This window comes from Equus asinus, chromosome 5 (genome assembly GCF_041296235.1).
Source record: "Equus asinus isolate D_3611 breed Donkey chromosome 5, EquAss-T2T_v2, whole genome shotgun sequence".
Classification (NCBI taxonomy): Eukaryota; Metazoa; Chordata; class Mammalia; order Perissodactyla; family Equidae; genus Equus; species Equus asinus.
Genome location: NC_091794.1, coordinates 13,434,194 through 13,663,266, shown reverse-complemented (window position 1 = coordinate 13,663,266; position 229,073 = coordinate 13,434,194). Strand labels below are relative to the sequence as shown.

Here is a 229,073-nt window from a genome sequence, read left to right as displayed (position 1 = left end):
TCCCCGGAAGGTTTTCTTTCTCCCTCTTGCTTCTCCGGCGGCCGGGCTGTCCGCTATCCTCGCCGGGCGACTGGCAACAGGAGGCCATGGATTTCCCCAATCGGAGCGCCTAGAGTGCGGTGGTGTTTTTCTTTAGTTTTGTTTCATTTGCATGTTCGCACGTGTAATTTTAGTTTCATTGCCTGTTTGCCTTTGAACTGACCGAGGGAAAGCGACCTCGGGAAGTATTAAACATTTGCCTGAAAGGGGAGCGTCTGTGATCTACCACGACCCTCCCTCACCCCAGACGGCTGCGCGCCCTGCCCTCTCCATCCGCCTGCCACGCACAGCCCTGGTGGCCTGACCTTGGAGCCACAGCCACTGGCGGTTCTGCGGGGGTGATGGACAGTGTGGACTGTCCTGTGGGGGGACTGGAGGCAGAGGACACACGTCCTCAGTCCTGACACCATTAATTCTATGTAGGTCCTGCCATCTTCACCAGAGAGCTACAAATGTGCTCCAGTAAGAAAGTCGAATAAGGATTTAGCCGTCTGTCTCAGCTAAAGTAATGCTTGCCTGCCGCCGAGATCACGCTGTCCTCCCCCTTCACTCACGAGGCTCTCCCCGCCCTCCACCCACTGGCTTACACAATGTTTTACTCACCTCCAAGGCTATACGCCTTTCTACCCCTGCCCACCTCTCTTTTTTCTTGCCTAACTTCCGCCTCCCATCGTATCTCCCTGCGCTCTTTTAGCACCTCTTTTCCTCCACCCCCTTCCTCTTCTCTCTCCTTCTGGAAGCCTGCCTGCCTCTGCTGTCCCTGTAAGCCTGTCTCTTGCAGCCACTCCTCTCCATCACCTATCCTTGGGATGCACTTATGAATAAACTTTGTCCTGCCTCGCTCTGGGAGATCCCCTGATGATGATCATAATTGACGAAATGTAGCTATTGTGACATTCCTCAGCTGTGCTGACACCACCGTTTTCCCTTGAGAAAATTCCTTTTCCTATTTTCTCATTCCCTAAACCTAATTTCACTGCTAAATTTAGACAGAGCCCACTGCGCAGCAACCAGCTAATTATCTGTTTAGACAGCACTTTAACACGTTGTTGATACTCAGTTAAATGTTAAACAACCAAAATTTTAATATCGCTAGCCAATTTCATTCCCCCAGCCTTTCCCTGATGGTTCCAGTCACCAGAAAACAGTAATTTAGCCAACAGTTGAAAAGATGCCAAAGGCTTAATATGGGGGCCATCGTGCAATTGCTACAGAGACCATGAGGGATTAACAGGTTTAGTGCTTCTCAAAAGGATGATACGGAGCTTTAAGAAATATATTTCTTCCATATTTTGAGAAATCGGATTAGTGGCATGCTATGAATATATTCTCCTCTGACCTAAAGTGAAGGGAAAGCATAAAAGAGCAGTATTTATAGATGTTATAGGAGCATTAAAAGAACACTATGCTGGTGTTTTATGTGCCTACATGCGTTATGTTCTAATAACAATAATTTATGTTGATATAGCATCCTCAGCCAAGGATGTCAAAGCACACTCCTATGTCTCACGGAAGGTAGCAATTACTATTCTTCCCTACTTGACAGCCAGAGGAACCTAGGCACAGAGGTTAAGTGCAAATACTACAAGCCATGGGTGGTGGTTTTCCTGCCAGAACAAGTTCTTGCCTTCCAGTGGGCACCACTGACCTCTCAACATTCTTTTTAAAGTTAAAAACAAAGTTACTGAAGTAGCTCAGATTTCTACTTTTTAAGTGTCTAGTCTTAAATTATAATCTCCTCAAATGAAGACATAGCCGCATCAAGACACCCCAAGAGCCCAGACATTCCATTTTCCTGTTGGAAATTATTACTAGCTATAGAAAAAGATTTTACGTTATGTGGTCCAGCTCGTTTTCTTTTTTCAAGGACCAGAATTACTGTTGATTTTTTAAAAACATTTAACGTGAGAGTATTATTGGGTTTTATACCATTTTTAGTTGTCTAAGTTCACCTTTATTGTTTGAGAGACAAACTAGTTGGAGAAATACTTAATTATGGCTAACAATATTTCTGGCACCATTGAATCCAAAGTATGCATGTATTTTGCAATAAAAAAATGATTTGAACAAAAAGCAACATGATCCTAATGCCAAGAGTGATTTCATTGTTTTGAGTTAAGAGTACCAATGGTGTCCATCCCACTTTCTGCCTCAAAGACGGTTGGCCAATTATCGACGTTCATTAACTCAACCAAAAAACAAAGGTTGACATCTTAGCAAAGAAGTAATTATGTATAGTGCGGGGTACCTTACATTTACTCAAATAATCCGAATTGCAGGTTTGCAATTATTATTAGAATTTCATAGCTGACTTTGAAACAAAGGAAGTGTTTTATGGGAGTGATAGGCCATTATGTACTTCAACTAGTTCCCGTTACCATCAGCAAACTTTTTATGATCTGCTGGGTGAGGAAGTATAGCTTTTCCCTCAGTAGTGGAGATGAGCAACGCTGTGTGCAATGTTTGAACTTGGTACTACATTTGATAATAAGTTGATGTTACCCAGCTAGACTCACAGTCTTCTGAAGCAGAACTTTGCAAATAGTTAAAAACAAACAGCAAACCCACAAAAAAAGTCCACCCACTTGCAAAATCTCCACCAATCTCACATTTATCAAATGCAACTATTTCCTACTGAAAAGATCTTCCCCCATGTATTTATAGTGCTTTCTCCCTCATATTTCCTTAGAGTCTTTGCTCAGATTTCACTCTGTTATTGAGATCTTCCATGGCCACCCTATATGAAAGAGCTGCCCCCACCCCCAATCCCTATTCCCTTTAATTTGCTTTATTTCCTCCATTGCACTCCCCATCTGACACGTTATGTCTTTATTTATTGTCTGTTTTCCCTTCACTAGAATGAAGGTCCCACAAGGGCAGGCAGGGACCTATCTATTTTTTCACTGTGGAAACCCAACCACCCAGAACAGTATCTGCCATACAGGTCCCAGATTGGATGATCAAATGATAAGTATGGTGACATAACATGCTCAAGTGCATGTCTAATGGCAGACAAACTCTACAGAAGAATATTAATTTTTAAAGTCTTGAGTATGTGATCATGCTGAGTTTTTTAAGCTGGAAGATGATTACTCTTAACTGACCATTGCTTTTTGCTTGAGTCTCTCGATTTAATTGCTCTTAATGCTGCTTACTAAGCTATCGCCTCTCTACTCCATATTCACACTTCCACACTTGGGATTTGTAATAGGGGGGCTGGGGCTCTGCAAACTATACGCCTCCTTTACCCGTTGACCTCCTGGTAGGTTCTATCAGTAGAAGTCACTGGAGGGAGGGTGGGAGGCTGGGATAGAGGAGAAGACACTGTTCCTTTCTGTCTGCTTCCTGTTCCTGTCAATATTACCTCACCGGTAATAGCCCTTCACCTGCCGTCAGCAGTTGGTCCCAGCCTCCCACCTGGTTTACACTCTAAAAACCAGACTCATCACGACTCCTCAGAGGTACCAGCACCAGTCAGGCTGTGCCCACTTCTCCAAGGTCCGAGCCCTTGTCAGAGGACCCCTCCTCTGAGCTTCTGAGATCTAATAACCCAACCTTTTCCCTTTGCTCCCGCAGCACCAAGGGTGGAAAGGGCTCCCTATGGTTCCTCTCTTTGGATCACTTCAGTGTTCCCCTTTTTGGTGTGGAGCCCCCTGCACCCCCTGTGTAAAAATACTCTACTACTAAGCTCCCTCTGGAATGTAGGATGTTTTCTGTTTTCCTGATTGGACCTTGAGTGATGCTCTATTTTTCAGTGACCATTTCCCAAAATCTGCCCTTGTAACAGTTATTTTTCCTAAATCAGACTGTTTAAAATCACAGAGCCAACATCAATCTGTCAATTAATGTAAATAAAAGCGATAAGGCAAATGAGCAACATTTGTTCTATTTCACTGGCAATAATTCAGGTTAGACAGAGGTGGGTTTGAAATAAGTAAATTTGGAGTTAATTACGTTGGTGTTTTAGTCATATATACATATGATTTGTGTTTCTTGTTGTTCCTCATCTAGATTGTGGTAAAAACAAATAGAAATTTCTAATTTTAGGAGGTTTAGGTGATTTATTTCTTTTTACAGACCTTGATTACACTTGAGAATCATTATGGAACTAAAAGATAAAAGGATTTTGTGGGAAAATAAGAATTAGACTTCTCTCCTAAATCTACAATAAAAACAAACATACATTTCACACAGCTATCTAAAGCCTAATTCTATTTAGGATACAACCCTATTTATAATATTTATAATATAACTCTTTTGTAGGGATACTAGGGTTCCAAACAATACAGTTTGAGGAACTGATATTCAGGCAGGAAGAAGAGCTATGCCATAACAATATGGTAGGTTAATTTAGCAAAGATAATAGAGTTACTATGTGCTGGAGTCTGTGTTAGGTGTTGGGAATGGAAAAACCCAAGTCGTGACCCCAAATACCAATGACAATATTCTTGCAAACAGTAGAGGGATGTACAGTATAGGAGAGAGCAGAGGAGGAGTCCCAGGTCTGCCTAAAGGAGACTGGGATGGCCTAACAGCAAAGATAACATTTGAACAGTCTTAAAGAATGACTAGTTTTCCATATGGATGGGTAGAAGCAGCAGAAGGAAGAGGAGAATGACAGGTGGAAGGTTACAGAGGCATGACAGAGTATGATGTGTTTTGGAAACCACAAGTATTTCTGTGCTGCTGGAGGGTAACATGCAAAGGGAAATTAGGGGAAAAGTAAACTGAAGTTAGTTGGGTAGGCAGGGTATTTTTAAACCTTATAAAGAATTTCGGATTTTGTCTGGTAGATCATGGGAACGACTAAAGGATGGAAAGAGAAGCACTCAAGGTAATGAAGACGTGGGTAGAAGCAAAGGGATATTAAAAGGAAAGATCATGAAGAAGGAAAAAGGGAGGCATCAAATGACAAAGGTTACAATAATGTCATTGATGCTTTTATGAATTATTGAGCAAATTGTATGATTTACTTCTACTTTATATTATTCCCTTGTCTTATCTCTCAGTTTCATGTAATGCCCAGTACAGTTTCTTTTATATTGTCATTAGTCAACAAATATGTATTGAATGGAAGGCAGGGAAAAAGAAAGGATAGCTTTGTGCATGGTTTTGCTGTTGTATTTAGATTGAACTGAACTAAAGAAATCTGATGTCTGTGTAGGTTCAGTACAATGAACAGCCACTCTCCCTCCCCCCCACCCCCACCCTCCCATGGGTGTTTCAACAGATCCTACCCTAATTAATTACCTGAAGCTTTGTGTCTAACTTGTACCCTTTGGTATCTAATCCCAAACAGAAACTCCTCAGCCACCCAAGTCTCCCAACCCAGAGAGATGCACAAAGGGAGGTCGTATAATGTAATGTTAAAAGCCCTGGAGCTCCACTGCCTGGGTTTCAGTTCAAAATCTCTACTTTGTGACCTTGAGCAAGTTACCAGTTTTCTTAGTTTCCTCATATGAAAATAGGGAGAATGATTTTTCCTTCCTCCCAGTGTTAAAGGATAAAATTAGTTTGTATAATGACCTTAGAACCAGCCTGATATATAAAGCCCAAGAGGTGTTACTTTTTGTTGTTTTTATTAGTAGTAGTTAGCAGCTGCGTTAGTATTTTTAAACATAGATTCACGAATTGCATAGCAATCATCAGCAAACTGGGAGTGGCATTTTGATAAGGCTCATGTTCCCACATCCAACTGAAATCTTGAAACTTCTGATAAACTCTACCTTCCATTACCCAGATTGTGCTAATTCAGCATCCTCTGCAGTGTACCTCCAGTGATAGGTGGAATAATGGTCCCCCAAAGATAGCCACATTCTAATCTCCAAAACCTGTGGATATGTTAGGTTACGCGGCAAAAGGGAATTAAGTTTGCAAATAGTTAAGGTTGCTAACCAGCTGACTTTAAAAATAGCTAAAGGATCCTGGATTATTCAGGTGAGCCCAATGTAATCAAAAGGGTCCTGAAAAGTTAAAGAGGAAGGCAGAAGAGTCAGAGGGAGATATGACTATAGAAAATATAGAAAAACGGTCAGAGAGAAACACCATTACTGGCTTTGATGACGGAGGGAAGGGACAGTAAGCCAAGGAATATGGCAATGTTTGGCAGATGGAAAAGGCAAAGACTCAGATTCTCCCCTAGCATCTCCACAAAGGAATACAGCTCTGTCCAACCCTTCGTTGTAGCCAGGTAGGACCTGGGTTAGACTCGTAACCTAGAGAACTATAAGATAATAAATTTGCGTTGTAAGCCATTGAGTCTGATAATTTGTTACAGCAGCAGTAGAAAACTAATCGTGATATAGTGAGAAATATATATTTGATCTTTGTCTTTCCAGTTTCCTGGCACAGAGCTCCTATAACCCTTGGAATTTCCTAAGTGACAGAGGTGAGGGGAGTGTCTTTTTTATTCATAATAAGCCCCTTTCAACCATATCTGTGTTTATGCTAATGAGGTGGCTCTTGGAGGATTGGGGACTGGTTGCCAGAGAAACCAACCAAGTGATAGGAGGGTTGGAACTTTCAGCCCTACCCTGCCAAACTCCAGGGTCAAGAGAGGGACTGGAGATTGACTTAGCCATCAGTGGCCAAAGATTTCATCAATCATGCCTACATAATGAAGCCTTCATTAAAAATTCTAAGGAAGTGGTTCAGAGAGCTTGCAGGCTGGTGATCACATGGAGGTGCTGGAAGGGTGATGCACTCAGAGAGGATACCGAAGCTCTGCTCCCCTTCCACATACGTTGCCCTACATATCTTTTCCATTTGGCTGTTCCCGAGTTGTATCACTTTACAGTAAACCAGCAAATGTAGGTGTTTCCCTGTGTTCTGAGAGCACTTCTAGCAAATTGCTGAACCCCAGGAGGGGGCTGGGGAATCCTTCAATTTATAGCCAGTTGGTCAGAAGTACAGGTGACAACCTGGGACGTGTGATTGGCATCTGAAATGGGGGCAATCTTGTGGGACTGGGCCCTTAACCTGTGGTAACTCCAGGGTAGTGTCATAACTGAATTGTAGCACACCCAGTTGGTCTAGAGAGTGGAGAATTATTCTGTGTGGGAACCACCCCCCCGACCCTGACACACACACATTTGGTGTCTGAAGTTGGTGTGAGTAGAGTAGAGGGGAAACAGGCGTTTTCTTTGACCAACATTCAAGGATCTTAACATAAAACTCAGCGTTACTTCTGACTATCTTATCTAGCTTACCTTAATACCACCCTAGGCCCACTCCATTCCTGACCAGTCTTTTTGATTTCTTCATGAGACTCTTTAGAATCACTGTTCCGCTATGAACAAATATTCCCATATCCTTGCCTTTCACATTCCTACCTTCTCAAATGAAACATAATATGGAGTTTTCTCTTAAAATTTAAGATCTTTTGCATCATTTTCTACAGAAAGCTTCTGGTTTTTCCCACTTCTTCAACCCATGCTGCCTGGCACAGGGCTCGGTGTGTCTACTTCTAGCTGGTTGTTCTGTAGCCTTTATTCAACAACCTGTCTTCTCTTGAACCTCTGTGCACAGTTTTACTCTGCTTCTACCTGAAGTCTTTGACAAATCAATACTTTTCAACCTCCTGTGGACCTTTGGTCTCTGTGGAAATTTCTCATTGAAGAACTTTTCTAACGTAGCCTCCTGTTTTCCTACTAGTTTACCATCACTGTTGAATTTACTCTGTCTTCCAATTTTTGTCTTCTAACACTTATCTGCAAATTCATTACTCCCATCCTGGCTTTTCTACCTTCCTATTCAGACTGGACTCCATGGCAAACTTTCAATAATGCACCACCAGCCCTTGTCTGTTTTGCAGACCCTCACTAACAAAATTCGGCATTCCTGCCATAGAAGAGGAGTTGTTTGATAAAATCACAACAGGGCACTAGTTATGATTCCTGAAATTTTATGGTACCAAACTTCCCCTCAGGTTCTCAAAGCTACATAACAACTCGTATAGTCATCCTTATTGAAACCTTTACAGTGACTGCTCCAAATCTTTCCCTTTCTCCTCAGGCCTCTATCTCTTTCCTTACCCATGCACTCCCATTGGATAACATTACTGCTTATTTCCCTGAAAATACTGAAGCTCTCCAAGATGAGTTGCCCTCAGTCGCCTCCTAATTTAACTTATCTTCTCACTCTTTCCTCTGCCTCAGTAATATTTTAAAGTTCATTGACAGTAACCTCATCTCCACCCTCCCCCACAAATCATAACCTATGGATTATTGTATTCTAAGCAGATGAGGAGGGAAGAGCAGAGATACAACTCACCTCTTAGGAATAGATCAAACACTTTGAGTGTTAAAATTCTTAAAATCCAATCTCAGAATCAGGAAGCCAGCTTTAAAGATAACAGACTGCTGATAGCTCTGCTGCTCTCTAGTACCCTGTAGCCTTTCTGTTATGGCAATAAAATGCCAAACAAAGGAGCCGACCTAATGGATAGAACTAAGTTGAGGAGCTACAAGCCAGTTTGTCAAGAGAATCAGTTCTATCCCTCTCAGGATCAAATACTTTAATGCTTAGCTGTTACCGTTCACTGCCCTTTACGCATTTCATAAAAGTTCCATCTATTTAATTCCTCGAATTTGTCTTTTCCTATCTATTTCCATAACTATCTCCATGGTTATTTAAACTACTGTGAAATATACTATATTATCGAAAAAGATCGAGGCATTCATACTTCTAATACAACTCACCCAGAGAAACTAATATGTCATTTCTGCCAATTTCTGTGTTTATAACAACATGAGAGAAATCCCTGAGAAACTGATCCTTTTGCCTAATGATAAAATAACCTTTCAGAACTATTAAATATTTTGTCCCTGGAGGGATTATTGGCAATGAATGAAGGAAGTACTCTTTCAAATGCTATGATAGAAGACACGTTTCATTTATTCAGCAAATATTTATTCCAGGTTGTCCATGCCCCATGCAGTGGAGATGTAGCAGTAAGTAAGATATAGAGGTCCTTCTCTTCAATGACTTTTCAGTTTAGCAGGGGAGGCAGATATTAAATAAATAATTATGTGATTTTTTTTGTCACAATTTTATTAACGTTGTGAGGGAAGTCACAGGGTGCCTTAATATGTGGAGTCAGAAATAGCTTCATTGATGAACTTTTGTTTAAGCTAAGACCCAGAAAATCAATTGGTATTAACCTATGGAAACTATGGGAGTGTGTGTGTGTCTTGGAAGGGTTCAGTGGAAAGCCCACAGTTTGGTCCATTTGAAGAGTTAGAATAGGAGCATGTGCCAGTATTTGTACGTAGCTCTCAGCTCCATTCCTGACCTGTGTTCTCTGAATTACAGGGGCTGGAAACCAGCAAACTACATTTTTGCAGATTCCTTTGTCAGCACATTTCTTGTTAATTTCTGCCACTAGGCAGCACTGGCAGGACATTTTGAGTAGGAGAAATGAAGATGCCATTTTGTTTCCGCTTTTGGTGGAGGCTCTGGTCACAGCAAGAAAAGTGGTTGAAGACTCTGGGCTCGAGTAGTGAGTAGAGGTTTTCAGCAGCATCTGTAGAAAGGCAAGTGCCTGTTTAGTTCCAACAGTGGTAGGACCAGGTTTGTGTCTCCAGCAGAGACAAATAGAATAGAAACAGAAGTGAAAGTTAGTGGGCTCTGGCCCAGGGGGAAAAGAAGCTTCCTGATCTTCAGGTAACATCTCACTCATTGACATAGTCCTTGGTTTCTGGCTTTCTGGCTGCATACTGACTACCACAGGATAGGAGAATGGCATAAGAGACTAGAGAGGTAGAAAGGGTCCAGGTAAAGGAGACTCTTAGTCATATTAAGTATTTTGGATTTCATCCTAACAGTCATGAAAGCCATTGACAATTCTCAATAGAGAAGTGACATGATCAACTTTCCATTCTTAAAAAGTGCAACCTGAATATCATTGAGAGAATGGATTGGTAAGAATAAGAGTAAATTCAAGAATCAGTTAAGTATATATAGGAATTCAAGCAAGAAGTGATGGTAGTTAGAACCAAAGTGATGAAAATAGAGAAATTAACGGAGTTGAAAAGGAATTGGTAAGACTTGGAAATTGACTAGCTGTGAGGGTAAGAGGAACAAAGTCAGGAATGATTCTAAGGTTCTGACGTGAGTACTGAATACAGGGTGATGCCATCCACTGAGATAAGACAATTTTAGGGGAAAATATTATAACTTTGAGTTTGAGGTACATATGAGACACCCAAGCAGATATGCTATGTACTCAGATATCCAGCTGCAGAACTGATAACGTTGGTCTATGCTGCAGAGATAGGTTTAGAAGTGATCAGCAAATTGGCTGTGTTTCAAGCCATGTAAGAATATGAGTTCACTTAGGACATGAGTGTAGTATGAGGTGGTAAGGTCTAATCCAGAGAAATGGGAATATTTAAATGACATGTTAAAGAAAAGGCAGGTCTAGCAAAAGAGACTGAGGAGTTGTCAGAGAGGAAAAAGGGAAACTACAAATGTGATGTCACAGAAACCGAGGGACAAGAATGTTTTAGAAAGGGGGAATGATCAGTTAGGTTGAATGTCATGATTAAAATGAGGACATTGGTAATCTCATGAAGAGCAAGTAACAGAAACCAACTGTAGCTGATATAAGCAGAATTTATCATATTAATAACATAGAATTTATTAAAAGGATATTGGGTTATTAAATCTCTGGGCAGCCATTAAATCTCTGGGAGGTTTGGTAAAGTAGATTGGAGACTAGCAGCCAGAAACAATGTCCAAAGTCACTCAGCAGCGGTGATCAAGAGAGGATGCTGTTGCTGCATTCACTGAACACTAGATGCCACATTTGGCACCAAGGAGAAGGCTTGAACTGTACCTTAGACATGTAGGGGAGGGAAAAGTTTTCCTTGACTCTCTTAGAGTCCCTGGCTGGGTCTGAAAATTAAACTGATAAAAACAGATTAACAGGAGAATAGCAGGCAATAAATTTTTGTAAAAACATACAATGTAAGTTTTATGTGACACAGGAGCCATCATAGGAGATAAAGACCCAAAGAAACAGTTAAACCTGAGTATTTTTGTCCTAGGTTTGATGAACAGTCAATGGGCATAGAGAAATATGAAAGGGCAAAGAGTGCAAAGTAAGTGTAGTACACTGGGGAGACCGAGCAGGGCGTGCTTGGTTCTTCTCCATGTCCCCTTGTCTTTGGAGATAAGGATGCTTCTCTCCTCCAAGTGTAGGGAGGGCATCTCTCACAAGAGAGCCCAAGACCCGCTTCAGGGAAGAAGGGGAGGGGGAACGTCAGAGTGACCTTCTTGTTTCCACCATTTTCTCAAACTCCTTCAGCTTAAAATATTTAACATGCGAAGGTGCCATATTTGGGGATAGTGTGTTCTGAACCCCATCAGACACCACCTCCCTCACCGCTGTCACTGTCACCTCAGAAACTGAGTCTTCTTGCAACCATCACCACACCAAAGAGAGTTTCTTGAGTATCACACGATTCGTAGGCCAGTGCATCTGATGTACCTCGTGGTGGAAACAGAAACTAGACTGAAATTAATGGAGGAATGAATGGAAGAGCCTTCTCTCTATAGTTCTATAAGAACTAGTATAGACAAAATTTTCAAGGCATTTAGTTGTGAAAGAAATGTGAGGGAGCAGTAGTTGGAGTACAGTATGGGGTCCTCACAGAGTTTTTCAAGATTAGAAGTATCTAGGAGACGAAAGAAGATGATGATGTTAGGAAGTTGGAAGATAATCTACAATCTAAAGTTACTTGACTAAGAAGACAAGAATGCCTAGGATCACACTATGGTCTAAAGTTATCCTGGGGATACTAATAGAGAAAATGAAAAAGAGGAAAAATGTTGAGGTTTAAACACTAGAAACAAGAAAGTGGGATTATCGCTATTTACAGTTAATATAAGTGTACACTTGAAAATCCTAAGACAATTGACTAAAAACCTGTTACAATCAGAGAATTCAGTAAGGTGACTGACTACAAAATCAGTATACGGAAATTAGTAGACTTCATATATTGAAACAAGTTAGGAGATCTAATAAAAGATAGGATCCACTTACAATAACAATAAAAAATGATAAACTACCTAGAAATGATCTTAGCAAGAAATCTGTAAAATTTGTATAAAGTAACCTTTTTTTTTTTTTTAAAGATTTTATTTTTTCCTTTTTCTCCCCAAAGCCCCCCGGTACATAGTTGTGTATTCTTCGTTGTGGGTTCCTCTAGTTGTGGCATGTGGGACGCTGCCTCAGCGTGGTCTGACGAGCAGTGCCATGTCCGCGCCCAGGATTCGAACCGACGAAACCCTGGGCCGCCTGCAGTGGAGCGCGTGAACTTAACCACTCGGCCAGGGGGCCAGCCCCTGTATAAAGTAAACTTTAAAACAGAAATCACAAAAGCAGTAGAGGAAACCACAAGAATTTTTTTCCCATATACCTGGAGTAGGGAAGGTCTCTCTAAGTGTATCACAAAAGCCAAAAGCCATAAACATAACACTTTAATAAATATGACTATAAAAAATTTTGTGCATGGCCAAAAAAATTGCAACTCATATTACAAAAGCCATCTTTACATATAAATAACTCTACAAATCAATTTTTTAAAAAACACAACAACATGGGAAAATAGAAAACGGATATGCAAAGAAAATTCATAGAAAAGAAATTACAAATATTTGATAGAGATGTTCAATCTTTCTTATAAAAAACAAAATGCTAATTAAAGTTATAGTATGACATCAGCAAAAAACTTTGTGATGGCCTTCTGTTAGGTGTTATCACTCTCATACATTTTTGGTGGAACTGTAGTTGGGTTTGCCACCTATGGAGGATAATTTGGCAATATCTATCAAAATTACAACTGTGTTTACTCTTCAACCCTGCAATCCCACTAATGGGAACTCAACCTATAGATATATTTTCACATATGTGAAATAATTTATAAAATTATTTGTCGCAATGTTGTTTATAATAATAAGACTTTGATGACAAATTAAATGTCCATCAATGAGGTCAGGTTAAATAATTTGTGGGGCATTCATAATTAATACTATGCAGTTAAAAAAGAACAAACTAATACTTTATGAATTAATGTTGTCTCCAAAAAAGCAAAATATGTAACAGTGTGTAAAGTGTATTTTTTTAAAGACTTAAGCAAGAATATGTCTGTGTACATTGACTCATGCGTGCATAGGATATCTCTGGCAGCACACCTGCCCCAAGGAGAGGACAGGTGATGGGGACTAGGAATGGAAGAGACTTTTCACCACATTCTCTTCTGTAATTTTTGAACTTTCAACCATTCATATATATATTGCCTACTCAAAACAATTAAAACTTGAGAAGAGAAAGCCTGTGAATTTCCTGGAAATTTAGAGGGGAATATTGGGGCTGTCCTGTGGCCAAGTCATTAAGTCTGAGGGCTCCGCTTCAATGGCCCAGGGTTTTGCCCTTTTGGATTCTGGGAGCGGACATGGCACTGCTCATCAGGCCATGCTGAGACCGCATCCCATGTAGCACAGCCAGAGGCACTCACAACTAGAATATACAACTATGTACCAGGGGGCTTTGGGGAGAAGAAGAATGAAAAAGAAGATTGGCAACAGTCGTTAGCTCAGGTGCCAATCTAAAAAAAAAAAAAGAAGGGAATGTAATTGCCAGAATATGTGGAGACATTGGCCTTGAATAAGAAGAGGAAACGTTTCCTCCATTTTTCTGAGTCAGAAAGAAGAGGAGATGTAGCATCAGTTTGGTGGCAGGAGATTGAAGGGTTAAAGACATTTTCTTTTTGAAGCTTTTTTTTTTTCCTGAGGAAGATTAGCCCTGAGCTAACATCTGCTGCCAATCCTCCTCATTTTTGCTGAGGAAGATTAGCCCTGAGCTAACATCCACACTGATCTTCCTCTACTTTATATGTGGGACGCCTGCCACAGCATGGCTTGATAAGCCATGTGTGGGTCTGCACCCGGGATCCAAATTGATGAACCCCAGGCTGCCAAAGTGGAACATGTGAACTTAACCGCTGCTCCACTGGACCAGCCCCTGAAGCTTTTTTTTTTTTTTTTTTTAAAGGAGAATGCAAAGTCCTGGGAGTATAAGAGGTACAGAAGAGGATGGAATCTGAGAAGTAGAAGTTGGAAATAATTATTATGGAGTATAAAAGAGTGAGCTGACCATAGGAATGTGGTCAAATTGCAGGGCAGTGTTGAGGACCCAGGAGAGGTCGGTCATTAGAGAGCTGAACTAGTTCCTATCCGCTTGTGTCTGATTGTCTCCACCTCCCAGCTCATCGGAGTGAGAGATTAATGGGAGTGAAATGTATAACTTTCCCTTCTGTTTTCTTGCTAATAGTGAGAGTGAGGAAGAGACGATCTCTGTGAGTTGAAAGACACCCTAAAGATGGGTGATTAGGCTGCCTGGAAGTGCCACCTGGTGAGGAAAAGTGCCATCTCACTGTTTGCCGTCATCTGTCACACGGAGGCAAGAACAAATTTACAAGGATTTGCTTACACAGAAGCAACACAAATTCTATTTGATTTTCTTAAGTTCTCAGAAATGTTGTGAGATTCTGACTAGTTTAAGCTCCATCTATAAAAACTATAAACAAGTTGTCAGCTAAGTGTAAACTCTTTTTTTACTTATTTATTACTCATGTTAAATCCAGTATAATATGAATTGTTTTGAGAAGTTTTGAAAAGGAACTTAAAAAAGAATAGACTAAATTAAATTTTTAAAATATTCTACCATTTCAGCCAAAATTTAAAGTAGAATTATATCATGAATCATGCTGATTTATAATTATTAAAATGTTAAGAGTAGAAAGACTGTATCTGCTGTTTTTCACATATTAACTGTTAAGAAATTGAAGGACATAAAAGTAATAACACAGTGTCGTTTTTAAGCCTTTCACTCCAAATATTATACTCTGAAAGATTCTGCTCATTAGTATTGCTTTTACAAATCTTTATTTTTAAGATTTAAAATAAATATAATTTCTCAGGAATTTAATCTTCAGACGTAGCTAAGACCCTTCTATCATTTAAAACTCTTAAAATTATATGTGAGAAGACAACGATAGTTTTTGTTATAACTTGGTTTCCTATTGAAAACGAAGGTAATATTCATTCCCTGTAAGTCTGTTCTTGCAAATCCTACTTAGGAAATGCTTTAAAAATTCCTTACTTTCATTCTTTTCCCTATGCAGACAGTTCCTTTTCAATGACACCAAGCAAGACCTCCTATTGTGATCTTTAAATAGCAACAATAAAAAGACTTTTTCTTTGGAGTTGTCATTGGAAAAGGTATGTTTTTTGTGCTTGCTCAGTGTAGTGACTGGATTGATAGGCCTTTTGTAATTAAGTCTTAGTCCTCTTAAAATAGATACTTTTCGGTGATAAGCCAATAGTTCTGAAAGTATTTGTATGGGGGAACATAAATTGTGCCTTTTGGCTTTACCTATAAGTTTGGTGGAATATTCCCATTGCATTGACTAGGACCCACGCTTGTGAAGAATTACAGAAACACAAAACACTTTGCATTAAAGTGATATAATCATTTCAACAATAAACAAATAATAGCAAAATATGTTTAAAATATGTACTGTTTCCTATTCCCATGTCACTACAAAGAAAATACTATTTATAAAATTGAAAACAGAAGCTTGAAATGTGTATTGTATCTTTTAAAAAAAATTGTTTCTTAATATAATAGGGCCAATGTACTTTTTGAATCAGAGACTTCTTAGATCTAAAAGGGTCCAACCTTCTTACGTTTTATACACAAGGAAACCAAGGTTCAAACCCTTTAAGTAACCAGCTCAAATTTACACAGTTGAATGCTTTCAGCTGCACATTACAGATGATCTCAAGAATAGTAGCTTAAACAAAGAGGGATTTACTTTCTCGCATGAGGAGAAGGCTGGAAGTAGCCAATTGTGGGTGTTAGTTCAGCTGATTAACAACGCCATCTAAGGCCCAGGCTCTTTCAGTCTTTATACTTATGGTCTCCAGAGATGTCTGGCCCTTAACCATGATGACCTTGATACTCATTGTCACAAAAAGGCTGCAACAGCTCCAGCATCATGGCCAAGTTAAAGGCAAGAAGAGATAACTGGAAGTCAACAACCATTTCTTCAGCACTATATTAAAACTTCTCCCAGAAGCCTTCCAGGAGACCTCCCTCATGTTTCTTTGGCTAGGATCGGGTCACGCTGCTACTCCAAGTATGGGTCTTTTGCAAGAATTGTCTTAGGAATGATTGCAGCATTATCTAACCAACAAATGTCAATTACTCACAGCTATTGTGATTTTAGAAAGCAGTTTTTCTTATAATTAGAAATTAGCTATATTCTACCTAAATACTCTGAGATGGAAAAAAATTCGAGGATGTTTGAATTGCCTGAAGTGAAATTATTTCAGAATAATGGAGACAAAATAAGTAAAAGTGTCCCTTGCTTGAGTGCAGGAACTTGCTTTTCTTTAATTGTTGAAATTATTGGGACACACACACCCCTCTTTTCAGAGGGATTTTAGGTCTCCTTTAAAGAGCAAATCAGGCTTGTGAAGAACCATCTCCACTGAATATTGCTCGGGGAGACATACTCTCGGCGTGCTCACAAGTTCTCACCTTATGCAGGGCCCTCTGTCCCTTTCTTTTGCATCCATCTTTATGAAAGACACTCATGACAGAAATGCACATAGGGAACTGTGGGTCTCGCCTGAGCCCTGAGGAGGGTCTAGCCCCTTCTGCAGGTGCTGGCCACACAGTACCTCAAAACCACATTCAGAGTAAAGATTTATCTTCCCTTCTGCTTTTGAACGTGCGGTCCTATAACAGGTCTCTGAAGAAAACTAGAATAGGTGGTGACCCCGTGGTCTCCCTGAAGTGACACACAAAAAATATGATTGTCCAGCTGACATTTTGCTGTGTGAAATCTGTCCGTCACTCCTCTTGGGACAGCTGCAGGGACTCTGACTCGAATGAGGCTCAGCAGGGTGATACGGCAGGGCCACAGGCATCGAGTCAGAAAACCAAGTTTGGAAGCTCAGTTTCCCCACTTACTCATTCACTACCAGCATATCATCTAAACTCTATTTCTTCTTTAAAATGGGGGTAATAATAATACTGACTTCAAAGACCTGTTTTGAGAATCAAGTGGGATGTTAATTAAGCATTTTACAAATGAGAAATCAAGTTATAAATGCATAATCTTCTTAACTCAGTAATTTCATTGTGAGTGGGTCCAATGTGGGCCTGCTTTGAGGTAGACGGTATTTCCTGGATTTATAACAAATTCTTAAAGTTGAATGAAGACAGTGTCTAGAAAAATTTTTCCTACATGTTTGTATGTTCTTTATCCCCTTTGCTTTGCTTGCAATAACAATAAACATGTAATCAAAAAAGGGTTTAAGTCTATTTATAATATTACCAAACCCAGCAATTAGCCTCTATATAGATACATTCAAAAAATATCTGTTAAATGTACAAGTGAATAAAAGCAAAGAACAGATCATTCTTTTAATGAATATAGTCCATATTTATTTACGTATTTCCCCCTTCCATAAATTGGGAGGTAGAAGAAAAGGGAAAGAAGAGAAAAAGAGCAATTTAAAAAGGCATTCTTGCATTGAGCTTTTCCTTTATTTTCAAGTTTCAGATCCCAAACCTGAAAATCTGGCCCAGAGGAAGCGGCGTCCGGCGGTTCTTAAAAGTCCGGTATAATCGTCCAGTGTTTGTGATAAGGTTAGAGGCAATTTTTTGCCTGTCTATGCAAACAGTCCAAGTTTAAAGGAAAAGAGGAATACGGCACACAGAGTCAAAGGCATGTGGGAGGCAGGTGGCAGAGTGAGGTCTGACTAGTTCTCCTTCCCTGCCCTTCATGGGGAACAGGCAGGCTTGCTCTCACCTCTCTATCAGCTCCCTTATTTGCTCTGGTGAGAACAGAGACACATTCTACCTCATACAAAGTGTTCACCCAAAGGACAGTGATGCTGCTAATGACGAAACTGATGGATGCTGTTGAAGCTCCTAAGTAGCCTGTCCTGGTAGCTCTGCTTATTATCTTGAAATGTAAAAATTAAGTGTATTTGAAGCAATATCTTCTTTTTTTTTTCTTAAAGTGTATGTGCAACTGTATATTGAACATTGTGGAGTTAAGAAGAATTAGAAATATTTTTGCAAGTGTGATTTCTAACCGTATAAACCATAACTCTCAAGTTTCTCTCCCAGGTTTGTAAAATAAACAATCTCAAATGTGTTAATGATTAATGGGATTCTGTTAAAGAATAGTTTCTAGATATTCGAGGATGGTACCTCCAATTTTATTTTTTCTCTAGGACACTGGACTCTCTATTACACTATACAAAGATAGTGTACTATAATACGTGGCATTTGAAGTGTACCTTTGATCTCAAGAATTCCTGCTGTATGACGTCTTTGGATCAGGGGATAAATAGGAAAGAGCATGTACCCAAAGGCCTTCTCACAAGGCAAGACAGCCCACAGTGACCTACTGTGTCACTAATCTTCACAATTCAAAGAGGTACACAGAGAAGTTAGAGCCAGAAGCCAGGAATTGCCTCTTGGCCATAGGACAGCAATTCAGCTCCTGGCAGTTTGCTTTTCTCAAAATTGGAGAGTATATTGAAAAGCAGTCTTCCTTGTATTATGGGGACTATAAACTATGGAAGTGAGGAAGTACAAAAGAAAGAGAAATTTACCAGGCTTCCTAAAGCTTCTCCAGACCTTTCTGCCAGGCAGAAAGGAGAATGAGATCTTATCATCCTAATTGAGAGAGGTAAGACAGCCATGGAGACGGTATTCATTTGTACAAGGGGAATTATACAAAACTATACTCACGTGAAGTAGGAATGATGACTCTAACAGCTATTGACAGCCTGAGTGCTCTGGAAACAAGTAGAACTTTAAGACTGAGTGTTTCTGCCAGTGTGTGTATTTTGTTGACTAAAACCCTACTCCCGGAGGAGTAGTTGGGTGGAAGGTGTAGTGATGGGCTAGTCTACTTGCAAAAGATGAGACCACATGAGATCATCCTGGTATGTGCAGTGACACACAGGGTGACCCTAGAAGTCACTTTTCAGACCAGCTACAGTCTAATTTCCATAGGCATGCTGGATCCAATATATTTTATTTCCTTGTTTGCTTTAGAATTAAGAGAAAGAGGGAAAAATGAATCAAAACCAAATCCTACTACCTCTTCCCCCACACCCACTCCCACCCACCCACCCACAGTTCACTAACTGGTGGAATCATAGAGCTGGAAACAACGGGCAGTAGAGATCATCCCATCTTAACATATTTGCTTATTTTTGATATAGGCCGAGGATACACAGAACTGAATCAATTGACCTATGTAACATGATGTGAAAAGAAGGATGCTATACAGGACAGGAGAAATGGATTCAAGTCCAGAACCTATCACAAAAGAGCTTGTACAAATCAACCAATGTCTTTGAATCTTGGTTTCTTCATCTTAAAATGAAGAGTTTACATGACACTAATGGCTTTCAGTGGAGTGGCTGGGTGCAAGCTTCCCAGTTGAGACCCATTGGAACAGAATAATTAAGTCAATCCTTTGAAGTTCTAACACTCTAATTTTCTAAATCTGTGGCATAACAGAGCCAGTGTCTGCATATGTTCTCATTCATTTTCTTTTCATTACGCAGTAACTTATTTAAAAAACATAATAATCAAGAAGAAGGAGGAGGAGAAAAAGAACTTTTAGAATGTCTTTGGAGAGAAAACATGAATGACAAGTCACTCTTTTCCTGTTTTAAGGTCATGAAAATGCGATTACATTATTATGTGAACAACCCTGGATTGATTTATTACTCTGAAGATAATGACCCAAGGACCACTATATTATCAGTATAGCTTAGAGATCAGTGTTTATTTCCCACAGGGTTGAAACATTTGGGTTGGTGATGATGTGGTTCATTCTGGCAGTCTTGTACATATAGTGTCCAGCCATTGGCCATAGAATCAGTGAGTGTGTGTTGCAATCCACCTTGTAGTACAAAACCCCTGTCAGGTACAAAGACCAATCTCGTCAATAATTTCAATGACCAACAGATCAAATTTCAGTAGGAAACACCTGGAACACTGTGTATCAGTTTCAAGCAATTCCCTTTGTAAAATCAATTTTTTTACTTATTTTTAAATTGATTTTTAAAATATTCTCACAATTCTTTTTAAAAGAAAACAGTAATATTCCCTGTAAATCTAGGTTGGCATTTAGCCATTTGTGCATTTTGTAAGAATATATTTTCCAGTAGAGCTCCACTGAGGGAGCAAATTGGCAATTTTGATTTTGTAGCCTCATAATAGGTTACTGTAGATCTTTTGACCAATAAGATTTAAAAAAATGATCAAGAGGCTTTATTGTTTTGAGCAGTTTTATGTTTGTAGAAAAATTGAGCAGAAAATACAGAGTTCCCATATGTTCTATCCTCCCCATTTCCCCCTATTATTAACATATTGCATTAGTGTGGTACATTTGTTACAACTGATGAGCCAATATTGATGCATTATTATTGACTAAAGTCCATACTTTACATTAGGATTCATTCTTCGTATTGTATAGTCTATGCATTTTGACAAATGTATAATGACAACTCTTTTTTTATTATAACAGATTCAGTAGCCTGGATAAATTGATATCAATTTATAATAGCAATAAACAGAAATATCTTATGTAGAGGTGCTTACTTGCAAAGATTTTCAACTGCCTGCTAGAATCACCAATTACATGTTTCGCTACTCATCATGTTTAAAACTCAAATTTATTATCTTCTCTCCCAAGAACAATTCTCTGTCCGAGAATCCAGTTCTGTCAGTGGTACAACTTTGCCACCAGGCAGGAGGGCCCCTGCTTTTTATGCTGGGGGCACCATGGTTCAGTTAGTGCTTATATGGTTATAAGTGTATAAAGTTCTTTTACTAGTTTTGTATTTTACTGTGCATTTCAATCTCAAGATAATAAAAATTTAGTGATGATTACATCATTTTTAGACTTGGAAGGGCCGGCCCTAGAGCTGAGTGGTTAAGTTCGTGTGCTCCACTTCAGAGGCCCAGGGTTTCACTGGTTTGAATCCTCAGCATAGACATGGCACCGCTGGTTAAGCCATGCTGAGGCAGCATCCCACATACCACAACCAGAAGGACCTGCAACTAGAATATACAACTATCTACTGGGGAGCTTTGGGGAGAAGAAGAAAAACAGAAGATTGGCAGCAGATGTTAGTTCAGGTGCCAATCTTTACCAAACAAACAGACAAACAAACAAAAGACTTGGAAAACCTAGATAGTGATCTTAACCTAATATTAACCAGATGTCAAATTTCAAGTACAATCCTTCAGCACTCTGGGCTTCCATTTCCTACAAAATAGGGCTTGAGATTAGATGCTCTCACAGGTCCTTTCCAGCTCTAATGCAATTCCTCATTCTCTTTCTTTTCCTATTCTGGTGGCTTTTTCTTCACTTTCTCTCCATCCTGCAACCATCACCCCTCCAGGTCAATGTATCTCATGCTTATGACAGCATAACTGAATCCGGATTAGTTTCTCTGGAATCAGGCTCTTCCCCACTCCAAATCCTTACACATAACACTGGCAGGTTAATCTCCCTGAAATACTACTTTTATCATTGTATACTTGTGCTCAAAACACTGAAGAGTTTCCTGTTACTGTCATACTAAGCATCAAATATTAATTCATTTGCTTCTCCTAAGTGGAAGTCGCAAACTTAAATGCCAGCACAGGCCAAGCAGGCAAGATAAAGTGAAGCCGACTGGGTGGGTCCTACATCAGATCAGAGAATACATGTCTTGCTAAAAGGAAGGTGCTAAAACTTTCTTTCCTCAGGTGGCTGCCACGTGGGAAAGCAAACTCAGTGATGCCAGCCACATCTTTGAATATTTCAAGAGAAAGGAAATTTAGATTTCTTTGTAAAATATCTCAATTTTTAAATCTTGACAGCTAAACCAATTTTCTCTTTTGTGACTTCAGTTTGTTTGTTAATTGTGTCAAAACTATATTCCAAAGTCAAAACAATATTACAGATTACACTCACGGGAATCTTGCATCCATTCCTGTTCCTTGCACCCTGTTTCATCCTTCCTTTTATAAGTAACTGCTTTCATTAGTTTTTGGTTTATCCTTTTTTCACTTATTTTTGAAAATATAAACATTATACATATATACTCATATTTCCTTCAATTTTTTACACAAACAAAAGCACACTATAAACGCTATTGTGCCCCTTGTTTTTTTTCGCTTACTACATTGTGGATCCAAAGCAGTATATAGATATCTTCTTCGTGTCTTTACGCAACTATATAGGATTCCATTGTGGGGATGTACCCTAGTCTGTTTCAGGATTGACACACTACTACAGCCCGGGGGCCAAATCTAGCCTGCCACCTGTTTCTGTATGGGCTTCAAGCTGAGAATGAATCTTGTTTTTAAATGGCTGAACAAAATCAAAAGAAGAATAATATTTTGTGACATGACAGTTATATGAAGTCAAACTTCAGTGTCCATAAATAAAGTTTTATTGAAACACAGCCAGCCACACTCATTCGTTTATTGTCTGTGGCTGCTTTTGTGCTACGATGGTAGAGTTGAGTATTGCAATAGAGATCATATGCCCACAAAGCCTAAAATATTTACTATTGGCCTTTTATAGAAAATCTTTGCCAACTCTGGTTTATTTGGCCAGTCTACTATTAATAGATGTTTTGGTTGTTTCCAATTTACTCCTATTCTAAATAATGCCTCAAAGGATAGCCTTGGGCATAAGTCATTTTGTATTTTTGCCAGGATATCTTTACAACAGATGCCTGGAATTGAAATTGCTGTGTCAAAGGGTAAATGCATATGTGATTGTACTAGAATTTGGCAAATTCCTCTCTGTAGGGATTGTGCGATTTTTGCTTTCCTGCCAGCAATGTAGAAGAGTACCTGTTTAACCACAGCCTCACCAACAGAGCATATTGTCAAACGTTAATTTAGGTTGTTTCAACACACTGGAAGATTCCAACAAAATATGCCTAAACATGAGAGTCAGCTGGGGATCCAACTGTTTCAGATCTGCAATGTATTATTGGTCAGGTTGTGTTGCACATGAGGGTGTTGGGCTCTGGGGGTGCAAATGGAAACTGAAAGCCACCCCTGTCCACCCACGTTTGTGCCCTCGTGCAGCCCTGCCTCCCTCGCTGGAGGAGAGAGGGCCTTTACGTGACTGGTCCAGCCAGAGGGTTGCCATTTTCTAGTCTCAGCAGAGGGGCGTTTTTGCAGTTTATTGCTGCGGGGACTGGGTGGCAGGACAGTGGTGATGGAAGGTGGGAGACGGGAGGCAGGTGGCTCCGCAATTTGTGACCCGTATTGTGGAATGTTCAGATGCAGAATTCATTTCACCTACCTGTTTCTCCTACTTATCTTCTCAGCAAAGCTTTTCTCAGTCACTCCCATTAATCTCTTATTTATTTATTCATTAATTCATTCTGCTATTTTGTGCCTTATAGTCTACCAGTAACTGGTTCATTTTCCTGAGTGTTTTATTTCACCATCTTCCTTTGTCCCTTTCCTCTTCCTTAAATCAGCTTTCTCTCCATTTCCTAGCCCTGTGCCCCCTTCCTCTTACATAGTAGAGTGCTGGGTATACAGCAGATGTTTAATATCCATAGTGGATAAGAGTGAAAATATACACAGTGAAGAAATGCACCAAATTTTCCAAAATTGCATCCAGAAAACACATGAGATTCTTACCAGATGGGTTTTATATGTGAATGGGATGTGCTGGTCTCTCCTCTCTGACTGGCAGGGGCAGATGTCATGTCAGAGGCAAGTGCAAGTTGTAGTTAAGACAAGAAGCAGAGATTAGAGTCACCAGAGCAGCAGAAGATAGGAGATGGGTGAAGGATCAGGAGCTGCGGAGTCAGGATGGTTTGATAGGTGGAACACCGGGTGCTGCAGGGTGATCTGTTTCCAGATAGAGGGGCAAAAGCATGAGGGAGCTGGGATGGTCTCACTGGGTTGTGGCTATACAGTGAGAAGTCAGGGCTGATGGTCTAACGGAAGGTCGGCAAAATGTTTTTTCTTGTTTTTGGGTGAGGAAGATTTGTCCTGAGCTAACATCCGTGGCCAATACTCCTTTTTTTTTTTTTCACTTGAAGAAGATTAACCCTGAGCTAACATCTATGCCAATCTTCCTTTACTTTGTATGTGGGATGCCTCCATAGCATGGCTGATGAGTGGAGTAGGACCATGCCTGGGATCTGAACCAACAAACCAGTGCCAATGAAGTGGAGCATCCAGAACTTTAACCACTTGGCAATGGGGCTGGTCCTGGGGAGGCTGGCAAACTTTTAAGATCCAGATAGTAAATATTTTAGGCTTTGCAGGCAACAGAGTTTCTGTTGCAAACTCAACTGCTGTTGTAGTCCAAAAGTAGCCACAGACAATAGTAAATGAATGAGTGTGGCTATGTTACGATAAAACTATGGATACTGAAATTTAAATTTTATATAATGTTCAGATGTCACAAAACTTTATTTTTCAATCATTTACAAGTACATTATAGACAAAAAAACCCCCGTGTATTATAAACATTAAACTTGCTAAGAGACCAGATCTTACTTGATCCCAACATTAGAAGAAATGATAATGTGACACAATAGAGATGTTAGCTAATGCTGAGTGGCAATCATATTGCAGGACGAATGTATCAGATCAATATGTTGTGTTGCAATGTATCAAATGTAAATGTATCAAAACAATATGTTGTGTTGTAAACTTACACAATGTTGTATGTCAAATATAGCTCAATAAAAAAATAAATGAAAGTATAAAAATCATTCTTAGCTCAAGAGCTGAAAAAAACAGGCAGTGGTTATGGACCCCTGAGCGAAAGCCTCAGAGCTGATCTAGCAAGAAGCTGAGCACTCATTTCTGTTCATGAAACTACATTAGCATGTTTGAACTGGGTTGTCTTTTAAACAATCTGCCTGGACAAAAATTGGTATGCTTGGTCATTTAAAAGATAAAATTATTATTCCTATTCTTCCTTTTAAGATAATAACAATAGTGGTAACCATTTGCTGAGCATCTATTATGGATCTGAAATCTTACATACATTAGCTAATCCCCACAACAACCCTGTGAGGCTTGAAAAATTCCATAATTTACTTGATGTCACAAAGCTGGTTAGAAACTAGTCCAGGATTCACACACCAAAACAGAGCATCTACACACTTCCCAACGAATATAGTTAGAGATTGGGTAAAAGCTTATCATTTATAATAGGGTCACCAGATGAAGCACAGGGCAGAATAATAGTAAATCGCACTCTCAGTTACTACCTGTATTTCACAACTTAAGCGTTGACTCTAAAATGCTGTTTGTAAGGTGAAATTTGTAGAAGACTTCAGTTGAACAGTCCATTATTTTAGAGATTCAGGTTATGATGTGATGATCAACAATGAGTTGTAGCTTCTCTTGTATAAAACTCTATTGTTGGAGTGGCTCTAAAAGATATATTTGAAGCTATGAAGTATCTACATCAGTTATCCAACCATAAAAGAGGATATAATGAAGTACATGCTAACCTGACACTTTTTATCAACGGTAAGGAAATATTCCACGTATGCTTACTCTTCTTTACACTCCTCTGATTTACATAGTGCTTACACATATATTATTTTTACCATGTTATACAGTAGTCTCCCCTTATCTGTGAGGGATATGCCCCAAGACCCCCAGTGGATGCTTGAAACTGAGGGTAGTACGGAACCCTCTATCTACTATGTTTTTCCCTATACATACATATTTGAGGTGTGACAGCAAAACTAGCACAAATTTCTTTTTCCTTAACAGTTTCACAGATAGAAGATTTGTTCTTATCATAGATCTTAGCAACCTCAGCATATGATTTTTTTTCTTATTAAGTCAAGAACTTTCACCTTTTCGCTTAAAGGAAGCACTTTATGCTTCTTTTTGGCATATCCAAATTGGCAGGATCACAAAGTACTCTTGTACTTTGGGGCCATTATTAAGTAAAATAAGGGTGAGTTGAACACAAGTACTGTGATACCGTGACAGTGGATCTGATAACCCGGATGTCTCTTAGTAGCCAACCACTAAGTGACTAATGGGCAGGTCGTGGATACAGTGTGGATCCACTGGACAAAGGTATGTTTCACATCCTGGGCAGGATGGAGCAGAACAGCATGAGATTTCATTATGCGACTCAGAACTGCGTGCAATTTAAAACTTATGAATTGTTTATTTCTGGAATTTCCCATTTAATATTTTTGGACTGTGGTTGACCGTGGTAACTGAAACCACAGAAAATGAAACCACAGATGGCAGGGTCTACTGTATATAACTCACCACAACCCTGCATGGTTGGAAGGACAGATCCTATTATTCCTATTTCATAAATGGGACTATAAGCCTCAGTGAAATTAGTGAGGGGCTGAAGATTAAGGAGACGTCCATAGGGCCAGATCTTAAACTAGGGCCACCTTCCCAGGTGTGCTGCTATGTGGTTGAGCAGGACCCTGCGCTTAAAAGGCCCTCCCGCTTGGTTTGACACTCTGGGGTCACCGTTTTGAAATTTCTAATACTTTATTTACAAAGGGCCCCACATTTTCTTTTTGCACTGGGCCCGTCAAATTATTTAGCCAGTTCTGCCTTAAACAAAATCTTGTTCCCACATGATCTATACTCTTCTTCCATTCCCCAAGAATTCTTAAGATGCTTATATATGGGGACACCAAACTAGACCATGGCACGTGTAATCCATTACCTTTGGGTTTATTTACAGTCATTTATTGTCTTGAGAAGACGACAAACAAATCCATTCAAAATTCTGATGGAAAATGATTTTCTACCAAGAATTCTATACCTATAGAAAGTATCTAATGAGTGGAGGGTAGAGAGTAGAAGAAAAGCATTTCAGTCATCAAAGACTTGGAAAATTTGTCTTCAGTAATACCGGGAGTAAACTAGCAAATAGAAAGGCATGAAATCAAGGGAATAGTGGCTGCAACCCAGGAGAGTAGTCAAGGGCCGTCCCAGGACAACTATGCAGCAGGGCTGGAGAGCAGCAGCTCCAGGTGACGGAGAACCTTGACATGGGAACTTTCTGTGGTTCAGGCAGGAGAGACAGGGGGACTCATTTGATATATACCTGATGTGATGGGTTTTCAGAAAAAAAATAAGGATGGTTATAAGAAGAAACTGCAAGAACAAAGTAAAATAATTAGGAATTCCAGGAACAAAACTAAGAAGCTGTATGAGAAGGGAAATGTAACCACAGCACAACTGATTGACAGCACAACGACTTGATAGGCAGTGAACATTTATACAAACTCAAAATACTCTAAACACTGTTAGGTTATTTAATTAAAAGTGATGTAAGTACAGGGGAGGGAATGGGGGAGGGGTGATGGTGGTTGTGCTGGAACAGCTAAATCTTCATTTATCCTAGAAGGACATGAACAGTATCTAACATTGGCCAATCAAATATAGCAACATAAGCATACTATTCATAAACACAGAAGCTGGTAGTTAAAGAGAGGTTGTTTCTAGGAAACAGGACTCCGGGTTGGGGAGGTGTAGAGAAAGAAATTGTTGATGTTCATTATAACCCTTTAGGTCCTATTTGATTTTTGTAAGCATATGCATGCATGTGTTACTTTTATGTAAATATGATTTTTTTTAAAAAACCTATTTCAAAGTTGGAGTTCCACATCACTCATTAAAATGATAGAAATGAACGGACTGGCTGTGCTGTAATCTTTTCAGTTTACTCTGATAGATCTAGTGTGAGCCCCTATTTCTTAAACTAGGCTACGGGGTTCTAATCCATGTGTTCTAATTCTTTCTTTCCTGATGGAGGTGTTTTAAAACTTAATTAGCTACTGCCTATAAAGCGATTTCAGGTGCATGAATGAAAGCCTTAGTCAATGTTGAAGCTATTTTTTCCTAATGAGAAATTTTAGGGTACATTTAGCTATGACTTTTATTTGACATCACATAACAAGGAAATAGTATAGGAAACTGAACATTAGAACCACTGTACATTTTATATAGTACTGCCACTGTACTACCACTGTAACATTTATATAGTCTGCTTTAATTTTTAAAACTCTGGATGTTTTGAAAAATTAGCATTTTTATACTTCCTAGAAGTCACTAAAATGAAGGAGGAATAAAATATAGACAATAAAGTTAAATCAAATTTTAAATAAAACTAAATGCAGTCTGAAGACATATACAAGATTAAAAAGTTTAATGATTTTGACATATCTCATGTCATTACTTGGTATAAGATGGTATTAAAAAAGGGGAGAGTACTGTGATATAAAAAGTTAAATAACATTTACTGAGCACTGACTATATGCCAGACCTCTTCGCTAGCTTCTTTCAAATGGATAATCTCTTCCAATCCATCTCATCTCCATTGTGCAGATAAGGAAATAAGTTTCATAAATGGTATGTGACTTGTTCAAAAGTAGACAGGTAATGTGGTAAATTTATAGTTTAAACTCATGGAATCTAATTCTACGTTTGTTCCCAGTTCAACATGCCATGAGGCTTTCAGATAAAGCACGTGAAACAAAAATGAAGATAATGAGAGCGATGATACCAACAGGATACAGTGGCAGCTGTCTCAAACTGCTACCAAATTTAAAAAGCTGTGAGTTGGCAACTTGGGCCTGAAACATACACCATAAAACTGAATTCAGTTTGGACAAAGCAGAGGTTGAAGCTGAAAAATAATTTGGGAAGATTTGGACTCAGGCTTTTGTTAGGTAGCAGGAACAATAATTTCTAGATCAGTTGTTCTCGAAGTGTGGTCCCTGGACTAGCAGCATCAATATCACCTGAAAACTTATCAGAAAGGCAAATTATAGGGCCCAATCCAGACAAAGACCAGTGCTCTCAAACTTGAGGTGCATAAAAATCATCTAGACAGCTAGTTACAACATGGATCCTTGGTCCTACCAGGGATTCCCATTCAGTTGGTCTGTGGTGGGGACTAGGAATTTGCCTTTCTAACAAAATCCTAGGTTTATGCACACCCCATTTATACTTTAATTATGGCTCATTGAATCCTACTGTAGGTTACCCATTAATCTTTGTTCAAAGAATGAACAAATGAATGAAAGAATGAACTTTTCACCAGGACAAGGAATTAGGACGGAGAAGTAGATAGATTTAGAGGATAGTTAGAACTGAAGAATCAGGGGAGATGGGTCAAGCAGAGGGCTCAAAGTCAAGACCTGGTAGTCAGGGTTATACCTAGAGGTTCTCAGGTCTGCATAATGTACTTTATGTTAGGAGATGATCTGGGATTTTCCTTAGCAGCCTGTTTGGTTTTATCTATTCTGCATCTATTAGGTCTCAGACATGCTAAGGGAGGGGACGTTTTCATCAATGATTGTGACTAGTTTTTAAATTTTTTTTTGAGGAGGATTGCCCCTGAGCCAACATCTGTTGCCAACCTTCCTCTTTTTGTTTTTTCTCCCCAAAACCCCAGTACATAGTTGTATATCCTAGTTGCACATCCTTCTAGTTCTTCTATGTGGGACGCCTCCTCAGCATGGCTTAATAAGCAGTGCTGGGTCCATGCCTAGGATCAGAACCGCCAAACCCTGGACCACAGAAGTGGAGCACGTGAACTTCACTACACCATTGGGCTGGCCCTTGATTGAAACTAGTTTTATCCAAGTGTCCATGAATCATTGGCAGGAAGAGGGAGCAGGTGGAAATTAATTTCTAATTTTCAGCATCATATTTTTTGCCTCAAAGGCATTTCCATAATGGGAGGTTTGACCAATACCCTGACAGCATCTTCTCCAAATTCTCTCTTGCTTTCATGTTAGCAGAAAGGAGCTGTGCCTGAGCGCATAGAATAATAATAAATCAAGTTTCATGGTATAAAAAATAAAATTATAAAATAAAGATTTAAAACTTAGAAAAAGTTAAGTATGAAACATATTTTGGTCTATTAAAAAAACCCATATCCCAACACCTTTCCACCATTTCCAATTTCTTTCCCAAATCTGGAAAGAAATGTTGAAGTCACATTTTTCGATTCAGTTGAACGTTTGTTTTCTAGAATAAACAATCATCAGAAATACATTGTGTAGGTTCTTTGTAATTTGAGTCATGTTTAACAAAAACACCTCCATAGCAGAATTCAGAAATCCACAGAAAATTATTGTGTCTTGTGGTAACAGGTATAGAACAACTTTTCCTTTTCTTTCAGGGAGAGGCCAGGAGGTTCATAGAATTATAGAGTAGGGAGGACCTTGGGGAGTTCAATGCTTTGCATTCAAATCAGAGAAGGAGGAAATAAAGAAAGAGAGATGATTAAGTTTGGTTATGTATCCTAGATAGTAAAAAGCAAACAAAAATACAAATCCCAAAGCCTCTGAATCACAGAGAAGCCTGTGGAAGAAAGCACTCCACTCTACGGGTGGTATTCATTTTTTAATTAGTGAAGGATATAAGAAATGCCTCAAATGTTGGCTTATGAATCTATCTTACTCTGGGTTTCTCCAGAAACAGACTCAAGGATTCAAATCCAAGTGGTTTATTTGGAAGGTGATCTTAGGAAGTACCAGTGGGGAAGTGAGGAAGTGAGGGAGAGCAGGGAAGGCAGCCAATAAAGAACCTTAACAAGCAAATAACCACAGGATAGAAGGAGCTGAATCCTGCTGGAGAGCTCTGGAGCCAATGGAGACCACGTCCCTCAGAATTCTCCCACAGACTCCAGCCATCAAATGTGGGGTGAAGGGGGTGGAGTAGAGATTCATTCTCTGGCACTGCTGGTCTGCCATGCCTATGGGCGAGAGGGTTCCACGCAGAGTCAACTACTGGGTTTGCCTGGCCCAGAGCAAAACAAGAAAGTGGAGCTCCTTGTCCAAAAAGCGAGAAAAAGGTGCCTCTGTCTCTCTCTGTCACGGTGCATGTGTGGGTGTGTATGGGAGCGTGTGAGTGCTATTTACTTAATGTCATGCTCCCTCTGGCACAGGCACGCTCATGGGACAACTGCAGATCCTCACAGTGGCCTGCTCCCTCCCCCATCCTATCTTACAACGGGGCACGTGGGATAGGTTGCGTGCAACCACCTGACCCTGACTCTCATTCAACTTGTGCCCAGGCCACCACCGTGTGCTGAGGGTGGCAGAAGTCACTGGGTCAGGGTAGAGGAGAGGCAGGAAGGCAGCAGGAAAAGGGAATGCATATGAGTGGCGGTTTCAAGCCTCCTGCACATGTTTTATTGTCTCACTGGACTTCACTTACAGAACACAGAATTAAGGATAAACTTACTAAGAATTTCAATATAGCAATGCAGAGAATTAAACCCCAAACATGAGGCCCCCTTCTGAGTACAGGAGCCTGTAAGACTGCATTGGTCATAAACCCAAGAAGCCAGCCCTGAGGCTGCCAGCCAGGTGAGCCCTCTGGCAAAGAGATGAAGATGCTGGTAGCTGGAGACTAGAATGGACCACAGTGTGAAAAGCCCAAAAGCATATGGCTGGGACAACAACAGTGCATGCTACAGGTTCAAAGATTTAAACTGGAGACACTTTTTCCTCTAATTAATTTTACTTTTCAGATGAGATCACAGGAAGTTCTTTAACTGGCCCTGAAGAGAGTTACTGCAACATTTCCAGGTAATCTTTCCTTTTGGCTCCCTCTCATTTATCAGGGACTCTCAGTGTCATAAATCTAACATGTATGGTTCCCTAGTTAGGCTCAATCATGTATTGAATATATTTGTTGAGCTCCTAATAAGTACCATGCACTGTTGCAAGTGCTAAAGATATAGCCATGAACAAGACCAATAGCCTCCCTACTCTAACAGAGATTATGCTCCAAGTTTCACTCAAGGAATCTTCCACTTGTGTCTCACTGAAATTTTCCCCAATCTTGGAAGCAGTGCTAGTATTTGGAAAGGAGGAGTGATAGTCTTATTTCATGTCAATTGCAGCTCTTGAGAGTTATTCATGAAAATGCAATAGCTACATTCGCCTTCTTTTTAAATCCATTTAGAATCCTTACTAAGCTATAAATTCAGTGGAAAGTCCCTTGGGTTAATTATAGGTTTTGTGAAAATAGTTCTTTCTATTCCCTTTCACAATGACAAGCTCACCAGCGTATCATCCAGGATAAACACGGAAGCAGTTGTTTTTAATATACTGTGGTTCCTAATTGTCATAAGGTTGCTCCCAAGAACAAGGCTTGGTCATAAGTCATCTGTGCTCTCTCATCTAACTCATAAAGTTCACTTTTTCTTATCAAAGTGTATTAAATCATAAACTCAGCCTTCCACTTAGGATTCCATCGGTTATAATCTTAAAACTTCTCCTGAACATTTTGATCTTAATTTCTCTTTAGTGCTCCTTTAAAATATGAAAATAGTGCTATATTCATGGCTTCTCTCTCTTTTTTTCTACTCTATCTTTGGTTTGAAGAGAATTTTAAGAAATAACTCCTCCACACCAACAAGGCTTTCAGAGCTGTGAAAGAAAAATCACATCATGAAACAAAATAGTTCTCACTTTGTTCCGGGAAGAAAATGGTCATTGCTTCTTATCTCTGAGGTAGTTCCTGGTATGATGGGTGAAATGGCAAGAATAATTGAGAAAAATAGCTGTGTATATCACAAAAGCCAAAATGCATCTTTTCTATTACATAAATAATCATCAGTTCTTAGTGACAGTTGATATTGTATATTCAGAGAAGAGGTGTTTATATTCCTAGATAAACCCTCTTATCTCTCCTTCACCATATTTGTAGTGATTTAAATTCCATTTACAGCATGTACTATGTATACTGTGCACAGAAAGATGTAATATATCTTAGAACAAAACTTTCAGTGAAACTCTTGGTAGACTGTCTTTATATGTCTGATTCTGGAAGATCACAAATAGTTTGCCTAAGAAATATCAAGATAAGTAAAATCACATAGAAATCTGATTTTTTATTAGTGTTGAAATATATATTGATAGCTGTATATATATTTTATTGGTAAAATATATAGAAAGAACGGTTTTAGACATTCAAAATGCCATTTTGTGCCACTTTGAAATGTTTATTTTCTGTATCATAATATAGAAAAATAATTGCAAAATATTTCTCTAAGATTCTCCGGGCGGGAGGACCCTCTCCCATGCCTGATGCCAGAGGGTTCTGCTCTTCCCTTCAACAGAGCGCTAGCCAGCGCGTTCCTGTGATTACCACCCGGGCGGCTCAGAGAGTGGTCTGTTCAGGTGGGGGACACAGAGAAGGGTGCTTGGTTGCATATAGACTGACAGTGGCAAAAAGTGACAGTTCCAAGACTGAGGTTGGACGAAGGACAGAAAGACAATAACAAGCAAGCATCACAGTTGTCGGGGCCATTTTGATAAAAAGTGTGCAGGAGCCTGACTGTCAAGTGTCTGATCTTTGCTCTGCCGTAACTGTGCAGCTTTAGTCAAGTTACTTAACCTCTCTGTGCCTGTTTCCTCTTTCCCATCTGTAAAAATGGATGATAAAAGTGTAAAGATGAAAAGAGTTAACAGATGTTTGAAACCCAAATGCTCATTAAAATATCAGTCGCAATTAAAAAAAATATCTATTTCTCTAGTGAAAAATGGTAGCAATGAAAGCAGTTTCCCATTTCTCATTTATAACATCTCTAAAACCAAAGAAACATGTAAGAAATCCTAGATTAGTCATGCTCTATTTGAATGAAATAAATATTAAGCTAACTTTAACCTGTGTTTGATGGCTCTTCTTCGCATTTGCTACTGCACAACCTTCAGTAGACATGAAATTTCCCAGTTATTTCTAAGGTTTCTCTGGGGAGGTTTATCATTATTCCCAGGTTCTATCAGTTACTATTATATGGTGTCACTATTTTCTTTATCTCCATTTTCCTTATCTCCAACTCTGATCTGCATGGGAGGATGCTGAGGTCTGTTGTCAATATGCCACATGCAGGTGGCCCATGACAAGCATGCCTGACTCCCACTGACGTCCTGCTCCTCTCTTGCAGAATGCTCTGACAGAAATGGCCCTCATTCTTTCTGGACATTGCTCTCTCTTGCCTAGTATTTCCTTCTTCTACTAAGTTCTCCTTCAGTGGATGTGACAGAGTCCTCTGAGAAGTTGAACTTTCCACTAATCATTAAGTATGTTTTCTTGCTCTTGCCATGAGTGTATTTTCTGCTCTGCTTTCATTCTTCTAGTGCTCAAGTCTCAAAACTTGAATCATCCTTGATTCCCCCCTTTCTTTCCTACTCCATATCTAACCTATAAGTAAACACTCTTGGCGCTACCTTTAAATATATCCAAAATGTGACCACTTTTCACCCCATCGGTCTTTACAATCTTAATCCAAGTCTCTATCACCTTTGGCATGGGCTGTTTTAATCCTTTCCAATGGATGTCCTTGCTTCTAACTTTGCCACTAATACAGCTGCCAGAGTGATTATTTATAAACCCAAGTCAAGCATCTGCTCTAAATGCTTCAATGTTTTCTATGCCACTCAGAATGAAACCCAGATGCTTTACCTTGTTTTTCACAGACCTTGGTGATCTGGTGCCTGGCTACCTAACCATCCTCTTCTACTGCCCCTCGCTCACCTTCTCTCCCAACCCTCATGTTCATAAAGCTTCTTCCCGCACTTAATTTTCTGCTCTCTGCAGCGGCCACCTTCTCAGAGAGGCCTTTCCTAACTTGACCACCTTAAAAAAAAAGAGTACCTTTCCCTGTCCACTTCTATCCCACTCACTCTCTAGTCCCTTAACTGACTTTTTCATCTCAGCAATTTTGGACATCTGATACCTTAAATATTTATGTGGTATATTTGTTTATGACCTGTCACTCCAAGTAGCAGGTCAGATCCATGAAAGTAGCAACGTGGTTTTTTTTGTCCATTACTATATCCCAGAACCTGGCCAGGAGTAGGTGCTCAATAAATACAGATGGCCTAAATAAATGGATATGTCACACCTCCTATAGTAGGGCGCCTACTGGGACAAATCTCTGGAGTTTCTGGATCTTTAAATACTATAATAATAGCATTGCTATCCAAGCCTTTATATCCAAGAATAATACTACCACCAGTGATTGAGAAATATATATTTGGTACTGAATGAATAGCTTCAAATATTTGGGAATCTTTTAGGGAAAATTTGGCTATACAACTCTGGGCAGCTGTAATGAGAATATCTTAAGATATGTGATATCTAAATCATATTCATCGTAAAATTCATAGAGGAAAACTTTTAGGAATTAATTTTTAATTCAACAATATCTAAGGTTGTTCTCAAAAGTTATATTTTATATACCTTTTCTTTCAAAGTTAAATAACTGAGAATACATATTGAAGAGGAACAGTGATCTAAAAAAGGAAAACTTCTTATTCTATTTGTAAGCCCCAAAAGGAAACATTTTTGTAAATGAACAGGACTTTATTTGCTTATTTTTACATAGCTTACATAGTTTTATGTAAGTGTGGTTGTGTTTTCTGCCTTTGTCTTTGATATCTTCCTCCTTTCCAATCAAAGTAATACTTTATTTTCTGTATAAATGACAGTGCATTTAAAACCCTTCTCCAGAATAATGTAGTTTAAATGAGTCCATTTTAAAAAAGGCCATATGTCTGCAGGCGAGTTTGATTAGGCCTAAAAATCTATCCAAATGCAGATTTTTGTGAAAGTCTTGTAAAAGTTTTATCAATATCCTCAGTAACTCAGATTGGCTTTCTAACCTATAATTAGCTTCGTTAATCCCTGGACAATATTACTAGCCTCTAAGGGTTCTTGTAGATCAACAAGGGGGGATCTGAAAAGCACGGAGAGGATGTAGGAAAAAGAAACAAAGCGATTAGGCCATAAAATAGATAGCAATCAATGCCCTAAGCGAACGAGCATTTATAAGATCCTTTGAAGTCCTCAGAAGTTTCAGGCCTGGGAAAAATATGAAGGTGAAAAAAACGAGGTATGAATAAAGGATGATCTTTTGGAACATAGAATACTCGTATAAAAATCTTTAGGCCAGGGGAAAGTTACTTTGAAAATTTCAATTCAAGTTCCTGAATTAGACAACCTCATGAAACAAGTATTCTCTGCCATTACCAGAATATCGTTTCTGCAGAGCTATGATTACAGAGAATGTCGTAATTAGAATCCTCAATAGCAAAAGAAAAATCATTGTAGCACTATTGTGATACTTTTCACCTGAAAAATGGAAACTTGCCTTCTTTTATCTAAAATAATATAATGCTTAAAGGCTGCTGAATTGCAATTATTTTGGTTAATCTTTATATCCCAGGCTGGATGATTAATCCATCAAGCCTTAAAAACACGTATGCTGCTGTTTTGATGGGGAACTTCATTCCTATCAATGGCCTGGATTTTTTTCCTTTTTTCAATAAAGGTCATCAGACTGGAATGGTTTAAAGCTATGTTCTCAAACTTCAGCGTGCGTGTGAATCATCTGGAAGGCTTATTAAAATTGCTGGGCCCCATCCCCAGAGTTTCTGATTCAGTAGGTCCAGGGTGGGGCCTAAACTTTCGTATTTCCAAGAAGTTTCTGGGTGGTGCTTATATTGCTGCCCCGGGGATCGTACTCTGAGAGCAGTGAACCACCAGTTTAAATTCAGGCAAGTGGTTAACCCATAAATCGTTTTGTTGGAATTTACGAGCGTTATTTAATTGGAAAGATTTTATTTATCATGCAAAAAAATGTTTAAAATAGATTGTTCAGACCTGATTTTTAAAATGCACTGAGCTCTCTACTGTGTCTTACTGAATCTTACTGGGGGCTTACTGACAGCATATGTCTCGAGACTGCCGACCTACGCAAAGTATGAAGTCTTAGCTAGAGAGGAGCATCTATATATTTAAAAAGCTATTGGCCCATGAATTCCATCTCCTCATACCAATAAAATTAATTAACTCAAGAGAATTATAGATAATATTAAATGAAACTCTTCTAGTTTGGATTATATTCACTGATTGTCTCATACTTTATTTACACTAACTAATTTCTGGTACTCTTTATTAATCCATTGAACCCAGCTGACTTTGGAAGTGTCCTTGATCTAGTCTGTACTTTTTCTTATCTCCTTTGCCTGAAAAAAATTTATGTGATCAGGTATACAATGCCAAACTATTAAGATATGATTCACAATGGATAGATTCTCACTGTAAATAGATTTCTCTCGTCTCAACTATCTTTTACTCAATCAAATATCCAGTTTGAAGGAAGGTACTGCTGAAATAAAGATGAAAAACAAAGGAGCAGACAATCCATTTCTAGGGTCACAGCAATAAAAAGGGAATTATCCTCTCAAAGGGTTTTCTTGTTAATTTGATCTAATTGCATTTGTCTCTCTATACATAAAATTGGACCTTTTCAGTTTTCTGTTAGAAAATGGTTTCTATCACTCATTTTCCACACAATATCTTCACGAACATATCTAAAGTCTTGACTTCTGCTCTCAGCCTTTCCTTCCACTTTAGACATTCAGCAAAGCATCAGTCTAGGGGAGACTGGTGACATCTCCATGGACAGACTCCCATGAAGGTAGTCTGGAGCTGATGGCCTGCCATCTTCCTCCAGAGGCCCAGGGGGACTTTCGTTATTCTCGCCTTTCCTGCTGGCACGGGTGTTTGATGTCCCCTAGGCTTCTCCCAGGCTTTGCAGTTTGCAGAGTTACTTCTGACTTCTAAAACCATACCCTGTTAACTGTATCTTTTCTGAGTAATCTGGATAGAAATTTCCATGGATAAAACAGTCTGATGAAAATTCAAATGTCATGTTACTAAAAAAACCATATGTAAATACTATAAATATATATGACATTGAACTTTGAAATATGGAGGAGATAGCATATTCCCCCAAAATTAAACCTTAGCGGGCCATTACAATGAGTTATGACCCTTTAGAAATGATGCTATTCTTCCCTTCCTGCCCCTCATTCTAGCTTAGAGACCCTGCCCACTTCCCGTTCTCAGAGCTCGCCTGCAATCCCTGTGAACTGGAGAGACAGATATATTAATGTAACACTTTGTACAGATGACTGACTTCAGAGGGAAATCTGGGATTTGAGAATGTGAGGAATTTTTAGGCAGTTGGCTGTAGAAGCTAGTCTTGGAAAATAATGTAGATTCAGCAATGGAGGACATCGTCTCTTGTGCACAGAAAATAGAAGAAAATTGTTCCCACGTAGAAAAAGAGAAGAGTAAAGTGAATAAGCACCGAGGAGCAGGGAAAAGGGAGACTTCGAGCTGGAGATTTCCTGTCAGCTTTCCAGTTCCTGGCCAGCCCAGATGTACTTTCTGTCCTCTGGAAAGCTTTTCTTAAGCTAGCCCAAGCGAATTTCTATTTCTCGGAAGTAAACAATGCTTCCTAAGACAAGGCTCATGGTTAAAAGTTCCTTATTTCCAATGGAGGGATAACAGGGATAACCGACTCAATAATCAGGGCCACCACTGCTGTTGAACCCAAAGCTTTCCCTTTACAATTTTTCTCTCTATTAATAATTTAAATTACAATAGTCAAAAGTAATCCACGCTCATTGTAAAAAAAAAATCAAGTAATACAGAAGTATGGAAAGTTAAAGACGCATATCCCAAGTCTTGCTCTCTCCTGATGCCATTTCTCAGAAGTAAATTCCTGTTAACTGTTGATGCAAATCCTTCCAGATTTATGTACTTACAAACAAAAACATACAGTAATGTACATGTATTCATCCGTCTATATCTATCTATCTATCTTAGTCCTATTTCCACTTACATACAATGTCTCCTGTTTGTTCTTCTCCAGACACAGGAAACACCTGCTCGGGGCTCTCCTGCATAAACCCTCCTGGGTCTGAGGCGAGCCATTAATTGTTTTTCAGTTTTCCTTTCTCCAGGTTAAGCATTCCCAATTCCATTACCTTTTCCTGCTAAATCTACTTAGAAATCATTTTTTTTTCTCTTTCTCATTACTAAAGAAAAACTGGCCTCTGAATTAAGTGCTCCAGGAAAAAATTTTAAACATCTCCAATATTATATTTTTAATACTGGCCAGCTCTGCTTCAAAGTCTCACCATCTGTATCATGGGGTTATTGACTCCTCCAGTCAGTTCTGAGGCTTAATTTTGTGTGACATTCAGTTGATTACTCTCAGCTAATAAATATTGTAGTCACCTATAGTGGGATGTCATCTCAGTTAATTTGTTGTCTCTTTTTAAATTTATCCTAAATAGAGACATGAGTTTCTTATTTAACAAGATGTGACGATTTTAAAGGCAAAGACAGAGAACAGATTTTCTTTAGAGATACTCCCCATTTCTCCACATTCCCCCGTTAATCATCTAACCTACCCACTACATCAACATCTGAATACTTACAAACCTAGAGAAAGTTCTTTTTAAGTGTAGCTAGTTAAAATATGTTTTATAGATTTGGTAATTCTGAGATAACCAAATAGAAAAAATATTCCCCAGTGGCTTCTCCTTCGATTATTTTTTTAAACCTCCACTTTAAAATGAATTTTTAAAGTATATCATACTTACAAAAAAATATACAAAACCTATCATCTGTAAAGCTTAAATAATAGTAAAATAGATATATCTGAACCCACCACTCAGTGCTAGGGACAAGACATTACCAGCATGTTGGAGGTACCTGTCCAAATGTCTCCCTTTTACTCTCTCCCAGAGGTGTAACCTCTATCCTAAATTTTTATTCCCCTTGCTTTTCTTTGAAGTTTTGCCATCTAGATATCTATCCTTAAACATTATTATATTGTTTAGTTTCCCTACATCTCAGACTTTATACAGATTGAATCATACTCATGAATTTGTCTGTGGTTTCAGCAAGATGATTTTGAGATTCATTCATGTTGATGAGTACAGGTAAAATTCATTTATTTTGTTGATGAATAACATTTCATTGCATGCATATTCTACAATTTATTTATCCATTATACTGTTGATGAATTTTGAGTTGCTTCCAGTTTTTGCTATTATTGACAATGCTCATGGACATTCTTAGACATATGCTTAGCAGAGGGATTGCTTGGTTCCATCAAAAAGAATCTTTTTTTAACACAAAGCAAAGGTCCTAGCACATATTAGGCCCTGAGAAATGCTTGAGTGAATTAATTTCAATAATTTGATAGTTGATTTAAAGTCTTTTTAATATTTCCTAGCAAATATGTACTGAAGAAAAAATATGAAGAACACATTTGCAGATGGAATGTCAGGTGAAGACTTAGTAATTGTTTAATTTGATTTAACTGTTCCAGAAGGAACTACACCCTTGCCGAAGAAAACATGACACAACTAGAAAGAGACAACTCATTTCCATCATGTGTGTTCCTTGCTAGGCCACCAAGCAAGAACACATTTGCCCAGGTAAGCCCTCTTAAAACCTTCTGGGACAAGGACAGATAGAAACAAATACAGCAAGCCAAATATTTGCCCAGCTGACTTTGTCTGTCAAGTTGGTCTCTCTGTGGGTGGCAGTCAATGTTCCCTTCAAGTCTTCTTCTGACCCTTCTATTACCATTCAAAACATTCCAATTCCCATCAAAAAGCATTTATTAAGCACTTAGTTATCCACTGTATTGCAAGAATCATGGTTCCAAAATGGATTGGTGCAAAAGGGCTGTATCCTTTGTTCCTGAAGAAAGCGTAACAACTTTGTTTGACCTATACCTCATGTTAGGACTCCAGTTGTAAGACCAATTCTTTCCATACAGTTTGAATGATTTATATGCCAACAAAGGCCTAGACATTAGAATCACAAGGGTAACTTTGATAATGTCCTTGCAATCACCTGCAGCCCCAGGGAGCCCTGAATTTGCTCACCATCTTCCCCCTTTAACAGAAAATACTAAAAGGCCAAGTATTTCCTTCCCTGGAATTAGGCAGGAATTATGAATCCATGCTATCCTGGCAGGGTGGTTGATTATGACACGGTTTCTAGAGTCCAGATTTGCTTGCCCTGACATCAGTGACCTGATTTTTCTCCCTTTTCTTACCTGAATTCTTGACTTCCGAAAGCTTGGCTTACTTCTTTTGCTTCTTAATAACCATTATTCTTTATTGCCCAAGTAACAAATGATCATTGCAGATGTAATTGGGAGTGTCCCAATTTTCAGGTGAGGTGTGAATAACAGCCCCCAGCAGCGAACCACACTTCCAAGTATTGTATTCGACTTTACTTCCTTACATTAACAGGTCAATGAGAAATCCAATCTCTTTTTCCCTGACACCTCTCCTCCCCAGCCTCCCTTTCATATTCCAAGGGCCGGTTCTGTTCCTTCCTGTCTTCTTACCAGCTCTATTGCTCTTATATTCCTTGCAATTAAACAATGCCTAAAACAATTCCTGTGACTAAAAGTGCTTCTTTAAATCCAATTTGTAGAGACTTCTAGTTCAAGAGTAATACGAACCCTCTTACTAGAAGAGTGCCTGGGGTTAGCTGTCTTCTCCCATCTTTTCTCTTCTTTGTAATATCTATCTGCTAAGACATTAGAGCTGCAATGATGTGTAGCTCAAATGTTTCCCATTATAATATTTTATTTCGTAACATTCTAAGTTAGAAAAATGAGAAGTAATATATGAGTATCCTGTTAGAGTGGGGATTTGCACTCATCGCCTAGGATTCCCAATTAAACATGAAGTTCAGATAAGCGACTTTTTTAATATAAGTAGGTCTCATTTGGGACAAACTTATACTGAAAAGTATTCACTGTTGATCTGAAATTCAAATTTAACTGGGCATCCTGTATTTTAGTTTTCTAAATCTGGCAACTCTACCCCTTTGAGTTGGTGGACTTCACAACGGTCAGTGGATGTTGGTTGCTCTTTAAAAAGCCACTACCTCCTCCAACACTGTGCTGCTGCTTTGTGGCTGACGTTGCTGCCAAAGTCAGAGGCTACTGGAAGTCTGGTAATCATTAAGAGTGGCTGGGGTCCAAGAGGATGAGACTTAGGATGGACTTTGTGCTCCAGGAGCTTTTGCATCAGCCAGTGCAGATCACTGTCCAGCGACTCTTCAAGATTTCAGAGAAGGATCCTCGTTCCCTCCAACACCTTCCTCAGTGCTCGACTAGGACAATGGTGATCCATGGTAAAATCGTACTAAAGTTCTTGTGCTCTAGCGTTTTGGATTCAGTCACATGATTACTTTGGGCAGACACAGCCTGCCTGTGGGAAGACTGATTTGGGGCAGGTTCATCTATGCAGAACCTCCCTTCTGTCAGCCATGCCACTTGGTCTGAGCTGTTTTTGGCCCTCATGGTGACTTAATTTCTGTGGCTTTTTTGCCTTTCCTTGTCACTGGGACTCTGTCGGGGTTATCCTAATTTATTCCAACAGACAGACTTCAATAATCTTTAATCTTGGGGCCAAGTGGTTTTAGCTCCTGTACTCTTATATCCCAGGAAGCCACTAATCTTATGCAAATAAGATTCCCTAAAGCAATTTCAAAGATATTGATAATAGCAATAGTTTCTCTTCAAAGGGAAGGAAGGGAGGAAGGGCAAGAGAGGGGAGAGGGAGAAATGAAGGAAGAGAGGAAGGGAAAGAAGGATGGGAGGAGGCAGGAAGAGAGAAGAGGAAGAAGAAGAAAAAAAATAGTTCTGCCTCCCCACTTGGCATAAAAAACAAGAAAGAAAGAAAAAATTTGAAGTTCATTGGACACAGTTAAATCATAAAATGCACTACATTTTAAAATTAAAGGAAATAAAGTAGCACTGACCCCAAAATCTAGCAATAAGTCCTGTTAACATAATATCTTTAGCCTTCTACAGATTTGTCTGTGCATATTTGTGTGTATGTATATTTCTGTGAAAGGGTATAATTACACAAGCAAATAGATTCAAACTCTACAGGCTATTTTCAAATCTTTTTTCTTCACTTAATAGTATATTGCAAATATTTTTCCATATCATTAAAAATACTTCTAATATATCATTTTAATAGCTGTGGAATATGCCATTGATTAATTATATTTAACCAATTGCCTGTTTTGTATTTATTTCCGATTAACATCTTGTGACTAAATCTTTGCATACATCTTAAATTATTTCCTTAGAATAAATTATCAGTAGTAGAATTTCTGGAACTGGGTAAAGGGTATTTTTTCCATACAATGAAATTTTATTTTTTTATTTTGAATAACTTCAGATTTACAGAAGAGTTGTAAAGAGTACTTGTATGGGAAGCTCCTGTTTATCCTTTAACCAGCTTTCCCTAATATTAACATCTTCCATGACCATGGCACATTTGCCAATGCTAAAAATTAGCATTGGTAAATATTAAATTGAGCTACAGCATTAATATTTTATTTTCTGTTCCAGATTCCAATTCATAAAACTATGTTGATTCAGTTATCATGTCTCCTTAATCTTTTCCAAATTGTTTTCTAAACTCTTGACCCCTTTGAAGAGTACCAATTAGTTATTTTGTAGAATGTCCCTTAGTTTGTATTTGTCTGGTGTTTTAGATTGGTAATGTGACCTATGGTTTCAAGCTTTTTGATAAATACATTAGAAGCCCTCTTGCCGAATATAAGCGACAGGCTAATTGAAAGAAGTTGTGTAAAGCAGGAAATCTTTTCAAATGATTCATGCATACCTTATTTATTTTATTTGTTTTATGTACCTTCACTTGCCAGTAATTAAGTGTTGGGTCAGAGTTTTCATTTGTTTGCTTGGTTTTCTGTTTTTAATACATTCTAATTATTGGAGTTCTGCATCATCTTTCTTTAATAAATCACAACTATAACGAACACATCATTTATGATTCCTGTTTCACTGTGTTTAAAATGGAGACAGAACCTAAGGCACTTGAAAAACAGCTCTCCAAGACTTTCACAATTTTCTTTTGGATTTGACTCACCCACACCTAATTTGACAGCAGTTTTCTTTTCTTTTTTTAAATTTATATTCATTAAGTCTTTCCAAAGCACTTGGTTTCCACTCAGAAAACAAATCATTTTTATTTCATCAGATTGTATAATATTAGTTAAACAACAATATAATAATGGATAGAACTGAAATGGTAAGTTTAGGAAAAACATAACTGCCTTGTGGTAGATAAATCCCTTTGGTTACTAAGCATTGAGAAAGCAGCAGTGCTTAGGTGAATTTGAGAGCAGCCCCCTAGCTCCAAGCGTTCAGTGTGCAGAGGGTACTAAGTCAGTGTGCTTTGTAGAGAGATTGGTGAGTGCTGGTTAATCCCAAAAACTGGTTAAGAGGAGCTGCTAATATACCACCAAATTGCCCTCCAGTAAAGCTGTAACCTATTCACGCTTCCAATTATACTGTATGAGAATTTATTTCCCTACCCTTGATAACACCAGGACTAGTCTGTCAAACTTGAATATCAAACTAGACTATATAGAAATAATCTATGTTGATAGTAGAAAATTATATGTTGGTGATTACTAGTAAGACTGAATTTTCTTTTTTATCATTTTGCTTATGGATCATTTTTACTTCTTTATTTGTTTACAATCTTGATATATTTCTACACAGTTAGCAACTCTGTTCACCGGCCTGCCTTGATTTCAAGGTTTCTCGATGGTAAGCTGCTCCACTTATCTGGTAAGAATTGTTCTGTGAACTACTGTATTACTAATCTGGGACACATCTATTGCCTGCCTCCCTCCAACCAGTCCCTGTCTGGTGACTGCCAGCAGGAACACTATAAGGGTCTTCTTTATTTAAAAAGCCAGAGACAAAAAGAGGGGGATCATTCGTCCGTAGAAGGGGGACTTGGCATGGGGTTAGAAGCCCTGCTACTTATACTCATCTGATCTGCAACCCCGTTCCTTGCCTCTCTAACACCCACTTCTACTACTCTCAGAGCCCTTTGCTGGCCTTTGTACTGTTTGTGGAACACACTGTGCACATTCCCACTCAGGGCCTTTCTGCAGGCTGTTCCCCTTGCCAGGAACAGTCTTACCCCAGTTACCTGCATGGCCAGCTCCCACACCTCCTCCAAGTCTTTGCTCAGATGGGTACCTTTGTCCTGGAGTCTACACTGAATACCCAACTTAAAATTGTAACTTACATCCCCACCATTCTGATTCCTCTTACTGTTTCTTTTTTTCTGTAGCATGTACAACTTTCCTTGTTCTATATCGTTTACTTACTTATCACACACATTGTTTAATTCTGTCTCTCATTACCAGAATGAAAACTCCATAGTATAGGTGGGGATCTCTGTCTGTTTTGTGTTCTAATATATTACAACATCCCAGGACAGTGCATGGCATGTGGTAAGTACTCAATAAGTGTTTGCTAAATGAATAAATCAATTTAAAAAAAAGGCCTTCAGATATACAAAGGAGAGACACAGGAAAGGGAAGTCCCCACTAGGGTACTTTGTCTATCTGGGAAAACGTGTGCTTTAATCAGAGCCTTGTGAAGATGTTGCTGCTCTCTTTGTTGACCATCCCATAGGAGTGACTTTGGATCTTCAAGTCGCCTGGGTCCATCCTTTTCTAGCTCTTAAATGGCCTGGTTCACCCATGCAAGCCTATGCTGGGGTCATACAAAAAGCCACCCCACAACTAAAACCTCTCTAGATTAGAGATTCCCACACTTGTGATCAACCATAACATTTCACTGGTCTAAGGAATTTCTCTCAGATAATTCCTGACTGCTCAATACTTGGTGTATTAGTCAGCTCATGCTGTTACAACAAAATACTATTGACCATGTGGTTTAAATAACACATTTATTTCTCACAGTTCTGGAGGTTAGGCAGTCTAAGACGAAGGTATTGGCAAGGTGGGTTTCATTCTGACGCCTCTTCTTTTGGCTTGTAGGTGGTTGCCACCTTGCTGTGTATTCACAGGACCTCTTCTTTGTGTACTTGAAGTGGGGGGAGCAAGCTGTCTTCTTACAAGGGCTCTCATCCCATCATGAGAGCTCCACCCTTATGACTTCATCTAATCCAAATTACCTCCCAAAGGGCCCATCTCTAAATACCATCACACCAAGGGTTAGAGCTTCAACATATTAATGGGGCGGGGGGATACAAGCATTCAGTCCATAACACTGGGTGATCAGGACCCTGAGTATTGGAAGCTTTAGGGAACACTTCCCATACCCTTCTTTCATAGTTCACCAGCCAGATATCTGGTTTAAGCCCATAATCTTTTTTCCCAACCCTGGGAGGAAAAAGCCAGAGAAAGTACTGTAGGCAACAGAATGATCGGTCCTCATCTTCTTTCAACTTACTGAGACTATTATGATTTTAAAAAATTTAAGGAAGTTTTAAGGATTTTTTTTTGAGACAATAATGAGAAACTAGAGGTTCCACTTTTATTTGAGACACAGAAAGCCACAAAAAATGTCATACCCATATCAACAACAGAAATAATCTGGATAGTCTAAAAACCATATCTTTTCTTTTCTTTTTTTCTTTTTAAAGATCTTATTTTTCCTTTTTCTTCCCAAAGACCCCCGGTACATAGTTGCGTATTTTTAGTTGTTTTAGTCCTTCTAGTTGTGGCATGTGGGATGCTGCCTCAACATGCCTTGATGAGCGGTGCCATATCTGCACACAGGATCTGAACCCGTGAAGCCCTGGGAAGTAGAGTGTGCGAACTTAACCACTCGGCCACGGGGTTGGCTCCCATATCTTTTCTTAAACCCATCAGAGAAATGAAGTTGCAAGGCAGCTAAGGGAACTGAATCTCAAAGAGTAACAAAGCCTTCTGAGAAGGGACAGGACACAGAAACTCTTTCATCTGTAGTAGAGCACGAGAGGAAGTGGTCGCCTTCATGGAAGTAGGTGAGAAGAAATCAGCTAAAAGGTCAACAAATTCCTACAGGCCAAATGTGGGCTAGCATATCAGTTTAGAATAACTGAGACCCCGTTTCACAAGGGGAGTTCACAGTCATTTACAAACTCTTCTCCATGGCCTTACCCTGGATGCTCACAAGAAAGATTGGGGTCAGGGCAGGAGACCAGAGAGAGATGTTCTTGGAGCCTCAGAAACAAGGGGAAGTTTGGTTGTCATGGGGATAGAGGCAGGAACACTGAAAAGGCCTCATCCTCAAGGCCCAGGCGCACAGACTCTGCCTAACAGTGGGGCTGCGCTAGGAGAATCAAGAACCACCCCCAGTCCCAGCAGGAGTCCAGCACCAGATAATAAGCAACAGCAGTCTACTGCTGAGGGAGGGGCAAGAGCTTTCAGGAAATGCCCTCTGAGGTGCAGGTGTGCAGGGACTGATGCAAGCTGAGGGTGGAACAGCAACACTGAGAAAGGCCCTCTGGTGCCCCCAGGCCTCATAGTAGACACAAACCCACCTCTGGGGGAACACGAAGACTGGTGTGCTGAGATGATGATAGCAGCAATAAAAGTCAACCAGGACTTTCGGATGGGTGTGGAAAAGCTGAGAGAGCACATAGTTGACGGTACACCTTTTCAATCTTTCCTTTTCCTACGCCTGCCTCAAGGCTTTTGATCTTAGAAAAATGAGTGTTTGAGATCTGTGGTGACTCCAGTGTTGGCCACCATAAAGCTGGGAGAGTCTTCCCATCGAGTGGCTCAAGTTGCAAGATGGTGACTAGGAAAACGGAGGGCAGGGGAGGAACATTTAAGTAATTATTCTGCTGCACTCATCTCTTTGGTCCTCAGTCGTACCATAAGCTGTAACATTCCATGATTCAAAATCACACTTTGTGAGTGGCTGTGTGTTCTGCCCATATGAAGAGAAGAATCTGATTTTGGCCCTATGCCTGTGACCTATGCCTGCACAGTCCTCTGCCTGCTCCCACCCACTGCTGTGGCTGTTGTAGTTTGATTTTGTATCCCACTCCTGGTCCTCATACCAATATTCATGCTAGTGCAGCCAGACTAAGTGGCTTTGGCCAAGGTGAATTATAGGAAAATTCATTTATCATCGTTTCCAGTGGGATTATTTTTTTCAAATATTACATGCTGGAAAACATGTGCAGGCAATTTGGCTTTATGGAACTTCGGCTAAGAAAATCAATATAACACGGATGATGTTAAATGTTAAGGTTATTTTTTTTAAATGATATTTCCCTAGATTCTCCAGCACATTCTCTTGCAATTCTTCTATGAATTCTATAAACATTCACAAGAGGCTATAGAATGGTTGAAGAGAAAATTCTTTTTTCAAGGTTAAATTCACTCATACCACCTTCTTCTTAGAAGGCCCTCTGCTTTGTATTCTGCATATAAACATAATTGCACAGTTAGGAAACACAAATTCAACTTTGTTGATTACAATATAATTTCCATCGCTTCATATATGAATCACCCAAGATTTCAACTTCAAATTTAAATACAACACATATCCCAAAGACAAAAAAACCAGTAACATTTACTCATACTCTTCCTCAGAATTTCAACTGAAAATATGTTGATTACCGAAACAAACTTGGAATTCATGATTACCTCAAATACATACAGATGCGATTTTTCTTTAAAAAGCAACAACTGCCTCAAACAACTGTTTTCTACCTAAATAATGAGTTACAAACAACTGACAATTTGGTTTATTTATAAATTATAACATAGGTCTGTTCTATGAAAAGCAGGAAAAAAAATGCTTCAATCTCAACTCAGAAAGCTGGAAAAAAGACAACAGAGGCAAGTTAACATTTCTTTTGTTTGCAGGTGGTGATGGTCCTAAAAATAACGGCAATTGCTCCCTATATTAGAGCTTTGGTGCAAGAATCAGATGACTTGTCAGTATTGCAGGGAACAGTCAAAAGGAGGAAAGAGAGAAAGAAAATAGAGCTCTAGGCATCCATTCTCTCTGTCCTCCCATCTTCAGATAAAAGCTTTCACCAACACAAGTTGGTGGGATTACACACTCTGTTCTTTCCCGCGTTCTCCTCAGGGTAAGGATGGTCTTTTTAATGTCAATTTTTTTTTCTTTCTAAGATAGTCCTGGATTTTCTTTTTGAGGTATTTTAATATGTGGAAAAATGTAGCAGGCACTTGGCTTGATTTGCTGGGGCCCACATGGTAGTTCAGAGCCAGCACTTGTAATAAAGACCATCAGAGTCAAGAATTAGTTTGTTACACACTTTCTGAATTAGTGGAATTTCAATTTTGTTTCAGAGTTCAGATTTGAACATCTAGTGAATTCTGTGTATATTTTTTCTTAGTTTTTTTTTTCATTTTTATCATGCTTTCTTTTTTTCTGAGCACAAGAGTAATACATGATCATTATATAAAATCCACATATTATAGTCATATGTCTCCTACAAGCTTTCCCAAAGACATTAGTAGTTCAGACCAGTGGACTCTTCATGATGTAGCTTAAAACAGTAAGTTGATAGTCTATGTCACTGAGAAAGATAATACAGAAAATTTGAATGTAGTTAGGTTTCTCCGAAATTGTCACAGGATATGTGGCCCTAAAATTTAATATATCTTTTCTGATCCTTCTTAGGCTTCTTCTCTCCTCATTAATCATGATACCACCATTTTCAAGCCAATGTAAAGGATAGCTCTAGGCTCAGCTCATAGATCCAATGATGCTGTCAGCAGTTGCGCAGAAGAAATTGACTTTGTTTGAATTTAGATCTTGGCTCATTAAAAATGTCTTTAGTTTACTTTCCAAATGATGAATAAATATATAGAACAAAAAGAAGACATCATAATTGAACAATTTTTGGCTTAATATCATTCATTTTAAATTTACTAAAGGTTGATTAAATAATATTTAAATATTTACCTATCTGGAAATTAGTTAACCAGCAAACTCAACTGCCAAGAACATAGCTTGAAACCAAAGACAAAACCAAAATAGATGTCATGAACAAAAGCTCTTGCTCCTTATTTGTAGAAGGTCTTCTCAGCCCCCTCTCGAAACCAACCTGCTCTTACGCAGCACATAATTTTATTAAGCTTTATACAGCCTGTGATTTTAATAAGCGTGGCTATCTGGCCTATAACCCTCCTCTAGGTTAGAAGGAACACATTAGGAGAGGGGAGAGGTACTTCTACATTCAAAGACATTGGCAACTATGGGAAGTAAGAACTGTGAGCTTGAAGACAAAGGCAAAAGAGCCAAAATATCTATAAATAAAATACCTAATTATTCAAAAATTTCAGTTTACGCTTGGAGTAATAAGTCCTTGAGTGGTCCATGATAGACCATAAGGACCATAGAAACCTCCCTTACACACCCACGGTCCTTATAGAATGATTCATCAACCTGATTATACTAACTGATACCTTGCTTGAAGAGGGTAAAAGACCTCTTCCAAGCTTTCTCAACCCTCTTGGTGTAGGTACCTATGATCCTACTCTGGTCTCCTGAGATCTAGGAGTGGATTGTCCCCACTTTTGACCCTCTGACCTCTTCCTGACCAGCACCACTCCCCCTTCACATTCCTTCTCATTATAGCCCAGGTTATCTGGCTGTTAGCATGATACGTCAGAATGGACACTAACTTTTGATTCAAGCAGATATGGTTTTGAATCCAGTCCTGCCATGCACAAACTCTATCAGCTGGGGCAAATTGCTTAACTTCTATGAACTCCAGTTTAATCATCTGTGAAATGAGGATGAGGATAATATAGGAGTATTGTGAAAACTGACCATGAAAATGCCTACCCACGCAGGGTATATAATAAGTGTCCACTATGCCATTATAAACTAGCTGCTCTCCCTTTCCTTTGCTGAATTTGTGATTATTCCATAATCATGGAAAGCTTTGGCACCTGGCTCACTGGCTTCCTTTCCTTCTTAGTGCCTGCCAACATCCATTCATTATTCCCACACCATTATTACTTCACAGTTTTTAAGCAGCCCATCGCCAGGGGCTGACCTGTACCTTGGTATTAGTCAGACTGTTTCATCTCACTATTTCTCAGGTCTGCTCTACCTCCGAAATCTTAAATTCCAAGTAATGCTCTTTCTGATTATTGTCTCCTTTTCCTCCACTCTCATTCTTTGCTTGCACCTGTATTTGCTTTCAGAAAGGATATAACCTCTGGTCCAATAACGGCTTAATTGTCTTCCAGTATCTCAAGTCCACTTTCTCACATGTTTTCCTATCTAGTCTACATCTGGTGACCCAAGACCTCACATACTCATTCAGTACTCTCTTCTTTCTTGCCCCTCGTCATTCTAAAAATTCCTGATCCATGTACAATCTAGTTTTTCTGCTCATACAAGTCCTTTATCAGATATATTTGTGGCAAATATTTTCTCTCAATCTATGTCTTGCTTATTCATTTTCTTAAATAGTCTTTTGATAAACAGAAGTTTTAATTATCAAGTTTAATTGTAAAATTTTCTTACATGGTGCTTTCTGTGTCCTAAGAAATCTTTGCCTATTCCATAGTCATGAAGAATTTCTCACATATTTTCAATGGAAGTCAATTAGGTCAGAAATCCATCTCCAATTAACCACTGTGTATTATTTAAAGTAGGGAAAAAGGTCCATTTTTTTCATATAAATACCCAGTTGTTTTGGCACCATTTGTTGAAATGGCTTTCCTGCCCCCATTGAATTGTTTTGGTACCTTTGCGGAAAATCAATTGATCAAATGTACGTATCTCTTCATGGATGCTCTATTGTATTATATTCATCTATGTGCCTATTTTTATGCCATTGCCACTGTTAGTAAACACATCTCTATGGATCTCTTGCCTTTCTGCATGTCTTGTGAGCAGAGGGACTGATGGCCTTTGTTCTGGAATATCTTTTCAAGGATATTTATATAGCAAACAATCTTGGAAGACAGAGATAGCGTCTCCCTCCAGAATAAAAGGCAGCCTTATTTATTGTCCATTATAATAAATACAATAAAGATAATGTCTCCCTTCCAGGCAAAGGTCAGGCAGGCTTACTGTCTATTATAAAAAGATTTGGGTTCCCTAAACTCAGGGTTCCTCTCCTATAATGTACTCCACTGTGTATGCAGTTATCATTGGATGCTCTTTGTGTCCTCCTGTGGGAATTGGTGCTCAGTGAACTGGCACTAATGTTGATACTTTGGCTATAGCTATTGGCATGAGTAATAATCTCCTTTATCTCTAACCCTGGAGTGTTTTGTCTTCCACTAGCATCCTTGAAACTGTGGCAGGCTATGGGGTCTGGCATATGCTCTCCCTTGGTGAATATTCCATATGTATCTGTAAAGAATGTATATACTCCCATTGTTGGATGTAGTGTTCTATAAAATAAATTAGTTTAAGTTGGTAACTGCTATTTTTCAAATCTTCCATGTATTTACTTTTTTCGTCTAGTTCTGTCAATGACTTAAGGAGACGTTTCAGAATCTTACACTCTAATTTGTCTATTTCTATTTCATTTAGTATTTGCTCCATGATATTTTAAACTTCTGTTATTAGGTGCATACACATTAATGATTGTTATGTCTTTTTAGTGAATTGATTCCTTTTTAGTTATGAAATGTCCCTCTATATCTGTGCTAATACTTCTTGTCCCAATGTCTATTTTGTCTGCTAATAATATAGCCACTTAAACTTCAGTTTACTGTGTTTTCATGGTATTTCTTTTCCCATTATTTTACTTTTAATTCTCTGTGTCTACTTACTTCAATGAGATTTTCTTTAAATAGAATATATTTTGGGGCTGGCCTGGTGGCGCAGAGGTTAAGTGCGCACGTTTCGCTTCAGCAGCCCAGGGTTCACCAGGTCGAATCCCAGGTGCGGACATGGCACCACTTGACAAGCCATGTAGCCGTCCCACATATGAAGTAGAGGAAGATGGGCACGGATGTTAGCTCAGGGCCAGTCTTCCTGAAAAAAAAAAAGAATATATTTTGATCTTACTTTTTTATTGAGTTTGGCAATCTCTGCTTTCTAATTTATAAGTTTAGTGCTACTACATTTAATATAATTATTGATACTTTGGTATTTAAGTCTACCATTCATTTTTCATTTTCTATTTATCCCATTTGTTCTTTGTTCACTTTTTTCCTCCTTTACCTTTTTTGGGATTAATTTAGTATTTATAAGTATTCCATTGTATCTCTTATCTTGGCTTTTTACTGTTCCTTTTTCTTTGTGGGTGTGCGTCATTTCTTTAGGGTTTACTATATGCATCCTTAACTTATCACAGTCTACTTGGATTAATATAATATCATGGGATGCCTAATTTAAGAACCTTAGAAGATTATACTTGTATTTATTCCCCTCCAGATTATTGTGCCGTTGATGTCATCCATTTTACTTTTACATTTATGAGATTTCTCACAATTCTTATTACTTTTTCTTTTAAAAAGTAAATTATCTTTTAAAGATATTAAGAAACAAGTACAAAAATGTTATATATTTACCTGAATATTTATCATTTCTAGTGCTCCTCATTCCTTGGTATGTCTAAGTTTTCATCTGGTCTCATTTCACTTCAGCCTAAGAAACTTCCTTTATGATTTCTTGGAGTCCAGATTTGTTGATAAAAAAGGTTTTCTAGCCATTTTTTATTTGAAAATGTATTTATTTTGTCTTCAGTTTTGAAGGATTTTTTTGGAGAATATGAAATTCTAGATTGACAGTTTTTATTTCAGTGCTTTAAGGTTCCATTCTATTGTCTTCTGGCTCACATTGGATCTAAGGAGAGGTCAGTGATCATTCATATTGCTAGTCTTCTGTATGTGTCTTTTTCTCCTTGATTGTCTCTAACATTTTCACTTTATCTTTGGTTTTTGGCATTTTGACTGTTATTGGTTTATTGAGTTTCTTGGCTTTGTGGGTTGATTTTTAAATTAAATTTGGGAAAATTCTGGCTATTATTTATTCAAATATTTTTCTGCACATTCTCCTTTTATTCTTCTGAACTGTGATTAATTGCATGCCAGACTTCTTGATAATTTTCCATAGGTCACTGTCTTGTTTTGTTTTCTGTTTGGTCTTTTTTCTCTGAGTGCTTTAGTTTGGCTATTTTCTATGCATCTCTGTTCAAGTTCACTGGTGTTTTTTCCTGCAGAGTCCAATTTGCTGTTAAGACCAGATGGCAATTTTCTCCCTATTACATATATTGTAATTTTGAGATCTAAAATTAATTTCAGTATGTTTTAGAGTTTCCATTTATCTCTTGAGATCTTCTATCTCTCCACTCACTATGTCCACATTTTTCTTTTAATCTTTGAATGTATATTTATAATATTTGTTTTAAAATCCTTGTTTTGTCATTCTAACATCTTTCTAATCTCTTATTCTGTTTCTACTGCTGGTTTTTAGGGGATTGGGAGCCATGTATCACATTTTCCTGCTGCCTCATATGTATTATAATATTTGATCGCATGCTTAATGTTGTGGAAGACACATTGTGGAGAATCTGGATTATGTTGTTTTTCTTTAAAGAGTCTGACCCTTTAAGGGGTAAGTTAGTTTACTGGCAACTTAGCTTTCTAAATATTTAGTTTTTGTTTTAGGATTTACTAGGATGGATGTGGAACAATCCTTACTTTAGGATTGGAAAAGCCCTACTCAGAAAAGCATGGCCTTTTGGAGATCTCAAAATGCCCAGAGTGTTCAGCAAGGTTTCACTACTTCTGTTGGTCTTAACTGCAATATCTCCCAGCATCGTGCAATGTGGATATCTACATCCAGCTCATAGCTTCCCAGTATTTGTTCTTTGCTAGGTTTAATTTACTCTTTCCCTATGTTTGTTCAGCTTAGAACACAGCCAAAGACTGAAGGAGAACTCTGCAAATTTTTGCAGCTTTATCTTTACTTAGTTCCCTGCTATCTGGTACCCCGACTGACTAATTCCAGCCACTTCACAATCCATGAACTTTAATCTCTCTTCTTACCAGCAAGATAACTTCTCTTTATGTGGGCTCTATTAATGTATATTATAGTTTGGAAAGTGTCCCTAGCCAGAAACCTGCGGTGAATGCGAGCTTATGCCATCTATTTTCTTTCTCTCTAGGATCACAGCTCCTCTCTCTCTCATCTAATGCCAGAGAAAAAAAATTGCTTCGTATATTTTTCTAGTTTAATAGGTATTTACAGTGGACAATATGTCCAATACCCCTTACTCTGTAATTGCTGGGACCAGAAGTCAGTTCTTTTCTTAACTCCCGGATCCTATTCCTAACTCCCAGATTTGTCTCTTTCTTTTTATGCCCACAGCCACTACCACACTTCCAGAGTCATAAGAACTTGCATCACCAGGAATCCTGCAGTAGGCTCCTAATTTGTCTTTTTATCACTAGTCTCATTTTCCTGCTATGTAATCTTCAAATTTCTGCCAGAAAAATCGTTCCAGACTATGAGTCTGATCATCTAAGTCTCCTCCTTAAAGTCTCCAATGGCTCCGAATAGCCTTCAGGATAAATGTCAAATTCTTAATCCTGGCATTCACAATTCTTCATTATCCGGTCTATACTTACCTCTCCATCATTAAATATCTTGCAATTCTGCCACCTCACCCTATTATAGTGCGATTATAGTGCCAACCCACACTTCTTTGAGTACCGAGAATTCTCTATGCCCTTCCCTCTTCTCTAGCTGTCTTTGGGAAACTTGTCCTATTCCTTATTAGAAAGCATACATCCCAGCTTTGAATTAGGTGCATCATTTCTGAGCTCCTGCAGTACCTGGTGGTTATCTATAGCATAGTTACTGTAAAGTTGCTCTATAACTTTTAATTCTTTTGTCTCTTACATATTAAAGTGTAAGTCCATCAAAGAAGAAATTTTGCTTTCATTGAGGCACTCAAAATTGTTTATTAAAAGAATGAATAGAGCATGATCCAATCGTTGCTCACAATAAAGATTATGGATCATTAAAGATTTTAAATTATATTTCATATACTCTATTTAAGAAGGCAGAAAAGTATGTAATATGGCTTAAAAATACTTCTTTCCAAAATACTTAACATTTTAAGCATGATGCATATCCTCAGGAATGCAGAAAAACTTGTTTTCCAGAATAATACAAGTTATGAAGGTTTGCTATGATTTCTTGTTAGCTCTGGATTTTTAGGATCAGTGAAGGCAACAATTATTTTATATATAGAATTAAAAAAATAAGAAAACCTTAGGTTACAGTCAAAACTACAAAGTAATGTCTAAAATACAGGACACAAGGGAATTGGACAGGTTTCTCCTGAAGAACTCTGTCAAAATTTCTCTTCACCTAAATGTGTCTCCCTCGAGACACGCAGGTTCCTGCCTCTTTGACCAGGGACCGGAAAGTCTTGACCCATTAGCTGCTGCCTCTGTTGAACAAGTTAGTAATACTCTCCATTTGTTTTTTGCCATGATCTGGTGCCTTTACTTACATCAACAAATGGAGAAGTAAAGCAATTTTTCTCAGGCTAAACAGCTTAGAAGCAGTAGACCAGTATTTAATCTCAGGCCCATGTGACTAAAGCCTGCAAATGTCCCACTAGGCACCCTGGAGTGCCAGAACCCTTTCTGTTTCCATGTTGTAGACTGTTGTTAACCTAGACACTATCCTACTTTTGGTGATAAGCATGGGTCACAAATACAGAACCTAAGGTAAGTATTGTTGCTCCCTGTTTTAGAACAAAGATCTTTTACTGGTGAATAAAATCTCCATCGCTATTCCAGTTTTCTTATTGTAACGTTTCATTGACAATTATTCCTTATGGGAAGAATAAAAATTCTTTGTAATAAAAGTAATGTCTAGTATTCATAAGATGTTATAAGACATTTATAATAAAAACAAATGTCTTATAAACTCCTTTGAGCTGCTTGAAGAGATGTGTAATACGAAGGCAAGTTATTAGCCATTGAAATGTGTTTTCCACAAATCCCACCAGTTGTTTTAAACACCATCTCATGGTAACAGTTTGTTCAGCCAAGATTAACATAAGCCAATATACACATTTGTAGAAAAAATCAACCCAATTACTTCGAGAAACACTGACATATTTTAGATCAAAATGCCAAAAACTCTGATTTTCTTAATAATTAGTTTCAAAAATGACATCTTTTAGAGAAAAACTGTCCTTAAAAATACCTCTATGCCCTTATGTTACAACTATTATACCCGATATTGAGTTACACAAATGGGCAAAAATAAGAAAAGTAACTAATTTCAATAGTCATAGCTCATGTTTTTCTTCTAGTTGACATACGAGGCAAGTTGCCTTAAAGGTCATTAGCCACGTGTTCCGCAGATAAATCTCACAACTGTTGCTGTTTAACTTGGCAGGGCTGTAAAATATTAGAAAGCTGTGATTGAAATTCTGTAAGGTTCTGTAAAGCCCTAAAACTTTAAAACTTCAAGCTAAGACAGGATTTGTTCATGTTTTTATTTTGTAAAATCAAACAATAGCAACTTGTGGCTCTTTTTACCTCTGCAAATACAGCTCCAAGTACCTCTTTCCTGGTCTAGAGAAACATATCTATACACATATACCAGATAAGAATTCAATGTGTGTTTGCGATTTTTATTGGGACTTTGGGAGAATGGGGAGAAAGCCATCAGAAATATTCCTATTATATTACATTACTTTTTAGTCAGAAGATTAAGGGAAAAAGTAAGAGACTATAAGGCTGGATGAGTACGTTTTAAGAAAACATTTTAGAGATAAATAATAGGCACAGATTAGATGAAAATTATTACAGTTTCAGATGCATGAAAAATTTAAACCACAATATTACAACAAGTCCGTTAAAGCATTTTAGGAGTTGTGTATGCTGATAGGTATGAGAAGGAACTTTAGGAATAGATCAATAGATCAAATAGACTTCAATCATCAGTGTCAAACATGCACTGGAATTTGGAATTCTTATTCCACCACAACTTGGTGCAACGTCCAGAGCCTTTGGATTCTTCAACATCAAGGTCACATATCATTCAATCTTTCATTTAAACAACCATATTGCTTCTTGTCTATACCATTCATTTCTACTTCCCTTTGGCTATTGTTGAGCTATTATCTCAAAGTGCAATTTAATTCTCAAGATTTTTAGGGAAGAAACCAAATCCTGAACTGTTTGGTATGCTCTATATGCTTAGCAGAATACAGTCACTTTAAAATTCACTGAAACCTGTCAGGTAAACATGGCTGATTGAACAAATGTGTTCACCTATGAATGTGTTCAAATTTCCAGAAAAGTTACAAAAAGGAATAAAAAAGGTACTGATTTATACAATACAAGACAATGGGAATGGGAAGGAATATAGCAGTGAACAAGGAAGATAAAAATCAGGGAAATATGGCAAGTGGATGGAAGAAATACTTAACAGAGCAGAGGGAGATGAATCTTAAAAGTAACAGAGGAAGATAACAAATTGCAAATCTATTCATTTGTGAAACCATGGAAAGGCTCAGACACTAGAGGTACCAGTTAATCACAAGGAGGGGTGCTATGGTCTGGATATTTGTGTTCCTCTCAGATTCATCCGTTGAAATTCTAATCCCCAAGGTGATGCTATGAGGAGGTGGTGTCCTTGGGAGAATTAGGTTACAATGGTGAAGCTCTCATAAATGGGATAAGTGCCCCTATAAAAAAGGCCCTAGAGAGCTTCCTTGCCTCCTCCACCATGTGAGGACACAATGAGAAATCTGCAACCTGCAGTCTGGAAGAGGACTCTCACCAGAACCTGACCATGTTGGCACCTAGCCTCCAGAATTGTGAACAATAAATTTCTGCTATTTATAAGCCAACCAGTCTATGGTATTTTGTTATAGCCACCTGAATGACAAGAGGTATGATGAGGACTAAAAACAAATGAATTGGTTTAAGATGTGAACTAAGATTAGACAGTCATCTAGGTCCCCATCCCTACCCCATGCAGCATGTGCCCACCCTTCTGCCCCCTCCAGAAGAAATGAAAGGTTTGGTTTCAGAAGAAATTTAACCATAAGCACTCTAGACTTGTGGTTGTCAGGCACAAAGATAGCTGTAGGTAAACTGGCTAATTCAAAGCAGAATAGATTAAGTGAAAATATATACAATGAACAATTAGAACATAGCCCTCTCCTTCCCCTGCTCAAATCCCAGAAAATAAGCAGTCATCTCCTCCCAGAGGCAAGAACTGGAAGGATCCTTCTCTGGGGAAATTGAAAAGCCACAGAGAAAATAACCAAAGATACTGACATTTTTGTATGACCTAGGAAAATGCTAGCTGGCCACCCAATCCCCACAGTGAAGTGCACACTCTCAATAAGACTTGTCTATTCATGGAGTTTCCAATAAGTCTTACAGTACATCACTTTCAAATATAATGAGCAATCAAGGATCTCCTGACAACATGAAAGAGAGCAAAACAAATGAAAAGGAACTTGACCAAAATAAAAGCAATCCAGGAATCAGAGGAAAACTTTTTTAAAAAATTATGATTCACACTCTCTGAGAGATGAAATGATGCTATTATCATGAAATAAGAACTAGATGATAAAAAAAATTAAAGGATTGAAAATTAAGAATGATGTTTTAAAAAAATAAAAACATAATACTTGAAGAAAGAAAATATTCAGTATACAGGTTGGAAAACAAAGTCAAGGAAATATCACAGAAAATAGAATAAAAGGGTAAAAGGAGAGAAAAAGTTAAAAAAATCAAAGACCAATTGAGTAGTTTTAATGTTTGGATAACAGATGATCCAGAAAGAGGATATAGAGAAAATGGGAAGAAAAATTCTTAATGAAATAAAACAAGAAAATTTCCATTAATGAAGGACAGGAACCTCCAGATTGAAAGTTCCTTCTGAGGTTCCAGGATAATTAATTACAAAAAGAAGAAGAAAATTAGATCCAAACCAAGGTACTTCCTCATGAGATTCAGACCACCAGTATAATGAGAAAATCCTAAAATTCTCCACAGAAGAAAAAAAACTAGGTTTCATACAAATTATTGGGATTAAGAATGACATCAGATTTTTCAACAGCCATAGAAGGAGGAATGCCTTAAAAACTCTAAAGAAAACGATTTTCAACCCCCATTTTCTATCCACAAATTATAAAGAAATTGTGAGAACAGAATAATGTCACTTTCAAAAAATGTTAGATCTAAAAACTTTTACCTCCCACTCTCTAATTTTTAGGCAGTTAGTCTAAAATGAGGGGTTAATTCAAGAAAAAGAAGAAGACATCGAATCTGGAAACAAGAGATCCAACACTAGAGAGAAGAGACAGCGATTTCCAAGACGATGGCAAAGGCAAGTGCCAGGACGAGAGCTGTACAGGAAATCTAGAGAGCAACTAGTCGAGGGGTCAGTGACTTCAAGGAAAGCACACAACTTACAGATATTTTAAAAAAGAAGTTTGACTATGTGGAAAAGTGAAATGAGCCTGTTGGCAAATGTGAGAAAAATTAGCATGGATAATAAAGAATACTTAAAATTGTAAAAAAAAAAAAAAACCAAAAAAGAAAAAACCAAAAGAAAAGTGAAGAAATTGTTAACTCCAGGGAGAAAATGAAATTTGATTAGGAAGAAAACGTAATAGTGTGTGGTCTGGCAGAAAACATTAATGCAGATACCAAATACTGATATATGATATTTTTAATTTTGTGGGAAGGGGAAAGATAAAACAGGGTAAGACTGCTAATGTCTCCAAATATGAAGAAGTTAGGAACTAACGTTTAACTTGATAAATCAAGACAGAACGGATTAGGCATTTTATACAAAGTTAAGTGCCATAAAAAAGAGCCACAATGTTGAAAGTGACTATCTTTGGTAGCAGGATAGGTTGGAGGCAGGGAATCCTGGTTTTCATTATAAGCCTTTAAACTCTGCATACAATACTGTGATAAATATAAAAATTAACAATTGCTTTTCGGAGATTGAGAAGGCTCAATCCATTTTACCTTGGTGCTTAAAGTGTCCAAACGTCTCTAGTACCCTACGAAAATGCGAGAAAATAAGAGCACCGTATTTCTCCGTTCACCCTGAAATGTTGCCTGGAGTGGAAACTAGAGTCTTCTGTAGTACCTGCATACTGATCTCAAAGATTCAGGCCAGGCGAATATTCTTCAAAATATTCTCTGTAAAGACAGCCCTGACATCAACAGAGTCAAGGCTGAAGACCCCTTACTGGTAGGAATCCCTATTTCCGACTCCTCTAGTTTCCAGGAGGAGGCTTTTCTTTGAACACTTCCGTTACTCTCTCCCGCCTCATTGGCTCCTCTCTCAGCAAGGGGAAGGATTTCATCTTATTGGCGGACTTGACGGAGGGGAGAAACTGGGTTTGCCTTGTTGTGCTCGTTCTGCTCGTCTTGGGAGGGCTCATGCCTAAGGGTGTGCAGGTCGAGGCCTGGCCCTCGGCGCCGTGCCAGGTAGAGTCTGTCTTTTTCCGGAAAGGCTCCTGAGTGGGGACGTCTGGCCGTCTGTCTAGTGCTGCAAGCTAGTGTGTGGGGTTGGTCTCCCCAGTCCTGGAGCTCACCATCGGGAAGTGCACTGTGGCTCCCTGTGTCTACTCAAGCTTTCAGTAGTAGGAAAGGCGACGTTCGGTTCCATTAGCCAACTAGCCTGTTGTCCTTAGTTGTTATGTCTCGTGCTGAATCTAAGTCAACGTTAACTCTATCAGGTATCTGGCTGTGGTGACTTTGGTTTTCTCAGTTCTTGGGATTTTCTGTGGTCAACCTGGTGACAGTGTAACACCATTTACGTAAATTCTAAATTTAATGGTTTTCTATAAAATTCTTCTTGGCATTATTGGTGTCATAAGTCAACTATGCAATGAGAAAAATGAGGAGATTCAGTTAAATTTCCTTTATTTGCAAGCTATCCACATTGAAAATGTAAATAAAAGTTGTCAGTTGAGATATAGGATAACACTTTGTTCATCTCTTGGGAAAACATGAAAGTTAGGAATATGAGGATTCAGTCAAATGAAGAGTTGATGAAAATGATGTATACTTTCCAAGAGAGTGAATTCAACTCATGTTAGAAAATTGATTTATATAACAAATGTGCTTTGTAACATAAGATTATTGAGTGAGTTCTGTGTGCCGGGCAGTGTTTTAATGCTAGGGATACAATAGTCAACAAAACAGAAGAAAAACCCTGCCCTTGTGGAAATTTCTTTTTTTTCCCCCAGCTTTATTGAGGTACAATTGACAGATGAGATTACTTTCTAATGGGCAAGGCAGATAATGAAACATAAACAGGTATAATACATAGTATGTCAGAAGGCAATGAGTGTTCTAAAGAAAAAAATAAAGTAGGGAAGGTGAATATGGAGTGTTGAGGTTAGGATGAGAATTGCAGCTTTAAAATAGAGCACCATTTGAGTAAAGACTTGGAGGAAGTAGAGGCAACAAATCATATTATCATCATCTTCTAACATGCCATTTATGTTACTCACTAAGGGAGTGAGAGAGATAGAAAAGGGGTCGAAGGGCTGAGCCTCGGGCCACTCCAAAGGTAAGTGTTGGAGACGAAGTGAAGGGAGATGAAGAAGAAATGGTAAAGCAGTTTATAGGAAATGTTGTGGAAGCAGCCATGAGAGGCCCATTACCATCTGGGCATGGGGGAGTGGAGGGAGGCTCAGGAAAACTTAACAAATGTGTTAACTGAACTTGGCCTTAAAGAATAAGAAGCGTTTTGGTGGGCAGAGTAAAAGTGAGCAAAGAGGCAATGACATGTGGCGGCATGTGAAGGAAAATCTGATTTGGAGATTGACGAATAGTTGAGTGTTCCTGGGAGGAGGGCTGGTTGTGGTAGTGGCCAGGAGCAAGGTTTTCTGGGGGGAACTGGGAGAAGAAAGATGAAAATTGGAAGATGAAAAGATGACTGTCTTTAAAGAGCTAAGTATGCCGTGATTCCTAACTAGGTGTGTGAACATTATAATGGAGGCAGTAAAGAACCATCAAAGCCAGGGTAATGATATTTTAGTAATATTACTCTGGTGACCCTGTAGTTTTGAAGTTGGGTAGAATTGGAAGTTTAGAACTTAAGAGACAATTCTCATGATCTCATCCAGAGGTGGTGAAAAATGAAGCAAATCATAGATTCCAAGAAATTGGCTTTGTGCATGACTGTATCCATATCTGTCATGGCTTGACAAAGTCACTTCACCTTCTAATACTTTGACCTCTGATAACCTCTCTCCTCAGTTTATCTAAATTCCACTCACTCTTTAAGGCCTACTTTGAATTCCGTGTGTTCCATGTGGCTTTTTTTGTAGTTTGTTCATTCCAATTTTTATTGATCTCTGCTCTTTATGACTTATTGCATTGAAAAGAAAAGAAAGACTTTGTTTCTTTTTCGGTTTTCACTATGGTTGAAAATTTCTCTTCTTTGTCATTATTGAAGACTTTTAAATCTAGAGAACATGTAATTTATTTCCTTTATATTTCTTTCCAATATGCTGTAGCATGTTTGGCGTTCAATTTTATTATGGATTTATCCTCATGAACAGAGATTATGTTTATGAAATCAGGTCACCTGCTCACTAGAACTCTTTCATGGGCTCTGCACCACATACACAACAATATTCAAAGTTCTTTAAGTGCTCTTGACCCACATTTATAGTTTTATCTCCTGTCATTCCCCACTACTTCCTTGGTTCAAATAGTTGGGCTTTGGAAAGATACACAAATTTTCAGCCAGATGTGCCATTCCCTCATCACCCAAGCTGCAAGCCTCTTTCCTTGACACCTTTATCGTTTTGACTGTGGCTATCTCAGCTACTGGGATGCTCTTCTTTTTCTTTTTTTTTTGGGGGGGGATAACAATTTAATTGATATATGACTTCCATATCATAAAATTTACCTTTTTAAATTGTGCAGCTCAGTGAGTTTCAGTATATTCATAGAATTGTGCAACTATACAATATCTATTGGCAGAATACTTTTATTGCACTAAAAAGAAACCCCGTATCCTGTAACAGTCACTCCCCTTGCTTCTCCCTCCAGCTTCTGGCAGCCGCGAGTCTATGTTCTGTTTCTAGGGATTTGCCTATTCTGGACATTTCATATAAGTGGAATGATACAATATGTGGTCTTTTGTGTGTGGCTTTTTTCACATAGAATGATCTTTTCAAGGTTCATTCATTTTGCAGTACTTACCAATACTACATTCCTTTTAGTGGCTGAATAATATTCCATTGTATGAATGTACCATATTTTGTTTATCCATTTATCCATTGATAGACATTTGGGTTGTTTCTAGTTTTTGACAATTTTGAATAATGGTTCTGTCATCATTTATATGCAACTTCTGGCATAAACATATGTTATCATTTCTCCTGGATATACACATAGGAGTGGAATTGCTGGGTCCTATGGTAACTATATCTTTAACCTTTTGAGAAACTGCCAAACAGTTCTTCAAAGTGGCTGTACCATTTTATAATCCTATTAGCAATATATGAGCGTTCCAATTTCTCCGCATTCTTGATAACACTTGTCGTCTTCTATATTTTTGATTTTAGCCATCCTAGTAGATATAAAGTGGTACCTCATTGTACTTTTGATTTGACTTTCCCTGATGGCTAATGATCTTGGGCATCTTTTCATGTGTGTTTTCACCATTTATGTATCTTTTTTCAAGATGTGTCTATTCAGGTCCTTTGCTTATTTTTCATCTGAGTTAAGTGTATTCTTATTATTGAGCTTTAAGGATCTTTTAATATTCTGAATACAAATCCCTTATGAGATATATAATCTGCAAATATTTTCTCTAATTCTTTGTGTTGGGTTATCACTTTTTTGATGATGTGATTTAAAATGTAAAATTTTCAGCTCTTATATTTAGATCTATGCTCAATTTTGAGTTAATTTTTCTGTATGGTATAAAGCAGGGATCCAAATTAATTTCCTTCTATGTGGATACCTAGTTGTCCTAGCACCATTTGTTGAAAAGACTGTTCTTTCTCCATTACATTGTCTTAGAACCCTTGTCTGAAATCAATTGATCGTAAATGTATGATTTAAAAAAAAACCTCAATTCTATTCCATTGATCTGTATGTCTGTCTTTATGCCAATATGACACAGTCTTGATTACTATAGCTTTGTAGTAAGTTCTGAAGTCTGGGACCTTCAACTTTGTTCTCCAATATCGTTTAGGCTATTCTGGGTTCCCTGAATTTCTATCTAAGTTTTAGGATCAACTTGTCAATTTCTGCAAAAAATTTAGTTGACATTTGGATAGGGATTGCATTGACTCTGTAGCTCAATTAGGGAAGTATTGCTGTCTTGATAATTATTGTCTTCCAATCTATGAGCATGAGATGTTTTTTCCATTTACATAGGTTTTCTTTAATTTTTTTCAACAAAGTTACTTTTCAGAGTATATGTATTTAATTTCTTTTGTTAAATGTATTCCTAATTATTTTTTTGTGATGCTGTTGTCAATGAAATTGTTTTCTCAATTTTATTTTTTTAATTGTTTATTACTAGTGTGCAGAATTCCAATTGGCTTTTTTTTTTTTTTTTAAATGAAACAGGCTTTTATTTCTGCTGGGAAAGGTTTGCCCTGAGCTAACATCTGTTGCCAGTCTTGCTCTCCTTTTTTTCCTCCCCAAAGCCCCACTACATAGTTGTACATTCTAGTTCTAATTCCTTCTAGTTCTTGTATGTGAGCTTCTGCTAAGCATGGCACTGACAGATGAATGGTGTGGTTCTGTGCCTGGGAACTGAACCCAGGCCACTGAAGCGGAGTGCACTGAACTTTAGCCACTAGGCCGTCAGGGCTGGCTCCCAATTGTTTTTTTTTTCTTTCATGTTTTGCTGAGAAAGATTTTCCCTGAGCTAACATCTGCTGCCAGTCTTCCTTCTTTTTGTATGTGAGCCGCCACCACGGCATGGCTACTGACATGTAAGTGGTGTAGGTCCACTCCCAGGAACTGAACCTGGGCCACTGAAATGGAGCGTGCTGAACTGAACTACTAGGCAACCGGCCCTGGCTCCCCCAATTGGTTTTTTCTTTTTAAAGATTTTATTTTTTCCTTTTTCTCCCCAAAGCCCCCGGTACATAGTTTTATATTCTTCGTTGTGGGTCCTTCTAGTTGTGGCATGTGGGATGCTGCCTCAGCGTGGCTTGATGAGCAGTGCCATGTCCGCACCCAGGATTCGAACCAACGAAACACTGGGCTGCCTGCAGCAGAGCGTGCGAACTTAACCACTCAGCCATGGGGCCAGCCCCCCCCCCAATTGGTTTTTTATATTGATCTTGTATCCTGCAACTTTGCTGAACCTGTTTACTAGTTCTAATTTTTTTTGTGTGGATTCTTTGTGGTTTTCTGTGTACAAGGTCATATCTGCAAATAGAGATAGCTTTACTTCATCCATTCAAATCTCTATGCCTTTTATTACTTGTTTACTTGTCCTGGATAAAACTTCCAGTACAATGTTGAATAGAAGTGGTGGGAGTAGACATCCTTGTCTTTTTTCTTATTTTAGGGGGAAAACATTCAGTCTTTCACTATTAAGTATGACATTAGCTATGAGTTTTCTGTAGATGTTCTTTATAAGGTTAATAAAGTTTTATGTATTCCAAGTTTGTTAAATTTTTTTTTTATCATGAAAGTGGTTGGGTTTTATCAAATGCTTTTTCTTTGTTTATTGAGATGATCATGTGGTTTTGTCATTTCTGTTAATTAATATGGTCTATTACACTGATTTTTGGATGTTAAACCAACCTTACATTTCTGGAATAAACCCTACTTGGCTATGGTGTATAATCTTCTTCTTTTTTTTTTTTTTTTTTACAAAATGCTGGATTCATTTGCTAGTATTTTGTTAAAGATTTTTGCATCTATATTCATCAATAATGTTAGTCTGTAGTTTTATTGTGACAGCTTAGTCTTTAGTCTAGTTTTGGCATCATAGATCAAGTTGGGAAGTGTTCTCTCATATTTTTTGGAAAATCTGTGAAGAATTGGAATTAATTTTTCTTTAATGGGTAGAATTTATCACTAAGCTATCTATCTGGGTCTGGGCTTTTCTTTGTGGGAAGTTTTATAATTACTAGTTCAATGTCTTTGCTTGTTATAAGTCTACTCAGATTTTCTGTTTCTCTTTGCGTCAGTTTTTGTAGCTTGTATCTTTCTAGGAATTTGTCCATTTCATTTAAGTTATCTCATTTGTTGACATAGGATATTTTTATAGTGCTTTCTTTTAATATTTTTTACTTTTGACAAACATCCAGGGGAGAAGACTTTCCTCACTGAGGAAATTTTGAATTAATTAAAGACAACCTCTCTGAATGGAACTTTTCCAGGGAGCTGCCAAATAAATCTAATAATGACAATTCTCTGGGATAGGGCTACTGGTGGGGGCCTCTGTACTCCTTTTGCTCCCTCCAGCGGCTGCTAGCTTGCTGGTTTTCATAGCTACCGTGGTTCTCAGACTACTGGTCTACAAACCTATCATGCAGCTGGGACAGAAGAATGGGAATAGGACAAGTTAAAATGTCACGGAGTTTGCTGTTCTTAGTGAGATTCAGCCATTTTTCTTGATGGAACACTCCTCAGATTGTTGAAAGGCTTTGGGTACTTTGCAGAGCTATGAAACAGTTGATTTTAACAGTTTTTACCAATGTCCTCATTTTTTTAGAGGATCTTTTATGAAGGAGTAGATTTTCATAGGTCCTTACTCTCTCTAGAAGTGCTTCTCTTGGCTGTTCTTTTTAACCACCACTTTTCTACAGAGCCATGAAGGAGCCAAGCAAAGATTTATCAGCCAAGCATGTAGAAGCCTTAGACACAGATCAAAGAAGACCAACCTGCATACATTTTTCTTGAGTGTTTAAAATTTTTGTATATGGCATGTTTACTAAACTTTCTCCAGGTGCCAAGTTTTTGCCATTGTAAGCAAAACAGTCTTAGTGTCCTTAAAGTGGTCAAAGAATAGATGAGGTAACTCTGGGTAAAAAAGATGATACCAGGCTAAGAATTTTGAACTTGTAAGACATAAGGAAGCAATAGAGGGTTCCAAACAGAAAGGTACAAGTGGTTTGGTAAAGGGTGATGATGTTAATCACGATCATGATTGAATATGGTGTTTATAGGAGCCAGGGGAACCAAAGTAAGACTTTGCCACTTGATACAGCTGCTTTTATGCTAATCAGAGGCCTTTTGAGGTAATGTGAAAGAAATCTATTTTTTCTGTCTTGTTCTCCTAACCATAGATAAGGGAAAGTTTTGGATTTAAAAGATGAAGGTGTGATACTGGAATCTAAACACTGGCTCTACTTATACCACCTAGAGCTAGCCAAACCATGAGAATTCAGATATGTCTCAGATATGTGACACTTCTCAGATAGTGACAGAAACTGTCACATTCTAACACCGATGACCCTTATTCACAACTATGAGAAAAGGTTTTTCCTTTAAAGACAAGATGAATTATGTAGTGATTAAAAGAAGAATCCCATCCAGTAAACAGTTCATTTCTATGTTTTTCCAAAATATAAAATACTCAGTTAAAATACGTTATTTTCTTTCCTATGGCATAACTCAATTATGGAATTTAAAGTGTTTTGCAAGCATTAATGGAGAGAATCAGTTTATTTTTTAATCTCAGTTCTGCTTCTGTTTCTATACTGAGAAGTGAGTCTGGAGAAAGTCGCATGGCAATATTGCTAGTCTCACTATTACTCGGTTTCTCGGAATGTGGTTGGTACCTCATAGTTCTTCAATAATCCCTTATTCATCTAAGTTGACTCCCTTTCATGTTTATTTCATTTGGCCATCCAATCTGATTTTGCTCTTCCCAAGCCCATGTACTCATCCCTGATTGTTTAACTGTGAGGAGACACAATTGATTCTCTCTTAATTAAGGAAATTGTCCATATTTATTATGAGATTTCCCAACTTTATTTCCTTCTAAGCTATTTATTATGCATCATCTAAACTATCTTTGCTGTTTTATTCACCTTCTAATTTTTCCTGTTTCAAAGGAAGATGTGTCCCTTTTCCTCTTCAAGGCTGGTCTTCCTGTGCTTAGGACCCCATAATCTCCATCTTTTTTTGGACCTTATCACTCTCTCTTGCATTTTTTACCATATCCTTTTGCATTTGCTCTTTCTCCTAGACCTATACATTTAATGAAATTTCCCATCCTAATATAAACAAAGAAATACAGACAAAGAACCACTAGCCCAAAAATATTCCCCTCTATTATTTCATTTTCTTGCTTTCTTTCCTGGCTTAACCTCATTTTCAAGAACATGTTTTTCTGATTACAAAAGTAATATATGTACAGTTCAGAAATCTTGGAAAACAGAGTTCAAATGAAAAAAATCCACAATTGAAAAATTATTATTATTAACATTTTAGGGTATATTCTTGTGTTATTTTTCAGATACTACACTTTTTTCCTGTGACAAACATGGTACCATTCAGTTTATATATATATCTCATAGAGCATGTTATAAATTGCAATATAGTGGAAACATCTTCCCAAGTCAATATGTTTTTCCTACAGTTTGATTTTAATAGCTACATAGCATGCCATTGTATAAATATACCAAAATTTACTTAGTGAATTCATAAATTTTCTTATTGCTACTGGAACTTATTTCTTTTTAATTTTTTTCTTGAAGATTGGCCCTGAGCTAAGATCTGTTGCCAATCTTTTTTTTCTTCTTCTCCCCAAAGCCCCCCACTACCTAGTTGTATATTCTAGTTGTAGGTCCTTCTAGTTCTCCTATATGGGATGCTGCTTCAGCATGGCTTACTGGGCGGTGCCATGTCCCTGCCCAGGATCTGAACTGGCGAAACCCTGGGCTGCTGAAGTGGAATGTGCGAACTTAACCACTTGGCCATGGGGCCAGCCTCCTTGAAATTATTTCTATATGGTTTTTTATGGTTTGTTTTGCCCAGGGGAGTGAAAGGTCTGTGAAGTAGGAAACTTGCTTGTCTTGTTCCCCGCTGTCCAGTGTATAGAACAGTTCTTGGTACATAGTATTCACTGAATGGATAATTAGTTATTATATGAGTTAATATATTGATATATATTTAAATTACTTCCACTTTTTACTGTTGTGAATAATACTGCAAGAAAATTTTTATACATATTTTGTGCAGATTTCTTATGATTTATTTAGTGTTAACTTTTACGATGAATTTCTAAGTAAAATTATTCGAAATTTAAAGTTTGTAATAAGTTGTCTGATATTCCCTTGAACGATTGTACCAGTGTACATTCCCATTAGCTGTGAGTGTGTCTATTCTAGCAGTCTTTTCCAAAATTGTATTTTAGTGTTAAAAAAGTTATTTCCAAATGACTAGGTAGAAAGTATTGTCTTTATTTTTAATTGCCTTTCTTTGATTATATGTAGAGGTTTGAGGATATAATTTGTATACTTCCAATTCTTTTGTATTTGTTAAATTTTGCTTTATAACCCAAAATATGGCCTATCTTGGTGAATGTTCCATGTGCTCTTGAAAATCATGTGTATTCTGTTGTTTAGTAGTGTATTGTATAAATATAAATGAGATTAATTTGGTTGATAGGTCTTCTAGATCCTTACTGATTCTTTTCCTACTTATTCTTTCTGTTACTGAGAGAGGAGTATTAAAATCCCCAACTGTAATTGTGAAATCATTTATTTCTCCTTTCATTTGTATTAGTTTTTGCCTTATGTATTTTTAAGCTGTGTTGTTAAGTGCATACATGTTTTGGATTATTATATTATCTTGGAGAATTGACCCCTTTATTATTTAATATTTTTCTTCATCCTTGACAATATTCTTTGTTCTTATGTCTGATTTGTCTGATATTAATACAGGTCCTCTGGCTTTCTGTCTCTAGTGTTAGCATGGTGTAACTTTTTTCATCCTTTTACTTTTAATCTATCTGTGGCTTTATGTTTAAAGTGAGTATCTTATAGACAGTATATTGTTGTGTTGTACTCTTTTATCCACTATGACAGTTTGCCTTTTAAATTGATGTGTTTAGACCTTTTACATTTAATGTACTTATTTAGATCGTTGGACTAAAATCTATCATCTTGTCAGTTGTTTTCTATTTATTACTTTTTATTTTTTCCTCTTCTTATTCCTTATTTTGGACTGAGCATTTTTTATGACTCCATTTTTTAACCACTGTTGCTTATTATTTGTTCTTTTTCTTAAATTTTTCTGATGGTTGCCTGACCATTTACAGTGTTCATCTTTAAATAATCAGAGTCTATATTATAGCACTTTCTGTGTAGTAAATACAACTACATGGTTGAATAATACAATAGGGAAAAAAAAATCTCAGCCCAGAATAGAAAACTAAAACTTCAGTGCCGTGGACATGCAGTGTGTTTCATACCAGTGTATTTCGCCAACTTTTGAAAAAAGTGCTTTTTCTTTGTAATCATTGATTCATAAAACTAAAAACCACACTTTCAGCTCTGCTGCTGAAAGCCTCTGGGTTTCAGCCACTTAACTATGAAAACAAATAAATACACAATCTGTTATTCCCCTTGCCCATTTATAATCCATCTCCATTCCCCCTTGGAAGGTGCAGTATTTTCCCACCAGTGTGTGAGGACCTTACAACAGTTTACTCCAGTCCCTCCCTCTCAGTGTGCCGTTGTCACACATTGTACTTTTACATGTACTATAAGCACACAATATATTGCTACTAGTTTTGCTTTAGGCAGTCATTGTTTAGTGCAATTAAAATTAAGAAAAAATGAATTTTATATTTTTATTCATTATTCGATTTCTAGTGTTCTTCCTTTGGTTGGGCAAGTGGGAGAATTCCCCCCACCCTTTTCCTTAAGGTTCTTATGGCTGGTCAAATAATTAAAAAGGCAGGTTAGCAGGAGAAAATCAAACAAACTTTAATAGCATATACACATGGCAGAAACCCAGGAGAAACGGAGTAGTTCAGCTGTCTGGCTGAGGCTGCCTGTTTAAATGTCTTCAGCTACAGGCAAGGGGGATGTTGGGGGTAGTGATTTGGGATTTCAGAGGGGAAGACAATTTACATGGAGATGGAATGCAAATGTTTGTTAAGCAGGTTTTGCTGGACCAAAAAATGGGTTTGTTGGTGTCCTTTTATCACACCTATTTTCCATCATACTATAGCTGTCATATAGTATGAGGTCCTTCCTGGGACAGGCCTTCTGTGTTAAAGTCTTTTAGGCAGTTTGCGGGCAAGGTCGGATGCTCTTCCTGAGTCTTCTTAGTCTTTATTGTCTTCAGCTCAAAATAATGTACATACCAGAGTGGCACATCTCGGGGCAGCCTGCCCTGAACAGCCCCATCACTGTATTTCTGTAAATCCAAGTTTCTGACTGGTATCATATGCCTTCTGCCTGAAGAACTGTCTTAACATTGTATAGTATGGGTCTGCTGGCTGCAAATTCTGAGTTTGTCTGGGAAAAGTTTTATTTCTCCTTTATTTCAACAGAAATTTCATTGGTATAACTGTGGGTTAACAATTTTCTTTCAGCATCTTTAAGATGCCACTCAATTGTTTTCTTGCTGATATTGTTTCTGATGAAAAGTTTGCTGTAATTCTTATGCTTGTTTTTCTGTAGATAATGTATCTTTTTGCCCCCTCTGGCTGTGTTCAAGATTTTCTTTTTGTCTTTGGTTTTAAACAGTATCAATATGATATGTCTAGTTGTTTCCTTTTGTGTTTTTGTATTTGCCCTCCTTGGTGATCTCTGAACTTTTGGATCTGTAGTTTAATGTCTGTTGTTAATTTTGGAAAATTCTCAGCTATTTTTTTTTAAACTTTTTTTTCTGCTCTATTCTCTCTCTGTTTTTCTGGCATTTTGATTACACATATGTTAGACTGTTTGATATTGTTCCATGGCTTTTGGATGCTCTGTTCATTTTTTTCATCCATTTCCACCTTTGTGTTTCATTTGGTTAATTTCTTTTGACTTATCATAAATTTCATTTATTCTGTTCTCTGCTGAGTCAAGTCTATTGTTGAGCCCCTTGTGGCATTCTTTATCTATGTTATTGTATTTTAATTTCTAATATTTCCACTTGATCTTTTGTTATATTTCCATTTCTTTACTGATATTACCATGTGACTTTGCATGTTTCTACTAGAGCCTTTTATATATTAATCATAGTTAATTTTAATTCCTAGTCTGTTATTTCCAACATCTGTATCATATCTGTCTGAGACTGGGTATATGTATTGCTTTGTTTCTTGACAATGTATTTTTTTTTTTTATTGGCTTTATTGGATGCCTCCTAACTTTTTGCTGGCCTTTAGACATCTTGGGTAAGATAGCAAAGACTGTGGTAGTTTTTATGCCTGAAGATGACATAACACCTTTTCTTCTGCTAGGCCTTTAGTGTAGGCAGAAATTGGGTCAGTTAAGTCAGGAGTTGAGCTCTGTTTGCATTTTGTTGTTGCTGTGGTTACCTTCTGTGTAGTACCAACTTCAAATCATTTAGCATTACCTTGTGCTTAGGGTGCAGGCTAGTTTACCAGAAAGTTTTTCTGAATGGCTGCTCCACCTTCTGCTTTAGATCTTCCATTTGAGCTGTGTCTCAGAGAGGGTCTCCCTCCATGATCTTGCTCCTTTCCCAAAAGTAGACTGCTGTTCCTTGTTACTCAACTTTAGTTGTATGATGGTAAGGGTGTGTGTGTGTGTGTGTTATGGTGTAGGGGGTGGTATTCTCTGTTGTTCAGATTAAGATTTCGTTTCAGGCAGCCATTGTGTCCTGGGTCATGAAAGGAGGACCTTCTGTTGTTGTTGTCACTTACCCAGCTGGAGTTCTTTAATGGTCTGGGCTCAGCACTTATTCCTACCCCTCCCGTAGGGGTAGAGAGTTTTTTCCTATTCTAGTTCCTTAGCTACAGTGGGTTTTCAACAGTGCCCAAAGGGAAGGGAAACAGGGTTTTTTTCCCTTCTTCAACAGTTTAAGGTCTTTGATCCTAGGAAAGATAGGAGAGAAGCATCCAAGTGGGGTTTCATGCTTTTCCAGCACGGACTCTTCCCTCCTCAGTGCTGCGTCTCAAGGGAGCCTTTCTTAGTATTCTCTCCACTGTTTTTGTGAACATTTGGAAAGGTCTATGAAGAGTGGGCCTGCAAGTCGGTGCAAATTCCCCATATGTCTGCAGCCCCCAGGCGTTCTATATCCTCTTGCTAGCCCACACTCAGCCGTTAGCAATTCTTTAAATATTTTAGCTGAATTCTTGTTACATGTTCACAGCAGCATCTATGCCAGGTCAACAAGTTTTGCTTTCCATCTATCCTTGGAGTGCTTTTCCTTAGATATCAGGTTAGTTTATTGCCCTGCAACCTCAGCTGAATGCTGGGTTCAAGAATTGGAGATTTTCCAGCATTTCATTGTTGTGTTCTCAGTGTGAGGTTATAGGGAACTTAAATATTGAACCACCACATCTTGAATACAGAATTGAAGGAGGTATTGAATACATAAGGACTCAGGTAGGATAGACAATCTACCCGTTTGTTCTATTCATAGTGCTTAGCTATTGGGGTGCTCCCAAACTGAAGTCTTGTGCTTTTTCTAGTAGAGAAGACACATCTATTTGAGGCTCTACATGTAAGAAGTTGGGAGGGGAATTCCTGACCTCTTTAGAGTAGTAATAATGTAGTGAAAGAGTTGGATTTTGCAAAATCCTTGTTTTCAAGTGCCCTTGATAGATGATTTTTTAAAAAGAAGAAGAAAAAAAAGAAAAATGGTAAGAAGACAAGTAAGCTCAAAATACTGCTGAACAGCGCTGGAAAACCAGCTGCCCATCCCAGCTGTCTCATATCACAGCATCCATTCACCTATAATCTTAAAGGGTATTTGATCAGTTCAACATTGTTAATATGTAGTGAGACTGCTGACTTTTCGGCATGTCCGTTTATAACATCTGGTTACACAAGTATGGAGCCCTGTTGATCAGAGGATGGTACAGGTATTATTTATTGTGGAATTTAGCCATCTCATTATAAGTGAATGAAACTCAAATTGTCAGAGTATCAAGTACAGTAAAAGCTTTATCTACTTTCCTGTACTTCCTGCCAAATACACATGACAAATGCACATTTCACTTTAGGAAAAGAATTGAGAGTACTCTGAAGTGAAAACTATTCAAAGGTCTCCAGTTTCAGCAGAAAGAGCATACCAGAGCAAGGCAATTGCAGATCAGACTGATCTTCAAGGTAATAGGATCCCTTTTAAGTCCCTTGAACTTTATCTCTTTTGTATAGAACACTGCAGAACTGTCAGAAAACAAAAAGGAGAATCCCATAGTACCTTTGAACCTTAAGTTTTAAAAATCTAATTCATTTTATATTCAGTCATTAACAAATGTAGGTCTTTCAATTCTAATCTGTCAAGTTTTCTTGATGGGATTGTATTGCCTCTGAAGACTGCCAGTGACACTGCTTAAACAGTAGTCTTCTGCTTGCCCACTCTCCCTTTTCTGTCACACCAAGGCCCTTCCTTTGTGCCTTAACAATTCCGTACAAACTCTTCATTATGTGCAGCTTTCACAGATAGATGGCCCCAGGGCCTGGTCTCTCAGCAACAGTACAGCCCTCATGTCTGATTCTTTGCACAGCTGAAACTAGCTGCATGTTTCAGTATGTGTTTTTATATATTATATATTTATGTTTATCCTGTCTGACAGTAGGGCATATACTTTTCAAATACGGTAAACATGTCTACTCCCCTCACACCTCTCCACAACATCTAATATAACTGCTCTGCTTTATAGTATTCCCCTGAATTAGAAAGAGAGAGATATAAAATCAAGCTACAAAAGTACTGACAGTTTGAAAAATCTTACTAGCCAACTATAATTGCAAACTGGCTGGGGTATAATATGCAAAGGAAGGATGCTAATGTTTATTGAGCACAGGGTTATGGACAGGCAGTGATTTAAATTCTCTCTCTCTATATATACGATGTTTGTGTAATGCAGACTTAATTATTCTAATTCTTATAGGTGGGAAAAAATGAGCTCAGAAAGTAATAAATTTGTCCAAGGTCACACAAGTAATACTTTGAAGAGAATTTAGACACAGGAGTGTCTGCTTATAAAGCCAGTGCTGTAGTCAGCCACTGACTCTCCATATAAACTCACCAGTGATTATCTTGACATCCAGATGGGACTCGTATGCAATGAATAACTCATTGATTACCCCCAGGGTAAGACCTTGACATCCTTGTTTTAGGTACCAATTTTATAAAGAGCCCATGTCAGGGTACCAACTATGGACCAATGTCCTATTCGTCTTATTATTGAGACCTAATGGGTGAAAAAGTCCACCTGGGCTTAGAAATATCTGCTAAAGGTAATACTTAAAGGTATTATTGTATTGGATCTTTGGAAATAAAAGTATTAGTTGATAATAGCATACTGATTACTAAATAGCTGTCTTAGACACACATGCAACATCCTTTAACTGGGATGGAAAAGTGCTCTTTAAAATAAGAGCCAATTGCAGAAGCTTTTGAATACAAGAGGAGCAGCCAAATTCGTATTGGAGAGATGGCTTTCGGTTTGGAAATGGAAGAGATGACAGATATGACAGACTTACCCTTCTTGGATTCATGGTCTAAAACAGGGATTTGAAAGCATCCAGGAAACTTTAAAAATCCTGATGTTGGGGCTAGGAGCCAGGCGTCTGTAGTTCTTAAAGATCCCCAGGTCGTCCAATATGTAGCAAGTTTGGAAACCACTGGTTTAGAATCTTGCTACTCAAAGTGTGGTACTGGGTGCCTATTAGAAATGCAGAATGTTGGACCCCACTTCAGGTCTGTTGAATCAGAATCTGCATTTTAACAAGATCCCCAGGTGGTTTCTATGCACATTAAAGCTCAAGAAGCACTGGGCTAGAGAAGTTTTCAGTACTAGTTGTACATTAGAATCATCTTGGGAGCTTTTAAAATGTGATATTCGGTCTCCTCCACGGAGACTGGAAGTCATTTGCTGTAGTGCGGGGCTTGGAAGCTGGTGTGCTGTATGCTTCTGAGGTGATTCCGGTGTGCAGTCACGATTGCGAAGTAGAGGGCAAAGCTGAGTGCTGAATAACTTTGCATAAAAGAGAATCTGGAGGTTGCTCAGGTAGCCTTGGAGCTAGAGGTTAGGGACACTAAAAAAGGTGAGATTTAAGGATGCTTGTGGTGGCTGATGCAGCAATGTGTTAGGAAGCTGGGCTTTGAGAGGAAAAGTTTCCACTGAGAAATTTCCATGATGGTAGGGAGGGAAGAGTAGAGGCTGGTTGAAGGATTTTAAAAACACAGATGTGACTTACCGACTTTTAGTTGTTGTTGGTTGTGTTATAAAGCAGGAAAGAGGTGACTGTGAGAGCATTTGACTCCAGTAATGCTCATGAAATGTGTCAAAATCCTTATAGGATTATGAAGGATGGAGGCTTGAGCTATTTAAAATATAAACTAAAGGAAGAGTGACCCCAGAAAGCTGGAGGACAGAGTTGAAGGCATCTTGTCATCAGTCATTTGGAAGCAAACATGCCATGTAAGGACAGTTCATCCTTTCACCACCAACTGCTTCTTCAGGAATGAGTAGGTCATTGACCTGAGTCTAGGTAAGCATCTTACTCTTGCTTTTTCGTCCAGCCTTCCCTTTGCTCATTCATGCTGCCTTCCTCTCCATTCTATGTTTTCCTTTTAGTTGGAGGGAATTTCAGATTCTCATGTCTAGTTATTAAGTTATTTAGGACTTTTCATTCTACCTCTTTATCTGTCTCTAGTTCTTTGTCATGACATCCAGACACTCCTAGCAATGAAGACATTTTTCTGACTGCTGAGTGCAGGATATTTCCATTCTTAATAAGGAGAGAAAAACAAAACAAAGCCAAATGACAAACCCAGAACTTTCTTTCCATCTGGAATAATAGGAGTCATTTATCTACACCTACTAATTTCAGATCCAGCCCTGGTGATCTAGTGGTTAAGATTTGGCACTCTCACAGTCATGGCCAGGGTTCATTTCCCAGTCAAGAAACCACACCATCCTTCTCTTGGTTGTCATACTGTGGTGGTTGTGTGTTGCTGTGATGCTGACGGCTCTACCACTGGTATTTCAAATACCAGCAGAGTAACCTATGGTGGACAGGTTTTAGGGGAGCTTCCAGACTAAGACAGACTAGGAAGAAGGACCGGGCCACCCAATTCTGAAAAAATTGGCCATGAAAACCCTGTGAATAACAGTAGGGCATTGTTTGGAATAGCACCAGAAGGTAAGAGGATGGAGCAAAAATACCAGGCAGGGTTCTGCTGTGTTGTACACAGGATCATCAGGAGTTGGAATTGAGTAGATGATGTTAACAAAGACACCAATTTTAGAGGGAAGTGTAAAAAACTCCCCATGAGGCATTCAGGTGATTGTGTTAAGCTTGGGTACACATTCACACTCACACTCAGCGTAGCTGTATCTTGTACCTAAGACCAAAGGAATCCAAAGGAAATATTAGGTTTAGTAGCAATTTAGTGTTGCTTAAGTTAGGGAGGAAATGCTTTACCTCATTTCATCTAACCTCTCCTGGCCTCCTTTCTGAAAGAGGGAAAGATGGACAAGAAGTAGGAGTTGTGGAAGATTTTGTGTTTAAGGTGGGTGGCATGTTTTTCAAAGGTGCTGTTTTGAGTACGTCCTGTCTTGGACTGCATAACAGAGCAGGACTTCTTTGGAGCTCTTGCTTCATCACAGAAGTAGCAATGTGAAAAACTGGAAAATGATCAAGGCTGAGTGTGCGCAGTCTGAACAAGGGTGAGTGTGAGGGGAGACTCAGAAATGAGAGAAGGCGAGGTGGTAATACCAAGGCACCCCACCCTCCTAGCTATCCAGTAGTATACAATTTTCACTATCTGAAATTTAGCAGAAATATCTCTAAATAAGAATACACCCCATGTATGAAGTCTAGACATTTTGCTACTTAGCAGAGTAGAACCACGTTTTCCCTTTTTGAGTCAATACTACATAAAATGACCAAAACTAATTTTCCCGCTCTCACCCTTTACTTTGTGTTAGGTTACAACCAGAAAGTGAACAAAAGGTGTCTAGGAAGCCAGCCCAGGGACAAAGGAAGAAACTGATTAAGTAACTGGAGCAGCAGAGAGTCTGAGGTCCTTTAGTGTAGAGGCTGCCCTCCATACCACTGGACTTGCCACATAGGGAAGAGACGCTAAAAACTGGCAGCTAGAATAGACTAATAGGTGGGAGGAATTCACTGAGTCCAGTCTGAAATCCAAAGTCCTTAATGGCCTGTGACTCCCAGAACCATCAGCGTGATGCTCATGATAAGGACTCTTGTGTTACCAAGAAAAGAGTAAATCCTCTTCTATATATTTATTTGAACAGGGAGGAGTATTATACATCTCAGTGAGATTTTCAGCAAAATGATTACTTTGTTTTGTAATGGCATTTAAGAGGTTAAGTTTTCATTAATCTTTATGTCCACTTACTTGGAAGACCTACACTCCATCTTTCTGGGACACTGCTTCGGATAACTAAGGTGTCATGATATAAACATTTGGTCCTCTCTTTGTTACCAAATTTTAGCATGCTTTTTCCTCATCTACTCTGCTGCTTACGTCTGTCCTTTTAACTGCATATTAATATCACTGTTGCAAGTTAACTTAAAATTATATTTATTTGGTTGCTTATTAAAGTATGTTGGTATGAGCTTCTCTCTCTTCCCTTCCCTTATTTATGCACTTAGCTCACTTTCCTCTCCCCGTACACTTATCAAACCCCCACCAAACCTAATTTGATCAGAATGTTCCCCCACCTTCCCTCTAGCCTCTCTGCTCTGTTTCTCATCTCCTATATCGAAACTATCACCTAGACAATTTGCTTCTCAGTCGTAGTCATTGCTCACCTCCAATTTTAGCTCTTCAAATGATATTACACTTCTCTCTCAACACATATGCGACTAATTCAGCCACTCGACATGTTTACTCCTCACATTTATACAAAACACATTTAAACTTTCAGTTTTTATTTGCATCTGTATTTCATCCTCTTTAGAAAAAAAATCACACAAAAAAGCATCTGCCAGAACTCCAGTTTTTGTTTCAGTTTCACTGTGCTTATTTTTGTCTTTTCGTTTTTGACTCATTTAGTAAGGAGAGAACTATATCATGGTTATGTAATACTTGGCTCCCATCTCAAACAAGGTGCCAGTATCTCCTGAAGAAATTTATACCGACGTAAATATATTTGGGGGTTATATTTTTCTGTGTGTATGTGTTTCACATGGATGGATGCACATGGTCATGTATGTAACATATATTTATAACAAGGTTAGAAGATTGGCAGCTTAACTGTCAATTCCTATCAGAGAGGAAACAAACCAGCCTCTCCTTTAGCTCAAAACCACCAAAGAGACAGTGCTGCCTGGCAGTTGCTTTCAGGTGAGCGATCAATTGTTCCCTTGCTACCAGTTCTACTCGTGAAATTCCTACCGTGGACCAGAAAGACTCCAAAGCCACAATTGACCCTTTCAGTACTTTCAGACTCTAGCCCAGGGCGCAGATTTTATCTTAAGCACTCAAGAATTTTTCTTTCGTTTAATTGTATCCATATGATAGTTTTTGGTCTCTACTTGAGAGTTTGCTCAAATACATTGAAACAACTGCAGGTGATGCTACAGGCAGCATAAGGGTTAGAAGACAGGCTGGTTTGGTAGCTAGGAAAAGGCCTAGAAGTGATGATTTATCATCTGCATTGCATTGTGACCCTCAGCTACTTTTTGCCTAGTTTGATTTCTGGTAAGATGGGGCTAGTGGGCCGGTAGTGGGCATTGACATGACATATATAAATAGACAAAAAGTAATCTGTATTTCTTAAGTCACAGAATCCCACTTTACCTCTAATCTTCAATAAAACATTCTCAGATCACCTGGATTTTATGTTCAAGGCCCCTTTTATGCCTGAGGCTATCTAAAAGTCACTCTATGTGTCATTGTTTTTTCCTCTTGAGATGTAAGGTTACCATTGATTCTATCTGCTGTTAACCTCATTGTATGTGACCTCAGGAAATTCATTGACCTGTCCACTCCTTCAGGCTGTGATAGCTCTTGTACAATAAAATACGCAAATCGGTCTTCTTTCTGTATATTTGCCTCTATTTATTTGTCTTTTGGAGCACCTCACTTTCTCTTGTTGAGCCCTGCAATTATCCAGAGCCTGGGTAACCTGTTGGCTGGAAGCTGTAATTCCTGCTCCCCTTTGTAAGACATGAAAAGCTTCTCTTGCTTGGTGAACATCACCTGTTAGTAAGAATCTGTTTATGAGTATCTATTATACTGTGATATCTTGGTTTAGAAGAAAATTTACCTTTCAGAAATGCAGGCACTTGATGAGCAAGAATTTTAGTGAAGGATTTTTAACATTTCACACGAATGGCGTTAATCAACCAGGGAACGCAGCGTGGCCAGCAGGGAGTCTTAGCCCTCTGATAGTGCGTGCTGCACTTTTCTCCTCAGGAAATTCTTGTGCTGTAGCTCTCAGTGCCTGTCAAACATGGTAATGTGTCTATAAATTTCAGTTGACAGAAAACACATCAGTTAATCAGCAACCTCAGAAAGTAAACAAAGCTGAGCCACAGAGTGTGATTGCCGAGCAGCCAGAGTGGTTCTTGGAGGTGGTGGTAGGAAAAGCATACACGACTAGAAGGAACACCAAAGATAATTCTCCTTTTCCTGGATGGGAAATTGCCCTCCACTGGCTCCCAGAATGCTGTGACGTGAAGTACTTGCCTGCCCCCCTTGCTGGTAATTAGCTGGCAGACCCTGTGCCTTGATGCTTTACATTGTCATCAAAACCCTTTCCAGCTTGCCCTCTTTCCTTTTTCTCTTTTGTAAAGTTAAACACACACACCATAAAACTACGGAGAATAACATAGCAAACACTGATGTACCCACCTGGGATTTAAAAGTGGGGCCATTTTCACCTTTTGTTTTAGACTTAAAGCACAGATAACGATGCCTTTCTTTCCTTCACCTCTCCAGTCCTGTCCTCCCTGCTCCCTCACAGAGGGAACCATGTTCTGAACGTGATGGGATCTCTCCAGTCAGAGTTTTAAAAACTGCTTATAATTGTATCCCTGAAACAACATATAATTCTGTCTGTCTGTGTAAAAGTTTGCGTAAATGACAGCCTCCTGTGCTTCACCCAGCGTTTTGTTCCCTCACTCTCCACCCTTGCTATACTTCTGTTGCCCTGTCTTTCCTTTCATTTTTTTTCTTGCATGTTGTTTCTCCTCCTTTAAACTTATATCTCACTCATTCCATTCCCTTCTCTTTTTTTCCTTCCTCCTCTTTGTTCTATTGTCTTACTTTTAAGCCACACGCACACACTCACACAACCATGTAAACTGTACAAGGAGAAAAACTGCATAGCAAGCCTTACCAATCCTCTTGCTAGTGGGCCTTCCCAGAGATAGCCCAGAGTGACGTGGTCCTCACTACCAGAAACAGCAGTAAGTCCGCACCAGCAAAGGAGGAGCCACAGAGGAGCATGGAGTCTCCAACCTTTTGATTAACTCAAGTGTCTAATAATCCTCTTCTGGAAAATGACCCATTTGTGGGTGACATATAAGCCTTGTGAACATTGACCATTGCAGTGAGTGGTGTGTTAAAATTAATGTGGCTGCCTCCGTGTTAATTTGCCCTTTTCCTGGTGATGGAAGCAGCTGGAGTTTCTGACTACAACTTAACGGGGTTATAAGGGATTTGACATTTCAAAGGAGCTCCGTACCCACTTTTTACCCAATAGTTTTGTGACTAGGTCTTAGAATAGAGAATAGTAAAATTATTCTCTTTACTATATATACCTCATGTTGCAATTTTCTAGTCTACTTCCTGAACTCCCACTGAGATCAAAGGGCCGTATGTATTGACTCACTAAATTCTTGACCAACTCCTGCCCTCTCCTAGGTTACCTGATGCTTTTGCCATGTGGCTTCTTTACCACATGCTCCTACCCTCATCAAATCCTGACACTCCTATTTCCTTGTGCTCTTTTAATTTACCTCTTCCTCTTGCAAGAGAACCAGAGAGCATACTTATGCTCAGACAAACGTTAAAAACCTTCCAAGGAGCTTGAGTCATTATGTGTATCCTGCTCTTGATTTTCACAGTGCTTTCATGGTACACCAGGGATGCTGAAGAGAGGAGGCAGACAAGTGAGATATCCTTGCTCCCACTGATTTGATCTTTGAACACTTCTTTTCTGTGTAGACTCCTTGACTGAGTCACAGTTTAGTTTTGTCTGCCGTAAGGGGTTTAACCTCTTTGAGGGTAAGGCTCATGGCTATGTCATTCAGTGTATTTTATGAAGCAGTTCCTCTCTAAGGAGCTCTTAGTGCCACAGGCGTACTGAACTTATTTTAGTTTCTTGAATATAGTATGAATATACCATAGGCCCTTGAACATAAGATTACCTTTGCCTGGAACATCCCCAATAAATCCTTGGCCCACTCTGACTCCCATCCCAGACAACCTCAAATCTTCATCTAGATAACTCATCCTCATATAGTATGTCTCAGCTTAGACATTGCTTTCTCTAGGAAATCTTCCTTCATATTCCGAGTCTGGGTGCAATCTCCTCATCACTTACCACATTCTTTGTTCACTGCTGACTTGCTTGTATGCCTCCTTGACTAGATTGCAAGCTCTGTGTCTGCCATGTTCAGGTTGCACCTGAATACCTGGCACAGAGTCTGGTATATAGTAAAAATCTTCAAATGAGCCAGTGTTCCAGATTGAGGGAGCTCTGATTTTACTCTTTCCAACAAACTTGTAAAAGCATTTCACTTTTTTCTACCTCCCCATTTTTCTTTTCCTAGACAGGTTTCTTCAGCGTTACTGAGGAAGGAAAGTTGTTTGCTCTTAACCTGTTTATAAGTTCATGCATCACGCATCTGCCCATTTTAACCAAGGGAGGAAGATGTGTTTACATATTTTTAGCTACTTGGGTTTGCCTGGATAAAACCTTGAGTTTAATGAGAATGAAACTTACCTTGCTAAAGTCCTCATCTTAAGGAGTATGAAGCACCTTAAGTAGAATCTATATTTCAGTTTAAGAAAATTCAGATAATGCTCTGATGACACATTCACCAACATCTGATATGTATAAGGTACAGCATTTTTATCTTTGGATTTCACATGGCTTTACTAACACTAATTAGCCAGTGGAAACAAGGTCTTATGTGTTGAGGTAAAGAGATAGCATCATAGCTCCTTTTATCATTGTGAACTAAGAAACCCAGGGATTCTTAGCCACTAATGAGAAGGTACATATTAAAAGTTATGTGAGTCCAAGGCACTTCTTTATCCAGGAAACTTTCCTGCCCTTTAGCAGTTAGTCATTCCTATATAGACTATCTGTGTAGTAATTATTTGAAAACTTTTGAAACTTTGACCTCTGAATGTGTAGCCAAGCTGAACAACTTCTAGAATGAGTTAAATGATTATTTTCCCCATCCCTTCCTGTATGATCCTTTGTATGTGAAAGGAAAAAAAAAAGTTTGTTAATTCATGTCAGACAAGTAAAGAAAAATGGCCCTGAAATATACAAAATGGCAGTATACTGACTCATCACATTTACACTTACATTATAGCTTATTTAATATAAATTCAAGCTGCTAAAAATTACTCCCACAGGCAGCTGTGTAAAGTCACTTTTTTCCCCCACACATTTCCTTGTAACAACCAAAGTCTTAGAGTAATTCCTTTAAATAGCTGTAGAAGAGAAAATGAAGATTATGTGCCATTTCCAAATTAGGAAACGTCACCTCAGTGGGGTGACTGTTTCCTGAAGAGGTGCTCTGGAGAGCTGAGGTTCCTCTTGCTCGGGAGATCCTGTTCCCTTCCAGCACTAAGGTCTGGGCTGCTGCTTGGCCAGTCTCCTTCCTCTGTGGAAGAGATGCCGTGGGGTAGCATGGTACAAAAGTAGGTTCTGGATTCAGAGAATCTTTGCTCAGGTGTTCTCTCTGCTGCTTCCAGCTGTGCCACTTTAATGACCTGTTTGTCACTTATACTTCCCTCCCAGGCTTGTTGTGAGGGTCACACTGGATAATGTAAATGAGGTGTCCAGTACTCCGAATAGCACATAAGAATTCATAAATGTTCCTTCCTTCCTCTCTCCTCAGTTTGTGCCTTTGCATATTCTCTTTCCCTCTTGGTATATTTTCTTCTATCCTCTCATCTTCAAGGAGTACCACTTATAGCACTCACTATGAGAATTTCTTTATGATTCCAGTCCACACTGATTGTCGTCCTGCCTTAAGATGTTCTTATTTTTAGGTGGAGTCACCAGTTTGTTAGTGCCTTTTTCTAGTTATATGTGTAAGTATATCCTGAATACTCAACAAAAATGTCTGTGGGCTTGTGGTGTTTTATTTTTATGTAGCTACCCTAGTACCTGACATTGTAGGTGGGTAATCTAGGGGCTCCAAATTATGTAATTGGTTATTATCTAGGACGCAGGCAGATATCTAAGATGTCGAAAAGGCTAATCTTTCAAAAGACAAACACAGTGGTTTACCGACTTTGGGGTTTCAACCTTCTACTTAATTGAGTAGTCAGCCTTTCCTTCTGTGAGCTGACCTACTTTTTAAGATAAACTATCAGCTGGTTGAATTTTTTTCCTACAAAAATCAAAACAAAAGCAAAACTTCTCACTCTATTATTGCATTTGAATTTCAGTGCCTTTGGATAGCTCAAGCACTTATTGTACAGTCCGCTTTTCCTATTCTCAAGGAGTTGGATGATAGGTGTAATTTTGGCGGCATGAGAAACAAGATTCTGGGAACCAGTAACATTCCTGCCAAATGTGATCAAATACACTGAGGAAAGACAACAGAGACAGTTCTTTGGGAGCTGCTAACCAACATAAATGGAAGATGAGATTCAGACTTAAATGTAGCTAAGTCTTTGTATTTATAAGTGCAGGAAAAAGTTCACAGCCAAAACAGTTGCAGATTATTAGATAAACTAGAACACTTTAATACTGATACGCTATTTCTTTCAGTAAACTAGTGTTGCTCTAAAGAGGTGATTGTCCGTTATTACAAATATGAATCCCTGCTGTGCCTCACTCTAGAGCACCTCACATTCAGTTGCCCATTTGAGAAGAAACTCAGCTGCAAGATAATACTTCCAACTCAAGAGTCTAATATTGTGATTTTTCCCTTGAGGGTTAAGGTGACTATATATTATAGTTTGTTCAGGATAGTTCTGGTTTGTGCCTGTTGTCCTGGCATAATTATTCATCACACCCACTTTCACTATTGAAAGTATCTTAGCTTGGACAATAATTTTTTCTTTAACCTTTTTAGAGTCCTAGTTGCAGCCCTATTTTTTTTCTCTGTTCATAGCATCTCATGGCCTGTGGCCTCTCTCCCCAGATTGATAGTGCCTGTCGTAAGGTGGGTTCTCTAGTCATGTTGGTTAAATTCCTGTTGTTTGTTGAATTGTGTCTTCTGAAAGATAAGTTAAAGTTATAACCTCTGGTACCTTATTTGGAAATATGACCTTAAGGAAATCGGGTATTTGCAGATGTAATCAAGTTAAATGAGGTCACGCTACATTAGGGTGGGCCCTAAATCTAATGACTGGTATCTTCATAAGAAGAGAGAGATTTGAAGACACACAAGAGACCCAAAGAAGAAGGCTGTGTAAAGATTGAGGCAGAGATGGGAGTGATGCTGACACAAACTAAGAAATGCAAAGGATTGCCAGCAAACACCAAAAGCTAGACGAGACAAGGAAGGATTCCTCCCCAGAGCCTTCAGAGTGAGCGTGGCCTTCCAACACCCTGCCTTCAGCTTTCTAGTCTCCAAAACTGTGAGAGAAGAAATTTCTGTTGTCTCGAGCCACCCAGGTTGTGGTAATTTGTTACAGAAGCCATGGGAAACTAACACATTTCCTCAGTTCACCTGTTCCAGGAGATGACTGGAAGGTTCTTTGGAGTGCACAAAGTGAAATTTGTAAACTCTATATAACCCAAGTCTGAAGTCAGACCATTCCAAATGTATACTTCAAATGAGGTAAATATACCCTCAGTTTTGGCTGCCTTAGAAAGTCTCCCAGATTGAATTTTGCAATTGACGTAGGGTCTATATTTTAAGTCGGATCACCCCAAATATACTCTTTGAATTTGGGTATAGTATGGCAACCATAGGTAAACTGACAGATGGTCAGAAACTCTTTAAAAATATTTATATAGATAATCTGGATATAGATTTAGCTATTAGAACTTTTAAACAGGGTGTCTATCCAGTTAGTTTTTAGAATTTTGTGTCCATGTCTATATAGATGTAGCTGTGGGTATGAGTATTTTTTCTACCTCTACGTTTCTATATCTCCCTATTATGTTTATATCTCTGACTTTCTCTATATGCTATTTTTAAAACTGTTTCTGACCATCTGTCAGTCTGACATATCTGTCAGTTGATGGATGTAGATACATAGACGTAAAAGTTGTTTACACATGCAGGAAATACCATGAATAAAAATCACCTTTCAGAATACTTCACAATTGGATCTCGTTCATTTACATTGTTTAAAGATATCGTACCCTTCCTGAAACTGCCTTCCTTCAATTGCTGACTCTATTCTTTGGGAATAAAATCTACATGCTTTACGAAATGGCTGTTTGGATTTAGGGAAAACATTCAAAGTCTGATGGCACTAATGGCAGAGAGACCAGGAAGGGGTGGATACTGCAGAAGCCCTGCTGGGGAATAAGGAATGAGCCATCTGGACCTCCAGCTGAGGCCAATTGGATCCAGACAAGAGCTGCCAGCAGGAATGGTCTGGATCTGGAGGAGAGCCACCCCTGCCTAAGGAAGTGGGCTGGCCCCGGAGCAGAGGGAAAGGGATGCTCTTCTCAGGAGAAAGGAGTTGGAAGACAAATTCTCTCGGGGGTCACAATAGGGACAGACATGTTACAATTATTAACATTGACTGAAGGCCAGCAAGATGATGAGTACTGTTGAGAACATAGAAGCATTCTTGATTTCTGTCCAGGGAATCATTCGTTCTGGTAAAGAGGTCAACTCTTTGGTGTTCTTGTCCCTTATATTTTAACTCTGCAACGGAATCATTTTACTTGAACCAACCTTTTTTTTTTGATGAACCCCACACCAGATGTTATGTTTCCATTGAAAATTTCTTTCGTTTGGTGCTGCTGCTCTCATCCCTTTACTCTCAATTACTTTGACATCAACTCTAGAAGGAGAGAAACATCCTCAGATTCATCCACATCTTTTCTGGTAGTACCTACAATATTTTTAAATGATGTAGTTTAGTAGAATTATTCCTTCACTTTTATAGAGTATCTAGTTACTAGCTTTGGGTTATAAGGACCTCTTTGATTCTAGGGCAGGCAAAGGGGAACACTGAATAAATTCTCATTATCCACAGTAGTTTATTCATTGAGTTTAAAAGTAAGTTCTTGGTGAAATTTTTGCCTAAATATGTGAATTTTTTAAATCTAGTTTAGATAAAGGGTGATTCAACGTGACTACTATACTTATTGACTTGACCCGTTCTTTTGCAGAATGAGTCTGTGGTGTTAGATGCTTCTCTGTGCAGCAGTATCATATAAAGCATATTAGCCGTTGTTGCTGTGAGCACCATGACAGAGGATCAAAAGGAAAAGTCCTGCCAATGACTACTCTAAACCATTTTATTCACTTTTCTCATCAAATTAATTGGTTTGGGCACTATCTGGACAATGATTAAGCAATGGTTTATTATCATCAGAAATATGCATCAGACCCACTTGGAGAGTTTGACTGTTTTTAAAATACTTGTGTCTAGGCCGCCTCTGGAGCTTTTGATTCATTTGTTCTAGGGTAGATCCCAGCTATGTATAATTTTGCAAAATCATCTCAAGTGAACCTGATACATGCCCCTGAATAAGAGCCAATATTTTAAAGAATGTTTTGCGTGATATTATACACTCAGCAACCAAGAGGTTTCAATACCACCTCAGTTTTTGTCTCATTCCTTCCTTCCTCCAAATGCTGAGCTTATACTCTATACATAGTGACAAGTTGCTCAGTTGTCTTTGTACATGTGGGCCTGCAAACTCAAGCCTATTGAATTTTGTATTCCTGGTAGTCAAACCTTTCCACAACTGTGAACACCAAAGACTTTTATTAATTTGAGAGTCTTAACCGTGTCCTGCGTTTGATCTACTGGCAATAAGCAGGATGAACTAATGTAGATTATGTCTTTTTTGTTTCCTCCTTTCCCTGATGCTGAATAGTAAAAGGGCCAAGAGGGAGGCTGGCAGTAGTGAGCTGAAGCAGGGGTCCTCATCACTCAGATAATTGGTCATTGGACATCCATCTCCTGGGTAATGGGAAGGAGACTGAGAAAGGCTCAGACAGACACAGCAAAGTCAAAAATGAAGTGGCTAACACAGTCTGTCTCAGCCGTAAATACAAAACCAAATAAAACAGCAACAAAGGATTAACAAAATAAGAGAGGGTTAAATAGTATTGTAATAGACCGTATTTCATTTGAGACTGTTTCTTCTGGAACATATCACAAGCCTAAATTGGAAATAAAGGCTATTAACTTTCAGTCAACCCATGAAATTATTACTGCGAACATTCATTATTTTTGAAGCTGCCTATTGACAGCCCCTTGCCTGAAGAAAGAATTATATACCCAAGTCACAGTAGAACACAATCACTGAGTTTCAGATTATAAATTCACTGTCCTCATAAGGCTGTGCCATTGTTTCAAGTAATATTTAGGTAAAATATGTGTATAATTTGTATTTTTTTACACTTTTGGTGAGATATGTTGCCTGATGGAAATCATAGTGCTGAAAGTCAGTATGTTCCAGGTTATACACAAAAGGCAAAATTAGAATATCTTTGTGTATTGAAATATAGGAAAGGAAATAAATAGAAAGGTCTGAAGATGCAATTTTGGACATATGTACACAAAGATCTTCCTATTATATGAATAGGTATTGTTCATTTATCATTTATTCATTCAAAGAAACATTTATTGGGCAGCTCCTCTGTCCCAGATATTGAGCTAGGCAATGGGAAAACAAAATTGGGTAAGTAATGCTCTTATTCTTAAGGACGAGCAGACAAGTCAAAGACTACAGGGTAGAGCAAGTAATTGCACCTTTAGAGCTGTGCATAAGAGGGCTGTGGGAGCACAGAGGAGAGAGGTTTAAGTGGAACTTGTTAGATAAAGGAGGACTTGCCATAGAGGTGACACCTGCACTGAGTCTTAAAGGGACATCTTATTCCATATTTTGCTTTGGTGTAGACAGAGCAAAGGGCAAGAGGAAGTGAAATAAAGTTGCTCTGAAAGAATGCTAAGTGAAAATTCAGATTCCTAGTACCCTTTTGAGTTTTATATAAGGCCGTTGGCTTGATAGAATTGCTAATCTTGCTGTTGGGATATCCATGATGCCTTTGGATTCTTGATCTCAGCTGCCAGACTGTGCAAAATCCATTTTGAAAGTTGTTTATTATTTTTATTTCTGAGGAAGGTGTTTTTGAGAATGACAATTTCAACAAATTATCTTTTTGTTATAATCTGTCTTCAGAGAGATTTATCAATTTTGTAGGATTAAAAAACTCTACTTTCTTTATTCACTTTGAGTTTGGTGAGTACCTTACGCTGCAGAGCAGACAAGCTGGGGGATGGATGATTCTCCTCTGTGACACGGACATCATTAAGTGATCTGATACATCAGTTCTGATTAGAACAAAGAAAACTTCAGTTCACGCTGATATCCACTTACTTAGGGCTCCTATTTACCAGAGCAAGACAAATACTTTTTATAGGTCAGTGTACTTTCAGAATAGAATTTGATACATTTTCAGCATAAACAATGTTAAGAGCCTTTAGATTTCTTCCTTACGTTTACTGAGTCAATAGAAACTCAGTACATTTCTGGAATTCTCTTGACTTGGCAGGGAAATATGGAAAGCACTTTTGTTTGATATTTTATAAAGATAATAAAGCATATAAACAAGAACATCCATATTCTAGAAGTAGTGAGGTAGTACTAAGGAAAAATATATTCAGATTTAATTCTTTGAATTAAAAAACATAGTCTTTGAAAAGGAAAAATTGGACATTTGCTGAGTTAATTTGATTATCATGTATAGGAGCATTTTGTAATGTAATGTGGGTATGGTTGACTACAATGATCACATTATACAAAATGTCCATCTTGTAGACCACATATATAAATTGAGTTGTGAGATAAACTATTTTGAGTAATCTAGAAATTAGGCTGAATTTGAAGGTTCCATAGAGTTCAATTTCTGGCAGTAGCCAAAGACAGGCTCATTTTTCTGATACTGTTTGCACAAATTATGTACACCAAATGCCGTTTTTCTTCCTACCCCATTTTCTAAAGCTGTGCAATAGGTTAACATGCGCCAGTGATAGGATTTCAAGTGCTTTGAAGACCGTGTAAATGCACGGCGGACTGAGGCTCATCTGTGGCTTTGATTGCTCTAGGCTGTATTTTCCTATTCTCATCTTCCTCTTCTTTTTCACATCATATTATCAGTTAAACTTTAAAATATTCCATTCATCTCTCTCTCATCTGATTGTTAAAAGAAAACGGTCACAATTTTAGTCATCCAGTGAGTGTTGAGTATCTAACATATATGCCCCCAACGTAGCAGGGTTGTCTTAAACCAAGGTTGATCTGAAGGAGGGCGAGACATAGATAAGCAACTGGGAGAGTGACCTGTGATTTCTATTTTCTATGATTTCAACTTTTTGTATCTCCATTTGTCACTTAAATGTTTCCAATCTCATCTTCTATTATCAACCCGTGTGTTCGAGGCGCTAACTTTATTGGATTTCTTGAAGTTCACCAAGTTTGCAGTGCACTTTCACTCCCCTGTGTCTTTACTCACGTTGATTCCTCAGATTCCATCTATTAGAACCTTCACCTCCTGATGGATCAGTTCCAGGGTCACTACTTAGGTATGGTAGAAGCATGTGACGGACATTAAGAGGTTTGGACAGAAGTTCCGTCTCTTACAGCTTAACTATCTTGGGAAAGTTATTTAATTCCTTTGAACTTTAATTTCCTCATCTGCAAATTGGAGATAAGATGATTAAGTGAAAAAAAAATGTATTTTCCTCCTCAGCCTCCTTCTTTTGTGATGCTTTCTCTGGTGTCCCTAACTAGAACCTCCCAGTCAGAATCCTTCCTTCCTCTGTGTTACCATGCTTGTTTTGCCTCAATAATAAGAATTCTCTCTTTTATTATAATTGGGTGTTTACATGTCCATTTTCTCTAGTAAGCTAAAAGCTCCTTGAGGACAGGGACAATATTTTGCTTAGTGCATATTAAACACTCAGTAAAATTATGATGACATTTAATAAAATGAGAATTACATGATTCCTCTGCCCCCCTCCCCCCAGTTTTTTGTACCCTGAATCATCTTTAGGCATTTTCTAAGATCTGATGTTATAAAATATATATGACACGAAAGTTGTAACAGACAGTAACAAAATCTCGGCTCAGTTTGTCTACTTGGTGGTTTGTTTTTGTTTCTATTTAGGATCAGAGACTTGAATCATTCTTGAGTGAATGCATTCTTATATTGTTGTTACATTTCAAGATGCTTTGGTTTCTTGTTTAGGTTTCTGTCTGCAACTGCCTACAGGTAGATCTAAATTGGGTACATTGTTAGGGCAAGGACGAGATAAAAAGCATGACTGGCCTCTTCGCTGGGACCCGCTTTGTGGGGAGGTTCTAACACTGCACGGCAATAATGCCTTCTTCCCTTTGCCTATGTAGGCCCCTTCCAGAAGTGCAGGGAGGGAGAAAAGGCATGGGTGATGAGTGTGCATGTGCTGTGTATGTCTGGGAGAGAGAGAGAGCGCGCGCGAGAGAGCAAGCAACGAACTCTGGGTGATGTTGGTGACAGAACATTTGGCATGCTTCTTCTACATCTGTTGGAAAGAACCAGCCAAGCCACCTGTTGTATTTCAATTCTCCATTCCGCTGGGATCTGGCTGCTTGCAGCAAAAGGTTTAAGATAGCAGAAATCCACAAGAATAGAGAAGTTGTAGGTCACCCAGTTCTTTCCCCTGGGGATCCCCATCCGACCATTCTCTACCGTGTGCTCTTTAATACAATACAGACACTTCTAAAACAGGGTACTCTTTGTCTAGCTTAGTTTAAAACCTTCTAAGGGACAAAGGTTTCACTCTCTTCTAAAAGAGATGAATCTAAAATCCCATTGTTTACAAGGTCAAGAAATGTGTCCCTGATTGTCAGCCGACAGAGTTACTTTTAGAACTTTCTAGTATTCTCCACCTCATTCTTTTTGTATGTTGGGTCTTAAATGGAGAAGGCTCTGACTTAACTTGGCCCATAAAATACCCTGCAGGATGTTTTTACACACTGAAGAAAGGTTTCATCTATTTCTGTTCAAACCTGGAGAAAACCTTTCACCCTCTGCAGGAGCTACTAACCAGGGATGTTTCTGTCTCTCTCTCGTTCTCTGCTGCCTGTTTACCTTTCTTACAAGCCCTGCCTCCATTGGTTTATTTTTGAAATGTTATCTTTCTTTCTTTCATAGTAAAGGTTTACAGTACAAATGTAAAAGCTGCTTTCCCAGTTTTCTAATTGAGAGTCTTTCTTGATCAAAGAGAGAAATTCAGAGGTGAGCTGTTGCAACTCTCTCCTTTTATAATACAGGAAATGGATACTCAGAGTGAGGAAACTGATACTCAGGAAAAACCAGGAAGAAGAATTCCAGTGTTCCAAACCCTAGCCCAAGAAAGTACCATACTGAGCTTTCCCAACATACAGAAAGTAGGACACTGTCTCACTCTCCCTCTGTCCATATCAGGGGGATGAGAACTCCCCAAATGCGCTAACCTCTGTGAGCACTTGCCGTAAAGTCTCAGACGGTGTGGCAGCAGCTGCAGGAGTTGTCAGGAATCCTGCACCTGCCTCTACCGGTCTGGCTGGGTGGCAGGTTGCCTTCTCTGGGATGTCCCCTCACCGGGCTGTGGAGATTCCCTGGCTCATTTTAGAGGGTTGGGTACTGATCCCCACTTAGCTGTAGTGGATTCTCAGCTAATGTTAAACAGCTGCAGCAATTGTGGCCTTTGTTAGAGCAAAGAATTTATATTTAGCTTTCACAGCAAGCCCTCCTAGCTCCTTCTGTAGCACAAGCAAGTAGCCCGTAGACTTTAGTGGGTATCCGACAGGCTCTGGAACCTCACAGCTTGGGTTTGAATCCCCAGGCTATCACTGATCAGCTCCTAGCCTTGGGACCAATTACTTAATCTCTCTAAGACTCAGGTCTCTCATCTATAAAAAGAAGACAATATTAGTACCTGCCTCATAAAGTTGACTTGAGGATCAAATAAACTAGTAAGTAAAAAGTACTGGTGTGTTTAAAGCACTCAGTGAACATTAACTGTATTTTTTTCTACTCAAGGCACCCTGAGTAAAAATGGGGTCACCTTGATCATTTGACCGTATTTCACTGGCTGTCACTGGTCATTGCTGGACACTAGCCCTCTGAACAGCGTTCCCGCCCCTGCTCAGGTGTTGCTGAGATGGCAACAAAAGTGTTTCTCATATACTCCTGAACTCGACTGATTTACCTACCCTATTGGGTGTTTGCACTCGGCCTTTTCTGCGGGGGCTGCCACTGCCACTGAAACTGGGGCTTACTCTGTAGTGAATTGGGGTGAGGGGAATGCTTCTCTTCCATTTTGGGGGTTATCTTTTATTAGAAATTCTTCCAAAGTAGTAATAACTTGCACTCCAATGTCTTTCAGTTTTTACTCACAGCTTCTGTCTCCTTGGGCTCCAGATATGAGTCCCTCGAGGGCTGGAAGGGCAGAAACCAAGCTGGTTTTATCTGCTGAGCCTTTGGGTCTGACTCCTTCTTTTCCAGGAAGAATTAACTTGCAAGAGGTTTCATAGTCCCTTGAGCAAATAGCCTTTAGCAGCCAGGTCTCTAGGCCACAGGATCTCCCCAAGCATATTTGGAACCCCGCTAAGGCTCGTTTAACCTGAAATGGCAGGATTCATATCAATTATCTTCGTGTGAGTGGCGTTCAGGACGATGTTAACTGATTTAAGAGGAGGGGAGTAAGGCATAGTGCATGTGGCCAGCCACCATCTGAGCCACAGTGAAAACTCCTCCCAGGCGTTAAACCTGCCACACAGGAAAGCCATGGGACTTAGCTTTGTGATGTTAACAGCAAAATCCTGTATCTGTCTCAGAATGGCTAATTTAAAAATCTGGTCTGCCTAAGGCCTGTCAGTATTTAAATGACTGATATTGGTTCTCATTTTTTGCTTCAACTTTCAGCATCTTTTAGAGCTGCCACTTACTAATGGGCTAGGTGTGGGAGATACCAGGGATAACAAGGAAGTGATTTGTCAGCTTAAGGGATGTCACTGGTCATCAAAGAGTCTTTTTTCTTTGGTATGAGCTGTTAAATCCATCTAAGTCACAAAGTCAGATGGGTGACACTTGGTACATCTACCGAAACTGAACATTTATGCCAATTACAGACTCTGTACATGAGGAAGAACAGAACTGCTTTAGCCACTAGACAGGTAACTCACCTTAGGGCTCTGAAAAAAAGAGCTTAATGTTAAGTAACAACCAAAATAGAAGCTAAATTTGATCTGACTAGTTCCAATCTCCTGCCATCACTCTATTTTATTTCTTTTAGGGTCATGGAGACAAATCCTCACACAGGAGTGGATTTCCCAAAATAAGTTAAGTGGAATTTTGTGAGGCAGAATTATGAATATTTTTATACAATATAAAATATTATGAGTACAAATATATATGTAACAAGAAGTGCCACAAAGGATTAAGAACATATGCAATGTAGGTCCTACTTGCAAGTTTCTATAATCTAGTTCAAATAACGATATATACATGGAAAAGGAACCAGTAATTCCATGGCATGGTTCTGTGCTGAATAAGTGGAATAGACACCTGACACTTTGGATGGACTATTTCTTTTATATGGGATGGCCGAGGGAATTTCCTATAGGAAATACAATCTAAGCTGGGCTTTGTAAGATGGGAAAAGTGAATATAGGTTGGTAGTAAGAGGAAAGGAACTCTTTTGTTAGAGAAATGAAGTAAAAAACCCAGAGACAGGAAAATACAAGATGTTTTGCGGGGACTGCAAGTAAAATGTTTAGGCTGGAGCCAAGGGATGAGTTTAGAAGGACAGCAGTGGAAAGAAATCTGGAAATGCAGATTGAAGTCCTGCTGTGAATTCTCTTGAGTGCTAGCCTAAGGATTTAATATATTCTTGAATAGTCAAGGAGAGCACCATTGAAGCTGGATGATTTTGTATTGGAGTCCTTTTTGAACATTGGTATATGATGGCCTTGAAATGTACTCTCTCAATTATACACAAAGTAGTGTTTTGGGGAGTCAGTCTTGGAATTGTATGGGATGGATCAGGGAGGTGAGACTAAAACTCAGCAGGGAAATTCAGAGGGTTGAAATATTGTGTGGGGTGATCTTTGGTAGAATTTATAATGGCTGACGGTTGCTCTAGGAAGAAAAACTTCCTCAAAGATGTGGGAATAAATAATTAAGTAAATAAATATGTAAATGAAGAGTCAGTGGCCTTGGTGACTTACTGACTCCTGAGGTGAAGGAAGAGGGAGCATGAGAGCTGACCTCAGGGTTTTCAGTTTGGGTGCCTGGGAGCCCAAGGGGACCAGTAACAGAAGTGGGAAAATCAAGAGGGGAAAGTAGTTTCTGCTTGGATTATTGCTAAAACTTACTGAATGCCCTTTTTTACAAGGAAACCTTTCAATTTGGCAAATAAAACTTTAATTCTATTAAAATCTCAAGGCCTTTAAGGACCTTCTATTGAGAACAATTAAGATTAGGTATGTGAGGGAGGGTTGTACAGTATAGAATATATTGATTGGTAACGTATTAAGTGTATTGACATCATTGACTACCTTCAGAATTAGCTGGAACTTACTCTCTGAAAATGTCGCTTTTATATGGAACTGCATGCGTTTTTCTCTAATAAATCAGTACTATCTCTAGGGGATTTGTTTAGAAAGATTAAGTAGCTAACCCCTTAAATGAACAGGGCTTCAGCTAATTATTATTTTCTTTATGAAGATATTTTCGTAATAGCATATAAAATTCGAGATTGGTAATACTAACTGAATTCTTCTGTATTGCTAAACTGTCATTGAGTCAGATGGGACTGAGTTTGAATTCTTGCTCTCTACTTAATAACTGTATGATCTTTTGTCAAAGTAGGTCCTTTTGTCGAATAAGACATTGTAAAGATTGAGTTAGTTGTGAAGTGCTTGCCACAGTGTTTGGCATATAGAAAGCTTTAAATAAATGTTAAGTGATGTATTTTTGCACAGACTCACCAGCAATTATGAACTCCAGAACAAAATGGGGTCTTATTTCTTTAAATAGTCTGTTGAATATGACCTGGAGTGGCCATTTTGGCTTTGTAAGAACATTTCTATCCTGACAGAGCCCAGGAACCCAGAGGCTATCTTAGACTTTGTGGTTAGTTGGCCTTATAATCAGATCCCATCAAGAAGAAATCACTTGGTTGATTGTCTGCAGCCTTTGGCCCCACAGCATAGGTGTTGGCTGTTTGAAAATGTTACCTTTCTGATGTGCCCCTCTGAGGTTCCTCAGGGTGCAGGGCTGCATAGGGCGAGGAGGCCTTCCTAGCCAGGGTCATCCCAGCCACAGTCACTCAGTGCCAGCAGACAGCTGGACCTCCAATATCACACAACTCTTAGGTTTGCATCCACACACACTCAAACATACATGTACTCGCATAGCTTTTTTTTTTTCCTGTGGCAAACCCACTGTACCACGGTGGCTGGTTCAGACAAGTTTTCCACAGAAATAATCTGTGTCTGAGACACTCCAGTCTGGTCAAGAGCCTGGCTCTCTGGTCCAGAATCTATTTCTCATGGCAAGTTTTCTCTGAACAGCCTGTAAGATCCTGTAACGCCAGCTAACCTCGGCCTTCTCAGCCTTAACCAGCTAGAGGTGTTTGAATAACCTGCAAGCTCCAAGGGAATGGAGGTAGTTTTTCATCTTTCTTTCCAGAAATCACCTTAGAAATTTGCCCATTTCCGTCCCAGCATTCTTGGAGATCCCTGTTCCAAGCCATTTAGGGTGGAGCAGATTCAGTCATGGGGGAAAAATAAAAAGGAAGCCTGTAATATCTTTACCCATAACAATGGATGACTATTTGTCTTATACCACTTAATTAAAAATGGTTCTTCCCACAGCTAATTAATGTCTCCACTTGTAGAAGCTGAAGGAATTGGCAGTTTTAAAAATGCATATTCTCTCATTAGAAAACTTAAAGTTCTGCCTCACCAGTTATCTCTCTACACTATTATTTTTATTCTTATTATTGTCATCATTTCAGAATCAAGGAGTTAAAAATGTTCCTTGAGAAAACAACTTGAGATAAAGAGGCAAATCTGATTCTTTTAAAATCCTGTACTCTAGTCAATTACCATTCTAGCTTTGGTCTGTCATACACAAGAAGATGCCCTAGTCTTCTAATGAGGTTTTCTCGTATGATATATTGAATTTTAGGTCCTTTTCAGATGACAACAATTATAATTTTTTTCCAATTAAAAATTTCTCAGTAGTTTGTCCCTTTAAAAAAGCCTTAGGAAATTCTCATTTCTCATAGTTCATGTGAAAACCAGATAACTACCTTCTACCTGTGGCTTTAATAAGGGGAGGAAAAGCCTCATTGTTGCAGTGTGATCACTATTAGTTTGACATCCCCATCAAAGAAAATAGCTCTCCAAGCAAGGCTGTCCTTAAAGCCAGAGAAATACTTGTCAGTAACTCAGAGCCAGAAAAACTTGATTTCCAGAACTGTCAGGGCAATGCTGCTTCCTTGGGAGTCAAGACAAGCCCACCTGTCTGATTTTTTCCCAGACATAACTAAGAACTCCAAAGATGAGCCATCCAGCCAAGTGAAAGACATCAAACAATTGCGTCACTATTTCCCTTGAGGGACTTTGTCTTGAAGGCTAAGAAAACTGTCTTAAATTAGCTCTAATTAAATGCTGAGAATCTGCGCTTCCACCATTCAGAAAATGGAGTGCCTCATTGTGTTTGTTTCATGTTACTAACGGAGTAGGAGAATTGAGATTCGTTAAAAGAAGATTAAAAGTGTGGAATGGACAAAAGGAAGTAGGGTAAGAAAGTAAGAACCAGACTGTTCTGGATCCCTTATGGATAAATGCTTGGTGGCCCTAGGTAATCATTCAGTGTCTGTTGACAGAATTGGTTTATGTGATCCCTCAGGTGGTACGCTCAGCAGTATTGATTATGGAGTGATACATATGGATTATTAAGATGACTAACAGTGTCCTTCACATCACAGTGGCTGACTGCATATACAGACAAGATCAAGTTATTTTGTATAGACTGACTATTCCTTAGGGGGTGTGTAGGGGGAGGTGGCAGTAGGAGGATTCACCAGACACAGTTTTCAGTTATCTTGACAAAATAGGGTTATCTTAAGATTTATTTTGAGATGAAAGTGTTTCTGCACAAAGGAAATGTTTCGTGGAAGGAATTTATGACACCATACAAGCAGGTTTCTTTAATTGGAAACTGGATGCACTCTACTAAACATTTTATTGGAATATTTATTTCACACTTCAGAAAGAGTCCTGAGGGAAACTCTTCATGATTAACTGTGATGTGATTGTCCACATAGGAAAAATGAGTAAAGGGACTAAAATAAATATGCACTTAGCAGGGCAGGCTTCCAGTTCTTTGTTTTCCAACATTTCCAGCAGTACTATTTCCCCCAAAGGTAATATTTAGCAGGACGTTTAACACCAAAACGGGTCAGTTTGGTACCCTTTTATCTCTTATTGTTATTTTAATCTTTAACACAATTTGGCTGTAAATAGAAAGCTAAAGATAACATATAACCCTGCAAGCAGTTTCATTTGGGCAGAGGGAAAAGTGAGACCCAAGACCTGTGCTGTTTTTGTGTTCTTAGATAATAGTCCTGACTCATTTGCAGACTAGTGGCTTTTTTGTTTAGGTTTAATTTAGTTTTGTTCTTTTTCTCCCAAAAGTCCCCCAGTAGGTAGTTGTATATTCTATTTGTAGGTCCTTCTAGTTCTGCTGTGTGGGACGCTGCCTCAGCGTGGCTTAATGAGCCGTGCTGGGTCTGCGCCCAGGATTCAGACTGGCGAAACCCTGGGCCCCTGAATCAGAGTGCGCAAACTTAACCACTCGGCCATGGGGCCAGCCTGAGTTCTAGTTTTTTAATGGGTAGATCCTGTACACTATTCCAGTATGGTCCTTAGGTGAGTGGCATCAGCGTCACCTGGAAATTTGTGAGAAATGCAGATTCTCAGGTCAATCCCAGATCTGCCGAATCAGAAACGCTGTGGGTGGGGGTCCAGCCATGAAATGAGATCTGTTAAACAAACCCTCCGAGGTGATTCTGAAGCCCACTAAAGTTTGGGAACTACTGAACTACACCATCCAACTCCCTCCTCTCCTTGCTTTTCATTCTAAAGCACACCATGCATGGAGTGCAGCCATGACTTAGCACAAAGTGTAGCTCACTGCCTTTAACCCAGCCTGCCTGCCGGTGCGGTAGTATCATGAGCACAGTGCTTCAAACAGTTGAGCTAAGAAGACATGGAGAAGGGAAATAGGGGAGTTTCCCTCACTTTCCCTTTTTGGGAGGACGCATGGTATTTAATGCTTGCAATTCAAGTTCTGAATTGTCTTAGTAGTTTTGGGGTTTGAAACAAATTATTTAACCCCTGTAACTCTTGTATTCTTCACCTATAAGCATACATTCCTCATGGAGTTGTTTTGAGTATGAAATGAGATCCAGCTAACACTAGCACATACAGTGTCTTTATGTGAATTAGAAAAAGATGTCCCTCTGGGAGGACCAATTAGTGAAAAGCATTCATTTGTTAGGGCTAACATTGTACATGTATTTTCCTAAATTTGGCAAGGAGAACCTGGGCTGGATTTCAGCCCTGACTTCTGCCTGCTCCTCTGGACACGTTTGTCCAGGGCACAAGTTTATGCAGAGTTCTTGAATGAGATAATGTATGTAAAGCAACTGGCATGTAACAGTTGCTTTTCATACAGTATGTTACATACATAACACATATGACACATAAACATAATTTTCTTAGGCGTAGCTGTCACATTTCACAGAGAGGAGCATACTTGGTAATCGTTTGGTTATCAGTAAAGATGCTTAAACTACCTCGTAAAAGTTTAAGAAGAATCAGCGTATTTCCCAGTGCTGTGAGGCATGGACCAAATTAAGAAATTAATTGAAAGCATTTAATTTTACCCTTAATGCAACATAGATGTATCCTCTCCGGACCGTTAAAAACCGAGATCTGGAGAGAAGACTGGCTTCACATCTGCTACTCAATACCACCCAAGACTTATCTATGGACTGATGAAATAATTTAAGTTGGGGACCAACATTCCATAATAATAAAGAAGACTTAGGTACACATGAAATGTGGAGAGGATATTCTCTGACGTGATATCATCTAGGCTGTGAAGACTGGTTTCAAATCCTTTTTTAAGGGCAAAGGTCAGTAGAGAGAAAAGCCTGGGACAAAGAGGCTGAAGAGGGAGACACGAGAAGGGGAAGAGTGAAGTTTTCGACCTCTTCACTAGTTTCTGTCGGGTTAACCCTTCCTGGAGTTTAATATTTAAGAATTTGCATGTTGTCACCCTCGGAAAGAGGTACAACCCACTGTCATGTTCGGTTGTCTTGGTTTTGGTGTTCACTTTTAGGGCAGCTTGTTATTACTTATTATCAGTTTCCTGGTGTAAGGAGCTGGGATCCTGCCTAACACTCATCATTACATATTAAATTGGCACACTGAAAATGGCAGAACAAAGACTGGCTTTAAAAGCAACAAATTCTAAAGCCTGCAGTAAATCCCTGTGTATCTATACATTACTAGGTTACCATACTGCTACCATAATTAAATGCTGTATGAGAAAATGTAACAAGATATTATGTGGCCAAAGTGAAATGCTAACCTAAATAGCATCGTTAAAACATAACACAGGAAATAAAATTGGAAATCACTATTAGAACACGGCTCATGTTACAAGATGTCAGAATCATGCATAATGCAAGAGTGGAACTGCTTACAGAGACTTTACACAAGAGAATTTAAACTTGCTTCTGTGGACATGAGGAACTGCTCTTTGAAGCATGTGCTCTGATGAGATTCTGCCTGGCTCTAATGACATTCCAAGGGAATGTTCTCTTTCTATCTGATGCATATTTATTTATAGGGTGCTGAATGAAGGAGTGTTTATACTGCATGGCAGATTGCACCTCCACTGTGTTTTTCATTAATCACCTTTTTTTTTGGCTTTTTCACCATTGCTTTATTATTGATCTGTTTTTTGAACCTCTATGTGAATAAACCTACAGTCACAAAATTACCCATTGATCAATGTCAGCAAATACATTTCTGCAAACACAACCTTTAACACCTTTTCTCCCTGAACCCTTGTTCCATTTCATCTCTTGGGCAAGGCCTGAAACAACAGATGATCCTTGTAATATTCCCTGAAGGTCAACAAATCCAGACTTTGGGAGGTTTACAAGGCTGAGTATAAAGCCCAGCTCAAAGAGAATACTTTTCCTCTGCTGCTTAGATTTTAAGTCAAAAGGTCTTTCTTGTACCCTCTAACATTCCCCTCTACTCTGTGTTAAAGACTGTTGATCACGTATTGGTCTTTGTTACCACATACAGAAAAATCACCATCTCTGAATACATGTACCAAATACAAACATATTTATCCACATGCTAACCTCTCTAATTTGGACATAATTAGAGAAAGGGCTATTTAATTAGTGAAAAGTCTTAAATTATAGAAGGCTGATTACTTTTTGAGTACATAAAGTAATAGCAGGAAATGACTAACAGTGTTGCCAAGTACAGGACCTGCCAAGCCTGTTTTAATGAATAGTTAAAGATCACTGAAATTAGCACATTAATTGTATGCATGTAAATTGCTTCTGCTAAGTGCATTAAAATGTTGTTTTCTTTGTAATATGTTGAAATTATTATTTGGTTAGTACACTCTTTTCACAATTATTCACGGATGACAAAAAAGTGAACTTCAACATAGTCCCTTCTTAAATTGGAACACTACCAATTACGTCCCTCCACGTTTTACCATGCATACCGAGGACTCATGAGTTAGTTTTTGAAAATCCAAAATGCACATCTAATAAAAGTCTTCTTCAAGTTTCCCATTTCCTTCCTTCACATCTTTCTTTCAGAATCCCATGGAGGGTAAGAGAGATCTCAGGCTCCAGATCAAATTCCGGGAGTACTCTGCCACTTCATAGCTCTGTGACTGGGGCCACATTGCTTACTAACACTGAACCTAGTTTCTCATGTGCCCTCCAGGATTGTTGTGAAAATTAAATGGATAAAATGAGGTTTTGAAAAGTGTTTCTCAAACTTTCATGATAATAAAAATCACTGGGGAAACTTGTTAAAACTAACAGTTTCCCAGGCTCCTCCTCTGAGGCCTCTGCGCCTCCTGATTCAGCAGGGCCACCAACCACCCCAGGAGATGCTTATCATCTGGGAAACACAGTTTGGAAGCACCTGGCTCATAGTAGTTTGTCTTTTGTCACATTCTGTGCACTATATGTTGCATTAGTGAGCCAAGGAAAACAAAGGAAAAGTAGACTGAAGATACAGGAACTGAAAAAGTCATCGTGGCATCCCTGACAGCTTTTCCTTCTGTACCTCCAGTGCAGAGGAGCTCGCCATCCTAGAGAGCAGTTTTCGGCACAGTTGAACAGTTCCATTGGTTCAAAAGACAAATCTCTTTTTGTGTAAGAATGTTTCTTTGGAAGTTTGACCTGTTGTTCTTGCCTGATTATTTGGAGCAACATGGAACAAGTCTGCACACCCATCCATTTGTCCACTTGACAGACTTTTAAACATTAAAAGAGTCCTCTTATCTTCTCTTTCTAACTTAAATATACCAAGTTTTGTCATCTGTTATTGGTCGTAGAACATGGTTTCCATAGTTCTCACAATCTTGGTCACCCTCCTCTGGAGGGCCAACTTGAGACTGCCAATTATCCTCTTACAATGTATTTTGTGACAGAATTGGATAGAACTCTATAAATTCTGAACAGGACAGGATATAGACAAACCATATTTCTATAAAAGATGCTCAAAATAGATTATCTGAAAAGAATGATGGATTTAAGTTAAAAGAAAAGTTCCTAACTCCAGTTCTTTGCTTTCCTATGTGACCTTGGATGAGTCATTTAACGTTTCCAGACTCTGAGTGACCGATCTCTGAAAGTGGCATAGCAATGTTCCTCTGACTGCTCACTCACCTCAGAGTTGTTCAGAGGATAAACTGTAAAAGAAATTGGTTTAAATGATTGTGTGCTACTTTTATGACCAAGTCAACATAGCTATGAAGCTATGTTTAAAAAAGTTATTTAAAAATTCAGATAAAAAAGTTTGTCACCTGCAAACTCCATATAAAAGTTATTAGGGTTTTAAAGTTTTTTTCTCTTGCTTTTATAGAAAACATATCACACATTGGTTCATATCAAACTCATGTCAATTTAATAAAAATCCCTGAATTCTTTTTTTTTTTTTCACATGGATTATTGCCAAGCCAGGTTACTTCGAGTTTTCAAACTGGAACTCTGAATTTTATTTTTTTTTCTTAATGCCTTTCATGCTTCCAGGACAAGGGTCACTAGCCAGGAGACTGGACTCTACTGTAAAATCTTAAAGACCTACCTGTTAGGTCTGGAAAGAAAATTGGACACCACACTCACCTCTCTTGAGTTTACTGGAACTCTCTTCAGGGAGGAAAGTGCAGTTTGCAGGGTGTCCTATTCCTCAATTCATTTCAGAGATTGTAATTACCAGTACCTTCCTCTCCTTTTCTTCTTTCCTTTTGTTTGATATCAAGGTCAAGTTTAGAGTAAATGAGAAGTAGGTCTATCTCTCTCTGTCTCACAGAAGATTGGGTTTAGTTTAATGGGAGAATATATGCTCATTCTCATTACAAGTGTGTAGACTCAGCCTTGCTGATATTTTCAAATAACATTTAATTATACAAGGACATGTTTGTTGTCTAATGGTGAGAGTAAATAGAAAAATAAAAAACCGTGACAGGGAATAAACCAAAATATTAAAAGTGGTTCTTGCTAGTTAGTGAGATTACAGGTGTTTTTTTTCTTTATAATTTACTATATTTTCTACAACAAGCATGTATTACTTTTACAATCCGGTGCTGGGTGAAAGAAAAGTTGATGTTTGTATTAGAAACAAAATTTCATGAATACAGTTTTTACTAGTGCCAACTCCGGAAGGGGGGACAAGGACCTTTTATTCTTTTCCCCTTCCATTTCGTGTGACATGTGGGAGGCTCTAAGGATAGATTTCATTGAGGAACAGGCACCTGGGGCAACAATCCAGGGAGATTGCATTACACTGTGACAAAATCTTTAGACATGCTTTTCTGTCTGGGCCATCAAACAGATGCAACAGGTGTAAATCCTCTTTCTTTTTTAAAGTAATTTTCAAGCAGACTTCTTACACGTTGAGATACATATTGATTATTTAAAAAACTCTCTGGCCTATTTCCAAATAGTATTAGGATTCTCCCTTTCACATGAATTCTCCGGTCTTTTATCTAAATTTAGGAAGTCACAGCAGTGATAGCTGACCACTGTGTTTGTTTATCTGCGTGTTTTTAATTCATCTCTATGCTCAGCATTTGGCCTGAGGCCTGATGTTTACTAAGTGCCAGCAGAACAAGGTAGAAGCAAGCCCTTATGCCAGCTGACTAGGGTACTCTTCTCCCTGCGGAAGAGTGCCTGGATAAAGGACAGAGAGCCCCTTAGAGACCTGGGCAGAAGGGGACCAAGTAGACTCTGCCATAACGTGGACAAATTGGGGAGGAGCGGGCAGAAGAGGGCTAGGGAATCGGGCTGGAATCTCCTCCACATTGTTACTGAACCGTGGAAGCTTTGTGCTTTGGACAGTGAATAGCAAAGACCATCATTAAAGCTCTGTGGCTCGTTGCTTTTTTTTGGACAGGGATTGGGTGGATTACAGATAGCTGTAAAGTCATGCTGAAATGTTTGAGAAAGGGTTGGGACAGGGCCTGGGCTGACAAAGTGACAAATATCAGAGTCAGTGGGCCCCACATCCACAAGAAATAGAGACAGGGACTTTGGCATACACTATGAATTACCAAAACAGGTGAGCAAAGCGAGGCGGGGCCAGCTCTTGGGAACAAAAAGCTCAGTGTGACTTCAGATAGACTCCCCTATTATTGGGTTTTAAACTCTGTAACCTTGTGACAGAGGTTAGGAATGACCTTTGGTTTTGAGTGTGGGGAAAGGCAGATGGGAGTCAAGTAGCTAAAGTTGTAGAGACATTTGGCCTAGAGAGGCTGAGTAAAGAGGTGAATGGTGTGGCTGGGTGCTAAGAGGCCTTGGCTGGCTGACCTGAAACAGTAAAGCAGGGCAGACCCTTTGAAGGCAAGCTAGAAAAACCTGCAATTTGCTGACATGCATGTAACTCCTGTTCCAAAATTCCTCTGCATATAGTAAAGCTGCAGAGATTCTTATGTCTTAAATTACTGGCTGGAGTGTGTGAGGATCCAGATGACTCCCTATGAAAGAGAACGTGAGGGAGACTGGAGTTCCTAAAACCAGAGTTTTGACAGGAGAACTACTTTTGTCCCTTGGTGTTGACAGAGAAGCAAGTTTCTAATTGAGGTGGAGGCTAAGACGCAGCACCTTTAATAGGCTTTAGGGAGTCGGCACCTTCACCCAAAGCAGTGACTCAAGTGGTAGGAATCTCACGTACTGTGAGAAACTTGAGAGAAATATGAATAGGGACTTCTGAGCCTCTCATATGTGGACAGTCTGGATAGCCCCATATTGAGGCTAGATGTGGTTTCCAAGGGATTCTTTACCCCTGGAGAGATTTAGACACAGCGTTGTTAAATTATCCTTATTCAAGGTTCTATTATATGCATCAGGAATCCTTTTGAGCTAAAGTCACCAAATAACCAGTTTGCTAGTTAAATCAATTCTGTGCTAGTCAAGCCGATTCTTTGAAATCAAAATCCTTGGTCTGGATCGCTGCCCTCCCTGGGCCCACTGTAAATCTGTCAACCTCCTTCTAGGTGTTCCTACCCACTATCTCCAGGTTACCTTTAAAAAACTGCTTCCGGCATGTTTTTCTCCAGTGGGATAAGCTTTGATGGGTTCCCATGGAGCATTGGGTCTCAAGATGTGGTTCTTGAACGAGCGGCATCAGCATCACCTGGAAATTTGTGAGAAACGTAAATTTGGGGGTCATACCCTAGACCTACTGAATTGGAAACGCTGATAGTGAGGCCCACAGATGTGTTTCAACAAACCCTGATGCATGCTGGAGTTTGCCATAGGGCTCTTCAACCTGGCCCTCAAAACATTCTCTCCTCTCCAGTCTTAGAACACTTGCCTCTTGTATTTGGCGCTTATTGATCCTGCCTTGTATTATGAGTTTTTTCTATGTTTATGTAATCTGATCGCACCTTCAGAATTGCAAACTCCTTGAGGTGCTGGTCTGTATGTTTTGTAGAATATTAACTTGTGAAATCATAAACCTAGAAAGGATCTGGAAAAACTCTATCGAATCTCTTCATTTTGCAAACCTTTGAACAGTACCATGTGCATAGTGGACATTCAATTAACAATTGCTGAATGAAATAACATGCCCACAGGGGCCATGCAAGTGAATTAAGACCGCTGAGACCTCAGTGTCATCACCTTAATTTAGCTTGTCCCTTCTGGCACCTTCAAAGGGTTTGTGAATGCCTGGGGAAAGCCTTGGAAGCCTTTGCTAGCTTTTCCCCCATGGTCCTTTGCCTGGGCTCTGGAATTTGCTTGCTGAACACAAGGCAGCACAGTGTTTTGAGATACAAATGGCAGAGCAGTTGGATTAAGAAGAAAATAAAAACAAAACCAAAATTGATGTTGTTTTCTTATTGCTGCTTTGAGATTCGGCATGAAGTATGAATCTGTCATACACAAGAAATAATATCTTGCCTGAATATCTGAAGCATAAACAAGAATTAATTGTAGCACACAATTGTTAATTATCAAGCTTTGGAGCATTCTACGAGCAGTTTCATGAATACCTACTCAGCTAAAGATCCCTTGTTCATTAGGATATGCTGACATTGACTATGAAGGCACTTTCCAGTTGTTGATTGGTTGCGTCTGCAAAGTCTAGAGGTCCAGGCCGCCACTGGTCATTGCACTGGTAAGGGATAGGCTGCCACAGCAGAAATGGAGCACAGTTGGCTTGTGAAACTACTCCTTCTCCATCTCATGAATGTTTATACCCAAAAGAGATCTTTGACTTCCAAGGATGGCTTTGTGGTGATTCTTCTAAATGAATTGGGCCATGGGTATGACAAACATTTGTGTGCGTGTGCCATTTTGTGGCAAGAAATAGATCGTAGTGGTGTGCTAAATACATAAATAACTTTTACATTGTATTTTTATTATCAGAGTTCAGTGCTTTAGGGCCATGTCAGAAGCTGTTGCTCTCAGAAGAATGGCAAAGACCTGAAAAATCTCTCCATTCTTTCCAGGGAGGACAAGGACACAAAAAATGTTTATAGCTCAGAGATGAGAAGTTCAAAAGGCAGTTCATTCACATAGGTTAAATTCATATACTAATGAAAAGGAGGGAAAATAGGAAAAAAGCTGCTTTTTCATTTTCTGTGCACAAGGCAGCAAAAAAAAAAAGAGCCTATCTTTTTACTGTAGGTCAGGTTCATTAAAACAAACTCACATGGACTTTCCTCATTATTTTTGTGGTTGTTGTACTGGGATTTGGTTTAAATAAGAGTGCTGCTACTTGTCCTCTAGAAAGTTTCAGGGTCATTATATTGATTGTAATTTCGCAACTGCAGGGCTGGTTTTCCTGATCTTCTTATTTTCAAGTCCTTCTTGTTTTCTTGTTTCTGCTGCCCTCCTCTCACCATGACTGCAGCTTGTTCACTGAGCCTTCTAAGCTCTCTGTGGCCAGACTTGACCTGGGAGAGGAGGCATTTTAGGAACTGTAACCCAACACTTCTATTCCTCAGCATCAAATTAGTTTGGCTTCTTGTCTGCCTTTGGCCTATGCCATTTTCGAGAACCATACCTGTCTCTTATTCCTTGGATTCAGTATCTACCTTGCACTGTATTTTTTGCACCTGGATTTTTGTCTTGTTACTCAGGACTGAGTTCCTGTCTAAGGCATTTGCCAGGTTTGTCCAAGTCCTCTAGGAACACATAAGACCCAACCTTACTCTTGCCACTTCTCTTTCTCAGCCACCAGCGTCCAGCCCTTGTACTGTAGGCTGACTGAGGCTCCACTGTCACAGATTAGGCTGTCTGATGCTGCCTGCTTGAATGTTGGGACACTCTTTGCTTCTGGATTCCTTGGCACCATGCTATGCTTTCATATTGAGTCAACTTCCGCTGTTTCATGTTTATCTCCTGATGCCAATTTCCTGGCTGCATTATTCACTCTTGTGTACTGGCATATTCTTCAGCGGCTTTGTTCTGCCTGCCAGACTGGACATCCTCCCAGCACCTGCAGCTGGGCCATCCTCCCTGGTGGCAGGTCTAGCTGTAGGTCCCAGCTTCTTCCATTATGACCTGCCCGGTTTAACAAATTCAACAAATGTAAAATATGTCCTTCAAATGTTTATGTTTCAAATACTGCAGTTTAGTCATTTTTACTCCAATTATGTTGTGTTACGTTTAAAGAATTATTCTTATACTTTTTTATTACTCCATGTGGATTGTGAAAATGGTTGCCTTTCCCTGTTTGCAGGTCTTTTAAATAATAAAATGGAAATGAACCTTGTTTTTAATGGAAATTCTGAAAAAAATTCTTTGGAGAAGAACTTTGTATTTAAGGGTACTATAATCTAATGAAATTGAGCCTATTTCTGTCCTGACGTCCAATGCAGGAACTCTGGGCCTAATTATTGTGGTTATTTATTGTCCTTAATCTTGATCTAGATATGTGGAGCTCAAGACCAGGCAAAAGCAGAGAAAATATATGTGTGCATGAGTGCGTGTGTGTGTGCATGTGTAGTATTGGGAGAGTGAAGGGTGAGTGAAGACAGAGGAAAGCAACTCTATCCATTAGACAAACGCAACAGGGATCCCTGTTCATAAGATAGCTATCAACAGTGTGACACTTACAGTGTGTCAGGCAGTGTGCTAAGCACTTGGCTTACTTCACTGAAGCCCTCTTAAATATGTGCTAATTTTGTTTTCACTTCACATGAAAGAAAACTGAGGTTTAGAGAGTTAATTAACTTACCTGAATCTACCTCGAAAATAATTGCTAGATGAGAGATTTGAACCCCTGCAGTGTGATTCCAAATTTGTATCGTCCAGATTATCTTGCTTTCCTGCTCTTCACTGTGATGTTTCCAGATTATTCTTGTACGATGAGAAAAGTAATAGATAATAGAGGAGGAAAAGAACTAATATTTACTAGTTATAATTGTCAAAAGATTTTTACATGTAGTGTCTGCTTAGTCCTCAGAAAAAGGTAAGGTAGTGGTATTATTGTCTTCATTTAACAGGGCAAAATAGAGGCTCAGAAACATTGAATGACTCCAAATTGTTGTGGGTAGCTGTAGTTTCTTCATTTGACAGTTGTTTACTGTTCCATTGTGAGAGTCTATCACATTGTCCTGACAATGGACCTTTGGATTTTTTCCTGGTTTTTCATATTGTAAATAGTGCTTCTATGAACAATTTCTTTGCATATTTATGTGCAGAAACTTCACATAACTTTTTCTCAGGTGTATACCTAAGAGTATTTGTTAATAAGTATTTAAGGCAATAAGTAAAAAAGAAGGCCATGCATGGAACAATGTTGAGAGTGTGTCGTGAACCAGTAATTTTGGCGAAACTAATTCTGTGAATCTGAGGTAAAAAAAATTCTGCAGACCTGAAGTCTCATTTTTTCTCCAGAAAACAATCACCTAATTTGGTGGCTTGTCTAGGGCAACAGAGTCATGGAGATGGGACTAAACCCAAGTTCCATAATTAATTTTAGAAGTTCCAAGGCCTGTCCCACTTCACATGAGCATTAGTCTCACCATTCTGCTTGGGTGGCCTGAGAACTACAAACTTCACAGATTCAGAGGCGAGATTGTACACCACTGAGTTGCAAGTCTGTTTTTGTAGAAGAGATTTGGTTTTGAGAAATTACTCAAGAGTGTTTATGTTGCTTCACCCAGGGGCCTGTGTGCTTCTAAGCTTGAAATGAAAAGAATGGCTTCGTGGTTTAGTTTTATGAAGGAACCAAAGCCATAGAGTTATGATCCAGTGCATATCACATTGAAGGATAACAATTTAAAGTCCAATAATTCTTGCGATTTATCTTCACCAGAGGATCTCAAAGAGTTTTATGAGAAATTATACACTAAGACTTTGGAAGAGTTATGTGCAATTTATGGTTAAAAAAAGGAAATGCTAAAGTTTTCTGGAGTGCTCCAAGGCTGTCATTAGAGAAGGCATGAAGAGAGCCCAGGATCATTGACTCTTTGGCTAGGAACCCTGGTAGGATTCGACGTGACCACATGATTCAGTGATTCTGAATGGCTTCAGCTGCTTAGAGTGGCAGTACTCCTTGTCCAGGGCCCTGCTGATTGGAGGAGGACATGGAGGAGCCAGCATGAATTGAATCCCCAGAACCTTTAAGAAACGATGACGTTGTGGGGATTGTATTCATACAGCTTTTGTAATGTATTCTCTTTCTGATTAGTTTTTCACCCTCTTTCAATTGGAATTTTAAGCACCATAATGATGTGAGCCAGCTGAAGTTTTTAAACAGCACAAATATAAATGGTTATCCTAAATTATACTTGAGAGAAACTCTACTTGAAGTATTTAAGTTAATAAATAAAGACACGAAATTGATATAGGCTATTTTAAGACCACATATGAAATACTATAAAACTTTGGTGATCTGTATGCTTTCTGGTGGCTGGCCACAGGATTTTTAATTGAATTACTACAGAAAATTTAGCACAAAATATTATCAGATTTAACCACCCACTGAGTGTGTTGTTATTGTTTTATTCGGCTAAACCAAAGGTTACAGCATCTTTTTTTCTGCACTGATTTTCAGCCCAGAGGGGTAAAGTTTTAAAATGAGATGATGAAATTTTAGAAGAGAGCAATAACTAAATAGAGGGATAATGCTCAAATATTTTCTTTAGAAAAATAAAACTATTTCATGACTCCTCTATATGTGCATTCCTGGCTTTTTAATAGTTAGCTTCTTTGGCGTTCACATTCTGAAACTTGTATCTAGTCTGAGGTTGAGACTGGAAGGAGAGTTGTTGGGGGACAGAGGTGCTCATGAAGAAGAGACCTGTCGGCAAGCCCAGAATCAAGAGTATCCACAATTCAAGCATATTGCCTTTTGGCCACATCCTCCTAAAAGCTCAAAATGCAGGTGGGAAGGCAGCATGATTGGAGAATTCAACCCAGCAAATAATCATTCAGAGTCTGTACATTCTTCATTTGGTCATAGTAAGTGGTTAGAAATGCCCCTTTTAATGTGTTCCGAGTCAGTGTGTCTCACCTTGTGACTGAGATCATCTACTTCCGTGGTTCTTAAAGTGCAGTCTCCACACCAGCAACGTCACTCAGGAACTTGTTAGAAATGTATATTCTTATTTGCTTATCCAGACCTACTGATCGGAAACACTAGGGAGAGGGCCCGGAAGTCTGTGTTTTAGAAGTCCTCCATGTATTTCTCATGCCTGCTAAAGTTAGAAAACAACTGATTTAAATTACGTTGATCAGTGTACGTTTTTCGGTAACCGTATCAAAGAGCTACTTTCCCACTGTCTGATTCATAATAAATGTTAATAAGTAAATGACTCTCAATAAATGTTACTGTGAAAATGAAAATATACTTAATTTGTAAAGCAGCAGTCTGCGATGTTTGCTGTCATATTTTAGTCTCTTTTTCACTGTGTATTCAGGAATGAGTAGTTGCCCTCACAGTTTATTCATTTTCTTTCCCTTCGAGACTAGCTCTTCAGCTTTTCATTTAATATGAAAGGTCGTCTTCAAAGAAAATTGTTGTCTGATGCCTCAGTTATTTAATTCTCTAGAGGGTCACTGAGAAGCAAAGTTGGTTCATGCCAATCATTTCTTTCCCATTTTTAAAGAGGGATAGTCAGTCCACTGTCAATAATGATTAGTGAAATTTTTCTCTAGTTTCTTCTGCAGGACTAACCAGAAGTTCAGTGGCTAAGATTTGTTGTTTTTGGACTTCTAAGTTGGCTTTGAGTCTGCTTAGGCAGCAAATTCATGCAAGGGCTTTAATACTTTCAGCTTTGCTTCAAGTAATATGTGAAAATGGAGAGAAAAATCAATCACAAAGCACGTTGAAGTGCAACAGATTTATGGAGACAAGTGGGCTCAGATTGTGACATGTGAATTCATATGTATTATACACCCAATAATTTCTGATATGTGCAATCCAGGGGAATCATGACTTCAGCTTCAGTGAGATTCATGTGGTACAAATCTCTTTTGCATCTTGTCAGGCAAACAAACTCTGTGGGTTGAACAGCATCCCTGCATATAAAGGCATCCAGCCCTTCCTTGGAGAGAGATTCCTCAGGTAGGACAGTGAAAGGGCGAGTCAGGGCCTGGAGTTGGGTGTGTGTCCTATGGGAATGTGTGTGTCCTATGGGAAGGAGACAGCCAATTTCAGGTAAAAACTTGCAATCCAGGGATCACTGAGATTTTAGGGAGGCTCCACATGGAGCCGGGAAGGGACATAGGGATGGTCAAGGGGTGCTGAGAGTCTGCCAGGAAGATAGAGAAGTATGGTAGGGGCAGGAGGGAAGGGGGGCTTCAGGGAGCCAGAAACCTAAATAACTGTAGGTCCTCCTTAGGTAGCATTCCTTGGGATGCTAGTGGGGACATGGGTGGGAGAATGCTTCTAGTATGGGATTGTGTGGAGTAGTGCTAACCACTACCTGAGCAGCACTTTTTTTGTCTGAGTGAAGGCAGCTACTGACATTACAGGCTCTGGACTGGTACCTGGATTTGTAGCTGAGTCCTGGCCAGTGCTACTCAGCTTTGTCCCCCAAACTTCAGTGTGTTTGTTCATTCAGAGAAAGGGGAGAATTGGCTTCTAGATCCCAGGCCCTGAGAGATAGCCTGTAAAGACCTGCATTTTGAAATCCACAGACAACGAACACCTTCCTGGTGCCAAGTGCCATGGAGACACTAGGGATCAAGTGGTGAGCAAGAGTTCCTGCCCTCAGGGAGCACCAAGCCTAGTGAAGGACATGAGTACCTAAACAGCTTATTATAATTCGATGGGATGATTTTTGAATCAATTCTTTTTTTGCCTGAGGAAATCATCCAGGTCTTTTTAGAAGAGGTGATATATAGCTAGGCCAGGCAGTGAAGAGGAGCAGGGGCATTGCAGGCAAAAGGAAGTGTTTAAAGAAGTATGATGCCCTCGGGAAATGGCAAGTGGTCTGTTTTTGCAGCAGTGTAAGATATCTGAGAGTAAGTGGTGGACTTGAAGTTGGACAGTTGATGTGGAGTCAGATCATAAAAGATTTGTATCTTGCTGGGGGAATAAGAAACAGAGCTTTAAACGGAGAGTGACACATCAGATTTGTTTTAGAAAGATCATTCTAGCTCCTTTGGGGAGGGTGGATTAGAGGAAGTAGAGTGTTGTCAAAGTACAGTTGAGGCATGATGAGGGCCTGACTTGGTCATTGCCAAGGTGGTAGAGAAGCCAAACTGACTTTTAGAGGCTTGAATTTGCCCACCTGACTTCTCTTTTTCAGTCCTATCCTCACCTCTTTGGGGGCTGCTATGGCTCCTGCTTCTCTAGGTCCTGCATCCATAGGTGCTTCTGATAGAGGGGACAGATGGAACTTGAGCCTAATTCTCTCATTTATTACATGAGCTTGTTTCTCTCCCAAAGATTTTACCAAACTTTCCTAACAGTGTGTAACTGAAGCCAATTGCATCTTACTATATTAGTAAATTCTGTCTTTAGATACTATCTTTTGTGACAAGTAACAGTCTTTGCGCTTGACATGTAGTTTAAGTGGCTTGCATCAAATGCATTAGTTCATTCTTGGAACTTTTATTGACATTTACTATGTAAAGGCACTACTGGCTTCACTGAAGGGTAACTTAAAAAGTACTTGGCATCCTCTTGCAGAATGTATCAACTCTGCTTTATTCTTTACAGCCACAAACCAAGGGATTTTCTAAAAGCATTTGGTTGATTGATTCATTCATTTACTCATCCATCTATGAATCCATCATTCAACCAGTATTTGTTAAGCATCTACTGTGTGAAGGCAAAGTAATAACATGAGAAACACATTAGGGGTGGAAAAGAAAATAGAATGGAGAGTTCTAGAGGGACCTCAGAGATCTCAGAAAGCCCCGTATATAAAAATAACCTCAAGGCTCTAAGCAACTTAATCTCTAATACTAGGGTCACTTCTATTATTAAGGAGCATCTTGGGTTAGGAAGTGAGGTTTTAGCTTCTTAGATAACCTATCCTACCTCTGCTTCCATGTTCCTCTTGTAGTTACTTGAAACTTTTGATCACTGGAATGTGCACTGTGGAACTGTATGCACCAGGCCACAGTAATTTCAAGAAATGAATAATAAGTATTTTCCATTATCTATCTACAGGATTTTCTCCTCAGTCAAGAAGGAACTAAATAGTATGCTTTCCTAAGCAGATGTGATGGAAAATACTCAGTCCACTCCTGAATATTTAGATCTGTTTGAAAATTGACCATTTCAGACTTTGGCTACTAGTGGTTTGTGTAAATGACTCAGGGTCATCAGAGACCATGTTAGAAGTACTGCATACCCAGGCATATTTTGATCTCTTCTTTCTTTAAAGCCCTTCTCTCAACTGAAAAAGCCCTTTCTTATTCTATAGTCTTCTACTCTTTTGTGGAAAGAGTACTTGCTGGGAGTTAGGTGACTTGGTTTTTAATCCCAGCTCTGCTGCTAACTAGTTATATCACTTTAGGCCCGGGATTGGCAAACTAAAGACTGCTGTCAAATCTGGCCCACCATTTGTTTTTGTACATAAAGTTTTATTGGAACCCAGCCATGATTATTTTTTTACTTATTATCTTGGATGATTTTGTGCCACAATGCAGAGATGAGTATTTGTCACAGGATTGTATGGCCCACAGAGCCTAAAATATTTAGTATCTGGCCCTTTACAGAAAAATTTTCCAAGCCAGCATTAGGCAGGTCATTATCTTAATTGAGCCTCAACTTCCCTATCTACGAATTTTGGGAACTGGATTAGGTTGTCACTAGGGCCCACATCCTTGTTAGCATTCTAATATTCTATATAACTCTTTCTATGGAGCAGCTTTATCTCCTGTCATTGTACACTGAGATATAAACCTATTCATATTTTCACTCACTTGTTCAATTTATTGAGCTTCTAGTACTAGCAAGCCACTATAGAAAACTAACAAGTCTAAGAATGTCCCTGCCCTTGAGAAGCGTATAATCTGGTTAGAAAACATAATTACGAGGTTTAGAACTTAAATTATAAGATAATAAAAGATAACATAGCAAATTGAGTGATACTGATTAAATACTGTTCCTGCCCAGGAATTCATGTGAGGTTTGGCAGGAGGAACTCCATTGTCCATGGAAAAATTACTTCAGTGACTTTTTCTCTCCTTTTAGGAAATCTGAGACCTCTCAGGCCAAGAAGATCACCTTGAGGACTCTATTCTAAAGGCCATTGAACTTCTTTGGGTAAGTCCAGAGGGGAGCTCTGAGATCAATAGAGCTGTTGTGTTTATGACTGCTGAGGATAAATCATTGGAAAGAGTCAAGGTACTAACTGCCTCCTTTAGCATCTGACTCCTGGTTCTTTTGTGGTGAGCTCCTTGTTCCTGCAAAGCTGGCTGGGGTCAGCATAGGGGGTCAAAAAAAAAAACCCTCAGTAAGAGAGGTTGGGAATCTCTGCTCTCCATCCCAAAACATGTCACCGATGGCTTGAACATACCACCAGATACTCAAGATACAGAGAATAGATTCCACCTATGGGAGAGTGACCTTGTGAAGAGAAGTTTGGAGTCATCATCAGAGCCATTGGAGGGGACATTTGAAAGTCATGTGGGTATCATTTCACAAGATCTTGTCATGCCTCCAGTCCAGAGGAGAAAGTTAGATCCAATCCCCAAAAAACATAGACCTCTTAGGAAGGCTGTAAGGACGATGAGAACAAGAAAGAGCAAGAGGAAGGAGAAAGTGGAGACCTGCTGCCCCCGGATTCTTCCACCACCTGTGGTACCACCACAAAGTGAAGAAGATGAGGTGGTAGATACAAAGCTAACGGTGCTCAGTGCCCAGGAAGATGAATGGTGACCTTCTCAATGAGGTAGGGGTGAGGGTAGCAAAAATCTGAGTTTGCCATATTTCCATACCAAAAATAATGACGACTTTTCACCCGGAGTGAGAGGAGTTGGGGGCAAGGAGCTTGAGAAACAAACTGGGATCTTCAGGCCCAGATAGAGCATGAAGGAACTGGCTCAGGGGGTCATGTTCATTCTACAGATGTGCATTGGCAGTGACAGCTTTTAATTTCTTTCTTCTACTTGCAAGACAGATCACAGAGTCTGCCCAATGAGGGTGCCTGTGTGATGCATCAGGAATGTCAGATCCAACCCTGTGAGCTCTCAGTGTCCCAGGAACTGGGGCCCTTTTCTCCTGCAGTGACGTCTGTGGTATCATCACCACTCTGCTTCGGTCGTTTCCTAAGCTGTGTTTGCCAGACCTTCTCAAGGTCTAGGAAGCAGAAAGCCTCCCAGAAGAGAGGGCCCAAAACAGGATGAGGCAGGAGGTGATGGTAAGGCTTTGAGACCTGGCCTGCTGAGGGGTCTGGGCGAAAATAGAGTGCAGCCTCATTAAAGCCTTTAGCAAGTTGAAGTAGACATAGGTTTCCCTTGCGTTTAGTTTTATAGTTTTCTCTATGTGGTTTTCCTGTTAGTTGAGTTCTTGTCTGTCAAGAGATAGCTGTTTTTATGCTGAGATCCTCAAGCCTAAAGAGGTAGTAAAAGCAAAGTTACTTCGAAGCTTTTGACACTGTGTCTGGTAGTGGTATTGCTTCTTACTGCTTCCCATCAGGCTGAAGTGGGATTCGTTCTGGAGCAGCGGTTCCCAAAATGCATGTGTATTTCACTCATGTATTCAGTTGGCTTAATTTTCGCTAACTTCTCTGAGGATGGAAGCCATACAATTTCATCATTTTGAGTAAAATCTCCTAATATCGACCACCAAGTGGACACTTCTCCTGTTCAACTCCTCTCATTGACTTTTACCTTTAGCTAGGGATTCATTTTGCATTCTTGATGTTCAATACTTTGTTGAAATTCTGCCATTCCTGCTTGATTTGGCTATGCCTCAGGGGTGGTGGTTGCTGCTGTTCTTGGACAGGATGCTGCTATCGCCTCCCTCATCTCTAAGCATTCTTTGGATTTCTTTTGGTCACTTGTTACTAACATGCCTGGATCTTCCTTCTCAAGTTTGCCTCTGGTGTTCTCTAGCCGTCTGTATTGAAAATGTTGTCATACAAGGTAGTGTTACTTTCTCCTCATTCTTTAGCCAGACTCTCACAGAATCCTGAGTTCTTAGAATCCTAAAGAAAATAAGCATCTTAAAAAAGTTCAAGATCATTTCGTTTCCCTCTTGTCCTGGCATGCTAGGTTAATCCTCTTCCCAGGATATAAAATAAGAATTTAAATTAATCTTATACCCTCCTATGATGGAGCAGATTTAAGAAGAGTTTGAAAGTCTCCCTGTAGCTTTAATTACTTATTTCTTGCTTGTTCCAGTTTCCAGTTCATATAAGAATAATAAATAAAAGTACAACTATAAATAAACGTGCAGGGTGCCTGCAGAGGGAAGCTGTATACTGTATTTTCTTTCTTCCTCAGGACTGACCCTGATGGTTCATACACTAGAATTGGAGAAGATGACTAGTGTGCTTGCTTGTTCTTTTCTCGTCCAAAACAGGGCTTTGTACTGTTGGAAGAATGTAGTTGGAAAGGGAATACAATGAGTTGCAAGAGCAGTGGCAAAGATCCATAAGGCTGCCTTGGTGGTAACTGGGAAAAACTGACCCGGAAGAAGTCTCGTGGTGTGGTGAGGATCTCAAATTAGAATTAGCAATTTTGCAAACTGTCGTACTCAGTGCTCGGAGTAAAATGGGTCACCTTTCTAAAATCAGTCATGCTTTGATACCTACAGGTGTTTAAAAAGTGGTTGATTTCTTGATTTAGAGAGTGTGGAGTTTTAATAGAGCTAATTGACCATGGGCTCAAGCTATTATATGACATTTCAAATTATCTAAACTATATTTACGTACATATTTTCTCAATTTAATACAAGAAACATCCTCCCAGGCAAAGCATAATGTACGTAAAGTCCTGAGTCATAGAGCCTGTTATGAAAAGCTCAAAGGAGGGTAGATATAAGTGTTGCTTTTAATACTTTATTATTGTTATTTTTTCTTATCATAAGATGATTCAGGATGAGCTGTTCTATCACAGAAAAACTATTAGAGCCTAGTTAGCCATATCCCCAACCCCAACTAAAATACTGATTTTCACGTAAAGCTAATTTATGCCAATTTAGAGTACAGATTTCAGATAAAGAAAGATCTGTGCAAGCACTTAGTTTTGAAACTCTTTTCCTTATATGTCTTGACCCCTTGCTTGCAAATAGAAGAAAAGATGTCCCATCTCCTCTGATGCATTTATAAATGAGAAAGTCTGTATTCTCAGGTTTCAGATTTTGTGGTGTTGTCTTTATGGTTTGAATTATTAAACAGGATTTATGGCTTTTTTAAGTCATTTTTGTAAAATATATTTAGAAAATAGTACAGCTGTATCAAAGTAAAGGAAAATTAAAAATTGAAACCACTGCTATTGATGAGAGATAAAGCTTAGGAGTCATATTTTAAAATTGTTTCCTCACAAGGCAGATAAACAGATATTGTAAATATGTTGTAAACAGAAATAATTGACAAGTATAAAGATGATCATGTTTAATGTATTTACTTCCCTTTTTTAATGGGAACTCAAAGAATTATGTAGGTGGCAGGCGTACGCATTGCCACAGGTTGATTAAGCTGAGATTAAGCAGGTCAATTAAAGTTTTCCAGTGATTTTCCCAAGATCACTCATGAAATCTGATAGGGAATCATAATACAAGTTCTTTAAACAGATGACTTAAACACTTTTCTTGGTTTTATCTTCTAAATGTGATAGCTTTTGCTCGGGTCCTTGTCCTGACTGTCCATACTGAAACACTTCCTGCTGGCTATTTTCCTTGTGTCACTTTGTCCTTGCATTACTGTCCAAATTCCAACTAGTGTCATCTTTACTCATTTGGAAAATTTTAACATGGAAAAACTCTGGCTATTGGAAAATTATACAAGGAACCAATAGAGAGGGTTTACTTATTAACTAAGTTTTGACAGAAAAAGTAGAAATTATCTAGTCCTGCCCTCTTATTTTTCAGAGGAACCTGAAAGAAAGAAATTAAGTAGCTCTCTCAAGATAACGTAGCTGGTTAGTGGCAAAACTAAAACAAATAATAGCTACCATTAGATTTAGTATCATGTTTTTACACATCTATAATTTTCAAGCAATTTGCATACGGTTGATATTCATATTGTCACTTTACAGATGAGTTTAAGTTCATAAAAGTCCCAAGACTCCCTAAGTCCTAGTGCAGAATCCAAACCCAGCTCTGTTAGTCTCAGAAGCCTATGCTTGTTACATTCTCTCTCTCAGTATAATAATGTTATAAAATCTCTTTGTTTCCAATCTAACTCTGTAATGTCAAGAACAGGCAATTTCTCTTATTTGCCAAAATTTAGATTTTAACCTTAATACATTTACAACAAAAATGGTCCTATAAAAAGAGTCCAATTAAAAAGACTATTTCTTCCAGGTAGAACTTCTGTATTGGGAAGTAAATAATGAAATCGTTAACCTGAACATCACGATAAAAAAAAATTGCAGTGTAATATAAACAAAGTTTTAATCATTACAACCAATTAAACCAAGACAATTGCTTAACTGAAAAGTGATCAAAAAAAAAAAAGGGGACAGCACATAATCAAAGCTAGGCCCTCGACTTGACAGGGTCACAATACAAAGCCCAGCAAAGATAAATTAGGTTGCATAGAAAGCTAATAGACTTGAGAGGGTTTCTAAACCGTTTTCAGGTGAATGGTTTGGGACTCGGGTAGCACAGAGACAGGCTCCTCTACATTAGTCAGTGACCCTTGAAATAAGTGAGTGTCCTCCCACTAATGAACTCCAGGCTTTAAATAGGAAATTTGAATTTTCTCACGCTTCGAAACATTTTTTTCATTCTGATTTGACAAGGCCTCTTTCAAGACAAAAGAAAAGAACAACAAAACTGGAAGATCCAACCACTGGACTGTGTGTTCAAGGAAGGTTGTTCTTCATTTTTTCAAATTCAAGACATGAGGACAGTGTTGTACACGGGACATCAGACTGGTGCAGATGTCTTGAGCTATTTTCTGTCAGCTATGAAGAATTGCAGCACAGCTCCTATTAGGGAACATTTGTGATGGACTCTCAGACACAGGGTTACCACCCTCCTGGTTCATAGTGCTAGAAGAAGTAGATCTTTGCCTGGGATCCTTGCTCCCCCCCACCTTGTGCCTTCCGAGTCAGTCCTGCAGTTGGTGAGAGGCCCAAGGAAGGCTATTTTAACAGAGGTTTAAATAGTCTACATGGAGAGAAAACCTCAAAACAGATTAAAAGAATCTTCAAGCAAGTTACATAACTTTAAATGAATTCAAAATTCTGGGATTTTACTACAAATTATTTTTTTAATTGAATTCATGATAGTTTACATCAATGTGAAATTTCAGTTGTACATTATTTCTTGACTGTCACCACATTAGTGCCCCTTCAGCCCTTGTGCCCACTCTCCACCCCCCCTCCCCCGGTAACCACTGAACTGTTTTCTTTGTCCATGCGTTTGTTCATATTCCACATATGAGTGAAATTATCTGGTGTTTGTCTTTCTCAGGCTGACTTGTTTCACTTAGCATAATTGCCTTCAGGTCCATCCATGTTGTTGCAAATGGGATGATTTTGTCTTTCTTATGGCTGAGTAGTATTTTGTTGTGTATATGCACCACATATTGTTTATCCAATCCTCAGTCAGTTGATGGGCACTTGGATTGTTTCCATGTCTTGGCTATTGTGAATAGTGCCGACATGAACATGGAGGGGAATGTTACTTTGGATTGTTGATTTCAAGTTGTTTGGGTAGATACCCACTAGTGGGATAGCTGGGTCATATGGTAGTTCTATTTTTAGTTTTTTGAGGAATCTCCATACTGTTTTCCATAGTGGCTGCACCCAGTGTGCATTCCCACCAGCAGTGTATGAGGGTTCCCTTTTCTCCACACCCTCTCCAACATTTGTTTTTAGTCTTGGTGATTATAGCCATTTTAAGGTGGTATCTTAGTGTAGTTCTAATTTGCATTTCCCTGATGATTAGTGATGTTGAATATCTTTTCATGTGTTTAATGACCATCTGTATATCTTCTTTGGAAAAATGTCTATTCATATCCTCTATAGCCCATGTTTTGATCGGGCTGTTGTTTTTATTGTTCATTTGTGTGAGTTCCTTATATATAATGGAGATTAACCCCTTGTCAGATAGATGATTTGCAAATATTTTCTCCCAGTTGGTGAGTTGTATCTTTGTTTTGATCCTAATTTCTTTTGTCTTGCAGAAGCTCTTTAGTCTGATGAAGTCCCACTTGTTTGTTTTTTCTTTTGTTTTCCTTATCTGAGAATACATGGTATTTGAAAAGATCCTTTTAAGTTCGATTTTAAAGAGTGTACTACCTATATTATCTTCCAGGAATTTTATGGTTTCAGGACTTATCTTTAAGTCTTTGATCCATTTTGAGTTTATTGATCCATTTTGTGTGTGGCATGAGATTATGGCTACTTTCATTCTTTTGCATGTGGCTGTCGAGCTTTCCCAACACCATTTATTGAAGAGACTGTCTTTTCTCCATTGTATATTCTTGGCACCTTTGTCAGAGATTAGCTGTCCATAGAAATGCAGTTTTATTTCTGGGCTTTCAGTTCTGTTCCATTGATCTGTGTGCTTGGTTTTGTACCAGTACCATGCTGTTTTGATCACTATGACTTTGTAGTAAATTTTGAAGTCAGGGATTGTGATGCCTCCAGCTTTGTTCTTTTTTCTCAGTATTGCTTTTGCAATTTGGGGTCTTTAATTGCCCCATATGAATTTTAGGATTCTTTGTTCTATTTCTGTGAAGAACATCATTTGGATTCTGATTGGGATTACATTGAATCTGTAGATTGCTTTGGATAGTATAGACATTTTAACTATGTTTATTCTTCCAATCCATGTGCATGGAATCTCTTTCCATCTCTTTATGTCATTATCCATTTCTTTCAGTAATGACTTATAGTTTTCATTATATAAGTCCTTCACCTCCTTGGTTAAATTTATTCCTAGGTACTTTATTCTTTTAGTGATTGTAAATGGAATTGTATTCTTGAGTTGTCTTTCTGCAAGTTCGTTATTAGAGTATAGAAATGCAACTGATTTTTGTAAGTTGATTTTGTAGCCTGCAACTTTACTGTAGTTGTTAATTATTTCTATTAGTTTTCCAACAGATTTTTTCTGGGTTTTCTATATATAAGATCATGTCATCTGCAAACAGCAAGAGTTTTACTTCTTCACTCCCTATTTGGATTTCTTTTATTCATTTCTGTTGCCTAATTGTTCTGGCCAAAACTTCCAGTACTGTGTTGAATAAGAGTGGTGATAGTGGGCATCCCTGTCTTGTTCCTGTTCTCAGGGGGATGGCATTCAGTTTTTGCCCATTGAGTGTGATGTTGGCTGCGGGTTTGTCATATATGGCCTTTATTATGTTGAAGTACTTTCCTTCTATCCCCATTTTGTTAAGAGTTTTTATCATAAATGGCTGTTGGATCTTGTCAAATACTTTCTCTGCATCTGTTGAGATGATCATGTAGTTTTTATTCCTCAGTTGTTTGATGTGGTGTATCACATTGATTGATTTGTGGATGTTGAACCATCCCTGTGTCTCTGGTATAAATCCCACTTGATCATGATGTATGATCCATTTGATGTATTGCTGTATTTGGGTACCAATATTTTGTTGAGGATTTTTGCATCTACGTTCATCAGTGATATTGGCCTATAGTTTTCCTTTTTTGTGTTGTCCTTGTCAGGCTTTGGTATCAGAGTGATGTTGGCCTTGTAAAATGTATTAGAAAGTGTCCCATCTTCCCTAATTTTTGGGAATAACTTGAGAAGGATAGGTATTAAATCCTCTCTGAAAGTTTGATAGAATTCCCCAGGGAAGCCATCTGGTCCTGAGGTTTTATTCTTTGGGATGCTTTTGATTACTGTTTCAATCTCTTACCTTGTAAATGGTCTATTTAGATTGTCTGCTTCTTCTTGATTCAGCTTTGGGAGGTTCTAAGAGTCTAAGAATTTATATCCATTTCCTCTAGATTATCCATTTTGTTGACATATAGTTTTTCATAATATTCTCTTATAATCCATTGTATTTCTGTGGTATTCATTGTTATTTCTCCTCTTTCATTTCTAATTTTGTTTATCTGAGCTTTCTCTCTTTTTTTCTTTGTAAATCTTGCTAGGGGTTTGTCAATCTTATTTATCTTCTCAAAGAACCAGCTCTTTGTTTCATTGATCCTCTCTACTGCCTTTTTTGTTTCAATAACATTTATTTCTGCTCTGATTTTTATTATTTCTCTCCTTCTGCTGACCTTGGGCTTTGTTTGTTCTTTTTCTAATTCAATTAGGTGTAATTTGAAGTTGCTTATTTGGGATTTTTCTTGTTTGTTAAGGCAATGAATTTCCCTCTTACTGCAGCTTTTGCTGTGTCCCATGTGAGTTGGCATGGTTTGTTTTCATTTGTCTCCAGATACTTTTTGATTTCCCCTTTAATTTCTTCAATGATCCACTGCTTGTTCAATAGCATGTTGTTCAGTCTCCATATCTTTTCCCTTTCTCAGCTTTTTTCTTGTAATTAATTTATAGCTTTATAGTATTGAGATCAGAAAAGATGCTTGTTATTGTTTCAATTTTCTTAAATTTGTTGAGGCTTGCCTTGTTTCCCAACATATGGTCTATCCTTGAGAATGTTCTGTGCTCACTTGAGAAGAATGTGTATTCTGCTGTTTTTGGATGGAGTGTTCTATATATGTCTATTAAGTCCAACCAGTCCAGCTTTTCATTTAATTCCACTGTTTCCTTGTTGATTTTCTGTCTGGATGATCTATCCATTGATGTGAGTGGAGTGTTGAGGTCTCCTACTATTATTCTGTTATTATTAATATCTTCCTTTAGGTTTGTTAATAGTTGCTTTATGAACTTTGGTGCTCCTGTGTTGGGTGCATAGATATTTATAAGTGTTATTTCTTCTTGTTTGAGTGTCCCTTTGATCATTATATACTGCCCCTTTTTGTCTCTCTTTACTTGTCTTATCTTGAAGTCTACTTTGTCTCATATAAGTATTGAAACTCCTGCTTTCTTTTGTTTGCCATTAGCTTGGAGTATTGTCTTCCTTCCCTTCACTCTGGGCCTGTTTCTCACATTGGAACTGAGATGTGTTTCCTGGAGGCAGCGTATTGTTTGGTCTTGTTCTTTAATCCATTTCTCCACTCTGTTTCTTTTTATTGGAGAATTCAGTTCGTTTACATTTAGGGTGATTATTGATATATGAGGGCTTAGTGCTACCATTTTATCATTCATTTTCCAGTTCTTCTGCATTTGCCTTGTTTCTCATCCTGTGTGTTTTCATCTACCCATTGAATTATGTAGTTTTTAATGATGTGTTTCTTTGTTTTCTCCTTATTTATTATTTGTGTTTCTGTTCTGCTTTTTTGTTTAGTGGTTACCATGAAATTTGTATTCAGAATCTCATGTATAGTAGCCCATTTTCTGATGGCCTCTTATTTCCTTAGTCTAAACTGATTCAGTCCCTATCCTCCTCTGTTCCTAAATTGTTTTTCTCACATCTTATTCCATCTTGTGTTGTGATTTTGTGGTTTAAATGACAAGATTATCTTTGTTTTTGGTATTTTCCTTCCCTTCATCTTTAATGCTATACTTGAGTATTTGCTATCCTCTTCTGATTCTGTTTACCTATTTATATCCTTACTCCATGCTTTGTAACCCCTTTCTCCCTGTTTTTTTTTTTTTTTTTTTTTCAGGTATGAGGGCCTTCTTGAGGATTTCTTGTTTGGGGGGGGAGTGTCTCGTGGCTACGAACTCCATTAGCTTTTGTTTGTCTGGGAAAGTTTTTATTTCTCTATCATATCTGAAGGATATTTTTACTGCATAGAGTATTCTTGGCTGAAAATTCTTGTCTTTCAAAGATTTGAATATGTCGTTCCATTCTCTCCTAGCCTGCAAGGTTTCTGCAGAGAAATCTGCTGAAAGCCTGATAGGGGTTCCTTTGTAGGTTATTTTCTTCTGCCTCGCTTCCCTGAGTATTCTTTCTTTGTCATTCATTTTTGCGAGTTTTACTACTGTATGCCTTGCAATAGATCTTTTTGTATTGACATATCTAGGAGATCTGGAAGTCTCTTCCACATGGATATCCACATCTTTACCTAGGTTTGGGAAGTTCTCTGTTGTTATTTCTTTGAACACGCTTTCTGCTCCATTCTCCTTCTCTTCTCTTTCTTGAATACCTATAATTCTTATGTTGCATTTCCTGATTGGGTTGGATATTTCTTGGAGACTTTCTTCATTTCATTTTACTCTTAGTTCTCTCTCCTCCCCTGTCTGGAGCATTTCAACAGGTTTTATCTTCAATTATGTTGATATGCTTCTCTATGATGTCCACCTGAGCATTCAGGGACTGTATATTTTGTTTTATTTCTTCCATTGTGTCTTTCATCTCTAATATTTCTGATTGATTCTTTTTTAAAGTTTAAATCTCTTTTGTGAAGTAGCTCCTGAACTCATTGAATTGTTTCTCTACATTCTCTTTTACCTCATTGAGTTTTTTGATGATAGCTATTTTGAATTCGTTGTCATTTAGATTACATATTTCTTTGTCCTCAGGACTGGATTCTGGGTACTTGTCGTTTTCTCTCTGGTCTGGAGATTTGATATAATGTTCAATATTGCTAGTGGGGATGGCTCTGTTTTTACACATCCTGGTATTATTTGGTCACAGTTACCTCCTATCCCTACCGGGTAAGGCTCAAGAGCCATGTATTCTGAGCCTTTTGCCTTCAGCTGAGGTCCCCAGTGGTGGAGCTGTGTTGGGTGGGTGGAGGAAGGGCTGCTTTCTCCTGTGTGCTCTCGGGGTTTTCTCGCCCTGCTCTCACTGTTCACTCTCTTGGGGTGTTGGCTTGATGAGGTCACCCCTGGAGAAAGCTTTCACCCCAGTAGAGGGCTTCCCTCTAAGCTGCAGGGACCCTCAGGGATCCTTGATGTTCCTGCAAATGAACATCCCCTCCCCCATTCCTTCCTTCATGGAGGCCTCTTGCAGTCCCAGATCACAGTCTTTAGGGGAGGGAGCAAAGTTTTCTGTTACCCTATTCCACCTCCTCCAGCCTCTCTGCACTCTGTTGTATGGCTGCATGTCTCTCTCCGACATTATTTATGTTGTGTTTGGGAGTCCTCTGTTGGAGTATTGATGTTTTTTTGTTGTATTTTGGAGGGGGAAGATCACCGGGAAAGTTTACTCTGCCGTGATGTTGACGTCACTCTGGTCTTCAAATGATTTTTAATGTGAACCTGACTTCTTTCCTAGTTGATTCTAGGATGCCTGTGAAAATACACAGTGCTGGATGATTACAGTGGTAGTCCTTCTGGTGAGCAGGACAATAGATCCATTCACAGAAAGTGATAAAGCAGTAGCTGGGGTTTTTAATAACTACTGTGAGAATATCCCCTTAATATCTGCCCCTTTACCTGGAAGAAAACAGAATTATAATGACTGTATAAATAAGAAAAAGCATCCATGGCAATCAGCATTTAGTACCAAAACTTGTGCTTGGCCTATCATGCTCAATAAGAATCTCTGGCTAAAATGTATACATAGAATATGTTAGATGAAAAATAAAATAATAATTCCATAACTCCTTTTCTAAAAGCTACCATTCATCCTATTTTAAAATTTGGTGTCATTTTAAAGTTAAAATTATGAAGCAAAGGTCTATGTCTTATTCTATAAATCATCTAATTATACATGTTATGTAATTATATAATAAGTAGTTGCCTGTTGAAATCTTAGGAAACAAAACAAAACATTGACTGCACTAAGTGCTGTACAGTGGTAAGCTACTCATGTCAGTCTTTATTTCAAAGAGGACTGAATTTGTTGCTGGGGGGCATCAAATCTAGCAAATAGTTTTAATATTTGTTAATTCTCAATTTGAGTGTCTCTAGAGAAATTTTTTTACCAAAGAATTTGACAACCCAAAGTCCCTTTATTGTTACATACTGTGAAATCAATGTTAGTTGGAACTTTATTCTTGATTTGTAGGGTTGAACAGGCACTCTTCTGGTCCTAAACTGCATGGTTTAATGCACCATCTTTTTTATAAGTCATCAGCATTTTCTAAGAAAACTTCATTGCAAACACAGTTTACTCAATAGCTGTAATAGAGTAGTGGTTCTTAACTTTTTCTGCTTAAATCCTCCTGAATTATAGGAGATACTGTATCAACAACAATACTTCTCTCCATGGCAATGATTATTAATGAAATGGTGATAGAGGACCTATGAGTTATGTTAGAATTTTGTAGAAATTATCATTGGGAAAAGCCCACCTGTGTTCTAATACCCCCCTTAACCTTTCCTTATCCATCTGTTGAATATTATACCAAGGCTGACTCTATAAAGGGTCACTAAATTCCAGTGTTTGTAACTGGGATTTTATTTAATTCCACTCCATAAGGATGTATGGAGCATTTGTGCATAAACTGAAGCCATTTTATCTCAAAGTAAAACAAAGGAAGCATACATAAAACGTAGAAGAACCTGTTGGTACTGTCACATAATTTACAGACTGTTCAAAGAAAATAAGAGAAGCACTCACACAGTGACTACTGACCTACATCAAAAATGTCCAAATGAGCTCAGAAGGGTGTTGACAAGGTAAGCAAGCCCTGATAGAATGTCTTGTAAGGAAAGGATATTGTGAGATGGAATCCAGGACATGCCTTCTCTGAAGTGGTAAATTTTGAGCTGGGCCTTGAAGGAAGAATATGGTCTAATTTTATGCAATCCCACAGCCAAACAGGTTAAAATTACTTTACTGAATGAAGTCCTGGAGGCTAGATGGAGCCAGAGCACAAATGTAACCGGATCCAATAGAAAGCTGGCAGAAATATTGAATCCATTATGAACAAGTCATTATGTTCAAGGGTAGGCTGTTCAAGAGATGGGGCAGAGACAGAAGACAGAGCTGGAAAGTTAAGTGCCGAGTAAAGGCAGAAATGGTGCAGAGGCAACCGCAAATGAGAGAATAAAGAGAGGGCCTAGGACTTCTATTTGAACAATTGAAAAGCCTATGGGGTGTTGGCCATGAAGTGCTTTTCAGGGGAGGTCCCCTCCAAAGGAAAACAGGGTGGACAACATTGAAGAACATGAAAGTGAGTGATTCAGATAGAGAACATCGTGAAGAAAGGTACAGATGTGGCAGTATTAGGTTATGTGTTGGGAACATGGAGTAGCTTAGAAATGTGTGGTGGGGAGTAGTGAGAAATAAGATGGGACTAGTTGAACTCCATCTTTGTATTCTTTACTTGGCTTTGGTTCATAGTTGAGGGGGAGCCATTGCAAATTCTTTACCTTCTCTAAGGAGATAACACTGCCCAAGTTAGGAAGCTCAAGAAAGAACAAGTTTGGAAATAGAGATATGCAAGGACATCAACCTGGATTCAGTAATGACCTCTAAGAATAGCTTGTTGGCTAGCTGCTTTCAATGATGTATCTGGGCTAGATGATTGACTCTTTTTCACCACTTGCTTACAAATATATTTTTGTAAGAATGGTGGATAAAATTGAAGGAATCCTTAAATTTTATGGAGACTTCTAAATGCTTATTTGTTCATAAGGTAACAGAACAGTACAACCTAGTATTTGAGAATACCTCTACAGACAGTGTTTGGGTTCAGTTCCTGGCTTTGCCACTTAATAACTATGTATCCAAACAAATTACTTTTTTTGTGCCCTAATTTGCTCATCTGAAAAATAAGAATTTTTTTCATATACCTACCTCATAGGGCTTTGATGAGAGTGAAATGAGAGAACACATTTAAAGAACTTAGAATAGAACTTGGCACACAGTGTAAACTCAACAAATATGCAGCTGTTGATATCAGATGGGCAGGATACTTTTTGCAGTACTGATTTGTGTGAGGAGAGGTTGTAAGGTCTCAAAGGGGAGTACTGTATGAAGTTCTTGGGGAGTCTGACTCTGACTGTAGGGTCTTCCAGCCTCACTAAATATACTGAGCATGGCTCAGAGAGAATAGAATCACCACACATAAAATGATTTTGTATGGTGAGACAGAGGTTATCTCTGTAAGCAGAACCCCAGTTATTACATGACTATAGGGCATATTTCTTAGCATCTAATTGTGAAGGGGTCTAATTCGTCTTTTATTCCCAGTGCTTATTACAGTGCCAAGCACAGTAGGCACATAATAATTTCTCAATAAATGTCTGTCAAGTAAATGAATAAACAGTTCAGTGATGAACAGAATTTTAGCTCCAGCATATGTAAAATGAAACATACCATTGACAGGAGCAACGTTGCGTTTCGTCCTCACATCACTCTTGCAGCGCTTTGACCCTGAAGACAACCCTCAGATCATGGCACGCAGGAGGAGAGCCCCCAAAGGGACTGAGTATGAAGTTTTCATCAGTTAAGTGGCATGGGGCATGGGGTCAGCTTTAGGCTGATTTAAAAATATCGATTCAGAACTGCTATATACAGTGATTAAGAAGTAATGCATTCCCCTTTCCATCAGTCTCAGAACTTTACTTTAAAGTGCACGTGTACATATACATGTATACGCCTGCACAGGCACAAATACACAAATATATCAGAGCTACAAGTTCTCTTCATTAATTTTGGGTAAGTGCTGTATAACAATCTACCTCGAAACTTAGTAGCTTAAAGCAATGGCGACCATTCATTTAGCTTGTGAATCTGCAATTTGGTCAGGGTTTGGCAGGGAGGGTTCATCTGTGTTCCACGAAACCTAGCTGGGGCAGCTCTAGTTTTGACTGAAGCTTTCATTTCCAAGATGGCACACTCATAACTGACAAGTTAGTGCTGCTTGTCATCTGGTTGCTCAGCCATGCTGTGGGCCAGGAGCCTCAGTTCCTCTCCACATGGGGCCTCTTCATAGACTGTCATTCACTCATAGCATGATGGCTGTATTCCAAGCGTGAGCTTCCCAAGAGAACCAGGTGGAAGCTAGGTTTTATGATCTAGTCTCAGAAAGCACATGTGTCCATTCTGCTATAGTCACAGGTCACCCTGATTCGAGGGGAAGAAATATAGACACCCCTCACCCTCATCCCCAGGGGAGGAGTGTCAATGTCACATTGTAAGAAGAGTGTGTGGAATGAGAGATCTTGTGGCTGTCTTGGAAAAATACAGTCAGTATTTAGAGAAATGATAATTCAGGCACCTCTGAAGTTCCCCAAAGTGACAAGACTATTCTGGTATGTAGGAAATATTTTCTGGAAGAGGCATATTCTAAGAGAGGAGATATTTTGTGGAGAGTTGAAAAAGATTATTCTACTTACATGTAAGAGGTGCCATGAGACTTATCTTTGAAGAAAGTTCCGAACAGCATGACTAGGACAAAGGGATGGGGACGTTAGCCGACTAAAGTAATTTAGCATGAAAAGCTGAATGTTAACCATTTAAAAAATAAAGTTAGGAATATTCGCCTTGTCCTGATGCCAGTGGAAGTGGGTATTCTGCACAATCAAGGACCTTCAGCTGTGGCTACTTTGATATAGCATAGAGTGTGCATGGCTAAATCTGATTTTTCTCTATCTGTGACTGAATAAAATTTTCATCATGACTACAAGCTCAGAAAAATCTTACCCACCCAATTGAAAGTAGACGGAAAAATCATAGGAAAATCTATATCTGAAGTATGTATCAACATTCTTTGTTAGTAAATATTTATTTAGCTCTCTTAGATGAAATATAAATAATGATGGCAGTTTTCCTTCAAGGCAGGTTAGAGTTCAGCTGAGAACAGTATTCAGCAAATCAGATGCTAGCAGTTTTGACCTGTCTGCCGGAGGAGAAGTATTTAAATGGTCTTTTAAATTATCTGTTTTAGGACTTTGCATGGAAACCCAGCAAAATCAGTTTGCTAAAATCTATACCAGCTGGCCCAGGTGACTTTTCATAGTGTCTGCCTACATCTGTTTTATTCACAACTGAACTGCTATTGATTTGTATAATGAAGCGATAGCACACAAAGTGATAGCTTCCCCTGAAGCCGTGTCTGCTCTCTGCGTAGGATTTGGGGTGGGAAGAAGAGACCATAAACAATACATTTTCTTCTCAAAATATAGTTGTCACTTTCAGCTTGCTTCCTTCCACCCAAAGAAGACTATCAAAGCAGAGTTATGATTAAACATGGCAGTTCTTTTGTCCTCCTTATGGAATGTGAGTCTGGCAGACAGAATCTGCCCTGGTAGAGGACAGGATAATCGTGGTTGGCCTCTTACTTTACTAGCCCCTGAGAAGTACCTGTCATTTATTTTCCACAATTATATTACTTTAAATGACCCCATATGCCTCAGTTATTTTCTTTCGCTTAATAATTTAGCCTCTTGATGGAGAATCAGGGGTAGCTAAATGATGATGCATTTGTGACAACTGTGTATGCCCTGAGTCTGACCACGGTTGTCAGGATAGGGAATGTCTGTTGACTAGAATGGAAAATGCTAGACCTAAAGAACTGGGAACACGCAATGAAAGTAGGAGTTTTCTCTCCTGACCTGGGCACTTCTACGAATGGAGCTGTGGGTTCATTTCCTTAGAAGCGCTGAGCGAGAGCCCTAGGAGCAGGGTCATGTGACTGTCAATGTCATTTAAGCCTTCTTGCCATTTACTGCTTAGTTCTGAGAACTTATTGAGGCTGGACAGCTCGTGGGCAAGATTAAAGTCATTGCCTTGATCACAGCAGCAAAATTTCAACAGCTTCTGCTGCTGCCAGGGCATAGAAATTGTGTGACTGCTTCTGCAGCTGGGCTGACTCTCCCTGACACTAGGCAGGCAGAGATTGAAAGCAAACTTGTAGTTTTATTTCATCTCCTTGTAGTGATAACAATCCATGGGGTTGAAAATTGTACATTTACTGTGAGTTCCACAAGTTCTTTAACCTACGACCTGGAACCTGACTGAATACACTTAATATTGTGTATGAAAGCATGTTCCGAATGGAGTTGTTTTGAAACTCAGTGCTCTGTCTCTCTTCTTCAAGTTTCATTCTCTTTATATTCTAAATTCCATTTCTGTTTTTGAATGACTACCATTGCTTTCAGAAAATCCAGTGTAACATGTGTTGAGATACTAGTATGAATATATCATATAAACAGTTTAGTTTTGCATTGTATATGCTCTTCTTTCTGAAAAAATGTTAAATGAACCTGTTACATTTTACTTTAAGGAGTTAAGCTTAGAAAGACCCTTCAAATAGCTTGCCTTCTTTAGACAGGCAGTAATTTATTGTTAGGCATTGTGAAATGGGTTTCCTGGCAGAAATAAACATACAATAAAATTATCCAAAAAGCATTCAGGTGAGTGTTTTGATTAAAAAAATGACAGGGAAGTTTAGAATTTGAATATTTTGTGAATTGTAGTAGCAACTTTAGAAATTGGAGGGATATGAAGACAAATCAAATGGAAAGGAATTTTGATTTTAATATGGAAAATGTGCAGTTATGTAGAAAAACTAAAAGTACTAGAAAAAGACTTCAACAAGCAACTAAAAATTATGTTTAAATAGCCAAGAAGATCAAAAATACCTGGTGATTGACAAGTGTTAATCGACAAGAGCTATTAAAGATGTTTTTGAAGTCAGTGCGCATGATGTATTCCAGTAGTTCTCCAGTGATTGCAACACAATTTTTGTTGTTGTTTGCTGGTTGAGATTTAGCAGATGATATGTAAAAAGCCAAAAGGCTACATAGTAAGAAAAGCTTTTTAATAGTCTGGCTGCCAGTCTTTTTAAATGCCTTGTGTATTCAAACACATGTATATAAACACTCACATGCCCAGAAAATAAATTGACAAGAAAGGTTGTAAATCACACAACACATAAATAAATAAATAAAATAGAGTAGTACATTTATCTATATCAGATAAAACCAGACTCTTCTTTAAGTCATATTTATGCTTTTATATGCTAATTTGTTCTAGGAAGGAATGTGAGAAAACACATTTTTATATTGCAGAAACAACACTATACTTTTCTTCAAAGAGAGATTTAAGTAGTAGAAAATTAGGAAGGACAGTAATACAAAGGTCAATATTAATGAGAGTTTACCGTTGGAGTAGAGATGTTATCAAGATTAATTAATTGAAATTTTTTTAGCATCCATCTATTCCTGGACCTTTCAGTCTTGAAAGTCAAGTATGTATCAGTGTTTCTCAAACTTTTTGGGTATCAGGATCATTGGAGAAACTTCTTCAAAATATGTTTGCTTGGGCTCCACCCTCAAAGATTCTTGAGCCTAGGCTTCAGGAACCGGTATTTTTAACATCATTCTTTGCCCTACTCCCCAAATGTGATTCTGAGGTGCACCACAGTCTGAGAACTAATGGAGCAGATAACATACATACAGTATAATAGGAGAGTGTGGCACTTCAGTGGCAAAGCATTTATACCTTTAAATGTGTCAGAGCTCATGTGGAGACCATGGCCTGCAGGAAAGAGTTTAAAACCTATTTTGCTTCTGGATAGTTGTTTAGCATTTTACTTTTTGCATAATTATCCTAGGAAATATTCAAAATTGACTTATTTGTGTATTAATAATGTATTAATTTTTGAAACAACCAAATTATTAGGATTGGGAGTTCTATTAATGGCTTCATTCTAAACTGTAACATCTTTCTTTTGACATTGGTGGCAGAAGAGAACAATCACAGCTTTCTGTAATGACATACAAAAATTGTAAGTGTATAAGTATTTAAGTCAAGAGAAATAGTATTGAAAAATGTAAGGCATTATCTTTAAAATGCTATAACTTCACTACTGCTTTATCAGCCCTACACTTTTTCATTCCTTCACAACTGGCTCAGTTCATTGTGTCCTATTTTTAACTAGTAAGACCTAAAGAAATAAAGGACTCCTAATAGGCTTGTAGCAGGGCTGGTCATGATGGAAGGCGAGTAGGCTAATCCTTTGATGTGAGGACTAATAGTACTTGGAGGGAGTGCTGGCTGCAGTTGTGTAGCCCTGGTTGGTAGAAGCATGGGAAGGGACGGTGTAGTTGATGTGGCCAGGCCAGGTCTCAAGGTGTGTGTACGTTAGAGGATAGAAGATGGGGTTGTTGACTATAAGCCTAGGGCCAGGCCACACATGAATAAAGTGTTGGGGAGGGCTGTGTAAGTTCTGCCTTGAGAGATGGTCTGGTATGTGCAATGTAGGCACAGACTTCAGAGCCAAGCTTTCATAGCTTGAATCATAGATCCGTCACTTACTACCCCTCTGACCATTGACAAGTCACTTATTCTTTCTGCTTATCACTTTCCTTATTTGTAAAATATGGATAATGATAGTGTCTACCCAAAGGAGTTTTATGTGGATTAAGTGAGATGGCAACTGTTTTAACTGGGTAGAGTAAATACTAGATATTCCTAGATATCTATTGAGTAAGTAGTAGCTATCTGAGATGGAAACACCTCCAGCAGAAAAAGAATGTTGTTCCTATGAAAGATACATCTAACATTATGTATACTGAAATTCTTTTATTCATTGCATTATTTAATTGTTTATTTGACAGACATTTACTAAACACTTATTATGTGTTCTTTGTGTTTGGCAATGTGCCAAGAACTGGGGCTGAAAAAGTGAATTAGACTCTTCCACAGTAAGATGTTAAGGAATGTGTCCTATGTAATATAATGACCAGAGTACCCTGTTATTGAAAGAGAGCTATTTCAATGAATTAATTAACTTTTGTTTATTAGTGTATGTTGACATCTTTAAGAAGGCGCAGAAATTTACCCTTTTTTCTCATTGGAATACTAAACTAACAGATAAGATGAATGAGTAAATCTTACGGAGACCAAAATATCCAATATAATTTACTAAAATTGAACAGTGTGGCTTATATCTGTAAGCAGCTTTCTCCATACTAAACTCCAGAGTTAGTGAAACTTACTCAACGAGTCACAGTAAGTGCTGTACCATGGCATACTTCCCCTATAGGGATGGGGCCTTTGCCACTAAGTTCATCATATGACTTAGAGAAATTGAGAACACAGTGTCTCTCTGGACAAGAGATGGGGGAAACTGATGTTACTGGGCAGTGCATGCCCTGCTTTTCCTTCCAAACTCACCAATTATTTTAACTTACTCCTAATTTGGAAAACAGTTGGTAAGGGGGAAGAGAAAGGCTAGGTGTGTTACATGGAGGGACACATCGGGAATGGGAAAAAAGGACCCCATCCTGTTCTCTAATAGTTTACTCCATTTTTAGCATTATACATTTCCAGACAAGTTCTATCATTTATTCTCTTTGCTACACATACTCCTATGACGTAGATTTCTTTTTTCCTCTATTATCCACATTTTAGAATTTTTTTTTTTAAATGGGACTTTTGATTCTGGGCATGATGGAGTAAACACATTCCACCCAGTCTCTTCCACTAACTACAATGAAAAAGCCCCAGAATAAAATACATTAAGCAACTAACATAAGAATGAGAGATAGGTAAAAGTAGGCAGACAAGGTAAGGATCTTAGGACTGGAGGAATGACCTGGCAGTGAGTTTCCTGTGGATCCTCCTCGCCCTACATCAAGTGGGTGGCAATGAAGAGGTGAGACCACTTCACCTCCCCACTAGGACCTCCCCACTCCCAACTGGCAGCAGCAAATACTGTGGGGCTGAGCCCCGTAGAATTGCTTAGCCCAGTCGCCCTTCAGAGCACCAGTAAAAAGATGGAGCCCCTCCCCCTCCTCACCGGTGTGACAGAGGCAGACCTTGAAGGTCAGCACCATGGCAGCAGTGTGGTGAGGCTAATTTCCTATCTTGCTAACAACACCACCAGGAAGATGAAACCCCGGGAACCAGAGTGGGGAAAAGGATAATGAAGAGAAAGTAGCTGAAGAAAGTGACCATTTAAATCTATGTTTAAAGTCCTGGACTAACCCTGAGCTCAGCAAAGGCTTTGAACACTGCCCTGTGGTGAGGACTGCTGCTCAGGATTCAGTCTGAACTCCGGGTGGCTCACAAGCTGGGCAAACCAGCTATCACTTTAAATTCTTTGAAAAGTAAATAGATATTGGAAAGCCCACAGAAAGTGGGCCATGATATGTATTGACTGCCTGTTAAACAAAACAAAACAAAAATCAACACTATACAGAAGATGTTAATGAGATCCAGAGTCTCGTAATATAATATTCAAAATGTCCAGATACAACCCAAAACTACTCAACATACAACAAACTAGGAAATATGAGCAACTGTCAAGGGAAAAGAAAAATGAGACACCAACCACAAAATGACCCAAGTGTTGGAATTATCCAAAAAGTCTCTGATATAGCTATTATAACCATGCTTCAAGAGGTAAAAGGAAACACTCTTGAAAAGAATGGAAAGATAGAAGTTCTCAGCAAAGAAATAGAAACATATACCAAAAAATCACAAGAAAATTTTAGAACAGAAAAATACAATAATGGAAATGTAAAAAATTCACTGGAGGGGCTCAATAGCATGATGTAGATGAGAGAGGAAGGAGTCAGTGAAGTCGGTGAACTTGAAGACAGAGCAATAGAAATTATCCAATCTAAACAATGAGAGAAAGAGAGACGGAGAGACACACACAGAGAGGATCAGAGCTCAGGAACCTGTGGGACAATATCACCAGGTCTAATATCCATGGTATAAGAGGAGAAGAGATAGTAAGGGAAAAAACCACACAAAAAAATCAAAAGTATATAGAAGATGAACAACACCATTAACCACTTTTACCTAATTGACATTTATGGCATACTCCACCTCACAGCAGCGGCATACACATTCTTTTCAAGCACAGGTGGAACATTCACCAAGATAGTTCATGTTGTGAGTCACAAAGCAAGCCTCATTAAATTTAAAAGAATTGAGATTATTGAAAGTAGATTCTCTGATCCTAACAAAATTAAATTAGAAAGCAATAACAGAATCATATCTGAAAATCCTCTAGATATTATAAAATTAAACAAAACATTACTAAGTAATCACTTGGTCAAAGAGGAAATTCAAGGGAAATTAGAAATGATTTTGAACAGAATGAAAATGGAAATATAATCACCCAATATTTATGTGATGAAGCTAAAGCAGTGCTTAGGGGGAAATTTATAGCATTAAATGTTTATAGGCAAGTAGAGGAAGATTGGCACAGATGTTAGCTCAGGACTACTCTTCCTCAAGCAAAAAAAGAGGAAGATTGGAAACAGATATTAGTTCAGGGCTCGTCTTCTTCAGCAAAAGAATAATAATCATAATAATTCCTATAAGAAAAGAAAAAAGTTCTCAAATCAGTAAGTTAAGCTTCTGCCTAAAGAAACATTAAAAAGAGCAAAATATACTCAACGCAAACAGAAAAGCAGAAATCAATGTAACCAAAATCTGGTTCTTTCAAAAACAAACAACAAAACTGATAAACCTCTAGTTTAGTTGGCTAAGAAAATAGGACACAATGATCAACATCAGGAATAATAGAGGGAATATTAGTAAAGAGCCAATGGACATCAAAAGGATAGTAAGAGAATATTTTGAATGACTTTGTGCATATAAATTTACAACTTAGATGAAATAGACTAATTCTTTCTAAGACAGAAATATCAAAACTAGATTAAAAAGAAATAGATAACATGAGTCATCCTATATGTATTGAAAAAATCTAATTCATAGTTAAACACCTTCAAAACATATGTCCGAACCCAGATGGTTTCACTGGTGAACTTTACTATCCAAGGAGGAAATAACATCAATTCTTCAAATTTCTCATTTGAGTTAGAAAAGGAGAGAACATTTTCCAACTCATTTTATGGGGCCAGCATTACCCTGATACCACAATGAGACAAAGACAGTTCAGGAAATGAAAACTACAGACCAATATTCCTCTTGAACATAGACAGAAAAATCCTCAACAAAATATTAGCAAGTCGAATCCAGCAATGTCGAAAAAGAATAATAAATCATGACCACATGAGGTTTATCCTGAGGAAACCCCCAGATATTAAAAATGCCAGATCATTCCTCCACTCCTGTCTTAATGATCTAAAATTAGTCAATATACATACCCCATTAACAGACTTAATGACAAAAGGAACGAATCATCATGTCAATAGATTAAGAAAAAGCATTTGACAAAATTCTACATCCAATTTATGATAGGGTGCTCAGCACACCTGGAACAGAAGGGAACATTTGCAATGTGATACAGGGCATTTATGAAAAACCTACAGCTAACATTGCATTTAATGATGAAAGACTGTTTTCTCCCTAATATCAGAAATTAAGCAAGGGTGTTTACTCTCACCACTCTTATTCAGTATTGTACTGGAACTCTAGCACATGCAATAAGTTTGGAAAATGAAACCAAAAGCATTTTTTTTCTTTCTTTCTAAAAGATTAGACAGGAAAAAATAAAACTATTTTTGCTTACAGATGACATGATTGTCTGTGTAGACAATCTCAAGAAATCTATTAAGAAAAAGAAAGAAACTCCCAGAACTAATAATTGAGTTTGGCAAGGTCACAGGATAAAAGAGCAATAATCAACATTTGATTATATTTTTATATACTAACTATGAACAATTGGAAGTTGAAATTTTAAAAATCAGAAATATTTATGGTGTTTCCAAAATGAAATACTTTGGAACAAATATAACAAAATATGTGCAATATCTGTATGTTGAAAACTATAAAATACTGATGGTGTTAATGGAGAAAGATATGTTCATGGATTGGAAGACTCAACATAGTTAAAATGTCAATATTTATCAATAGACAATGCAATTCCGATCGATGTCCCAACAGGATTTTTTTATAGCTATCAATAAGATGATCATAAAATGTATGTAGGAAGGCAAAGGAATTAGAATAGCCAAACAGTTTTTAAAATGAACAGAGTTTTCAAAAGAACAGAGTTCAACCTGTCTATTGAATTTTAAGACACATTATATAGCTATAGTAGTCAAGGCAGTGTGGTATTTGTGAAAAGATAGACACACAGAACATTGGAACAGAAGAGAAAACCCAGAAATACAGTCAAACAAAAATGGTGAGTTTCGACAAAGGTGCAGTGGCAATTCAATGGATAAAGGACAGTCTTTTCAACAAATAGTGCTGGAATAGCGAAAATTCACATGCAAAACAATGAACCTTCCTTTATATCTTACACCATAAACAAAACTTAACTCAAAATGCATCATAGATGTAAATGAAAAAGTAAATCTATAAAAACACTTAGAAGAAAAAATCAGAGAAAATCTTCTTGACCTTTGGTTTGGAAAGAGTTCTTAGATGCAATACCAACTGTGCAATCCACAAAAGGAATAACTGACAAATTGGACTTTATCAAAAACAAAATCTTTTGCTCTATATAGGACATTATTAAGAGAATAGAAAGACAACTCCACAGACTGGGAGAAAATATTTGCAAATCACGTATCAGACAAAGGATTTCTATCAGAATATATAAAGAACTCTCAACATTCAAAAATTAGAAAATAAAAATCTAGTTTAAAAAATGGGCAAAAGATTTAAACAGGTACTGTACCAAAAAATACGTGTAAAATGGCAAATAAGCAGATGAAAAGATGTTCTGCATCATTAGTCATTAGGGAAATGAAAATTAAGACCACTGTGAAATAGCATTACACACCTATTAGCTTGGCTAAAATAAAAAATACTGATGATACCCAGTGCTGATGGGCATGCGGAGCAAAAGAAGCTCTCATACATTGCTGCTAGGGATGCAAAATGGTACAGCCATTCTGGAAAACTGGCAGTTTCTCATAGAGTTAAGCATACACTTATATATGACCCAACAATCCCACCTTTAGGTATGTATATTAGAGAAATGAAAGTTTATGTTCACACAAAAATCTGTAGATAAATGTTTATAGCAGCATTAATGATCCTCTAGAACCAGAAGCATCACAGATGTCTTTCAATGGGTGAATGCCTGAACAAACTGTGGTAATATCCATATGGAATGCTATTCGCCAATAAAAAGGAATGAACTATTAATATGTGCCAGAACTTGAAGGAATCTCCTGAGAGTTATGGGAAGTCAAAGAACTCAAACTCATATACTGTATGATTCCATTAATATAACATTCTGGAAATAGTACCCCCCCCCCACCCCCCCGCAAATGCAAAGGGAATAGAGAGCAGACCAATGTCTGCCAGGGCTTAGGAGTGAGGAGGATCTGAACACAAGTGGCAGCCCGAGGGAATTCTTTGGGGTGCCGGAACTGTCTTCATCCTCCATGTGGTCATAGTTAAAGAATCTGTACGTGTTAGAATATCACAGAATTATACATCAAAAAAGTGAATTTTACTGTTTGAAAATAAAATAAAATAGAAATTCATCTGGATCATCACCACCGTTTCATGTAGAATTGGGGAAATAACTCAATGTATTCTCAGCTCTACAATCTATAGTTATACATTAAATGGAAGGACTCAATATTTTGTCCTTTTATTGATGTATTTCAATATTCAGCTAGGAACTTAATAGATGGTCCAAAGGATAATATGAAAACTAATAGCTTTAAATTCTGATGTTTTCAAGAATTTTAAGCCCCCAGTGTTCCTTCTTTATATACTAAGTTCTTCAGTCTGCATTTTAATTAAAATGGCAATTTTTATAAACTATTTATCACCATTATTTATAAGCATTTGTAAAGCGTTATTCAGTAATGCTTTTTAAAAAAAGAGAAGATGAAAATACTTGTCTCTTCTCCTCAGTGCTCATTTTTGCATCTTTCTCAATTTCTCTAACACATAAATTTTTATTCCTACCAGAGGAAACTTGAGTTGGAAGCCTTACTTAAATTGAGTGATTGTGTTAGTGTTGCTTTGAGAAAAAAAAATGGTGACTACATTGTTCCACCCAAAAAAGCAATGCTTTTTCAAAACTAGAAATCACTATAGTGTATATTTTCACAAACTTCTGATAAGAGGATTCGAGATCAATTAGCTATCATCAACTGTGAAGGGCTAACAAGATAGCCTGCCACAGTCTCATAGATGCCCTTTCCCAGAGGCTCCAATCGCCAAAATCATCAGCCATAGAAAAGTATAGCTCAAAGAGGTCATTATGATCTGGGGACTCTAAAAGTAGAGAAAGTGCTCCAGCTTGATGTACAGCCTCCAATTCAACCTATTGGTTGGTCCCCATTCAAAGGAAATTTCTTTGCAGGTTAGCAGATAAAAAGGAACAAGTGAGGTACGTACTATCTCCAGTGTTCAAAGAACATAATGAAGCACTGAGCTTCTTTTTGGTGAGGGGAGGGAAAAGACAAAGAGACAACAGTTTTTCCTTGACTGCCAGAGAGACTGAGTGTTGTGAATCTGTCCACATAATCCTGAGAAAGTTTACTTGGCGAATAAGCCCCTGAATTTCTTTGGGGTTTATCAGTACCCTACTGGTAGAGGTATGATAGCAATGCAGTCAGGGCCAGTTAGACTGAGGCTTTTGCTTTGCTAACTCACAGGACAGCAAACACAGAGTGCAAGCTTTGGACATTGTGGAGTAGAAGTACTTGTGCTAAATCCTGACCCACTCATTGTTGGCAAATAACAGCAGAGTTTAGGTAGCTCTGGCGAGTGTATATCGGAAGCCTTGCCACATCAATGTGAATTGGGCTTGGTAATCAGGTACCAGTGGCTAGGAAATAAGGCATTGGCAACGTCCAAGACAGCATACCAAGTGCCATCAGTCTATGCAATGGATTCAGTTCCAGTCACGATGTCTGAAGCAGCCAGGGCTATGGGGACAGCTACTGAATTCATTGGTGATGAAGCCACTCTTCACCTCCAGCCCGGGTTGCCCTTGTTCATTAGTCACACAGAGCAGTAGCATCTTTTACTACCCTCGCTGTCTTTAAGTCCTTAATCAGGGCTTCACTTTCTCTCTTTTTCTCCTGGAATTCCGTTCTGTTTCTGTTGGACCACCTGGGAGGAATATGGATTAGAGAGTGACTTATGTGTCTCTCTAGAATTTCTCTACGTGCAGAGTTCCTGAATGGGAGGATCCTTCTGGCACTTATAAGCATGCACAGTACAGGCATGTAAAATATCAATACCAATTATACATTCAGCAGTATAAGCCACAATGACAATACATTGAATTATCCTGCAGGGCCCCAGCTATAAGGTCAGGTTAGCTTCCCTTCCTCCCTGTGAATGTTGTTCAAATCCCATGAGCTGAATCTGGGCACTTCCTCCGCTGTGGAACTGGTAGAATGGTGACTTGTCTTCCTGTATCCCACAGAGCCATAAAAGTTTGAATTCTTCCCTCTCCACAGTTCCTCAACATACTTGGGCAAGTGCATAGGGCCTGTGGTGCCCCTTGGGGACAGGGAGACTTTGGCCCCACCCCTAATTGGCTTCTCTGTAAAGCAGTTGAGTTTGGATTAGAGTAGCAGAGAGGATCAGGGGTCTTGTAGGGAGAGAGTGACTCAGCTCCAGTGAGCAGGTCAGATTTACTTTCCATTTTGAGTGCAGCAGCTGCACACAGCTCAACCAAGTGAACCTCCAGTGTTTTTGATCCAATCAAAACCCAGTCTCAAGCAGCAAGGTCATCATAACCAATGCCATCAACATCAGCTTTGGAGACCCCTTAACTCAGTAACCACAGCCACATTGATTTCTATTTGCGGTCTCAGGGTTTATGCCTTTGTCTGACTTGGTCTTTATTCCCACCAAGACAATTTTAATAAAAGAATTCACCTTAATCTGGAATACTCACTGGCACATCACTAAGGAAACATCTCTTAAATTCTCATTTGGTTTCAACATAGGACTAGGGGAGTTTTCCAAGGCAGCAGGGCCAACAGCAAACATTTATCGGTTTCTTTGGGTCAGTTTCTCATTGTCTAGTGGATTACCTTCATCAACAACGTAAACCTGATCCAGGGCGCTAAGAGCCTTGTCTTATGCCATTCTTATGACAAGAATACTTGTCAATGCCTCATTCATGGCTTCCCACAGACATTTGCCTGTCTCAGAAAAATCACCCCAAGAGAGCCAAAGCTCCCTTATAGCAGTCAGGATCCAGTGGAAATATCTCTGGGACTTTTTACTGTTGCTTTTCAGCAGGTCTAGGATGGCCATACTAGACTTCAGGAGGGACTGAGCCACACACAGCCTAGCTGTTTCCATTCTTTCTTAACAAGCATTGTGCATTTCTACCTCTCATCTCCCAGTTGAACCAGCCAAAGTTCCAAAGATTTGCCTGCTTTCTCTCCACCCTGATCACAAATTTCCCTCCTTTCATGCTTTGTGTAGGTGCACCTCTCTGTAAGTTTCTGAAAGGGGACACAATCTTATGCTTACCCAGGATGAATCTTGTTACTGGTTGTCACAGTGAAGTAGACCCGAGGCTGACTGTGAGACTGACAAGGAAGTCTCCCGTCTCCCTCATGGGCAGCTGTCTTTGAACCAACTTTCTGGTAGCCATTTGCAGCCATCTCCCTAATTTCTCCTCATTAACAGGCCATAACGTGGAGGACAATTGAGTGCTTAGTTGATAATATAATTTGGTCAAAAGTTCAATACTGATCATTTAGAACTTTTCCATTTCTACTACCTTCCTCTCTGGGTTAATATGAAGATAATTGATCCTGCTCTCCTATTAAATCACCCAAAGTTCTGTTTAAGTGACCAGTGGAAGGAAGGAAATCATAAGTTTCAATTTCTAGAAGGAAGAAATCACTTTTGCCTAAAAGAATTTAATCAAAAAGAAGAATGAGACATTAAAGTCCTCTATTTCTGAAAAAAAAGTCGGGGGGGAGGGCAGAGAAGGCGTTGAAGCTTGAGAGAAGCTTAATAGTCTCTAACTGGCCCTAAACTATCTGGGTGAGTTTGATTAAATTTGCTACAGGCATAAGCATTAATGGAAGAAAACAAGATATGAGACATTGGACAAGATACAAAGAAAGGGCACCCTCTCATTTCTATCCATTTTCTCAGTGTGCACATTTGAAGTACTTGTGGACTTAGTTTTGACATGCTAATGTGGAGTGGACCCTGTAGGTTGAAAGCACAGGCTTGGGAATTTGACACACCTAGTGATAAATTACAACCACACCATGTGCTCATATAATTTTAAACAAATTCCTCAACCTTTTTGCACCTAAATTTCTTTATCTTTAGTGCTGTAACAATAACATACAATTTATATGGTGGTTGTGAGAATTAAAGGATGAGATAATGTATGTAAAGTGATTAGTGCAATGCTTAGCACTAGAATCTGGAATAAATACCCAACTATTATTATTAATAGGTAAAGACGATAATAGTCTTATTTTGATGTTACTAGAGTAGACCAATATAGGACAGGATTAGCTAGTATGAAGACTTGGTAGCTTCCTACATAGCAAAAATTCAGAAGCCAGGAATGCTCCTCCAAACAACTCTTAGTTGATAAGACTAATTCCTGAAATTCCATTGTTAGAAGTTTTTCACACTGAATTAAGTATCACAAATGCATTTAAAATATAAAATAACTGGCAAATGACCTTTCTTAGTCACTTTAATTGTAGGAAAGCTGATTTGATCTGACCCTTTTCTGAGGATAAAAGAGAAAAGAGGAGAGGTGGAAAACATTAGGAAGTTATACAATAAGAAAGATTTGCCTCAAGGATGAGAAAGTAGTGAATAAGGAGGTGAAGTTTATTTGAAGACAAATTTTGCCACCTTCATAATTTAGCCAAAGTTCAACTCCATTTCCAAAGAATTAATATTATGCACAAATATGCCATTTAGCCAAAGGATTCAAGATTTAATAAAATTCCATCATTGTTCAATTAGTTCTTAAATCTTTTAATTTCATGTAAGTAAATAGAGATTTTGAATGGAATTCTGAATTTTCACATTTTTGAAGTAATGCTAGTTAATTACATCCTTGGAAACAATATATTGCTATGATTTTCCTTCATGCATGCAAATCGGGCATGGAATTGTATTATCTTCCGTGGCCTATCCTGGATGACCAGTCACATGCTGGAAAATTTCCAATTTTCCTTTCCTGTATTAGGTTATCTCTCTGCCTTGGTTTGAGTGTAGACTGTTTATTAATGCATGATATTCTTGGTATTAAAAAAGCAACAAGATATATTTTTTTCATGCAAATAGTCATTTGTAAATTAGGATCTTCAAAGAGTTGTAGGAGCTATGTATACAATTCCGCACTCATTGGAGAAAACTTCCCCAGTACCTATGAAAGGTATCCATTCTTTCTCAGCTTGAATGCTTCCAGAGTTTGAGGAGGGTACTCTGGCAAGGCAAACTCTTCTGTTGTTGAGCACCTCTGATGAGAAGCTCTTTCTTATATTGAGCCTGAATTTGCTTCTTGATTATAATTCTGATTTTTGGAGCAGGAGAAAATAAACCTTTTCATTCTGCCATATGTTGGCCTTTCGAGTGAGTTTATCTTGCCTTCCATTGGTTTCCAGTGCACACAAATACACATACACGGCCTCATACCATCAGGTTTCTCTTTATGCTGAATATTGTCCGTGTGCTCATATGATTTCCAGGATTCCAAGCATTTCACTGATTGATTTTTCTCCTCTGAAAGGTAATGTATCTAAGATGACCACATGTCCTGGATTTCCAGGGTCAGTACTATTGTCCAGGTGTAAATAGTAACAATGCTCTTTTTCACCCTTACAGTGTTCTTGTTTCAATGATAAATTGTAATGTCTCTGCTGTGCAAATAAAGATGAATTGCAAAACAGCACTCCACAAGGTCTACCACAGTAGCTTTCTGGAAAATTCATTGGTGCAGGACCAGTAACAGATGTGTGGGCCATGCGCCTCCCAGACCCATTCTTTTTAGGACAGTCCACAAAAATATTAGGGTTCCTCATCGGACTCCATGAGAGGGACCCCCATCCCTTGGGTCAAGGGCTTTTCAGCTCCATGATTAGTGAAGTGCCAACTCCTCTGGTGTGATCAGAAGCTGAGGTACAAAAGCTATATGACATGATTGCACATTGTCCACAGCCTTATCCTGCTACTTCTGTGAGTTTCCGGTTGGGTGTAGTGTCAGTCCCTCCCCTGATGTGTTTGGCGCCTGGGGTCCAAGCATTGTGGTTGACCATGATTGATTGCCTTAATCATTGGGCTGTAACCAGTTTCCACAGGGCTTTGCAAGAGATCAACTCTTTTCTTGTGACACTAGCTTTCAGAGAATCAGTCAAGTTAACCTTTTACTCAGTTCTTCTGCTTTCCCCAACTCAAAAAGTGGTCTTTAGGCATCATAATCTACCTTTTTAACACATAAGAGTTATGTGGCTAGTCACAACATCACTGCAGTTGACACTGGAGGACAGTTATGAATGGCTAGGTAACTACTGCCAGGAGTAAGTCGTGTTTACCCAAGGCAGAGTCAAAAGGGCCATTGATTAGAAGAGCCCTGGAGTTACCTGGTGGGAAAGTGTAACACAGCCATTAGTTATACTTCAGTGTCGGGGTTGAGACAGGTAGCAGGACTAGCAGCATTGCTTTCTGGTCTCTTCAAATGACCAGGGATCCTCTGTCATTATAGTGCTATTGTATTCTGGCTCTTGATCACACCAGAGAGGGCTGACACATTCATAATCATGCACTGAATGTTCTATAGTCAAAGGCTCCATGCACTACTCCAGAAAAAATGGGCAGTTCCTGCCTTTGTGAATTTTCCCGATGAATGCTGCCCCAGCAATCTTGTCCAGCACTGCTTTGGCTATTTTCCCTTGTGTGCCAGACAGTCACTGTAATCATACCTCATTCCACAGGTATGGAGGAGAAGAGCAGGTTAGATGGAGGAGACCATTTCTTGTTAGTTATTCCCCTTAGAGCACTTCTTTTATACCTGTCTCTTCTCTCTTGTGCAGTAGTCATGTGGAATAGTGAGGATTTCCCTGGACTTTGGGTCTGGTCTGGGCTCTTTCACTGACTTGCTGTCTTAGGTTGGACAAATCACTCAAGCTTTCTAGTTCTTATATTCTCTATCTATAAAATGAGAGGTGTGTTACAAATACTCCATGACTATAGACCATTGAGATTGGAAGTATATCTTATTTGTATTTCTCCACTTCTGGCCCCCAGGACATAATATGTAGGTGTGCTCCATAAATATTTGATAGATGACTAAATAAGTGGGTGTCTCTTACATTTCTTCTTGTTGGTGTTTATATGCTGTTCCAACCTATTGCAATCATTTGACATCTGATTCTGCCTTTCATCATAAAAACTAACTTTGTCCTCCTGGTGTAGCCTGCAGATTGGTGACACCTGCCTTCTACGTATTCATCTTAGCCGTTGATACAATGGTTGAACAGGATAGATCACTGCATGCATTTTTCTTTGTATCCCAGGATGGACAGGAAGGGACAAATGGGCATATTGGCTCCGCCATGTCCTCCAAGTTTCCATATCTATTAAGAACACCTGTGAAGAAATGGAACATTCAATGTTTTGGACTGACTGAACTACAAAATTACCAAGAACTAGCTGTTCAGATCGACTGTTCCTATGGAAATTTACTAAATATTTATTTGGTTCTTGCATTTAACTGTGTTGGACAATTCTGGTTCTTAAAGATCTGGGGATGGTGAGGAGGACATTGCTGCTCTCTGATCTTTCAGCATCTTGGTCCTGAAGACATACAAGGTCATTCTTAAATGAAGAAGAAAATCACAAAGGGGGGAATACTAACCTTTTATTGGGTTAAATTTGTCTCCAAATATCTAAAATAATATTAGACTGTTGGTGAATATTACACCAGAAAGAGCTGGAGTAGAATCACTGATGACACTTCAGGGTGAGATACTTAGGTAATTTAAAATGTTTAACTTGTCTTGAGTATAAAGAATGAAATTAATAGGCCTGGAAAGTTGCAAGAGACTTGTTAGGATTTGAGTTCTGGATAGTATGTCCCGTTAAAAAAGTAACAAATATCTTTTATTACCTGAGCTTAAGCCAAAGCTTATATTACCAGTGAGTGTGGGAGTTACATACATAGTGCAATAAGTAAGGAGAAAATTTTCTGGTAAACTTGCTTGGTGCAGAATCATCAAATTTTAGGATTGAGAGGGACTTCTGCAGTCATGAATTTAGGCAGGGATATCATAAGAATTGAGACACTTCCTAATCATAGTTACTTTCTTCTTTTTAAAATTATTTAAATTTTTGTGCTGTTAGTCATAGGATGACTAAGTAATGGGGTGTTGCTAAAATCTTAGAATAGGAAATGGGCTCAAACTGTCCCCTAGTTCACTCACTATCTTGTGCAACTACAAGCTGGTTCAGATATTAAAGATGAACTGGGGCTCCACGTGAAGAATTGCTGTACTCTTCCTGTTGGAAAGTGCAGAGATGACTGGGTCGGGGTCAGAGCAGTTAGACCGGCGCCCTGCTCTTGTTCTCTCAGCTGTGTATTCTCAGGAAAAGACAGCCTTGTGAATCAAACTCCTCTCGGTGAGGCTAGACATGGCTTGCAGAGAATCAAATGTGACCTAATAAAACAATAATGATGCCACTGGTGGCAATTATTATAACTAATATTTATTTAATCCTTCCATGTGTTAGGTACTGTGCCAAGTATTTAAAACGTGTTTTAAAATTTAATTCTTAGGGGCCGGCTCTGTGGCCGAGTGGTTAAATTCGCCCACTCCGCTGCGGCGGCCCAGGGTTCGGATCCTGGGCGCCGACATGGCACTGCTCATCAGGCCACGTTGAGGCAGCGTCCCACATCCCACAACTAGAAGGACCTGCAACTAAGATATACAACTGTGTGTTGGGGGCGGGGGGCGGGTTGGGGAGATAAAGCAAAAAAAAAAAAGATTGGCAACAGTTGTTGGCCCAGGTGCCAATCTTTAAAAAAAAAAAAATTTAATTCTTACCCAATCATACAAGGTGGGTGCTGTTTTCATATATGTAGGAATAGGGTCCTATTTTTATAGGAATCTCCTCAACTGCCAATATTATGCTTATTAAAAGCTGTGTGAAGGGGCCGGCCTGGTTGCATAGTGGTTAAGTGCACACATTCCGTTTCAGCACTCCGGGGTTAGCAGGTTTGAATCCTGGGCAGGGAACTACGCACAGCTGATTAAGGCATGCTATGGCAGCATCCCACGTACAAAATAGAGGAAGATTGGTACAGATGTTAGCTCAGGGACAATCTTCCTCACCAAAAAAAAAAAGGAAAAAAAAGCTATGTAAGGAGAAACAGAAGCATGGCATCTTAGAATAACATTTATATCTATATCTTTTTCTTCATGAGTAAAGCAGAGTCTCTTAGTGGTTACCAAATATCTGTATGACCCCCTACATTTTCTAGCACCCTGGCAATTAGGATAGGAACATGTAATTAATTCTGACCAATGAAATTCATTCTCACCTCTGAGTCAGGCACTTAAAAGTTTGTATGTCTCATTAATATTCCTTTTCGCCTGCTGCCATCATCTTGGAGGCCACATGTTCCAGATGGCATAACAATAAGATGGAGGAGGGCATCGTACCATGTGTTGGTTTGAGCTTTTATTTGTTGCTACAGTGTGGCTTTGCCTGTTCTGACTAATACAATGCACTGTGCCCTGTTCATAACGATAGCCTTCCAAGAATCTAGCATAATGTGATAAATGAAGGAACTGCTTGGTAAGTATTTGTGCAAGTAATATAGTCCAAGCCCATAACTTTTCAGAGGAGGCATCTGAGGTATGGATAGGCTAGTACCAAAGAGCAAGTTCTTTCCAACATCACTGCAGTAACAGAAGATGACAGTATTTGTTTGGTGCACTTGAATAAATAGTAATGTTTGCTTGGGCGACTGGTGCAGGATGTCAGGCTGCCTCTGGTCATGCCCAGGCATCCTAGGGCCTAAAGGATCAATATCTCCCCCCATTTATGCCATCCAGTTTGGGGAAATCTAACCTAAAATCACAACAGTTTATTAACAAAGTTTTAGGATTAGAACTGAGGTGGCCTGACATGCTATTTTACCACATTTGTTGTAAAAAACTGTGAGGATTCAGATCCCACGATGTGTTTCGCTCCTGATTTAGCTACACTGATGGAGTCGGGCAAATTTTGAGCCCTTGGTCTCTTCATCTGTTAAATAAGGGGTTAATCTCTGAGGTCCCTCTAGCTCCAAATTCTGTAATTGTTGATGAACAAGAGCATATACTGTATGCTATGTGGAGCTAGAGCAAATTGAAATTACTTTTTTATAATAATACAGTAAATCCGATCAATGCAGACAGCTAAACTGGATAATTCAATCCCTGACATAAATTTCATTCCATTTCGCTGTCTGTATTCATCACATAAATTGAGTGATTAGGGAAGCACGGTCCCTATGTGAGAAGTCAGCAATCTGCAGTCAAGTTGGAGCTTCTGAATGGGCTGATCCACATTTCATGTGGATCACACACACCTGATGCTTAGATATGTGAAAGTGGTGTGTATGTTAAGCTCATGTTCAGAGAAGTCACCAAGTGCTGGGAAAACTTGATTGAGATTCTTACAAAGGAAAATGACTTAAGACATTTAATATTGTTAAAAAAGTTAACATTTTGGGGCTTGGAAAAATTTCTTTTCATAAATATGTTTTTTAGTTTCCTATTGAAATTTAATAAATATTTTCTGACTTAATCACTTTAGAACTAGCAAAATATTTTAATAATTAAACTAGCTACCATTTTAAGTGTCCATTCAAGATTTTTGCTATACATGAGAAGCTTCTGCAGAAGAAGAATGAAATTATTTTTCCTTTACCATCTTAAGTTCATTGGCTGGGACCCTGAAATTAGACTGGAAAAAAAAACCAGATTAACAAGAGAAAACAAGTTTAACAACATATATATCATGCCTACATGTAGGAGTCCTCAGGGACGAATAACTCAAAGCAGTGCTTTATAATGCTTTGGGCTTATATAGCATCTTAGTGAAGAACAGTAATTTTGTAGAGAAATGACAAGACAAGGAAAGGATTTTTGAGCTTCTAGGTTCGTCAAATTTGGGGAAGGCAAATATATGGGAAAACTAATGGTAAATAAAGGCTAGTTTTGACAAAGTTTGTTATGTAGATTCCTCTGGGCTGATAAGGGTCTAGAGTTGTCTCCAGGGATGAACTTCTACCCTTCCTGCTGGAGAAAGGAGGGGGGTTACCTTTACAACTTTGTCTTTTAAGGAAATAGGCAGAGGGCAGAGAGCTTTTCTTATATCTACTTCTTCTCAATTGTCTTCAGTTCAAAATAACCAGTATGCCAAAGTAGCATATTTTGGGGTGACATAGTCTGCTACCCTTTAGTTCCTGTGCTAATTAGTAGAGGGGTTAATTATTTCACCGAGGGTTAAAAACTACATGTACCATTTTGTGCTCTTTTCTCAAGTACTGTCAATTATTCCATTACACTTTTTATGTATGGTAAATAGACCAGGAGAATATCCCCTGTTTGTGGGATTAATTAAAATGCTTATTTTGCTTTGAAGGATATTCAAGATGGATAATGTTTCTCTTAATGAAATAAAAGGCATATCACCAGCTGATTTTATGATCTTTAATTGAAAAATATGAATTTAGCATGCTTATTTTCCAGCCTGACAAGTGTATGCTACATGTCACTCTGAACTGTCATCCTCTTTGCAGCTTTCTTTCCCTCCATTAAGTGACACAAGCATCTCTCACAGATGGACCAGTGCTGGTGCAATGAGAGTTAACCTAATTAAAACAGCGTAACTAAATAATGGAAAACTGTTTGCCGCATATGGAGGGAAAATGACATTTGAGAACTCATTTATTAGATTGATGAACTGAGACATCTGAGGCAGTGTTTTCCCGACATGCCTGGCAGGTGGGGTGGGCCTCAACTTCAGAAGCAGTTGACAGACTATGCCCGGCCTTATTAAGGCAGACTTCACGCTGACTACATCTGGAGGAGCTTGTATTTTTTGTCTTAAGTGCAGTGTGAAGAATGTGTTTGTGAGGTTTCTTCTGCATATTCTTTCTGAATATTCAAATAAATGTGGGCCTGAGTGGAAGTTTCTCGTCACTCTCAGGTGACTGAGGCGATACTGAAATCTGTTGCAGCGCTATGCTTACTTTCTCCTTTTGTTTCTTTATACAAGATTTCTTTTTGCTTCTTCCCTACAACCACCCTATGCGGTAGTCACATTGATTTTTTCCCCCACTGCCTGATGACTAAGGTCAAACATCTCCTTTTCTGTGAGGGTGGCTCCTGCAGTGACAGTGGTGGCAGTGACTGGAGGAGGCCTGAAGAGCACCAGCGCCACCCTGGTGCCACAAATCATGATCTGTTGCCTATACTGATATATAACTTTTCCCCTGTTTTTGTTTCTTCTCCATTTGGCTTCTTTTAACTTTACCTTCTTCCTCTGCCTCTGTCATCCCAGCTCTTCAGCTAAGTCCATCCATCTTTTTCCCGTGAAGATTTAGCTGTACCCTACCCGAGACATCATTCACAAACTGGCCCAGCTCTGGGGCCCCACTGATGACCTCAGCTTTGTCCTTTCCCTTCCCAGGACTGGGGTTCTGCTTTGATTCCTGATAGGCGACGCCTGTTCCCTTCAGTTTCTTTGGCTGAGGAGGTCTCCATGGACAGACTTCTACTTAGAAGGCCTCCTGCTACTTGAAGTTGGGAGTTCTTCCTGGCCTCTCACACTGTGCTGCCTGGTATTATAGGCTGGGGGAGGCTGTTTAGCCTCAAAGACTTGTTTCATATGCAACTACTTTTGAAAAGGAAAGCAACCAAAAACTGTTCTGTCCTGCAGGCTACACAGGGGCCTGCAGCGTGGTTTTTTAGTGAACGTAGCTCTGGTGCACTAGCCAGATACGACTGAGTTAGAGATGGAGGCCTGGGGTAAATGTAAAGGGAGCATATGAGGGAGCTCAGGGGCCTCCGAGGTGGCTTGGGGTGCACAATAGAGAATCAAGGCAAATCATTCTAATCACATCTTTTAGTTTGAGATGCATAGCTTCTGGGAGAGTCCCAGTATCCAGGATGTCCTCTAGCAGATGCTGATCACATTTTCTGGGTTTCTGTGGGCTTCCTGAATGTCCTATCCATCTGAATCTCAGCATGATTATTAGGCTGGTGGGGTAACTTTCATGTGACTATGTGTTCTTATATCCTGGAATAAACCCTCATTACTGAAGGCAAAACATGAGTGTTTCTGCCTTAGATTTCTTAGGAGGAAAAGTGCATACTTGTTGGAACCTTATGACCTTCTCTTGGCAGTCAAGTGCTCACCATTGTCAGAAACATGCTTAATCTTGTCAAGCCCTAGGAACAGTGGGCTGCCCAGTGATCTGGAGAGGTGCCAGGTCCAAGCCCCATCCTTTGTCCTTCTGCCCTTGCTGCTGTAAGGTGAGACAGATGATGGTGTTTCAAGCTTCTTCTTCAGGTAACACAGATAACGTACAGAGTTTTCAATAAATACTGATTGACTGATCCAGAGTCAATGAGGTGGCTACTATCCAAGATAAGTTGTCAAACAAAAGTTAGTTTTCCTACCACAGATATATGTGTATATGTTTGTGTGTGTGTGTGTGTGTGTGTATTTCTGTATGCAGAATATATATTATAAATGCTATGCACACACACATCTCTAATACCTCAGCCCTAATATACTTGCTGCCATAGCCATAAAGTTAAACTCAGCCTCTTTATCAGAATTTTTAGCAAAAGTGGATCAAATCCCTCATGATTCAAAGCTTGTCCCAGGCAGTTTTTTGACCTATGATATATGTAGACACAGTATTGCTAAGTATAGAGGCCACTCCTTGTCCCTCCAAAGGATTTGTTGTGTTTTCTGGTGTCATGGTACCTCAGCTAAGCACTACTCAAGCATTACAAATGTAACCACAGTTGTCGAGTAGTTCCATTATGACCGGAGTTTTAATAATACTCCCAAGGGATAAAATTCTTCTGGGGAAAACATTAAAAAAATAAATATGCTTCTATATATAATCTCAGCTGAAGGGGAATACTGGATGTAGTTTTGCTTCAGAAGTGTGAAATATTCTTCTTCTGAGGTAGAGACATTTGGCCTTAAGGAAGTTGTATCAAATAATTCCTCCACAGCTGCCCTCACTTTTTACTGTGTCTCATCATCATCCATGTCTCATCTCCCTGACATAGAGTTTCTACTCCAGCAAAACAAATTTGCTTCTTTTAGACATCTCAGAAAACTGGCCCCTACCTTGTACTGTTTTATAACTATTGGCTGGAATGTTCGAACTCTTTCCTGCCTTCCAGTCTTCCTTAAGAATTTGGCTCAAAACTCACCTCCTCTTTGTTATTTTTCTGGATTAAAGTCATGCATATATGATTACTCTAGTCATCCCAGCACATTCCTAGCACATGTGGGAATGAATACCAACTACAAGTCTTATGATTGCTTCGGTTTCTGCCACTTGGCCCTGACTCTGAGGCACACACAGTGGCATCTCAGTAATTTGAGATTTATGAGTAGGGTGGGGATGGTGGCGTGCTAATGGCTTAGCTTAAGGAAGAGGCTTTGGAGTAGGGAGGGTTTTGTGCTTTGGAAATATCAGGAGAAAGTGCCTTTGGATTCCCTTTGCTGGTTCCTGGCAGAAGTGGCAGTGGTAAGCTGATCCCTTGAAGGGTCTTAGCAAGCTGTGATCATCAATACAGGGGCGAGAGAGAAAGGACAGAAATGAGTAATCTATGAACACACATGAGAGACCTTCACAGAGAATTTCATCTCTGAATTGATGCAGGTTAACGGCAAGTGCCAGCAAAACGTGGATGATGAACTTGAAAGGCACAGTCACGGTAGTCCTCACAGGGTATCTACCTCCTCTCATTCATCAAAAATGTCACACAGAAACGGAGGGCATTTCAGGAGTACCAACTGGACCCTCTCTTTGCCTATCAATCATGCCCCACCCCCTTAACCATGCTGTGGCCTGCTGTGTTGGTTAGAGCTCTTCTCTATTGTGCTATTTTTCTGGATTCATAAGTAAACAGTATGTGCTCTCAGCATGTCCTTTACCTTATGTAAAATACCTCCTACTGTCCAATGTGGAGAAGGTTCTTTCCTTCTATCTTAAGGCACCCAAACTCTTGGACTAGCCTTGCTTTGTGGATCATGGTCTTCTCCATGATAGGAACTCTATAGTCTGAGTATGCTAAGCGAAATGTAGAAAAATTCTCTCTTTTTGCCATCTGGTTTTCAAGCCTATTTATTATCTTGCTTATAAATAAGTGAAATATCTGCTGTCTCCTTTCATGGGGCAATAATACTCAAGGTTCAGCATTGGTGGTGAGAGCTTATTAGGAAACATGAGTTAAGGGGACAATTAAAATACATTCATGTGTTGGGGCCAGCCCCCTGGCCAAGCAGTTAAGTTTGCGCACTCTGCTTCAGCGGCCCAGGGTTTCGCCAGTTTGGATCCTAGGCGCAGACATGGTACTGCTCATTAGGCCACGTTGAGGTGGCATCCCACATGCCACAACTAGAAGGACCCACAACTAAAATATACAACTATGTATTTGGGGCATTTGGGGAGAAAAAGCAGAAAAAGAAAAAGAGATTGGCAACAGTTGTTAGCCCAGGTACCAATCTTTAAAAAAAAAAAATACGTTAATGTCATATTTGTATACATCATCACAATCTTAATATCACCATATCACAAGCTGGTTTTATTTTGTATTTCTAGTACTTACTACTTTCAAAGGCTTTCTTAGGCATTATCTGAATTTATATACATAAAAACATTTGTCAGATTCACTCATTTAACAAATACTTATTGCACAGCAATTGTATTCCAAGCACTTTCCAGGCATTTGAGATATACCGGTAAACGAAAACAGAGCTCTGTACCTTATGGAACTATCGTTTTAGTGCAGGGGAGACCAAAAATAAATAAAAACAGAGAAAATATGAACATCTTATTGTATGTTATGAGACATTTAGTGCCATGGATAAAAAATAGAAGAGAATAAATGGAATCATGAATATGGAGTAGAAGGAAGCTATCACGGAGAAAATGGCATTTGAGCAAAGACTTCGAGGCAGTGAGGCAGAGAGCCATATGTAGTCCCTCAGGAAGAGCGTTCCAGGCTAAGCAGACAGCCAGCACTAGGGCCCTGCTGTGGGGTGTGCCTGATGCTCCAGGAACAAGAAATGGGCAGTGCACCTGGAGGAGAGGGAGCAAGGAGGAGAGTAAAAGAGAATCTTTAAAGCAGTTTTCAAGTTCAGAAATAAAGAAATGCTTAAATATTTAAAGTAATCTTTAAATTGATGAAATAAATTTAAAATAAATGCATTAATGAAAACATATTTTAGCAAATTAAAAAGGATTTTATCAGCTTGCTTTTAATTTAGTGCTAATACAATGTACTTTAAAAAGTATTGCACATTTTAAAAGGCCCAAATCAAGTTTTCTTAGCCATTTTTTCTTTACGTGCACTCTGACATATATATACTAGTCATATATGTATAAACATATGGGTATTCTTGCATATGTGTTATGTCCTCTTGATCCACGGGAAATATGGGTCAGCCCTTTAAGAACATGCAGCTTGTCTAAAGATACTAGTTTTTTACACAGTAGCTGAGGTTATCCAATTATCTAATTTATTTGAATGTAGACAGCTAAACTGAATAAAATTCACTTCAGGGATTAAATTACCTAGTGTGCTGTCCGCAATGATTAGATCAACTTTATAATTACGAAATAGTCACCTCATTTTGGACTCCTCCACATAGTGTCAGCACCACACATAGCTGAGTGAATTCCAAGTGTTAGAGCCGGAAGGATCCTTGCAGATCATTTAAACCTCCTCGCTTTATAGGTAAGGACTGAGGCTCACAGAAATGACAATTCAGTCAGTGTAATTAATTCTAAGTCAAAACACTTTCTAGAATCTAGAAATATTTTAATTAGTTGTCCAGTCAGTGTGGTAGAGGAGACTATGCGAGAGCAGAAAAGTCTGGGTGTCACACCGCCTGGCTTAGGCCGTTGCAGATGCTTTGATATTTCCCTTGAAGAAAATGGGGAGCCATTGCAGCCTTTGAGCGGAGGATCAATACCGTGTGACTTATATTTTAAAAGGCTTGCTTTGGCTGCTGTGTCAAATACACTGAAAAGTTAAGGGTATAAGCAAGGAGCCCCATTAGAAGGCTATTGCAGGAACCCAAGGGAGAGATGATAGCCCAGATCAGGGTAACGGCAGTGGAAGTGGTGAGCAGAAAAGTATATTTTGGATATATTTTGCAGGTGGAGTCAGCAGGACATTTTGGAAGCCTGAATATGGGGTATGAGAGAGAAGAGTCAAGGGTGATGTCTTAGCTCAGGATGTCTTAACAAAATACCGTCGACTGGGTGGTTTAAAAAACAGAAATGTATTTTCTCACAGGTCTGGAGACTGGAAGTCTGACATCAGGGTGCCAGCATGGTCAGGTTCTGGTGAGGACTTTCTTCCTGGCTTGCAGACGGCTGCCTTCTTGCTATGTCCTCATGTAGTGGAGAGAGAGAGCAAGCAAAGTCTCTGGTGTCCCTTCTTAAAAGGGCACTGATCCCACTATGAGGGCCCCACCCTCATGATCTCTTCTAACCCTAAGCACTCCCAAAGGCCCCATCTCCAAATACCATCACAGTGGGCCTTAGGGCTTCAACATATAAATTCTTGGGAGAAACAATTCGGTCAATAGCAGATGACACCAAGGTTTTTGCCCTGAAAATCAAAAGGATACAACTACCATCTAATAATACAGGGAAGGCTATGGGTGAAGATGTTTTGTGGGAGGAGATCAAGAGTTCAGTTCTGGACATGTTGAATTTGAAATATTTTTAAGGCATCTAAGCAGAAATGACAGTAGGCAATTGTATATATGAGTCTAGAGGATAGAAGAAAGTTCTGGGATAAAGATGTAAATTTGGGAAATGTTGGCATAGAGATGGTATTTACATCTATGAGGCAAATGGGATTACTCAGAGACTGTCAGTTTACCAGGGCTGCCATGGCAAAGTACCACAGATTGGGTGCTTAAACAACAGAAATTTGTTGTCTCACAGTTCTGGAGGCTAGAAGCCCAAGGTCAAGGTGTCAGCAGGGTTGGCTCCCTCTAAGGCTGTAAGGGAGAATCTGTAGCATGCCAGTCTCCTAGCTTCTGGTGTTTGCTGGCGATCTTTGGTCTTCCTTGGCTTGTAGAAGCATCATTCTGATCTCTGCTTTCATGTTCACAGGGCATTCTCCGTGTGTGTGTGTGTCTGTGTCCAAATTTCCCCTTTTTATAAGAGCTTCAGTCATATTGGAATTGGAATAATCCTCTTTTAACTAATTACATCTACAACCACCCTATTTCCAAATAAGGTCATATTCTGAAGTACTGGGAATTAGAACTTCCACATGAGTTTTGGGGGACACAATTCAACCCACAATAGAGACCATTGATTTTGGAAAAAAGAAAAGAGGCTCAAAGACTAGGAAAGGAGATTGAACATGAGTGGTCAGTGAGGTGGGGAAAAAACCAAGAGGAGGTTTTACACTGGACTCAAGGGAAGAAGTGGAGCTTATGTTCCCCTTTTGTGGTTAATTGGTCAACATGGATCTATTCTTAGCAGACCATAACCTCCATGAGTAGCAGGATCAATTCTTTTGCATCTGTTTTATAACCATGGTGGGTGTGTAATACATAGTTAGTGATGTAATAATTACTGAGAGCATGAATCAATGAATGCATCTTCTATCCCTATGACTTATAGTTTGCCCCACAGTGTGCTCTATTGCTCTGGTGCTCCTAGTTTCATTTGCCCCATGGGTGTGCAGCCTCTTTGAGTACAGAGATTGTACCTTCTGCTCCTCTGTATTCTTCACATTGTCTAACACCTACTAGGCAAGTAGCAGACAGGCAATTGATACTCAGTAATTAGTTTCTATTATGCATATTTATACTTGTTGACATATTAGTTCACAATTTCTTTTAATCTTGTTGATAAATGTATTATATTTGTCATAAAAGACAGTCATAATTTGGAACAGAGGCTAAAAAGATAAGTTATAATTCTAACACTACAAAACAAATCCTTCTACAATTTTAATCTATTTTTTCATAAAGTTTCCACATTTTCTATTTAAAATTTTTTATTCTTGATTTTGTATATAGCTTTCTTTGTCTCTTTGCCCTGTATGTATTTGCATGTGTCTTGTGTCTTTTAATAGATTCTGAGAATATTTAGGTCAAGAACCATGTCTTTTGTGCCTTTTTTGAAATTCCCTTGGTGGCATACCGTTCAGTAGCTCTCTCCATCCTCCTCTCTGCATTCCCAGCTCACATACTTTGGATTTGCAATAATCACTCAACATGAATTAACAGCCTGATTCCCACACTCACTTCAGAGAAAATTTCTGCTCTCATTTCTAACTCCTGGATATGCCTATCTCTATAATCCTCTCTTGTGATTTTAGCAACAAATCAACACTTCGCTGAAGTCAGGTAAAATCCAAGATGACATCTTCAGTTCTGAGAAGCACTCTGCCCATTTAGATCCTGGATTGACTCTGTAATGCACCAGAAACTCTGGGGCTTTGGTCTTGATTTTAAGCACCTTATTTAGGCACCATGATTGAGAGTCAAGTGAGCAATAGAAAGAAAATTAGGCAGCAAGCCTGGATCACTACACCAACAACTAGCAACAAAATCTCCTTTCACAAGATGTGATTTGGGAGAATGAAAGCAGGTGGTTGAGGGTAGGAAGTAAATATTATTCTTTTTGATGAATGTTAGTTGTTTTATTTATAAGAATGTGCCCATTGAAAATATTATGAGGTTTATGTAACTATAGTAATAGACTACAAATTAATGACTATTTACTTCAAATCCTGGCAAAATGAGTAAACTGTCATTGAATGCAGTTGTGTGACTAATTGAGCCACACTTTGGACGGAGTACCCAATACAGAAATGTCTTTCAATTTGCTATATGAAGCATCTTTTGAATCCATGGCAACAAAGTTTCACATATTTGCCAAATTTCTCATTCTAGACTTTAATTTAGTTTACTGTTGGCTGAGAGAGATAATTATCTTCTTCCAAAAGCAGCTATAAAAGCTTCACGGTTCTTTTCTCAGAAGTCATTCTTCCATGCCACCATGGAAACGAGGAACGCTTGACTATTGGGATAGATTATTAAAAATGGTGTATATGTGGAAAAATTTTTAATAAGCACTTATAGGAGACCATAACACAAAGTGACAGAGTAGAAGAGAGAGGAAAAAAGATCATCATCAACAATAAGAAAAAGGAATAGAGCGTCAGTGATTATTGAGCATGTATAATACACCTGTAACTGGAGTCCCGGAAGGAGGAGAAGGAAAAAGAGACAGCAAACTATTTAAAGAAATAATGACCAAACATTCCCCAAATTTGGTAAAAACTTAACTGACAGATGCAAGAAACTCAGCAAACTCCAAGGAGGACACAGAAAAAGAAAGCCATGGCGATGCATGTGACAGGCAAACTGCTGAGAACCAGGGGTTTTCAAAAACCTTTGAAATCATAAAAAGAGCTAGAGAAAAAAAGACTTTGCAAACAAGGAAACAATGATAAGAACAACACCTTTAAAACGCTGAAAGAAAAAACAATATTGTCAACTCAGATTCTATATTCACTGAAAACATCCTTCACAAATGAGGGTGAGACAAAGACGTCTTCAGATAAAGAAAAGCTGGCAAAATTGGTTGCCAACAGATCTGTACTATGGAGATATGCTAAAGGAAGTCTTCAGGCGAAAGAGAAACACCACCGGATGGAAATTCAGATCTACAGGAAGGGATAAAGAGTTTGGGAAATGGTAAATATATGGGTAGATATAGAAGACTATCTTATATTCTTCTTTTTGTAATTTTTTAATGAACAATTGATGGTTTAAAACATAAAAATATTTTCTCGTGGCATTTATAATGTAGATACAAGTAAGATATATGACGTTAATAGTGCAAAGGATGGGAATAAATGGAATCATGCTGTTGAAAGCTTCTTATATTTTGTGTGAAGTGATACAATAATAAGTCTAAACACACTAAAATAAGTAAAGGATGCGTATTGTAATCGCTAAAGAAACAAATAAAACAATAATTCCTACAAAGAAGTATAGCGAAAAAGCCAAAAGAGAAAATAAAACCGAACACTAAAAAATGAAAAAACAAAAGCAGCTTGGATTTCACTGATGGCTTCTCTTGCGCTAACACCTTATAACCAATTGTTAAGGGAATCCTGCTGGCTTTTCCTTCAAACTGTATCCAGAATCTGACTATCTTTTGCCACCTCTACTGCTACTAGCCTGGTCGGGGCCACTCTCCTCTCTCGGCAAAAACCATGTAACCGGTGTCCTGGATTCTATCCTCGCTCCTGATAAGTCATTCTTAACACAGCAGCCAGAGTGATTCCATTAAATATCAAAGTCCTTTTAATGCCCTATAAGGCACGACATGCTCTGGTCCCAGAGCTCGAGTCTACCCATATCTCCTATCTTTCCTCCCTCTCCTCCAGCCATACTGGCCTCCCTACAGTTCCCAGAGCACACTAGACATGATCTTGCCTAGGGGCCTTTGCACTGGCTGTTCTGTCTAAATAATTTCCCCAGATGTTTACAATATAACTCCTTACCTCCTTCCACTTTTTGCTCAAATGTCAACCACTCAATGAGACTTACTTGGATCAGCCTAAAAATCTCAAGACAGTCTCAACTGTCCTGATCCCCTACTCTTCTCTACTGTTTCTTTTTTTTATCTTTTGTAACACATACCTTCTAAAATACCATGTACTTTATGTATTATCTTTGTTTGTTTCTCTTTCCCTAATAAGATAAAGTTCCACAAGAACATGCATGTTTTCTGTTGGTTTGTTCATTTTAATTGATGTATATCAAGCACGTAGAGCAGATACTCAATACATAATTGTTGATCAAATGAAGGAGTGAATAAACAAGCTCAGCTAGCTGTCTTGTTCATTGAGAATATGTATATATGTATTTTCAGTATGTGGTATGATGGACATAGTTCAACAAATTTTCTGAAGTGTGTGAGATGGATGCTCTGAAAACAGGACTCAATTCTGTGAGAGTTGTTGTGTGTAGACCCAATATAGAGCACTGCTTTCCCTATTCAACTTCAAATTTAAGAGAAAGATAAATCTAAAGATAAGATGGAGAACTAAACTGTGTTTTATTACTGATAAGACTGATATTGCTGAACATGGCTTTTGACTGTGGGCACAGTTTACTAATAGTGAACCCCAGAAATAGAAGACTTACTCAGCCTGTCACAGGCAGTGCTGTGTCACACATGGGTGGACCCTCTGCCTGGAAACTTACAGAGCAGAAGAGAGAACGGAATATATGCTTTTTTGGTCTGGTTTCTAAAGAGAAAGAAAAAGGTGCTGACCTAAGCATTCCTGGTTTATTATTCTCAAAATTAGCATTTGAAAATAATCTCTCCTTCCTTGGGGAAGAACAAGAAGAGGTTATAGAGAATCCAGGAGTGTTTTACTAATGGAAATCTTCCATATGGAAGAAAACAAAAGCAGTAAGGGAGAATTATCTTCCTCATATTTAGAACATAAACCGCAATGAACCATCAGTGTGAGAAAGGTAATTGACTCTATGGTCTTGGACAAACTCACCTAGGAAGAGAATATAGAGAGGGCAGAGGCTAGGTAAGAGGCTTGAGAAACTGTCAGTACCAAGATGGACATGTTATGGACTGAATTGTATCCTATCTCCCTTTCCTCCAGTCGTATGTCAGATCCTTAACTCCTAATGTGACTGTATTTGGAAATAGGGCCTTCAGGTAGGTAATTAAGGTTAAAAGAGGTCATAGTGGTGGGACCCTAATGTAATAGGACTGGTATCTTTATAAGAAGAGGAAGAGACACCAGAGATCTCTCTCTGCACACACACAGAGGAAAGGCCATGTGAGGACACAGCAAGTAGGCAGCCGTCTATAAGCCAGGAAGAGAGGTCTCACCAGAAACAAAATGTTCTGGCACCTTGATCTTGGACTTCTAGCCTCCAGAGCTGTGAGAACATAATTTTAAGTTGTCTAAGCCACTCAATCTGTGGTATTTTGTTGTGGAAGCTGGATCTGACTAAGACAGGAAGATAAGCTTGCCAGTAGAGGTGGGAGAAGCAGACCAGTTCCTGTGTTGTCACAGAAACAACGGATAGGAAGTATTTTCACAAGGAAGGAGCAGTGGATAGCTTCAAATGTGGCCTAGAGGTCAAGTCATATGAGGACTCAAATGTGCACTAACAATGACATGGCTGATTTTGCTGTCCGATGGACTAATGGAAAGGGATATCACGGTGGAATTGAGACAACAAACATAGAGAACTGCTTCAACAAACTGGCTCTGAAGAACTTAGATGAGCTGGAGGGAGAGGCAAGGAGTAAGGCAGGATAACATTGGGGAAGCCACAGATGTAGTTGTTAATATGATGGTTTGTGGCCAGTACGCAACCAGATCAAGCTGATCGAGGCTAGGGAAACCTGCTTGAGTTGATAGCCACACTGTTAGATAGAACAGGGCAGGCTGACTGTCTTGAAACCCCAATGGAGAGAATTTTATTTGATTTAGAGGTAAATGGATAGGCTGAGAAGGTTTTTGACCATTTAATGTAACGTACACTCATTAATCACATATTGTCAGCTGGTAACTCTGCTGTGACCCATAGACACATGAATATGTAAAGTATACATATAGATATATATAGATTTATAAAATTAAGATAACACCTATATTTTTTGTAACTTGATTTCAAGTTATTTTCTAATGAGTGCAATGTACTCAAATGAGCTTAAATCGGGGTATGTATTGCAAGGATTCATGTGCAGTCATAAAGGGAATGGAGTCTCCCAGAAATTTGAGAACCGTAAACAGTAGCTATAAGCCAAATACTCTGGATTGGTTCCTTCAAACCCCCTTTCATTGTGCATCTAGAAAAGAAATTAGAAAGCTAAAACCTTCCCTCTATTATTTCTTGCAGCCATAAAGCTACAATTCTGCAGGAGAAGTAGGTCCCACCCATTAGGTTTACTTGCACAAGATTTGAGAGGCAGAAGCGAGGCAGATGCTATCTTCTGCAGCTCTGTTGAGCAAAGTTCTAGAAATGTGCAGCTTTTATGCATCAGCTTTCCAGTGTCTGTCATTCAGCTCTCTCTCTCTCTTGCTGGGCAAATATCATGGGGGCAAAATTGCTTTCTTTCTTGTGGCAAAGTTCCAGCTGTGGCCTCAGAGGTAGTAGCTTCCTGAGACAGTTGTTTCTGAATTTTGTTGGAAGTGGTTTCAGAAAGCTTAGCCTAAACCAAGGATGGGAGATTTTTTTCTGTGAAGGACAGAGAGTAAATATTTTCAGCTTTTTGGACCATACGATCTCTGTTGCAGTGACTCAACTCTGCTGTAGCTTGAAAATAGCCATAGACAATACATAAAAAAAATTGGCATGCCTGTGTTCTAGTCAAACTTTACAAAAACAGGGGACAGGGATGAATTACAAAAGCGAGCGGCAGGGTGAACACCTGAACAGGTGACACGGTTGCAGATTTTGCAGCCCTTTGGGCTAAACTCTTCTCCTTCAATCTTCCCAATGATTTTGTAGCACCTAATTCACTTCATTAATAATGTTTCTGCTAAAATAATGTGTCGAGTGCTTCCTGCTTCCTGCGTTGAACTCTGACTGTTACAGTTATAAGGCTGTACACCAGTCAGGAAGAATTCGATTATACGGCAATAGACTTAGCACACTAAAAGATGATTTCTCACTTACACTAAACATCTAAAGCAGATCAGCAGGGCATACTGTTCCATGTCTCTTTACTTGGAGTCCTGGTCTCATATGGCACCCACCTGCAAAGTACTGCTGGTCTCCATGACACAGAGAAAAAGGAGAGTGTGGTGAATCACACACTGGCTCTTAAAACTTCTGCTTGGAAATGACACATGTCAGTATGTTCCTGTTTGGCTGAAATAAGTCACAGGGCTATGCCTAACTTCAAGGGATAGGGAAGAGCAATCCTACCACGTGAGAGGAAAGAGAATCAGAGTATTTTGGAAGAGGCCTAATGACTCTTACAAATTGCATTTCCAGGGACTGTAATAGGGAAATTCTGGATCCAACTCAGCCAAAAGATGTTTGTGGAACATTACACTATGTTGTGCCATCAACAAGATTTAACCACATTATAATTGTCTACCCCATTTGTTATATTTGTGTGAATAAGGAATAGGAAGCTTCAGTTTACTCAACTGACTAAGAAGAATAACAACCATAATGTCCCCTTTCTTTTTACCTTGGAAGTGACTTTCTCCAGCGTTCTGGGTTGTGAAGTACTTCTGGAAAGTGCATGAATTCTTTGATGCCACTTTCTACATGGATTCACTGATGTGAGTTATGTAACGCTCAAAAATGCCCCGCTTACAGGAGGAAAGCAGCTTGGAATCTGAGGAAATATGATTTAATCTCTGCAGAATTCTTTCTGTAGTGCTTCTCTGGCATCATCATGTTTTTATTATTGTCCTGTGAAAATAGCAATAATAATGGTTTGGTTTGGGGTACTGAAACCAGACTGACTCAGCTTGAATTCTGTCTTCAAAACTTACTGACAGAGTGTCATTAGACGTATTATGTAACCTCTTTGACCTCCATTTCTCTTCTATAAAATGGGTTTAAAAATAGTGGCTGCTTCCTAGGGTTGGTGAAGGAGTAAGTGAATTCATGTGGGGCACTTAGAACAGAGTCTGACACACGGAAACAGCTGAGTGATGTTTCTCTTCCTCCTCCACTTCATCCTCACTCCATGGCATTATAGTGCTGATTACAAGATAAAAAATATAAAAACGTTCTCTGTTAACTCTAAAGCTCTTCATAAATGCTACTATTAAGGAACACATTTAAAACCCAGAAAAGCTGACTAATTTGTCCAAGATCAAACTAGTATCAGTCACACGAAAATTCCAGACTTTCCTCCTTTATTCTATCCATCCCCCTACAACATCTCACATCCTTCTAAATGATTGCTTTGCTAGGCACTCAAAGGTTTGAGTCTTTCTTCTACTCAGCATTTATTTTTATTTAGTTCACTTTCACATTTTCTCCTCTCTGTGCCCATTTCTACTCCAGCATTGGTGTTATGCTCCATATACCAACAGAAGGGGTTAGTTCTGACAACTGCAAGCTCATTCCTGGGAAATATGTATCCTCCCTCTCCATAGCTTCTGTGGACACACAGCTGAGAGGAGAGAGGGTACAGATTCCTCTGCTGCCTCTGCTGGAGGGAGCCTCGAGGCAAGCTCATCTCGACTGTGAGCTAACCAGCTCTCTCTCTGCCCAGAGCAGAGTTTACGCAGAACCTCTCCGCTGGAGCCCAAGTGCACTCAAGTGAGGCAGCTCGCTTCCTGCATGGTCTGTGGGTAGAGCACTTGGTTGGGAAGGGCTGGCTCTTCAGCATTGTGACAACATTCCCAGCCCTAATGCCACATCACCATGTTTTAGCCTTTGTTTTCGAACAAGAGCTTAAAAAACACTAAAGCTACTCCCTACATCTGGACTCCACCTTCCAAAATTCGTGACTGGCCCCATAGCTGGTGCCACGGCACCTGAGGGCATCTCATTATTGAGTACTTACAGCCTGAAAGAGGAATGTGACATTCATTTCCATCCCATCCCAAATACTTGGGCTTAGAAGGACGGGTAAAATCAATATTTGTCTAAAAGAAGAGGATGAAATTTGTGGGTGGTTCTGTAATTTCAAGATGTGGTACAAAGGTGCTCAGGAGATGAATTGCAAATAAAAGAGCAGAAAAGAATTTCCTGAGTGTCATTTTAAAAGGCTTCATGCTAATAAGGGCCAAATTCATCCTTTGATATTTTCAAGCTTGCTGAGTAAATAACTCATAAATTTCCCATAATGATTACATGCATGCTACTGGTATGCCTCAGAGTCTGACCTATTTTGCAGATTGACATCAGAGTTGGAGAACGCTATGCCACAGCTCCAGCATCCCAGCTAGCTCCCTGGCTCTGTGCATACCCCATACATAGAGTGGCTGGGATGGTGTCTGTTTCAGGAGACTAAACTGATATTCCACCTGAAATCTGCTTAAATAGTATTATTTCTCTCATTTTCTTTCCTTTAAATTTATTTTATATTTTTTGTTTTCCTCTAGCCAAGTGAAGAGAAAGACAATGTGTATTATACAGTGTTCTTGAAATTCCTCATCTCTCACAGAAGATCTTGAAGCTGGAGTACAGACACTCCTCCATTGATTATTTTTAAGCTGAAGGGCTTGAAGTGTAAGGAAGTGGAAGGCAGATAATAAATAAGCAGGCCTTTAAGGCTTCAAGCGTTGTCACGGGGCGAGTTTCCATATTCATACCTTCTTCTCCATCTGCTGAATATATATCTGGAGGTGTGTGATCATGCAGTGCTGGCTGTAAGTCATGAATGGACAGGAAGAGATGGGGAGGTGGGGCTATCGAACAACAAATAATGCCAGCCTTGGTGACAATACTCAAAAGTGGACCTGGTTTTGTTTTTTGGTGGGAAATTTTATGTATTCAAAGCAACTGTGCAGTTTTAATTGTGACATTTCCTCAAGGTAGTATCTCCTGCGAAGCTCATTAAATGTTTTCTCATCATAGAAATGCGATAAATGTGGTTTACAGTTCTCAATCCTACTTTCTATCTAGATAATAAAACATTGATATTAAACTATAATAAAGAAAATGATGAGACTAAAACCACCATTTAATAGTCATATGACCAAGTCCATGGAAAACAATAATTTCACAGATGGAAGGTCAAATTAGTCTCAACCAAATGCTTCAGTACAAAGTAGAAGTCTGAAATGAATAGGCCATGATATGTTTTTAGAGTATGCTTGTTTTTATTTTCTGTGTCACAGGCACAGTGTCCCGTTTTGACGGTGGCCAGGCTGGCAATGTGATCTTTTGGAAAACAAACTGCTTTAGTCCTCTCCAGGGGGTGCTCCATGGGCATTAGGGCAAGGTTACATTTTCATTGTTTGCTTTCTGGAGTCTCTTGTTTCAGTTTAAATTTTTGGCCATCCTATTTAGAAAAGAAATATTTTCCTCTTTTGAAGCTGTGGTGAAAAGGATGGTTCCTTTGTCTTTTTATAACAGCCAACACAGGGCCTTCAATGATGAATATGGAGCTTCATACACAAGTGGGAAGGGTGGTCCTGCGGGGTACAACATGGATAAGAAAAGTCCAGCTTTAGGGTAACTCAGTTCTTCTGGTCCCTGTATCGTCCATTGATCTAATCTTTGAGTTGCCTCAGAGGAAGTCATTTACCCTTTTCAGCCTCAAACCCTCTTTGGATCTAAATTCTACTTTTCTCTCCCATCTGGCTCCTCAACCTTGAATCATGGAGACCCTGCTTCAGATACCTGCCTCCATATTCCCTTGTTTCTGCTCTCTCATCATCACTGTGCTTCTTGCCCATCTCTGCTCTTATTTTGGGACTGAATTGGTGGACAAAGTCCTAAATTGAAAAGGACTTCAGCTTGGGGGAGGCTTTCAGAATTTACTAGTAAGTAGCATTAGCATGGACATTACAGTGATTTCTCCTTTCCCAGTGACTCTTTGGTTTTTAAAATTATTATTTCCACTTTAAAGATGATAAAAATCATGTTGAGAGAGGTTGAATAACTTATTAAAAGTCATTCAGTTTGTAAGCAGACAAGACTGAACTTAAATCCATGGTATCTGACTGTGAATTCTGTGCTTTTTCCAGAAATCTACTAGCTTCTAAGGGACGTAGTAACTACCAGTCCTTGAAATATAATTCATATAAGTGTACAAGTTTGTTACCACCCACGGAGGGTAGTCTGCCTGCTGCAAGACATGGCAATAGTTAAGAGGCAAGGCGGTAGGAGAGAAAGGCCTTTATATTACAGCTTGCTAGCAAGGGGGAAGATGGCCAACTAATGTCCAAAAGAACTATCTTGCAGAACAAAGACTACAGGCCAGTTATGTCGGGGGCTGGTCTCTGAGTGAGGGAGGCATCTGGTCTCCGGGTGGGAGCATCCATCTGATCTCCAGGTGAGGGCAGACAACTGGTAGTCTTTTGTTTTACTGAATATGCATCAGAGACTGGAGCAAGGCTCTATACCCTGACCTTTCAGTTGTCATTGATGGTGGCTACCAGCATAGACTTTCTGTGCAGGGCGTCATCACATTCCTAATGAACTCAAAAGAACAAAGTTATCAACTTATAGCTGCGAGGGGCCATAAAATCTCCAGGGCATGTCTGGGTTAGTTAATCAGAGGTCATTCAAAGTTACAGTATGGTTTCTCTTCTACAATATGGCTTCCCTTATGTCAACCTTCTGTTGAGCTGGTATCAAAGTGACCCATCTTCTCTTTTATCCAGCCAGCACTTTCCAAATATTCTTACCCCAAAACGCTAGATATATTTGGCTCTCCATATCTGTGGGTTTTGCATCCGCAGATTCAACCAACCAATATTTTCTGAGCATTTTCTGTCTGCTAGGCTCTAGGTATACAATGATGATCGAAACAGCCATGGGCTTTCTCCTTAAGGAGAACTACAGTTGCTACCTGTAAGTAACTCATATTCAATTTATGCTCCAGCTTTAGTTATCAAGGCTGACGTTGCTGTTAATTTAATTTTTGCCAGAATTACCCTTTATAAAAATATGCAATAAATGAGGGATCCTATACTTTTCTTCTTCCTATAATCCAAATATGATTTTCCGTGGACACATTCTCAAAGAAATGATTTTGTTATTAGGAAGAATCTTCTCTTCAGCTAGCAGCCTGTGCCCCAGCAAAGGAAATAATGTTTATTTAAAAAAACAAGCAATTTTGAAAACCTACCAACAGAACAACAATTAGACATAGTAAAAAGTTCAACATTGCTTAGTGTAATGAACATAAAGCCACATGGCTAATGACTGGTATACCTCAAGGGAGGCACTATTAGAGCTCTGGGTAGGTCTCTTTACGCTTCATTCAGCAGGACTCTCTTGCATTGCAGAATGCTTAGTAATCCCGGCCCTACCCAATAAACACCTGTAGTGTTTTCTAGTCATTGTGAAAACAAGAATTTCCTCTTGTAAACACAAAATAACCAATAACCATTGTGTAGATAAGAGAAATAAGGTGAGTTTTAGTGAGCCAGATTGAGTATTATAACCTGGGAAGGTCTTAGAAAGAGTAACAGAGAAGCATGGTTTTCAGTAGAGTCTTGCATCTTTTTAGAACAAAGAACATACATTAAACACACCCAAGATACATTTTCAGTTTCAAAGAGGTATTTAGTTGCAAATTAGCAGGTCAACATGACCCTGATGTCTGGAAAGGGACTAAGACAGGTGTTACCAATAGGGCATTACCAATAGGGCAAAAGAGGGGAAGTATGAATTCTTAAGAGAGTGCATTCCTTACTTCAATGGTTAAAGCAGATGTACAACGTGTGTTTGATAGGCCATAAGTCAGGCTTCTTTAGTTCAAGCTGAATCAGTTTGAACTTGAATAGTTACCACATATACCTCAATATGTGAAGATCTCTTGACGCTTTCATGATTCCAAATATCCCATGGAATAAAGAACCACCCTTGACTGACAATCACCCAAAATTTCTTTATTAAAGAGAATGGTCATCCAGCAGAAGTTTAGCAAAGAGGTGGCTACAGCTCTGTTACATTGAGCCAGATGTTGTAATAGTATTTAAAGGAGAGGTTGCACACCCATATTCATAGAAGCCTTATTCACAATAGCCAAGAGGTGGAAGCAACTCAAATATCCATTGATGGATGGACGAATAAACAAAATGTGGTAAATAAATACAATGGAATATTACTCAGTCTTAAAATAGAGGGAAATTCTGACACATACTACGACTTGGATAACATGGTCAAAACTTGAGGACATTATGCCAGGTAAGCCAGTCACAAAAAGGGAAATACTATATAATTCCATATATATAATATATATATGAGTTATGTGAAATACTCAGATTCATAGAAATGGAAAGCAGAACGGTGATTACCAAGAGCTGGGGGTGGAGTGGGGAAGGGAGTTGTTGTTTAATGGGCATAAAGTTTGGGATTTGCAAGATGAAAAAGTTCGAGTTATCTATTTCACAGCAGTATAAATATATCCAGCATTATTAAACCATACACTTAAAAATAGTTAAGATAGTATTTCACAAAAACAAAAACAGAAACAAAGCAGAAAAAAAGGCAAAAAAAATTATTAGGCAAAACTGTACACATTCTCATGATCTCTCTCTAAATAAACCTGAGGGTATGTCTGTTATCTATGGTGAATACATGTTATATACTGATTTTTACATTTTATTTTATTGTAATTATAATACATATACTGTTATTGTATAATCTGCTGAGGCAGGGTTGTATTTTAAAGTAGAATCTTTTTCCTGTGTGTATTTCTCTTTTCCTCTTCTCTCCCTCTTTTACCTCAAGGGCCATGTTCTCTCCTCCAACCATCATAAAAGTAGAAGAAGGGGCCAGCCCGGTGGCGCAGCAGTTAAGTGTGCACATTCTGCTTCGATGGCCCGGGGTTCACCAGTTCAGATCCCGGGTATGGACATGGCACCACTTGTCAAGCCATGCTGTGGCAGGCATCCCACAGATAAAAAAAAGTGGAGGAAGATGGGCACGGATGTTAGGTCAGGGGCAGTCTTCCTCAGCAAAAAGAGGAGGATTGGCAGCAGATGTTAGCTCAGGGCTAATCTTCCTCAAAAAAAAAAAAAAATAGAAGCAAAGATTCGAAGCAACTACAGACTTAAGTGCCTGTAAAGATGCCTGCAGGGCTTTTTACAGATATTACATAAGGCCCATTACAGATATTTTATAAAGCCTTGGCCTAGGGAAACGTGGGTTGGGGGTATGGTTAATAGTGATGGGCATTGGAGAGCAAGAACTGATTTTGGAGAGGAATCACCCAGTCTCAAGGATGCAAGTTGGATTCAACATTTAAAAATCATTAATGTAATTCACCTAATTCTCTAAATAAAAAAGAAAACCCGTGTGATCATTCAATAGATGCGGGAAAAACATTTAATAAAATTCACCATCCATTCTTGATACAGACTCTCAAGAATCTAGGTATAAAGGGGAACTTTCTCAACCTGATAAAAGGTTTCCTGAAAAATTTACAGCTAACATTATATTTAATGATGAAAGACTGAATACTTTTCCCTTAGACTGGGAATAAGGATAATGTGTCTGCTTTCATTTCTTCTATTCAACATTTTACTACAAGTCATAGCCCTTTCAATCAGTTCAAAAGAAGAATAAAAACCCATACAGATTGTAAAGAAAGAAGAAAAGCACAGAACACATCATCATCTATGTAGAAAATGCTAAGAAACCTACAAATAAAGTACTAGAACTAATAGATGATTTAGCAATGTAACAGGATAAAATATCAATATACATTAGCAAAGAAAAATCAGAAAATGAAAAACCAATGCAATTACATTAACATAAAAGTATTATATTCGAAGAGAAAAATTTGATAAGAAAACTTTCCATGACCTATACACTGAAAGCTACAAAATATTGCTGAGCGAAATAAATGGAGATCTAATAAATGGAGAGAATACTGTGCTCAGAGATTGGAAGACTCAACATTGTTAAGATGACGATTCTCCTTAATTGTTCTATAGATTCAACAGTCTCCATCAAAATTCTGGAAGGCTTTTTTTTTTTGGCAAGAATTAACAAACTATTTCTAAAATTTATATGGAAACGTAAAAGATATAGAATAGACAAAACAATTTTTTTAAAATTTTTTTTGTATCATTCTTCCAATCACTTATTTTCTTTGTTTTTGAAGATTTTGCTTTTTTCCTTTTTCTCCCCAAAGCCCCCTGGTACATAGTTGTATATTCTTAGTTGTGGGTCCTTCTAGTTGTGGCATGTGGGATGCCACCTCAGCATGGCTCGATGAGTGGTGCCATGTCCTCGCCCAGGATTTGAACTGACGAAACACTGGGCCTCCTGCAGCAGAGCGCACGAATTTAACCACTTGGCCACAGGGCCGGCCCCTAGACAAAACAATTTTTAAAAAGAGTAATGGTGAGGGCCTTACATTGATGATGAATTGGACTCATCAAATTAAAAACATTTGCTCTTTGAAACACACTATTAAATATTGAAAAGGCAAGGACAGAGACTGGGTTAAAATATTTGAAAACCATACAAATCCAATGGAGGACTCATATCTCGAACATAAAATGAGTTCTTACAACTGAATAATTAGAAGACGAATAACCTAATAAAAATGGGCATAAGAGTTAAACATCATCAAAAATGTTGTATGGATAGCAAATATATATATTAAAATGTGCTAAATGTTGTTAGTTATTATGGAGATACAAATTAAAACCACAATTAAACACCCACTAGATTAGCTAATATTAAAAATCTAATCACACCAAATAATGGTGAAAATGTGGAATAGTTGGGAATGTAAAATCTTACAAGTGCTTTGGAAAACAGTTCAGAAGTTTCTTTAAAAGTTAACTCTGCATCCAGCATACAATGCAGCCGTTATACTCTTATGTATGTGCCCAAGAAAATGAAAGCATATTTACAAAATCTTGTATATGGATGTTCATAACAGAGTTATTCATAATAGCCAAAAAGTGGAAACTTCCCAAATGTCCATAAACTGATGAATAGATAAATAAATGTGGTATATCCATATAATGGAGTAGTCTTCAGCAATAAAAGGGAATGAAGTACTGGTGCATGCTACAACATGGAAGAATTTTGAAATATCATGCTAAGTGAAGGAAGCCAGTCACAAAAAACACATCTTGTAAATTCCATTTATATGAAATGTCCTGAAAAGGCAACTCTATAGAGATGGAAAAGAAGATTAGTGGTTTTCTAGGGCTGGTGATGTGAGATGAGGAGTGGGGAATGAGAAGTGACTATTAATGGGTATTGGTTTCTTTTTAGAGTAATGAAAATGTCAAAAAATTAGACTGTGGTCATACTTGCACAACTCTGTGAGTATACTAAAAACTTTGAATAGTGCATTTTAAATAAATGAATTGTATGATCTAAAAATCATATCTCAATAAAGCTGTTTGAAAAGTTCAACATACATCTATCACATGACCCAGTCATTCTATCTATATACTTACCCAAGAGAGTGAAAGCGTATTTCCAAACAAAGATTTGTACATAAATGTTCATAGCAGCATTATTCATAATAGCCAAAGCCTGGAAATAATCCAAATGTCCAACAAAAGGTGAGTGGGTAAACAACTCATGGTATATGCATACAGTATACTACTACCCAGAAACAGCAAGGAACCGTTATTAACACCTGCAACAACATGGACGAAAATTAAAATAATTTTTATGAGTGTAAAAAGCCAGACAATAGAAGATGTACTGTATGATTCTATTTATATAAAAGTATAGAAAATGCAATCTAATCAATAGTGACATTGAATTATGAAAATGTCAGCAATTACTGGGTACAAATGTCAGAGGAAAATCTTCACAGCTGACTTTCGAGGATGTGCATTTACCTGTGTGGATTTCTCATTCTCCCCTCAGTTTCTTCAGAGAAGTCAAAACTACATGTTCCTCTTTCCCCATTTATTTTTCCTTGTCCCTGTATTTCTTGAGCTGTTTTCATATTATTTCTTTTCTTTCTGTGAAATGTTTCTTTTCTTTTTTTGATGAGGAAGATTGGTCCTGAGCTAACATCTGTTGCCAATCCTCCTCTTTTTGCTTGAGGAAGATTGTTGCTGAACTAACATCTGTGCCAATCTTCCTCTACTTTGTATGTGAGATGCTACCACAGCATGGCTTGATAAGTGGTGCACAGGTCTGTGCCTGGGATCCAAAGCCACAAAACCCGGGTCACTGAAGTGGAGTGTGTGAACTTAATCACTACACCATCAGGCCAGCCCCTGAAATGTTTTTTTAAAAAAAACTTGGGACCACCATAAAGATGTCTGTTTTTGCCTGACAGCTATACCACAGGTAGATTGTCCAGTTAAGTTGAGAAGAGTGACTCAATAGCTTGTATTTGTTTTTAAAGTTGAATTAGTCCTGGATAAGAGTTGCCTTTTTCTTTTTTTTTTTAGGAGTTAGTCCTTGACCACTAGTTTGATACAGTCTCTATTTTGGGCGACCTATTTCACTAGCAAACCTGTTACTCTCCGTGACTAACTGTTTAAGTGCTTATAATGGAAGAAATTGCTTTTCTACATAAAAAAAAAGAGGAAAACATGAGGAAACTTTTGGAGATGTTGGAAATCTTCATTATCCAGATTATGGTGATGGTTTTACAGTGTGCACATATGCCAAAACTCATGAAATTGTATATTTTAAATATGTGTCTTATACTATATATAAACTCTACTTCAATAAAGATATATAGACATTTTAATTATAAAGGTAAAAACAACATCTGTTGATTTGTTGATTATTTCACTATATAAGTAGAAATTATTTGACAAAATCTGCCATCTATTCCTGATTTTAAAAAATAGGGATAAGTAGAAATAGTCCCAATTACCATAATTATTGCAGCAGACACTATGTTTATGTTTATCAGATTGTTTTGTTTTCTTCTTGGGCCAAGAGGAGCCATCTCACAGCTTGTTGCTGGGCGGAGGCATATGAGTATGGAATGGAATATGTACAGAAGTGATGCACGCTACTTATAGGCCCAGAACCAATTAACTCCCCATGAGATCCTCCACTTCCTGTCTTCCCTCACTTCTAGACAAATGCTGAGGATCCAGTCGATGAATCCAAGGCAGAGCCACCAGACCGATGAAACCTGGGTCTCTGAATCCTTTTATGGAGAGCTGATTTCCATCCTGGAATGAACCGTAATGTGAGCAAAAAATAGGTTTTATCCTGTTAACTTCCTGGGAATTTGGGGTTTCTTGTTACAGAATTAGCCTTCTCTGATTGATACAGATATCAAAAAGTCAAAATAAATAAGAATAAACCTAGTGTGAAATATACATTATTATTTTTAGTATATTATTATGTAGTATTATTTTTAGAACAGTTTACAATATTATGAGGAATGTAAGAGAAGTCTAAAGTAAGTGGAAACATACACTCTTCTTTGATAGGACAACTCATATTGTAAAGGTGTAAATTTTCATAAATTAATCTATAAATTTTGATTAAAAGTAAAGTTAATTTGGAAAAGTAAGTCTTCCAAATAGAGAGAATTTTTTAAAAGAAAAATAGGTACAAGTTGATAGGAATCAGTTCTATTAGATATTGAAACTTATGAAACTATGTGGAACTAACATAAGAGAAAAAATATATATCCAGAAAATCAATGAACATAAGTTCATAAAGTCTATGTTGAAACTTAATGTTACAATAATGGAAAAAGTCTGATACTGGAGACAAAATTGTATCCAAACAAATCAATAGTGGTAAAGTCCATAGAAAGGACTTTCTTTAAATGATAGATATGGTAGGTGAAATCAGTCATGGTAAAAGGGAGTCAATAAGGTTAAAACAGCTGGATAATTATCTGGAGAGAAGTAAATTAGGAATGTCTACCTAACTCCTTCCACCAGAATAGAGTTTGAATTGATAAAAATTTAAAAACTGAACTGAAAAGTTTTACAAGAAAAGGTGAGAAAATGTATATTTGAGGAAGGCTTGCAGAAAAGAACATAAAACCAAAAAAACCATAATGGAAAATATTGAAAAAATTTGATTGCATAACTATTCAAAGCTTCAGTATGTCATAAATAACACAAAGTTAAAAGACAAATAAAACTGCAGAAAATAGCTGCAAAAATATGACAAAAAACAATTTATTCTACACAATTAGTTCATATCTATTAAAAAAAGGAAAATCGTCAAAGATGTGAATAGTCAATTGAAAAACAATGAAAACAAATGGCAGATAAAATTCAAAATTTGCCCCATATTACTTCTAATTGAATAAGTAAAAATTAAAACAAAAGGTACTTTTTCTCTCAGATTGGTAAAAGTTAATTTTCTTATGCTGGAGAAAGTGTGGGAAAACTTATGCTTTCCTACACTATTGAGAATAGTGGTAATTTTGCAAATTTTCAGAAGGGAATTTTAGAAATATTTATTTTAGAATGTTAATACCCTTTGATCCAGAAAATCTGTTGTAGGAAGTTGGCCGATAAAATAAAATATCACAAAATTATTCTGCATTGTAAGCATAAGAGTGCTTATTGCAATACCATTTTTAATAGCAAAATACTGGCTATAACCTGAATGTTCTTTAATATGGGCCTCATTAATCAATTTATTATATTCATTCAATGAAATATTATATACCTGCTCTAAAGCTTAGTTTAAATATAATGATACGAATAATTAAGAATCAAAATGTGGACTTGGACTTCTAGTCAGAATGGAATAATAGAGAACAGATGCTCTCCTCACCCTTAAACAGTTGGAAAATTGGACAAAGTAGATGGAGCAATGGTTTTCAGACGTTGGGTCACAGACAACACATGATTTTTATCCCTGAGAGAAGGGGAACAAATGAAGTAGGTGAACCCTATGAATTCTTATTTTCTGTCTGGAGGTAACCTCTGCCCTGCAATGCTGGGAGGGACAACCTAGACAGAGCCTGGAGGTGTTACTGAGTTCAGGAGGCAGGCATGGGAGTTTGAGAAGTCAAGGTGGTTAGAATTTCCTGGCAAGGTACCAGAGAGAAAGGAGCTTGCAATGACAGACTTCAGATATCTGTAGTGGGGTCTTTTAAGTTTTTGGCTGAGTACTAACCTGTGTATATGCAGGAGGAAGACTACCCAAAGCTGAGGAAAGAACACCCAGAAGGCAGTAGGGTTAGCAATTCTTGGAACTCACATGGGAGTGAGAAGAGTGTGTGATTCCAGTAGCAAAGTGGAGAGATCTCTTATTGTGCAGGGCATTTGGTAGATCCTCAAGAGCCATTGCTTTACTACGTAGGCTAAAATATCCTGGACTGTAAACTGCTCTGGACCTGACTTAAAAAATCTTATAAAAGTGCCTCAAGAAGGTACAACTGACTCTATATAACTTAAAAACATACAACAATAAAGTCAAACACTATTTATAGAAATACAACAAGATCCAGTACTCAAAAATGTAACATTAACATTTAAACTGTATGTTATCCAATAAAAAACTAGCAGACATTCAAAGAAGCAGGAAAATATGACCTATAATAAGAAAAATCAAGCAATAGATACAGACTCAGAAATAACACAGATGATGGAATTAGGAGACAAGGACATTAAAATAGATTTTATAAGAAGAAGATCCAAGATGGCGCCATGAGTAGTCCTCTTTGTCTCTCCCCCTTCGAGTCTACAATTATTTGGACACTTATCACTTGACAAAGGATATCCAGACAGCATCTCAGGACGTCTGAGAGACCCATGCGACTATACATCGGAAGGCGGACGGACTTTCCTCCGGGAGGATGTGGAAATAGGTGAAAACTCTCCGACCCCGACGAGCAGCCTAGTACCCGCAAGCGGCTTTCTTCCAACGGACGCCCCCAGAGGATCTACACACATCTAGGGCAGGAGCGAGCACACAACAGAGGAGCGACGGTGGAAACAGGTGACCAGAACCCTACCTAAACCCCCCGCAATTACGCCTAAACACAGAGGGAAACTTTGGAGTTGCACACCTGAGCCCGCGGGGAGAGTCTCTCCCCGCCATCAGCGGGGAGACCCCGCCTGGTGTTCGTGGCGCCCGGAGGGTCCCAGAGAGAGTCGCTGAGGGTACGGAGGTCTCCCAGCTGCGTTGCCCGCCCCGTGGGACTAGGGATTGCCGGAGATCTCGGAGAGGACTGGGGCTGGGGGAACTTTCAAAGGCCGGTTCTGCGACCTGGAGGGGAAGCGCCGGAGTTCCGCCCGGGCAGCAGACAAAACTCTCTGTCTGCCATTAGCAGAGGGGCCACGCCGAGCATTCACGGCTCCGGGAGAGGCCCGGAGAGAATCCCAGAGGGCGGGGCAACCCCCAGCTGCCGTTGCCCGCCCCATGGGACTAGGGATTGCCGGAGATCTCGGAGAGGACCGGGGCTGGGGGAAGTTTCAAAGGCTGGCTCTGCGACCCGGACGGGAAGCGCCGGAGTTCCGCCCGGGCAGCAGACAAAACTCTCTGTCTGCCATTAGCAGAGGGGCCACGCCGAGCATTCACGGCTCCGGGAGAGGCCCGGAGAGAATCCCAGAGGGCGGGGCGACCCCCAGCTGCCGTTGCCCGCCCCATGGGACTAGGGATTGCCGGAGATCTCGGAGAGGACCGGGGCTGGGGGAAGTTTCAAAGGCTGGCTCTGCGACCCGGACGGGAAGCGCCGGAGTTCCGCCCGGGCAGCAGACAAAACTCTCTGTCTGCCATTAGCAGAGGGGCCATGCCGAGCATTCACGGCTCCGGGAGAGGCCGAGAGAGAATCCCAGAGGGCGGGGCGACCCCCAGCTGCCGTTGCCTGCCCTGTGGGACTAGGGATTGCCGGAGATCTCGGAGAGGACCGGGGCTGGGGGAAGTTTCAAAGGCCGGCTCTGCAACCCGGACGGGAAGCGCCGGAGTTCCGCCCAGGCAGCAGACAAAACTCTCTGTCTGCCATTAGCAGAGGGGCCACTCCGAGCACTCACGGCTCCGGGAGAGGCCCAGAGAGAATCCCAGAGGGCGGGGCGACCCCCAGCTGCCGTTGCCCGCCCCATGGGACTAGGGATAGCCAGAGATCTCGGAGAGGACTGGGGCTGGGGGGAGTTCCAGAGACCCAGCTTCGTAGCCTATGGGGAAACCCTACAGGCTCACAGCAGCCTTAGGGAAAGCCTCTGCACAGCACCAGTAGAAGGCACCCAGCCACCAGCCACAAGGCTGGAAGACCCCAGGGCAAAAGCAGCATAGCTAGGTGAACTAACCACAGACTGTAGAAGATCCCAATAGCTCTCCTGCAACCCATAGAGGACAAGTGAGATTTTGTGGGTGCCGACAGCAACGGAGCAACAAATATAAGTGATCCCACCCCAGGCCGCTGGAAAAGCCCATAACACCATTGCAGACCCCAAGGAGAGAGCACATCTAGGTGGGCTGCAACAGTAGGCACCAGCAGCCTGAAGCCCCCCTGTGACGACCCCCACAGCAGAGGAGGGAATCCAAAGGGCCACTGTGGCTACGAGGAGGGGCCCAGGCCCAGTTAGCAACTGCGGACAGGGTTCCTGGTTGGTGCAGTATAAACAGCTGCTCCCCCACCGCAGCAGCTGAAACAAATGAAAGGAGCAACTAAACTCTATCTCCATGCGGAGGCACAAATCAACAACATCAAGCAATATGAAAAAATACATTAAATCTCCAGAACAGAAAGAAAGCAACAAATACACAGAAAACAATCCCAAAGAAAATGAGATATATAACCTAAATGATGATGACTTCAAAACAGCCATCATTAAAATTCTCAATGAGTTAGAGAGTTCTGACCGTCAACTCAACGAGTTCAGGAGCTATGTCACAAAAGAGTTTGATACGATAAAGAAGAACCAAACAGAAATATTGGAAATGAAGAACACAATAGAGGAGATTAAGAAAAATCTAGATGCTCTGAACAGTAGGGCCGATAATATGGAGGAAAGAATTAGCAATTTGGAAGATGGCAATATAGAATTGCTGCAGGCAGAGGAGGAGAGAGAAGCAAGACTAAAAAGAAATGAAGAAACTCTCCGAGAATTATCAGATACAATTAGGAGATGCAACGTAAGGATTATAGGTATATCAGAGGGAGAAGAGAAGGAGAAAGGGGCAGAAAGCCTATTCAAAGAAATAATGGCTGAGAACTTCCCAAATCTGGTGAGGGAGATGGATCTTCAGGTGACAGAAGCCAATAGATCTCCAAACTTTATCAATGCAAGAAGACCAACTCCACGCCATATAGTAGTGAAGCTAGCAAAAGTCAACGACAAGGAGAAAATACTAAGGACAGCCAGGCAAAAGAAACTAACCTACAAAGGAACCCCCATCAGGCTATCAGCAGATTTCTCAGCAGAAACTTTACAGGCTAGAAGAGAGTGGAATGATATATTCAAAAATCTGAAGGACAAAAGTCTACAGCCGAGAATTCTCTACCCAGCGAAAATATCCTTCAAATACGATGGAGAAATAAAAACTTTCCCAGATAGACAAAAATTAAGGGAGTTCATTGCCACAAAACCTCCTCTTCAGGAAATCCTCAGGAAAACCCTCATTCCCGAAAAATCCAAAAAAGGAAAGGGGCTACAAAACCAAGAGCAGAGGACATAAGTAGAAGGACAACAACAGAGAGTAGCAGCTCTACATCAGAACAGATCAAACCATGGGACGAGAAACAAAGGAAACTGAAGAAAACCGGAAAACAAGACACAAAATGGTAGTGGTAGGCCCCCACATCTCAATAATCACTCTAAATGTAAATGGATTGAACTCCCCAATCAAAAGACACAGAGTGGCAGGATGGATCAAAGAACAAGATCCAACAATATGCTGCCTCCAGGAAACACACCTCAGCCCCAAAGACAAACACAGACTCAGAGTGAAGGGATGGAGAACAATACTCCAAGCTAATAATGAACAAAAGAAAGCAGGTGTCGCTATACTAATATCAGACAAGGTAGATTTCAAAGCAAAACAGATAAAGAAAGATAAAGAGGGACAGTATATAATGATAAAAGGGACTCTCCACCACGAAGACATAACACTTATAAATACATACGCACCCAACACAGGAGCACCAAAATTTGTAAAGCAACTCTTAATAGAACTAAAAGAAGACATCAACAACAATACAATAATAGTAGGGGACCTCAACACACCATTAACACCAATGGACAGAACATCCAGACAGAAAATCAACAAGGAAATAATAGAATTAAATGAAAAATTAGACCAGATGGACTTAATAGATATATATAGAACACTTCATCCAAAAACAGCAGGTTACACATTCTTCTCAAGTGCACATGGAACATTCTCAAGGATTGACCATATTTTGGGAACCAAAGCAAACATCAATAAATACAAGAGAGTTGAAATAATATCAAGCATCTTTTCTGATCATAATGCTATTAAACTAGAAATCAACTACAAGAAAAAAGCAGAGAAAGGTGCAAAAATGTGGAGACTAAACAACACGCTTCTCAACAAACAATGGATCATTGAAGAAATTAAAGAAGAAATCAAATTTTATCTGGAGCCTAATGAAAATGAGAACACGACATACCAAAACATTTGGGATGCAGCAAAAGCAGTCCTAAGAGGGAAATTCATCGCAATACAGGCCCACCTCACTAAACAAGAAAAAGCTCACATAAGCAACCTCAAACGACACCTAACAGAACTAGAAAAAGAAGAACAAACAAAGCCCAGAGTCAGTAGAAGGAGGGAAATAATAAAAATAAGAGCAGAAATAAACGATATTGAAACAAAAAAGACAATAGAAAGGATCAATGAAACAAAGAGTTGGTTCTTCGAAAGAATTAACAAAATTGACAAACCCCTAGCCAGACTCACCAAGAAAAGAAGAGAGAAAGCGCAAATTAATAAAATTAGGAATGACAGAGGAGAAATCACAACAGATACCAATGAAATACAAGAGATCATAAGAGAATACTATGAAAAACTATATGCCAACAAATTGAACAACCTGGAAGAAATGGACAAATTCCTAGACTCCTACAATCTCCCCAAACTGAATCAGGAAGAAATGGAGAATCTGAATAGGCCAATCACAAGTAAGGAAATAGAAACGGTAATCAAAAACCTCCCCAAAAATAAGAGTCCAGGACCAGACGGCTTCTCTGGAGAATTCTACCAAACATTCAAAGAAGACTTAATACCTATTCTCCTCAAACTGTTCCAGAAAATTGAGAAAGATGGAGAACTCCCTAACACATTCTATGAAGCCAACATCACCCTGATCCCAAAACCTGACAAGGACAACACAAAGAAGGAGAACTACAGGCCGATATCACTGATGAACATAGATGCAAAAATCCTCAACAAAATTTTGGCAAACCGATTACAGCAATACATCAAAAAGATTATACACCATGATCAAGTGGGATTTATACCAGGGACACAGGGATGGTTCAACATCTGCAAGTCAATCAACGTGATACACTACATCAACAAAATGAAAAACAAAAACCACATGATATCTCAATAGATGCAGAGAAAGCATTCGACAAGATCCAACACCCATTTATGATAAAAACCCTCAGTAAAATGGGTATAGAAGGAAAGTACCTCAACATAATAAAGGCCATATATGATAGACCCACAGCCAACATCATACTCAATGGACAAAAACTGAAAGCCATCCCTCTGAGGACAGGAACAAGACAAGGGTGCCCACTTTCACCACTCCTATTCAACATAGTACTGGAGGTGCTGGCCAGAGCAATTTGGCAGGAAAAAGAAATAAAAGGAATCCAAATAGGTAATGAAGAAGTAAAACTCTCGTTGTTTGCAGACGACATGATCTTATATATAGAAAACCCCAAAGAATCCACAGAAAAACTATTAGAAATAATCAACAACTACAGCAAAGTAGCAGGGTATAAAATTAACGTGCATAAATCAGTAGCATTTCTATACACTAACAATGAACTAACAGAAAAAGAACTCAAGAACTCAATCCCATTCACAATCACAACGAAAAGAATAAAATACCTTGGGATAAATTTAACCAAGGAAGTGAAGGATCTATACAATGAAAACTACAAGACTTTCTTGAAAGAAATTGACGATGACATAAAGAGATGGAAAGACATTCCTTGCACATGGATTGGAAGAATAAACATAGTTAAAATGTCCATACTACCTAAAGCAATATACAGATTCAATGCCATCCCAATCAGAATCCCAAGAACATTCTTCACAGATATTGAACAAACAATCCTAAAATTCATATGGGGCAACAAAAGACCACGAATTGCTAAAGCAATCCTGAGCAAGAAAAACAAAGCCGGTGGAATCACAATCCCCAAATTCAAAACATACTACAAAGCTACAGTGATCAAAACAGCATGGTACTGGTACAAAAACAGGTCCACAGATCAATGGAACAGAATTGAAAGCCCAGAGATAAAACCACACATCTATGGACAACTAATCTTCGACAAAGGAGCAGAGGGCCTACAATGGAGAAAAGAAAGTCTCTTCAACAAATGGTGCTGGGTAAACTGGACAGCCACATGCAAAAGATTGAAAATTGACCAGTCTTTTTCACCACACACCAAAATAAACTCAAAATGGATCAAAGACCTAAAGATTAGGCCTGAGACAATAAGTCTTTTGGAAGAGAACATAGGCAGTACACTCTTTGACATCAGTTTCAAAAGAATCTTTTCAAACACTGTAACTCCTCAGTTGAGGGAAACAATAGAAAGAATAAACAAATGGGACTTCATCAGACTAAAGAGCTTCTTCAAGGCAAGGGAAAACAGGATTGAAACAAAAAAACAGCTCACTAATTGGGAAAAAATATTCACAAGCCACTTATCTGACAAAGGGTTAATCTCCATAATATACAAAGAACTCACACTGCTTAACAACAAAAAAACAAACAACCCGATCAAAAAATGGGCAGAGGACATGAACAGACATTTCTCAAAAGAAGATATGAATATGGCCAATAGACACATGAAAAGATGTTCATCATCGCTAATCATCAGGGAAATGCAAATCAAAACTACACTAAGATATCACCTTACACCCGTTAGATTGGCAAAAACATCCAAAACCAAGAGTGACAAATGTTGGAGAGGTTGTGGAGAAAAAGGAACCCTCATACACTGTTGGTGGGAATGCAAACTGGTACAGCCACTATGGAAAACAGTATGGAGATTTCTCAAAAAGTTAAAAATAGAAATACCCTATGACCCAGCCATCCCATTACTGGGTATCTATCCTAAGAACCTGATATCAGAAATCTCAAGAGTCCGTTGCACCCCTATGTTCATCGCAGCATTATTTACAATAGCCAAGACGTGGAACCAGCCTACATGCCCAGAAACTGATGATTGGATAAAGAAGATGTGGTATATATACACAATGGAATACTACTCATCCATAAAAAAAGACAAAATTGGCCCATTCACAACAACGTGGATGGACCTCGAGGGCATTATGTTAAGCGAAATAAGCCAGTCAGAGAAAGACGAACTCTATATGACTCCACTCATAGGTGGAATTTAGTATATTGATAAGGAGATCTGATCGGTGGTTACCAGGGAAAAGGGGGGGTGGGGGGAGGGCACAGAGGGGGAAGTGGTGTACCCACAACATGACTAACAAAAACGTACAACTGAAATCTCACAAGGTTGTAATCTATCATAACATTAATAAAAAAAATAGATTTTATAAGTATGCTCCACATGTTCAAGAATGTAGAAGAAAGCCGTAACATGATGAGGAGAGAAGCAGAAAATTAAAAAGAGACCTCGATAGACATTCTACAGATGAAAAATACAATATTTGAAATTAAAAACAGATTAGATGGTATATTAGTTTGTTAGGGCTGCCATACTGAAGTCCCACCGACTGGGTGGCTTAAACAAGAGAAAGTTGTTTTCTCATGATCCTGGAGGATAGAAATCCAAGACCAAGGTGTTGGCAGGATTGGTTTCATTCTGAGGCATCTTTTTCTTTGGCTTACAGACAGCTGTCTTCTTCTGGTATCTCCCATAGTCTTCCCTCTGTGTCCTAATCTCCTCTTCTTATAAGGGCACCACTTCAATGACCTCATCTAACCTTAATTTCCTCTTTAAAGTCTCTTTCTCCCAATACAGTCACATTCTGAGGCACTGGGGTTAGGACTCCAACATATAATTTTGGCTGAGGCACAATTCAGCCCATTACAGATGGGCTTAACAAGAGATTAGATGCTGTGGAAGAAAAGATAATGAATTTGAAGACACCAATAAAGCTATTTAAGATGAAACACAGAGAGGAAAAATGAGTGGAAAAAATAAACGGAGCATAGGTGAGCAGTAGGATAAAATCAAGCAGTTTAATTTATGTGTAATTGGATAGGGACATAGAAAAAGTCTCTGAAGAAATAATGGCTAAAGCTGTTTGAAATTTAGTGAAAACTATAAACCCACGGATCAAAAAACTCAGTGAATCTCAGCAGGAGAAAATCACGCCAAACATTATAATCAAATTGCTGAAAACAATTAACAAAGACAAAATTTTGAAAGCAGCCAGAGGAAAAAGATTCATTATATACAGATGAACAGACTACAAATGATTTCTTCTCAGAAATTTTGCAAGTCAGAAGACAAGACATCATTAAAATTCCGAATGAGAAAAATCTATCAACATAGAATTTTGTGTCTGGCAAAAGTATCTTTCAAAAATGAAAGAAGAGTAAAGACTTTTTTAGACAATTAAAAGCAGAGAAAAATTAATTATCAGCAAACTTGCACTACTGTTAACTTCAGGTTTAAAAAAATACCAGATGGAGGGGCCGGCCTGGTGGTTAAGTGCTCACATTCCACTTCAGCAGCCCAGGGTAGGCTGGTTCAGATCCTGGGTGCAGACATGGCACCACTTGGCAAGCCATGCTGTGGTAGGCATCCCACATACAAAGTAGAGGAAGATGGAGATAGATGTTAGCTCAGGGCCAGTCTTCCTCAGCAAAAAGAGGAAAATTGGCAGCAGATGTTAGCTCAGGGCTAATCTTCCTCAAAAAACAAACAAAAAAAAAACAGATGGAAATTTGGATTGATATAAAGGAATAAAGAACACTGCAAATTCTAAGAATATGGGCACACATCAAATACTTTCTTCTCATTTTTAATTTCTTTGATAGATTGATTATGTTAAACAAAGATAATAAAGCTCTATAACATATGAAAAAGTGAAATGTATAATAAGAATAAAAAGGACAGAATGGGGGAAATATACATGATGTAGCCTAATATTATTTGGTGTAGACTATGATATGTGAAAGCCATATAGTAAATACGAGAGTCATCACTAAAAACCAAAAACAAAGACATATGCTAATAAGCCAACCATTTGAGATAAAAACAGTCAAAGTACAACAGACTGTATATTTCTTTTGGAGAAATGTTGTTTTGAGAGTGTGAGAAGACATTAACTGTGATTATATTTAGAGCAATAAACTCTAGGTGGAGAGACATAAGTATTTTTTACATTTCATTATGTACTTTTTTGTACTCTTTGAATGTTCTTCCAATAAAGAATTTATTAGTTTTAGATTTATTTATTTTTTAATGAGAGCTATTAGCTGGACCTATGGGCCATTTTGTTTTCTTTATACTTTCCTCACTTAAAAACTAATCACTGTCTGGCCTGCCATGGTGGCCTGGTGGTTAAAGTTGGCATGCTCTGTTTCAGCAGCCCAGGTTTGGTTCCCAGGCGTGGACCAACACCGCTCATCTGTCAGTGGCTGTGCTGTGGTGGCAGCTCACATGCAAAAAAAAAGAGAAAGATTGGCAGCAGATGTTAGCTTAGGGCGAATCTTCCTCAGCAAAACAAAGACAAATCATTGTCATTATTAAAAAATACACATTAAAATAATTATGCACGTCTTACATTTTGACACTCATAGTATAACAAAGGGATAATTATAACCCTACTTCAAATATTAAAATTCTAGGCCATTTATGAATAAATTTACTTGAGTAAATCTTCCCTCAATATGCATATATTGATCTTCTGCTTACTCCTTTTGGTTTTATTCAATATCTGACAGGAAAAAAAATATAAAAGATCACATGTGTAATTTGACCAGATTACAAAATATTATTTGTTGATAAAAATGCTCTTAAATTGTTTGAATTAAACAAAGTCCACTGAATTATGTATGAAATGTCCATTTACCATTCTTAAGCCACTACTTCCTGGGAAAGCACTCATTTCGAGATGACAACCACAAAGCTTTCCAAGAAATATGTGACAAACAAGGATCTGTTCCATTCTTGCATCCTTTAGGTAAGGGAAAAGCCACCATGGGGACTCTAGAATCTAAATGCCACTCCAATGGAAAGAATATTGTCTTGGGCATCTTTCCTGCCCTGATAACCACATATAATTTTGATACATATTTCTGTTTTGTCTCCACATCTACAATGAAGTATAAACCCGTAACACAAAGAAACCATATTTGATTTGATATAATACATCACAATAATGAAATTTTTATGCTGATTTTATCAGATCATGTGGCTGCAAATGGAAATAAGTATGTGAAACACTATTTTAATAGATCAAGGTATAAATCCACATCATTATAAGTAGAATTATAAAGCACATAGCTTTAATTTCTCCCTTTGAACAGAAAATAAAGATGCATTTTTGTCCTTCTTTAGTTTACCTCCTGTTCATAAGAGTGTTTAGAGAGGTATGAATGTGGACAACAGACAATTATTGTTTAGGTCTGTTTCTGGACCTCGTTCCCCAAACAAGTTCTGAGGGGAGAAATTGAAAAAGAACAGTGTTAATAGTTTCTAGGAAAACTCTAGAATAAGTACTGAGCTGACTTTACCTGAGTACGGAACATCTTCTGCAGAAACTTCATATTGTGAATTTCATGTTGTGTCTCAACTCCTTCTTCCAGAAACATAGGAGAAGCTGTAAGTCGAGGAGCTGGGAGTGAAAGGGGTGAAGATCCTGAACATATCTTCTATTATGTTACATCTTCTGCAAATATACCGTCCAGTATGATATGTTCTATTTGCTCATTCATTTATTAATTTAATTACAAAACACTAATGAAATATCTACTGCAATGAAGGACTTCGTACACCACATTAGGAACCTTGAACTTCATTCCACAGGCAATAGGGAGCCACCAGTATGTTTTAAGCAGGAGAACTACATGGTCAAATTTGTTTTCTGCAAAGATTACTCTGATAGTAGAGTGGATGTTTGATTGGAGAAAGATCACTTTAACCAAAGAAAAATGTAATTGGAGAATATTGCAGTGTTCTGCTAGTCAATAATTAACCCGTGTAACCAGACAGTACCAGTGGAGGTGGAAATAAGTGAATTTGGGGATACTTAGCAGGTTAAAGCAACAGGCAATTTGAAAGGTGAGTGGAGAATGGAGGGTAGATGTGAAACAGGGAGAGCCAATGGTCAGTTTCCGATTAGGGGAATGGGAGACTGGATGGATGAGGAGCCTTTCACTGAGAGAGCAAAGATAAAGAGAAGAGAAGATTTGCTGTGGAGTGGAGAGAATTGCTTTAGTTTTATGCATGTATATATACTTGTTTGAGAAACCTGTGTGATATTTACGGGGAGAAACCTAATGGGCCGTTATCAGCCATGATCATTTATTTTAAATAGCATTGATTATTTTTCTCTGATTTGAAAAGCCATATATGTTCTTTGTAGATGGTTTGGGGGGAAAAAAGGAGAAAGGAGAAAATAACACTCATCTATAAATTGTCTATCCTGATACCACAGCTCATGAGGCTAATGTTTTGAAGTATTTCTTTCCAATTTTTTTCCATTGATTTTTTTCACAAAGTTGGGAAATACTTTTGTTTCTTAATGAAAATTTCCCATGTAATTAAACATTATTCTAAACATGATCTTTTAACATTTTTTATTAATTAAAAAATTTGTAAACAGTAACACTCATCTGATGTATAGTTTGTGACCTTTGACAAATGCATAGAGCTGTGCAACCACCGCCGTAATCAAGTCACAGAGCAGTTCCCTCCCCACCCCCAGCAAATTCCCTTATACTTCTCCTTTGTAGTTAATCCCTCTACCAGCCCCGAAAACTAGCAACCACTAATTTATCACTAACCAGCAATTAGCATTTTGTCCTTTTCCATAATATCAAATGATGGAATCATTTGAGATTTACCCATGTTTTTGCCTTCTATTGCTGACTTCCTTTTTACGGCTGATTAGCATTTTTCTATATGAAAGCACCAGGGTTTATTCATCCATTTACCAACTGAAGGACATCTGAGTTGCTTCCAGTTTTCAACAGTTATGAATAAAGTTGCTAAAATATTCATACAGGTTTTTGTGTGAACGTAAGTTTCATTTTTCTTGGGTAAATATGTAGGAGTGGGATTGTTGGATCCTAAATGTAAGCCTATATTTAGATATATACCACACTGGCAAGCTCTTTTCCTAAGAGGCCGTATCATTCTACTTTCTCACCAGCAAGGTGTGAGAGTTCTGTTTGCTCTCCATCCTCATCCGCAGTTGGTATTATCAATATTTTTAAACCACTTTAATAGGTGTGTAATGGCATCTCACTGTGGTTTTAATATGTAGTTCCTTGATGAGTAATGATGTTGAGCATTTTGTCATGTGCTTATTTGGATCCATATATCTTCTTTGGTGAAGTGTCTATTCAAACCTCTATCCCATTTTTTTTTAAATTGGGGTTGTTTTCTTATTATCAAGTTTTCATAATTTTTTACATATTCTGGGTCAACTCCTTTGTCAGGTATGTGATTGGCAAATATTTTGTCCCAGTATGTGGCTTTTTTTTCATTCTCTTAACAGGGCAAAGTTATATTTTGATAAAGTCAATCTATAATTTTTTTCTTTTATGGACTGCGCTTTGGGTGTATCTCAAATCTCTTTGTCTAATCCACAGTCACAAAGTTTTTCTCTTGCACTTTCTTCTATATGTTTCATAGTTTTAGCTTTTACATTTAGATCTATGTATTATTTTGAATTGATTTTTATATACAGTGTGAAGTATGTATTGAGTTCATTTTTTGGCATATGTGTATTAATTGTTCTGCCACCATTTGTATAATAGACTATCATTTCTCCATCAAATTGACTTTGACTTCTCTCAAATCAGCTGACTGTAGGTGTATGGGTCTATTTCTGTACTCTCTATTCTGTTCCACTGACCTATGTGTCTATTTTTTCACCAACACTTCACTGTCTTTATTATCATAGCTTTTATAGTAAGTCTTGAAATCAAATCATATGCAACCTTTAATTTCTTTTTCAAAAAAAGTTTGGTTCTTCTAGTTCCTTTGCCTTTCCATATAAATGTTATAATTAATATCTGCAAAATAATCCTGCTGGGAATTTGAGTGGGTTTGTAATGAATTTATTGATCAGTCTGGGGAGAATTGACATCCTAATGACATTGAGGTCTCCAATTCATGAACAATATAATTTATCTCTCACTTATTTCCATCTTTGATTCTTTTGTCAGTGTTTTGTAGTTTTGAGGATACTGATGCTAGACATATTTGACCTTATATTTTGTGACCTTACTAAGCACACTTATTAGTGATAAATGCTTTTTCATCAATTTCAATTTAAGTAGATTATCATATCTGAAAATAGGGTTTCATTTCTTCCTCTCTAAACTGTACATTTTTTGTTTGTTTGTTTTATTGCACTGCCGAGGACTTCCCATATGATGTTCAATAGGAGTGGTGAGGGTGGACATCTTTGCCTTGCTCGTGATCTTAGAAGGAAGACATTCAGATTTCTCCATTGAGTATCATGTTAGCCATAGTTTTTTGTATATGTATATACAAATGTATGTATGCATATTGGTAGATGATTGTATTAGTCCGAGTTCTCCAGGGAAACAGAGCCAATAGGAGATAGATATATATAGGAAGAGATTTATTATGAGGAATTGACTTATGTGATAACAGAAGCCAAAGTCTCCTGATCTGCTGTTTGTAAGCTGGAGACCCAGAACAGCTGGTGGTATAATTTCAGTCTCAGCCTGAAGGCCTGAGAACCAGAGGAGCTGCTTTGCAGATCTCAGTTCCAGGGCAGGAAGAGACTGATGTCCCATCTCAAGCAGGCAGGCAGGAAGCAAAAGTGGTGAATTCCTCCTTCCTCCACCTTTTTGTCCTATTCAGGCCCTCAATGGATTGGATGGTGCCCGCCACACTGGGAGAAGGGCTATCTACTTTATTGAGTCCTCTGATTCCAATGCTACTCGCATCTGGAAACACCCTCATATACACACCCAGAAATAATGTTTAATCGGACATCCCTTGGCCCAGTCAATATAACACATGAAATTTACCATCACAATGACATTTATCAAACTGAGAAATTTCCCTTGTATCCCTCATTTACTGAGATCATGAATGCATGCTGAAATTTTTCAAAGGCTTTTCTGCATCTATTGAGATGATCATATGTTTTTTAATCTTTAGAATATTGGTATGGTAAATTACATTGATGGATTTTCAAATGTTGGCCAAGCCTTGCATTTCAAGACAAACACCACTTGGTTATGATGTGTTATCATATGCATACATTGCTGGATTCGATTTGATATTATTTTGTCTTTGAGTTTTGTATCTATGTTTGTGAGGGATATTGGTCTGTAGTTTTCTGTAAGTGTGTTTGTTTGGTTTTGGTATCAGGTTAATTCTGGCCTCATCGAATGAACAGGGAAGAGTTTCTTTCTCTTTTATTTTCTGGAAGAGATTGTGTAGGATTTGTTTTACTTCCCTTAAATATGAAGAAATTTCTTTAGTATATCATTTGGAGTAGGTCTGCTGTCAATAAATTCTCTTAGTTTTCTTTCATCTGGTAATGTCTTTATTTCACATTCATGTCTAAAGGATATTTTCACTGGCTCTAGAATTTTGGGTTGACAGTTCTTTTCTTTTATTATTGAAAAGATTTTGCTTTACTATTTTCTGGTGAGAAAACTGCAGTCATTTGAATTGTTGCTCCCTATATGTAATTGATCATTTTTCTCTCACTGCTTTGAAGATTTTTTCTTTATCTTTGGTATTCACCAGTTTGACTATGATATGTCTGGACATGGTTTTCTTTGAGTTTATCTCGTTTAGGGTTTTCCAAGCTTCTTGAATCTGTCAATCTATGTCTGTCACTAATTTGAGGATATTTTAGCCAATATTTCTTCAAGTATTGTTTTCTGCACCATTTTTTTCTCCTCTCCTATAGGACTTTAGTGATAAGAATGTTAGAACTTTTGAAATTGTCCTACAAGTACCTAAAGCTCTGTTATATTTTTTCAATATAGTCCCTCTAGTTCTTGACTGGATAATTTCTGTTTGTCTCTCTCCAGGTTCCCAGATTTTCACCTGTTATCTCCATTCTTTTGAGCTCATAAGTGAATTTAAAAAGTTTTACATATTGTATTTTTTTTTAGTTCTAAAGTTTTCATTTTTTATTTAAGTGTGTTTACTCTTGGCTAATGAAGCAATGGTCATATTATCTGCTGTAAAGTCATTCTGTGCAATTCCAACATTTGGGTTGCTTTGTGGTTGGAAACTGTTGATTATTTTTTGCCTTGATAATTCATCATAGTTTCCTGAATTTTTGTATGTTGATTACTTTGAAGTTATATACTGCACATTTTGAACATTATGTTTTGAGAGTCTGGATTCTGTTAAAATCCTATCGGCGACGTTGTTGATTTTGTTGTCTTAGCAGGAATTTAAGCTATTTAGGGTCAGATCACAGTTTTTTTTCTCACCTTTTTGGGTAGTGGCTTCAATATCAGTTTAGTTTCCAAACCTTTACTACATTGCTTTGGTTCTGTGCCACTCAGGGATTAGTCTGGAGCTAAGATGGTACTTTTTATTGTAGATCAAGTCTCAAGGCTTTGTCTGTGCTCTTTTGGATCTTTCCCATGCACTCATGGGTTAGTGATGAACTCAGGACCTTTGCTGATTCATACATAGAATTAGGGGAATTTCCTTCTTCAGCTCTCTTTTCTATTGGATCCTGCTACACTAACTATCTTGCCGGGCACATTTAGACCGGTTCACTGGCCTAAAAAATTAGGTTTCTCTTGGAGTCTTAGGTGTCTGTGCCACCACTACATTTCTGTGATTGGGGTTCACTCTCAAGTCTTTATCATGAGGGAAAAGAGGAAAAAACGTCCTGGGAAAGTCACACTCATATGAGTTCCTTCCTCTAGTTTTGAATTCCCTCCTCAATATACTTTGTATACTATTCAGCATCCTTAGGTATTTACTTTCTGTATTTGGTCCAGAGATTTTAATTGTAATAAGTTGGGGAGTTAGGCTATAGTGGTCTTATCCATTTTGGCTGGCAATAGAAATTTTTGTAAACATAATTTTTTAAAGGTTACATTGTAATATACTTTATGAATATTCTAAAATTTAGAATTATTTTTCTATTTGAGATTCAGATTTCTTTCATCTTTGGGGCACTTCTTCTAAATAACACTCCAGAGAAGATTATTGAAAACAAGCATTTCTCTACATCTCTAATTATTTCTTTTCATTTTTTTTTCTTGAGGAGGATCAGCCTTGAGCTAACATATGCTGCCAATCCTCCTCTTTTTGCTGAGGAAGACTGGCCCTGAGCTAACATCCGTGCCCTTCTTCCTCCACTTTATATGTGGGACGTCTACCACAGCATGGCTTGCCAAGCGGTGCCATGTTTGCACCCAGGACCTGAACCAGCAAACCCTGGGCCACCAAAGCAGAACGTGTGCACTTAACTGCTGCACCACTGGTCCGGCCCCTCTAATTATTTCTTAAGAATAAGTTTCTCTTAATTAATTTACTAAGTCAAAGCATATAAACAATTTTACTATTAAGGTATTTTGAGTTTATCTTGGAAGTAATTGGAAACGTAGTGACATTATCAGCTTTGTGCTTTGGACAGAAAACTCTGGTGGCCATGTGAAGAATGGGCTAAAATGGGAAGGAGATTGAGGAGGAGGGATCATTCAAGAGTCAATTACAATGTTTTGAGTTAGAAGCTCAAAGTTTATGAACTAAGGCAGTGGTTATATACATGATGAAGAGGAGATGGCCTAAGAAGTTATTCTTGAAACAGAATCTTGGTGACAGAGAAGGCAGGGGGCCAGGACAAATCAAGAGTGACCTGGGTTTTGGATGACTCAGTCAGCCAAAGAATGGGAAGCAGGAAGGACAATAAAAAGTGCTCACGTGGAAGTGGTGTGCCACAAGAAATCCAGGTTTCAGTAAGGGTGAGGAGATAAATGAAATATTCCATGGAAAAATTTAAGGAAACTAAAATATTTCTTTGGAATACCAGGCCATGCGGCAAGGAATACGATGAATGTCAACAAGGAGAAAACAAAAGGCAACAAGGAGATCTAAACCAAATGGAAACGAGGACATGAGAGGAGGTGAGTGATTAGAGTAGGTGGTTTGGAGATAGAAAGAAAATAACAAAATTAAGCCTGAAAAAGCTACCCCAGCCAGTGGATCTGTGGCCCGAGGCATTTCCTGGTGGGTGCCACTTTGTTCCTCAGATGACTGTGAGGACCTTAACATCTCAGCAGGAAGTCCACCTCTGCTTTGTGGTGAGGTCACTGGAAGTTTACTTTGCCTCTCTGAAAAGTCTATCTTTGGTAATCAGCTAGTAACTATTTCTGGTTCCCAAACTCCCTCCCACCCTTCAAATTCTGTAACCTCCATCCACATGCCTAAACGTCTGTTACCCACAAACTCTTTGGTGGTGGTCAGAGAACGTGAACAGCACATCTGGCAGGTTGTGTGACTTTAGTAAATTGCTCAACCTCCCCCAGGTGAAGTTTCCTCAGCTGTAAAATGAAGAGGCTGGGCTAGATGATCTCAGAGGTTCTTTGTGGCTCATTCTTTAATTATATCCTTAGCATAATCATTTTTGTAAATCTGTTTTATATACATTTGGAGAATATAAATAACATAAGCTGCTTGATGAATTAGTCATCCAGTCCTTGATTATGAAACCATCCTATGTGCATTATTACCAGATTAAGCAAAAGCTTGCAGGATGAACTATGAATATTAGACAGATACTGCTCACAGGTAAATTGTGGGCTAGGTAAGAGTTGTTGATGGTGAGGAGGAAGCTGTGCTAAATCCTTCTGACCTAAGTTATATTCACCAAACTGATGATTTTGGCATTGGCAGCTAATGGTACCTGTTTTGCAACTGACTAGTGAAACTCTGTAGTGGAGGCAGGGTGCATGAATTCTGAACATTTAATGCCTAATATGGGGGCAAATTGAACACAGACAGCATTTAGGGAGTGATTGTGTAATGAATGAGTAGGAAAATAAAAATCAACACACTATCGTGGAAGTAACTCAATTACTTGGGTTTTAGTGAAGACACTCTCGTGGTCCTCATGAAGTTTCTCTTATATCTATACCAGGTCTGGCATTTAGGTGTGGCTCTACTGGATTTAGAATATTGAGATGCTTTTAGGGCTCCTGAGTGTCCCCCCAATATCCTGGCTGCCTGGGCCCCTTTCTTTGGATTTTCTGAACCTCCTTACCACTCAGCAACTAAAGGTATAATGCTGTCAGCAATGGCTAACACTGATTTCCATGTGTCTGGGCTATGTAGGTGATTACAAGTTTCAGTTTTAACTCCTGCCCATACTTAGAAGTATTTTGTTTTAAATTTTTTTAATGAGTTACCAACATTTAAAACATCAGGATGTTTCAGATAAAATTTGGATTTCCTATTTTTCTTGACAGATCAGAAGATTTGGTAAGACTGGGACTATATTGCAACATGGTAACAATTATCTGGAGCTGCATAGTTGCTGCCATTTCCAGATCAATAGAACATACCCCACCTCCAGAAAAAACAGACACACTTGTGCTTTATTTGTTTATGTTACCTGCCTTGCTCCTAAGGGAAGGTGACCACATTTCTCAGTTTGCCTGTGACAGTCCTAGTTTTCTCCTGTTGACGTATAATTCATTAATATTATCCCCTTTGCTGTCAAAAATGTCCTGACATGGATGAACAATTGCATGATCATGCTATCCAAAGGACTCTGAATCTGTGTTCTATGATATAAGGAAAGGACACAATTAACTATCAGGAATTTGTATGCTTAAATGATATTATTTTTTATTTTGGATATAATCACTTACATACAAATTTTATTAAGCACCTCCTACTTGTAAGGCATTATACTAGAAGCTGGGGATAGAGTGAGATCAAGAAGAGACGTAGTTTCTTCTCTTAAAAATTACCAACTCTGTTGAAAAAGATAGACAATTATTTTGTTGTCATCTGTGCCATCCAGTTGATTCCAACTCCTAGCACCCCTCTGGACAGCAGAGTGGAACCCTGCCTGGTGCTTTTATACCATCCTCTTATCTTCCAGTCCTCTATCAGACAATGCTTTGCTGTCATGCATAAGGTTTTCATGGCAAGTTTTTTCAGAAGTGGGTGGCCAAGTGCTTCTTCCTAGTCTGGAATCTCTGCTGATAACTGTCCGCCATGGGTAACCCTGTTGATATTTGAAATACTGGTGGCAAAGCTTTCAGTATCATAGCAACAAACGGCCACCACAGTATGACAACCAACAGACGGGTGGTGTAGTTTCCTGAAGGGGAAACAAACCCAGGCTACAGCAGTGAAAGTGCCGAATCCTAACCACTGGACCACCAATAGACAATTATACAAGAATTAAAAGTCTGATGAGTAATAACAGAAGAAATACAAGGTTTTATGGGAACATATAGAATAAAACCTAAATTTGACTAGACAAACAGGGGAGGCTTCCAGAAAGAGACAGAGATCTGAAAGATGTTAAAAATTTTCTAAGGTTGGAGGGGAATAGAATGAGAGAAGAGTGTTCCAGAGAACTGCATGAAGGAGGGAACTGCATATATGAAGTTCTGACCATGAGAGCAACGCAGGTTCGAAGAAGGGAAAAAAAAAATCTGTCTGTCACTCTTCAATGCTAGAATAGGCTGGTCTAGGAGGAAGTAATGAGGAACAAGACTAGAGATACAGATGGGGACTTGCAATCCATGTTAAAGGATTCTTCATTATCATAAGGGCAATGGGCAAAGGTTTTGGCAGAGGTGTGATAGCACCATATTTATATTTAGAAAGATCTTCCTGAGTCACGTGTGTAGAATGGATGGGAGGGTTAAGAGGCCATTCCAGTAATTCATGGAGATAATGGTGATATGGCCTGGAGTAGAGACAGTTAGTGTAGGGAAATGGGTAGATCCAAGAAGTATGTAGAGGATAAACTGGCAACATATAGTGATTAACTGAATAATGGAGGTGAAGTGTGGGGAGAAATAAAGGATGACTCCTAGATTTCTGGCTTGAAAAATAAAGTGAATGAAGCTGCCTTTCACTGGGATAGAGAAGACTTGAGAAAAGAAGTAGATTTCAAGTGGAAATGATGAGTCAGTTTTGGATAAATGGAGTGTGGAGTGCTACAAGACACCTAGGTGAAGAAATCTAATAAATAGTTGTATTAACATGAGATTGAATTGTAGTTCAAGAGGACAGGCTGGGAGTATACATTCAGGAGTCATCTATGAATGAAAACAACCTTGATATACCTTATAGATGTAAATAATCATGATACACTGTGATAAGGGTTATAACAGAAGAACGCACCAAGTACTAGCAGAACATTATTTGGCTAGACATATATTATTTACTATGTATAAAACACAAAGAAAATAGTTTCAAGAAAAATTGGCTACGAAGAATTAGATGGACAAGCAGTGGAAGTGGTTGTGGGGTTGAGACGACGTTGTTTATTTTTTTTGACAAAGGACACATTGATCACGTTTAAATGTTGATGGAAAGAAACCAGAAGAAAGTGAGAGGCTGAAGATCCTGGTGAGAAAGCAGAAAAAAGAACAGGATAAAAGGAGGCCAAGAGGAGTTGAGAAAATAAGATTAGCAACTCCAGATATTGAGTTAAAATTCTTTTTTTGATCTAGAGGGAGTATCACCTGTTGATTATGAGCTACGTGATTTGCTTTTCAAGTACAGTCGTGTGCCACCTAACAATGGGGATACGTTTTGAGAAACGCATTGTTAGGGGATTTCATCACCTCAAAATGTGTCTGTTCTAACTTGAAGATTATTTTAGGCTGATTATTTTTAAGAAACAGAAGACTCAGAAAGTCTTTTTTGTTACCTCCCCCTTAACTGCCTGAAAGAATTCAGATAAAAAAATCTGTCTCAGGAAGCAAGCTATCATCTTAGCCTAACATGAACTAGGTAGTAGACAGGGAAGAACCTAGAAGAGACTGTTGGGCTCCCCTCTGTGTTGTTCTGTTTCTGTGTAGCTGAACACTTGTTTTCCAAATGTTTGCTCCTTTTCACCTACCTGTGAATTGCCTTCCTTCACTTTCAAGTCCCTGACTCTCCCCACCCCCAACATCCTCTTTTGTCTTTAGCTGAGAATGGTATTTAAGGTGAGGGCTTCAGCCACTGTGGTGAGTTACTCACTGTGGTGAGTTTTCTTGGGTTTCTCCCATGCATACATGTTATTAGACTTTTGTTAGTTTTTCTCCTGTTAATCTGTCTCAGGTCAGTTTAATTCTTAGACCAGCAAAGAACTAAGAAGGGTAGAGGAGAATTTCTTCTTCCTCTGCAGTACTTACACAAACCTAGATGGCATGGCCTACTACACCCCTAGGCTATGTGGTACTAATCTTAGGGGACCACTGTCGTATATGCAGTCCATCCTTGACCAAAACGTTACTCTGTGCATGACTGCAATATGACACCAAATACCAACAATCTCTAGTGCATTTAAAATCCACTTACAAACAACCCATTCTCCTGTCAAAAAGACATTTCTTCATCTGAGCTTGTCTTCTGGGTCACCAAATTGACGACATCTTCAATGCTTTATAAAGCTAAATGTGTTCGCTTGAAATATTGCTGGATCCATTAACAGCTACTTTTCCCCTTTCCCACTCTTTGCCTCCTGGATTCTTGAAAGGTAGCTCTGCAATTTTGTCAGGACAATCTCTCTAATGCTCACATCACCTACTCTTACCAATACCTTCTGAATTCTTATTAAGTTAATCTGACATCATCGCATAGGACAAATACACAAACCGTAAAGCTATGGAAATCAAAGCACCTTTCTTTGTTCTTAGAAGCCAAGAGGTAGAATTTAAACCATTAACTGACCCCTGTTCTTACTTGGGCATTGAAGGGTGGCTTCATTTTTCTGGAGACTAACAGACTCAAAAAGCCGCAAACAACTTAGACAGGACATCAAATGAAAGGGAATTAAAGGAAGTAACATCACTCTTAGCCCTTTCTTTCAAGGAACTCAAAGGACATCACATGCGTGAACTCATTAGTATCTCAGAATTTTCTTATACTGTGGAAAGCATTTTATAATTAGAGCAAAGAGATATTGGAATAGTCCTAGGAAAGTTTATTAGTAAAAACCAAGACTGGAACAAGAATTCTTAACTTCTTGGATGGTCTAACACTGGTTACATTGATTGAGAAAGTTCTCATGCCAGAACATAAAGATCATTGCAAAAACTAATAGAAATATCTGGTGTTTTGAATAAAATATCCCTGAGTCATTGGAGAGTGATCACATTTTTGTAGTTTGTTCAGAATTGCCTGATACCAGCATACTAATAGTTTCTGTTTTCTGGAATAATCTGTTCTAATCAGACCCCTCTTTTCCTATCTAGAAGGGAATGGAGGCAGGTTTTAGAATCATACAGATGTGGATTCTGTAGCCAGCTTGGCCACTATGGGATTCTGGATATTTTACTGAAGTCCAGTTCTTTCATCTGTAAAGTGTGGAAAGATACTCTCTCATATGGTTGCCATTAACATTAAGTAAGATTAAATAAACCCTGACACATGGTGGAAACTCCATTTGATCCATTCTCCTCCTTCCAAATGGAAATTAAACTTCTAGGCTCGTGCTCATTCTCCCCTTCCTGAATCTTTCCCTCCCATTGCGCCCTAGATCATCACTATCTTTTATATATTCTCAACTCCATAGTCCCTACTCCATTTATGATTCTTTTATTTTTCAGATTTCATATAACATCTGTAAAAGGAAAAGTAGGAAATATTACTTTGGGGAAACCAGAGCTCAATTTACAGAAGCTAATCACTTTCATCTTTCTAAGAGCATTTTCAGGAGTAGGAGGTCAAGTTTCTATTAAGGTACACCACATCAATAACTAAAAAGAAAATTTTGCTTCAGAATTTTAAATTTTTAACAAAGAAAGTTATACAATATTTTATTTGTTGTGTTGATTTGGCACTGATTCTAAAGTCTGGCAATTAAATACATACTCAATAATTCAGAGATGGATTTGTAAATTGCCCATACTTGCTCTAGCTTTTTTTTCCTATTGGATAGTGGAAAATTGACACAAGGAAATCTCTTTTTGAGTGACTTCCAAATTTATAGAATGATTGCTTTTGAAAATGAGGTGTTTTTTTTTTTGACTTATATTGAAAGGTGTTAATTTTACTTTTGCAATATGATTTCTAAAGAAAGAAAATCGAGTTCCCAGGAGAGGGAAAGAGGGTACTCTTTCATTGAAGGTACTTCATTTCATTGAAGAATTACATTGGGGTATTTTCTGTAAGATTCACTAGTACAGGAAAAAATGGGTACTCTTTCTACTTGGTAAAAAGTCTCGTTCGTTTCAGCCTTTTGAGGGATGGGGATGGGATGGAAGGCAGAGCTAGCCTAGCAGTGATTGCTCATTTAACTTCTATCAGGCAAAAGGACTCGTCATTGATCCTGACCCACATCATCTCTGTCACCTAAGTAAGTAGATTGTTTTCAAAACCCACAGGTCATAAGATTGTACACCAAGAGGAGTATGTATTAAGCTATTATTTTAAGGTTTTGTTATCATTTTTTTCCTGTACTAGTGAATCTTACAGAAAATACCCCAATGTAATTCTTCAATGATTTGGTAGTATTGCTCATTTATGTGCCTAATAGAGTGTGAGTTTATTGAAGTAAAAAACTGGGCATTTTCTTGGTCTCTGTAAGTTTGGACCTGTGACAGTTCTTCAGTAAATATTTGGTGACTGAATGGATAGATGAATGAAAAAGTGAATGGAAACGTTAACGATATTGATACTGAATATTTACTCACCAGCTTTAAGAATTCCTGGTCTGCAGGTACCTATTCTTCCTAGGCATTTTGGCCCATTGATCTCTTGTTAAACATTCTGAGGAAGAGAAAGAGGAAGAGAAGAGGAAGACAAGTTATAGCTAATAATAGAATCGGCAAAATTCCTGAATATTTTTACATTTCCAGAAGTTACCACTCTTACTGATGGTTTATTCCAAAAAAGGGTATTTAAAACTAGCTGTCCTCATTACAGCTGTTATTACAGGATAGGAAAAGAGGCATATTTCTACCTGTAACACCTGTATATCCACTCAGTGTATTTGTTGGACTTATTCCTACACTAATGCTTTTGAATAATTTGCAATCATTGCTTTATCTTCAAAGCATATGCGGGCATTTAATTATAGCATACAGTGATTTGGGGGTTTTATTTTGGTAAATAACTTGTTAATCAGGGGATGAAAACGTGAAAACTTAAGTCTCAAAAGGTCTTATAGTGTGGAAAAATGACAAATTTATAAGAAGTGTTTACAACAATTACACAAACACTTGACTTAGTAATTAGTTTCAGACAATCATCTGCTTTACGGAAATGTACATTTGTTTAATTTCTCACCGTGTTAACAAGACTATGTATTCAGTGAATGAAAGAATATGAGCTATAAATTGTCTTAGGAATAGTTACTGCTGCCTTTTGTCAGGCAGATTGTTCTAAAGCTTATCCAAGTGCTTCTTTAAAAGGAACATCTCTTCTTGAAAATTTCATTAAAATAATATGGAATTTGAAAGAGAACCGTGCATACTCTAATTTTTCGATGTTTATGTAATATCTACCTATGTTTATATGGACATATATAATTCATATACATGTGTATGAAGATATTTGTGGGTATATGTGAGCTTTCCATTTCAGTGAGCTACTTTTTTGAAGAAGTAACTCATGTCTTTGGTTGAGTGATGTCTCTATTTTAAAGAATACAGGTTGTGTTTTTGTAATGGGATTCTTGTCCCAGAAATTGATAGAATGTATTTAAAGCTATTGTAGCACTTACATAGTTCTGGAGGATTTGGAGCACATCTAAACATATTTTTCTGTATTTGTGATTGTAGAAGTTTCTTTTGATATTTGTACTGTTCTATTAAGGCATACTATGGTGATTCTTTTTAAATATTCATAAGAGAATTACTTATTTTAACTTTAAAGAAATAATGCTTAGCATAGCAATTTGAAAGTTTTTCTGGGCAGATGAGGAGAAGAAAAAGCAAAATCTTTAGTGTGAATGCAATTCCTTGTTGAAAATGATTTAATGTAAAAACTGTACCTTACTTGTGTAGCCTTGTTGGGGAAATACTCTTTGGGAAATAACTCCTGGCTGTGTCTTCAAATATTAGACCAGATCTCTGTTCTTCTCTTTCCTTGCTTCTTAGCATCCCTAGACATACAACTTCCTTCTCCTTTCTTATTCAAACTCTTGCCATGTAGCCTATTTCTTCAGGATTGTCTCTACTCATGATTGCTGGTGAATGTTGGCCTCCTACCCTAACTTGTTCAATTCTATAGAAAACAAACATTCTGACCCCTTCCCTTTTAAGACTGGCCACAAATCTTCCCTCAAAGAAAAGCTTGGGCAAAGCAGAACCCTGGAGAGGGGCCCTTGGGGCATTTTCTCTGGAGCTCTTTACAGTTTAGGTAGTAATTAAATACCCTTTATCTTACTTGATTATCACAATAGGGAGGTGATTATTTTCCTCCATTTTATAGGTGAGGAAAAGAGAGCAAATGTAGGCAATTGATTTTCCCATGAATCTCTCAAGTATTAGAACTTAAACCCAGTTCTCTGCCTCTTCCGTCTGAAACTCATTGATATATATGTATATTTGCTTTATGTGCTTTTTTGTGTAATTTGGAATTTATTTCTTTGAAGTGTAATCTGTGGTTCCAAGCAGGAAATAATATTTTTCAGGCATCAGGAGAATGCCAGAAGCATGGCCACTTCTGGAAGCTTGTGACTGGTCATGTGGTATCCTATCTGCATAAGCATCCCTGAAACTCTGAGTGAGCAATATGTTAGTTTTAGGGGAAACTTTGGATTTGGTGCCAGTTGGGAAAGAGAGAGAGCACATAGAAATATAGCTGAGGTCAGTGGACAGAAACTATCCTACAGCACATAGAAAATGTACATGTAGGGAGCACTAGCTAGCAATAGTTTCTGCCATTTCGTTCCTTGGTGAGTCTGCTCTGGGCTCCTAAAACAGAAAATTGTAAACAGTAATGTGGGGCCTGAAGAGATGTACTTAGTCAAAGTACAGTACCAGCCTGGACCACAGAACGAGGCCTGTTCTGCCTGAAACACATCTGGCTTTAACATTCTTTTGCATGTGTGCTTCCTGGCAGCATCTGAGCAGCAACCATGGGGACAGAGGCATTGTCAGAGGAGCTCCTCTGGGAGCAGGGAAGAGGGCTAGGGCTAGGGGGCTGGGTTGGGATAGGGCAAGGCCAGAGTCTCCATGACAGCCCCCTCTCCAGGATCAAGACTATTCTGCTGTCACTGCGCACAAACTGATCTCAGAGAGTCTCAGTTAATGCATTTTAATCTGAAACATTTACATCAAATATTTACTATTCATGGCAATCATTATGCAACACAACAACCAACAATTTCATATATCCTAACAAGTGGACCATAAAATTTGCATATCGTGTTCACACATTGTAATGGTACTGCATATGATAAATTTATTAAATAAATAATTATTACTTATACTGTGGTTTTCAGTGCTTCTTAAAGCAATGTCTGGATCCACATAGTAATTCCTAAGTGCTTCTTTATTCATAGAAAGTTACTTTTTCTTCTGAAATATTAGCAAATATAAAAATAAAAAGAGGTACACATAATTAATAAAGATAAAATTTAAATAAAAATTAATTTAAAGAAGTTCAAAAAAGTGCCCCCATTTCATGGCTCAGTGGTCATCTAATTGGTGCATTAAGCATGTCTTTCATTTTCTGCATTCTGATGCTTTGATATCTGGGACCTTGGAGGGATTGCCCCCGCCCCCGCCCCCCAACCCTGGATTACCCAATAGCGAGAGATAGTAAACAACACTCCTGGAAGTGCACTTTTCAAAAACCAATTAACCAATCCAGAGTCCACACCCCAACCACCTCCTCTGTGGACTTCTCACACTCTAGGCCACTAGCCACCTGCCCCAATCACCCAAGACAGCTAGAGGCAGCCTACTGAAATTGTTCAAACTAGCAATTCTAAGCCAGTTTACCCCGCCTCACCTCTTCTTTCCCATGGAAACCACAGTAAAGGCTCTTGCCCACAGTTCTTCCCTCTCCCACTGCCTTCTGACTGACCCTGATGCTTCTCCTGGTGGCCCCCATGGCATAGTCTGCCCCCTTTTCTTGGGAACTGTGAGTTATAAAGTGTCTTTTCATTGACAATCATCTCCTGGTCTGTTGGCTTAACTGTAACTCAAATTTGCCATAATAAAGTACCACAAATTATTGTCTCATAGTACTGAAGGCTAGAAGTTCCAAGGTCAAGGTGTCAGCAGGGTTGGTTACTTCTGAAGGTTGTCAGAGAAAGTCTGTTTCACGTCTCTCACCTCGCTTCTGGTGGTTTGCTGGCAATCTTTGGTGATCCTTGGCTTGTAGAAGCATTTCTGCACTTCGTCTTCAATCTTTGCCTTCATCTTCACATGCATTCTCCCTGTGTTCATGCCTCTGTGTCCAAACTTCCCCTTTTACTAAGGAATCTGGTCACATTGGATGAAGGCTCTCCCTAATGATCTCGTCTTAGCTAATTATATGTGAGACAATCCTATTTCAAAATAAGATCACATTCTGAGACACTGGGGGGTTAGGACTTCAACATAGGAATCTTAGGGAGACACAATTCAACACGTAACACCTCTGTTTAGGGCAAATTAGTTCATAGTGGTCCTGGGAGTGACTAGAATCTGGAAATTAGGCAAGAGAAGAGTGTAAGACCCCATAGCAGGGAACCAAATGAAAGTTAATGCTTATAGAAGATGTGCATTCTTACCTCCCTGACTTGGTGTATGTCGTCTTCTTGCCTAGAAAATCTTCCCAGTTTTTTCCTCCGTCCAAGTCCTATCCTTTAAAGCTGAGATCAATTTCCACCTTGTCCCTGAAGCCTTCTTTGAGAACATCAGCCCTTTGGTTATTACCACCTCTAAATTCTTACAACTCTGTCATTACGAGAACTGATTTTTCACTTTATGCATGCAATCCTATGTGGTTGAACCATATGAAATCAATGATATTCAACCATTTTTGACCAACAAAAACTGCAATTTTATGCTTCAACCTAATATTTGTATTATTGTAGTTAAGAGACTGAGACTCTAAACTTACAGTCTATGCCAAATAATAGATCTGGGACCCAGACCTTGGGCAAGGCATCTAACAGTCTATGCCTCAGTTTTATTATTTGTAAAATGGGGATGATGATATTACCAATCTCATAGGGCTGCTGGAAAGATTAATGAGCATATATATATATAGTTATATATATAATAAATATATATAATAAATATATATGGATTTATGACAGTGCTATAACTGTGCTATGACACTACATAATTGTAAGCTATTATTTTGGTGTATTGTTATCATCATCATAATAATATTATTATTGTCATTAAATTTATTTAAGATTTATGTTTCATCTAGCACAGGGTTTTTAGTATTGTAGACATTTATAAATATTTGTAGAAAGACTGACTGAATGAGTGACTATATAATGTCTCAACTACATATACTCTAACACAAAGCAATATATGCTTTGTGATAATTATTAGTTAATGATTAATAATTCATTCATTAAATAATGGTTAATAATTGGAAAGATAAACTCAAAATGCATCTCTGCATAAATTATAACCCCTACAATTTAATTCTGATTTGTTTTTCTTCATGTTAAAACTTTTCAAACAACGTTTGAACTCACAATAAATAGAGTTATGCTCTGGATTGCAATCTAAATTAGCTAGTCTGTCATGTGCAGGCTCTTGGTTCTCCCTGCTTCTAGATTTCTCCCTGTTAGTTTGCGGTCATCATCAAATGAAAGAACAAAGAGAGTCATAAGCCGGTCACTGCCCTGTAAACTTTCTCACCTGGAGTGTTTGTTAGGTTCTTGGAAGTTTATTGGAGTCTTGTCAAGTGACTGTCAGCCCAAAACTAACTCAAGATTGGTCCTCTGACTCCTTACACTAGTATAATTCTATCCAAGAAACTATGGACCTGATTTGAGGAAATTTGAACTTAAATTATAACATTTTAAGAATATTTCTGTGCACTTTAGAGCTGATAGGAATCAGGCTTTGGCATCCGAAGGCCACATGCCCCTTATTTGATATTACTTCTGCAACAAAAGCCTGTTCAAGATTTGCGCTTTTGGAAATGGATTGCAACAGTGAGAGCAGTCCACTTGTCCTGTTTCTGGACAGAGTTGAGTATCTTAAGTTCGGAAAACAGGATGGAATCCATAAGACAGCTCTTAGAGATCCTCTGGTCCAGTGTTTATAGTTTACACATGAGAACACTGAGGATAACGATCTGCAAAGGTGACACAATAAATGTGAGAGTTGAATGAGAATTTAGGACTCCAGTGTTACTCTGTCCCATTTTTGGGGTATATCTGTTTCTCAAAGGGTTAAAATAAAAGATTAAGACTTGCAATGCCGAAAGCTCCCACAAAAAGCATACCTCTGAACTGTAATTACTGGAAGATCTTTGGATTATTAAGACGAATGAAGCAAGATGAAGGACAGCACTGGGCTGATGTATAATCTAGAAAACATGCAAGGGAAGACATTTAAAGGGACATTGGGAAATGTTGTAAAATCAAACACCATAAAAGCACTTACTCATATTTTAATGAGATTAATATAAATTTTGTGATAGGTAGAATATAATCAAATTAAAGAGAAAAATATAACTTTATTTTGTGCTCTCTTTTTAAAATAAAGCTTGAATCTAGTAAAAGTAAAACACAAACATTTTTTGTTATTAAAGCACTTCATTAGAAGAGTTCAAACTGCCAAAGAGAAACTTAATTATAGAAAATAAAGAAGTTAATAACAAAATACCATGACACTCAAAAATGTGTTTCTAAATCATAAACATTGAAAATATTCATTTAAAGGAATTTTTATTGGCAGCCAAGAACTATAGGACTATTTCTCACTCTTTCTGGAAGATTTTTAATTAGATGTAAACAGAAATTACTTCACCCTTTGTCTCTTTTAAATAGCTCTCAGACTTTCACATCTGAGAGGATGGAGGATGCAGTACTGTCCTGATATCAGATGGCAGAATGGTAGGGTTTAGGCTAAGGGTTGGGTGAGGTGAGTGACAGGAGAGCCAGAATAGAGGGCCATCATCATATGTTTGGAAAAGAAGGTCTGACTTTATGTTAGCTGGTAGAATCTAGAGATTTGCAAGAGAGTTTGGAATAAAATGTGGACAGAATGGACTGCGTTTCTGTGTATGTTTAGGGGCAAGGTTTTCTTTAAGCATTCTGAAAGCCTGTAGATGTGTCTCATAAGCCATACCTGCCCTGGACAGTATTATGGGTAAATATAAAAGTTCATATTCACTGTATAAAATTAGAAAATTTGGAAAAACTTAAAAGGAGAAAATCCAAAATCACTCATAATCAAATCACTCAAAAGTTATCTCTATTTACATTTTAGCATGTTTTATTTGCACATACAAATTAACATAATTGGAAACAAAATTCATACACAGTTTTTGGTTCATTCTTTGTGAGATTGAGTAAATATTTCTCACCAGTGTATTTTAAAAGCGTGCCTCATTTTGGCATATGGATGTATCTACAATTATTTAACTACTTAGTTTGCATTCAATTTTTTGCTATTGTGATTAGAACTGCAGTAACTCTTTGACTGCATTTTGGTGTTTTCCTTAAGGTAGATTGCTAGGACTGGAAATATTGGGTGGAAAGATGTGAATTTTTTTTTTGGTGAGGAAGATGGGCCCTGAGCTAACATCTGTTGCTAACCTTCCTTTTTCTTTTTTTCTCCCCAGAGCCCCAGTACATAGTTGTATATGCTGTTGTACGTCCTTCTAGTTCTTCTATGTGGGACTCTGCCTCAGCGTGGCTTGATGAGTCATATGTAGGTCCACACCCAGGATCTGAACTGGCGAACCCTGGGCCATGGGCAGCACGAAGCAGAGAGTGAAGTTCACCACTATGCCACTGGGTCGGCCCCAAGGATGTGAATATTTTTAAGGATCTTAATAGATATTGCCCAACTTCCTTTCCTGACCCATGATACCAATTAATTCTCTACAACAGTGAGTGAAAGTTCAGCCAATTTAGGTAATTATAAAAAAAGGAAGCAATCTAAATGGATTTGAGCCAAGCATGGGCAGAGTTGTGCAGGAGCCTCAAGAAAGACAGAGCTTGAAGCAGAAGCATAGCAGTGGGCATCCACATTGTCCTCATGCAGAGCCGTGCTTGTGTTTCCACACCCTGGCTGCACAGGACAAGGACTTTTTGAACTTTCTATTTTGAAATAATTATAGGTTCACAGGAAGTTGCAAAGGAATATAGAGAAGACCCGCGTGCATGTCCCACAGTTTTCTCCACTGGTTTCATCTTGCACAATTATAGCACAATATCCAAACCAGGAAATTAAGATGGATACAGTCCGTGTGTATAGCTCTATGTCATTCATCACGTCTTAATTCCTGTGACCACCACTACAGTCAAGCTATAGAACCATTCCATCACCACAAAGATCTCCTTTGTGCCACTGCTTTATAGTTGCTCTCATCAGCACCCTCCAACCGTCCCTGATCCCTGACAGCACCAATCTGTTTCCCATCTCCATAATTTCTTTATTTCAAAAACATTAAATAGAATCATACAGTATGTGACTTTCTGAGATTGGCTTTAACTTGGTATAATAACGCCCTTGAGATCTGTCCGTTGTTGTATGTATCAGTAATTCATTCCTTTCGATTGCTGAGTAGTATTCCTTGATGTAGATACACCAGAGTTTAACTATTCACTTAGTGAAGGACATTTTGGTTGTTTCCATTACACATAAAATTGCTACGAACTATCGCTTATAGGTTTTTGTGTGAACATGTGTTCATTTCTCTGGGATAAATGCCCAGGAGCACAATTACTATATTGTATGTTGTCTATGTTTATTTTTTAAAGAATCTGCCAAGCTGCTTTCCAGAGTAGTTGTACCATTTACAACCCCATCAGCAAAATATGAGAGATCCAGTTTCTCTGAAGTTTGGCCAGCATTTTGTGTTGTTACAATTTCGAAATTTTACCTATTCTCAAGTGTAGAAACATCTGGGAAGTTTTAAAAAAAGTATGCTTGGGCCCTACCCTAGCCTGACATTTGGAGAATCTCTGGAGAAGCTGGACATCTCAATTTTTGAAATCTCTTTGAGGGACTCTAATATGTAGCCAGGATGGAGAATTGCTGAACTGGAGCAGTGCTTCTCAAAGTGCAGTCTCTGACCAGCAGCAGCAGCATCACCTGGGAACTTATTAGTAACGCAAATTCTCCATCCCCACCCTAGACCTACTGAATCAGAAACTCTGCAGATAGGGGTCCAGCAGTCTGTTTTAACAAGCCCTCATGGTGATTCTGATGTGTGCTCGGTATGAGAACCACTGACCTATAAGGTAAAAACAAGAATGAGCTGTTTTGGGCAGAAGACATCCTCAAATTTGAAAGGAGAAGATGCAATCAAGGGGTGAACATGGACTTGTTGATGGTAGACAATAGCTGTCTGGGACGGGGAGATTCGGGGCTGCAGAAAACAAGGAGAACTATCCCAGTTCTTTAAAAAACCCAAGGGTCAAGGGTCTGAGTTTGGGCAGTGGCTCTGGGAACAAATGACAAATGCTTAGAACTCCTAGGAGTAGCTGTTGGACTGACCATGGAATATGTCTAGAAGGGTATTCCTTAGCATGACCTAGTTTGTATTTTAGAGTTGAAAGAGCTGGGGAACTAAACTTAATTCAAGTGATATTTAACTGCAAATAACCTTAACTATCCTAACTGTCTTTATTTTATGTTTAAGTTGGTACCTATAGTTCCTGGTGGATTTATGTTGGTACACCAATACTTACTCAGAACAGTTATAGACAACGATGAAGAAATTAGGGGATAGCCAGAAGAAAGGAGTAAAGGGCTACAGGGATGCGACTGAGTTGCAAATGTACACGATCTTACTTGGGAAAAATTGTGGCCCAACATGTGGTAGCTGAATGATCTTATACAAGTACGTCCCCTCCGCTTCCTTGTCTGTAAAATGGGAATGCCTGAGTCTGGCCGTGATGCAGTAGTCATGGATCACCCACTGGCTTTTAACTGCAAGTTTTGTTTATGCCCCACTGAAGCACCTAATAATTTTATTGTCATTTGAACTATTTGGTTGCCTTTACACTACATAACTTGTTGTATCATTGAACATGGTTTTCTTGCTTAAACACGTTCTGAATGATTCAAATAGAAGTGTATTTGGATATAAAACTATTCTAACATGGACATAATGCTTTCTTTGGTGTTACTATGTAATCCAGAAATATTATGATCTTTTTATTCATTTAGCTGCAGAGAAGGTCAGTTTTGTTTAAAAATGTATCTCCAACACCTATAATAATTACTGGCACATGGTTCTATGTGCTTTATAAATATTTGCTAATCACTGAATGAACAAAAGGCGTGCCAGCCAATGTTTCTTAGGTAACAGAGTTCACCTCTGATCTGGTACTAATTTGAAGTTAAAATATTGTTGTCTTTTTTTTTCTAAAGATTGGCACCTGAGCTAACAACAGTTGCCAATCTTCCCCCCCTCTTTTTCTTCTCCCCAAAGCCCCCCAGTACATAGCTGTATATTCTAGTTGTAGGTCCTTCTGGCTCTGCTATGTGGGACGCCATTGACGAGTGGTGCCACGTCCATACCCAGGATCCGAACCGGCGAAACCCCGGCGCTGAAGCGGAACACGCGAACTTAACCACTCGGGCATGGGGCCAGCCCCTAAAACGTTGTTTTAATTGGAGAGATCAAATGCAGCTAGAACCACTGATCACTGTCCTCGTCTATGACATGGCACCCTAGCTGGACCTTTAAGTACCTCCTATAAGTCTTTATCTACAGGAAATCTTTGGAAGCTTTTGTTTTCCTGATCCATAAAAAAGATGAAGATGATAGAGTTCTTGTTTGCTTAGCACTAAAGCTGTTACATAGCCAATGTTCTGGACCCAAGGTGAGCTGTAGGGTTGCCTGTGGAGATACCTAGCTGCAGTTTGCTTCATTGCCTCTTAGATAATGGAGTAAACATTTTTCTCTATTACACCAAAGAGATTGCAAAAGGGTAGATGCCTTCCTAGGTGCGAAGGGGAAGCTGGGTCCCCATGCTAGCCTTCATTCTGGCCAGGATTGAACTTTGCGGGTCGCTGGAATTTGAACCTTGAGTGAAGTTTCCCTATGGTATGTGTGCTCTTGTTATTACGGAGTAAGCTGATAGACTTGATCCATCGTCAGAAAGGATTAAATGTTATTTATGATTGACCAGAATCCAAAGCAGGGTGCAAACATTTCTTTATTCGTTCCCTTAAATCTTTGTTTCTCCGTATTGCACAAACTTCTTTTGATTTCTTTTCTCTTGTCTATTCCTCTTTCTCTGCTTAATCCTGTTGCAATGCCCTGTGCTCCAGCTGGCAAGGCCTATTTCACATTGATCCTTGTATTTCTCAGGATGGATAAACTACTAGACAAATAAACACTTTCTCTCTCTAATATCCATCAAATCTCATAGAAAAACTTCTATGAGTTATTGAGTTAAAAAGACACCCTCCCCACCTGGGGTGAGGCTAAGGTGGAACAAAAGGCTGAAGCAGGCAGAGACCTGTGAAGACCATCTCCTTGTCTCTTGGGCAGATTGAATGAGATTCTCTTCATATTCTAAGAGTAGTCTGCATTGTCACTTGGTATCACTTCTGACCCCATCAAATCTTAATGGCCGCTCTAGTCTCATGATGTGTGGAAATAAAAGATAATTTCGTCTCTGTCTTTTTAAATGTGATTTTCACAGAGGCAGCTATCATTTGACTCTTGCTCCTAACGCTGAGTTTACCTGCACATTAATTATCTATGACCACCTTAACAGGGATTTGTTAATAACAGTAAACAACTGGTTGTCAGGACAGAAACGTGACCCTGGGTGGATAGGTATTTGTGGGGGTTCTTGTGAGCATTCAGGGAGAAGATGGCCAGGGTAGGCCTCCAGGAGCCACCAACATCATGTCACAGCTTCTGTTTCCTTGGGAAGCAGATGAGATTAACTGCCTGAGAGCATTGCCATTATTCTTAAGTGAGTTATTGCAAGGATCTATGTAGTAGGCTGTTTGCAGGAAAGAACCAGGACGCCAGAGTAAATGTTTAAGAAATGAGATTTCCAGAAACGGAGCTCTTAGTAGTTTACTGGCTTTCTCAGAAGAGGAAGATTATGCAAATATGGACTATTTATTCAGATATTCAATTTAAAATAAGCTTTCTTTAGCGTTACTATGTAAACTCCAATAATATTATGTGTCTTTTTTATTTAAAAATGTAGACAGCGTGTATATGTGTTGGTTTCTACCTAGCTTTCATTCTTTCTTCTTCCTAAGTGAATCCTTTAAAAAAAATTATTTCCAGATATTTACCTCTTTCTCAACCAGCCAGGTACCTCTAGACATACTGGTCACACCTCCAGTTTCTGTAGTGGACTCATTGGATTAAGAATAATCCTAGTGACTTTGAGGAATGAGCTCATGAACCAATTTTAGTCAATGAAATATGAGAGTAATTTTTCTAGGAGGATCCAGAAAGAGTTTTCCTCACTTCTAAGAAAATTGTGCAAGAGGAAACAACATCTCTGTACGCTGTCATGTCTGGATTTTCTGAAACTCTGGTAGCCATACTCTTTATGTCTAAGGGTAGAGCCAATGTTGAGGACGGCTGAACCAAGAAGAGGAAAGAAACTGGGCTCCTGGTGTTATTATTGATCTGTTGAATCAACCAGTCCTGAAATCAAATCCATCTGTGGTGAAAGTCTTTAGGATCCAAACATTTGGAAATTTGTTGAATTCCTTTTTTACTTGGCTATTTATGGAAGAAAATAAGAAATGATTTGCTCCCATAACATTTTTCATGCTTTTTTTCCTTTTTTAACTATGCTTTGCAAAATAAATACTTATTCCTTGAATACTGATGAAGATCTGGAAAAAGACATCAGGGATATATCATATTCAGAATTGATTGAAGTTGACATAAGGAACACATTGTCTGTAACTTCTTGTCCTAAACCAGAGAATTACCTTTATATTTTATCCTACTGCTAATAAACCACAGAACACTTAAGGCCTGATCACTCTCGTTCCTACCTCACAGACACATCTCACTTCTGCGATTCTCTTATGATGTTCACATAGCACCTTCTTCTTCCATCTACTTTTCTACAAAATCCATCTTTCAGCTATTTCCAAATGGGTCAGTTCCTCTAGTTCATCTTTGAAGTCATTTTGGAAATGATTTTTAAAAAATAGCGGTTGATTCTTTATGTCTGAATATTATTATAAAATATTCAAAATTTTATTACAAGAGAAAAGTCTTCATGAAAATTTTCTGATAGAATTAAAAATTTTAAAGTTGTTATAAACTCTGCATATTATTTCTCAAGGTAGTGTGTATCTTTACATTTAGTTTCACCTCATTTTATAGAAAATATATTATACTCCAAATTTTGAGATTAACATTTTCAAAAGGTAGTAAATATCTGTAGCCAGATTATAGTCAAGTATACTTTTAATTTCTATTCCTTAACAATGGATGGAAAATAATTATAAAAATTTTAATTTATTTTAAGTGATTGCTTTTATTTGAGATGGTAGTAGAAGTTTAAGTGTGGCAAAATATCCAGATTTTTTTCAAGTTCTTATTTATTCATGTTTTATAGTACTTTTTTCTCCATTTTATGCATTTTTCTTCTGAATAATTTAATTTAAAAATGACACTTTATAAGGAAAACATTTCAGTGGTTACCAGGGGAAGGGGATAGAGAGTGGGCACAGGGGGTGAAGGCGAGCACTTACGTGGTGACAGACAAGAAATAATGTACAACTGACATTTCACAATTATGTAAACGATTATGAATCTCAATTAAAATTAATTAAAATTAATTAATTAATTTTAAAAATAAAATAAATAAAAATTTCACTTTAAATTCTGTAATTTTTAAATTTTCACACAGAATTCTACTTTTAGAAAAATATTTTTCTACTTGCAGAATGTTTAAGGAAATTGAGAAGGAAGCTGGAACAACATAGTACCTTAAAAAAAAATCACATTTTTGCCAAACTCAAATGTACTCTGACACTGAAGAATTTTGTAGTTTCAGTTTAAATAATAATAATAAGAAAACCCACATTGTTTGAGTGAGCCCAAAATGAGTTGCCTCATCTTAGTGGTTTTGTGTTTTTCTTCTCTCCCTCTCTTTTTTTTAAATGCTAATCAGACTTCCTGGAAATTTACCCTTTGTCTCGTTAAAGATGAGTTCTGTAGTCAAGCAAATTGGGAGAACGCCACATGCTTTCCCCCTTGATATTAATACTGCACATCAGCGTCTGAGGGAGGGAGAGAATCCAGCAGTGAAGACATTTTGTTTCAGCAGCCTTTAATCCTGGGTCCATTTCTCCAGTCACAGCTCTGAACATCCCATGGAACTAATGTTTCATTTAACACTTTGGGAGGTATCACCCTAACTAAACCTTCCCATCAACCCAAGGAGTCATTGGAGCTTCTCTGGTTAAGAAAACATAATTTGTGTAGCCATTGAATTATCTTTAATTTTTTTAAAACTACTTTAATTGGGAATTGCTATCTCACGTGGTGATGGAAATCCGTGTTGGCAAAGCAGTATCACACCACCATGCTTGATGTCCCAGCCCTGGAAGTGCTGATCTTGATTGGGTATGGAGCTCTTTTAACAAATGTCCCAATTTACTAGCTGCATTCCCTTCACTGGCTTCAGAGGGTGGGGCAGGGTGAGGTTCGCACTTTCTTTTCAGCTGTATCAGTTTTTGCTGGATGTTTCATATGTGGGGGTAGAGAACTGGCCAAATGATTAGTGTAAATTGAATAGTAATGAGTATTTCAACAAAGCCAAGGGAATTTTTCCCTCATGCCAGAGGTCATTTTAAAGTGTTTTTTTCTCACATTGTTATACATAAAACATTCTAAGCTTGACTGGAGATAGGAAACAAAGAGCGCAGTGCCACATGCTGACCTTCCTGCAGCCTTGAGATTCCGAAGATGCGCTCTGTGTTCACTTGGGCTGTCATGCCATGATCTATTGCGTGATAAAGAAAGAGTCTGCATTCTCTGACCCCAATTCCTTCAAGCCTGGAACAACACTTCACATTAGAAATTTTAAATTGACCTATCAAGTTACCATTAACTTCCCACGTATATATATGAGAAATGTCTTAATTTATTTAAAAGAAAATACTTGGGTGTTCAGTCTTCTTTTTCCCATTAAAAACATGTAATTCATTTTGCTCCTTTATGCTTTTCACACTTCTCTGAGGTTGCCCATCCCTTGAGAGAATTTTTCTCTTCAAGATTCAGCTTCAATAAGGAATACTATTAACAACAATTTTTTTTAATTAAAACCATAGTGTGGCTGAAATCAGAGAAATTTCATAGAAATAGATAACTAAAGTAGCATTTTCTCTTAGGATTCTAGGTGTCTGATATTTAGGAATGTGCTTTGAAGTAAATCTAGTCAAAATAGAGGATATGCCCCACACATGGAGTTTTCTGTTTTAACTTTTTCACAACATTTTATCATTAAACTTGGCACACAAAAAAAGAGAAAGAATTAAATTTAAAGAGAGAATCTGATTTTATAAATTTGTCCTTTTATAATTTTGGAAATATGATCATCATTTACTCATCCACTCATTCATTGACTCTCTGACTCAGTGAACATTTATGGAGCACCTGACTTTCTCAAACAAACCTTCCACTGTAATTGGATAGATGTGCTGCCTGTCTTGTGACTTCCACCCCTCCTGGTCCTGGGAGTATGTCACTCATTTCTGCCCCTGAGTTTTTGTTTCTGTTATTCTCTTGAGCTGTAAGGTCTTTCCTTCTACTCTCTGACTATGTAAAGTCTATGCCTCATCCAAAGAGTAGTTTCACTCCCATTTCCTCAGGAACTCTGCTCTACCTCGCTTTAGTACTTGTTTGATAATCTTTCTTGTGAACTTCCACAGCACTTCCGGAATGAGCCATGTAAGTTAGTATTTAATTATCTATAGACTCATATCATTTATCTGTAAACAATTTCTCTTCCTGATTGCATTATTACATTGTAAGTTCCTAGAGGCCAGGGATCCTTGTGTTTTAGTATCCACCATACCACCAAGAACACAGTAGATGCCCAATAATTGCATGTTTATTGATTTACTGATCTTTTTCATTTGTTTGGGGGATACAATTCAGTTTAAAGAAATGGGCTATGGTATCAGGCTATCTGGACTGAAGTCTCAGCCCTAGCATTTATTGGCTGTATCTTTGGGTAAATTGCTTAAATAAATTTCCTCATTTGTTAAATGAGGATAATAATAGACCCCCTCCACCCACCATATACTTTTATTTTTAATTAATTTAATTTATTTATTATTGTGAGAATTAAATGACATAGTGCATGTAAAAATATGTAACGTAGTGGCGCTAGGAACTTAATAAAAACTCAATGAATATCACTTGTATTACTACTAAAGCAGCCAAATCAACCCTTTTCTTTTCCTTCTGAAATGTATTGCTGGAAAGAACATTGCTATCCAAGAGTCAGGAGCGAGGCTGTGTAGGTTAGAGAGGGGAGAGAAATGGGAACACTATAATCCTAAAATCTCCTGTATGTCTAATCCTGTCTTGATATGTTTCTCAGAGGAATCAAAATAACACACCTATCTAACTGGTCATTTCAAAACATATTGTTTACTTCCATTTACGTACCATGTATATATAGGTTTTCTACTTCTACCTAGTTCCATTATTTTGATTCTGAACATTCCACTATTTATGTTTCAATAACTTAGTCAGCCATTATGAACCAGGAGACCTCAGTCAAATTCCCCTTTGTGGGACTAACAAATCCATAATTAAAATTAATAGACTGAAGACTCATAGAAAAGCAACACTTTTTTCTTTTTCATGGGAAATTAATGGATTAAAACACATTAAGTCACACCAGGATTTTATGTCCCATCCCTTGTTATTCAGCAAAAGAGGGCGTGTGATGCTTGCAAAACTCCCATGAGAAGACCCTCATGGTCCAGGGATTCTGCTTATCGGCAGCTTAATATTTCTACTGGAGAATAGAGAGAAGCTATCCTGTAGCGTCCTAATTGAGGTTAGGAAGTTGTGTTTGGATGTTGCATTGAGCCCACCTCCAATGAGGTAAGAGTTGTGTCTGGATATCACCTGTGGCTCATGACTTCTGTCGTTGGTGGGTAAGAAAAGAGGGCAGACAACCTCTTCTCTCTGACACACCTGGTCTATAGGCAAAGGGGCTCCTCTGTGGGGAATGCAGAACAGGGGGATTGCTAGTCACTTTAGCAAGGTTCTAAAACCCCTTGATCTAGTTCCTTTTTCATAGAATAAGCCCCTGACTTCATCCAGCCACCTTGTAAATGCTACTCTTGAACACAAGCAAAAAGAAAATTAAGATTTTAGGAGACAGGGTTTGTGGTTATGTTTGCATGGATAATACCACTACGGTTGCTTTAGAAACTGGAAGAGTAAGTAGAGTTCTTTAGAGTGCTTTTGGAAAGTTTGTCTACTGTCTCCTTTTTGAAGCATCAGCTTTACCTATCCATGATCCATCCACAGACGAGGGAGGTCGAGGTTGAATGGCTTATCTACTTTGACAATCTATGAAAAATGTTAATCCAACTTCTTTGATGATGTGGCAGGCAGTGGAGAAGTCTAGGAAGGGAGTGTGTTTTTTTTTTAACTTGGTTGCTGAAAATTAATAATTATAATGTACCTTAAAATTTCCTTTAAATCATGAACTATTTTCTTAACATTAAATCTGAATAAGATAAGATGAAATGGTAAGAGTACAATAAAACAATATTCTCACAATCGTAAAAGATCCTGTGTGCATGTATGTCTGCAAGATGCAAAATGCCTATATTGTGGTCTGTGTTGCTCGTCCCTTATTGTCATACCTCAAGGTTCCTTTGACTAAATATGAAAGAATGATGCTTAAAGATCTGAAATCTCTAAATTTTAGCAGATTCTTCAAAAACAGCTACAACACCAAGAGGAGAATGCAAACACTTAACTTTGAGATATTTACAGATTTATTTTGCTGTAGCATGCTTTACATGAAGATGCTCAATAAATATTTCTCAACTGTTCAATTTGTCCAATATTTAAAAAAACAAAGTATAAAGGCATAAAACCAGCTCTTAACCATTCCTGTCATCACATCTCTATCTTTTCATTTTACAAATCTTTTATTTTGCAATAATAAAATCTCTATCTGGCACTTGTACACATTTTCATGTGAATTTTTTCAGATGGCACAGCAATGTTGCTATAGAATATTCAGAAGGAAGGAGAATGTTAGATTATCTAGTTGTCAAGTACGGTCCCAATCAGGAGCATTAGCGTCACCTGAGAAACTTGTTAGAAGTGCAAATTCACAGGCCCCCTCCTCAGACCCACAAAATCAGAGACCGATGTTTTCTCAAGTCCCCTGGATGATTCCAAGGCACACTGAAGTTTGAGAACCGCTGATCACATCCAATCCTTTCATTTTGCAATACTGAAATTGAGACTGGGACTACATTCCGTGCCCTCTTCAGGCTTTCCTTTCACACGTGGCTTCAAGTACTATCTATCTGCGGCTGACTTCCAAATTGATATATCTAGACGTTTTTTTCTAAAGACCCATATCCAACTGCTAACTTGACACCTCCACTTGGGTGTTTCACAGTACCTCAAATTTATAGATACGAACCCCTTATCTTTTCCTCCAACATTACACATCCCAGCAAATGTGTATCCTTTTGCCCAGCTGTTCAAACCGGAAATCTGGGAATCTTATTTCACACTTCTCTGTCCTTTATTTAATTCATCAAAATGTCATTTCTACTTCTGAAATAGCTCAAAATAATTCTCTCTCCATCTCTATTGCTAAAGCCCAGTGCAAGCCATCATCATTCTCTCTTACCTCCTTAGTCCCACTTCCTCCTTTGACCCTTCCAGTGCTTTCTCTAAAGGAGCCACAGTAATCTTTAAAAACTGGTCATGTCAGTTCTATGTTTAATAGCTTTCCATTGTACTTAGGATAAAATCCCAAATCCTTCAAATTGCTTATAGAGGGACCCAGATTCAGTGTCTCTGCCTACTCCATCTTCCAGTGCCTTCCTTTTAATTCGTAGGTGTACCAGGATCTTTCTTGTGCTTTGACAAATATCCTTCTTTCTGACTTGAAAACTTTTCCCTCTACTCTTCACTCAGCCCCTTCCTACCTTCTAACATCAGTCAAAATCCATAGTCCTCAATGCTGGCCACAAGTTATGATCACTTATGTGAGATTTTAATAGATAATGCTACCTGGACCTTATTTGTAGATTCAGTTCCTTTGATCTGATGTATGGCCAGGCATGCATATAGTTTTTAAAGCTCCTCTAGGTGATTTTAATGTGCAAAATTTAAAACTGCTGGCTTAAATAAATGTCAGTTTCTCAGACAGGCCTTCCTTGACTCATTAGTCTCCCTGTTAGAAATCCTAATTGACTGTACTTATCCCCCCCCCACCCCAAGGGAAGGTTTGCCCTGAGGTAACATCAGCCACCAATCCTCCTCTTATTGCTGAGGAAGACTGGCCCTGAGCTAACATCCGTGCCCATCTTCCTCTATTTTATATGTGGGATGCCTGCCACAGCATGGCTTGACAAGTGATGTGTAGGTCCCCACCTGGGATCTGAACAGGTGAACCAGAGCCACGGAAGCAGAGGGCGTGAACTTAACCGCTGCACCACCGGGCAGGCCCCTTCATTGATTATACCTTTTGTTTGTACTGTTTATAGTTTATAATATTTATTGCACTATATGATTATATTTAATATTTACCATGCTCAATTGTAAGCTTAATAAGGGCAGAGACCCTGTCTCTTCTGTTCACCTCTGTCTCCAGCACTGAACAGTGTCTGGCACAAGGCTGGTGTTCCATAAATTATTGTTGAATAAACTAATAAATTAAATTATTAAAGCCAGCTCATGGCAGAACCCAGTCTAAAACCAAGCTTCCATGACTTCTGGTTCTATAATTTTAGAATGCAGAGAATCCAGTGGCTTTTTGAATCTTCCACAGCCAAACAGGGACAGTTCTAATCTAGCCCCAGCCTCTTCTGGTGGAAGATGATGTGGACTGTTAGTTCTACTCCTCATAATAGCAGCCCCACACCATATGGCTACAGTTTGCTTCATTTCTGAACCCTAAATTCCAGATTGATTCTAATGTCTCCTGAGGATCTGCTGCACTCTCCTAATGAAAGAAGTACTATTGAATTTTTATGAGACTTACATATGCTTTTGGCATGAATTTCAATTCAGATCTTGTGATACAGAGAGCCATCAGGAAATAGTAGCTCTTCAGTGAAGAGCTGGTATTACATGGGCAGCTAGTTCATGTTCTCGTAAGTACTATTTTCCTCTTCAATGGACCACCTTATGTTCTACTGTATTTCATTAATATATAGCTGCAACCAAAGAGAAAAAGAACATTTAACCAGTCAGACAATACTTGTTTGGAAATGTCAAATCTACACTTTTGAATAATAGCCCCCTTCTTCCCAAAATAACATACGTAGTTGGCATTAGTTGATTGGCAGATGAGCACTAATTGTGGATCTTGATGATAATTCAAGGGGCCATGGTGCTTCTTTTTTCTGAGAAAGGAATCTAAACTCAGTGACCATCTCTGGGCTATCTTGTCAACTATCTATTTGTATTGTTCTTCTTAAATCAGATTCACAAATTTTCCAGAGTAGGCCTGATTTTAAACATTCTAACTTATTAGTGCCTTAAAACATCAAAATACCCCAGGGATGTGAAAAATTTGGCAATAACAATGGAATGACTCAAGTCAGAGGCTGAAGAGAAACAGAATAGTCACAAAAACGTATATAGGAAGTTTTATATACTTTCCTAGTCATTCTCTCCGTGACTACCTCCCTAGGATGAATGCCAGAGCAATTGTTGCATTTGCCTGAGCAAGGCGAAGCTGAGTCACTGATTCAAGGTGATAAGGATGGCAAATATTTCTAAGTATAATTGAAAGCAGTTACGTTGCCTACATTGCTAGCGTCCTTTGAAGTGTCTTCAAAAGAAATTATATTTCATTTTAATGTCAAAATGAATGTAAAAATCAAGAAAACGTATGCTTTCAAGGCAACTGGGTAAAAGGAATATCCCATTTAAAAAATAACCAGTAATCACAAGTGATGCTGTATACAACATAGAAGTGAGATAAATGTTGCTTGCACTGGGAATTTGATATGCCTTTATATACTCCAACAAAGAAATATTGGTTTATTTTAGGCTCTGTTAACTACGGGCAAAAAACGGGAGACCTTTTTGGAAAATTCAAAGAAGATTTTCTTACTTTTAAGGAAACGATCTTTTAGATAAACATGTTCTTAAATTGCATTTTAATGAGAATTTGTGAGCAGAATAAGGCGAGTAGAAAGACTCTACAAAGCAGAGATGGCTAAGAGGCTCTAAAGATGTTTGGCATGAGAACATTAGAATGCCAAACACAAAGAAACTATGTGAATTCATTGCCTCATTGTTATGTACAAATGCTATAATAGAAAAGCTATTTTCCCTAAATAATAACTTTTGCACACCAGAAACACGTGTATCAAGTGAAAAATCACAGACTTGCCAATACTTTTAGGAGAAAAAAACAATGTGTATTTTTTTAAAAACCAGACTCAAGTTTTTACTAAATTTTTTAAGATATTGCAATCTTCCTAGTAGTGAAATAACTAAAATTACAACCTAATTTTAAGTAATTATTTTATTGGATTTTTCATTGTATTTTATGTAATTGTATTTTTTCAGGAAAGAGTATTTATTCATGTGATTTATGTAATTTCATATTATCATATAACTTTAGATGTTAATTTAGAGATGTGCAAAATATTTTTTCACAACGTATCTCATATTTTGTCGTGAAACATATAGATAATAAATAATATGCGCTAAGTTTCTGTTTTGACTCCCATTCTGCATTACAGTAACTGAATTTCTTCACTTTGGAAATTAGTGTTTTAACCTAAAGAACTTGTTTATGGGCTCCAGGGAATGGCTCTGGGGTTGGGATTTCCAGGATTAGGTGTGTAGAGGTGCTTACTAAGGACCAGGTACTGTGTTAAGAGTTGCAGCACACAGAAACATTCAGAAAATGGTTCCTTCTATGGAGAGGGGTTTCATCTAATGAAGAAGGCAATCATGAACGCAATTAACCACATAGTTAAGTCAGGTGGTGGGTATTAACGTTGAGCAATAGAGAAAGAAATGTGAGGACAAACAGGCAAATAAGGTTAATTCTGACTGGGACAAGCTGCTGAGTGCCTGGCATCTGACCAGAATAAATATTTCATCTTTCTATTCCCATGTTGCCTGCTAGGGTGTCTTGCATATAGCAGGTGCTCAAATTTTGGGCTAAATGAAAGCCAATATGGGCACTTGAGTCATCTTGCCGTGGTCCTGTGATGAGAAGGCTTGCTTGAGACGGCTGCCAGACTGAATATGAAAACAGCAAATTAAGCTTAAACATCCAGAAGGGTAATTTCCTTTTAAGCTTAAAGCTTTGGGTTTTGGGGTTTTTTTTTTTTTTTTTTTTTAGGTGAGGAGGACTAACCCTGAGCTAACATGTGTTGGTAATCGTCCTCTTTTTGCTTGAGGAAGATTGTCCCTGAGCCAACATCTGTCATCTGTGCCAGTCTTCCTCTATTTTGTATGTGGGACCCTGCCACAGTATGGCTGATAAGTGGTGTGTAGATCTGTGCCTGGGATCCGTACCTGCAAACCCCCGGCCACCGAAGCAGAGTGCGCGAATTTAACTACTCAGTCCCTAAGCTTAAATTTTTTAAAGAAGTTTTTACCTAATATTTTTCATCAACAGAGTAGGCACATCTTCAAGTAACATTATTTGGGATGAACTGGAAAAACCATGTGTCTCAAAATATATTCTTTTTCTAACTTAAAATTCTGTGACTGAAGGTTAATTTCTTTGTTAAGCTCTCAACTCCTCTCGAATGCAAATGTCCCTGGGAAGGGTCACACTTCATCCTGTTAGGACATCTGAATGTGAGTCAGCAGGCTCCTTTTTGGACCCCTGGTGTTTTGTAAGTGCAACGTCAGTGAGCTCTGTCTCGGGAAGCTGCCAATGCTCAGGGAACGGGGCGCTCCGGGGCGGTGGGGGGACTCTAAGAGGACACAGGGAAGAGTGGAGCAGGGTTTGGAGGAGGAAAGAGGGGGCGTGTTTGCCAAACCTCATTAGGACTTGGCCTAACTGTAAGGTTGTGCCTCATGTTATGAGTATTTGATAAATCTAGTCGCTGCAGTTTACAAACCTAAATCCATCCAATTAGTTTAATTAAAATTAAATTGAATTGAATTGAAATTGCAATTACAGAAATTGAAATCAGTTGGATATTCTGCAGGGTGTGAGGCAGGTCAGTGTCCCTTGTGCAGGTTAGACTCTGAGGCTGCATCCAGGGAGGAGGTATGCTGGTTAATGACCAAAATGCTGGGTCAAGCACCCATGGTCTCCCTGGGGGCCCCCCTGAATTCCAGACTACACATATAGAATAAGGTGATGCCCCAAAGGAACAAAGGTATAAACTACTTAAAATGGCCCGCTCTTCCTATTTTTAGCTCTTCTTATTATTAGTGAAAATCCTTATTATATTTGATATTGTGACTAAATAATATAATTTATATCAATAATTGGCATTTATTAAACACCTACCTCTGTGAGGCCTGATGACAATGCCTGTCTTGCAGTATCCTATTCAGTCCTCACCACTGAGGCCCAAATCAAGTGACCCAGATTCACATATACAGTTAACAGAAAGCAGAAGCAGGATTTCAAAGCAGAACAGTTGCAACCTGATTCGGAGCTCTTAACCACTCTCCAGTATCACCCTGGGGAAGGGATGGAAAGAAAAACAATTGGGACCTCAACTGTGCCTCAACCTCACTCTGCGTTTGTGTGGGTCACTTACTCTCTTATGGCCACGTGAATCCATAATGCTACATTCTGTGAGCTCAACAGCTCTTCAAGCTCAGACAGCCCACACTTCTCTCTTTACCCGGGGTCTGTTAGTGGTGGTCATGGGGTGGCCATTATCCCAGAGGGAACTTCATCCTTTACTTCATCATAGGCACATTTGACAAATGAGAATGGACCATTTGCTCTCTTGCCCATGTGGAGCTTGGTATTCGTGACCTGTGGGCCTCCCAGAGCCTGCTTTCTCTGTCGAGCCCCTTGGCTATGAGTCACAGGGCATGCCATTACCGTATATGGAAAGCACATCGGGCTGCACGGTTAACCGGGATTACCAAGGACTGTAATGTTGGTGTCTTGATCCTCAGCAGCTCTGCTTTGAAGCTGGAGGGCAGGGCACAAGCATACTTACGTGTCTTAATTTGGTAATAATCGCGTGCTTTTCTGATGATGAGGCATGCTGTGAATATCCAAGTTTATACTACGCGTACTGTTGATATTTGATACAATATTAAACCACAGCTAGTCCATTTGTCTAAATTTTGTCACTTAAACTCCAAACACTCATCATGAATAGACTCACGATGCGGTGGAAAAATAATTAGGAATTGGACCTTTTACTTTTCTAGCTTGAGTCATATTTTTCTTATCTTCTTAGAGATTTTCAGATGATTTTGCTTATCTTTGTATAGCCTTAGTTGTTAGATTAAAATGAATATTAATTTTAGGTTGGTTTATTTTGAAGTTATTATAGTCAGAGGCAAATATCACCACTTGGACTTCTAGACCCATTGAATATTAGTGCTCAAAGAAATCTTAGGGACCATTTAGCCTAATTCTGTTGTCAGGACACTTCTCTCTACTCCTATCAAAAAAAGAAAAAGTATATGGATTTTAGCATTAGAATTACATTCAAATTCTTGCCTTGCTACTTAGTAGCTGTGTGACCATGGACAAGTCATTGGACCTCTCTGCGCCTAAGTGTCCTCAACTGTAAAATAAAGGGGTCAGTTATACCTATGTTTACAGATCGGTGCAAAGAAGAAACATCAAACTTAGGAAAATGCTAGCTTCAGAGCCTGGAACAGAATATTAGCTTAATAATTGTCTTTTCTTCCTTCTATTTTAACTCTTGTAATAACATGCTGTGTTTCAATTTTAATTTAATATTAAATTAAAATAGTTATATCATAAGACATTTAAATAAGGTTATAAAGTGTACCATCTTTCTAATAGCACTTTCTTCTTTCTTTTATTCTGAGGATGTAAGAGTAGCTGTGAGATCAGATATAAGAACCTGTATCTGGATGGAAAAGGAAACTAGTGGGAGAATCAAGGAAACCCGACATTTTAAATGTCCAGAGAGTAGATATAGGCGCAGCAAAGTGAAGAAGAGAAAATGAGTTCCTGAAAAATAACTGGGGTGGAAATGGGAATGAATTTATATATAGACCTGAAATATAATTTATATAATACTATGAAGGGTAAAGGTGTAAGACAGACTTCACGACAATAAAAAATAAAATCCTTTAATATGAACAGCATAAGCCTACTCAAAATTTTTCATAGTCTAAAAACCATGTAGGAGACAGAGGGTGGGAGCCTGAACTAAACTAAAAATAGATTCATCAAGTACATTGTCTGGAATTGGGTGAAGAAGTTAAGTGGCAAATTTCTTCCCCTCTTGTGTCTTTTTCTGGAATAAAGACATGTAAATCATCAGATTTAGAAGCACAGTTTAAAAATTTTAAAATATTACTGTTTCTACTTAAGGAAATATTAATCAATTCATCATTCATTCATACATGCATGCATTGTTTTATCCAACAAATATTTATTGCACATCTATTGGACACTCTTTTATGTGCTGAAAGATAGTAGTGAGTAAAAACTGACGATAACCCTGGTCCTTGTAGTGTTAACAACCCACTAGGAGGAGAAAGGCAATAGTTATACACACCCACACACACACATAAAATTATAGTGGTAAATGAGAAGTGCCACACAGGAGAAACTTAAAGTAGGGCAGTAGGGAAAGGGCACAGCGGCGAAGGAGAGGGCTGCAGCTGTACACGGATGGGTCAGGGGAGTCCCCAGCTTTAGCGTGCCTTGCGTTCTTGAGGGAAAGCAAGCAGGTGAGTGTGGCTAGAGCAGAACTGTAGTGAGGGATT

At 38.6% G+C, this 229,073-nt stretch overlaps 1 long non-coding RNA gene across 2 annotated transcripts; it reads left to right on the top strand.

The window, feature by feature from the left end:
* The first annotated feature begins 42,057 nt into the window (after positions 1-42,057).
* On the top strand, positions 42,058-211,441 carry LOC123286091 (uncharacterized). Of its 2 annotated transcripts, XR_006528328.2 has the most exons (5): positions 42,058-42,184; positions 44,595-44,663; positions 116,754-116,825; positions 196,687-196,780; positions 210,588-211,441. It is a non-coding gene; the product is annotated as an uncharacterized lncRNA (long non-coding RNA). The 2 variants fall into 2 exon arrangements; XR_011503158.1 differs by lacking the exon at positions 196,687-196,780 and having other exon boundaries at positions 42,065-42,184; positions 210,588-211,436.
* The last annotated feature ends 17,632 nt before the right edge of the window (positions 211,442-229,073 follow it).